The sequence below is a fragment of the Macaca nemestrina genome, chromosome 1 (genome assembly GCF_043159975.1).
Source record: "Macaca nemestrina isolate mMacNem1 chromosome 1, mMacNem.hap1, whole genome shotgun sequence".
NCBI classification, from domain to species: Eukaryota; Metazoa; Chordata; class Mammalia; order Primates; family Cercopithecidae; genus Macaca; species Macaca nemestrina.
Window position 1 is genome coordinate 168,187,463 of NC_092125.1, and position 288,358 is coordinate 168,475,820.

Genomic DNA, 288,358 nt, shown 5'->3' on the forward strand with positions numbered 1-288,358 from the left:
CTTGAGCCCAGGGAGTTTGAGACCAGCCTGGGCAACATATTGAGATGCCATTGCAAAAAAAAAAAAAAAGAAAAGAAAAAAAATTGTTTATATATATATATATTTTTTCATTCCAGTGATTTTATTAAAGAGCTGAGCAACTATCAGTTCCACACCATGGAATCTTGAATAAATCAAGCCTAAGACTCACTGCAAATACTAAAGTGGTATCTTGAATAAATCAGGAATCGGATTAAAACCTGTGTTTAGAGCTCATGTAACTCATTTCCATCAGTGGTTAAGTGGATTTTAGCAGAAGCACTGTCAAGGAACCACAAACGGCAAGGCTGCAGCAGTGATGGCTCGAAGTACTGGAGAATTCTGGGTTTGTCAGATGAACAAGCATACAATTTTGAGAAGAAGGCTGTAAAAATCATGAAACTTTACAGAGTGTGGTGATACCATTTGTTTCTCAACCACAGAGGAAGTGAAAGTGTTACGGCAGAGGCATGGGTGCATTTACACTTTAAATTGATAAGTGAAATGATTAGCCAGCTCAAGTTGAACTGATGGTTTTATTATTTAATTATTCTGAGGGGAAAAAATGAATGAATGAATCCACACACTTAATATCTATTCATTCATTCAGAAGTGTGTAAACAGTTATAATCATTCAATTTTGACAGATCTACTCAAAAGTGAAGAGAGACTGTGCAATCTCCAAGTGTGCTCTTCTCCAAATGAGCAATCTTAGGATTAAGACCACTTTGCCTATGTGCCTAGTATTGACCACAAATAACTGTTTCAAAATGGTCATCTATTAATTTTGCTTGGGAACTGATTTTTCTTACGGCCATTTTACAGTTATGTTGGTATTATCACATTTTTATTTCTACTTCTATTAAAAGTTTAACTTTACACTTGGCTTGGCAACACAAAGAAACAACTAGCTTGATTTCTTTATAATCTGGCTGCCTAAATCCACTAGTAAAAATCAGATCTTTCCCAAATATTTTGTGCATAAGGAGGATATATTATTCCTTAAAGACTATTTTCTATTAGTGCATTCTTTTCTTTAGTGTGCAAAAAGACTCTTCAAAATATGTAGAGCACTTTTCTTAAGGTGTCAGGTTTTTTCCTCTTTTCCAATACAGCTTTTCCAGTCTTCCAGGTCCACCACGGGGAGCATCAGCCACAGAAATTAGGGCCTGGATTCCTTCCAGTCAGCACAACATTCCTGGACTGCTTCTCTTCAACTACAGCAAGTACAGGTTTCACTGGTCAGATTCACATTAAGATTATGCAGACAAAAACACTGGGAAAATTAACTTACCGATCTCCTTTCCAAACGTAACATACCTCAAAGGAACATATAAACTTTTTCATTTAATAACGTACATAAAAGCCTTCGTTAAAATGTCAGTAACAACTTTTATTTACAAAGTAATTGTCCTATCACATTACATTTGGGATTACATGTATCACTGTTGTATGCTGGTAGCATGGCTATTTGAAAGATTATAATTTATGAGCTATTACTCAGTGGGATTTTTGCAATAAGGTACTTCATGAGACAAAATGGAAAAAGGAGAATTAAATTAAAATGCACAACTAATATGTATCTACTACAGAAATAATACTTCTCAGTTGCGAACTAATCACTAGTTCACAACTAGCATCCTCATAAATATTTTGGTTCTATCGGGATACAAAATGTGATTTTGCAAACTTTGAAAAGGCACATTTTGTGACACCACCTAAGCATTTCCCTGAGAACATAAAGAAGGTTATTAACATGATGAACCATTTCAGCCTTGAAAACAGTATTCGTGGAGGAGATACCTCAGAGGTAAGGACTTCCTCAGGACCGTAAGAAAAATCTATGGGTTCTTAAATGGAAGAAAAGAAACAACTATGAAAAGCAAGACCAGCTCAGAACTCCTCCTGAGGAAGAGATGAGATACGATAGGATTGTCCCTGTCCCAAAATATTGCTATCCTTCCATAAGCTGCTGGAATGTTTCTTCATTCCGTTCTCCCATTCTCTGTGAACAAGAATCAGTGGGTTATGAGGCATTCTCTAAAAATGCAGGTGCGGCAGTCATGGGAATGGCAGTCGGCCCAATGCAGGTGTCAGGAGTTTCAGATGTGGAGAAGAAAATCACAAGGCATTCATTGTTTCTGTGATGAAGTGTGATCTGCTTTCTTCTCAGCACCACATGACATCAGACTTAGAGAACTAATGAGAGGAGAAGGGTGGGTGACTCTGGAATATGAAGAACCTCAGGAGGGAAGATGGAGGCCAATGGGAAGGCTCTCAGTTGGCAGAGGTGAGCAAAATTCCCAGGAGTGCACCTGGATCTCAAGGGCATTAGGAGGTGAAAATGAGTGGAAAAATTAAAAGGAGAAAGACCTTGTTCTTAGGAAAAGGGGTGGAAAGTTGCACTGTCCTTCCTCTTGAGGGAGGCTTGGCCTGGAAACTCAATCACCAATTCATGGTATTGTTTCTGTGGAAAAGTGTCTCAAAGTCTGCTTGTAAGCCACTTGTTTGAAACATGATAAAGAATCCCTTCATAAGATTGTTTACTTGTGGACAATTTTAGAAGTGCAATCTCAGTTTTAGACTACAGTCACTATGCTCTGAATCTCCAAATACATTGTACAACTCATTAAAAAAAAAAAAAAAAAAAAGCCTCTTGGTCAGGCGCAGTGGCTCACGCCTGTAATCCCAGCACTTTGGGAGGCTGAGGTGGGCGGATCACAAGGTCAGGAGATCAAGACCAGCCTGGCTAACACGGTGAAACCACTTCTCTACTAAAAACACACACAAAAAATTAGCCAGGCATGTTGGTGGGCACCTGTGGTCCCAGCTACTTGGGAGGCTGAGGCAGGAGAATGGCATGAACCCAGAAGGCGGAGCTTGCAGTGAGCCGAGATGTGCCACTGCACTTCAGCCTGGGCGACAGAGCAAGATTCTGTCTCAAAAAAAAAAAAAAAAAAAAAAAAAGAGCCTTCTGTAAGGAAAAAAATGCCCAACATTTGTGTCACCATGATCAAACTTTTGTATTATATATTCAGATACAGCAATATTTCCTACTGATATTTACTATTTAAATGATATGTAGGCACTACAGAATAAATAGCTCTCCTTTCAGACATAGAGCAAATCTAATAATCTATCACTTGAAATACTCTATATACAAGTACTTTATATCACTCTAAAGATACAGTCAAGAGGTAATGCTTTAAGGCTACATATGAAGGCTATCTTGGTTATTGAAAATGTGTATAAGCAACAAAAACACTTTTGCAAAATGTAGTAGAAACGAATCATTATTGCCATCTTAGAAAGAAAAGGTATTACACAGCAACTAGACATTCAAAATGGTATCCTAAAACTTATTGCTATTGTTCTATTAGGACAGATTATTGCTCAAAACTGCCCATTTTAAAACATCAAGAAATTCTCTCGTTTTTGTTATCTTTTCAGGCAAGGCAACATCACAATAAAAACTTTTAAAGTTAAACTTTTAAAGTTAAAAGTGAAATTTATTACAATACAATAAATGCAAGTGTCATTATTAAAAAATGCTGGTTAAAATTATAAAGTATCTAAATAATTTTTCTAATATAAATATTGGAAACAACAACTTTAACAATTCTATATGTACACAGGACATTGAAAACATAAAATCATGCACAAGTCCAAAAAATAACGTTGCACATTAACACTTTAGTTATTACTTTCTATTTTCTGGTCCCAGCATCATATCTGCTAATTACTCAGATCACAAGCCTCAAGGATTAAGTGTTTTGAATGTATTTCAGTTTCATACTTTAAAAATGCTTAAAGACTATTGGTTGTATTCTGATCAAATGGTTCTCCTTCCCATATTTCCCTTCCTCAACAGATCTTAGAAAAAGATGAGCTGGGAAAACTGTGATCACAGGATCCAACATGACATGTATACCCAATGATTCATTTAAGGGTGGCATAAAGTTATATAGAAAAGACCTACAGGATAGAAGACAATAAGTACATCAACATGTAGTGAAATTAAGCAGTTCATCCACTGCGTGCTTACATGGCTCCTGTATCACTTCAGGAAGAAGCCAGAGTCGCAGAGAAGTCAGGGCAAACCAGAACTGTTGAAGAGTAGGGGTGGGGGGCAGAGGGAAGGAGCTGGGGAGAAGCCCAGATCATAAAGGAAATGTAAAAGAGTCACATATCTATTCTTCCCCTCCTGCTAATGCAGGGGCTGGCTCCAGCCCAGCCTCCCAGCCCACATCTCAGTGGAGCTCTTCCCCCAGCATTGCCTTTCAGATGAGAAGATACATCTGTTCCCCACTGAGAATTTTTTTGGGGGAGAGGGGCTTTTTTGTTGTTTTTTAACTTATTTTGATTATATATTTACAAATTATTGTATATATTTATAGGGTACAATATGGTGTTATGAGTTTTGAATATAAGGTGGAATGATTACACTAATTAACATACGACCTCAAATATTTAACTTTTTAATGAAAACATTAGAAATTTACTCTTAGCAATACTGAAATATACATTCAATTATTCCTATATTTAGCATGCTGTGCAAGTGATCTTAAAAAAAAAAAAATCACACTTATTCCTCCTGAGGCTTTGTACCCTTTGACTATCTCCCAATTCTGAGAACACTTTTCACAAATTTGAGGAACAGCCTAAATATTATAGGCTTGAACATCTGAACTTGAGGGCAGCTGAGACTTTTTTTTTGTTTTCAAACAAATGAGCAGGTAACACCCAGAGAGGTTAAGTGGTTTAGCCACTGGGAAGATAAGGAAGTTGGGTGTGATGTTTACTTCTCTATGACGATGCTTCTCAAACCTTCATGTGCATACAGCTCCTGTGGATCTCATCAAAATGCCCTGGGTCCAGAGTGGGGCTTCAGATTCTGCACTTATCTAATAAGGCCCTAGGAAATGTTGAGGCTCTTGGTCTGTGGGCCACACTTTGAATAGCATGGACTACAACACAAGGAGGGATCCACCCCTGCCTTCCTGGGCCATGAGAGACCTGCTTCAGTGTTATCTGCCTCTCCAAGCACATCCCCAAGCAAAAGGTTTAGATGCACTGCGTAAGGTGGCAGCTGTCTACAAGACTGGGTTAACATATTGTCTGACAGCACCATGACTACATGAACAGCCAAACGAGTAACATAATTTGAGTAACATAATCTAAATTTGACAGGTCTATTTGCTGAGAATAAAACTCATCTTTTACTTATGAAGTCTTCCTTAAAGTGAACGTGATATAAAGGTATTAAAAAACCCAGCATATTAAATTTCATAGTAAAATGCTGCATGTGCACAAGTATACAGATAGTATGAGTTCTAAGAAATTCAATGCACTGTAATCAGAATAAAGTGCTACCACTGCTCCCAGCTAAAATCATCTCCTCTTCCAAATATAAGGAAAAACCCTTGAATTGTAAGGAAAATGACTGCATTGCCTGCCAACACAAGGCCACAGGCTCCCCATTTGATCTGAAAGACAAGAAAAGAAGGATTAAATCCTTACTTCCCTCATATCGTACTCTTTGCAATCTCTATTATTTTCTGCATTAGAAACATCCAATGAAATATTACACAAAGCTGCTAAAAGGCTTAATAATGTAACAGACAGGAGACAATGAACTGTTCAGTAATGAGTCTAATTACTTCGGTGATACTTGTTAATTAAGTCTGGTATCATCCTTAACATTTTCCCAATTAGACATATTTCTCTACTTGTTTTTAATTGACAATGATTGCCTTAAGTAAAACTCAAGTGGTAAGATTATAAATAGTGCAATTACAATATTGGGTACTGAAAGTTTTGCACACATCAACTTCTTTCATGGAAAATAAAAATTGGAGAGTTATGAATTTGTTTGTTTCTTTTCTAGGCAAGAAAAGACTTTAAATAATAGTCTTTATACAACTGAAAACTGCTTTCCAGCTTGGTAAATGGTTTGTAGATGGTTTTACAGAAGCACATTTGGGGGTGACAGTACCCTCTAGTGGGCATTTTTTGTTTTACTTTAATCAATAGAAACGTCAATGAAAGTTTCTTCACAAAACATGACGACAGTATTGAAAGGAAAAAATATAAATATTTACTGCAGCGCTTAAGAAGCGCTGGTCTAAAGCACAAGAAGAATAAAGTCATGACAATCTTGTTGTATTAAAAAACTTTCAATCCTTCCCAATTATCTAGTCAAAGTTCAAGACCCTTGCTAGTCAGGTTTCACAACCTTTCCAGCCTTAATCTCAACAACTTTCTTTTAGCTCTACCACACTGGACTCTTCTTTATTCCATACACTGCATTCTTACACGTGAATGTCATTCCATATAACAGCCATCCTACCTTAACACAAATGCTATTTATCCTTAGAGGCCCCTACCAAATGCCAGTTGGAATTTCTCTCTTCTTGGTGCCCCTATGGCATTCTGATCATGCTTCAACCATCTCACATAGTACACTTACAGTATACTTAGCCAGCAAGCTGGTTTCTGTGTTCCTTAGGAGCACAGACAGTACCTATTTCTTATTTCTGGTGTTTTACAGTAGCAGTTGTTCCAAAGATATTTATTGAATAAATAAACAAGACTTGCGCTCAAATGATATTTAATGCCTCAAATAAGATTTCATAAAATTAAAACGGAATGTAATTGGAGGGAATAAAATCAAATAGGAGGAGAGATAGTGAACATCAAATAATTGAATAAATTATACCTACAATGTGTACTTTGAAGACAAAAAGAAAGTTTTTGTCTTGGAAGTGAAGATGTCATCTTATTCACTGCATTTTCTGGAAGCTACATAGTTGTCCCTCAACATATACCTATTCTACTGCATTGAGAGTTGAGTCCATGATCCCATTTGCAGGAGAAGAATTTGAAATATCTTCATCTTGCAACTAGAAAAGTACTGCTAGCATAGTATCTGTGGATTACTGTAAGACTTAAGAGGCAGGAATTTAAGAACAATTCCAGAGAATAACTTAAAGTAGAAAAAGAAAGAAATCATACAGTCTGGCTAAAAGTTGTAAGAGAAATAAAGAAAGCACTCTGAAAGCATGGTCGAGCTACTGATAGGCAGGTCTAAAGTAGAAGAACAGAGAAACTAAAAATACATGGCCCTGAGTATAAAGCCTAAGTAATGAACATGAAATGGAGGTCCCAGACACAGGCTTCTGAAGTAAACTCAGCAACAGTTGAGCAAAACAATAGAAAATAAAACTTACCACAGCCACACGAGCAAGAATAACAGGAAATCCAAAGGCAGAAACAACAATTCCAGTAGTGAAGAAATATGCCAGTTCCCGACAGGCACTACTGGTTGCGTCTGAGTCATAGGTGACTCTTTTGGCAATGAAATGGGGTATGGGGGAGATGGCGTGGAAAATCAGGACGAATAAGGGCCAGTAAACGCTGTCAGTTGGACCCAGGCAAAATCCAAAAAGAAAAGTAACAGTTACATTTTAAATGAAAGACATACTACTATTTCAAAATCATTGCTATTTTAAATGTTTAGGTCAAAAAATTAATTAATGGTGAATATAAGAACATAAGATGATTTCTACCAGATAAGTAGTGATAATTTTAAAATTACTATGTAGGTAGCTTATATTGTGTTAAGAAACCACTGTATAATATAATCTCTAGAAACTTTACTGTTTTCTGTACCACTGAGCCACAATTTCTTTAGAGACAGAATTTTAACTTGGTCATTTCTGCCTTCCCTGTAGAACATAGTAGAGTGTCTTGCAAAAGCTAATTTGGTAAAGATCTTTTGAGTGCATGCATGCTTGAAACCTTTTAAGGGCTTAGAATAAACCCCAAATTCGTTGTCTTTGCTTACAAAGCCTTACATGGTGTGGTATTATCTACTTCTTCCATTCATTTTGTACTCCTTTCCCTTCATTTGCTTAATCTGTAGCCACACCAGCCTTCTTTCTGTTCTTTGAACACTCTGAGCTCATAACTGTTATCCTAGGGCCTTTGCACTAGCTGTGCTGCCTGCTTGCAATGTTCTTCTCATTGGCTGACTCCTTCATACCTTGTGATCTAAACTGACAGATTCCTTTCTAAAAGCGGAACTTTCCCTGGCCATCTATTCTAAAGTACCCCAGGTCACCCTTGAACATACCACCATCTTTTAACTTTCTGCACAACACTTATTCCCATCTGATAGATTAGTCTTGGTCAAACGCCATTTATCTCCAGGGCCTAGAATGATGTACTCCATTCATACTTGTTAAATGAATAAAATAACAAATAAATTTTAAGTACAGAAGGCATGAAAATAAATATGCTCACTAGTGAAAACCTTAGATGTACTCTAATCTTCATTACAATAGCTCACAATTGATAGTGTAATGCAAAAACAAAACAAAACTGTTTTCCTCCCAAATTTCAAGGTTTTGCAATTATTAAAAAAATTGCCATCTGGTTTCCAATGGTATTTTCTCTATAAATACTTCAAAAATAATCTTTTTTTCTCCATCAAGACATTTGTTATGCTTCATTTCTTAAGGAAAAAAAAAGTCTCTGCTCATTTTCATCTATACACCACAGTAATTCATATCGCCACAATACTGTGATCACACAGACACACCCAGACCGCACCTACAAGCAGGAGTGAGGATGAAGCCACGCTAATGAAAGCCTCCCATTCCAGCCACAGATCTGGGTAACCAAAAGGCAAGAAGGGAATGTGTCCTTCAAGAGGACTCAGGATGGAAACAGTGGATTTGGACTCCTGATTCTAAAGTAGAGGGATGTTAGTATGTTTCAAGAATCACCAAACAATATTGTGGGAAGGAGCCCTTAGACATTCTCTACTTCACAGCCCTTGTTTGAACAGTGAGAAAGGAGATACAGAGAAGGGAAGGGGTTTGGAATAGAAATAGCTGTCACCTGACATATCCACAGCCAAGAACTCTTAATTTTTCCTGGAATACAGTGACAATTTTGTGAAAAACAACCTGACTTTATGTTTCCATTCATAGTAAGCCACCAATATCCAACTAAGAGAAATGTTCATATACAAGAAACCTTGTTTATATATAAAATGTAAATATTAAGTATATACAATTCAGTAAACATGTAGGCCAGGGGTCGGCAAACTTTTTCTGTAAAGGGCCAAAGAGTAAATAATGAGGATCTGCAAACCATAAAGACTATCTCAACTACTCAACTCTGCCCAAGATAATTGGCAGAGCAATGCAAAAGCAGCCAAAGATAATTCATAAACAAATGAGCATGGCTGTATTTCAATAAAACCTTTATTACAAAAACAGGTAGCAGGTTATACGTGGCAGTTTGCTGACTTCCAATACAGATGATAATCCTGGTTCACTATCATTAAGATACAGCTTTGGGAGGCCAAGGCGGGAGGATGACTTCAGGCCAGGAGTTCAAGACCAGCCTGAGCAACACAGAGAGACTCCGTCTCTACAAAAACTTTTTTTAAAAATCAGCTGGGTGTTGTGGCATCTCTAAAAAACAAAAAATTAAAATAAAGATAGAAAACAAACTTCTTTGTAGTATCAGTAATGAGTCATTTTCTTACCTTACAAAGACCCAGTGTATCACAGAGAATTAAAACTCCTAGATTTACAGTTGGTTGTGGAATAATGGAAAAATGTTTGGTCAAGAGCATAAGAACATGAGCTCCATTTCCATGTCTGCGATTTTAATTTTTTTTTTTTTTTTTTTTACTTTTTTATTTAAGAGACGGAGTCTCGCTCTGTCGCCCAGGCTGGACTGCAGTGGTGCGATTACAGCCCACTGCAGCCTCCAACCCCTAGGCTCAACCAATCTTCCCACCTCAGCCTCCCAACCCTGCTACAGGCACCATGCCTGGCTGATTTTATTTTAGTTTTTTGTAGAATGGGGTCTCACTTTGTTGCCCAGACTGGTCTCAAATTCCTGGCTTCAAACAATCCTCCTACCGCTGCCTCCCAAAGTGCTGGGATTATAGGCATGAGCAACCATGCCCGGCCTCTGTCACTTATTGCTGTGTAATCTGGGTAAGTCTTTAACTACTCTGGGCTTTGGTTTCCCAGCAAGAAATGAGGATAATAATACCTTATTACATTCCTAAATCTAGAATAAAGTAATTGCTGTGAAGGTTCTAAACAAATATAAGTGACTGCTTATATTTGGATCCCTCTTGGGTTTAAACAATTTCCATAATAGTTGGCCAGGACTGTGGTGATGGATTTAAATTCATCACTGTCATAACAACTCACTTCAGTTGGTCTCACTTAACCACATCATCATCTTCATCTTCTTTATTATTTATTTTTTTATTTTTTGGAGACAGTCTTGCTCTGTCGTCAGGCTGGAGTGCAGTGGCACGATCTCAGCTCACTACAACCTCCACCTCCTGGGTTCAAGTGATTCTCCTGCCTCAGCCTCCTAAGTAGCTGGGACCACAGGCGTGCGCTCCCACGCCCAGCTAATTTTTTGTATTTTTAGTAGAGACAGGGTTTCACCATGTTGCCTAGGATGGTCTCGATCTCTTGACCTCATGATCCACCCGCCTCAGCCTCCCAAAGTGCTGGGATTACAGGCGTGAGCCACGGTGCCCAGCCTAATCAGATCATCTTCTATCTGGTTGTTCAAGCCAATCACCTGGGAGACATCTAAGAACTCTCTCTCCTTGTTGAATCTTGACATCAATTAACAAAACCTGTTGGTTGGTTTGGTTTCCTAACTCACTCTCCTTTTCTTTCCATTCCTACTACCCCAGCCCTCAATTTTGCTTGATTTATGACAGTAGTCCCTTACTATTCTCCCTGACTGCAGTCTCAGCTCTTTCCTGTCTGGTCTCACGTTATGGCTAGAATGACATTTTAACATAACCCCCTCCTCCAAACCCATTCTCAAGATATTTTCCCAGCTCCTATTGTCTGATGTATAAAATGGAACCTCCTCTACATGGCAGGCATGTAGAGCCCTAAGTGCTGACTTTTGCACTCTTGACTAACCCTTCTTTTGCCACTCCAACTACAATTTATGCTGTACCATAATGTACCATGTGCGGTTTCCTGAAAAGGCTATATATGCTTTCATGTCTCTGGGCCTTAGCATACAGCTTTCCTGGTGCCTAAAGCACTTTTTCCCTAGAGATCTGTATGACCTGCTTCCTGATTTTCTTGACAATTCTTCTCACTTTTTACCTCCTCTGAGAGGCCCTCCCTGACCACTGTCTTCCCAGCTTCTATGCTCTTCATCTTTTGTACCACTTCTACCTCTGGCAGTATGCACACTTTTGTTGTTTACTATCTGTCTCCCCAACTGAAACACAAACTCTGACAGAGCAGGACCTTTGTTTTCTTATGTCTTAATCCCTAGTTCCCATCACAGTAGCTGGCACATGGGAAGCATTCAACCAACAATGGTTGAATAAAAAAATGTGTAGAATGTTCCCTCTGCCTGGAATGTTCTCCCCTGACTCATCAGCCTGAGAAACTCTTATTTATCCACCAAGTCTTGGCTCAGATACAACCTCTGCCATGCAGCCTTCCCTGACTGTCCCACTGAAACTCAGAAGCACTTTATCTGAGCTCCAGCATACTTGGCCGGCATCTCCACTGCAGCTGCCATCTTACTGACCAGACTGTTTGCCTGTCTCTCATTCCCAACTAGAACTGTACCTCTTTGAGGAGAGGACTGTGTCTCTTCATTTGTGTGTCCCTAGCTAGCCCAGAGTAGGTGTTAAACAAATGCTTACGGAATGAATACATCAATTTTTTTTTTTTAACAGAGCCCTTTTTTTTCCTGCAAAAGTACACCTGACCCACAAAGGGAAGGTGTTCATAATCTGGGCTCCACTAACTCATTGGTTAGAACTTGGTGCTAAATTGACCAAACTCTCTAACACCCATACTAATAGTGACAAAGACACAGAAAGAGGAATGGTTCTTTTTGAAATGATAACTTACCCATAATCCTCTAAGGCACATCCCAGCATAAGAAAAGTCAGCCCAATAGCCCCACTGAAGGATAATGCCACAAGAGCTGTGAAAAATAAAGCCAAGAGTTAAAGTTCCCACAGTAGAGATTGTCAGGGGCTAGAGGGTTTGGGGAAACGGGGAGTGACTTCTAAATAGGTCCAGAGTTTCTTTGGGAGATGATAAAATTTTCTGGAATTAGATAGTAGTGATGACTGCACAACCTTCTGAATATACTAAAAACCATGAAATCTTACAGTTTAAAAATGTTAATTTTATGGTATGTGAGTCATTTATCAATAAAAATGTTTACAAAAAAAAGAAAGAAAAAAAGGTCCCAAATTCGAGCAAAAGTAGCAATTTACTCATTTCACTGAGGTTACATTTGATCCCTGTTACAGACTGCATTGTGTGTGTCCCTTTCAAATTCATATGTTGAAACCTTCCTGGCTCCACCCCTCTCACCGTGAGACGCCATTAGGAGGTGGGTCTTTGGGAGATAACTGGCTTCAGATGAGGTCATGAGTGTAGGGTCTCCAGGATGGAATGAGTGTCCTTATAAGAAGAGAGAAAGTAGAGCACATGCTCTTCTCTTTCTCTCCCTCTGTTCTCCAATGTGAGAGCAGAAAGCAGGCCTGCAAACCAGGAAGAAGGCTCTCACCAGATACCAGATCTGACTGCACCAAAATTTTGGACTTCCCAGTCTTCAGAACTGTGGAAACTAAATGTTGGTTGTTTAAGCCACCCAGTCTACAATATATTTCTTATAGTAGCCCAAACTGATTAAGACAATGACCCATGTCTGCCACCTTAAAATCATAAGGTATACAAAGGTCTCAAGTAATTCCTATACCTAACCCCTATCCAATGTATGTATATTTGTCACCAGAGGGCAGTCAGTCGGTCCACACAACTCCAGTGAAGGAAAACTCACTACCACTCAAGACAGGTTTAATTTAATTCCAACAGTTTCTAAATGTTGAAAGCCCTCCTTCTTTAAATTATATCCAGAACTGCCTCCCTGTAATATATACCTTTGATCATTTTGCCTCCCCAAACCACGGTACTTCAAGTATTTGAAGATTGTTTTCATGTCTTTGTAGGAAACAATTCTCAACTAGTGTCCACTGAATAAAATATTTATTCCCTGTATCTACTGGACACTAGTCTCTGTGGGAGTAGGAACGTATTTGCCCTTGTTGTGCTGCTGAGTGAGAAACAGAGTATCAAGGTTGTTAAAAAATTTTGAGCTCTGAGTCACAAATATGAGTCAAATCTTAACTCTGCCACCATCTGGTCTTATGACCTTGGGTAGAAGCTAAACCTCTGAACCTGATTTCTCACCTGTAAAATGGAAATAATGGTGCCACCTTATTGAGCTTATGGGAATTAAATGAGATAATCTATGTAAAGTGCTTGGCAAAAGGAGGTAGTCAAATAAATACTGACTGACTCAAGTATCTACTCATTTTAGCAATGTTCTTTGATAAAAGTAGAAATCAAAAGCATAGGAGACTATCTTATCCAAATTTTCTTCTGAAAAAAGTCCATAATATTCATAATTAGAATTTAATTAATTAAGCTAATGAACATGTTTGATTGCTTCCTTTTACTTGAGAGAAGATTTAGAGAGACTCTTTAATAGGAAGGTGCCAAAGTGCTTTTTTAAAAACATCTGAAAGTATACAGATGTTAGGGGACAAAGAAAAACTGTCAATTTTAACATATCTTTTTACATTTCCACTCTTCAATGGAAAATGCCCATGTGTGGATGGAAAGCAAATATCACACATTATTTCATTACAGATGATCTTTTCCTGGCGGGCTTTGCTCCCCTCCTCTGTGCCTGACCATCTGCAGTAACCCCTCCTCCATGAGGCCTGTCAAAGCTAGGAACTGCAGACCTCTTCCTTCTGTTCTGATACCAGTTTCTCAAGGTTCACAACCATCTTTCTGTTTGATTCTTTTTGGTCTTTTTTTTTTTTTTCCCTCTTTTTTCAGGAATCACATCCTCTGCATCTCTTAAAGTTGGAGTTGACCAAAAATCCAACCCCATCTCTCTTTTCACTCCACACACTCCAGCTGAAAACTTACGTTCAACCCAAAGCTCCCAGTACCACAAGGGCCCAGCCACCACTGATGCTCCAGCCCAGAGTAGGTCCTATAGAACTAGGCCTGTACTTCCACCTCCAATCTGAACTCCTCTGCCTTGACAGTCAACAAGAACCTCAAATTCAACATGTGTAACATGTAAAACTGAACCACTATCCCCACCCTTTAAAGGTCCTATCTTAGAGGGCTGACACCATAATTGCATTCCACCTTCCAACGAATCAGTAAGTCAAGGTGACTCAATCTCCCAGACTTCTTAAACTCTCTGCTACAGCCCTGGTGCAGGCCCTTATCCTCTCATTCCTGCCTCTGTGACTCTTCCAGTCCATCCTCTACACAGCAGACAGTGATCTTTCAACTATATATATCACTGCTGCCATCCCTTTGCAATTGCTTCCACAGCCTACAAGTTGTTCTGGCATGGAGGCTCCCCATGGCCTGACTCATTCCTAACTGCCTGTCCAGCTTCAACCCTCACCACTGAGTTCCAGTCTCACTAATGAAGCTTAAGTACCTGAAGAAAAGAAGGCGTGTTATTTCATGCGCCCTGCACCATGTCACGTGCTGTCCTCCCCCCTTGGGATATACTCCACCTTCACTCCATGCCTTGCCAAGTGAAGCCATATTGATCCCTTCAGATTCAGTTCAAGCATTGCCTCTTCTGTGAAAACAGTCCTCTCTGTGGAGCACGGGAAATTAATCTCACCTGGATCAGTTTCCTAGGGCTGCCGTTACAAAGTACCACAAACTGGATGGCTGAGAACAACAGAAATTTATCTTCTGACAGTTCTGGAGGCTGGACTTCTGAAACCAAGGTGTCAGCAGCGACACCACACTCCCTCTGAAGGCTGCAGGGAAGCACTCTTCCTTGCCTCTTCCTAATACTTAGTGGTTGCCAACATGGTTGCCAACAATCTTTGGTGCTCCTGGCTTTGTAGCTGCATCACTCCAATTTCTGTCTCCATTTTCACATGGTATTCTCCCTGTATGTCTCCATGTCTAAATTCCCCTCTTCTTATAAGGACACCAGTCATTGGATTAGGGTCCACCTTAAACCAGTATAATTTTAACTTGCTTATATCTGCAAAGACACTACTTCCAAATAAGATCACATTCACAGGTACTAGGGAATTAGAGCCTGAATATATCTTTTTGGAGGACAAAAATTCAACCTACCATCTCTGTTCTCCCACCGCATCTGAGCACACCATAAACACTCACATAGTAATATAATTATTTCCAGCTCTGTCATCCCCCAATAACTTCTCATTTATCTTTGTACCCTAAGTCTCTGGCATACAGTAGTTCCTCAATAAAAGTTGAAGAATCTGTAAAATGCTTCCTTCCCTTAGTCCTTTTCCATTTCGGACTTCCTTTTTTTTCACCACATTACAATTTTCTAACACATTCACACATGTAACATGATCATGATTTGGCAGTTTCTGATCATGTGTTGTACTGAGACACTACTTTTCATGTTTTCGGCATTGGCTTCAAAAGGATGTATAACACACAGTCGACACTCTCCAAGTAAACCATGTTTACTAAACTGATATTGAGTATAAAAGTCAGAAATAATGATAAAATATGTCTACCGCTAACATCTCACACACTCGGATAAATTCATAGTGAACAGAGGCGTACTTGTGTATACACATGTTTATAGCAGATATTAACTGGGGATATCTTTGGGTGCAAATTTCAAGAATGATACAAGCGCCAACATAAAAACAAGTCATGCTACTCTATTCGACAGATTAGAAATGGAATGGTTTCCTACCAAAATACAGGAAGCCTTGCAAAAAACCTTTTCCGTCTCACATTGCTCTAACGCCATACAGATAAGGTACACGGTGTTTTTATCAACTGCCCCAGGCAAAAAACACATACTACACAAACACTACTTTCTTCTCTATGCATAGACGAACAGAGAAAACATCGAAGAAAGCAGTATTAAAATTACACGTAATCTACTCTCCACGACTGCGAGAAACACCGTCTTTCTGGATGCTTTCCATTGACACCCGCCCGCAGTCAACTCTGCCCAGTTGGAAAAATCATTAGGAAAAAGAGGATTAAGTTTCCCAATGCTAAGAACGCTGGAGACAAAGCGTCCTTTGTAGCAAATAGGAAACCGCGGAGGGGCAGAAAACCGGAGGAAAGGCGTTAGGGTGGACACGTCAAGAAGTGGAAACCCGGTTTAAAAACTCGAGAGGGGTGGAGGGCGCCGCTCTCGCCGAGGGCTCCGCCTGGGGAGGGGTCTGGTGCCGCCACTGGAGAGCAGGAAGGCCAGCGGCCTCGTAAAAAGGGCCGAGGCTCCCCCGAAACGCCGCTCCACCCGCACCCCAAGGGACGAAGGGAGCGGGCGATCGCCTCCCCACCCGGAGAGGCGGGAAGGGTGGTGAGGCCGTTCCCCAGAGGCGCGCGGAAGGCGCAGCCCCAGGCTTGACTGGAACGGAGGTGGCAACCCCACCACACGACGAGCGGGCCGGGGACCGCGATGTACCTTTAACGCCCGCCATGTCTCCCAAGCTGGGGCCGCGGCTGCTTCCGGCTTCCTGCCACGGCCCAGGCAGCCTGCCCAAGCCAGACCGGGAGTCGCCCCGCGGATCCCGAGCCCGCCCCGGCCACGCAGAGCCCCGCCCCCGCCGGTGCAGAACCCCGACCGTAGCTCGCAAACGCCGCGCCTGCTGGTCCAGACCCCTCCCCGACCACTCAGAGCCCCGCCCCCGCCGGTGCAGAACCCCGCCCCCAGCTCGCAGAGGCCGCGCCTGCTAGTTCAGACCCCGCCTCGCTACTCAGAGCCCCTCCCCTGACGGTACAGAGCTCCTCCCCTAGCTCGCTGAGGCAGCGCCTGCTGCTCCAGACCCCGCTACCGCTACTCAGAGCCCCGCCCCTGATAGTGCAGAGCTTCTCCCCTAGCTCGCGGAGGCCGCCCCTGCTGGTCCCGCCCTATCCCTCACTGGCCCAGAATTCCGCCCCCAACTCTCAGAGGCCTCCCCTTGTTGGTCCCGACCCCGCCCCCGCCACTCAGAACTCCGTTCCTGCCAGTCTAGAACTCTGCCCCCAGCTCGCAGAGTCCAGCTCCAGCCCTAAGACCCCACCTGGCCCCACAAAGCTTCCCCAGAGTAACCCCAACCCAGTGCCCTGGACCCTACTCCTAGATCCTGAGCCCTCTGGCTAATCCTCAAGCCCGTTCCTTTTGTGGGCTGGGACCTTGGCTCCGCCCGGACCTCGGGCCCAGAGTCTCTCCAGGGCCGCTCAGAACGCAGTGCACGCAGCGGGGGATCCTCCCTGAGCCTTCCTGAGAACGGAGATGTAGACAAGTGGAGAGAGGGAGGAGAGAGGAGAGGAAAAGTTGCAGTCGATGGGAGAGGGACACCGACTCACTAACCAGTGTTATGTTCCCTGAGCTCCCAAGTGCGTGCTTGTGTGCGAGTGTGTGCCTGTCTGCCTTCACATGACTGTGGAAGGCGAGGGGCGGGGTACCAGAGGACAGGCCCCTTAGGAAACACACCTCGTTAAGAACTTGATATTTGCATAGGTTTGCTTTGCTTCATAGCAACGCTTTACTGAAACCAGTGGGGTTTTTCTTTACTCCCTGGTTTATTTGTAGAGACGAAGACCATATAAGCTTTTGTGTCCGAAGCTTTCATGAACCTTAAAAAAAAAAAAAAAAAGGCTATTATTTTTGTGCCTTGGGGCCTCAAAGTTTGCAGTTTTTAGATCTCTGAGAGTCATTGTGTACTTATCTCACAGGAGTGGAGAGTTCTGTTTTGGCAAGAGCAATCTAGAAGATCATTGAAACAGTCTGGTCTAAATGCTTCATCTTACATTTAAGGAAAGAGGTGCAGAAAGGGTAGGACTTGCCTGTCACACAGCTCTTTGAAGGAGGTTGGATTCTGGGCCACTTCCCCTCATTCCAGCTGAGATCCACTCTACCTGATGGTTAGGTCCCTCTTCTCTTGCTTTTTCTATTTTCAAAAGGACTGAAAGACAAAGGAATCTGTAGAAACTTAGCTTCCCCTGGCTACCTGAGAAGTATAAATTCTCACCACGATCACGTTTCAGGATCCTTGCTCAGTTTACTTTTTCAAAATTGCACATTGAGCATGTTATTGTTTCAATAAATGTCTATTTGTTGATTCAGTGGAGTATTTTTCTAGCTGTCAGTTTATTTTTCTAGCTCCTCTCATTTCTCCTCATAGACGGATGGCACATTCACTGAAAACAGCATTGTAATACCTGACTCACTGCAGATGCTTGGAGATCCCGTACTACATGGCACTTTTTACTTTGGAGCCTTCAATCTACTCAAGAGCATGGGCAGTGTATGCCACTTTGGTTTAAGGATTATTTTGAGCTGAAGGCAATTAGGAAGAAGCAAATAGGTACAAGGTACTAGAAAAGCACTCTGCCCTCCCTCCATTTGCCAAAAAGCAGGATATAAGTTTACAAAAGTGTACCTCCTGCCTGCTCTACCAGGAAGGACAAAGATTAATCACCAGAGACAATTGTAGACCCCTGTCAGCCTGGAGACAACACAAGAAAAATCTACATGATTAACTTTAGTATTTAGCCTTTATCTGCAACTAGTCTCCCATATATTTGTCTTCCCACAATTTGCTGCCCCTAGAGACTCAAGGTCCTTTATCTTGTCATTTCTTTAAAAATTTATTGTTCCTTGGCTAGGATGCTATATAAGCCCAAGTTCTAACCAAACCTTTGAGTTGCTCATCTCTGAGTATTCCCATTTTACCTACATGAACAATGCACCTGTTGATAAACTTGCTTTACTTTTGTTCATTCGTCTGTCTTTGGCCGGTCTAATGCACAAAGACCCAGCTGAAGAACCTAAGATAGGTAGAGGAAAAGATTCTCCCTCCTCTACAAGAGCTTGGTTCCCTATCATATTATTTCTAATACCTGTTAGAGCACTCAAGGGAACCTGTGTATCAGACAAGCCCTGGAAGTCTGTGGTTTTTAGCTCTCTCCATGTAGTGCAAAGCTACTCTCATGGGGAAGATATTCTATGGGGTTAAATTTCCCTCATTCCCCCTTCCATTTCCAATCACCCACTCTGTCTCCAGAGAGCCTCAATAGGGTTTGCGGGAGCCTTCCATGTCAGCTTGACTCCAGTCCCACAGAAGATAAGTGATTTTAGGGAAAACTGACAACACGTCAGAGGCAGGGTTTGGTTTGAGCACCCTAGGCTCAGGAGTAAGATCCTGGAAGGTGGTATGAAAGAAAAAGTTGAGATGCTTGCCCCAGGGTAATGTCTGGAATTTTAAAATTGCTGGGACAGTGTTTGTCTTGAACAAGTTTTCTGCCCATGCCAGCTGTCCTTTCCAGGTTACCAAACACCTTAAAGAGAAAGTTAGCTATTTTGCCATAGGCTTTCACCATCTGAAAAAAAATCTGCTTTTCTTTTGCCTGATGTTGCACTGAAAAAACTGTTCTTCCACTTACTCCTTCCACATTTTCTCAAGAATAAAAGAGTCACCAAAAACAGAAAGTAAAACCCTAAAAACCAAATCCTTATCCCCAGCTTGCCATTGATGTGTTACTTGGATGTATAAGATCTGTAACCTCTGTCACGTTGCCTAGGACTACAGTGGACTTACTGGGATGAATTTTAATATTCTCTCCTTGCATTCAATAATCTCACATGATGACCTAGGTTTTATTGTCTCCATCTTACAGATAGGAAAACAAGCTCCCAGTAACCAGTGAATAGGGAAGCTGAGATCAAGTCCCAAACTGTTCAACTCTAAAGTCAGATGGTCAGCACTTGTACTGTTCCCCACAGTAGATCTTATGCACCAAGAAGCAAGAATTCTTGTAGTAATTAGAAGTAACAGTAACCTCCTATGCTTCACAGGGCATCAAATCCATTCACTGACTTAATTTTCTCCAACATATCTATTAGCATCTTGCATACAGTATACACAAAATGTTGGCTGAATTAACAAATATTAATAAGTTTACCATACACAGTATCATCTCTCCCTTTCCTCAGGGAAAAAAAAAAATTGTAGCCTCAAGCTTCAGCTCTGCATAAATTTCTCCATGCTTTAGCTTCCTAAGGTAGGATTTACAAAACCCTGTCTCTCAGAATCTTTGGGGGAATTAAATGAGAAAAAAATATATATAAAACATATATATATATATAAAATAACACCTAGGGCAGTGCACACAAGATAAATGCCAGGATGTTATATCTACACTGGGGCAGGCTTGCAAGTCAGCGCATAAGTTAAATGCAAGAATGATGCAACACTAATTGAAATCCGTAAATGTTGGTTTTCCTTCCTAATGCTCAATCACTACTTTTTTTTACATAGCTGTTCCCTTTACAGAAACTACAATGCAAACCTTTTTGCCATTTTATGTAGACAGATCTCTGTAAACCCAAGGAGATAAGGAATAAGGACCAGGGTAAAAGTAACTTCGGGCTGCCTTTTCCTACTTGTTTCTATCCACTCCCTGGAATATGAAGTTTCCATGTAATTCCAGCTCCAATACCCACCTACAGTGATATACTTTGTCTTATTTACTATCAGTAACAATAACAATAATTACTATTTAGTGAGTACCCACTTGTTCAGAGTTTATATACACAGTTCTTAATTCCTCCATTGCAGGGTTGTTAGAATTCTGTTTTACAGGTGATAAAATTAAGACTCAGAGAGTTCAAGAAACATGTCCAATGTAAGAGTCTGTAAGATTCAGCACAGTGGCTCATGCCTGTAATCCCAGCAATGTGGGAGGCTGAGGCTGGAGGATCACTTGAGGCCAGGAGTTCAAGACCATCCTGGGTGATACAGCAAGACCCCATCTGAAAAACAAACAAACCAACCAAAAAAAAACAGGCATGGTGGCTCTCACCTGCAGTCCTAGCTACTCAAGAGGGCTGAGGCGAGAGGATCACTTGAGCTCAGGAGTTAGAGGCTGCAGAGAGCTACGACAGACCCACTGCATTTCAGCCTAGGTGACACAGCAAGACTCTCTTGTGTAAAAAAAAAAGAAAAAAAGAAAAAAAAAAGTCTATAAATGGAAAAACTGGGATTTAAACCCAGTCTTTAAATCTCAAACCAACATGTATCACTATTCCCAAAAACCATGATTTATCTTTAGAATAATCAAAATCTGCTACTTGAGCTAGCTTCCCTGATAGGTGTTTCCAGCAGAGAGACTGACTTGTTGCTGCAATAGCTATTTCTGGAATTCAACTTTTTTCTTTTGTTGTTGTTGTTTTAGTGAGGCGGAGGTTACTGCATTTACTGCATTCCTGCAGTAACTGCATTACCAGGCTGATGTGTGGAATGGGTGGGAGAAACTCCTATTCCATCTCCCTGCTCCAAAAAATCCATTTAAAATATTGTTCATGGATAGAAGACATATCAGATGTTAAACTGATAAAATTAGATGCTACATTTATTTTAGCCAAAAGGCCAAAAAGCAATGGGAATTCAACTTTTGTGCTCATTCCCTACACAGATTGTGTTTCATTCACAGCATTAGGATTCAACTTGAACATTCTTCCTCATGTAGACAGCACAGTGATGGGTCAAATGCTTTTGAATGACAGCATTTGTTTCCAAAGAACTAAAATATCTGAGACTTTGTTTCTATGATAAAGTCCCAGACTTCCAGGTTCAATCCTTTTGCCTCAACATACAGATTAATTTTTTTGAAAATCCTTTAATTTTGTGGCTAGGAGACCAGGATTTCTATGCTATTTCTTTTTGAAACATATATCATGTAGCATAATCAAAATCATGTGTGCATGCATGCGTGTGTGTGTGTGTGTGTGTGTGTGTGTGTGTGTGTGTGCTGGGGCAGGAGGGATTAAGTATAAATCCAGAAATCCTGTCAGATGACATTTTGGTGCATGCTTTTCGTATTCTCTCCTCATAACTTTCCTTAAAAGTAAATCATGTCAGAAGGTGGCATTCAAGCTCGTCACTGTATTCCTACAAGTACCCAAATAACTTGGATTTCCAAATATTTTTGAACCTTTTAATATACATTACAAATATTTTAGACCAATCACATTTTGTTGTAACATATTTACAAAACAAAAAATATATTACAATAAATATGATGAAACAGTGAATCTGATCAACAACAAGCTTTGTCACAACCAGCTATTTAAAAGGAATGCAAAAACCTGTTGGTCTGCATATATTAAGAGTTTTGAGATAAATAGGGTTCCAGAATTATAATGTATCCGGAAAAGAGATGTGAGGAGAAATCCCCAAATTTAAGTTAAGTAAGATTCTTTCTCATTGCTAATTACATAATGTTTAATGATGTTTTAAACTGTGAACATTGATGAATTATCCAAACATGATACAAAGCTAATGTAGTTCTATCATTTCAAAATATGTGACATCCACAGAATATCCTTTTAATTGTTATTGTATACTGTAGTTCACACAATATCTACAAATGTGAATGAGGAAAAAAAAACAGGTCACAGCAACATGTCTCACATTCCGATTTTAAATAGGACAAGCACATACTGGATCAAACATTATTTTATAATACGTTAATAAATAACATCTAGTTTGTTATGGTTACCTTGAACAGTTTATGACTGTATATTTAAAAAGAGAACATTTTCTTTGAGTTTCACATTGTCAGTAAAAGGTAAAATAAATAATGAACTTTAACAAACAAACAAAAAAAAAAAAGAGAAAGAGAAAGAGATCTATGCAGAACCTAAAGTATTTTTGACATGCCGCTTTTCCGGTATAGCTTGCCACGAGAAAATTAAAACAAAAACAAAAAATGATTGTCTTTTCAAAACAACGTTTAAAAGCTTTTCACAACATTGAGCATGAACCTTTGAAGATTAGCATGAAAATCTTTTTGCCCATCTGCTTTGCGCATATATATATGTATGTATAATGCACATTGTATATGTGCACACAAAAGAGATCTACTAAAGTCACAGAACAGCAAACTGCTTACCCCTTAAAATGAGAACCAGCCAACACACTGATCTAATCCAGCCAGTCTAAGATCTGGAAAGCTTTCATTCTTGCTTTGCTTTCACAAATGTCCCTGTATGAATGTTGTTCCTGTGGACCCCCAACTACTTTTAAAACAATAAAGTCCACTGTAATAATCCAATGGGTCTAGATTTGCCTTGTGGGGAGGTGGGACCTGGTTCCTCAGAGCAGATACTGACAAGCCATCTGACTGGGTCTGCAGGTGAGTGCAGCTCTCTCACTGTGATCGTGCCATTCTCATAACTCCTATTCAGTGTTGCCTTCTATTCTCTTACCACAACCGCTCACAAATCTAGAGAACACTGAGTCCATACTAGATATTGGCCCTGATAAATTGTGAACAGGCCAAACTACTTTACCACCTGTTTCCAGCTAAGAATGTTTTCTTGGCTAAACAAAAGAAGAGCATTAAGCCTTACAGCAAAACTAGATGTTTCATTTAAACCAGGTTTAGAGTTGTTATAGTAGTAAGACATTTTATTTAATTAATCACAGTTTTCTAAAGGGAAAGAGGGTAACAGCCCACCTTCCTAACCAGGAATAAAGATGTCGGCATCTTCAGAGTCCCTCTTTTCTTTAGCCAGCATTTTCATTCATTTTTAGCTTAGTCAGAAAGTTGGTGGTAATCACTGGACTGTAGTTTAATCACTGGACTATTTTCACTCCCCACAATTCAAGTTCCTTTATATTTGTTAGTCCTCTTGACCAAAAGACATTTACAGTATTATGCTAAAGCCCTTAGTAAATTTTTACTTAAAAAAAAAATACTTGGTCTTGTTCTTTGAGTCTGCATAAAGCCACTGCTCAAATTATATCTTTCCAAGAAAAATCTAGGAACCATTAAACCATCATATAACTCTATTATCATAACTGTTGCTCATTAATCCTATTCTCAGACAATGTGATGGGTGTTATGCCTTCATGGGTGGTGGCCTCTGTTTTCCATTTCCCCAGGTAGAATGCTGAGTGGGCTCCCCACACGGCAGGGAGGAATGCAGTGGTTCTGCAAGGTCATCTGACTAGAAGTTCCTCTCATGCTTTGGATCTTTTATGGTGGGAACTTTGAGAAACCAAACATCCATATCCCTTATCGATGAGAAATTAATTCATGAGTAACTTAACGGTTTAGTACTGAAAACACGTTACTGGAGTTTTTGGTTCATCTGCGAAAACCTCAGAATTGTGACACACACTAAGCATTAGCACAGGTCTGCAGCAGGGATGGAAAAGCTCCTGAATTAATATAAGGGCTTTTGGCCTTGGTTTTCAAATTCAGACCAGGCATCATTGAGCTCCATGAAAATCATCTTTGCGTATTGCTCATAGGGTTGCCCAGTAGCCTGCAGAGAAAACAAAAACACATATTAGATACCACAGACCAAAATGTTACTGATATTGAATTTTTCACTGCCAATATATGGACTCTAAGTAATTGAAATGTTTTTCTATTTGGCCATTTCTACTTTTCAGCCTAATCTACTATATCTGACCCAAATTACTATAACCTCCCCATAATGCCCTCCCCCTAGAAATGCACAGGGGTAGTAGTAATCCGTCAAGAAGCAGACAACAGAGAGCTTATCGGGCAGCAAAAGATGTATCTCTGTTCTCCAGAAGTATCTGCCAAATGACAAAGGTTCTTGACAGCCCATCTCCATTGACTGTTTTTAACTCCCATTTTCCCGTTTCTAAAACGTTCTTTGAGAGTCATAATGGGGCATACAGTTTGTGGATTTTTCTGGGCTCTTGTTTCTCCTTCTCTTTTGATTCATCAAAATTCAAGCACTACCACTGCTTCTCATTAATTCTTCTTTCCAGACTAGTACAAAAAAAATGTGGAGAGATGAAAATCGAATGCATCAAATTCAAGCCTGTGTTCCCAAGTGGCACTTCGATCATAGCTTCATGTCATATGACCGGTATAGTCTATGTGACAGCAAGATGACTCACTTCTTTCTGAATGTTTCTATGTATTATACGATGATTTCATTTGGCCATGAGTTAGTTGAAGTTTCTGACAAGGTAGAGCCTCAGATGTATATATACTTCAATGAAGACATAAACTGACATAATCAATATAGTGATAATCAAGACAGTGGCAAATTTAATTCCATTTTGAATATTTTATTGATTCTCACAAATTTTACCAACTACATTCTAAAGCTTTTCCATTACTGTCCTAGCTAACCATACTGTTTTATCTCTAAAGGAAAGAAGTTTTCTTCTGTCCAGCTCTTAGCCTGTCCTTACTATTGTAAGTCAGGATACAATTTACTTTTTCTTTTCTTTTCTTTTTTTGGAGACGGGGTCTCACTCTGTTGCCCAGGCTGGAGTACAGTGGAGTGATCTCAGCTCACTGCAGCCTTGATCACCCAGGCTCAAGTGATCCTCCTACCTCAGCTTCCCGAGTGGCTGAGACTACAGGCTCATGCCACCACACCAGCTAATTTTTGTATTTTTTTTGTAGGGATGGGGTTTTTTCATGTTGCCCAGGCTGGTCTCAAACTTGAGGGCTCAAGCAATTTGCCTACCCCGGCCTCCCAAAGTGCTGGAATTACAGGCATACGCCACTGTACTCAGCCACAATTTACTTCTGAGCCCTAAAAATTAATCCCTGGGTAAATCTTACTCTCTCTAAATAAGCCCCTGTAATATATAGTTTGATATCTTCTTTCTCATTTCATAAAATGTAACTATTTGTTTAAATATCTGATTTTAGCCCATAGACTTAATTTTATTAAAAATAGGTCATATCAACCAGCACATTTAAAGTAAAACACATAAGATAATGAAGCAAGGACCTGACAAGTTACACAACAGGGCAGGTTATACCCACTTTATCTGGGTGCACCACCAGGACAGCCTTCCTGTACACCTTCTTCACCTGCTCTGGTGTTACCAGGTCTGCCATGCCAACTGGTTTCCACTTGGTCTCCCCAGCCCACAGCACAGTATGCATCGTGGAGAGAAGGGCTCTGATATTTCTTTCTTTACCTTCAATCCATTCCAGAATCTGTAAACACGAAGGGAATTAAGAAACTCAAATGCTTAATTACTACTTCAGAAGGTTTCCACTGGGACTCTAGAAACCCCTTCTGCTCCAGCAACATCAAAACACTTAGGGCAACCTGTATAATCCAGGCTGTTTCTTCCACCTGAAATGCTTCTCCTCCTTAACCTCCTACCTTGTCTTCCTGGTTAACTCTATCATCCTTCAAAAGCCCGCTGAGGAATTTCACACTGTTAGACTTTGCAAGTTTGATTTCCTTTCTCTCCCATCCCTACCCTCAGAGTTACACTCAACATAAACTCCATGAGGGTAGATACTGCACTAAATAAGTAACCGTTAAAAAAGCGCCAAACTGGCCGGGCGCGGTGGCTCAAGCCTGTAATCCCAGCACTTTGGGAGGCCGAGACGGGCGGATCACGAGGTCGGGAGATCGAGACCATCCTGGTTAACACGGTGAAACCCCGTCTCTACTAAAAAATACAAAAAACTAGCCGGGCGAGGTGGTGGGCGCCTGTAGTCCCAGCTACTCGGGAGGCTGAGGCCGGAGAATGGCGTGAACCCGGGAGGCGGAGCTTGCAGTGAGCTGAGATCCGGCCACTGCACTCCAGCCTGGGTGACAGAGCCAGACTCCGTCTCAAAAAAAAAAAAAAAAAAAAAAAAAAAGCGCCAAACTTCTCTGGGCTACTCTACCTTAAACACGTTTTTACCATAATATGTGCCACACTTTATTGTAATTGTGTGTTTGTCTTTCCCTTCCATTAGGCAGAACTGTTTGAGGAAAAGTATTATTTCTTATATATCACTGTATCTCAGAACCAAATAATAAACCTGGTGCAGAAGAGCTCAAAAAGGCTTGTTACATTAATTGATCCATTTAGTCATTTATTTGAACTATGAACATTCACAGTTTGAACAAATGAGGTGATTAAGTCAGAGGGATCATAAAACTGTATCAGCATTGAGTACCTAACAGGAGTTCGGCTAAGTGAGTGTTGCTGGATGAATGGTTCAGTCATGTTAATGACAGCTACTCTCCCAAACAATTACATACCCTGTACCAATTAAATAATCAAACATGGCTTAAGTGAAATAAACAGCTTTCTTTTATAGGAAACCGCCTGAGTTTGCCTAATGAACAAAGGTTTTTGAGATAAAACACAAAGTTTTTGGGAGAAATATAAAGCCCCTGTGACATTGGGTGGAGTGAAAAACATGCAAATGAAAGATCCTACATTGTACTAAAAAATGTGTCAAAGAATCTAAGTTATATTAGATGTATATTATATACATCTGCAACAAATCTGTCAGGAAACTATACAGAACAGTGGTATATGTTTTCAGAATGTGTTAAGATTGACTTGCCGTTCAAGTACTGGTTTTGCAGATGCCTTAATACAAAGACAGATTACATCCTCCTCTTTCAGTTTGTTATAGTGTCAGCATATTTAGTATTTTGTCACATAGGAACTCAACCTCTCCATCTGTGAAGAACATTCCAATTCTCTTGATCTTTACAAACTCTTCCAGACCTCATACCACTCATCAACATAACCACCCTCTGTTTCCCAGCTAATCTGCATCCGCCTGTCCATACAACATCTTCATCTGTGAAGTTATGTGGTTTTTCTTCAGCTGTGAAACAAAGGGATTAGATTTGCTGATTTGCAAACTTAAAAACAACAACAACAACAATGCTGAAACATACTAAAACAGTATGTTGATTTGAGGAAAAAAGAATGTTGATTTGATTTAAGGAAAATCCTCAAATCTAATTTTACCTAGACCTCCAGAATCAAAAAGAGATAAAAGGAGAACTGCTTGGGTTAAAAGTAGAGGGAGACAATGGGGAAGACGGGAGCCACACTTCCCTCAGCCTTTCTCTCCCCTACCTTCCAAACCTCCAGGTCTAATGTTGCAGGAATTGGTAAGTCTCAGATACGTAAATATTTCTCTATCAGTAGAGAAAAGATCCTGGGGGCTTCAGTCAATCTGGTTTAATAAAAAAGCTCTCAAGGCAGAAACAGAAAACATAAACAATGCATTCTTCTTACCAGCAAATTCTAATGACTCATGTTTAGAATGTGAATGCCATTTGAATAACAAAATCACCTCTTAAAAAGTGCTGCTGCTCATCTGAACAGGCAAACAAAAGAAATCTGTATTGCCATACCATGGAATAACATTTATTTTATTAAAGAAATTAAACAGTGTGTGCAACCTCCTCACAGCTACTTTGCTTTTAAAGGGAACAGCTGTACTCAAATCACAACTGCAAAGACCAAATAGAGTGGCCGCCAGAAATCTAATACCATGCCTTCTATAGGTGATATGGTCTGAATGTATGTGTCCCCCAAAATTCCTATACTGAAATTCTAATTCCTGAGGTGATGGTATTAGGAGGTTAGGGCTTCCTACTGGGAGGTGATTAGTTCATGAGACACATTTCTTGTAAATGGGATTAGTGCCCTTATGAAAGAGGCCTGAGCAAGACCTCTTTCTTCTGCCTATGAGGACACAGGGAAAAGACCAGCATCCATGAACCAGGAAGATGGCCCTCACCAGACACCAAAATGGCTGGCACCTTGATCTTAGACTTCCAGACTTCATAACTATGAGAAAAAAAAATCCTGTTGTTTATAAGCTACCCCATTTATGGTATTTTGTTATAGCAGCCTGAATGGACTAAGACAATAGGTTAGTCTCGTGCTGATAGCTCCATATACATGACTTTATCACATGACTTTGTCATATAGGATAATCAAGCTGTGTCAGGGGCCTCACTCACCTTTAATTTCTCAGGATCCATTTCCTTAGCCATTTCCTCCTTTCTCATCTCAGCTATTGTCCGAGGCCCCTTTTTGTCTTTGTGAGCATTGAAACCTTGACCAGAGAGTAGGTCTTCAAAATCAGCTGCTTTTTGTTTCCCTTCTGCAATATAATGTTTGAAAATCATTAATAGTTTTCATTCTTAAACATAACGCTGTATCATTATCTCACAGCATCTGGGGTCTTCAAGATGTTTTTAATATGCATTCAGTCCCTTAACCCTCATGCTTGCTTACCCTGTGAGTAGGGTAAGAGACTCTTGCATCCATTTTACAGATGATGAAAATGAATCTGTCCAGAATCATTTAACATGTATGTGGCAAGGTTAAAACTGGAGGTTGGTTCATGAAGCCAAATCAAATTCCATCTCCACTGTACCTTCTCTTTAGATGAGGATACTCATTATCCCTCCAGATTATAACTAACTCATATCAGTGTTGGCACTGGGATCTGGGTTTTGGTAGTTGAAATCCATGCATGCTACCACTTTCCTGCCCCTATTCTGTTGATATTTTAGTCAGTCACTTTGCTCTTTCTTTCCAAATCTGTTGTATCCTCATAATCTTTCTCAATTTGGTTGGACAGGCAGCCAAGCATGGTGGCTAGGAACAAAGAATTTGGACCCCAGCTCCCCAGGTTTGAATTCTAACTCTGCCACTTAATAGTGATGTGACCTAGGCAAGTTACTTACTATCTCTATTCCTCAATTTCCTAATCCATAAAATGGGGATGGTGTTAGGAATATTACTTACCTTATGGAGTTGTTGTGAAAATGAATTAGTTGACATTTAAAATGCTTAGAACAGTGCCTGGCTATCTAAATGCTTGTTAAAACAAAATAAAACCAAAACATCAGTCCATACAGTCAATTCAAATCAACCAAAATCAGTTGGTTGAGTTGAAAACCATTTGCTATCTCTATACTGTAAGACATACACACACCTGCACTTGCACACACTGAAATGTAAGTGCTCTGAAACTAGGGATTTTGTTTCGTTTACTGCTGCATCCTCAACGTTTTCTACACTGAAGATGCTCCATAAGTATTTGCTGATTGAAATCACTCACCCCACATCTATCTACTCAAAAATGGAGGGGAATTGACATGACTCTATGGAACTGTCCAGGAAATATCCCTGGTAGTCAAGAACAAACATGATGTTACATACCCCCAACAACTGAATTCCTAACATGTTGGTGTTGTGAGAAGCACTTGTGTTCTAGCCAGTAGAATGTAGCAATAAAGGGCAGGGGTTCTGGAGCCAAACTGCCAGGGTTCAAATCCTGACTCTGTCACTTATAAGCTGTATAAACTTAGGAAATTACTTCATCGATCTGTGTCACAGGTTCCCCACCTATGATATGTGGTTGGTTTTGAAGATTATAAGAAATAATATGGGAGTCCCCCGACTTATTCACAGGGGGTATGTTCCAAGGCCTGCAGTGGACACCTAAAAACCACAGATATTACCGGACCCTATATATACAGTACTTTCTTTGATCTGATAACCGAGATGGCTACTAAGTGACTAATGGGAGGCTAGAGAACACAACATAGATGTGCTGGACAGAGGGATGCTTCACATCCTAGACAGGATGGAGTAAGATGGTGTGAGGTTTCATCACGCTGCTCATAATAGTGCACAATTTAAAATGAATGAATTGCTTACTCCTGGAATTTTCCATTTAATATTTTCAGACTGCAATTGATCTCAGATAACTGAAATTGCAAAGGACAAAACCACACATAAAGGGGGATGACTGTACATGAAAAATGCTTAGGATAGCACCTGGCATACAGTAAGGACTCAATAAATGTTAGCTACAGCTACCAGGAAGAACAGAAGAATTGCCTTTCCATGTTCCATAGAGAGAAAGGCCTGTTCCCTCACCATGTTCCTATGTACTTCATTGCAGAGTCTGACAAAATCAACTGAAATATAAAATGTACCAAAATAGTCTTTTAATAAACTCAAATCTAACCATCCCTCCTATGCAAAAATATTACTTTTCACTCATTGTCAAGATCCTATCCAAGGTATCCTCCAGCCTCAGGTGTTGGCACCATTATAGGTACCCCACTGATTTCAGGAATCCACCAAACAGAGCATAAGAAAGACCAAGTGTTCCAAGACACATACAGTCCTCCAATTGGGACCAAAGGGCAAATATGACCAATGTGCTTGAAAGATTCCCCAACTTTTTCTTCTACCTCCTCTTCCAAAGGAATAACAGCTTTAAGATCCATCCACCTCTCCACTCACATCCCTTCAACATTCATTTAGTGCCTACCCTATGCCAAGCATTATGCTAGGTGCTAATGATACCATGGCAACTAAGACACAGTCCCTGCCCTCCATATGGTTCCAGTGTGGAGAGAAATGGACAAGTGAGCCCACAGTCACAAAATGGTATAAAACTTAGAAGCATAGTCAACCCAGGAGGCTCCAGGTACAGCGTTGGGGGTAGGGATCATGTTGTGTCTCTACAACTGTAAGATTTCCTCAGAAACTACTGAATTGAAACTATCCAGAAACTACTGTCACCTTCAGACATACATATTCAGGCAGTATGACAACACAGACAGGCTGCCCTATAGCTAGGTCCCATACCATCATCCTTACCCAAATTACTTGATCCTTTCCCACGTTCGTTCTGGCCCCCAGGCATGGCCGAGAAGCTCACATTGTAGTTGGGTCGGTTCTGGGGAGAGGAGTGGGGCATGCTGGGCTGAGGCTTAGGCTGTGGCTGCTGCCAGTTGTAGGCACCTCCCTGCTGCCACCCGCCACCCATAGGCTGAGGAGATGCCTTCTGTGGCGAGCTGAGAGGTGGGAATCCTCCACCCAATCCAGTTGGTGTGGTGGGCTTGCTGGCAAATGAAGAACTACCTAAAGAAAAAGGGATGAAGAAGGTAAAACTATATTGAGTGGCCTCTAACTCTTGTGTCTTCAGATATTGTTTGCAGTGGCTTTAGTAGCCATTCCCTTGACTGATAGCATAAGTAATCTTCCTAATATAGATAAAGGAATTACAGGCATACATATTATTTCCTTAATCCCCACAACGACACTTTTAGGTATGTTTTAATGGCCTCATTTTTCCTTCAGATGAACAAACTGCAGGTCAGAGCAGTTAAGTGATTTTCTCAGAGGCACACAGCAAGTGGCTGAGCTGACACTTGATTCTGGATCTTTGCCTCCAAGTCAAAAGAACCCTGGCTCTTCCCACTGTGCCATCCTTCCCCACCCTTCCATCTTCTAAGCAGATTCTACTTCTTCACTAGAATAAAATGTTTTTAAAAACTACTAAATGACAAGAATGGGGAATAAAACAGAGTAAGTCCACTCATTAAGGTGCTACTTAAACTTCAATTATTAGGATTAATCACTTTTTGTTATAAAGCATGGTTAGTGCCCAAGAGTAAATAAAGACGTTTTGAAATTTCACAAGTAGGTTTTAATTTCATACTACTTGCATTTCATTCAAGGAAAGAAAAAATAGTCAACATTCTGATAACTTTAAACAGAACAAACGATCTTATTCAAGCTTTAAAAATGATGTTATTTTGTGCCAGGAATTTAAGTAGAATCGTGATTGCATAATCTCCAAACTTTTAAGCACTCACTGCATACAAGCTGGGTTATGTCCAAAATATGAAAACCAGCTGTGACTTGCATTTAAAGAGGTAAAATGAGAAGCTGAAATGTGATGATCCCCAAAGACCCTTTCATGTAATAAGTCTAAAAGAACAACAATAAAATAACTAATACTTATATAACTCTTTAGAGTTAACAAAATGTGCTTATGTGCATTACTGCTCAGATCTACACAACACTCTTAGGAGGTAAGTAGTATCACTGGCCCCACTTTAAAGATAAGGAAATTAAGGCTCAGAGAGGTTTCCTGATATGCTCATGATCACACAGCTAATTATGGAGCTGGGATTAGACTATGTACATCCTACCTCCAAATATCAGGTTCGTTTACTGCACCCAGTAATCCTTAATTCCTCTCCTAATTGCTGAGCCTTTCACTATAACTCATCCCTTACTATCCCTTCTTTCTATAGATACTTTCCCTATTCTGATCCTGGGACTCCACTTTCCTTCCCTACTGGAAATGTGTCATGATCACTGGACTTATCGTCAATCTGAGTTTCAGTCTCAGCTCTATCATTCATTCTTGCATTTGTTCTTCATTCATTCATACATATATACACTAATTCACCCCTATTTGGTGAGCATTACCAAGTGTGATGTACTATGCTGGGCACTAAGAATATCGCTGAAAACAGGACACAGAGAATCTTTCTATATCTCTCTTCTAAAGCTGGGTAAAAAAATCGCACCCCTTTGAGCCTCAGTTTCTTCATCTGTTTAATCAAAACTATGTCTGTATCACAGGTATACTGTAAAGACACAACAACTACATGAAAGTATTCCACAATTAAGCAAACAAAGAGGTGTTATATATTATAAAATAATGTAAGCTCATATGCTAATAAGCACATGCCTAGTACATCTTCAGGGCTCAATAAATACTTGGTGATAGGAAAATGTAATGACAGGGCTTGTCTTCAAAGTTGGCATTGCCCCACTCATTCCATAACTAGCAGCATGAAGTCCCTCTTCCTATGTCCCAGAGCCTTCCTGCCAAGAGCACAGGAACATACACCTAAGACTTGGTATTCATTCTATACTGGGGTTTCATTTTATATTTAAGGAAGCTTACTTTGTTCTGAACATATATGCTTTTTATTTTAAAATTTGGTAAATATGGAAAAGCCTAAAGAATGAAGAAAACCTTGCCATATGCCTACCATACTGTCAGTTATTCATTCATTTAGGAACCACTATGGAGCATCCTCTAGATGCCAGGCTGCAGATACAGTGGTGAAAAAGCAGACGCTGACCCCACACTCACAGGGCTCATCAACATTGCAGGACTCTCTGATGTCCACCCTTCTAGAATATTTTCTCCCTATGCTCAGCAAGTCTAATTGTTAATGCAATTGAAGCAGATAACTGACAGAAAAACAAAGTGGTAGCTAAATCCAGAGACCACTGCAATCCTCATTAAAAGCTACAGCAGTGGTTCTCAACCTTGATTGTGCATTAGAATTACCTGGGGAGCTTTTTTAAAAATGCTCCATCTTGTGTAGCCCCTACAGTAGTGGATATTTTACATTCAATTAAAGTTTCTTCCTCCCACTGTAGTGTAAGTTTCAAAGAACAGGAATGTCATCTGCCTTGATTCTTTATTACATCCTGAATGCCTACCACGTAGTAAGTACTCAAAAATACTTGTGAAATGAGGGAATTAATGTTCAAGGGTAGAAAATCATTGACTGGATGAACTGACCTGATACTCCTTCCCACACTCAGCTACATCAACCTCTAAACCTTTTATGAGTGCAAGCTCCAGAGCTAGACTTCTTGGTGTTGAAAGCTTGTGATTTGTGCATGTTACTTAATCTGTTGTGTCCCTGTTTCCTCATCTGTAAAATGAGGATTATAACAGTCACCACTTCAAAAGATTATGAAGATTAAATGAAATGATATATGTGAAGCACTTCAAGTAGTGTCTGGCACATAGTAAGGCTCCAATAACTATTAACTGTTATTTTTATCGTTTTCATTATTTGACATTATATTATATATTTGTTAATTTATTATTTGATTCCCCTTCTATAATGTAAGTTTTATTAAGGCAGGAGTTTTGGGGTTTTTGTGCTATTTTTTTTTTTACCAAAACAGTCCTAGCACCTAGAAGGCACTTTCATAAATATTTGTTGGATGAATAAATGCATTAAAAATCAATAACAAATGAGATTTTATTGAAGTAAAATTTCATCTGATGTAGTAATATTACTTTAAAATTTGAAATTTTCTGTAAGATACAAAGAAAGGTGGAGAAGAAAATGTCTGCATAAAAGAATTTTGAGAGTTCTTAGAAGGGAAAAACATCTAAATAGTACAGAATGGAAGATAAAGATGCTGACACAAGTTACAGACAACAGTGGTAGCCAGGCTCACATTCCCTCCATCTGGCTCTAAATGCCTCAGGAGGGCTTCCTGAGATCAGGGACTATCAATATGGCCAAGATAAACCTTTGTGTCAGGGCTACCCCATCCTTATTTAACAAATCTGCACTGCCCTAGAGGAGGAAAGAAAAAGGAGGAAGAAAATATTTCAGGACACAGTACTCCAATGAACCCCTCCTTGAAAACAGGTTCCTTGGTGAAATCAGTTTGAGAACTCTGGACACTGTGACCCTCTTAGTGGTAATCAAAATCCACTGAAACCAGTGTTTCCCAATCTCACTTGCTCTCAGAACACTTACCCTGTGACATCTATTAACATATGGTGAAAATATTCTGGAAATACGATACTTGAGTCTATTTTCTGTATAGAATTTTACAAATTGACCAGAGAGCACCACAGTTAATGGAGAGAAGGGGAACGGTGTGAAGATCTCACAGGTAACACCACAGCATCACAGTAAGTGTTCTGCAAGGTTGCCATTATGTGGCACAAATCCATCTGACCAGCCCTGTCTCATACCATTTCCCTACACGTTACTTTTGCACAGCCAAACTCTGCTGCCATGAGCCCCTGAAAGCTCTAACTTTATTCATACTACACATCCAGAATTAGGCACTGGAGAAATGAATCAATAAAGATGATTTTGAATCCCATATCTGATTCTCACTTTCTTTTTTTAAAAAGCCTATCTCAGGTTTCAGAGGATAGATTAAGAATACACACTATTTGAGGTTCCAGGCGACAAGACCAGCTTGCTATAACACCAAAGACTGAGATTTGAGGCTTTGTAGCCATAAATAAATGTTATTTGTAGCTCGATCTTCTGAGTTTGTACCTAGCGTCCCAAGGTCGGCAAAAGGATCCAGAGTCTGGGGTTTGTTTTGATGGGTGGGAGTACCATGCGAGGATCCGGTTGGGCTGGTGGCAGCTGACTTGCTTCCCATTCCAAAGCCTCCTGAAAAGGAAATAAGGTCATTGAAAATGAGTTAGTTGTTTGAGGCTGAATTCTGAAATTCAGAATTCCAGAGTTACTGTTCATTTTGTCTCCTAGGCAAATTAGGACAGGGTTTGAAAATGTCTAAGAAGTTGCTAGACCCTGTTTCCCTGACCTGGGTGAATGGTGACCTTGAACAAGGACAGAACACAGAAAAGACAAATGCTGTTTCCAAGCCACAAGTGTGAACTATTATATCCAGTGTTTGTTTTATTTCCAGGTCCTCATGTCACCTGACTTCACTCTTTCCTGTAGGATTTGAAGTTAGGTCTGGATCTGGATTCCAGCTTTGCCAATTCCTGAGTGACCTTGGGAATCTTGCTTAACATCTTTGAGCTTCACCATTTTACCATTAGTTTTAAAAAAGAGAAATAATATGAAACCAACGGCACAGGCAACAAAAGAAAAACAAATGGGACAATTATCAGGCTAAAAACTTCTGTGCAGGGAAGGTAACAATCAACAGAATAAGAAGGCAACAGGGTAAAAAGACTTATTTTTCACCATATACAAAAATCAGCTCAAATTCCATTAAACATTTAAATACAAGACCCAAAACTATGAAATTACCAGAAGAAAACATAAAGATGAAAACCAGAAGAAAACCAACAGATGTCTAAAACCAACAGATGTATAAAAAATACTAACATCACCAATCATCATATAAATGCACATCAAAACCAAAATGACATATCACCTCACTCCTATAAGAATTGCTGTTATACAAAAACAAAAAACTTGTTGGCAAGGATGTAGAGAAAAAAGAACACAGTTAGTGGGAATGTAAATTAGTACAGCCATTATGGGAAACAATTTGGAGGTTCCTTAAAATATTAAAAATAGAACTACCATGTGATTTATCAATCCTGCTACTGGGTATATATCCGAAGGAAATCAAGTCAGTATGTCAAAGAGATATCTGCACTCCCATGCTTATTGTAGCACTATTCACAACAGCCAATATATGGAATCAACCTAAGTACCCATTAATGGATGAATGGATAAATAAAATGTGGTATACACACAATAGAAAACTATTGAGCCATAAAAAGGAGAAATTCCTGTCATTTGAGATGACATGGATAAACCTAGACAGCATTATGTTACATGAAATAAGCCAGGCACAGAAAGACAAATACTGTATGTTCTCATTCGTATATGGAAGCTAAAAAAGTTGGTCTCATAGAAATAAAGAGTAGAATGGTGGTTAGCAGGTGCTGGGGTGGTTGGACGTAGGGCAGGGATGAGGAGGCATTGGTTAAAGGATATATTATTACAGCTAGATAGAAGGAATAAGTCAAGAGATCCATTGTACAGCATAGTGACTCCAGTTAATGATAATCTACTACATTCTTGAAAAATTCAAAGAGAATGGATGTTAAATGTTCTCACCACAAAAATATAACCACGTAAAGGTAACGCTTTTGTTAATTAGCTACGTTAAACCATATCACTGTGTATGTGTACTTCAAAACCTCATATTGTATACGACAAATACATACAATTTTATCTGTCAATTTAAAGAAAAATCTTTTTTTGAGACAGGGTTCTCACTCTGTCACCCAGGCTGGAGTGCAGTGGTGTGATCTCGGCTCACTGCAGCCTCAACTTCCTTGGCTCAAGTAATTCTCCCATCTCAGCCTCCCAAGTAGCTGGGACTATAGGCACACACCACCACCCCTGACTATTTTTGTATTTTTGTAGAGATGGGGTTTTGCCATGTTGCCCAGACTGGTCATGAACTCCTGGCCTTAAGGGATCCTCCCATCTCAGCCTCCCAAAGTGCTGGGATTACAGGTGGGAGCTACCACGCCCCAGCCAAAAACTTTTTAAAAATTAAAAACAGAAGCAAATCCTGTCACATGGTACAACACAGATGAACCTTGAGGATATTATACTAAGTGAAATAAGCCAGCCACAGAAGTCAAATGCTGTATGATTCTACTTATAGGAAGTATCTAAAGTAGTCAAACTCATGTAGAAGGGTGGTTGCTAGGGGTGGCGGAGGCAGAGATAGGGAGTTATTTAGTGAGTGTAGAGTTTCAGTTATGCGGGAGGGTCAGTGGTGAGGTGGGTTCGTTCTGGGGATCTGTTGCACAACAAAGTGCATGTAGCTGATAATACTGCATTTTACACTTGGAAATTATTGGCAGGGTAAATGTTATGTTGTGGGGAGGGGGTTGCTACAATAAAAAAAAAAAGGAAGCAGCAACTGCTTCAGAAAGTTGTTGTGGCCGGGCGCGGTGGCTCAAGCCTGTAATCCCAGCACTTTGGGAGGCCGAGACGGGCCGATCGCGAGGTCAGGAGATCGAGACCATCCTGGCTAACACGGTGAAACCCCGTCTCTACTGAAAAATACGAAAAACTAGCCGGGCGAGGTGGCAGGCGCCTGTAGTCCCAGCTACTCGGGAGGCTGAGGCAGGAGAATGGCGTGAACCCGGGAGGCGGAGCTTGCAGTGAGCTGAGATCCAGTCACTGCACTCCAGCCTGGGCGGCAGAGCGAGACTCCGTCTCAAAAAAAAAAAAAGAAAGTTGTTGTGATAAGCCCATTGTGTATGTGTTCGTATGTGCACGCGTGCACTTAACTTGTTCAACGTCACAAGCAGTCATGTAAGACAGCTCCATAAATGCCATAGTGATCATGAGGAGGAGACCTTATTGATCACAGACAAATCTCGCTCTGAAATAAGTACTTTGTAAAGAAGGAAGAATATTCACATTTGTCAGCATCTACACTATACCAGAAATTCTTATACAAGTTTTTAAAATTTAAACTTACACAACTGTGTGGGACCAAAATTATTATCCCCATTGTTCAGATAAGAAAACTGAAGCTCAGACTTGCCAAAAAATCCAAGAGTTTCTAAGTGATAGAGTTTGATATATATTTATATCTGTCTGATTCTATTGTCAAGACAGACATCCAGCAAAAGAAACTCAGAAAAGTTAAATGGTGTATGATAAGTAGCACTATCACGTCATCAAGTGCATTGGGAAAAGCTCTTCCAGAATAAGAATCTTTAGGAAAAAGTGACACAAATTACACAGGTAGGCCACAATACTCTCTGAGTACTCACTTCATCTTGGGTAAGGATTATGCTTTTGCAATTATATAAATGTGTACAGAAAATAACCTGCTGACCTTTACCTGGTTTAGCATGCCAGTCCCAACCTCCAGAAACATCTGGCTGAATATTCACAGCAGGCGTACTAGAAGCTACAAATGGGGAGAAGAAAAAGAATGAGAACAAGAGAGCTCAGAACCCACTTTTTGAATTCACATAGGATAATGCCGATCCATCCCTGAAGCCTGCATGGCCCCAGCAAGATCCCAAGAAATCCACTCGTGCTTCCAAGTTCTTGCTACACTCTGCAACACTCGATATGTTCTACCTTCACCTATGGTTGTTCACATGAGGCTTGACAGAAACTACATATTATTTGTCTCTGCTCCTTCTTTGTCTCACTTTGGTTTTACCTCCATATCCAAACACCTTGAGTTATAGCTGAGCATGTGTCTGTCTCCATTCGACTGTGAGTCCCTCGAAGGCAAGAAAGAACTATCTTATGTGCGTGTGTCCCACCTGTAAACTTAACACAGAGTCAGTGTGCAATAAGAACAGAGGGGGAAAACACCTTAAACTCAGTTTACCTTTGCTAAGTACTAACAAGTATAGAGGCATAATCCACTTAAAACTGACATTTTGTTTTTTCCTCTGCTGTGACATGAATTGAGAACCATGAGTCATGCAGAACATGTATTGGGCACTGGCTATACACCATCACTATGCTGGTTGTCAGGGATGTGTCTATGGTACTCAAAATAAACTCACTACAGCTTCAAAATAAATCATTCTGACCCCCCTCAAAGTTCCAAACATATAATTTAAAAGAAATATTTGGCTAAAATGAATCAGGTGTAATAGAGGAATACACGTGCGTAGTAAGTTTTTTAGACATCTATAAAATCTATATAGGAAACAAGATGCCATGATGAAGAACTTCTTTCTGAGGCACCTCTAGGTTTTGCCCACACAAATTAATGATTAAAATGCAAATACTAAACTGACATTGCAACTGGGATGTAAAACACACACACACACACACACACACACACACACACACACACCCCATCACCACCAGAAGGCATCAAGATTATCATTCCAAATCTTTTATGTCCTTGTTTTGTTTACTTAGTACCAACCAAGACATCTAGTACCTTCCCATCATTAAGTTAAAAAGGATATGCCATTATCAGCAATAATAATTCTTTCTTTTATATTTTTCCCTTCTCTTTTTACACAATAACCCATTCCACTGAGGTGGAAGTTAGACGGTTTTGCTAATACGTTCTATCTGATTTCCTTTAAGCTCTCATCTTAGTCTTACAACCAATTAAGATGTAGAAGTAGGTATCAGAATTTATTGCTAATCAAACCTACAAACCCTTATGACTGCCTACCACATGCAAGGCACCACACCAAGGGACAGAGACTAAAAGATGCATTATCTATCCTCAAGAAACTTAAGGTCTGTTAGAGAGACAGGAATATATTTTTTAAAAAAGATAATTACCTAATATTTTAGTCTCTATTTTGCCTTTTATTATGATTATTTATTTGTTCTTCCAACACCATGTCCCAAGTGATTATTCTCTTCAGAATAGATGTTCAATAAATATTTGTTGAGCCCAAAGGTAGTATTTTTCTTTTAATTTTCACAAGAGATTTGCAATGCTTTGTAGAAACCTGGGGGAAACACCCTGAGGATTTGGAGGTGGGCAATCTGACCTCCCAAAGCAGACATCTGAGTGTCACCTATATTCTATCTTATATGAAGATGATGAATTGATTCAGTAACAGTGAAATGATCATTGCTTTCCCAACAAGGAGAGGAGAAAATTCTTTCCACTCGCTAGCACAATACAGGCCAAAATGAGAAATGTAACCACAAAACAAAGGAGTGCTAACTGGCCTAAACTGGGTGATAAACATCATGTTCTAATGAGCTCATCAGAAACAGAAAACTAGATCCAAAACTGCCAAGCTGCCAAGTATGAACACCCACGTTCATGGGACACAAAGGGTAGTACTCTTATTAAAACAATAATTTCAAAGTATTAAAATCAGGAAAATGTATAGCCTTATAGACACCAGCACTGTGCATCAAAGAAACTTGGATGAGAAAAGATGAGTTAATTTATTTTATATTTAATATTGGAAAGATAGCACCTACCATGTGCCAGTACTTCTTTTTTCTTTTATCTTTTTTTTTTTTTTTTTTTTTTTTTTTTGAGATGGAGTCTTGCTCTGTCGCCCAGGCTGGAGTGCGGTGGCACGATCTCGGCTCACTGCAAGCTCCGCCTCCCGGGTTCATGCCTTTCTCCTGCCTCAGCCTCCCGAGTAGCTGGGACTACAGGCGCCTGCCACCACGCCCGGCTAATTTTTTGTGTTTTTAGTAGAGACAGGGTTTCACCGTGTTAGCCGGGATGGTTTCTATCTCCTGACCTCGTGATTTGCCCGCCTTGGCCTCCCAAAGTGCTGGGGTTACAGGCCTGAGCCACGGCGCCCGGCCGCCAGTACTTCTTTTAGGCACTACGGATGTATTAGGGAACAAAACAAAATTCCCTGCCTTTGTGGAATTCATGTTCTAATGGAGACAGATAGATGACCAAAAAAAAAAAAAAAAAAAAGTCACACATAAGTTAATTACTGCGTATACTGGAAGTTACTAAGTAAAACAGAAAGGGGAATGTAGAGTAGGGTTGGGAGATGAGTTGTGATTTGAAATGGAAGAATCAGAATAGACTCCATTGAGAAGGGGACATTTGAGCAAAGACTCGAAGGAAGTGAGGGACTTAGCCACGGAGATGCCTGGGGAAGAGTATGAGGCAGAGGAAACAGCCAGTGCAACAGCAAAGAGGCCAGTAGAGCTGGAATGCAGAGAGCAAAGTGGGGGAGAATAGGAAATGAGGTCACAGGCACTGGGATGCTAGAGCATGCAGAGCCTACACAGGCCATTTCAAGGACTTTGGTTTTCATGCTGAGTGAAATGGGGAGGCATTTTGAGCAGAGCAATGACATGACTTAACATTTTAAATGACTGAGCAAAACCAACTCTACTCTACATTCCTGCATCTTTTCTCCTACAGATAGTCAACATCCAATCAGGAGACTCTCTCAAGTGAGCATGACTCATAGGTGAGAGGGGAATTCCTTGTATATTGTCTTGTGGACACACTTCAAATAGTTTGAGATTAAAGACTAGTTGGAAATGAACCATAAAAGTTGCTCCTGGACTCTTTTTTAGTCAAGTTTCAGTTTCACCAGTGTTGCAAAAGTCATCTTCCTTTTGTATTGGCATGGTTTCCCGAAGTCAACTGATAACTGGACTGCATTCTCCAAGAAAGCTCAGGATGCCTTCAACAATACATCACTTTCTAGGTTGTGGCCAATAATGTTCACTAGACTTCAACATCAGGAATGAGCTACAACTCTCTGGCTCAAAGCTATTTATCCCTCACTGCAGAGCTCCGGTTTTAATCAATGTTACCTAAGTGACCCACTTTTATAAATGGATGTGATTATTATTCTTTCTATACAACCTAAGTCTCTAACATAGAAATATAATTTGGGCCACATATGTAATTTTATATTTCCTAGCAGTCACGTTTTAAAAAGTAAAAAGACACTATTGAAATTATTTTTAATAATATAGTTTAACCCAGTATGTTCAAAATATTATGTTAATAAATGATCAATATAAAAATATCGATCAGATGCTTCACATGCTTTTTATGTACTAAGTTTTGAAATCTGGTATATATTTTATACTTGGAGTGCATCTCAAATCAGATCACCCACATTTCGAGTCATCAACAGCCACACGTAACTAGAGGCTACCATATCCCAAACTTTGTTCTTTGGAATACCAATTTTGTGGACTACTAACATATTTTATTGATTTAGGACATATTTTTCCACATTTCAAAGATTTCTCTAACCAAGAAGTATCTTCCAGTCATTTCATAGTGGCAGTGTTTTCTTTCTTATTGGTATATAAAATAATTATATGTCCTACAATCAAGGGTCATTTATGATTCTGTCCAGGTAGCTCTAATGCAAAAAAGGATACCATAGTCAAACAGGAAAGCAGAGCTTAACAAACTTAAGCAGGTTTCTGTCCTGTAAGACAGCCCAGAGCTTTTGATATGTTAAGGTGAGTTGTTAATTTCAAAAACAGAGATGTGTGAGGAAGCTTTTACCAAAAAAAGCACCCACAGGGTGCTTTTATATATGAGCATTTACTGACATCTTTCAGAAAACTATGTTCCACTGAATACAATATAAAATATTTCCTTACCATGTACTGTGGGCGAAGGACTTCTTGTGGGCTGGAGGAACGGGTCACTGGAAGCACTGGATGTGTTCAGAAAAGAACCCAGCAAATCCTGACCTGATGGTTTGGAAGGTGCTCCAAATGGGTCAAAGGTGGCACCTAGAAAACAATGGGAAAATATATTTATTTGTCCCATGAGTTCACTCACTAAATGTCAAAGAATTGTCACTTCATGCAGGGCTAACAGTGGACTCCAAGAATTTCCTATCTTTGTGGACAAAGGAGTAGTCTGGACTTATCTGCTGGATGAACCACAGTTGATACCATTGCTGCTACACAAGGCTAATCTGCTGCCCAGCAGATGTTAGGAGAGCATTATGCCAATGAAGTCTTAGCTGAAAACATATTAAGCCATATATCCTACCTCGGTTTTAAGAGCAGGATTTATTTGTTAACTAGCCTCATCCCTTCTTACCATACTTAGTACATTTAAAATATCAATTTATGTTAAACTAGGGGCACTCTCCAATAGCTAAAACTGCCCAATACCACAAGACAAGAGCTCAAAATTTAGTCTTTGCAACAATGCTAATATGTAAGTATGATCCCCATTTTACAACTGAGAAGATTTTTCACTAATGTTACACAGATAGTTAAGTGTTAGTCCTGGGATTCAAATCCAGGTCTTTAACTCTAGATTTGGTGTTCTTTCTACTTCCTCTGGGGGTATAGAATATTTGCATTCTAGACCTGGGTATGCCACTAATCCAGTGGGTATCCTCGGACAGGTCAATCAATACATCTAAGCCTCAGTTTCATTGTCTATAACATGAGGCACAGAATTAACTGATGTCTAAGGCCCGTTCTGGTACTGGAATGCCACTAGCTGCCTGAAACTATGATGAATGAAATCGTGAGAGTCACACCAGGTACATAGTCTTAAAATGCAATCATCGAGTACTGTGCTATCTTGGATCTTGGAAACTGTTTTCCTGACAGAGTTTTTTTTCACTTTGGCAAGTTAAAACTGTAGGGAAGGAAGTGAAGTACAGAGGAAATAGCCTTGGTATAGGATTCAGGGCACCTGAGTTCACATCCTGGCTCCACCAATAACTAACATCGGAGCTTGAGCCTCAATACCAATACTCTGTAATTCCGAGACCCACACTCATGAAGGATGCCTCCAGCTGAACTATCACAAGTCAAGACCAGCCCACAGCCTTCTGGGAAGGACATGCTTGGGGGAAAAATGTTCCTGTAGGATACTATAGGCCTGAAGAGTTGAGACATTTCTCTTTACCCTTCCTAATGTGAAGTCATCTTGGTTAATGGTGACAGGACCAAGGGGTAGCTGGTTTGAGTTGGTTCTTCAGGAGCTGTACTTATCAATTATTAGTCATATAAACCTATGCTACTGATTTAATTCTATGCTTCCATTTCCTCAACTATAAAATAAGGATAAAAATAGCACTTGCTTATTGGGTTTCTATGAGAATTAAATCATTTTTAGTATTAAATTCCATGTATGGCAAATAGTAAATACCTCATAAATACTACTTAATTTTATCAACAATAATTCATCAATCAATATGTTTAAGCAGACATAACTAACGCAGCTCAGGGGTTGAAGTGCTAAACAAAGAAAATTAGAAGTAAGAGTGTGAAGCTCAAACGTCCACTCTTACACTACCTTAGTGTGCTACCCAAATGGACAATATTTCTATTTTCTCTTATGCTTTCTATTTAAATAAAGATACAGACATCTAAAGGACTTTCAGTGAAATCAAAAAAGTCTAGCTTATTAGGAAAGTTCATTTCCACCTCTTTGGCCAAAGATTAGAATTCAAATCTGAGAGGCACAGTGCAACATAGAAAAAATTACCTTCTCCCACTCTTAGGGTTGGAGACGCGGAGGTGGAGGTGGCAGAGCGGCGTGGTGTTGACTGGGTAGACGCAGGTCCACTAGGATGAAACACATCTTCCACTCCTGACTGTCCAGCCTGGGTGGGACCAGCTGCACCTCCACCCCCAAACAGGTCACTCAGTAGTTCAGAATTGGTGGGAGGAGCCACTGGTGGAGAGAAGCTGTTACTCACTGCAGACCCTTCCAGGCCCAAAAGGTCCACATCCTCAGGGGGTGGAGGGGCTGCTGGCTCCTGCTGCTTTTTGCTGGGCTTCTTGACTCCATGAGGCTTGTCACCATTGGCATTGCCATGCGGACTGGAAAGTGTCAGAAGTTCATCGTCTGACTGCTCACTTTCCTGGTTCACTAGGGCAGCGTGGTCCTCCTCACAGAATGACTTCTCTGATTTCTGATCTGAGGAAGGCCAGTATACCGTAAGAGATTAGTTGTTGACCATAGCATTGTTGGTTTTTGTTATATGTATATAATTCCAGAAAGACAGAGGATTCAGCCCCGAGCAAAGAGTGCTTTCAGACCCCAACCAGTGGAACACTTGATGTCTTTCACGTTATATTCAAATACCATTTGTTGAGCATCTGAGAGGAAGTAGAGTATAGGGATAAGGAGCAGGAACTCTGGAGTCAGCCTAGGACTGAATCTCAGTTCCACTACTCACTGGCTCTATGACACTGGGCAATTTACTTTACTTCTCTGTGCCTTGATTTCCTCCTCAGCAAAGTGGGGATAACAAATTGTACCTAATGGCCAGGAATGGTGGCTCACGCCTATAATCCCAGCACTTTAGGAGGTTGAGATAGGATCACTTGAGGTAAGGAGTTTGAAACCAGCTTGGCCAACATGGTGAAACCCCATCTCTACTAATAATACAAAAATTAGCTGTACATCGTGGCATGTGCCTGTAATCCCAGCTACTCGGGAGGCTGAGGCATGAGAATTGCTTGAACCCGGGAGGCGAGGTTGCAATGAGCCAAGATCATGCCATTGTACTCCAGGCTGGGCTATAGAGTGAAACTGTGTCTAAATAAATAAACAGTACCTAACTCACAGGCTACTGTGAGAAATATATGAGATGATATTATAAATCAGTCCAATCAATAGTAAGTAGTACCTAAGTGTTGATTTTTTTTTCAGGCACTACGTTAGGTGCTTTGGTGGGGGAGGTGGTGGCGGGGGTACAAACCATTATCTGCTAGTCCTTTGCTGACACTTCTTACTGTCTTTACTTCTCATGTGTCCTGTAGCCAAAAGCAAATCCTTTTTCCAACAGTCTGGAGCAGAAGTGAACCACACATTTAAAAAGTGAAAAGAAGGGCTCTGCTGTGAAAGGTTCCTATACCAGCTTGAAAGGGGTACTTTCAGCACAAAATGAGCAGCAGGAAAGAGGCCTCCTCTGGGGAAGGAGTGACTTTCCAAGCCCTCCCTGAGACAGATCTTCCCACAAAAATTTGATATTTAATGCCAGATAGACCCACATTCCAAATCAAGTATGGATCCACATCCTTTATTCCAAATTCTAAAATGTAATAAGCTATGAAAAGGGCAAGGCTTTCCTAAGTTTGGCATGAATTCAATTCGTGGAAAACTGACAGGAATGAATATGAAGATACTTATAGCCTTCACTTATCTCACTTAAGGCTATTATTTATATGTTCCACTGCAGAAATATTAATATGTTTGATTATAGGTTATTGTCTGAGATACCACGTGGGATGTCGAGTTGTATCAGTTTATGTACCATATCACCCTTCTAAAATCCAAAAAATTCTGCATTCCTAAACATACCTGGCTCTGAGAGGTTCAGACAAGAGACTGTGCATCTATGCTAAAGCCTATTTCAGAGCGTACAGGAATTATCTCTAAATTATTTACTAAAATGACAGTGGAGAGGTTAAGAGTGAAGCTATATTAAAAGCCCTCACTGTGAGGAAAATAAGAGGTAAGAAAAGTCCACAGGGGATGAGAAATCTACCTACTGTCCAGATACCACTGGGTTCTCCAAATTTGAGGATTTGCTAGTTCCATTTCTCAAAAGAAAATTCTGAAAGTAAGTCTTTCAATTCAAAGGAATTTTATGAACACTGAAACCTGCAGGCAATGGGAATATTGTCTTACATTCACACATCAGAGGAAGGTCAATCAGGAGAATTTCAGATAGACCATCACCACAGCCAGTTTCCTACCCCTTTCATACCCAAACCCTGACTACCCACCTCTACACTGAATCTCACAGTTAATCCCAGCCAGCTCTAAAGCAAGGACGGCCAATGGGTATTGGTTAGGATGCCAATGTCAGGCTACTGCTGGCAGCAGTTGGAAGTTTTATATTGAGAAAGATTCTGAAAATATCTCCAGGTTTGAGAGAAAAGAACACAGTAATCAAGTCCTTATTTTTGGTATGGTTGTTAAAGCAAGAGCAGAGATATATAGGCCAAGTGTATGCTTTCTGTGCAGCAGGGTAAGCTCAGTTCTGCCCTGCTAGTGGTTAAGGCTCCCGAGGGAAATGCTGATTTTTATCTTTTTATAATATTTAGTTGACAGCAGAAGATAGAATCCTGTGTTAATCTCATTACAGAGGCGGCAATCTAAAGGGAGACCATAAAAAAATCACACTTATTTGTTAGTCCAGAAAAGATGTGACCAAAAACACAGCATAGATAGAGAAGGGAGAATTCAGTTTAAAATGACCTTTTGCATCAGTCTAAGAGCATCTATTGAGTTGAAAGTAGGGAAGCTGCCTGATTTGAACAGGAAATGAATTGGAAGGATGTAAACTTGAATGATGTCTTTTTAAAATTTTTTTAATTAAAAAAACTTTTTTTAGAGATGGAGTCTTGCTTTGTCACCTAGAATACAGTGCAGTGGTGCAATCATAGCTCACTGCAACCTTGAACTCCTGGGCTCAAGCAGTCTTCCTACCTCAGCCTCTGATATAGCTAGGACTACAGGCATTTGCCACCACTCCCACCTAATTTTTTAAATTTTTTGTAGATATAGGGTCTCGCTATATTGCCTGGGCTGGTCTTGAACTCCTGGTCTTCCTGTTCTGGCTTTCCAAAGTGCTGGGCTTACAGGTGGGAGTCCATGTGCCTTGCTTAAATAACCTCTAAGTGCTGATTTACTTTAGTTTGCTTCTAGGGCCAACATCTTTACAGAAGAAATACATAATCATCAAACCATGTGACTTAAAGAAACACTTGTAAATACCTTGCCAACAGAGAGAGGCAAAGAAACCACTTTGTCCGTAATGCCTGGGGTTGTCTGGCGGGATATCTATTGGAGCCTGCCCTGAAAGACAAAAAGACCATGTAGCATCAATGAGACACAGGAAATAAATAACAGAGATGTTCATCCTGAAAAACAAAACCATCAGGTGACTCATACCTCCTAAGGCCAGCGTATCTTGATGTTCCTGGTGAGAAGAGAAGAGGATGCTGGGATTGACATCTTTTGTGCAGTAATGTTCCCACGGAGGAGTTAAGTCTATTACTTTGTCATGGGGCTGTAGTTCTACATCCAGTGTCACCTGAAATAGCTGAGGATATTTTTCTGGTACATCGCATGCATCTAACTCAGGCCTAAATAGGGATTTAAAAAAGATAAGTTCAGTGAAAAACAATGGAATTGGTATGATATTTGGCACAGAAGTTGTCTTAGGTTGACTCTTAGGTTAAATCTAAGACTCATTTCTAAATAAGACTCAATCATAACCAGATAAGTTACTTTACTTTTCTGAGCTTCAGTTTCCTAATCTAGAGAAAAGAGGAGAATGCCTGCTCAACAAATTTGGATGCTACTGCATGTAAAAGCATTCTAGAAAGCAGGGCTGATGTGACTGGCATGGCAAAATCCATTATTAAAATAGTGCAATAGGCCCACAGCCACTGCCCTGAGCCCTTAAACATCTACTCCTATCCTGGCCCCAGCAACTCCACCCTAGCTTTAGCCACCCCCACACCTGAGTTCACCTAGACCACACTATGAGATAGGTTAATGTCGTTGCAGAAAGGTCCTCCAGAAGCCTACTTCAGTGCTATGGCAGGGCATCTATTCTGATGCGTCATTGCTGATATCATACCACTGATTAAACTGCCATCCCCACTGGAAAACACAAGGGGATACACAGATGCAAAGGATCAAAAGTAGTGATACTTTGTCCCGCTTTGTTTACCCTTATTCCCTCACATAGAATTTTAGACCTTTCTATTTGAAGTCTTTGGTCCCTTTGTACTTCTGAAGAGAACTCATATCCAACTGAAAGCTTTGGAATGCCCACAGCCTCTCTGTGCTACTGAGTGACACTCAGTAGTCTAGCAGCACAGGATTACAGGGGATGCTACAGCCTAGTGCTATGGAGCCTCAGCACTTCACAGCTACTTTGATTCAAACAGAATTTTGGCCCAACCATTCCTTACTTGGTGAATTTTAAAACTGTTGTGTCCAGTGGTATGAATCCAGTGTGAAACTGAAGCTGGAATATCTGCGTGTTGGTCACCTAAAAATACATGAGAGCAGCACGTTACAATCAATCAGCGAAAAGGGACTCTGATCAAAAGATTAGATTTTTGGGAGCCATGTACCTTCAACTGTTTCAATATCTGAATTTGTGTTTACTATAGATATTAAATGACCGCCCCAGTTAGAATAGGCTCAGCTTCATTTCCAGCCTCTCCTCTCCTTGAACTCTGCCTCAGCAAACCATTTTCTCATCTGCTAAGTACTATGTTCTTGCACACGGGCATATTTTGACTCATTGCATTCCTTCTACCCAGGATGCCCTGTTCCAACCCAATGAACTCATCCTTTAAGGCATGTCTTGAAAGTTCATATTCTCTCTGTAGCCTTTCTAGGCCACTGCTGGCTAAAACAAACTGCTCCCATTATAACACCTCATCCTCCCTCTAATATGGTATCATGCATATTCCTACTTGTATGGATTTCCCTTGCGAAAGTGAGTCCCTTAAAGGCAGAGACATAATCTCACTCTTGTCAATCCTAAAAACCTCAACAATGGCTGGCACAAAGCACTCACTTAACCAATATGTGATGAATCAAAACACAGTTACTTGTCACATTATTCCTATTAGCAAAAAAATGGCAATATCCCAAATGTTCACCAACTGATGATTATTAACTGAGATTATCAACTGAGATTAATAAATCGTGACATTACAATGGAATAATATTTGTCCATATAAAATAATGAAGTACTGACACATGCTATAACATGATCAGCTTCAAAAACATTATGCTAAGTGAGAGAAGGAAGCCTCAAAAGGCCACGTACTATATGATTCCATTATATAAAATGTCCCAAATAGACAAACCCATAGAGACAGAAAGTAGATCAGTGGTTGCCAGGAGATGGAGGAGAGGGAATAGGAAGTGACTACTAGTAGGTACAGGGTATCTTTTGTGGGTGATGAAAATGTTCTGGAATTAGATAGTAGTGATGTTTGCACAGCCTTTTGAATATACTAAGAACAACTGCATTGTATACTTTAAAAGGGTGACTTCTGTGTTATGTAGTTTTATCTCAATTTCTAAAACTGAAAAAATACAATCCCTAATTCCACATCCTCAGTAGAAATGTCTTCCCTTACACTGATCCAAATGGAGCACTATAAGAAAAGCACAGGCTTCTAAAGAGCATGGGTTGCTAAGAGTTCCAGGGCTGCCACCCTCTGGCACAGACATCATGCCAAGGACTTTGAGCAAGTCATAACCTCTCTAAGTCTCAGTTCTTCCCCTGTAAGATGAAGGAGATGAGCTAAGCAATCTTTAAAGACTCTTTCTCATTCTAAAACTATAAGTCACTCGAGCCCAAAGTGATGGGGAGAAAAGATTCAGAAATACTCCTATTGAAGACTCAGATGAGCTTATGCCATGATTCTTCCTAAAACCATACCTTAGCCTGTAGCCGGCTCCCAATGGTTGACCTCAAGTGATACATGGAAACGACCACATCTCCTTGCACAGTGATGTTCAAGGGAATGAAGATTTTTCCATCTTGGACACGATATTCTCTGTAAACACAGACCAAAATATACATTGAAAGAGAGTCCAATCAGGTACAATCACACAGACACAGGTATAGTCCTCTGTGGCTCTGGCCTAGAGGCCTGTTTGCCCAGGCCTGGACCCAGAAACTATTTACTATCTTGAGCAAAAAACAGGAGTGCAGCCAGTGCCAACTGGTTGTACAGTGGGATGGTGCTGGTCTAATGCCAGGCCCCCTCTCTGCATCCCATCTGGACTGCAATTGCCCATGCCTGCTTTGCAGATTTCATTTTCCTCAAATGCATCTAGCCCCCATGTATTTGCCTTTTCTTAACTTTAAATTAATAGTAAAAGCAGAGATAAAGGGAACAAAAAATCCACTGGAGATCAGGATACAAACAGAAATGTCATGTTCTGTGAAAGTCTTGGATGCCAATCCTCAAATTCAATCTATTCCAAACTAATTTCATTTTACATTACCACCCATTCCCTTCCCTCCACATCCCCTATGACCATCCACTGGCACCTGCTGTCTATTATGGATTCTATAACTTCTTTAATTACATCACCATCTACCTAGTTGCTCACTTAGAAACCTCATTCATCAGTAATTCTTCCATTACCCTCACCTAATCCCATCAAGGCCATCTCCTCCTTCAATGAGCAGGTGTCCTGTGTTCCCCTCCACTGTCTTAATCCTCTATATAGCTCATGCTAGTCCGTTAGCCTATATCTCCATTTGATTTGAAAAGGGGTCATGGCATCCCCTGATTTATTTGTACTTTTCTAGGATTACCACTGATGTTGAACATTTTTTATATATCAGCTATTTCACAATGATATAGTCTTGCAAGAAGAATATGATTCAACTCATTCCTGCTCATTTACACAAGAATTGAGAAGTACACAGGAAGAAGTAAAGTATCATGACTTACTTCATTCGTTCAAAATCTGTGCAAGTTGAATATATTTTGGTTTCTCCAATGAGTACATCACAGTAAGGGCGACATCCATTCCTCTGTTTGTTGAAAAAGGGTATTGGACTGACAGTGATCGACTTAATTGTGAGAGGTTTGAAGTGAGGGCAGTAGGGCTTGTCTGCGAGTAGGTCACACATATAGCCCAGGTATCTGAAACAGAAGATTGGCTCTGTTGGGGCCCATCACACCAGGAGGAGCAAGCAATCAATATTTGCTATGAAGATTCTTCTTGCAAATTATTGTTATAATAAAAATTTATTCTATTAATTTCCTTTTTTTTTTTTTTTTTGAGATGGAGTCTCACTCTGTCACCTAGGCTGCAGTGCATTGGCATGATCTCAGCTCACTGCAAGCTCTGCCTCCTGGGTTCACACCATTCTCCTGCCTCAGCCTCTCTAGTAGCTGGGACCACAGGTACCCGCCACCACACCCAGCTAATTTTTGTATTTTTAGTAGAGACGGGGTTTTGCCGTGTTGGCCAGGATGTTCTTGATCTTCTGACCTCGTGATCCACCCCACTTGGCCTCCCAAAGTGTTGGGATTACAGGCATAAGCCACCGCACCCGACCCATTCTATTAATTTATTAAACATTAACTAGCAAAAGATAATGCGACCAATAATTTAGGAAAGATTTTGTCTACTGAGATTGCTGTACTTCCCCAATGAACTGATAATAGGGTATTTATTAAATCAAAAAGCTTATGGGAGTTTTATAGTACTTCCATATTTGAACATCTATTCCTATTTTATCTAGCAGATCTAATTTATCAGCTAAAATTCGGATTTGGATAAATTTTAGAATTTTATCATCAGAAGCACTTTTAATCCAAAAAGTTAAAGAGATGCAATTTTTTTAAAAATGAAGAAATTGTGATTAAAGGAAAGAAAAATGAATGTTATCTAAAAACGTTTTCTTTTTTATTCCATTTTTCAGATTATCTTTTGTAATCTATTTTATTTCTATATCAGAGTTACAAGAAAAAGTGAATTTTAAAATGCTTTATTCTCTATGTATTTTTGCATTTCCCTTTGTTAATCATGTTCCCCACAGGAGGATCACCAGTGATAAGTATAATCAGCTACTGCTGTTTTTCAATAAAGACCCGTGTAATAAAACAAAAAGGGACTGGTCTTAGAGCTTGGGATGAGGAATGTTGTTCTGGCTATGTCCATTGGGCATTAGACCTGAGGCAAATCACAACCTGTCTTGAGACACAGTTTCCTCACCTGTAAAATGAGGGAAGTTGGACATAAGTATTCTTTAAAGTTTGCTTCTAATTTTAACATCATAAATTTTCATATGGGGGCTTACAAACTGAATGACAATCCAATATCCTAATCCAATTCCATTTTTCCATAGTTCAGGATAATGCCAGATTGATGTAGTGTGACTGTGTCCCCATCCAAATCTCATCTTGAATTGTAGCTCCCATAATCCCCACATGTTGTGGGAGGGATCCGGTGGGAGGTAATTGAATCACGGAGGCAGGTTTTCCCATGCTGTTCTCATGACAGTGAATAAGTCTCACAAGATCTGATGGTTTTATAAAGGGCAGTTCCCCTGCACACGCTCTCTTGCCTGCCACCAGGTAAGACGTGCCTTTGCTCCTCCTTTGCCTTCCGCCATGATTGTGAGGCCTCCCCAGCCATGTTGGACTGTGAATCCATTAAACCTCTTTTTCTTTATAAATTACCCAGTCTCAAGTAGTTCTTCATAGCAATATGAAAATGGACTAACACAAAGATAAAGTAAAAGAAACTTATGAAAGGATTTATAAGGCAGATTTAAAACAGTACATGACACCAATTAGACCACATCTGTGCCTACCCAGCATCTAGCTTACTTTACCTCCTATGGGATGGTGAAAGTCCAATTCCTGGTCGCTTGGCATATAGCAATCGAATGGCTGGGCCAGGAGTAGAGTAGAGATTACAGAAAATGAACATAGCACCAACCAGAATTGATGATGCCGCCCGTCCATCCTGTCAAAGAAAATGCATAAATTCATTATGAACATGATCAAATCAGCCATTCTCCAATGAGAATGGCAGAATTTGCAATTAAGAGAGAGATAGAGGAGAAATCCTCTTAACTGTGGGTGCTTTTCATTTAAAAATTATTTACTTGAAAACCAAAATTTGTTTCAGCTTTTTAAATCAAAGCAGCAAGGAAAGACTTATCCTTAGAATAAAATTGACTCTAATCTGAGAAGCCCAGCAAAATACACTTGATTTGTATATATTTACTGAAAAATAATATAAACTTCAAAGTAACTTTGGACTTGTTAGCATCATAATTAATAGTTGAAGTCTCTTGGTTTAGGACTGGAAGTAAAGAGCTCACAGGTTAGGTAAATGCTGCTTGTTGGGATATGGCATATATGTATCTCATGCAAAGTATGTTCCTAGATTCATATAAAATAAAGAACCTTCACCAGATTCAACTTCATTCAATGTAGAAATAAATCTGTTATGGACTAAATGTCTGTATGCCCCAGAATTCATATGCTGAAATCCTAACCCCAATGTGATGGTATTAGGAGGTGGGACTTTGGGGAGGTAATTAGGTAGGGAGAGTGGAGCTCTCATGAATGGGAAATGTGCCCTTATAAGAAGAGATAAAAGAGCTTGCTGTCATCTCCCTCTGCTTTTGGCCACGTGAAGATACAAGAAGACAGCCATCTGCCACCCCAGAAGCAGGCCCTCACCAGACATTAGAAGTGCAGGCACTTTGGGCACAGTGGCTCATGTCTGTAATCCCAGCACTTTGGGAGGCCAAGGCGGGCAGATTGCCTGAGCTCAGGAGGTCGAGACCAGCCTAGGCAACGTGGTGAAACCCCATCTCTTAAAAGAGAAAAAAAGAAAGAAAAGAACTGCAGTCACCTTGATCTTGGAGTTTCCAACCTCCAGAACTACATTTCTGTTGTTTAAGCCACCTGGCCTATGGTATATTTGATGGCAGCTCAAGCTAATTAAGACAAAATTCAGTAACATCCCTGACAGATGGTGGCCTAGCCTCTTCTAGAACACTTTAAGTGACAGGGAGATTACTTCTACTTGAAGTAGCCCATTCCAGTTTACAGAGCTCTTCCTTATATTGAATATGTTGAGCTGAATTCCATTCCTCCATAGCTTCCACTCAGTGACCCTCATCCTTTTGTAAGACCAAAAAATAAACCTATTCCTTTCTCCCTATGGCAGTCCTTCACATATCTGAAATACTCTCCCTTTCCATCAATGCTTCTATTTCCCTTTTAAAACGAACTCAATCCCTTCTATTCTTCTTCATTTGATATTCCATTTTAAGAGATGTCGTCATTTAGCACATTTCTTCTAAACAAATTCAAGTTTTAAAATGACAACCTTAAATGTGCTGCCCAGATGTGAAATGCAAGATATGAGATATATTCTGACCAGACTAGAGAAGAAATATCATCTTCTTTATTCTGGACACTATGCTTGTATTAACATAACCCCAGGCCAAACTAGTATAAATGCAGGCTAAGTAACAACATAAGCTTTTATTATTCTCTCTATTCACTAAAACCCTAGATTTTTTTCCAGATGATCTGTTAAGATAATGTGCAAATATGTTTAATCTTTTAAAACCAGAATTCAGGACTTTACATTCATGTTGTATTTAATTTCAGGTTGTTAGTTTTTGTTAAGTGACCAACCTACAAGAACTTTTAAAATCCAAATTCATTATGTGACCTTTATAATTCTAAGAAAATTGATAAGCTGAATTTCCACATCTTCATCAAAGGTGTTGATTAAAATAATAACTAAATAAAACCTTCTCCCAGGAGAAAGGTGATCCATTAATCACCTACCTTTGGAAGCAGATATTCAACCTCAACTCAACTAAATATATAACAACCTAGCCAAATTTCTCCATCTTGACTATAACAAAATAAGAAATATCTTGCAGGACTCCAATAAACTATCTCAACTAGTCTATTAGTCATGTGAAGTGTTCAGTTGGTTTTATATGTGCTCATAATGAACCAATGAAGACTCCCCTTTTGCTAAGAGTTTAAAATCATCTGTGCAAAACTTTCTCAGAATTGTGCCTTGAATTACCATCAGGTTCACAAGCCTATAACTTTCCAGGATCAACCTCCTTCCATATTTTGGGAAAAAATCTCCTCTCTTCATTTGCCTGGCACCTCTCCTTCCTGTTTCTCCATATTACAAATGAAATCCATAATTGCTTCTCCAAGTGCTTTTGGCATTGTGTCACATAATTTAAGCCTTGAGAGTGAATTAATTTGAAGGATTGTGAGGCTCTCGTACTATCTTGCTACCCATCAGCTTTGTCTTAAGTATCATTGTTACATCCTTCCTAGTTTGACATTTGTTCCCTCTGATAAAGAAAACAGAATAAAGGAGTTAAGATTATACCACGTGCCTCAAGAATTTGTTGTTGTCCTTATTGCAAACACAGTTTTAAACAAAGGATATTTTTCTTAATCTGATTTATTTTCAGAATTTAGCCTTCCTGACACTCTTTTCACAGATCCATGACTCTTGGATATGTAGCCTCTCTTTTTCCCTGTGATGCAAGTCTTTTAAAAAGTTTTTGTTTCTACTAAAAGACTATACTACTATTATTATTATTATTATCACTATTATTATTATTATTTTGAGAGAGAATCCTACTCTGTTGCCCAGACTGGAGTGCAATGACACTATCTCGGTCCACTGCAACCTCCACCTCCCAGGTTCAAGTGATTCTCCTGCCTCAGCCTCCCGAGTAGCTGGGATTACAGGCACATAGCACCACACCTGGCTGGTAGAGATGGGGTTTCACCATGTTGGCCAGGCTGGTCTCAAACTCCTGACCTCAAGTGATCCACCCACCTCGGTCTCCCAAAGTGCTGGAATTACAGGCATGAGCCATGCTCAGCTATGCTTATTATTTTTAATAAAACAACCAGTAGTATATTAAGATAAAAATAAGAGGCTGGGCGTGGTGGCTCACTCCTGTAATCCCAGCACTTTGGGAGGCCAAGGCAGGTGGATCACGAGGTCAAGAGATAGAGACCATCCTGGCCAACATGGTGAAAACTGTCTCTACTAAAAATACAAAAATTAGATGGGTGTGGTGACGCGTGCCTGTAGTCCCAGCTACTTGGGAGGCTGAGGCAGGAGAATCACTCGAACCCGGGAAGTGGAGGTTGCAGTGAGCCGAGATTGTGCTACTGCACTCCAGCCTGGCGATAGAGCGAGACTCCGTCTTAAAAAAAAAAAGAAAGAAAAGAAAAGAAAAGAAAAAAAGTTCCCTCCCCCAGCTTCAATTCCATCTCCCAAAGACATGGTATTGATTTCAACATATGCATATCCTTTTCGAGCGAGTTTATTGAGCACCCCTGTAGAACCATAATCTTTTGTTTGCCTCTTCTTTTTTCTTCTTCATTGGGTTTTTATTCTTTATGAAGAATCACTGGAACCGGGAGTTTCTGGTCTCTGTTGAGTCATCTTTCCTCCATCAAGCTGTCAGATGTAGGCTCTCTGAACTTAGAGAAAATTCTTGAGTGAAGAGAAAATCACCAAGGTGCTTAAGGCTGCTTAGTCCCTAAAAGTAATCTGTTCTGTTGCACCATCTGCTGTGCCTTGGAAAGGAAAATCCTTTGGTCTTCAACATTAAATTCTTACAAACACCAAGTGTTTTTCCTTTATTGCCAAGAGTTTGGAGATTTGAAGCAAAAAGAAAGAAAAAATGTTCTTCAACTTTCTTTCCCGTTTCTTTCCTGTTTTAGCCAACTGGCTCTCAAGAAAAGACAGGGGGTGGGGAATCATCAAGTAATACTATAGCAAAACATACACACTAAAGTTTATAGAAGCAATGAAATTCCCAGCATTAATGCTTAGATTCCATTTGTGTATTCAGTCACTTACTGAAGCCTTTTATGCCTGGAGTACAACAGTTTAAAAAAAGGCATGGTTCCCTCCTGCAAGATTACAATAGTCTAGTGGGAAAATATGTAGGAGAAGAGCTTATGACATACGGTATTAAAAGTCACAGAAGACATTTAGATATAATGGGAATGTCTGTATTGTGAAAATACTCAAGAGTCAGAAGGATTTTACTGAAAGTTGAGTTGTAAAGGACAGGCAAGAGTTCTGAGAAGAGTTAGGAAAAGGAACTCTAGGAAGTCGATGGTCAGAAAAATCATTAGTCCCAGTGGGAATGCTCTCAAATACGGTCAATCTATGTGATTTCTCACAAGGACATAGGTATTTTTTTTCTTTTATTTTCATTCAAACACAAACAGGAAGAAAAAATAAATATGCCAATATGTTAATGTTAACTTTATTCACACAAAAGTCAATGGCATTTTTAGCTGTGCACACATCACTCCTGTTTCTACCTCCTTTATAATATTTAGCACATTCTAGAGTCCCTACACTATGTGAGTTGTGTATACATCTGCCTTTCCCACTGGTAGTCAAGCTTTAAGTCCAGAATAATAAATCCCTTCCTGATTTTTACAACTCTCACATTATCTAATTCCTAAATATGGGCTCAATAAATCCTATTGAACTCAAATGTTACCTGTCTACCATTGTGTACAGGCTCATCCATATTTAACCAAACCAAACCATCACCACCAACAACAAAAGGTTACTCACCAAGCAGTGGACAACACAGACATTTTTGGGATTCTGCAGTAGCCAGTTATACATATTCCGACACACAGCAAAAAGGTTGTGCAGACTGGGAGCCTGCCTAATGGGCCAACTGCATTCTGAGACCTAAGGGAACACAGCAAAAGGAAATTAATTCCTCCAGCAACTTCCTCTTCATAAGCAGGTATCACACCAAACAACATCTTCTGGAAGTGATACCACATCCTCTCTTAATACAGGCAGGAACAGTGGGAACAGGGTCCAAATACATGAAGAAGAGGGTGTTTAACACAGCAATTTTTTAAATTAAAGAATTCTGTTTCAGTAAAGGTATGAAAACACATTTTGAAACACATTTTAAATTAAACTAGACCATTTCAAGCACATACTTGGATTTTTTCGATTCTGTGAGGTTACATAGAATTTCATTTCTGTTAAGCATAAAATGTTTTGACCTTCCCACAAACATCCTGCACCATCTCTGATTTATCCCAGCTCTCGTGAAAACATGAAAAGTGCTACAGAGTAAGCCAAAGGCAGGCTTGTACATGGATCTATTTTTTTTTTTCTCTTTTAATCAAAGGATACAACTTACAGGGGAAACCCTTGGTATTTTCATTCACTTAACATGCATATTTTTTCACACATTATGGATCATCAACTAAGTTACAGGAACACTGCTTGGCTCTGATCCATGCAACAATCATCTAAGACAGGTATTAATATAATCCCCATTTTGCAGATGAGAAAACTGACTCTCAGAGGTTACCCAGAGTCACAGTGCTGCTCAGTGCCAGCACTGCAGCCCAGATCTTCTGAATATAAATCATCATGTTACAACAGCACACTGGTTGACATTACCATTTGCCTCAAAATAGTGTTAAGGCATGATCCCCAGTTGATTACATATTTACTAATTTAGCTAAGAAACAACAAGGAGAAGCTTACAGTTGGACAAACTTCATAACCTCTTTAAGCCTTTCTTTCTTCATAAAATGTGGTGAACATTACCTCTTAGGTAACTCACACAGCTGTGGATACTACATGAACATGTACTTTAAGAGCTTAGCTCAGTATCTGACACACCCAGAGTGATAATAAATGTCGGCAATTATTATTATTTTATCAGGTAACTGCCAATGCAAAGTGCTGCAGTCAGGATGGGCCATATTTGAAGAAAAATGAAGTCCTCCATGGTGAGAGTATAGACTGAAGGGCCAGATCATACAGTCTTTTTAAGGAGCTGGGAGAATATTTAAGGAGATCAACTCTCAGATCTACATTTCCAAAGATCTTTCAGGCTCCAGTATGGAGAATAGAAATGGATAACAAGAGCTTAAAGGTAGGGAGCCCAGTCAGGAGGTTGGTGAGGAGTATCAATAAGGGATGATGGTGGCTAAGGCTAGCTGAGTGGCAGTGGGGTACAAACATACTTGAGGGACTCAGGAGATAGAGAGGTGGTGGGACACCTGGACATAAGACAGGTGATACATGGTGGCAGTGTGTGCATGTGGAGAGGTGTACTGAAGAGTGTGTCGGGGAGGGAGAGGAAAGAGTTAAGCCTGAACTCCAGGTTTCCAGCTTGAATGGCTGGATAGAAGGACACAAGAAGTGCTATTTCCTGAGACAAAGAATTCTGGAGAAAGAAGAGGCTTCATACAGATGATGTCAGAATGTGCTCTGCAATCCCAAATGTCTCAAATTCCTTCTATTTGACCATGGGAAAGGGAGGCAGGAGGAATGTGTTTGATTAGCCCTTTTCTGGTAACCAGATAATAAATAATCAAAATATGACTGGGAAGTTATCTATGCTCTTGGTAGAGCTGACATCTAAAAGCAAACACATTGAGTTTCTCTCTCTGGGGCTGCCAAGAAAGCCCATTCTTTTTGGTTAATGTGTAACTTTTTTCTACAAGATGACCGTGGGGCAATGGCAGGAGACCTCCAGGTTACCCGCTTTCATATACCTTTGGGAGGGACAAGTATGGTTTATTAAACAAAGTATTTGAAATTTTTGGCATAGCTCCCAAACAGTCCAGGGTGATCTAGTACTGGCCTCTGTCAATTTAAACTCTATAATGTCTTGCCCCTTTTACCCAACATGATTCAGGGCTGTTTCTGGTCTAATCTTTACCCACATATATATTCCCCATTGATGTGTCTGTTTTCAAGGAATGGAAATGACTTACTGACTAAAAATACAGAATAACTGGGAAGATACATTTTGCTGTCAGAGGAATCATAAAATGTATATTTGTACAAGCTCCTTTCTGTCTGCAATGTATTTTCTTCCCTTGGTAAACTCCAATTCATCTTTTAAAACCCACGTTCAAGATCCAATAGGCCTTACTGACATTTACTGAATATTTTACCTAACTGCTGCAGAATTTATATTCTTTTCATTAGCACATGGAACGTTTTCTAGAATAGACCATAGTCCACAAAACGAGTCTGTACAAATTCAAAAACATAGAAATTGGCCGGGTGCGGTGGCTCATGCCTGTAATCTCAACACTTTGGGAGGCCGAGGCAGGCAGATCACAAGGTCAGGAGTTCAAGAACAGCCTGGCCGACATAGTGAAACTCTGTCTCTACTAAAAATACAAAAAATTAGCTGGGCGTGGTGCCAGGCATCTGTAATCCCAGCTACTCGGGAGGCTGAGGCAGGAGAATCACTTGAACCTGGGAGGGGGAGGTTGCAGTGAGCCGAGATCACGCCATTGCACTCTAGCCCAGGCAACAGTGCGAGACTTCATTTCAAAAATAAATAAATAAATAAAATAGAAATCATACCAAGCATCTTCTCTGACTACAGTGGAATAAAACTTTACAACTAAATAACAAAAGGAACCTTGGAAAATACATAAACACATGGAAATTAAACAACATGCTGCTGAAGAACCAATGAGTCAATGAAGAAATTAGGAAAGAAATTTTAAAATTTCTTGAAACAAATTAAAATAGAAATATACAAAAACATATGGGATACAGCAAAAGAAGTACTAAGAGGAAAGTTTATAGCAATAAACACTGATATCAAAAAAGTAGAAAGACTTCAAATTAACAACCTAACAATACATCTCAAGGAACTAGAAAAGGAAGAACAAACTAAAGCCAAAATTAATAGAAGGAAAGAAATAATAAAGACCAGAGCAAAAATTAAGAAAATTAAAATTAAAAAGAAAAAAGATAGACAACATAAAAAGTTGTTTTTTTGAAACAATACACAAAATCAATAAACCTCTAGGTAAGCTAAGAAAAAGAGAGAGAAGACCCAAATAAATAAAACCAGGAATGAAGGAGACATAACAACTGAGACCTCAGAAATACAAAGACTCATAAGAGATGGCAACTATGAACAACTATATACCAACAAATCAGAAAACTTAGAAGAAATGGATAAATGCCTGGACACATACAACCTACCAAGATCGAACCATGAAGAAATAGAAAACCTCAACAAACCAGTAACAAGCAATGAGATTGAGGCTGTAATAAAAATTCTCCTATCAAAGAAAGGCCCAGGGCCTGATGGATTCACTGCTGAATTCTACCAAATATTTTAAAAATAACTAATATTAATCCTACTCAAAACTATTTTTTTAAAAACTGGAAGAAGAAATACTTTTGAACTCATTCTACAAGGCCAGCATTGCCTGACACTAAAACTAGAGAAGGATACAACAAAAAAAGAAAACTACAGGCCAGTATCACTGAAGAACACAGATACAAAAATCCTCAAACAAATACTTGCAAACCAAATGCAACAACACATTAAATAGGCCGAGGCGGGCAGATTACGAGATCAGGAGGTCTAGACCATCCTGGCTAACATGGTGAAAGCCCGACTCTACTAAAAATACAAAAAAATTAGCTGGGCATGGTGGCGGGCTCCTGTAGTCCCAGTTACTCGGGAGGCTGAGGCAGGAGAATGGCATGAACCTGGGAGGCGGAGCTTGCAGTGAGCCGAGATTGCATGACTGCACTCCAGCCTGGGTGACAGAGCAAGACTCGGTCTCCAAAAAAAAAAAAAAACAAGTTTCACTTCATGGGTAAAAGGATGGCTCAATATATGCAAATCAATAAATGTTATATACCACATTAATATAATCAAGAACAAAAAATATATGATTATTTCAATAGATGCTGAAAAAGTATATGATAAAATTCAACATCCCTTTATGATAAAAATCCTCATGAGGCCAGGCGTGGCAGCTCACGCCTATAATACTAGCACTTTGGGAGGTGAGATAGGCAGATTACTTGAGGTCATGAGTTTGAGACCAACCTGGCCAACATGGTGAAACCCCTGTCTCTACCAAAAATACAAAACTTAGCCAGGCATGGTGCCAGGTGCCTGTAATCCCAGCTACTTGGGAGGCTGAGGCAGGAGAACTGCTTGAATCCAGGAGGCGGAGGTTGCAGTGAGTCAAGATCGCACCACTGCACTCCAGCCTGGGTGACACAGCAAAACTCCGTCTCAAAAAAAAAAAAAAAAAAATCCTCATGAAAATAGATATAGAAGGAACATACCTCAAAATAATAATGGTCATCTATGACAAATCCATGGCTAACATCGTACTAAATGGGGGAAAATTGAAGGCCTTTCCTCTAAAGAATGGAGCACGACAAGGATACCTGCTTTTACCACTATTATTCAACATAATACTGAAAGTCCTGGCCAGAGCAATTAGGCAAAAAAAGAAAAAAAGGACATCTAAATTGGAAAGGAAGAAGTCAGATTACCCTTGTTCGAACTCAACATGATCTTATGGCTAGAAAAACCTAAACACCACCAAAAAAACTGTTGGAACTGGCAAATGAATTCAGTAAAGTTGCAGAATACAAAACCAACATGCGTAAATCAACAGCATCCATATGTGCTAACAGCCAACAATCTGAAAAAGAAATCAAGAAACCAATGCCATTTCCAATAGCTACAAAAAAATATAAAATATCTGGGAATCAATCTAACCAAAAAAGTGAAAGATCTACACAAGAAGAACTATAAAACTGGAAGAAATAGAAGAGGACACAAAAAAAGAAAAGGTATTCCATGCTCATGGATTAGAAGAAATAATATTGTTAAAATGGCAATACTACCCAAAGCAATATACAGATCCAATGCAATCTCTACCAAAATACCGATGACATCCTTCACAGAAATTTTAAAAAAAAAAAAAACCTAAAATGTATATGGAACCACAAAAGACTCCAAATAGCCAAAGCCACCCTGAGCAAAAAGAACAAAGTGAGAGGCATCACATTATCTGACTTTAAAGTTTATTATAAAGCTACCATAACCAAGACAGCATGGTACTAGCATAAAAACAAGCACATGAACTAATGGAACAAAATAGAGAACCAGATATAAATCCACACATTTACCACCAATTCATCTTTGACAAAGATGCCAAGAACTTGCAGTGGGGAGAGGACAGTCTTTTCCATAGATGGTGCTAGGAAAAGTGGGTAACTATATGCAGAAAAATGAAAATAGACCTATATCTCTCACTATATACAAAAATCAAATCAAAATGTATTAAAAACTTGAATCCAAAACCTGAAAATATAAAACGACTAGAAGAAAACATTAGAGAAATGTTCCAGGACATTGATCTGGACAAAAATTTCTTGTGGAAGACCTCAAAAGCACAGGCAACCAAAGCAAAAATACACAGTTGGGACTATATGAAGCTAAAAAGCTTCTGCAAAGCAAAGCAAACAATCAATGAAGTGAAAAGACAACCCACTGAATGGCAAGAAATACTTGTGAACTATTCATTTGACAAGAAATTAATAACCAGAATATATAAGGAGCTCAAACAACTCAATAGTAAAAAAAAAAAAAAAAATTAAAAACTGGGCAAAAGAGTTGAACAGAATTAACAGATCTTCAAAAGAAGACATAGATGGCACACAGTTGTATGAAAAAATGTCCAACATCACCAATCAGAGAAATGCATATCAAAATCACAATATAGTGTCATCTCATTTCAGTTAAAATAGTTTGTATCAAAAAGGCAGGTAATACCAGATACTGGTGAAAATGTGGAGGAAAGGGAACTCTCATACACTGTTGGTGGGAATGTAAATTAGTACAATCACTCTGGGGAACAGTATGAAGGTTCCATATGACCCAGCAATTCCACTACTGGGTATATATCCAAAAGAAAGGAAATCAATATATCGAAGATAAAGCTGCACTCCCATGTTTACTGCAGCACTATTCACAATAGCCAAAATATGGAATCAACCTAAGTGCCTACCAATGGATGAATGGATAAATAAAATGTGGTATACATACACAATGAAATATTATTCACATAAAAAAGAATGAAATCCTGTCATTTGCAGCAACAGGGATGGAACTGGAGGCGATTATAAGTGAAATAATCCAAGCACAGAAAGAGAAATATTGCATGTTTTTTACTCATATGCAGAAACTAAAAATGTGGATCTCATGAAGATAAACATAGATTAGTAGTTAACAGAGGCCAGGAAGGGGAGTGGGACGGGATTTGAAGGAGGAAAAAATAATATAAATGTAATTAAACTGTACACTTAAAATGGTTAAAATGGTACATTATATATGCATATTTAACTCAAATGTTTAAAAAACAAACAAAAAAAAGTTCAAGTGCTCTCTTGTCTCTAACCGTTTCTCTAATACTCACAGAAACGCTTAGTCATCTTTATACTCAAGCCCCTGTTTATTTTCATCTATTACAGCTTTTTTCAGTAGAGCAACATGGTTAAGTCCACAGGCTGGATTTTCACTCTGGATTTACCATTTACTACTTGATTAACCTTAAGCAACTTACTAACCTCTCCAGGCCTCAATTATCTAGTGTGTAAAGTGTAAATGAGCATTGTAGGATTGTTGTCAGAATTAAGTAGCACAACATAAACACAGTAAATGCCAGCTTGTGGTCAAGCAGTACTGAATAAACTGCTTATATCTGTCTCCCCTTCTAGACACCAAGCTCCATGAGAAGAGAGACCATAACTTACTCATTTTTGTAACCCCAGTGTCCACTGTGCATGTGTTGCTCATATGGTAGATGCTCAGCAGGTACTTGCTGAGTGAATGAATGAGTGAAAGAATAAAGGAATGAACCCCATTTGGCAATCTAGTTTTATAATAAGATTTGTCCACATGTACCATATCTTGAGGAGGGAACAGGTGAACCCATTTTATTGGGTTTTTTCAGACTCTAACAGAATGAAAGTATAGAAAATTTATTGCCCCAGCAATATTTTTGAAGGTTTTAAAAACTGGCTATTACACACACACACACACACACACACACACACACACACACACCCCAAATGTTAATATCTGTAATGAGTCTCAGCTAAAAGTTGGCTAAATTATCCTTAGCACAATAGGCAAATAGCTCCAGAATCATTAACTCAATCAAGTAAATAATATTAATTTAAAGTACTCCATAATTATATATTTACTTGATATATAATTATACACCATTAAGCAAACATACAATTAGAATTTTTTAAAAGCATGTGCTCTGTCTAAAAGGGGAAACCACTAAGGCATAAACAAAACCAACAAAATAAAAAAGGAATTCAATCACTGCAAGCTATTTTTGTAGCTCTCTGGAGTTCACAGCTTCATGCAGTAACTGACACTTCGCAATGCTGTCTCCAGTTTTCCTGAACACCTTGAACACCTCCTGGGTTTGCTTAGCATCAGGGGACACCATACAGATTACAGGGCTGCCATGATACCACCCAGTGGGAAAAAGAGGCCAAATCATCGCCAGGGCTGAATACCATTCAATTTTCATCTCTCCATCATCCCTAGCCCAAGACAGGACGGGCAGAAGCAGCCATTCACTAAGCATAGGAATGAAAGCTTCTACAGAGAGTATGACTTAATTGCCACATCTAGTGTTTTATGAATCACGCACCATTTTTGGAGGATGCGGATAATTCAGTCAATCATTTATTGTGGCATTTTATTATTACCAATGTTAATCATAGCTACTACTAACTGAATGATGACTCTAAGCAAGACACTGCTATCAAATTTATTCCTTACAACAAACCCACAAAAAAAACATTTAAGAATGCTTGTGAGATAGGCGCTCTCTTATTGGCATATCCATTTTACACAGGAGAAAAACGAGTCCAAAGAGAGGTAAAAGTGACTTGCCCAGGAAGAAGAACAGCTGAGATGTGAAGCCAGGATAATTTTTAAAGTCTAAAGTTTGTATACACTATACAGCTTCATCTCAGTTTTAAAAAATAAAATTTGTGCACTCTCCATTATACTACATTGTCTGATGACTGATAACAATAACTCCACCTTGCATTTGTAGAGTGGTTACAGCTTCAAGTGATGGCTGTATTTTACCAGGGTTAAGACATTCAATTCATGGAAGGCTTCATAACTAGAATGTGGGAGTCTCTGGTCCTCTGGTCCTCTGGCCCCCAGGCCAGGGATTGTTTTTTTCACTCCAGTTATTTCCTGTCATGACACTGAGGCATGGTGGCAGAGTGAGAGATGAAGTATGAGCTATAAAGTTCCTCCACTCCAGCCAATCTCCCACCAACCTCCCACCAATGCAGAAGCAACTGGGAGCTGTGGTGACCTCTTCAGTGTGCTCTGGAAGAAAAAGGAGTAAAAACATTGACCTTCAATCATGAGTCCTTTAAGACACCACGTTGATAATACATTTTCCAAAAATCAAATTGTTCCCAAAGGGAAAGAAATCCTACAAAATTATGTCATTCAGAAATAGTTGGCCAGGCGCGGTGGCTCAAACCTGTAATCCCAGCACTTTGGGAGGCCGAGACGGGCGGATCACGAGGTCAGGAGATCGAGACCATCCTGGCTAACACGGTGAAACCCCGTCTCTACTAAAAAAAAATACAAAAAAACTAGCCGGGCGAGGTGGCAGGCGCCTGTAGTCCCAGCTGCTCGGGAGGCTGAGGCAGGAGAATGGCGTGAACCCGGGAGGCGGAGCTTGCAGTGAGCTGAGATCCGGCCACTGCACTCCAGCCTGGGCGACAGAGCGAGACTCCGTCTCAAAAAAAAAAAAAAAAAAAAGAAAGAAAAAGAAATAGTTAAGAGGGCAGAGTCTAAAAGAACCAGCTGGGCTGCAGATTTCTTTGCTCCTAGAAGGACTCCATCACCATACTGTCCTTCCTGGGTGGACAGTGGAAGGAGGAGAGACAAAGTGGCCCTAGAATAAATAGCATTAATCAGAACTTAAGAACTTTGGAGCCAGGTTGGACTTGTTGTCCATTCATCCAGCTTTCCATTTATTGCCAACAGTAATGCCAAGAAATGTGTAAAGGTTCCTGATATTCTGGGGCACAGCTATAAATCTTCGATGCAGAAACCAAACCAGTATATACACGCATACACACACATAGGCATGGAGTGGACGGGAGCAGTGTTTATGTTGGGATGATGAGAAAGGTTTAAGTATAGATAGTCATGTTGGTTACACAACATGTGGGAATGTAATTAATGCCACTGAAATTGTATGCTACAAGTGGTTACAATGATAAGTTTATGTTATGTATATTTTACCACAATAATTTTTTTAAAGGACAGGAAACAGATGGTTAAGCTCTCTGAAGCCCTCCTATAGATCTACAAACACCGAGGAGTCATTATGAACATCTGGTTTGACTGATGCATCTTGTTGGTCTCCAGGACTTCATTGTCAGCATCAGTACTCTTATTTCCTCAAGGTGGATATTGGCTATAAAGAGTAAAAAAAAAGATGTAAAAATAAAAACACCTGAGGTTCAATACCTCCTTTGCAGTCCTGAACAGGTATTCTGGTACTTTGCTTTTGAATGCTGGGCTATGTGCTATGCATTCTTTTGAGTTGTAGCCTCTGCTAAACTGAGACTAAACAAAGTCCTATTTTAACATCCTGTGACATATGCAAATAAGTAATAGAAAAATGAGGAAAATAGTATTGATTATTTCATACAATTCCTGTCAACCAATGTGGCTTCTAAGCATAAAAGTGAATCAAAATACAGAATGACAACTCTCAGCAAAGTAAAATCTTCCTGGAAACAGCCTGTCTTTGCCAACATCACTACCTACATCCTCAAATGCAGGTTTGAACATATACAAACAATCACATAGTCATCATGTAAAGTGACTGAATTCAGGTTTCAAGGCACAGAGGTGTATGATGTGGGCAGATCCAGACTCCTACGAGTTTATAAATAAAAAATTCCTATGAGTTTATATACCCTTATGAATCTAAAAATAAAACCAGTTCCATGTCCGGTATTTATGGTAGACTCTACCATCAACACTTATTAAAATAAGGTTTAATTTCAGACCTAGCACTCCACAGAACTGGAAAGAGTAAGAAATGGTTCTAGTCCTCATGAATTGAAAGGTAAAAACAAAGAAAACTTTTCTAAATCATGCAACAATGAGATGCAAATCCATTAACAGTGTTAGTGCTGGGGAAAGAAAGGTCTAGGAGTTTGAAAAGAGATGTAGGCAAATCAAAAACAAAGGTAAGATGGAAATACTATGGCTTTGGGACTGCCTCCCTGAGATGCAACTAAGGGTAAAGGAGACAGGTCAGAGGATCCACTTCCATTCTGCCAAATTCTAGGACTATCTAGGAAGAGCTAAAGATGTAGTGCAATCCTGGGTTTTAGGAGAAATAATTGGAAAAGCCTCATGGCATGTGGAAATCTTCTCCTTAGCAAAATTAGGCTAATAAAGAAGAAGATGGGCTGGGGGTGGTGGCTCACACCTATAATCCCAGCAATTTTGGAGGCTGAGGCAGGTGGATCACTTAAGGCCAGGTGTTCGAGACCAGCCTGGCCAACATGGCAAAATCGTCTCCACTAAATATACAAAAATTAGCTAGGCATAGTGGCCATAGCTGGGCACAAAAATTAGCTGGGCATCTGTAATCCCAGCTACTTAGGTGACTGAGGTACACGAATCACTTGAATCCAGGAGGTGGAGGTTGTAGTGAGCCAAGATCATGCCATTGCACTCCAGCCTGGGCAACTAAGTGAGGCTCTTTTGGAAGGGAAATGGAGGGGAGGGGAGGAGAGGGGAGGGAGAGCAGGAGGAGGAGGAGGAGGAGGAAGAGGAGGAAGAGGAAGAGGAGGAAGAAGGAGAAGGAGAGAGAGGGAGGAGGAGGATGGGGAGAGGGAGGGAGGGGGAGGAAGGAGGAAAGGAGAAGAAGAAGGAGGAGGAGAAGGAGGAAGAGGAGGAGGAGGAGGGGAGGAGGAGGAGGAAGAAGAAGAAGAAGAAGGAGGAAAGAAAGAAAGAAAGAAAGAAAGAAAGAAAGAAAGAAAGAAAGAAAGAGAAAGAAAGAAAGAAAGAAAGAAAGAAAGAAAGAAAGAAAGAAAGAAAGAAAGAAAGAAAGAAAGAAAAAGAAAGAAAGAGAAGGCAGGAAGGCAGGAAGGCAAGAAAGAAAGAAAGAAAGAAAGAAAGAAAGAAAGAAAGAGAGAGAGAGAGAGAGAGAGAGAGAGAAAGAAAGAAAGAAAGAAAGAAAGAAAGAAAGAAAGAAAGAAAGAAAGAAAGAAAGAAAGAAAGAAAGAAGGAAGGAAGGAAGGAAGGAAGGAAGGAAGGAAGGAAGGAAGGAAGGAAGGAAGGAAGGAAGGAAGGAAGGAAGGAAGGAAGGAAGGAAGGAAGGAAGGAAGGAAGGGAAGGAAGGAAGGAAGGAAGGAAGGAAGGAAGGAAGGAAGGAAGGAAGGAAGGAAGGAAGGAAGGAAGGAAGGAGAGAGAGAAAGAGGAGCCAAGGGGAAGGGAGGGGAGGGCAGGGGAGGGGAGAGATGAAGGATGTATGACACGGGTGGCTTTTAAGGGAGAAACAGTAGCTCATGCAAGGAGATTGTGTGTGTCTGTGTGCACATGAGCACATGCATATCCCTGGTTGGAGCATATGGTTTTGGGTCAATGAAGAACGGTAAAAGATGAAGTTAGAGAAGCAGATAGAGGCTAGATCATCAAAAGCCTCACAAGATATTTTACGATTTGTATAGGCAAGAAATGGCCCCACTCCTCTGACCTATATAAGCCTTTCTCCTGCTCTAAGGTCCAGCTGTCACTGGTGTCTCCCTTTACTAATCTCTCTTGGCAGGTATTGTAAATATTATTTGTACTTATCTTTAGAATGTCCTGGGTTCTCTCGCCAACTAGGCTTAGGTGTCTCGAGAACACAAACCAAGTATTTATTTTATATCTATAGCGTTTAACAATTCTTTGCACATTCATGCTTTTAAAAAACATTGATTATCTATGTCAGGCACTGTTCTAGGTATCAAAAAAAAAAAGCTCCCTCCTCTTCTAGGGCAAGTAAGAGCAGCCCAGGGTAGAGATTAAATATGTAATCTCTGATTCCTTTGGTAAACCATTAAGTCCAGTCACAAAATCTTTAGGTACACTGATGGATGCCTTTCATTAAAAACATCTTTACAGAGAGTGCCTTTTATAAATATTATACAAAGTGACATATTTATATGTAAAAATGTTTCTATAATGGTATTATATCTTTATTTACTTTCAGAGGAAAAATGCTCCAGATTATCACAGATCTTTCAAGGTCAAATAAAATTTCTATGAAATATTGCATAGGATGTTCCACAGTCCTTAAATTATGGAAATAATGGCACTGACTTAACCTCCAAACAAGAAAAATAATTCAAAAGATTTGCCTTACATTAAGAACAAAATATCCACATTTTTGTTTGATGTTAATTCACTTGTTCTGAATTAGCTAATACATGGAGTAAGAGTTGGAAGGTTATTTTATTACAGAAGATTTTAAAGAGATGCATTTAAAATCTTCATTATAGAATGGCAATTTAGATCAAACCACTTCAGAATGGCATTATCAGTGCTTTATCAAAGAGTGGTCCCCACAGCAACATCAGGAGCAGCCCCCAGGAAGCTGTTAGAAATGCAGATTCGTATGCCTCCCTTGTCCTTCTGAATCAGAAGTCTCCAAGTGATTCTGATGCACACCAAAATTTGAGACTGTTCTCAGAACACGCTGAAAAAGAGGTCCTTAAAACTCTCCCATATCTTATTGAATCTTAGGGCAGGAAGGAGCCTTACAAAGCATGTATACCAATTTTCTTGGGTGTTTTACAGATCTGGAAACTGAGGCCCAGAGATTACCAATGGTAACTGGAATTTGGAACAAAGTGTGTGTTCCAGCATCAAAGCTGAGATCCTAGATACACAGCATTGTCAACCAGCTATCATTTTTCATACTTGATATCAAGTTTCACTTTTAAAGGATCCATGCATAGAAAGTCCATTCTATTTATTAATAGACCCAAATGAAGTTGCAGAACCAATCATATGTAAAGGCTAAGTCAAAAATATTTAGAGATGTTCTTGAGAGGGGGAAAAAAAATGCCTTTTTTTAGTGAGTAAGTCAGAATTCAGTGGCCAGAAATATCAGGCTCAATATCAGATTCAAACCTAAGCCAATTCTCAGTTCCTTAACCAGGCTGAAACTAGGAATGTTTACCTGCCTAGTTCAAAAAACTTCTTAAAATATATTAATAGAAAGACGTTCCCATTAATACTTGTTGGTACTGTTCTATCCACACTGCCTCATCTTGATACCAAGTAGCAATAAAGAAGAGTCAAAGGCATAAGTAGTGTATCAGCATGAAGGCAGCCAATTGCGCTAGCAGCAGTTCAACCTCCAACTTAAGCCTCATGAACAATGTGCCATGGAACAACCAGGCACCAACAGACTTGAGACCCCAGCTTCAATGGTATTTCATTGACAGATACACTTTCCTGTAAGTATCCTCACCCAAGGAAAATCTTTAGGCTATCTCATAGCAGTCTAATAAATATTTTGTGGACAGAAGTGTCCAGAGTGTATGGTTTTTCAGCTTCAGATGCCTAAGGGCATATGCTTTAAGGTTATCTCTGAGGATGAAAAACACCATCACGTCTTCAACAGTATGATCTCAGGGCTAAAAATCCTTACCCGGCTGTGAAACTTGGCAGTTCGATAAGACTTAGGTGACAGATTGTATACTGTGTAGTGGTCAAGATGTCTGGAATCCAAAAAGCTTCGAATGTCATCAACCTGATTCCTGAATCCTATGTCAACATTGTCCAGAGGAAAGGACATCACTAGGAGAGAGATCACACAGAAAGAAAACAGGTTAAATGTTTAGGTCTGCTGTAATGATGGGCAGCAACTGGAAGCTGAGCCAAAGCACTGTTAAAAAACATGAGAAACTTACCAATAATTCTGGAGGTAACATAAGTGAAGTCTAAATCTCCCTTTGTGTAGCTAAAAGCAAGACAAAAATGGGCACTCATTAAAATGATCCAAATATGCCAAGATTTCTCTCTCTCAATCACTTGCGCATATGAACTGGGACACTGCTGTCTAGGGGGCAAGTTTTGACTCCCCTCCAGCCCTTCTCTCTAACAAGGAAGAATCACTGAGAAAAGACAGCCCATGACCTCAGGGGAATAAATATGCCACTCCAACTGGTGCATTCTAATGCCCTTGTAGATGCCACTTCATGATCTGAATCAATCTCAGAATAGAAACCTCTGCTTATTTATCAACACCAATTGTTCTAGCCTCTTTGCCTACATGGAAATATCTTCCATAATTGTAAGTGGCTAAGGCGTAGGGGAAGAAGTGGTTGAGAAAAAATAAATGACACCATTTTTCTGCCTACCAGACCCTGGTTGAGAATCAGAGGTAAGAGTAGTTTTATCTTTTAACAAAGATTAAAATTTTGATTAATATATTGGACTTGACATTTGAATTTCTGATTTAGAACTGCATATTATAACTCAAAGTGACCCTAGAATTTTCTAATACTTAATAATAAAAAATAACTCCTATGACCTGCTTATAAGAATTTTCATACACTGGAAGCATAGAAAACTTCTCTCACTGAATAAATGTTAAAGGGCTAGTAGGATACAAAAACAAAGTTCTGATTTGATTACAATCCATAGGTAACACTTATTCAGATTGTATGTATATTTTAATCTCATTTAATCCCTAAACAACCCAAAGACACAAATCCTGTCAGGGTATTTTTAAAAAGTTCAAAAAAAGCTCAGAGAGGTTAATTAATTTGTCTGAGGGCTCCTAGTTAACAAGGGCAGATATTGCATTAGAACCCAAGATGTTTGATTGTAAAGACAGGGAGGGCAACTGTTATGCTCTAATGTGGCAATGAACTGAGTCCTCCCAGTCTGTGATTATAGCTTCTAAAGGACTTAACTTTATGTCTTCAATGACATTTCTCAGTTGATCAGATCCCATAAAATTACATCCCAAAATTGACACTCTTTGAGCCAGACAAGTAGACAGCAGGTAACCAGATCCTTTGAGAGCATAGGGATCCACTAAATTAACGGGGAAGAATGTGCGTACCTGGTCACAGATTGTATCACTCTAGAAGATGTGTCTTTGAGGGTGTCTTTCAAGTTGTCCTTTAGGTTACTAAAGAGCCTCCCTGCACCTCCTTTTACCATGTCAAAGAGACCTCCCCCATAGCTGGGCTCCATGTCTGGAGATGAGGCACCTGCCAAAAACAAAAACAAACAAACAAACAAAAAAATGATGATGGCAGAGAATCCATGGAAAACCAATCCCTCTTCATTCTTAAAACATATACAGACTGTCTTTAAGAGTCTGGGACAGATATTCCTGGAAATTGTGTCCCGCTCTCAGAACTTATAGACTCTGAGTTATAGCATTGCTACTGGTTCTCAGGGGAGACCCAGGTCAGTCCTTCACTGAGTCCCAGGTACAGAAACCTCCAATACTGCTGCCACTGGCCATGTGTGACAGTTGAGCACCTGAAATATGGCTAGTCTCAACTAAAATGTGCAGTAAATATAAAACACACAACATATTTCAAAGACTTGGTGCAAAAAAAAAAGAATATAAAGTATCTCAATATTTTTATACTGATTACATGTTGAAATAATAATTTAGATATACTGAATTAAATAAATGATACCTTTAAAATCAATTTCACCTGCTCCTTTTTACCTGTTTAGTGTGGATACTGGAAATTTTTAAACTACATATGTGGCCTTTATTGTACTACATTTGGACAGTGCTGCTCCAGAGAGACTGCTGAGGAAAGCAGTAGTCTCAGTGAGTTGAGGGCACTCCTCTGCCCTTTGATGAAGCTGACTATATTAGAAATCCCATTCCATGGCTGTCCCTTAAAGCACTGGTTCACTTCTATCATGAAAAACACCTTCTGAAGGGGCTTTAGTACAGCTTTTAGGCCTTAGGATGCAAGGTGGCCATTAGTGCTATCTGTCAAATATTTCAGGTTCTCTTCCCTTATAGCTTCTTAAAATTGTGCTTTTTGGCCCCTTGTGCTTAGCTCCAGTCCAGGGTTTCTCAATCTCAGCACTATTGACATTTTAGGCCAAATACTTCTTTGTTGTGTGTGTGTTGAGGGGGCTGTCCCTGTGCATTGGAGGGTGTTGAATAGCATTCTTGGCCTCTATTCATTAGATGCCAGTAGTACCTGCCCCAACCCCCACTCCACCTCTGAGTTGTGACAATAAAAAATGTCTCCAGAGACTGGCAAATATCCCCTAGTGGGGGCAAAATTATCCCTGGTTGAAAACCACTGCTCCAGCCTATGATGTGTGAGGGGAAGTGCTGTGTATCACAGTGTATGTTGTGCATCACTTCCAGGGTACATTTAACTGTTAATGTGATATTCTCCGTAGTTTCTCTCTCTCTCTCTATTTCTCTCTCCTCTCTCTCTCTCCTCTCTCTCTCTCTCTCTGTAACTCTGTATCTCTGTATCTCTCTCCCTTTGCCATAGCAACTGGCAAGGTTGGAGACTGTGGCTGCTGGACTTCTGGGTCCCAGAGACAGGAGCTATGTGGCAAATGACCTTTGATGACCCAGGTGACCTTTGATGAATATTTGGTATGAGTAAGTAATATGGTTTGGTTCTGTGTCCCCACTCAAATCTCATCTCAAGTTGTAATCTCCAAGTGTCAGGGGAGGGACTTGGTGAGAAGTGATTGGATCATGGAAGCGGATTTTCCCCATGCTGTTCTCGTGACAGTGAAAGATCTGATGGTTTTAAAATGTGGCACTTCCCCCTTTGCTCACTTTCTCTCTCCTGCCATCATGTGAGATGTGACTTGCTTCCTCTTTACCCTCTGTCATGGTTGTAAGTTTCCTGAGGCCTCTCCAGTCATGCGGAACTGTGAGTCAATTAAACTTCTTTTCTTTATAAATTACTGAGTCTCAGGTAGTTCTTTAAAGCAGCGTGAAAACAGATGAATACAGTAAGAAACACCTGTTTGTTAATAGAGGCCACCGATCTTTTGGGAATGTTCATAACCAAAGCACAACCTAACCTATGCAGGCTGATACAGGAAGGAAGCAGGAATCTGTGTTGAGGAGGTGGCTAATGTGAACAGTGGCCAGGTAGGGCTTTAAGGCCTAGCAGTTAAGAGCATGAGTCATTCTCACCTGGGTTCCTGCCCAGCTTTGCTACGCCTAGCTGTGTGACCCTGGAAGTCAGTCTTTATAAATCTCTTTCTTTCCAGCTGTAAAATAGGGATAAAAATTGTGCCTACTCCATAGGGAGAGATTAAATAAGTACATATAAAGCTGTTGGCATGGTACCTAATAAATCTAGGGGTCAAGAGAACGTAGCTAAACTCTATTATGCCACATCCTGAAATTCCTGTATTGGTGGTATTTTTAATCTTTGTTCACTTTCCAACTATATGATGACAAAAGACAAGAATGGCATCTATTCTTTTTTTAAAATTGCAATATATAAGATTTTCAAAATAAATATTAATAAAAATATTCATGTAATAGGCACTATAATTGCTAACATATATAAAACTTACTATCTAGTAGGTATTTTTCTAAGCATTTTATCTATATTCACTCATTTAATCCTCATAGCATCCCTATGAAACAGATAATATCATTATTCCTATGTTATAGATCAGAAAACCGAGGCACAGAGGTTAGGAAACTTGTCTAAGGGCATACAAGCTAGTGAATATTTACTAGCAGAGTTGAGATTGAGCCCCAGGCAACCCTTCCAATCACATCCCTCTTTCTTCTCCTAATATCAGCCTGAATTTTATATTTATCATTCCAATTAATTTCTTCAAACTTGTATTACATATGTTCGTATCCACAAAAAATATATTAATATTATTTTCCAAGATTTCAAGCTGTACATAAATGGTTTTCTATTTGAATAATTTTACAACTTTATTTTTTTCACTTACTTTTGTTTAAAATTCATCTATGCTGGTACCAAATGCAGCTTTAGCTCCATTAATGTGTATATCAATTACCCCACTGATGGACACGTAGGCTATTTGTTAGAATAAGCAACACAGTGAGGAACACATCACTTTGATAACATACACAAGACTCTCTCTAGATTATACCTACAAGCAGAATTGGCCAGTAAATAAGGTATGTGCATGTTCATATATCTAGATATTGACAAATCATTCTCCAAAGCAGTCACAGCAGTTTAAATTCCTACAACTAGTACATATGTGTTCCTTCACTCTATATTCTCCTTAACACTTAGTATTGCCAGACTTCTACATTTTTACCACTTTGTCGAGTATAAATAAGTATCTTACTTTGGTCCTATTTTGGTAATTTCCCTGATTACTAGTGAGGTGAAGTATCTTTTATTATGTTTACTAGCCAGGTGACTGTTCTTTCAATCGTATTTCAGGTACCTACTACACTCCTACATGCCATTTAGGTGTTCATACATATATATAAAAATACATGTTGACTGTCCTGTTCTTCCATCCTGATCTTAAGAGCTATTGATACCTAACAGATGTCTAAGTCACCATTAGACATCTATTAGAAAATGAGGCTCTGTTAGAAATTGCAAAGAACATTGAGTACTGGTAAACAAAAAAATGAATGGACATATGAACAAACATTAATCATTTCTATCACTAACTGAGCTCTCCAGTGCAACAGGAACTGTGCCCAGACCTTTATGATAGTACAGTTTCATATAGCGGGAGAGTGGAAGTGGTTATTATCCCCAGTTTACAGATGAAGCAACAGAAGCTCAAAGAAGGAAAGTAACTCACCAAAGAGTCCAGTTAACAAGTGGAAGAGTCAGCAATTCAAACCCAGATCTGTGCAATTCCAAAGCCTTGCTAATCTACCATTTCACACTATTCTACAGCTCCACTCAGCTCAGGATTCCAAAAACTATAATCAAGATGAGCCTTACCTGCCTATACACAACTGCCTCTCTCCTACTCCCTGCTCTCCTCCACCTCCCACCCACACACCTTTCATCTGGCTGCTCTCAGCGGCAGATGTCCCCACAATAAGCACCCTCATAAATCACTGTATGCCAGGCAAACCAAGCCAATCTCATTACGCAGGCAGCCAAGCCTCTGTCTCCCCTACCGCTTCACAGCCCTGAATAAAAGGCCAGGAACAGGTCTAATGGGCAGCTCCACAGACTAGGGCTAGTGTTACAAATCTGAGAATGCTCTCTTGTGTCCTGTTTCATATGAAATAGAGCACATTATTTCCCTGTAAACACACCCCCCCATGTAAAAATCTGCATTGTGTTTTTGTTTTAAATATAGTGAGGACAGAGCAGCATAAAATGTTTATAATTCTCCCATTTCCATCCCTGTAACATTTTCATGTGTTCAGTTTGAACACCCCTTTGATATATAACTGTTTAAGAGATGATACCAAATAAACTGGATGTCTCTTCAGCTCTCAATTTTATGCTGGAACAGAACTACAAGGCATAATAAATATCCTTGATTATCTAAAAATCAGACTCTCACCATCCCTCAGGCTGCATGCTCTGCTCATTAGAGCTTTGGAATGCCGTAGAAATCAGAACAACTTGCCAGAGTCCATCTGTAACCTTCATATATTCAAACTGTATGTTGAACTGGCCAGGACACACAAAAAAGAAGAGGGGCATTATTTGACGTTGCTCTACTGGTTCTTTTAGGTAGATATTCTGGCTTTCCCTGATGAGCCACATAAGTGCCAAAAGTGCAGATCCTGCAAATATTTTAGCCTAAGCTAGTTGAAAGAAAGGGCAGAGAGGTTTCAAAACATGGCACAACGAAGAATAAAATGGTGCAATGAGAAAGAAATGCAGAAGAAAAACAATGACCACAGTAGATCAAGGGGTAACAAACTGGATCCCATGGGCTGGATCCAGTCCATGGCCTGTTTTTGTACAGTCTGTGAAATAACAATGGCTTTTACATTTTTAAATGATTGAATAAAGGTCAAAAGAGGAATGATGTTTCATAACATGAAACTGATATGAGGGTCAAATTTCAATGTCCAGAAGTAAAGTACTTATGTTTACATCTTGCCTATGGCTGCTTTCACGCTACCATGCAGTTAAATAGTTGTGACACAGATCTTATGGCCCACAAAGTCCAAAGCATATACTCTCTGGCCCTTTAGAGAAAAAGTTTTCCAACCCTTGCATCAGATGGTTAACACCACTTGTGTTCTTAGGAATGCAGAGCTTGCTACCTCCAACACCTTTCTAAATGCTTTGGCTAAAATGGCACCCAGTGGAAAGAACACTCTGCGCTTACTAAGGTTCCCTTACAGGGTGTAAGGGAGTGGAGGTTAGGACATTAGAGTTGAGACAGCATGTGAGTGTCATCCAAAGAGAAAGGTCCAGGTCTGCCTCTAAGGCTCCAGGTAGATTCTTGCTTCATGATGTCTTGTGGTGTGAAAATCTAAGCCTACCAAAGACAAACATCAGAGAATTGCACTTTTACCTCTGAGTCACTTTACCAGTATAAGAAACAAGTTTTCCTTGGGATTCCTAATGTTTGGGAAACTAGAAGCAGTACCCTATTCCTTCCAAATTGTAGGAACCTGACCAATTCTTGCTCTCAAGAGTGATACAAAATTTGTTTCCTGGGAGAGAATTTCTGTCTCCCACTAGATTGCTAGTTAGCTGTTATCATTTATTTGTATCGAGCTTCATTCCAAAAGAGATCTGAGATGATTCAATAGTTATTTAGAAATTATATAAAGAGGGTAAGCACAAATGCTAGGGCTAGTCTTAACTGCCTTAATGTAACTAAAAATATAAAAAAGTAAGTGTGGCTGCTTTTCATAGACATTTTATTGATTTCTTAGCTATGGACAAAACACTGTGAGAAGTGGTATGGAAGGAGGAGTGTCCATAATGCATAGTGATCATCCCCTCATATGCTTATTCAGTATATGCCTGTGGCAACCTGGGCTGTGGATAATTCCATCTGGTCCCCTAGGAAGAAATGTTCCCCCATAAATTACTGTTGTCAAAAGAAGGATGGTATGCAAGCACTTACCAAAAAGAGACATTCATCAAGATACTGTTTACCATGGCAAGAGGCTATAAGTGATGTATTTTTTTCAATAGTAAGGGAATTAGTTAAATATCTCTAATAACGCCATATGGTTAGCTACTAAAATCACTTTGTAGAAGAGTACAGATGGGCATGGCAAAGGCTAAATGAAAAATAAGCCGGCTACAACACATAATCCACAGTATAATCTTACTTCTGTAAAAGAAAACTATCTGAGTTTAGGAAAAGAATTCAGAGGATACAATAAACATAAAATAATAACTCAAACCTACTGAATGCCTACCACATACTAGGCCACTGATCTAAATTCTTTATATGTAGTAACACATTTAATCTTCACAACCACCCTATGAAGTCAATACCATTGCTATCTTCATCTTATACACAAGAAAACTGAAGCAAAGACACATCAGTGATTCACCCCAGGTCCTACAGTTAGTAAGCCAGGATTTGTACCCATACAGGCTATTCTAGAGTCCAGGCTTTTATCCACTACATTTTCAAAACAGTTATAGTAATTAACAGTTATAGTAATTATATTTAATTACATCTGAGACAATCATGAGTGATTTTTGTTTGTATGATTATATTTTCTAAATGTTCTACAAGTTACATTCATTAGTATTTTTTTTTGAGACAAGTCTCACTCTATCACCCAGGCCAGCGTGTAGTGGCACAATCTCAGCTCATTGCAACCTCTGCCTCCCAGGTTCAAGTGATTCTCCTGTGTCAGCCTCCTGAAAAGCTGGGATTACAGGTGCCTGCCACCATGCCCAGCTAATTTCTGTATTTTTAGTAGAGATGGGGCTTCGCCATGTTGGCCAGGCTAGTCTCAAACTCCTGACCTCAAATGACCCGCCGGCTTCGGCCTCCCAATGTGCTGGGATTACAGGCATGAGCCACCATGCCCGGCCACATTCATTAGTTTTACAATTAAAAACATGTTATATAAAACAAAGAGCCAAGTGCTATGCTATTCAAGTTGTATATGTCCTTCCTCAACAGCTGTAGAGACCTCCCTCCTCTTGCATGATTCATCACAGTTTAGAGTCACACAAGTTTCTCAGTTGGCCTGGGAGAGGCAGGCAAAGGCTGCCAACAGCCTTCCAAGAGCCTGTGTGCCCCCCTCACTCCAAGCAGGCTAGGGGTTTGCCAGGAAGGAACATCCTTCTACACTTGACTCAATCTAAGACTTCAGACCTGGCTTCCTCACAGTGGTAACTGTCTCAGCTCCAGCCTCAATACTCAAGATGATCTAATATGCTGAGGACAGGGAGGAGATGGGCAGCAACTTGGCACCAACTGCAGTTCTTGCTCTCAAGAACTCAACCAATGCTTGGCACCAACTGCAGTTCTTGGGACATCAGACTTCTTCTGTGAGTCCTCTTGGACTCCACAAAGACGCTTCCACAAAACATTACTTGTCCTCTTTCCAGAACGTTTTCATCATCCAGTTCTAGTAAAGTGAGTTAGTATCCCATAGTGTTCAGGATCAGCCTTTTGGAGAGATGACTGATAAAGTGAACTTGGCATTAGAATGTCATATTCGTATTCCCATTCACCAGTGGACACTTTTCTCGGTGGTTAAGAGTTACAATGTTAAAAATGTCTTGTCCTGGCTTCTATAAAATTGGCAACTGTGGGATAGAAATCCCTGAAACTAAAGTGACTCTGTAGAGATGCCCCATTAGCCCCTGCTCTAGGGAAAGCCCATTCCTTCACAGTGCTTGGCAAAGGGCAAGGGAGGAACTAGTGTCATTATCACAAAGGGCTTCGTCATCCTTCTTTATAACAGATTTTTCAGCTCTTGGCTCCCAGCAGTTAGAGAAATGGATCATATGGGCATAACAAGCAGATATACCATGGAAAAAGTCACTGCCTTGGCTTCTAAGGTGGCTTACGTCTCATTGTCCATTCATCTCTCCAGGGAAGCTTTGAGGAAACGTAATGGACTCTGAGAAGAGAGGTCTCAGATTTGAGACTTGGTTTTTCTGCTTAAAAGCTGTGTGACCTTGAGCATGTCATTTTATTCCTCTAGGTTTCCTTCCCCCCACCAACTCCCCACCCTGTAAACTGGAACTAATTAAGAACAAAAACTTTTCTACATGCCTCATGTCATCAACAGGATCAAATAAGACCATGCATGACATTGTGATTTTTATGTAAGGAGATCTTCTAAAATGACCAGAAATGAAAAAAGATTGATAAAAGATTGATAAGAGTAGAAAAATGAGAAATACAAAGTAATGACTACATTAAAACCAAAATGGACTCTGTGTAAAATAAAGATAGGGCACAGTGTTCATAACCAGGCTGTTGGTGCTAGGGGAATTCTAGCCAAATGGATGTAACACATTTTGTTCCTTCAAGGATCAAGGAAATCAGGCTACAGTTGCCAATCCAAATTCTACTCAATAAACTCTCATATAAAACTTTACATGGATATTGCTAATAATTTGATCCAACAGACAAAGTATTTATGATGTGCCAGAGAAAAGGGGTCTAAATAAGGAATCTTTACTCTTCAACATGTGGACCATATAAAAGGTTCAGCATTATGAAGTAATAATAATCAAATCTATCCAACAAGATCAGAATCCCCAATAGAAACCTGAAGATATAGAAAGGGTTCTGCGCACCACGTAGAACCTCAACTCCAGAAAGTGAGTGGCCATCAATTGGTTTTTTTCTCTCTTCTCTAATCAAAAGATCAGGGCTTAAAATGCATAAAATGGACTACGACATTTCCCTCTTAATTACCACCCTGGAACAGAGAAAATGTCCTTGCCATTATCTGACCTTGTCTATGATAGAGAACAGAGATAGCAGAGGACTGATGGCCTGCTTTAAAAAAACTGCAAAGAGAAAAATAAGGCAAAAATTTTCTGCTCAACATTTCAGTTCCATTAAAGAGAGACAAGGGAGACAATATAGACACCAAAGCGTGACTGAAAGAACTCTATCAGTCTTCCCAAATAACCCCCCACACACAGGTAGAATTTTAGAAGACCAGTATGCTTGTTATGCATATGCAGTTCTAAGAAGTGTTTCTCAAACTCCTCCCCTTCCAGCAAGATTGTCTTTTTTTAGCTCCAAGACAGAAATTCTGGAGCTGCCATTGCAAGCCAACTTCTGAGAGAAAGATCAAATTATTGTTCTCCAGAAAAGTAGCAGTGGTTGTGGATGGATATTGTTTGTTGTTTACAAGATCAAGGTAAGTGTGTATATGCTATGTGCTACATACAACACACACATGTTTTACACATATACCAAAGTGGCCTTCCTACATGTTAGGCACCATGCTAGGAATATACAGTATCCCACACATTAAAACTGAAATACATTTTTGCTCTTATTTTTCAGATAAGGAAACTGTGTCTCAAAGAGGTCAATTCAGGCAAGCAGGCAGGCTCTGTGGCACAATGGATAATGCATTGGACTTCTAGCCTAAATCAAAAGAGAGTCAAAGAGGTCAATTCATTCACCAGGTTACTTAGTTAGGATATATCCAAATGTCGGTGTGAAGACAAGATTTTCATTTCATCAGGCACAGTCAGGAACATAACAGTCAGAGAGCTGGAAGCCCCCCTTGGACAATGAGAGGAAACAACCCAGACTCATAACACTTTAATACTCAATGGGATATTAGCAATGTATCCCTATGCCTCAAATGGATGCACCAGGAAAATAAAATGACTTCCCCAAATCATTGCCATGACTTAACTTATTGAAAAAACAGCCTTATTGACACATGAAATTTACATATAAAACTATATATTGAAAATGTAAACATTTTATACGTTTTAACATGTAACTGTGAGGCCGGGCGCAGTGGCCCATGCCTGTAATCCCAGCATTTAGGGAGGATGAGGCGGGTAGATCACCTAAGTCAGGAGTTCAAGACCAACCTGGCCAACATGGTGAAACCCTGTCTCTACTAAAAATACAAAAAATTGCTGGGTGTGGTGGTGGACACCTGTAATCCCAGCTACTTGGAGGTTGAGGCAAGAGAACTGCTTGAACCCGGAAGGCCGAGGTTGCAGTGAGCCGAGATCGTGCCACTGCACTCCAGCCTGAGCAACAAGAGCGAAACTCCATCTTAAGAAAAAAAAAACAAAAACATATAACTGTGTGTGCATACACACATGTATGGATGATTCATTCTTGCAGTATATTTGATCAAATTATTCTGCTATGGTGTGGTATTCTATTGTGCATTGTCTATACACAAGATGGTGAAAACACAGAGTACAACTCAGCACTGTAGCAAATATACGCATACACATACACCACACTCAAAGGGATCTCACACCAAGAAACATGTCACATAAAAGTCCTATCCTTTGCTAAATATAAAATACCTAGACCTCCTGGAGAGTAGAGATCCTCTGACAATTCCTCAGAAAGCTGGGGCTACTTTGAACACTTTATAACTACTTTAAATAATTTACATCAGCAGTTCTAAAATACGATCCCACAACCATCAGTTTCAGAATTTACTGAAACTGGGGTCTTTACTGAAAATGCATATTCCCGATTTCTACTTCCCACCAGGATAATGGTATTGGACTTGAGCTCCTGTGATAAGTAGATAAGTTATATGAAACATCTGTTTTTAGGCATTAAACAACAGTCTAAAAAGGACGGAGATCTCTGAAAGAAAGAAAACACACAAGGTGAGCCTCACAGTTGCTCCAGCTTTTTGCCTGGAGGACTTTCCTATTACCATAAAATGATCTAGAGCCCAAGTAGAATAGTGGTCCTGCTGAACTGTGAAGGCAGGGATCAAAATACAAAAACTGCTAAGAAGCTGGAATATGTGGGACAATATAAAAGAAAATAGGGAGAGGCACAGTGTGGTCATAAGGGGTGGGGGTGCTGGAGGGATGGGAGGAAAAACACTGCATGGAAATTCACCCTGAGACCTTGGCTGAGGTCTAGGCTGTGAATATAGAGAGTAAGACTTCACAAGGCCCAGCAGAAACTGCCTGATGTAGGTTTGAGAACTAAACCAGCACTATATACCAGAGGTTATAAATGCTGGCGTATGTTGGAGCTCTAGCATAGCCCAAATGGAAAGCTCTTGCTAAGCACCTCAGGCATTTAGTTGAATATTCAGTGTTTCTGTATCAGAAAGGCCACATCCACACTAGGAATAAGGACTACATCCTAGAGTAAAGGCTGCATTCCTAGGACTAAGTTGAAAACCACAGTAGACCCATTTTAACAAAGAATAAAATCAAGCCTAATGACCAGAAGGATATGTCAGTAATTAAACTGTCTTCCAGAATAAAATTTAACATGTTTTCAAGGAAAATGGTAATCCAGACTTCTAAAAAAGTATCATCACAATGTCTATCATACAATAAAAATAAAACTATACATGTAAAGGAGCAGTAAAAATTGAACAATAAAAGAGCAGTAAATAGAAATAGAACCTGAAATGCTCCAGATGTTAGAATTAGTAGAAAAGAACTTTAAGCTTATTAATATACGTTCAAAGGCTTAAACAAAGAGGTAGTCTTAATGAGCTAATGGCAAAGAATATTTTTAAAAAGAAGAAGAAAACTGCAGAATTCAAAAGTATAATATCTGAAATGAAAATTTTGCTAAATGAGCTTAACAGAAGATCGGAAACTGCAAAACAAAATGTTATGAACTTGAAGGCAGTTCGACAGAAATTAAAAAGAGTCTCAGTGACCTGTGAGGAAACATCATGCAAGCAGTTTGCCATCATGTAAGCAGAGTCTAAGAAGGGATGGAGGAAGAAAATTGAGCAGAAAAAACTATTTTATTTACAACATTTGGTGGAAAAACAATTCAACTCAAAATCAGAATGTCTCAACCTTGGCACTTGGCACTACTGACATTGTAAACTGGATAATTCTTTGTTGTGGGGGGCTGTCGTGGACATTGTAGAACGTTTAGCAGCATCCCTATCCTTCATTAACTAATTTCAAGTAATATCCTCTCCTACCTGAACTCTAAGCAAAGACAACCAAAAATACCTCCAAACATTGCCAAATGTTTCCTAGAGAATCAACATTGTCCCTGGTTAAAACTATAGCTGCAGATCCAAGTAACTCAGCAAACCCAAAACAGGATAAATATACAAAAAATCACCTTAGACACATCAGAATAAGACTGCCAATGACAAAAAGAAAGAGAAAATCTTAGTAGCTGATAGAGAAAAAGATACATTACATACAGAGGAACAACAATGTCAATAATGGCTAACATTCATCAGAAACATTGGAGGTCAGAAAACAATGAAACGAATTTTTTTTAGAATGCTGATAGAAAAAAACTATCAACCAAGAACTTTATAGACAGCAAAAAAATCCTTTCAAAACAAAATTTTATATTAAAAACACAGGAAAATGTGTGGCTAATTGACCTGCATTACAAGAAATGCTAAAGGGAGTTCTTCAGTGTTAACGGCAATGTTACCAGATGAAAACTCAGATCTGTAGGAAAGGATGAAGTGTACCAGAAATGGTAAATGTCTGGGTGAATATAATGCACCTGAAAGATAACTGTTACAAGCAAAAATAACAACATTGTATTGTGGTGTTATTACACAGATGAAAAATATATGACAAAATAGCACAAAAGATGGGTAGAAGGTAAGCGAAATTGCACTGCTATAACCTTCTCTTATTTTAAGTATACAGTGATAAGTGAAGAATAAATATTGCAATCTCTGGAGAAACCACATACCAAATATATATATATAAATATATGTATATTTATATATATACACATACATACACACACAAATATATGTACCACATATATATATAGCCAAAAAGTCAGAAGAATTAAAATTTCATGTTAAAAATATATGATTAATCCTAACAAAGCTGAAAAGAATAGAGAAACTAAAAACAGAAGCAATAGTTAGAAACAAATAAGAGAGTAGACTTAATCCCAATTATATTAATAATTATAATAAATCTAAATAGACCAGACACTATCATTAAAAGACAGAGATTATCAGACTGAATTTAAAAAAACACAAATTATATGCTGTCTACAAGAGATGTACTTTAATTACAAAGTTACAGATAGGTTAATAGTAAAGGATGAGAAAATATTAATCATACGGTAAGCCAAAGAAAGCAGGTAGGCCTATATTAACATGATACAAATTAATTTCAAAACAGAATATTACAGAGTTAAGAATTAATGTTTCATAATAATAAAGGGTCAATTACTCCCTAAGATATCATTCTAAATATATGCACCTAATAACACAGCTTCTAAGTATATGAAGCAAAAATGAACAGAAAAGTAGAAATAAAGGGACAAACCCACAATGACAAATGCAGACTTTTTAAGAACAAGCAGACAAAATATTGGTATGGGAAGAAAACATTTGAACAACAATACTACATTGCCCTAACTGACATTTATAGAATACTGCAACCAACAACTGAAGAACAAACCTTCTTATCAAGTGTTTGCATATGCTGGGGCATAAAATAAGTATCAACAAATTTCAAAAGGTTAAAAAATGCATATTTTGGGGTGTCAATTAAGAGTCATTGAAATGCCTGAAAGCATAATAATGAAATTAAGGCTCAAGTCACTTAGCTTGCTAGTAGCTGGCAGGGCAAGGAAACAAATATTGCTCTCACTGCAAATGGTATGTCCCTTTTGCCATATGCTTGAATAGGGCCTAGACTGGAAAAGATAAGGCAAACATATGAATCACCAGAAAATGCCATTCTTAGTCCAGTAAGGCTGCCTGTATTGCCATTGGTCATTCTCTTTTCAGACTCTGCTGTACTATGCTAAAAGCTAGGAGGAGCTCAATTACTTGAGAAAAGTCATGTTAAAAACTTCATACAAAACCACATATCAGAGAGCTCAAGGGAGGGAATCAACCAATATATGCAACAAGGAATCCTGAGATTTTGGAACTGGAAGTACAACTGGTCAAGAAAATCTTCATTATGTGTGCGTGTGTGTGTTTGTGCGTGTGTGCGCACATGTATGCGTGTGTGATTGCAGGATTGAGGGGAGGGGAGAAAAGGGGGAAAAGAGGTAAAAAGCAGAGACATGAATTCCAGTTTCTACTTTATGAAAAAAGGCTTCATTCAGATATAAATATAAACATTACCTATATTTTGATATTTTTATACATTAAAATAGGTTGCATTACACAATAATATCATATATATCTATAATATAGAAGACATTCATAATCAATGTGGAAAATTTGGCACACTTAAGGACATATATAAAGAGCACTAGAAAGAAACCAAATGACTGGGTGAGGAGGATAGAATTGAGGCTGACGAAGTAAAAAAAAAAGAAAATCTAGAATAAAACCAGACGGGGCCTTGTGCTGTATAAAGACTGCAAAGCAGTATGATTAACTCACTTCTCTGCCCCTGAGGTCTACTGAAACCAAAGAAGATGGAATTAAGACAGAGAATAAAATAAACAAGGGTACCACTGTTAACATTTTGGAGACTATATATCCTTACATTCTTAGTTCTGTTTTTGTGTATACGCACATATACACATTTTGTGTTGTGTGTCCACATACATAGAAATAAAGATGATACTGTGTATAGATTTGGACCTGCCATATTTCCACTTAGCAATGAAGTGTAGTCTTCTGAGTCATTAATATTTTTTCTCTCATATCTCTCAGTGCTGCATTATAATTATTAGTTGATATTCTACTGTTTAGACACACCAAGTATTATTATAAAGGTGCATTTAAAGTAGATAAGCATTCTGAGGAGCTTATTTCCAGCCTGTGTGTGTCTGTGTGTGTGTGGCAGGCAGGGGTGGTGGAGTGGGGGCAGTGTTGAAGGTTGTTGGAAATAGGAAAGAGGATGGCTTATGGCAGAGGTGATGTCTGAATTGCAGTTTGGATGGAAATGGGCTGAAGGGCATTTTAGCCCATTATTTAGTACAAAATAATGTTGGAGAGCAAGCAAAGGTTGAGACCATCACATCAAGGACAGACATAAAAGTGAAAGGATCAAAACTGAGCTCTGATTATAAGCGTACTAGGGAACATGCTAGGCTCACCCAGCACTGAAAGATGAGTATTACAGTCTCCCCTAAGCAGATGAGGAAGGGTGGGGTGGTGTCTCTGAAACAGAAGGTAAGTTGCCTAAGGCACCAACTATAATAGATACTGGAACCAGGATATCATGCTGTTTTCTCAGAGAACTTGAAGGTATATTATTAGAGAGGGGTGGAAGATGAGACTGCTCCTCAGACCTCAAAAGGTCAAGCTAAAAAGTAAGAACTTTTACCAAATTCTCTTACTCTCTCACACTGACATATTGAATGACAAAAAAAAAAGGATTATCAGCAAATTTCCAAGAAGCTGTTCACAGAGCAGATTAATATTGCCCGAGACAAGTGGATTTCCCCAAGGATAGTACACTCTTTAGGGCATATTTCAAAAGCAAGTATTCCATTCCAAGCCAGCCGTAGAAAATTTCAAGGCAGTCCTTCAGTATCTATTTATCAAATAATTGTATTAGTAGGAACCTCCAATAGGCAGTCTCTAGTAAGCCCATGCCAGGCATAAAAATGTTCAATGAGGCTAAGCAAACTCAGTGAGGACACTTCTAAATGCTAACTACACAGGGAAGGCAGATACAGTCTGAAGGTGAATTCTAGGAGAAAACAAAAAAACCCACAGCAAGCATTTGGAGGAAAATCTACTACCTAAGTGCAAAGAGAACCCACTACTCCTCTGTTTCACTGATCTCAAGGGCAAAGAAAGCTACTGCTAGCTGTGGGTTCAGTTTCCGGTGTGGACTTGGCTTATGGAGACCTTCTCATAAACATCTGGCCACTATACTCTCTTGTGGAAAAACCAAACGCTGAGCAAAAGTAAAGTCAATGGGAGGGGGTGATTTCTGTGCTTGGTTGGCGAGACAGGGTGGCCTACCCTGGATCTATCTGCACTCTACATACAGAAGACATGAGCTAAATCCCAAAGGCCAAAAGCACACCCTTACCTGTTGGGTAGTAGGAGGTTGGTTCCTACCCTCTCTTCAGACTCCTTCCACTCAAAAAATGACTCTCCACGTGTTACTTTTGCCAAAAATTCTCGACTCAATAATAACCACTCCTGGAGAACCAGGAAAAGAAAAAAAGCATTTATTTAGTACTAGCTTGTTGTGATTAAAAGAACCTAGGATTTGCAAACAAGCATACCCGCATTCACAACACTGATTGTCCTTCCTTCCTATCTGTGTAACAGCAGGCAAACTAGTAAATCTCTCTAAGCCTCAGTTTTCTCAACTGTAAAATGGAGGCAGATAATATCCTCCTCCCATGTATATGCTGATTAAATGAGATAATGATGGATGAGCATTTGTCACCTAGAAGGCAATCATAAACAATATTTGCGGCCGGGCGCTGTGGCTCAAGCCTGTAATCCCAGCACTTTGGGAGGCCGAGACGGGCGGATCACAAGGTCAGGAGATCAAGACCATCCTGGCTAACACGGCGAAACCCCGTCTCTACTAAAAACACAAAAAATTAGCCGGGCGAGGTGGCGGCGCCTGTGGTCCCAGCTACTTGGGAGGCTGAGGCAGAATGGCGTGAACCCGGGAGGCGGAGCTTGCAGTGAGCTGAGATCTGGCCACTGCACTCCAGCCTGGGCGACAGAGCGAGACTCCGTCTCAAAAAAAAAAAAAAAAAAAAAAAAAAAAAACAATATTTGCCTATGCATGCCTGCCTTCTTATTTCTATATGGGAAAGTAAAGGAGATCCTAATGGACAAAATACACACACACACACACACACACACACACACACGAAAGGGAGAGAAGCACAAAAATGGTCTGCAGCTAGGAACTGCCACATCCTTCCATCAGTTCAGTGGAAAGGCCACTTACTTGCTGTATAACCTTATACTGAGAGAAGGCCTACGATACCTTCCTCGTAGAATCATCACAACTATTTAATCCATCGTCTGTAAAAGCCCACTCACTGTCTGTTACATTTACAACTTAGTAAATGGCAACTTGAGGTGGAGGTGGATGTGGTAGCATTGAATTAACAACATAACTCACAAGGGCTCACCAACTGGGACTCAGAAATATTTTCTTTGGAGATTGGATGGGGATTTGAAATGTATAGAGATCAGGCATCTGGGAAACAGTCCTTAGATGGAAATCCTCATATGTAGACCCATCCTGCCTGAAGCAGGCTTACCAAGCAAAGGTATGAGGTCCCTCCCTGGCTCCCATGTTAACCAATGGTTCTGCCTGTCTTTCTGGCTTAATTATGCTCCAATAATCCTGACAATATTGGCTGGATTTTGCTGTAAATCATGACAGTGGAAATCCTAAAATAAAAGTAAGATTAATGCTATGACCTCAATCTTGGCATGAGGGCTCATTAATTGCAAATCATGGAGTTAATTGAATTCTAGGCATAGCACTGCTAGCTGGATTAAATTTCCTGAGACCTATTTCTTTACCGACATGAAGATAACTGAAATGCACCAATGACAACTAAGCCAAATATTGGGGGTTGCTAAGGAGACAGATAATTATTTCCCTGGCACAGTAGTTGCCCAACCATCAGAAGAGTCTGATGTCACACTTTGGAGGACAGTCACTATTATTATAGCCACCCTCCCTATCTTCTTCATGCTTAAGGGTGTGATACAACCTCTCTGAACCTCAGTTTTGCGATAATACTTATTAAGAATGAAATACACACATGCGCATATATCTACAAGAAGTGCTTAATAAAAAATAGCCATTATCATCATCCTATCTTCGATTCTTTGCCATCATTCATTATTATAAGGGCCCCTGGAGGGAGGAAAGAGCTGTGTGGCTTTCCTTCTGCAGGCTGCACCCTGGTGAGCTACAGAAATGGCACCACAAATGGCATAGAAAAATCACTGTACACCCAGGGCCTCCCTAAGTTCAAGGCAGCTTCTGTTTCTACTTAGCATCTGGCCAATGCAGATGCTAGTACTGTAGTCCCCTCTTATCCATAGAGGATACACTGCAAGAGCTGCAGTGGATGTCTGAAACCACAGATAATACTGAACCCAACTGCCATCAATTGGAACACGTTTCTGTTCATGTCTTCACTCACAAATTGAAGCATTTTCCATCTTAATAAAGCACTTATGCACTGTGGCCATAACATGTGCCATCTGAGATGTAACGGCAAAACTAGCATGAATTCCTTTTTTCCTTCTTCACAATTTCACAGATAAAAGATTCATTCTTACCATAGATCTACACAACCTCGGAATACCATTTTTTTCCTTTTTTTATTAAGTCAGGAACTTTCACCTTTTCACTTAAAGGAAGCACTCTACAGCTTTTCTTTGGCACATCCAAGTTGCTGGCATCACTACTCTTGTGATTTGGGGTCATTATGAGGTAAAATAAGGGTCACTTGAACACAAGCACTGCAATAACCAAGATAGTCAATCTTATCACTTACACGGCTACTAAGTGACTAATAGGCAGTAACATAGATGCTAGACAAAGAGATGATGCATATCCCAGGCAGGACCAAGCAAGATGGTGCAAGATTTCATCACGCTACTCAGAATGGCATACAATTTAAAACTTAATGGATTATTTCTGGAATTTTCATAATACTTTCAGACCGCAGTTGGCAGTGGATAACTGAAACCTTGGAAAGTGAAACCACGGGTAAGGTAGTCTACTGTGTTGTCTCTTCTCTTTCCTGCAGTCTGGTCTGTGTGGTTCCATCTGCTCTTCAGACAAAAAAATTACATGCATAAATTCTCATCCAACACTGACAGATGAGTATTGCAGTCTCCACTACACAGGAGGAAGGAGGAAGACTCTGAAATTGAGAGGAATGTGTATCAGGCAGTGGCGATGGTACATACTAGAGCCAAGGTATTATGGTGTTTCCTCACAGCAATGGGTGGACATAGAGGGTATATTAGAGAGGGGTGAGAGGTAAGACCGCAACGGTGAATGATGCTCAGATCTCAAAAGCCTTGAAAGTCAAACTAACCTTCAAAGGAGTAGATAAAGAAATTTAGAATCACTGGAAAGGGTGAGGAGATGCTTTTTTTGAAAGCTGCAACACAAAATTAATTAAGAATACACAAGAAGAGCTTAGCGAGAAGACGGTGCTTAATTTCTATCTGTATCAAGTACTCAGCATGACACTTACCAGGGTAAGCCATCTAAAAAAGGACACTTAATTGAACTGAATCGAATCTGTCAAGAAACCAACAGTTTCTATTCACTTTTAAACCAATTTCAATTGCACTGAAGTGCAGCAAGATGATAACAGCAGTAGCCATCACTTATTAAACACCCTCTGATCCCTGGGAACTAGACTACAAGCTTTATGTCCATTATCTTACTTAATCTTCACAATTATGTTGCCAGGTAAGTTTGATTATCCCCCTTTTACAGAGCAGCAAACTGAGAACTTGTCTTAGACCATTTGGGCTGCTATAACAAGATACTATAAATTGAGTGGCTTATTAACAACAGAAATGTATTCCTCACAGTTCTGGAGGCCGGAATGTCCAAGATCAAGGTGCCTGCAGATTTGGTACCTAGTGAGGTCCCACTTCTTTATTCATAGAAGGCCGTCTTCTCCCTGTATCTTCCCATGGTGAAAGAGACAAGCAAGTTCTCTGGGGCCCTCTTTTATAGCGGCACTAATCCCATTCATGATGACTCTGCCATCATAACCTAATCACCTCCCAAAGGCCCTACCTCCAAATATTACCGATTAAGGATTAGGTTTCAGCATATGAACCTGGGAAAGAGGGGGACACAAATATTCAGCCCACAGCAGGACCAAACACAAAAATTTAGGTCATACAGCCAGGCTCTTCCCTAGGTCTGTCTTACTCCAAAGCCTGTGCTCCACTGACAACATTTTGCTACCTCCTATTATATTTGTTAAAAGCTTAAAAAATAAAAGGAAACAGTCAAACCCAAAAGCACTGCTGGAGAACAAAAAAGCCAGACCTTGGCCTGATGTCTGCTCTGCATTAATCTAAGGTTATTTTCAAGAACAGACACCCGGGAGTGGAAAACTGCTATGCATTCACTGCGTAGCAAAGAAATTAATGAAAACTAGTTTCTAAGGCTTGAACAGGCAGGAGTGGAAAACTGCAGTCCAGTTATGATCGTGGTTCCTCACAAAGGGATGATGACAGTGGCTCAAGATGCTCTTTCCTAATTCAGCCTCTCCTTGCTGCCCAATCCCACCCACCCCACAGGCACACGCAGCCTTTAGGGTCAATAGCTGCTGTCTTTGATTCTCATGTTCAACAGCCACATGCACCAGCATTCCAGGGGTAGTGGCAGTAGAGCACAGGAGGTGGGGAAAGAGCATGAGCCCGAAGAACCAAACTGTAAATATGCTTTCCATCTTCCCCAAAGAACCACTCTACAGACTTGGAAACCTGCCCATTGTCAAGTCCCTTTGCAGTGTGAAAGTACATCAGTGCTGACAAACCCAGGGTCACATCCTTTTTTCTTTGAGAAAACTATGGCCGAAAGAGCTGAAAAGTCATTAGCAGCATCTGGTCTCCTCTGCTGCCTTTTAGATTCCAGGTAACACAATCAGAGCTCACAGGTGCTGAAATTTCAAAGACAGACACTAGTAACCATAAAAACGGTCTCCAAAAAATGCAGGTGACAAGCAAGCAGGTGGCTTTCCATCATGAACAATATGCCCTCTGTAAAATCCACAGAATGGTAAGAATGATACATTGAAAGGGTTTGGTTTCCAAAGAAGGAACTAGGACCACGGCTAGCTTATAGACTGGAAGAGGGCAATGCAGCCCTTTGGTGTCTGGTATCAGTCTTCACTCAAACCCTGGAACAAGCCCATTTCTGTATAGCGTAACTGTACAAGCAAACACGGTTGTTCTGGGGGAATCCAGTCTTCACCAGGCTCCCACTGTGTGCTAGGTTCATGCAAGATGCTTCACACACACTGTTTCATTTCACCCTGAAAAGGACCTTAATAAAAAGGCTATCAGTCCCAGTTAATGGGTGCAGAAATGAGGCTCAGAGAGGTTGCATAATCTGCCCAAACTAAGAGGTCTGGCAAAGTGGTGCAAGAGGTTCCCAAGGTTAAGTATCAGCCTAGGTACCAGGCTACACATCAAAATAGCCTGGGGTGCCTGTTTTAAAAAATGCAGATTTTCAGATTTCTTTCAAATCAGAATCTCTGAGAGTAGAGCCTAAAGTCTACATCTTTCAACGTCCCTCAGTAGCTTCTGATAAATAGAAAGTGCAATAACACAGCCACAGCCCTATGCCACACTGTGTGACAGAGGACAGACAGCCCTAAATGAAGGTCAGGCAGGGTCAGAGAGAGAGGCAGAGGAGCTACCATTCACTGGACACTTTTTATCTGCCAAATGCTTGATATAGATCATCACACTTAATCATTACAACAATCTGCTGAGGTGGATATTATCATGCCCATTTTATAGAGGAGAAAACTGAGGCTCAGTGAAGTTAAATGACTGGATAAAGGTCACATCTCTAAGAAACACTGGGGTCAGAACACAAACCAGATCTGTGTGGCTCTAAATCTCATGCCCTTTCACTATCACATTCTTCCTTACCTCTTTTTGACAGAGAGTAGAGGTCTCAGGGCAATCGCCAATAGCACGTAGATGGCTGTAGCTACGGAAGGGCCCAAACAAGACCTTGCCCAATACAAATCAGGCAGCAGAAATGGCTACATCCTGAGGGAGGCCAACTCTTCCTCCAGCAGCTACCATTGCTGTTCTTCTGATAAGAGCAGGAGCCTGGACTCACCAAATACAATGAGGGCAGCACAACAGTGGAGCCATCATCCCTCCTCTCAGCACCCTTGCATATTGAGAGTCTACTCCCTCCCAGGCAAGGGTCCAGGCATTTGGGAATCTGCATGATCTGACCCATAAGGTTAACCAACAAAATTCAAGTTCCAAATACCAGTGTGCCCTTAAGCATATGGCTTTCCTTCTCTGGACAAAGTCTCTTTCTATAAAATGTGGAGGTGGAATTTGCTGCTCTCCAAGGTCCCATGAACTCTGGGTGACTCCATGACTCACAGAGTCTATACAACGTGAGTGTTAAATTGTGATTTGTGTGATTTATTAATACTACAAGGCAAGGTCTGTTAGGAGTCCCACCAAACTAGACATGGAGTTTAAGTATTTGGCTGCCACTAATGGCGGCATTGGCAGAACAGAAGCATTCTAATCTCCACCATGGCTTCTGTTTTTCATTTTTGCCCCAGAAGCCCAGGGGTGAGGGACTATTATCTAACAAGTTGGCCACCTGCAAGTGCCTTCTTTCCTCTTTCCCTGCATTTGGCAGTAATCTCAAGTGACTGCCTGTTGACTGACCACTCCCCAGTTTCCCTTCTTGAAATCTTTAAGCATATGCACATTGCCTGAAAACTCGTAGAAGGCAAGATGAGGTGAGTCAAAGAAGACTCCATACACAGTGCCAAGCACAGGGCTTTGTACGTAGTGGTAGTAGTAGTATTCTAATATTCCGCTACTAAAAATAACAAATCATACCTAAAATCATCTAAGATTTGAGTTCCTACTATGTACCAGGCATTATCCTAAATGCTTTACAGCCCTATAATGTACGTGCCATTGCACTCCAGCCTGGCGACAGAATGAGACTCTGTCTAAAGAAAAAAAAAGGACAGACATAGTTGATTTATCTGGCTCAATACATATTGTTAATTCTGACCTCAGATTCTGAACTATAAATTGGTCAGCAATACTGCACAGGGCATTTAACAAAGGGTGGTAGGATAGGCAAGAAGCGTATTATGGAATGCTTGTATGCCCCTTTAAGACTTGAATTTTATCTTGTAGGTGATGAGAAGTTTCACGCCTATAATATAATAGGCCTTCAAATTTTATAGTCATTGTTACCACTACCATCATTTTACAGCATGGGAGGTTATGGAGTAAAAATGGGTAGATACAAAGAAATCTGAGAAGTACCTTGTTTCCTCCCACTGTTCCTATAGGCAAAACCCAAATCCAACCCACCTTTCTACACACCAACTACTCCTTACTTAGTATCTTACTCGGTTCAGGCCATTTCCATCTCTAGCCTCCTAACAGCTTTGGACCCCTTCAATTCTCTCCAGAGGGATGAGGCGCGTTAAAATACAAATTTTATCTTATCACTCCTGTTCATGGAAACTTTTAGGGCCACAGGGTTACATGGTTTACAAAGCCTTGAATGACCTGGGAACCGCTTTCCTTCCCATTCTCACCTCCTGCATGCTTCCTTCACCCATCTTTGCCCCAGTCCCAGGGAAACTCTTTGCAGTTCTCCCAATAGCCCATGCTCTCACTTTCTTCTGGATCACTGCACGTATTTTCCTCGGTAGCCTGCACTGTCTCAAGAGTATTTTTGCTGTCTCCAGCAACAATTCTGAAAGTTGCATGCACTACATTCTGTGCTTTATCTCAAGAAAGCCATTTTAAAAGATCTCACATTATTTACCACCTTGCCAGAGGCTGTCAAGCTTAAGGATTTTGTAACCCATGTTCTCCTACTTCTCCTGTCAAACATGCTTACATGTTATACTTGCAGTTTGTGTATCTGCCTACAAAATTTTCCAAGTATAATCTCATCTGGGCATCTTTTTCTTTGGACAGTTTCGTTATCACCCTCTCCAAAGAAGGGATAGTTATATTAACCTAACAATAAATTTGCCATCTTTTTATCAATTATGTTATCTAAGTCAAAATATATCTTCAGTAGAACTTTTTATAGTGAATAAATTATATACAGACATGGCTGAAGCCTTATGGTTACTTTGCAAAATAATTTTATTTATTTCTATTCATATCTATCCTTTTTACTTTAAAAAGTCATGCAAACAACCTACAAATCCTTAATAATGATTCTCTAGGCTCTGCCTTTGACGTGATATAATCGAACAGAAGGCAATATTAAAGACTGAAGCTTCAGAAAAAAAAAAAATCAAATAGTCACAAGAAATTCTGGGCTGAGGGACATTGTAGAGAGCATTATTGGGGTTAGGAAGAAACAAAATTTGCAGTTATTTCCTCAAACATTTAAAGCAGTATCCATGGAGGAAAAAAAAAATCCTAAGTCATTGTTCTAAAGATGGCACTGATGCTTTTCAAGGTTTTAAAGCTACTATGTTTTCAGGAGTTATGACAATTTATATAATAACATACAGGTTGGAATCCTGATTCTGTCACCTGCTTGCTATGCTGTGACCTTGGGCAAGTCACTTAACCACTCTGAGCCTCAGACTCCTCAGCTGTAAAATGAAGACAATTATACCCAGTTTATAAGGCAACTGTAAAGCTGAAGTAAAATGATATCCTAGAAGTACTTTATAAAGTAAAAATAAAGCAGTGATGGTTTTTATTCCAAAACCATTATGCCAAAGAGCAATGCAATCAGAAGATAAAACTCCTCTCCGAACTTTGGTTCTCCACCTACGAGTCCATTTATTTCACCAAGCTGTTATTTTTACTGTTATTGGAAGCATATCCAAAGATCTCTACTGAGCTCAGATGAGTAATAAGGCCAAAATGTACTATTCAATTCCCACTATTAATTTGGGGAATAGTGTTGTTTTTGTTTTTTAAAAAAACACTTCTTGGTATGTTAAAATTCTTAATATGAGCAGGTGAATTACATTAGATTGAGAACCCAAATGCCCAAACTGGAACAATGTTCAAATCTGCTAGTGATGGATGGATTGTGGCCAGTGTGAGCACATCTGTGAGTCTGTAACCACTGTAAATAAATGAATCTGCCATTGTTCTCAGAGCAACTCAACTCTTCTGCCAATAGAACATCCTTTGAGTACCCTCCAATTTTCTATAAATCCCAGGTTTGAAATTCTGATATAATCTTCTAATTTCTACCCCTCTAAGTATTTGTATGGATGTTAAGAGGAAAGAGTGACTTAAATATTTTTATAAACCACTGCTAATATCAAAAACAGCACTGTATCTTATGTTCAAAGCCTCTGGGAGACGTGAAGAGAATTCTGAAAAACAAACAAACGAATGAACAAAACACTATCAATTTAACCACTTCCTAAGGTGAGTTTAATGAAGCAAAAGAGAGTAACACTTCACCAAGGACATTGATCATTTTTCCAAACATACCTAAGCAAAGTAGATTTGACAAGCGTGAGGCACTTACTCCTAGCATTATTGAGGCCTGTCCAAAAATTGCCGTTGATTCAGGGGAGGGGAGTCATTGCTGATAGTGAGCTTCTGTCTCCCCTTCCGTAACCAATAAATCCCAAAATGCGTAAGGCTCAAACATGGTATTTGTTTATTTCTTGCCTCTTTTTCATTTCTGCACTTAAGGCATTTGCTTTTGCTGTCCTCCTGCTAAGAACCTCTACCTGGTTCTTTGCATAATTTATTCTTTCTCATCTTCTAGAAAGGTGCCCCACCACCCAATTCACGGAACACTTGTTATTCTTAAATATCAAGGTTTCCATTGCCCCTTCCTGTGGTCTACATATCGTGATTCGGAGTTGGAAAAGAGAGTTAACCATAGAGACATCCTTTCCTCATTGAGTGCCCCAGTGTTAACATTTGTATTCATAATCCACCTGCCATATTTATAGGAGAAAATAAAAACAAAACAAAATTTAAAAAGCAAAGCTATAAGCAAAACAGAGTCCAGAAAAGCCTGTGATCTCTAACCTGTCATCTCTAACCAGACATAGCAAGGCTGGCAAACTCAGGCCTGGAACCAGGTACCAGGTCCCAGGACACGCTGAGAGACTCCAGGACATGAGGAAATAGAAGTCCAGGCCCCCTCTAGATTAATGAACATGAGGCAGCAGCAGAATTAATATTTCCAGCTTGGCATCAGACCAATGTGGAGCAAATCCCAACATTACCATGTGTAATAAATCCTGTGACATCCCTGTGCCTCAGCTTCCTCATGGAAAAGAAAATAAACCAAGAGCACTGCTGACAGCAAAATGAAATACAGGGACAACAGTCTTTGCCAATTTGGTCACCCAATATTTTGTCTGACCTGAGCTCATACTCAGCAAACACGGTATAAAAGCCATCCCTTCAACTTGGGGCTCACAACCTATCTTAAACAACACTTGCTGCTCAAGTTATAATTAGAAATGTCTGGTTATTATGAGGAACATGAGAGGGCTTTATGAAGTGTTAATGAGCAACTCTGGTCTGTCTAGCATCAAAGTGAGTGGGCAATGACCTCAGGCTCCAGTGCACTAAGACAAATAGGTAGTAGCTTCACCCTGTAATCACTGTACAACCTTGGGAAGTTATTTCATCTCTTTGGAAAACTTGGTTTGTAAATTGGGAATTAATAATCATACCTGCCCCCTAGGATTCATCTGAAAATTAAATAAGAGAATGCATGTTAACATATGCCTAGCAAACAAATAGTAAGCCCCAAATAAACGACAAGTATTTTTATCATTGTGACCTCCACACCAAAGATTCTGATTTTCAGTCTTTCACAGAATCCTGAGAATTTCTGGGAGATCCTGCTTTGCCACCTTTCCTAGAAATGGAACTTCATAAACCTGGGAAGCCAATGGCTATAGAGAACCAACCAGGACTTGTTTTCCTGGAGCTGAAACAGAAGGAGGGGTATGGTAGAGACTGCTATTTGCCAACCAAAATCCATTCTCCCCTCCTTGTTCTTCTTAAGAATACTTTTAGCTGGTCACTTGGACTACCAGAATAAAAGACTATATTTCCCAGGCTTCTCTTCAGCCAGGTACGACCATGTGATTAAGTTCTGACCAATGGGATGAGAGTGGAAGTGAGACTGCAACATACAGCCTGTTTCTTAGAGAGAAAAGGTAAGCCTTTCCCTGGCCTTCACATTGGCTAGAAAATGAATATTTGGTTGGCCATCTTAGATGACGAGGAAGAGAGTAATATCCTAAGGATCAAAAAGCAGCATGATAGAAGCAGCTTGGCACCCTAGCTACTTTATACAGCATCCATTCCAGATCAGATTTTTATGTGAGCAAGAAATAGGCTTTCATCTGCTTAAGCCACTGTTACGATGGCCTTTGTCACATATACAACCAAACTTCTACCCTCATAAATATTGTAGACAATGTGGACAAGGAAAAAGGAAGGCAGAATATGGTAGAGGATTGCAACACGTCCCTGGTACATAGTGACATCTCATCATTGTTTGCAGAATTAAACATCCTCTGTTGAACTCCATGCAATCAACCCAAAGTTTGGACTATTGAGGTCAGCTTCAAAAACAGGAGGCACACAGGCCAGCTGGAGAGTGTCCATAAGGAGAATGACTAGGGTAATGAAAAATAAAGAAAACCCATCTCATGAGAAAAGACTGGAAGAGCTAGAAAGAGAAAGGTAAGCCAGAAAGGCAAGATTAGGTTTCAGGTAACTCAAGGGCAGTAAGTTAAACAGGGCTTCTCTCTTTGGACTCAAGTTTCTTCATCTGTAAAATAAATAGGTAAACCCAGAAAAATCCCTCTTAGGTACAGCATGAGGGACTTATAAATTCAAAAGAATTTATGTTGCACCAAGGGACAGAACTACAAACCACCTAGATACAGAACTGAGAGAGTGAAGGGCAGATTTCCACTGAACATCAATAAACATCCCAGCAATGTTTCTTGTCCAGCAATAGAATGGCTGCCTTCCAAAGTCCAGAGCTACCTAACTAGAAGGGTTCAATCAGGAACTAGACTTGGATACAGGTCCCTAGTGGACATTCTAAGTCTTGGAAGAATCAGAACAGCTCCCTAGAGATGCAGTTCCTTCCTGCAGACAGAGCAAAAAAGGTGAACTTTGTAACAGACAGTTTTGGATTTGAATCTATTTCTGCCACTAATCTGGCTACATAATCCTGAACAACTTATTAACCTTTTTTGAGCCTTGGTTTCCTCAGTTTTTAAATGGGGATAGTGAAACATAACTTGAAGTATATTTTATTAAAATATGTATAGGAATATTTTTAATATTTTATTAAATATAATAAATATAAAATGTTTTATTTTTTATTTTTTAGACAGATTCTCGCTCTGTTGCCCAAGCTGGAGTGCAGAGGCGCATTCTTGGCTGACCACAACCTCTGCCTCTAGGGTTCAAGCAATTCTCCTACCTCAGCCTCCCAAATAAATATAAATATTTCAATAAAATATACTTAAAGTTATGTTTTACTATCCCCATTTTATCCCCAGATGGTCTCTGGGTCAGCTGTAGCCATTTCCTCTTTTGAACAGAGCTGAAGCTATTATAATATATATCAAGCACATAGCACAATATAGGCTCGTAGCTACTTAAAGTAGTCATCTTAATCATCTTATTGCCTGTATAAATGGAGGAAAAGAAAAATGTGATGAGCTCAGAAAATGAAGTTAGTCATCCTAGTGGAAGCATCAGAAGGTAGAAGGCTGGAATTGGGCACAATCAACATAAACAAGGGCTTGCCACACAAATGCTGTGGTTGAAGTACAGGCAGGACCAAAAGCCACTCACAAGGTGGGAAACGAAGGAGAAGCGGCCATTGCAGGATCATCAGACATTGGGAAAGGACTCTCATTCAGACCTCCACCTACCCACTCACTGTTTATTTATTATCTATGAGCAATTATAAAATGAGAAAAGTGCCACAAAGAGGAAAATACAGAACATAATCAGGGCACAAAGAAGAAGCACCTGACCCAGACTTAGAAGGTCAGGCAAGGGTTTTCAGTGGACATGATATCTAACTTGAGACCTGCACTACCAAGGCAAAGGTGTCTGGGGGCAAAGGATGGGGAGACAGCTCAAGCTGATGATGTGTTGGAGGAGGGTAGAGAATCATAAAATGTCTCCCACTCCTCCTCTAAAATTCCTACATTCTGAGGAACCAAGAAGACTGCTAAGTCCTTCCCAATGCTAAGGTTCCACCATTATGGCCTCAGATGCAAAAGCAAAATAAAATAAATGTCTTACCCTTTGCGGTCAAGTCCTTTTTTTCTTTTTTCTTTTTTTTTCTTTTTTTTTTTTTTTTTTGAGATGGAGTCTCGCTCTGTCGCCCAGGCTGGAGTGCAGTGGCACGATCTTGGTTCACTGCAAGCTCCACCTCCTGGGTTCATGCCATTCTCCTGCCTCAGCCTCCCAAGTAGCTGGGACCACAGGTGCCCACCACTATGCCCAGTTAATTTTTTTGTATTTTTATAGAGGCAGCTGTGGATGGCAACATGGGGGTTTCTTATGGTGTTAGAATTGTTTGGTACCTTGACTGTGATTCAGGAACCCACACAGTTGAGAAAATAGTATAGAACTTAACATACACACATGAGTGCACACGCAAACAAATACAAGAAACTAGAGGAATCTGAGGTGGAATGAATCAATGTCAATATTCTGGCTGTGATATTGCACTAGAGTTTTGCAAAATATACCACTGGGAGAAATGGGCAAAAATTACAGGTATCTCTCTGTACTATTTCTCACAACTGAATGTGAATCTATAATTATTTCAATAAACATTTCAGTAACAAAAGTAGATGCAGATAAAGAACATAGTTACATAAAATTGTAGTTATGAAATATAAATTCATCATTAAAATTTTAGCAAAACGCATTTAAAATTTGTTATTTACTGATATCTATTACCCAAATATTGTTTTGTAATATTTTGATAGTTCCTTCATTTTTAGACTAATATATATTTTTACAATAATTTTCCTATGTAAATACAAATATATGTGTGTACATGTTTATGTAGTTTAATTCAATGTATAAAGACTATCTCTTGTTTATACTCATTTTATATTTTTAAGATCTTCCCATCATATTAAAAATTTCTTGAGCTGGGCATGGTGGCTCACGCCTGTAATCCCAACACTTTGGGAGGCTGAGGTGGGAGAATTGCTTGTGCCCAGGAGTTCAAAACCAGACTGGGTAACATGGTGAGATACCATCTCTACTATAAAAAAAAAAAAAAAAAAAAAAGAAGAACTTTTTTGAGTTGGATACTATATAGGTATATCTTAGTTTTCTATTTGGTAATACTACACAGGCATATCTTAATATTCTATTTGGTAATACGGGCATATCATAATTTTCTAAACCAATCCTCTATTTTGGGACATTTTAGGCAGTTTCAAGTTTTTTCTATTATAAATAATTCTGTAATAAATTAAATCAAACTGGTTGCCAACATTACCCAGACACGAAATGTTGAGTTAGAATGGATGGTAGAAATCTCCACTCTGACCAAACAATTCCCCTAAAACAAACATATACCCACACATAAATCATCTTATAGTTATGGAAATTATGGCTATTCTCACTTTAGGATGTAAGGACAATGCACAATTTCAAAAGTTCTATATTTAAAACAGAAAAAAAAAAAAAAAAAAAAAGCCTGAGCCGCCAACCTTGCTCTAAGTCACTTTTGACCTTGTAGAATCAAGTAGAAAAAGTATAAATGGAGGAAACTCTAGAAAAAAACAATTAAGGCCGGGCGCGGTGGCTCAAGTCTGTAATCCCAGCACTTTGGGAGGCCGAGGCGGGTGGATCACGAGGTCAGGAGATCGAGACTATCCTGGCTAACATGGTGAAACCCCGTCTCTACTAAAAATACAAAAAACTAGCCGGGCGTGGTGGCGGGCGCCTGTAGTCTCAGCTACTTGGGAGGCTGAGGCGGGAGAATGGTGTGAACCCGGGAGGCGGAGCTTGCAGTGAGCCGAGATCACGCCACTGCACTCCAGCCTGGGAGACACAGCGAGACTCTGTCTCAAAAAAAAAAAAAAAAAAAAAAGAAAAGAAAAAAACAATTAAGAGTTTGAAACATGATAGACATGTTTCATATTCATATTCTCTATGACCTTGGGGAAGCAGTTTAACTATTTTAATTTTGTTTCTTTATGCATAAGTATATCCTCCTCCTTACTAGGTCCTCAGTAAATATTTCCTGTCTAAATGAATGAATGAAGTACTGGCATATGCAGGTACTCAATTGCTCACTGTTACTCAAACATGCAAAGTTCTTCCAAGCTGCTAGTTTGGAATGTCCTCCCCCATCTCCCTCTCCACCAAGAAATCTTGCCTACACTGCAAAGCCAGCACTAATGTCCCCATTCAAGAAGGCTTCATCAATCCACTTACTTTTCGCCTGTACTGTCTATTTCATAATTTTAGTTATATAGACCCTTCTTTCTACAGCTGGTAAAAGAGTGACTTGAGGGCCAGTTTTCCTCCTTTTTCGTCTTTGAGTAGGGCTTTGCCATCCATCTCAACATGAGACAGGTTCCTCACATGCCCCAGTCTGTCTAAAGCTCTGGATGAGAGGCACACAAATAATACCTATATGTGTAATTGGATTCTTTCCTCCTGGAAATTGGGATTCAGAGACAGATGATCATTGAGAACTGGTTGCTTCAAGCAGTGGCATAGAAACTCAGGACCTTTGAGGAAGCCATGTACACAGAGAAGACAATAAAGCTGGTCTTCAGAGAGAGTGAAGGGCAGAGCAAATGCACAGGAAAGGAAACAAGAACTATGGGGCACTGGAGAGGGGGCTTCCAGGAGGTGATCACTTCTGGGGTACCAGGTGCATATGGGCTGGCTCCACTGCCCCTGGGCCCCAGGAATTACTCTGTGACTTTATGACAACTCCCTTCCTTTGGTTTTTAAGTAATATGTTTTAAATCGACTTTGACTAAGAAATTGATAAAGACTACAACACTTTTTCCTCCATCCCTTTATCATTCTGTTTCTTTGTATGAAAATACTCTTTCCAACTTTATCTAAAATGTTCAAATCCTACCAATCGTTCAAGACCTCAGTCTAACCAAGAAGGGGCCTGTCTCTACCTTCTCTGAACTCCCTCATAGAGCATCCTGTCTGTGCTTGGTACATGTACATTAGAGCTACTCCTGTCTTCCCTTAGCCTCTTTTTAAATTATTTCCTCTCGCTAGGCCTGTTTCCTCACTCAAAGTGAGTGGACTGGATGAGATTGCTGGGTGGCAAACAGGGTTCTACACAGACCCAGTTTCTGTCCCAGACAACACTGTTGTGGGGAGAAGGGGAGTGATCCCAGAAAGCAATATCCAGACTCCCACCCTTACTTTAACAAGAGCTGCTGTTTTCATATACAGTCATGTGCACATAATGATGTTTAGGTCAATGACACTGAATATATGAAAGTCATCCCATAGGATTATAACAGCTGAAAAATTCCTATCACCTAGTGATACTGCAGCCATCATAACATCTTAGTACAATGCATTACCTTTTCTATATTTAGATACACTTTGATACATACTTACCATTGTGTTATAATTGCTACAGTATTCAATACATTAACATGGTGTACAGGCTTGTAGCCTGGCAGCAATAGGCTATAGCCTACATCCTAAGTGCATAGCAGGCTATACCATGCAGGTTTGTGTAAGCATACTCTATCATGTTTGCACAACAAAATCGCCCAAAGATGCATTTCTCAGAATGTATGGCTATATTAAGCTATGCATATCTGTATTTTATATACTCAGAGTCTGGTTAAGGCTATATTGAGAAAAGGAATCCAGTACTAATCAAACTTGAAACTACTAAACTAGAAAATCCATAAGGCTCCAAGATTCCATAGCAGTAGGAGTAGTACAGTACAAATAACAAAAACAAGAATGCAAATTTCATTGAGCTAGACACTCTTCTAAACACTGTGTTCATCAACATTTTAATTATCACATAATCATACGAGGTGGATATTCTCAACTCCATCCTAAAGCAAGAGGCTAAACCACATAAACTAGGAGTGGCAAAGCCAGGATTTGAGCCCAGGCAATGCAGATCCACATCTGAGTTCTTAACCACAGTACTATACTGTCTTCTAAGCTCCTTTAAGGGGAGATACCTTAGCTTTTGTTTCTTTTCCTTTTTTATCCCACACAGTATAGTACTTGGCCTTCTGGTCACTTAATAGTGTTTGCTGAATGAATAAATGCTTGAATGAACAAAGGAAGTCTATTTTGGATTCCATGGAAACTGAGACACAAACTTCTAGGACCTCGGCTGCCTCCAGGTGATAGCCCTAGCCAAACAGCCCTTTTATATGCTTTCCACACCATCTTCCTGAAAAGCAAAGGACCTCCTGCGGCCTGGCAGAAATTCCTGTAGGGTATAGTTTAATTTATAGGGCCAACCACTGAGTACCATTAGCTTGGTGGGTCCATAGATGCATACTTCACCAGTCTCATTATCTTCAACTCACATTCAATATATTCCCTATATCAGGGTTTCTCTACCTGGGCACTATTGACATTTTGGGCAGGAAAGTTCTTTGTTTTGAGGAGCTGTTTTGTACATTGTAGCATGTTTGGCAACACCCTGGCCTCTACACACTAAAGGCAAGTAACAATTCCCCCGACTATCGTGACAATTAAAAATGTCTCTAGACATTACCAAATGTCCCAGGAGGAGGGCATGAAACAGCCCCTTATTGACAACCACTGCACTAGCTTTTATACAAACACTGGAAAAACAATAAAGAAAAAGAGGCTGGGCACAGTTGCTCATGCCTGTAATCCCAGCACTTTGGGAGGCTAAGGTGGGCAGATTGCTTGAGCTCAGGAGTTTGAGACTAGCCTGGGCAATATGGCAAAACTTCATATCTACAAAAAACACAAAACTTAGCTAGGCATAGTGGTGGTGTGTACCTGTAGTCCCAGCTATGAGGGAGGCTAAGACAGGAGGATCACTTGAGCTTGGGATGTAGAGGCTGCAGTGAGCTGAGATCGTGCTACTTGAACTCCGGCCTGGGTGACAGAGTGAGACCCTGTCTCAAAAAAATATATATAAAATAAAGAAAGAGAAAAAAACTTATGAACAGGCCCAGAATGAATATAACAAAGACAAGGCTCAGTGTCTTGTAAACTGAAGAGAGAAAATTCTCCACCTTGAAGAAACCTCAGGATAATAAAATATTCTCAACACTGCCTTACTTCACTTAAACTTCAGCACAGCCAACACTTATCAAGTTATCTACTATATGGCAGGGGATACAGTGAGCAGTTTTCTATACCTTATTCCATTTGCTCCTCCTAATAATCTGATAAGAAAGACATTATCAGCCAAGCATGGTGGCTCACTGTGCCCAACCAATGTTTGTAATCCCAGCACTTTGGGAGGCCAAGGAAGGAGGCTTATTTGAGCCCAGGAGGTTGAGACCAACCTGGGTATGCTCAGTAGAACCTCATCTCTACAATTTAAAAATTAGCTGGGCATGGTGGCATAGGCTTGAAATCCCAGCTACTTGGAGGCTGAGGTGGGAAGATTGCTTGAGGCCCAGGAAGTGGAGGTTGCAGTGAGCTGTGATCATGTCACTGCACTCCAGCCTGGGTGACAGGGTAAGACCCTGTCCACAAAAAAAGGAAGGAAGGAAGGAAGGAAGAAAAAGAAAGAGAGGCCGGGCACGGTGGCTCAAGCCTGTAATCCCAGCACTTTGGGAGGCCGAGACGGGCGGATCACGAGGTCAGGAGATCGAGACCATCCTGGCTAACACTGTGAAACCCCATCTCTACTAAGAAATACAAAAAACTAGCCGGGTGAGGTGGCGGGTGCCTGTAGTCCCAGCTACTCCGGAGGCTGAGGCAGGAGAATGGCATAAACCCGGGAGGCGGAGCTTGCAGTGAGCTGAGATTGCGCCACTGCACTCCAGCCTGGGCGACAGAGCGAGACTCCGCCTCAAAAAAAAAAAAAAAATAGAGAGAGAGAGAGAGAGAGAGAGAGAGAGAGAGAAAGAAAGAAAGAAAGAAAGAAAGAAAGAAAGAAAGAAAGAAAGAAAGAAAGAAAGAAAGAAAGAAAGAAAGAAGGAAGGAAGGAAGGAAGGAAGGAAGGAAGGAAGGAAGGAAGGAAGGAAGGAAGGAAGGAAGGAAGGAAGGAAGGAAGGAGAGAGAAAGAAAGGAGGAAATAAAGAAATTAGTCTGTTTTCACATTGCTATAAAGAACTATCTGAGCCTGGGTAATTTATGAAGAAAAGAAGTTTAATTGACTCACAGTTCCACAGGCTTAACAAGAAGCATGACTAGGAGGCCTCAGGAAACTTACAATCACGGCAAAAGGTGAAGGGGAAGCAAGACACGTCTTACATGGTGGCAGGAGAAAGTGAGAAAGAAAGTGCCACATTTTAAAACCATCAATTCTCACTCACTATCACGAGAACAGCAAGGGAGAAAGTTGACCCCATGATCCAATCATCTCACACCAGGCCCCTCCTCCAACAAATGGGGATTACAATTCGAGATGAGATTTGAGTGAGGACACAAAGCCAAACAATATTAAGAGGCATTATCTGTTTTACAAAGGTGGAAACTGAGGCTCAGAGAATTTAAATTATTTGCCCAAGGTGACAAAGCTAGACAGCCATGTTAAAAATTTGAACCTAGAACAACCACTGGCTCCAATTCCAATGCTTTCTCCACTCTTGTACTGCAGTATTCTACAAGAAAACTAGTAGCTATAATCAATGAAAAGCCAAAACAGTAATAAAATTTTCTCATTCACACTTTATCCATGAGACAAACAGGTATATCCTAAATGTTAACAATGGTTATTCATGGAAAAAAAGTTTATCGGTTATTTTTATTTTGTGTGTGTGTTTTCTGCCTTTTCCAAATTGTTTTGCCTTGAATATGTATTGCCTACCTAATAAAAAGTTATTCAAATTAATTTCTGAAAACAAAAATTATTCACAGAAATATCAATCTTTAATGTCAGTTTCAAGTAAACCATTATCACTTCTCACATATGAGTCTACTAAAAATTAAGAAGTTTGTCAGTACTCAGCTTTGACAAGAATGTGAGAAAACAGGTAGTCTCATATACTGTTAGAAACTTAAACAGCTGGGCACGGTGGCTCATGCCTGTAATCCCAGTAGTTTGGGAGGCCAAGGCGGGCAGATCACCTGAGGTCGGGAGTTCGAGATCATCCTGGCCAACATGGTGAAACCTCATCTCTACTAAAAATACAAAAATTATCTGGGCGTGGTGGCGCATGTCTGTAGTCCCAGCTACTTGGGAGACTGAGGCAGGAGAATAGCTTGAACCCGGGAGGCGGAGGTTGCGTGAGCCCAGACCACGCCATTGCACTCCAGCCTGGGCAACAAGAACGAAACTCCATCCCAAAAAAAAGAAAAAAGTAACTTAAGTTAGTGCAAGATTCTTAGAAACAATGCAGGATCTATCATAACGTGAAATGTATATGTTATTTCTCTCAGTAATTCCACTTCTAGGAATTTTTCCCACAGGTATACCACACATACAATATACAAAAATATATGCTCAAAGGTATTTATTCCCTATTAATAGAGGAATTGGGACAGTGGAATTCAAAACAATCATTAGAGAAAATAAGATATATCTTTAGGTACTAGTATAGAAAGTTATCTATAACAATGTTAAATAATATATCACATTATATAATAGCATGTATAGATGGATTCTAGGATAGCCAAGTGTATCATTCTACATATGATTGGATGTATGTATATGTGAGTATGTAGGACTCCATGTCTGTGTGAGAACCTAGAGAGAAAAAAATGGATTTTTATTTTCATTTTAATACTACTCTCTGAATTGTTTTAAATATTCTTTTTGTTAACACGTATCACTGCTATAAACTAAAATAGGTTTGGGGGGTTTAGTTTTTACAAGCCAAGAGGTCTGCCTTTCATGCAATGGCTTGAAAACAAAGCAAGACATAAAATAGAGCTGTCTTCTGTTATAACTGCAAATGCTCACAAAACGAGGCAGTGTGTGAAAGTTTCCCAGCCTCTGTGTGCCAATGAGAGGCATAATGGAGACAGTTCTCTCCTGGCACATTCAGAGACAAAGCCAGGCTCCTATCTCTGTTAGGAGATTTGAATGGCTGAATTTTAAGACCAATAATACAGTAAAATCCTGCTATACTTTCAAGGCAATCTAAACCAACTTCCCTAGCAATTAAAACACAACTTTTCCTGTCCTATCCCTCCAGCTTGTCTCTTCCTAAAGTAGCTGATATATCTTGGCTACAGGGTGCCCAAGATGTCAATTCCTCTTTTAAAAATCTCTCTCTCATGCCCCAATATGGCAGAAGACCTGAGTTCTGCTGCTAGTTTCACTGTGTATAAGCTCATTGAACCAACTGAACCTTCTCTCAGAACATTTTGTTAATGCCACCTACTTCACTGGATCACTGTAAGATCTGCATATGATAGAGCATAACAAAGCATGTTGCTGGTAGGGGATGCTGATAATGGGAGAGGCGGTACATGTGTAGGGGCAGGGATATATGGGAAATCTTTGTACCTTCCTCTCAATTTTGCTGTGAACCTAACACTGCTCTTAAAAAAAAAAAAAAAAAACAGTCTTTAAAAAAATTAAATTTAGGCTGAGTGTAGTGGCTCACACCTGTAATCCCTATATTTTGGGAGGCCAAAGCAGGAGGATTGCTTGAGACCAAGAGTTGAAGACCAACCTGGGCACCATAGCAAGACCCTGAGTCTACAAAAAACTTTAAAAATTAGCCGTGCATGGTGGTGTATGCCTGTAGTCCCAGCTACTTCGAAGGCTGAGGCAGGAGACTTGTTTGAGCCCAGGAATTCGAGGCAGCAGTGAGCTATGATTGCACCACTGCATTCCAGCCAGCTTGGGCAACAGAGCAAGACCCTGTCTTAAATAAATAAATAAATGTTTAAAAGGCTGACCCTTAGTGTTGAACAGTAGAATTGCTGACCTCGTCTATGATGTAGAAATCCTGCCTACCATGTGGAATGCCTAGGAAGCCACCTCAAACTCTCTCTATGCAAGCAGCCAAATGGCCTCTTAAAAACACAAACCCCATTTGTGGCCATTCCCTCCTAGTTCGCTAAGGGCCAATTATATCAGGTACACACTCCTTTCTACAAAGCTATCCCCCTTCTCCAGGTTTTTGCATTTGCTGTACCAGGAACTTGAAATGCTCTACACTCCACTCTTTCTTTTTCCTGCTTGTTTCTGTTTCTTCAGGTGTCAGCTCAAACATTATCTCCTCAGTAGGGCCTTTCTTGACCACCCCCTGGAAGATAGTTCTCCCCATCCTACTACCATCCTGAGCTATTCTCTGCTCGCTCTAGCCCTCCATAGCATTTAGCACACCATAGAACCATTTATCTTTGTTCACTGTTCATGCACTATAATCTAAACTCATAAGTGCCAAGGCCTTATCTATCTTATCCTCTACTGTATCCCCCATGACTAGAACAGTGGCAGCACAGAGTAGGCAGCCAAGAGACATTTATGCAATGAATGAATGAAGAGTATCAACTGCAAATGCATTCATTTACATTCTCACATTTCACTGTGCCTATGCAAAAGGCAGGGTCAATATGATTTTTCTCATTTGAATGACTTGCCCAAGGTCACAGCTTGTAAATGACAAAGTTAGAGCTTACATGTAGAGTTCCTGACTCATAATTCCCTAATACTCCCACTGCTCAACAGCCTCCACTAATTTAGACATGGTAGGGTTGAAAACAGAGCAATATATCCAGGCTTCAGCAACAGGGAAGGAGAAGAGAAAGATCTGCTTTCCTGCAGAGGTGAAGTAAGAGAGACAGAGGGGAAGAAATGGTGACCTATTATCTTATACTCTCGGGCTGTGAATTAGTAAAATTCATTCCTTCATCTGAATGAAATGCAGCTACCTCTGGTACTGCACCTCATGAAACCTCTCATCACTAAGTCACAGTATGGAAGGAACACGTTGCTGATCGAAGCAGCAAGTGAAATTTTAGGTAAGCCAGATGCAATTGCCTAAATTGGAAAGTGACACCAGTCTTCATGACTTTTAAGCCACATGCCACAGACTGAGAGCTAAGTCACACGCATACACATACCCCAAAACTACAGTCATCCACACATGGCATGGGACTCCACGTCTCCCAAGCATGCTGACTCACTGACTAGACAGAAGGGGAGGAGAAAAGAGAAGAGGGGAGCAGAAGAGTAGAAGAGGCAAAGGAGAAGAGAGAGGGATAAGGAAGTTGGAGATGGATAGGAAAGAGAAAGAGAAGAACAAAAGAAGAGAAGAAAGACTGCAAAAGAGGAAGAAACTAAAATAAGAATAAGGGTCAGGGAAAAATGAAGACTATTAGCTGCTAAGATTTTTGATCTAATGCCCAAGTGGCCAAATGCTAATACAAGACAGTCCTTGAGAATTTCTGGGGTCAGGGTTTTGTTTTGTTTTGTTTTGTTTTGTTTTGTTTTTTTCAGAGAATTCTGAAAAGAAAATTCTGGTTTCAATAATCATCTTCTAAGTTTCTCAGGTTTTTGATTATTCTTGCTGTGCCTCCATCACCAAGAAAGGAACCAGAGCCTAGGGCTCTCCCAGTGAGAAGGGGCCACCCGACACGACACCGACACCGACACCATCCTGGCCTCAGGCCTCAGGTCTGGACTCAGCCCAGAGCCACAGAACTTCAGCTCTAGCATTTCTGCCCATTATCTTACTCTTCCTCCAGGCAAACACAAGGCCTGCTCCTGCCTCTCACCCCTCCACAACACTCCCCTGGGCATCTGCACAGCCTAATGGGCAGTCTACCAAAAAGCTGAAAGCCTGGTGAAAGCTTGTGCCAAGCTAACAGTATCCTCAGTCCTTCCACAAGCATGTTCATGGTGAGCTTGCAGCAGAGAAAAACAGTTGGTCACATTTTCCACATCTGGCTGAGACTGGAAATACTACCTTCTCTCCTGCTGCCATCCAGGCATCTCCTATACCTCACACCACACCACTGGTTGGTTGTCAGTCTGTCATTCACCTGTGCAATGCTTCCCCAGGCTGCCTTTTTTCCCAGTGTCACTGACACTGCCCTGGCTAGGGCCTTCGTTGTTTCTCAGGTCATCACCTAAACTGCCATTTGATTGTTCTCCTGGTCCCCCACTGGCATGCTGTGTCTTCCAGCACACCCCTCCCCTTCCTCCTAAATCAAACATGCTTGGGGCCTAGGAATCTGTGTTTTCTTTTCCTTTTTTCCCTTCAACTTTTATTTTAAGTTCTGGGGAACATGTGCAGGATGTGCAGGTTTGTTACACAGATAAACGTTTGCCATGATGGTTTGCTGCACAGATCAACCCATCACCTAGGTATTCAGCCCAGCATCCATTAGCTATTCTTCGTGATGCTCTCCTTCCCCCCGCCCCACCCCAGGCCCCAACAAGCCCCAGTGTGTGTTGTTCCCTGCCATGTGTCCATGTGTTCTCATCTTCAGCTCCCGCTTATAAGTGAGAACACGCAGTGTTTGGTTTTCTGTTCCTGCATTAGCTTGCTGAGTATAACAGCTTCCAGTTCCATCCATGTCCCTGCAAAGGACATGATTGCGTTCCTTTTTATGTCTGCATAGTAGGGAATCTGTGTTTACTCAGGTAAATCTGATGCAGTCAGAGCACAGTTGGGAACCACAGGTGGGATTCATCCTTCACACAGCTGTAAATTATCTCCAGGATTCACATTTTGCTCTCTTTTCCCTGGGGCTGCAGTATGACTTTTGTAGGCCCTAGGCATTTTTACCTTCATGGACCTATTCCTCAATTAACAGGAAAAAAAAAAAAAACACATATATTTTAATGACTGCATTTGAATAAAGGTGAATTCCTTATTGTTATACTCATTTATTTTATTCTGATTTTTAAAGACAAAATGTAAACATTTTTGTGGATCCTAAAATTATTGTGGCTCCTAGACACTGTGCCTACTAGATAAGTCAGCCCTACCTCACCCCTGTCCCCAAATCTTCAGTGGCCTCCCAATGCCTGCAGAATGAAGTCCAACCTCCTCAAACAGACTCACCCTAACCTAGGTCTTATCTTCCCAGCACCATCTGCTATAGCATCTCCCACTCATCTGGGCTCCAGCTTCAAGCCTAAATGCAATTCTCTCAACATACCATGCACTATGATGCCACTGTGCATTAGCCCAAAGCCCAAAACAAGTTTTCTTTCCTTCTTTCCCTACAGATTTCTGGCTCAAATATCAGCTTCCACCGTGGCCTTCCTTAGTCTTCTGGGTTAAAATTATGGCTCCTTCTTCTGTGCCCCTATTACACTTTATATAGCTATTATTACACTATTTATTCACCCTGCCTTTTGTCAAATATCTCCAATTCTAATTGCACTTTTTTCACAGCATAACACTTCTAAAATCAGGAAGTGGCTTACGATGTATGCCAAACACACGTGCCAGCTACCAGGTAGAGTACTACACCACAATACACCAACAGTAATTTTCTGCACATGCAAACTAAACACTGCACAGGAGGCATTGGCTCATCCAGTTGCTTTCTTGGTGGTGATATTTGCACTGTTAATACCACATTTCAATTTTAATTTAAAGTTTCTATCTCTAGCACTTTTAAAACTATGTTCTGGTGTATTATTGAAATAAAAAGATATTTTTTGCATCTAGACTATGGCCTGTGACATCTCAGATAAAGTAACTAAATGTAGTAGAAATTGCCAGATCCCTTCACACATGTTATGGAACTTCCTAATTCTTAGACCGTGAAGAACTTCTCCTCAGATACTGAGCTACTCTGTCAAAGCTTCCAAGTAAATTTCAGGAATAGCTGTTTAATATAAAAGAACTGTAATTTAGTTTTTTCAGAGTTACATATTTCGCAACAAGGAAATGCACAATCTAAACTCCAGGATTCTTCATCCATCTCAAACATAGCTTTTTTCCAAAAGGAGTTCAAGATGGTGAGCACTGATTTAAAAAAGCAGTAAGTTAGGCCGGGCGCGGTGGCTCAAGCCTGTAATCCCAGCACTTTGGGAGGCCGAGACGGGCGAATCACGAGGTCAGGAGATCGAGACCATCCTGGCTAACATGGTGAAACCCCGTCTCTACTAAAAAAATACAAAAAACTAGCCAGGTGAGGTGGCGGGCGCCTGTAGTCCCAGCTACTCGGGAGGCTGAGGCAGGAGAATGGCGTAAACCCGGGAGGCGGAGCTTGCAGTGAGCTGAAATCCGGCCACTGCACTCCCGCCTGGATGACAGAGCCAGACTCCGTCTCAAAAAAAAAAAAAAAAAAAGCAGTAAGTTAGCACTAAGCTTATATGCAACTGCAGACGGCCAAAGATGATACAAAGAACTTTTAATATTAAACCTGAAAATAGCTAAGATTAAAACTTAATGATATCGATTAAGAAATAGATCTATAGATAAAAGTCATCTGTTGTCAGTTCATTAAAATAATTGTATACATTTTGAGTTCCCTTTTTTCGCTAAAAAAAGTTACCTTTATGATGAATCATACGGTAGATTGTATTTGTTGGTCGAAAAAGCACAATCTTTTGGTAAGCTAATTCTTTCTTGACATGTCTATATTAGAAAACTGTTAAGGGTCTAGGCTATATGTTAACCATCTTTCTTTCACTTCCAGTGTCTTTACATATGAAAAAATGCTCATTACTGAATTGGTCTAGCTTTTGACCAACAGTTACATTTCTCTCAAACCTGGCCTCATTTCTGTTAAAACCTAGCTGTACGCTTATTTTTAGATTTGGATGGGCATATTTCATTATAAATGCCCTTTTAAAAATTCAAAATCCGTTCATGCTTTTGTGCATTCAACAAGTATTTATCAGACTCCTAATAAATGCCAAGCAATGACAAGACTACAAAGGCAAATAAGACCCAGCCTTGCTCTGAACTTTACTTACAGACTAGAGGGAGAGACAGGCCAGGCAGCATATCACAACTCAGTGTGATGAGAGCTGTGATAGGGAAGTAAAGGCTGCTGAGGAGCATGGAGAATGACCATTGCATGCAGCTTGGGATTAAGGAATACTTAAGCTAAACCCTGAAGAATGAATAGGAGATAACCTGGAAAAGTGGGCGTCTAGGGGTCTATGGGATAAGTTGGCCTCAGTTGAGGGAACAGTGTATGCAAAAACATAAAGATGGAGGTGCAGACTGGGGAGGGGATCTACCAGTGGAGAGATAACAAGTTTTGTTGGGCCAGCTTTCAGAGGTGCCACAAATGGCTTCTGATGTCCTGTTAAGAATACCCTGGACTTTATCCTAAGAGCAGTGGGGATTCATTTTCATTTGCAAGCTATTTTTCCAAAAACACATAATGCTTCATCAATTATATTGTTCTCTCAGTGCTGTGTCAAGTCTTAATCAGTTTTATTCAATGCTGTTTTTGCTCTGTCTTCATTTCCAGTGTTTTTAAATTATTTATATTTAAGTGAAGAAAACATATTTGTACTTTCATGGGATTAAAAAACATCTTTTGGTCCTCTCAATCACTCCTATTTTTCCTTGCCTCAGAGAAAGAAGCAAATAAAAAAAATCACTACTAAATTCTTCATTTGCAATCATATGGGCCCTTCTCTATGGCATTTTACTCAATATAACTAAGTAGAGCCTGTGTAACCTCACGCAACTTGCTTAACCTCTCTGTGCCTTAGTTAACTATAAGACGACAGTTACTATCACCTACCTTATAGGATTCTTATGAGGGTTAAATATGACACCATATGCACAGTGTTTAGCATAATCTCTGAATTATAATAATTAAATTGTAGCTATTTTTGTCACTAAGCATTATTGAACAATGTACACATATGTACATGGTTAAACTTTGAATTTGTATTTTATTATAATTTTAATGGTATACGCATACATATATGTATAAAGCATATATATTTACACACACTTAATGTTGTATGTTGAAAGTCTTTCCAGAAACTTTTAGTAGGAGTTATCTCTGAGGCAAGGACCTAAAGGATCAGGGAGGGGAGAGAGCACTTTATTTTTCTCATTTTATTCCTTTCTATAATCTTTAATTCTTTTTTAACCTTTTATAATAAAATTTGGTGAAAATCCCTGTTGTGCAAAATCAAAAAAAAATTATTCTCAAAGCTTAGGATAATTATATGGAGATCATTTTATATAAAGAAAAAAGGGTGTAGAACTTAGGCTTGCTTGGGCTAGAAAAGAGGAAAATTAAGACTAAGGGAGAATTCGTATCTGTTCTCAAAAATCTGTTGTCTGAGGGCTACCATGTGAAAGAAGGATTGGATATAAATTGTATCTAGAGAACAGAAAGGCTGATTTTGCACAAATAGAAAGAACTCTGCACTCATGAGAACAGTTCAAAGATACTGCCCCAGTGGCAAAAGCTCCATCACAGAAAGTGTCCACCACTGGCTACCTAGCCAACTTTCTGAGATTTGGTTCCAGGGATTCCCCTTCCAAATCTGTGAAATCTGGCAGTCTCCAAGCATTTGAAATTTGAAACAATCGGACATATCTTGTTCTGTTATCCAGTAACTGGTGCATTTTAAAATGATTATCCAGAAACATCCAAACTATACCCACACATTAAATAAGTTACATAAATTGGCTGGGCATGGTGGTTCACGCCTGTGATCCCAGCACTTTGGGAGGCCGAGGCAGGCGGATCACCTGAGGTCAGGAGTTCAAGACCAACCTGGTCAACATGGCAAAACTCCGTCTCTACTAAAAATACAAAAATTAGCCTGGCTGGTGGTGAGTGCCTGTAATTCAGGAGGCTTAGGCAGGGGAATCGCTTGAACTAGGAGGCGGAGGTTGCAGTGAGCCGACATCATGCCACTGCACTCTAGCTTGGGCAACAGAGTGAGACTCTGTCTTAAAAAATAAAAAATAAGTTATATAAGTCAACTTTGCTTCCAACCTACAAGACCTTTCAATGGGCAGGTATTCTTAAGAAAGGATTATTAGTACTTATAAGTTTATTATACTTCCATGAAGCACACAGTCATCCAAACACATATCTCATAATGTTGGAACCTGGTTCAAAATGTGGATGCTGTGTTTAAACACTAACTAAAATAAAATTTGTTAAAGGCAATTTTTGTTTCCAATCAGATGCACACTACATGGTATTTTAGCATTGTTCATTATCCTTATTCTTTAAAAAGTATTAATATCTGTTTCTAGATTTTAATTGGACTACTCTTTTTCAGCTTGTCATTATGAACTTGGTAAATTAAGCCCAATATTGGAACACGTTAGCAGCTCAATGTTGAAAGTTCTACTTTTGTGGTTCTACTTGCCCTGAAAAGTGGGAAGAGAAATAGGGGGTTTTCAGCTAATGAATTGGGGCAGTGCAGTGCCTTTGAGATATGACAGGATGACCTTTAAATGATGGCCTTTTCTAGAGAATAATTTGAATGAAGAGAAAGTGAGCCAGGGAAGGCAGAGAGCTCTGGAAGTCACAACTGGCTAGGAGACTGCTCTGGTATCTACCACTTGAGAGCTGCTGACTTAAAAAGCCATTACATTCCTCTGAACATCTGACCCTCTTTTATCTAAAAACAGGGGGGAAATCAAAGTAGATAAAATTGTTTCCATTTCAAAATCAGTTGATATTGTGCCTATCCAAAAGCTTAGTTCAATGGGGAAAAACTCAAACCTTTGAGTCAGAAGAAGACCTAAGTCTGGCTGTCATTATCTATTCTACCTTTGACAGATCTCCTACCACCTCTGAGAATAAGTTTCTTCATATGATAAATTGAAGGGGCAAGATACAAAGTAAAGAAAAACTGCAAATGTATTTTTATATTGTTTTCAGCCTCATCTAATGATCTGTGGTAAGAACAGTTATTATGATTCCACTTTTATAAATGGGAACAGGCCAGGCATGGTGGTTCATGCCTGTAATCCCAGCACTTTGGGAGGGAGGCCGAGGGGAGTGGATTGCTTGAGCCTAGGAGTTTGAGACAAGCCTGGGCAACATGGCAAAAATCCCACCTCTACAAAGAAAAAATAAAATTAGCCAGGCATAGTGGTTCATGCCTGTAGTCCCAGCTACTCAGGAGGCTGAGGCAGGAGGGTTGTTTGAGCCCAGGAGGTCCAGACTGCAGTGAGCCATGATCACACCACTGCACTCCAGCCTGGGCCAATGGAGCAAGACCCTGTAATCACAGCACTTTCGGAGGCTTAGGCAGGCAGATCACTTGAGACCAGGAGTTCAAGATCAGCCTGGCCAACATGGTGAGAGCCCGTTTCTACTAAAAATACAAAAATTAGCCAGGTGTGGTGGTGCACGCCTGTAATCCCAGCTACTTGAGAGGCTGAAACACGAGAATTGTCTGAACCGGGGAGGTGGAGGCTGCAGTAAGCTGAGATCGCACCACTGCACTCCAGCCTGGGTGACAGAGCTATCTGTCTAGAAAAGAAAAGAAAAGGATTACTAGGTTTTTCAATGAGTAAAAATAATGCAGAGGTTTGATCCCAAGTCTCCAAGCACAGACACATGCTGCTTCCCCAACCTATTTAATAAAATTCTGGGGAAATGAAATAAGAGAATTGTCCAAGTGTTCTATTATAAACAGTCTTACAAGTTTAAGGTATCATTAAGACTAAGCTTTAAATTATCTAGAGAGATATCAACATATTTTTTTCCACTCATTAACATTTTTATCAGAGTAAAAGTCCCATAAACCACTGATCCTATTCAGCATGTCACAGTACAATCAGTTGAATAATTGGCAGATTACTGCCGCTTTCGAAATGATACATGAGCTTAATTAGATATACTAAACAAATGAATACATTTACACTGCACAGGCCACACTTTGAGGATCTCAGAAGAAAGAACTATAATTAGGCAAGACAGATATAGTTGTACTAGTAAAAGAATCCTACTCTTAGAGTCCAATCCTTCATTCAAACCAAACAAATCATTCTCAGTTGAAAATATGCATCAAAATCATCGTAAGATACCCTGTACTTTTACAACAAAGCCACAACATCCCCCTAACAAAATATAGGAGTGAACAGTGGATAAGGGGAGGAGAAAAGGAATCCCTGCAGCCTCTTCACACAATGCCTCTTTGATCAAGTTTAAGAATCAATTCCTGGCAATAGCACTTTAGAGATAACAATATTCTTAATGAAACACTTTCCCACCACAACAGTTATTAAAGCAATCCATTATTCCTCTCTCCACCTATTAAAAAAGTCTGATTTAGTGAAAAAGACAATCCTCAAAAATCCAGGACTTACCATAGGCTGCTCTGTGTTACAGTTACTTGCCCCCACTGACAGTCCCCTAAAGGCCAGAAGGATCTCATTCACTACTGTGTCCCTCACAGTGCTTGGCAAATAGCTGTGCTCAGAAAATGTATCTTGAATTTATTCTACAATGTAACATATGTCAAAAACCAATTTCAACTCTTAAAATAATAATCTCTATGGAAAAAGGAAAACACATGAATTTCATATTTCTTTCATTTTCTTGAAGTGAGGCTCCTTCACACTCATTTGGAATGTGTTTGTTTTCATTGCAATTGTTTACATGCTCACTACATGTAAACATTATTATGGTAGCATCATTCAGAGAACATGAATCCTTTTAAGATTTAAAGGAGATTACATCCAGTCAAAAGATGGATTACACTTTGATATATCACAGATATGAAAAAACATAAATTGAATAACCACGTACAACATCAATAAAAAAAAGTACTGCCTGGGTGCAGTGGCTCACGCCTGTAATCCCAGCACTTTGGGAGGCTGAGGCGGACAGATCGCCTGAGGTTAGGAGTGCAAGACCAGCCTGGCCTACATGGCGAAACCCCATCTCTACTAAAAGTACAAAAATTAACTGGGCATGGTGGCGGGTGCCTATAATCCCAGCTACTCAGGAGGCTGATGCAGGAGAATCACTTGAACCCGGGAAACAGAGTTTTCAGTGTGCAGAGTTCACACCCCTGCATTCCAACCTGGGCAACAGAGCAAGACTCCATCTCAAAAAAAAAAAAAAAAAAAAAAGTCCTGAAACCATCAATCCCTTAGGGATCATTTCAGTTTTATTTAAAATGGTCTAAGAGAATGTCCCATCAATATCGTGGTTAACTTCAATAAGAGCTTGAATGAGTAGAATTTGCTTTCAGTCCAGGACATTTGGGCATCTGTGGACAATATTTCATCCCACTTTGGGACAAGGAAAATAGAAAATGATAGCCCAAGGAGAGCCATTACGCAATTAAAATAAACAAGCATTTGTTTGCAAAGCAGCACATTTAAATTCAGCCTGATTTCATTACTGTTCAAATGACCCCATATGAATCTTTCCTCTGGAATCCTCAGTTGTCCAGTATTAAAGTTACCAGTGTAGAAGCAACCACCGAGGACTTCAATTATAAATATCTCTGTAAACAATTTTCCGAACCCGATTCCCTGCAGAGGTAAGCAAATAGCTATAATAATACTCCTAGTCCAACATGGATATATTAAATGACTGTTTTGCTATTAAAATCGCAAATGCCAACAGCAGTTTCAAGAGAGGACTCTAACTTGCCAAAACATCTTATAAAAGACAGTTGCAAACCCAGATACAAAGTTTAGAGGAATTTCCATTGTCCCTACATGTAAAGGTTTATGAAATCTGTACACTCAATGCAAAAGGATAAACAAGATCAAAGCCAACACACGAAATAAATTTAATTGTGCAAACAGTAAAAGCTGTTTTAGTAAAAGAGCTCTAGATCCCAGGTTAAAAACTGCAGGAAAAAGGTAACATTAACCCTAGCAGACGGCTGAGTTAAGATGTGGCAGAGCTTTACAGAATTGCAAATAGCATCGGCATTGCAAGAATAACAATTGGAATAAATACCGTCTGCATGCTGCAAAAACAATCAACGCACTTGCTCCTTCACCTCTCCCCCTCATCCAGCTGGGCAGTGAAAGCAGCTGCCTCTCCCAGCCCTCTTCCCAAGCTGTTCTTCGCCCCACCCGCTCGCCTCTCTTCTCCACCCCTCCCCTCCTCCTTCCCTCCCCCTCCCCGCCCCCAGTTGCCGTATTCAGCAGTCTAGAGAGATTAGGAGGCGCTCGCTACAGTCTCTGGGCCTCAGGACTATCTAACGTTTTCTAGCTCCCTGGATGAGAGAAATTAGAGACTCGACACCCAGGTGGGATTAGAAGCCTTCGCCTCCAGCCCGGCTCTCTCGCAAACCCGGGCTGGGGGCCCCGGGGGGCCTCGGGCCGGGCGACTGGGAGGCTCCAGAGGCTGCGCCGGGCTCAGCGTTGCGCTCCCCGCGGGCAGCGCTACCTGAGCTGTCCATGGTGCTGGCGCGGTCCGGAGGCTGCCGGGCGGGACTCCGCGCCGCTGCCCCGGCGTTCACTCTCTGCTTGCCGCCAACCCCGCCGCTTCCCGCACTTAAGTCCCCGTTACTGTCCACCAGCTGCAAAGATTCATAACCATCGTTGCTGGTCTTTTTCCGGTAGCTCCCGAGGAGGCTCATGGGCAAGCCCGAAGAAGAGAGAAAATAATCAACCTGGGAAACGAAGGGGGAGATGGAAGGTGGAAAGGGCTGAAGAATTAAAAAAAAAAAGAAAAAAAATCAAGTGCCCGACATGACGCAAAGAGGAGGGAAAAGAAGGAGCGGCCACCGGAGAGGAGCTTCGCCGGGCGAGGCAAAGCCGCCGCCCTGGGCAGAGCTCGGCTTGGGGCGCCGGCAGAAGGGAGGGAGGGAAGGAGACGCGGGCGGGCGGGGGCGCGCGTCCTCGGGGCCAACGCCGTGGAGCCGCCCGGCCCTGCCGAGCTCCGGGCCCCAAGCCAGCACCTCCTGGCTGAGGAGTGCCCGGAAGCGATCCTATAGGTGTCGCCGCGTCGCCCCGCCGCGCAGCAGGGCAGCGCCAAAGCCGCTGGCCCGCGGGGAGGGAAGGAAAGGGAGGTAGGAGGGGAGGGGAGGTTCGTGAGGAGGGGGGTTGAAGGCGGGAAACGGGGCGGGGTGGTCGGGGGAGGGGACTACTACGACGAGGGTTGGGAGGGTGTGTTCGCACGCGTGTGGCAGAGAAGAAAGGGGCGAGGTATCTCGGCCTGCGAAGCTTTGAGGACCTGGGGTCTTGTGGTGAAATCCAGATACACCCATTTCATGCAACTTAGCCTGTTTTCACCGGAAGATTCCGCCAAAGCCACCAGGACGGTAACCGTCCTAGAGAACTGACTTGTAACTCAATTCAACAGAAAAAGAAAGGATGTTAAGTGCCAGAATATATCTATGCTAGGATATAAAGGAAGAGCAATATTTTGCACATTCTCCAGAATAGGGATGATCCCTACGGGAGATATCAAAGAGTTGGATGTTCTAATACTAGGAGGCAGCCACTGCTCCATTGTGCCTAGTGAGCAGATGTGACTGTTTAGAACTCTTTGTTGAGCGAATAAACTGAGGAGAAGGCAAGGTTAAGTCCGATGCAATTTCAGATCTGCCACCATTTACCTTAGCACCTGGGGAAAAGACTATTATCAGTTAGCTAGCTTGAAGGCCTGCTTGGGAAGCAAGATAGACAAGGATTTTTTTTCCCATCCTCTAGCCTCACCCCTTATTTTTCTTTCATAATTCTGGCCAAAGAAAGCAGTCACTCCTAATCAGAAGAGAATTTATCATGAAGTTAATTAAGCTGTGTACCTAATTTTATAATTGTCATTGTGTATTCTTAAAAGAAGATTTCAACATTGTATAAGTTCTGGACCTTAACAAAACCTGGATAAACTCTGGTAAGTCTTAAAATGTAATTATCAGATGTTTATTTTCACCTAAAATAATAAGATTTTGAGGATTGCTCATTCTCATCAACTTAGGTCAAGATCAAGTAAAAATCTTGGTTAAAAATTATCATTTTCTCTACTAAAACTTGGAGGGACTAAGTGAGGAGCCTGTCAAAAGTCATTTGACAGAGTTTCCTCACCAAAACAAGAAAAAGTGCATGCATGTAAAATGTTACTTGAGCCCATACACAAAGCCAGCTGTGCTTTCTTCTCATCTTACATGGTTTTCTCTTGCTGTCCTTATTTCAATCACCTAAGGACACAAAATCAAACAATAGCATCTAAGAGACTTCAGTCCAGATCATTTGGGTCTCAGAAGGTTTCCTGGAAGCTCTAGCTCTACACAAATCTACATTAAAAAATTGGACTAAGAGACATTCTCCTGTACAAGGATCACCTAAACACAGATTCTTGTAGGAAGAGCATGAATCAGAAGAAGTCCAAAGAAATGTTTTCTAAATCCTTCCAGTCCTTCTGGAGAAACCTAAACTTCCTGGCCAGTAGCTTTCCCAACTGCATTCTTTGATGAAGGTATGGTGTGACCTGAATTGCAAATCAGAGTTAATGCTCATTTATAACAAAATCAAACAACCTAAATGGTAGCAGGAAAAACTGCAATAAAAATTTTAAAACAAATTTTTGTACTTTCAATTTTCCAAATCTGTCAGATTGAACTATTTTAGTTACTTGACTAAAGTAATAATTCTGTAAAGTCTAGTAAATCTTTTCCCATAACATCTCAAATAATCTTTCTCTGTACTTTTTCTTTTAATTCATTACTGACACACAGGGAGAGTAAATACCTAGTGTTCATCATATGCCCTGACAAATGCTGGACTATAATCATTGGATTAATAGAATTTAGAACCAGCCTGAGTGACAGATTGAGACCCTGTCTCAAAAATAAATAAATAAAGAGAGGATCATTTTTGAAAAGTGAAAATTATTATTTTAAAAAAGAGCACTTTCAGTTATTTTTGCTCAATTTCAACTTGCAGACATATTGCTGAAATAAATTATAGATGAGACATACGCCTTTGTATTTTTCAGTATCTATCTCTGGAGTTTGCAAGTGTAAAGAAAAATATGAATGGGCTATAAGAATTTTATTTTTATCTTTATACTTAATATAAATAAAGTCAATCAGGATAACTATTAATAATCCTACAAAATTGAAGATACAAGGAGCATATTAAGGCAGGAAAATACAATAATGAGGAATAACTAGGTTAATTTACAACAGCCTAAAAACTAGGGCTTGGGCCTAAATTTGTATATGCGCCAATTTTAACATTAAAATTTTCTTTATTGTGCTAAAGATCAAATTCATATACTTATCAATGAATATCTCACTGTTCTACTCCATAAAGCAAGCATGAGTACCATCATTATATAGAATTAGATTAGTACCTAACATATATGTGTGTGTGTGTGTACCTAACATAGGTATGTTATATGTTAGGTATATGTGTGTGTGTGTGTGTGTGTGTGTGTGTATATATATATATATATATATATATATAGAGAGAGAGAGAGAGAGAGAGAGAGAGTAGTACTTAACAATTGTTCTCTATTACTATTATTGGTCTGTCTTGGGTGCAGCTCTATGCTCAGTGCCTGGCAGTCTTAGTTTTTCCCATGGGAAGAGCTCAATAAAGGCTAAGTATTATTTTTTCCAGGGATATCCTAATGGAAAATTGTCTTTGTAATTTTGAATGAGAATTTGGGCTTAAGGGAGGTGGCACTGGTCAAACCCAAGGTGAACATTTAGAGCCTAACTCTTGGTTTTCCAAACTCAAGATTACTTCATAATTTATCTAAAAAATACTACATCATACATGAGACAACGGCAAAGGATAAGATGCCCTCTTTTGGGGAGAGCAATCATTCCCTTTGTCTTTTCTCTTGCTGCCTTCAGATGCTTTATTAACTTGATGAAGATTAGTCACACTGAGGAATATTGAGGAAACAGGCTCTATTCCACCCTATACATACCTCATTTCAAATGCTGTCCTGTCAAAGAGAATGCCACATCACTTTTGGGGTGGGCTAAGAGATCAAGGTATGTATGCCATGACCTATGTAGGATTTTGATCTGTGATTTTCATTTCCAGGGAATATCAAACATTGATTAAGATTGAAGTTGCTGGCCAGGCACCATGGCTCACACCTGTGGTCCTGGCACTTTGGGAGGCCAAGGTTGGCGGATCACGAGGTCAGGAGATTGAGACCATCCTGGCTAACACGGTGAAACCCTGTATCTACTAAAAATACAAAAAATTAGCTGGGCGTGGTGGCAGGCACCTGTAGTCCCAGCTACTCGGGAGGCTGAGGCAAGAGAATCGCTTGAACCCGGGAGGTGGAGCTTGCAGTGAGCCGACAAAGCGAGACGCTGTCTCAAAAAAATAAAAAGAAGTTGCCTATGATTGATTCTTAGTTCCAGTGACTCTTGGCTCTGTGACTTTGGGCAAGTTACTTAACCTCTCTGCCTCACTTTTCTCCTCTGTAAAGTGAGGATTACAGTAATGCCATCATAATGATGTTATAGTGAGAAGTAAATTAGTTCCTAACATATAATAAGTGCTTAACATATGCTATCTATTATTACTATCATTCCACTTCTTTTTAAAATGTCACTTTTTCAAAAATGCAACTTCCTATCTGTAAAATTAAGCTAAAATCTGCCCAGCTTACCTAAGAGATTTGTTATCATTATGACATATGATAACATAAAAGCACTTTGTATAATGTGAACTGATTGTTCTGCCTTGAGTTACTAAATATTCACATGTATGTATTTCCTATTGGATTTGGACTCTTTAGGGCAAAAATCCATGTTTTGTTCATGTTTGTGTCCCCCATGACACTCCAAAGAGCACCTCACTTTCATTGGATATTGAGTAAATATCTACTGAATTAATGAACAAACAAAAATGTCATGGCATTACCTAGTCCAGTGATTTAAACTATATGCTGTAGCCGATGAGTAAATTATAAAGCATTTTCATAAAAATGAAATAGTTTGGAAAACATCAGAGTTTAGAACACAGTAAGAAATTGTTTCTTAAAATATTGTTTTGGGTTTGTGTGATATGTATGAGTGTGTGTATGTTTCTGCTCAGTAATGATATAAATGTATTTCTCACTGTGTGTCCCGATAATAAATGTTTGAATGTCTATGTTATGGGACAATCTCTGGTACTAAGAGGTTCTAGTGTTCCCAGTTATGAACATCCTATACACTGTGACATCTGAATTCATTTGGCTTGGACCACAAAGAGTTTTGGCTAAGCAGACAGTAAATGAAGCCAGAGCTTCTACTCTGTTTTCTCTGTTACAAATATATTATGATCAGGTTTCTAAAATGCATCTCTTCAATTTTCCATTTTAACAAACATAAATCAATATACAGTATTGAAACTTACTTTTGCAATGTGCCTGAGGGCCATAATCCAGATTATCTCCTTATTGAACAAGGCCTGTAGATATACATAGTGCAAGGCACTCAAACTGGGGAACATCAAGCCATTTCTGACTCCCAGACATGTTTTGTCGTCCTGTACTTCTTAAAATGAAAAACATTTTAGTTTAGATACCTTTACAGAGGGTATATAGGCTCCAGTCTGAGGGTCATAGTTCACTACTACTTCCCAAGGTAGAATACTCAGCCTCCTCCACTCATTTCTACTACCAATTAGCCCTTGCAGGCATTTGAGTTTGAGACCTGCAGTGCAGTGGCAAAAGCTTAAGGAGAAGTACCACCAAGATGCCAGAAGACACATCTTTAGGCCACAGTCCAGAAGAAAGTGGAACAGACTGAGAATCCTCTCCTGACTCTGCTCTTAATCAGCAGGGCAGCCTTGATCCATTCTCCTTCTCTCAGAAGTAAAATCGAAGATGTTGAATTGCATGGTTCTCTTTAGTTCTCAAAACTTTAGTTGTCATTTCCTTCTCTCCTCCAAATGATGTCCACAGGGGAAAACCATAGGCATTTAAGTGCTACAGTTTGCTGTGTCCCAATTAATCAAAGTTTTGCTGTAGAAATGCATGCATAAATAGTAGCAGCTGTCAAGAGCGACATATAAAGCAACACACAAGAGAGAAGAGGAGGTATGCTGGAAAAAATCGGCTGAGCTGATGGATGACATTTAACCGAAGAAAATCTGAACTATTCCTATAATGTTTCTTAGGAGTGGGGATATCTGTTCTTGGTGCCTGATGGGGTTCTGAGTCTCATGAGAAAACAGGACAAATTTCCCAAGTAGGGCATTTTTTTTTAAAAGATAATTCAATATCATGAAACCTGTGTTTCCTTGAAGCTCTAATAGTAATAAAAATAACTGCCATTGATTATTTATCATTTGCCAAGTGCCTTACCTATCTTAAATCTACAGATTCTATTCTTATTTTGAGGCAGACATGGAGAGGTTAAGTAACTGGTCCAGGGTTACACAACCATCAGTTAGAATTCAAACTTCTATCTTTCTGATCATGTTTTGGCCACTGCGGCAGCCAAAAGAGGCAATTCCACTAATCAAAGTGAAAGCTGAAGGACATTTAGGTCATTCCTTAGATCTGACCTGCCTTACTAAGTGTGGTCAGTGGAAAATGGTTTGGGCAACTTATGAAAATTGCCCTTGCTTTACCTCCCACATGGCAGGTTCTGCTCAGTGAAACCTGAAAGTTTTCAATTAATGTAGCCTCCCAATAAGCAACCTTGTTTTGTAAACATTGCTTAAAAGATTTATGTTGTAGTCCTAAAACAATGGAACTTTGCTCTTCTTGGAAATTTAAAATCACTAGAAGGGGAAAAAAAATCTCATTAAAAGCAAGCTCCTAACTAAAAAAAAAAAAAAAAAAAAGTTTGACCTCTATTGTGTTTGCACACGTAAATGTGTATAAATAGGTGCGTCTGTAGATTACAGAGACATCAAGGTATGGCAGAAAAACCACTAGCTTTTGGAGGAAAATTCCAACTGTGTTTGCTTGCAAACATGGATGTCTATAAATATGTGTGTGTGTAGATTAAACAGACATCAAGGCATGGCAGAAAAACTACTAGCTTTTGGAGGAAAATTACAATTATGTTTGAGTCCTAGACCTGTTACATGCAGTTTCCTATAATCTGCTTAACCACTCAGCCACATTCCCTTTCTATGCAGCGGAGGACACTACCTGTCCTTCCACACACAAAGAATCAAATGAGGCCGGGCGCAGTGGCTTGCGCATGTAATCCCAGAGGCTGAGGCAGGTAGATCACCTGAGGTTGGGAGTTTGAGACCAGCCTGGCCAACATGGTGAAACCCCATCTCTACTAAAAATAAAAATAAAATAAAATAAAAAATAGCCAGGCGTGGTGGCATAAGTCTGTAGCTCCAGCTATTTGGGAGGCTGAGGCAGGAGAATCACTTGAACCCGGGAGGCAGAGGTTGCAGTGAGCCGAGATCATGCCACTGCACTCCAGCCTGGGTAACAGAGGGAGACTCGGTCTCAAAAAAAAACAAAGAGAAAAGAATCAAATGAGGCACATGGAAGCACATAATAAACACTAAAGCCCTATTTAAATACTGCATTTTCTCAAATCCAAGAAACCATCCATTTTAAGTCACAACATAAGAAAAATATGCTACTAAAGAAAGTATGACATACTATCAATCTTAAGATACCTCAAGATTTCTTAAATGTTAATATGTTAAAAAAATTTTTATAATTATGTAACAAATGTTATTATTTGACTGTATATTAGTCTGAGAATATATTTGTCAATTTATAATTCATGTGTTTTGAGCAACTCTGGCAGGTGAAGACAATACCCATCATGTTTTACCAGGTCTAGCACAGTGCCTGCCAAGTAACAGGTGCTCAGTAAGTATCTGCTAATTGAATGAAAATACCAAAAAAGTTTATTTTGGAAGCCATCTTTAGTTTACAGGAAAAATTGCTCTGGTTTCTTTAATGAGCTCACTTAAAAAACGCATTTCCATTTGCTAACATTTAACTTATCCTTGACTTTTCAAGGACATGCTCATAGTATAATGTTTGCCTTAGTTCATTTTGTGCTGCTATAATAGAATACAGGAGACTGGGTAATTTACAAAGAGCAGAGATTTATTTCTTACAGTTTCTGGGGCCAGGAAGTCCAAGATCAAGGAGCCTACATTTGGTGAGGGCCTTCGTGCTGCATCATCCCATGATAGAAGGCAGGAGGGCAAGAGAGGATGAGAAAGCAAGAGAGAGCAAGGGGGTTGAGGGGGAGGCAAACTCACTTTTATCAAGAGTGCACTCCCATAGTAATGGCATTAATCCATTCATGAGGGTGGAGCCCTCATGGTCTAATCACCTGTTAATGGTACCACCTCTTATTACTGTCAGAATGGCAATTAAATCTCAATATGAGTTGTGGAGGGGATATTCAAACCATAGCAATGTTATACTGTGAGATACATATATTTTATATATATGTATATAAAATCTACAGTTCCTGGCTCATAACTCCCATAACCCTTGACAAAGTAAACAAAATATCTCTCTCTCTCTTTCTCTCTCTCTCTCTCTCTCTCTCTCTGTTTCTGGTGTTCTCCCTCCCTACTTTCACCTGTCCAAGGCAGGACTCTTATCTGATTGTGGGTCATAAGAACCTTATCCCAGAGGGTGTCCTGCCCCATCCCTGGGGGAAGAAATGCTGCACAGAGAAGGCAAATCGAGTCTAAAAAGGCCCTAATGGGTTTAGATCATATACTTTTTGTCCATGAATCACATTTTAACACAGTTATCCAAGCTTCAATTGTGCCTACCCAATGAAGTCTTCATACAAGGCCCAAGAGGACAGGGTTTGGGGACCTTCCAGATAGCTGAGTAAGTGGAGGTTCCTGGTGGATGGTGCACCCAGAGAAGGCATGGCAGCTTGGCATCCCTTTCCCTGTATCTTTGTAATGTGTACTATAACCCAATAAATGTGTTTCCCTGAGTTCTGTGAGCCACTCCAGCAAATTAATCAACCCAAAGAGGGGATCACAGGAACCCAAACTTGAAGCTGGTCGATCAGAAGTTTTAGAGGCCCAGACTTGCAACTGGTGTCTGAAAGTGGAGGTGGTAGGTTGGGGGAGCAGTTATGGGTACTGTGTCAGTGGTACCTGACACTATCTCCTGGTAGATAGTTTCAGAATTGGAGGACACGCAGCTGGTGTCCACTGCAGAATTGATTGTTTGTTTGTGGAGGAAAAAGTACCCATTTGGTCACAGAAGCCTTTAATCTGTTTTGATTGTTGTTGTGAGAAAATAAGAAAAAGTACTTTGAGTGTGTTTTTCCACACACAGATACACCTACATTACTGTTTCAAGAGTAACTCATGGAAGCATCAGTCCTTTTCATATGTCATTTAACAAGTAGGAAAACTTCAGCTTCTCAAGTGGGCTGAAGACTATGATGGGCTGGTTCTGTGATCAACTGCTCTCAGTCTTGAAGAAAACACTGAAAATTTTTGTGTGGTAAGTAGTTCCCCCAAGTCAGCTGCAAACCAACACTGAAGTAAAAGTTTTCCTAAATCCTGGATAGTCCCATGTTTGGCCCTGAGCCCATTATGTGTGATTTTATGTTCAAGATCCTTAAAATCTAGATGCTTCTTTTTGTAACTCCATTGTGCCTAACAGGATACTGGGCCATAGGGCATGTAGAACTTGGGGCAAATCCTCTATGATGGTGATGCAGAAGGCAGTCACCACCCCAGACACAGGTGGAACAAATTCTTGGGGTGCTGAGTCTCCAGAGCACCAAATCACTGCTGCTCACTTGACCACGTCTAATTAGAAGGAAGGAGCTAGCATTTTCTGAAGAGTAAACTAAGTGCATTGGTTTTTCATGTATTTATCCATTCGAATGTGAAAGGTTTCATGAGAAGGATTACCACACCCAAAGAGATTAAAACTCTAGAATGTAGCTGAGTGTAGGCTAAGCAGTGATTGCTAGTGATCCTCAATATTGCTCTCCATCTTCTGTGATTCCATGCCCTTTAGCTGGGCATGTGGCCACATAGTATAAATATTTTTCAGTCTCTTTCATGTCTTGGACCTGCCACATGCAAGTTTTCTATAATCCAGTAGGTGCATACATAGGACTAAGTTGTAGCCATTGTAATTAAAAGCAAAAATATGTGCAATTTCTGGTATGGATCCTTAAAAGGGAAGGTAGGTGGTATGTCCTTCCAATCCTTTTCTCTTTCTTCTAGTTGGAATTTGGAGCTCCAGCAGGTACTTGGACCATGAGTTAACCTTGAGGGTGGAAGACATTCACAATGAAGCAGTAAAACAGAAGAACCCCAAGCTCCAGAGAGCCCTAGCAACCCTAGACTGATTATCTCTAGATTACTTAGAGGTGAGAGAAAAACAAGGTACTTAGTTATTATTTTGCCACTGTTATTTTACTTTTTTCTGTTATGTGCATCCAAACTAACTGAGGTACAAACTGCCACCAGTAACCACTGGATTTCAGATTTTTTTTCTTTTTTCTTTTTTTTTTTTTTTTTAGACAGAGTTTTCACACTCTTGTTGCCCAGGCTGGAGCACAGTGGCGCAATCTCGGCTCGCCTCTGGGGTTCAAGCAGTTCTCCTGCCTCAGCCTCCCAAGTGACTGGGATTACAAGCACACACCATCATGCCCAGCTAATTCTTTTCTGTTTTTAATAGAGACGGGGTTTCACCATGTTGGCCAGGCTGGTCTTGAACTCTTGACCTCAGGTGATCCACATGCCTCGGCCTCCCAAAGTGCTGGGATTACAGGCATGAACCCCTGTGCCCAGACACTTCCAGATATTGATTTACAACAATATTTACTGGGAATTACATGTTCATGTGGTCATGGACAAATCTGGTAACTTCTCTAAGCCTCTGTTTTCTCATCCATAAAATACTAATAAAAACAGGGTAGTTATTAAAATTGCATAACATAAAGCACATAAAGAGCTTAGCATAATGCCTGGCATATAGTGAGGGTTCAATGAATGCTATCTATTGTGTTATTTGTTGTCATTGTCCTTCAATATAGCTGTGTCTATTGTGTCTGACTCCAAAGCCAGTGATCAATCCATCTCATCCTGCTATCCAAGGGCTGCCTTTCAGGACAGAGCCAGCCCAGAGCTGTGGATCCCTGACTCTGTTATCAGTGAACTCCCTAGTACAGCTATGCCTTCCTTTGGGTGTAATTCTCTTTCTTTGATCTACCTGCATGATCTCAATACAGTCTAGAATATTTTAAGCCATCAAAGGTGATACAGAGCTCAAAGCAAAATGTCAGTGTTATGACACAGTGGTTCTAAGACTATTAGCTTCAATATGGCCAAATGAGAGAGTCTGACTCATTTTCTATTTGTGCTAAAAGTAAACTTAGGTAATAAGTGGGGGCATTTTTATTTTATTATTCTATCTTTTTACTTTCTATTAGGGAAATTTTCAAACGTATTTAAAAGTAGGGAAAATCATATGATGGACTCTGTATGTATCACTCAGCATCAACACTTACCAAGTTGGTCCACTTCTCCATCATCCGGGAAAGACACTGGTGTTGATGCTGACATCCCTATCAAGGACAATAACTATCATGGCTCTCAGTGCCTTGATGTAACCTGGGATGTGTGGCCTTCTGGCCAAGCATCTGTGATTTCATATTGTTGGAGCATTCATTATATCCCTGGGGGTTGCAGTTCTCTGTAAGTTTGCTGTGGCCTGACCAAGAAAGAAGGCATATGCAGATTTCTACAGAAATTATAATTGCAGATTTCCACAGAAATTACAATTCCAGTAAAGAATTTGAGATGAGGAAGGCTAATATCTCTCAGAGTACAAAGTGATTTTAGAACATAAAGTATTTCTTTGGGTTGAATTACGTAGAAATTTGTCACTGTACCTGTATTCCTGAACTACTTGTGAAACATGAATATGCGGGCTAAGAAATTGTTTATCGTAATAAATAACTAACAAACACTTCCAACGGTTAAAAAAAAAAAAGTCATGGTCATTCTTTTTTCATATGTATAGACCCCTAACTACTACTGTTAAGCAAATTCCAGACTTCGTAATTTGGGGGCAGTAACAATCAGATTTCATCTGTACTAGAATTGTGGCAAAGTACCATTCCACCTGCTTGCTGAGAAGCCAAAGCTATTCCCTAACCAGTTTCTCTTCAGGAGACTGTCAAAGGAAAATGCATGCCTTCCCATTTCCTTTTTTTCCAGTAAAAACAAAATATCATTCATTCAGCTTCTTGTCCTCACCTCACCTCCCACCTTCACCAACCCTAGACCCACAAAACGTGCCTCATTTTCAAGTACTAGTTGTAATCTTAAGCCTTGCTGCCCAACAGATCTGAAAATCAGCATGGAAGTAATGTAACCATCCAACTAGTTCACCTCGCCCGCTGCCCAGATAAGAGCTGATTTATCAAGACAGGGGAATTGCAATAGAGAAATAGTGTAATTCACACAGAGTCAGCTGAACAGGAGATCAGAGTTTTATTACTTGAATCAGTCTCCCTGGAAAATTCAGACACTAGGGTTTTTTTTAAAGGATGATTTGGCACATAGAGGGCCAGGGAGTGGGGAGTGCTGATTGATCAGATCAAAGATGGAATCACAGGGGGTCAAAGTGGGTTCTTCTTGCTGTCTTCTGTTCCTGGGAGGGATTGCAGAACTGGTTGCACCAGATTACCAGTCTGGGTGGCGCCAGCTGGTGCCTCAGAATGCAAGGTCTGAAAAACATCTCAGACCAATCTTAGGTTTTACAATAATGTTACCCTAAGGAGCAACTGGGGAGGTTCAGAACTTGAAGCCACTAACTACAGGACTCCTAAACCTACATTTCTAATCTTGCAGCTAATATGTTAGTCCTACATGGGCAGTCTGGTTCCAGGCAAGAAGGGCTGTTATCATCTTTGTTTCAAGGTTAAACTAAGTTCCTCCCAAACTTAGTTCAGCCTGTGCCCAACAATGAACGAGAGCAGCTTGAAGGTTAGAAGCAAAAATGGAATCATTAAGTCAGATCTGTCACTGTCATAATTTTCTCACTGTTATAATTTTTACAAAGGCAGTTTCATTAAGTTTTGCCAAAATAGGAGAAATGTATGGACTACTAAAGCTGCAGGGAGTTATAAATTTCTTATCTTTCAATTTAAAGATAAGAAAATCGAGACAGAAAAATGGAAAAATTGATTCACACTTTAGCTTTCTAAAATGCAGATCTAATTATGTGACTCAGTTGCTTAAAACTATTCAAGGGTTTCCTATCATCCTCAGTCAAAGGTAGTCAGCATAATGGACTCTGCATTCTAGGTCCAGCTAATTTCCCTCAAGACTCAGCCCCCAGCCTTCACCACTTTCCCCTTCCCAACCTCTTTCTAAGTCCAGACAAAGAGCTTTGTTGTGATCCCCTACCTGGCCAATCCCAGACCGCCCTTCAGATCCCTAAGTGTATAGCACTTCCCAGGAAATCATCCAATTTCTCAAAACCACATTTGATATCATTTTATGAGGTCCCATAGAACATTCTACATTGTCTAACACAGCACTTACAACATGCCACACTGAAATTGCCTGTTTAAATGTATGACTTCCCACACCAGACTGTAAGCTCCATGATGGCAGGGCCATATTTGGTACCTAACTCCATGCCTGACACAGGGTAGATGCCTGATAAAGATGTGCTAATGAGGCTGGGCGCGGTGGCTCACTCCTGTAATCCCAGCACTTTGGGAGGCCAAGGCGGGTGGATCACAAGGTCAGGAGTTCAAGACCAGCCTGGCCAACAGAGTGAAACCCCGTCTCTAATAAAAATACAAATAATTAGCCGGGCATGGTGGCGGGCGCCTGTAATCCCAGCTACTCGGGAGGCTGAGTCAGAGAATTGCTTGAACCCAGGAGACAAAGGTTGTGGTGAGGCAAGATCGCACCACTGCACTCCAGCCTGGGTGACAGAGCTAGACTCCGTCTCAAAAAAAAAAAAAAAAAAAAAAAAAAAAAAAAAAAGATGTGTCGAATGAATAAATAACTACTGCCACTGGGCAGAGTCAGTCAACAACCTATGAAAAGGTGTTCTACGTTGTTTAGGACCCAATGAAGGTTAGCCTTTGCACTTATTACTGATTAAGGTCACAGAGCTACATATAGGAAACTGGTTTTCTGACCAGTCCGGGTCAGAGTTCTCAGCATTCCATTACACTGCTTAATACGAATTTGGCCAATAAAGTTGTCACTTATTGCTACTTTCCATTTCTACTGTATTAAAGTAGACAAACAGATTTGTAGCCTATTGAAATTATTTTAGTTGAAAACTTTGACTTTATTTTTGATCCGAGTAGGAGACTGACAAACTCCAGACCATTTTTCTGAAAGACTTATAGATCATCATTTTTTAAAATTCCCTTTGGGCCATATATTATTTATGAATAACAGAGTATGACTCTTTCATCTTTGCCTCTGAAATCTCTATGCCCATGTGGTATAGACTACAGGGAACCATGTTGGTGAAAAATAAGAAGTTTTCAAAAGAAGGCAGAAGATTGCAAATTACAAAAAGGAAATGTCCAAGTAGTGGTAAGTATGTCTTAAGCTCATGGTACAAAGATAACGACAGCAGTGCTTTTCTAATGCCTTTATAGCTTTGGTCACCAGATTGGACAGCATAGTGGTGTTGGTTTTCAATTCCATGAGGATTTACCGAGTATTACCATGGGGCCAGTTCCCTTGTCCCCAGTCTATCTTAAGTTTCAATGGGAAGCAATGATAGGAGGAAAAAAAATAGCAAAGACCTATTAAATAATTCAGTAAAACTTAAGTCAATACAAACCCCATTTACTAGAACTTTCTCAGTGTGGTAGTTAAGAACATGGGCTTTGGAGGTAGACAGACCTGGAATTCCAGCCTGGATATTTGAACTTGAGCAAAATACGTAACTTTTCTGAGTCTCAGTTTCTCATTCGTTCATTGAGGTACAACCCTACTGATTGGCTGTACATACTAAATTAGCTAGAGTAGCTATAATGTACATTTATTCTTTTGTCAACCAAGAAGATCGGTCCCTTTTTCTGGGAAATTATCTTCTGTGGTTGGTTTAGAGCTGCCATAGCCCAGGGATGGGTACCTGTAACCAAGCTAGGTCAGCCATGGCTCTTTCCCAGGACTTTTCCAGGACTTTTCCCAGGACTTTTCTAGAATCCTTCCCTAGAGCAAAGATGACACACAGAGGTTGTAGGAGCCATTTTTTCTGACATGTGGAGATAAGCGATCTGAGAGAACAATGTTGCTGAGGGAGAAGTAAATTTGAGAGAGGAAGACAGGGAAATAGGAAAAACTGTGTTTATATTCTAGAAATTCAAGAGACCCAGATACACTCCCACCCTTTCTATAATTACGAGATCCCCCTTTTTCAATTTAGTTAATTCACATGGCATCTCTGTCACTTGTAATCAAAGGAATCTGCCTAATACAGTACTTCACACACTGCCTGTATCACTGTAGCTCAATATACCGAAATTATTGTGATTTCCTCACATAATTGGACTAGCACTTCCATCCTATAACACATAAAAAGAAAAACTTAAGATGCCTAAATAAAAGCTTACATTATAAATGTAGCAAAAATAATAAGCATCATGCTACCACTTAGAATCCTTACAAATTCAATTAAACCTCCTATACTATTTTCTGGCTATAACTAACATTTATGCTGTACTCTATATTGTACAGAGAACATTTTTTAAGCAAAACATTGTCCAGTAGAAATATACTGTGAGCCATATATGTAATTTTTTAATTTCCAGTAGCCAAAATAGATTTTTACAAGTAAATTTAAAAAATACACAAGTGAATTAATTGTAACAACACTTTATTTAACTCAATGGGTACAATATATTGCCATTTCAACATGTAACAAATAAGATATTTTATATATTTTTCCATCTAAGTGTTCAAAATCTACTGTGTATCTTACAGCACATCTCATTTGGACTAGCCACATTTCAAATGCTCAATAGCCACTTATAGCCAGTGGCTACTACATCAGACAGTGCAGATATAAATGCTGTAGTCAATCTTCACAACAATTTTAAGAAGACTGAAGCTTTTGTAATTACAGATAAAACTGAACTCAAAAAAATTAAGTGAATTTTTTTCATAGTCAACAATTAATCAGTGCCAAGCCCAGGCTCAAACCTTGGCCTTTGCCCTCTACATTTTCTGCTTATTTATGTTACCCGTACAATAAGAACTGATGTTCACCATGATCCTGAAATACAGCCAAATCAAACAAATACATAAATAATGACATGACTTCACCTATAAAATGAAAAGACTGGAGAGGTGGGCAATAGGTACAAGGATTTATCTTCTATATTTTCTGTTATATGTTGTTTACACTATCCAGTTCACAAGTCAGGTTTCAAGAGAAAAATGGGTATTGCTGATACATTAACCATTATCATTTCATTTTCATTTCATTAACCATTATCATTTTCTCTGACCTTTTCACAAAGTCCTTTCATGGCTTTTTCTTTGCAGCAACAAATGAATTCCTTGTTTTGATGCAAATTAACCCTGCCAATTAACAAGAAACTTGTTTTTTAGTTAAGGTAACTGAGTGAAAGTGCTTAGCACAATGCCTGGAACATAGCAATTTATGTTGATTTCCTTTGCATCATAGGGTAAACATGTTTTCAAGGAAAATTTAATACCTGGGAAAATACACTAATAGAACTTAAGTTTGATTCTAAATGAAAATTACATTCTTAAAAAAGTCTGCCTCTGTATGTGCACAGACAAAACAATGCCTCTGTATGTGCATTTCTGCCCCTATATGTGCATAGACCAACATATTAACAATAATTAGCTCTTGATAATCGTATTAGAAATGACTTAAAGTAGATGTTTATTTTTGTATGTTATGAAAAAATGTTTGCAAAAATGGCTGCAATCATTCATCCCACTCACCCTCACTTGCTGCCATCCATACCACAATGCAATATTATTTTATATTTCTTCTCACCAAGAGGTAGAGTATACTTTTTCACTCCTTGAATCTGGGCTGGCCTTATGACTTGCTTTGTATAATAGAAGGTGTTGAGGATTGAGTGTCTGTGTCGCTCCAAAATTCCTATGTTGAAGGCCTAACTCCCAATGTGGTAGTATTTGGAGATGGGGGCCTTTGGAAGATGATTATGTTTAAATGAGGTTATGTGGGTAGGGCCCCCATCATGGGATTAGTGTCCTTATAAGGAAAAGAAAAAACACCAGAGCATGTGCTCACTGTCTCTCTTGCTCTCTCTCTCTCTCACACCCCATCCACCCCCATGTGAGGACTCAATGAAAAGGCAGCCAGCAGCCTTCTGCAAGCCAGGATAAGGGTCCTCGCTAGCAACTGAATCTGCCAGCACCTTTATCTTGACTTTCCCAGCCACCAGAACAGTGAGATATAAGTGTGTGTTGTTTACACTATCCAGTCTATGATGTTCTGTTACAGCAGCCTGAGCTGACTGAGGCAGAGGGGAAGTGCTGTTGTATCAGTTCCAGACATAGGCCCAAGAGCACTGCGGACTTCTGCTTGCTCTCTTGGCTCCTCTTCTCCTTCTCCAGGAGAACAAGCCCAAGCTAGTCTGCTATAGGATGGGAGACCACATGGAGGAGCTGATCCTGACATCCCAGCTGATGCCTCATACATTTGAGTGAGCCCCAATGACAACAGCTGAGGTTGGCCCAGACTGGAAGAACTGCCCTCTGAGCCCATTTAAATTACTGCCAGCAGAATTGTGACCCGAATGTATGCTGTCTTAAGCCACTAATTTTTGGGGTGCTTATCTCAACACAGTGTAAAATAACAAAAACTAAAAATAAAAAAACTGGCTGGGTCTAACGGCTCACACCTATATTCCCAGTACTTTGGGAAGCCAAGGCAGGAGGATCACTTGAGCCCAGGAGTTTGAGACCAGCCTAGGCAACATGGTGAGACCCCATCTCTACAAAAAAATTAAAGAAAATAGCCGGGCATGATGGTGTGCACCTGCGGTCCCAGCCACTCAGGAAACTGAGGCAGGAAGATTACTTGAGCCCAGGAAGTTAAAGCTATAATGAGCCACATTTATGCCACTGCACCCCAGCCTAGGCAATACACGAAGAGGCTGTCTCAGAAAAAAAAAAAGTTTGGGGTGGTTTATTATGTAGCAAAACCTAAATTAACACATATGTGTTTTCCAGAGTTTCTACAATGAAAAGCGTAACATTCATTTAAAAAAAAAAAAAAAAAAAAAAACAGGCCGGGTGCAGTGGCTCATGCTGGTAATCCCAGCACTTTGGGAGGCCAAAGCGGGTGGATCATCTGAGGTCAAGAGTTCGAGACCAGGCTGGCCAACATGGTGACACCCTGTCTCTACTAAAAATACAAATAATTATCCAGGCATGGTGGCGGGCACCTGTAATCCCAGCTACTCGGGGGGCTGAGGCAGGAGAATTCCTTGAACCTGGGAGGCAGAAGTTGCAGTGAGTTGAGATTGTGCCATTGTACTCCAGCCTGGGCAACAAGAGTGAAACTCCATCTCAAAAAATATAAAGTAAATAAAAAATAAAAATATTTGTAAAGAAGTCAGAAAGAAAGGAAGAATGAAGGAAAGGGAATGAAGGAGGGAAAAAAGGGTCAATGGTGGGAGGGAGAGAGGAAAGTAGGTACAAAAGAAGAAACGCAAAAACACAGATCTGGGTGCAAAAACACAGATCTGGGTACAAATCCTCACTCCACCATCCACTAGTTGTGTTAGTCAAGTTATCCAAAGCTTTTCTATCAAATTTTTCATATCAAACTTTTCTAATATCGTTTACCTCGTAGAATTGCTTTATGAATGCAAGGTGGTATTTACAGCACCTAACAGAGTATCTGACACTTAATAGGCACTCAGTACATCTCTTACCCCTTCCTCACCTTCTCCTTTTTTCTACACCCAGCAAAACCTGGATTTTTATGGCTCAGCTTTATCCCACTCAAGTATGCAGGGATATAGTCCACATTTTATTCTAAATTCATTTTCATCTCCTTTCCCAGGCAGAACAGGCCAAGTGACTCAAAACCCATTTAATTAGGTCCTTCGGCACCTTTAGCTTTGGAGAAAATGTTAAATAATAGGAATGCTATAGATTCATTATTAACTTTTCCTTGAATATTTTATTATGAAAATTTCAAACATACCAAAAAAGCTGAAAGAATTTCACATGATGAATATCTACACATCTAATGCATAAATTCAATAATTTGGCTAGACACGGTGGTTCGCACCTGTAATCCCAGCACTTTGGGAGGCCAAGGTGGGTGAATCACTTGAGGTCAGGAGTTCAAGACCAGCCTGGTCAACATAGTGAAACCCCATCTCTAATAAAAATACAAAAATTAGCCAGGTGTGGTGGCGTATGCCTGTAATTCCAGCTATCGTGAGGCTGAGGCAAGAGAATCGCTTGAACCCAGGAGGCGGAGGTTGCAGTGAGCCAAGATAGTGCCCTGCACTCCAGCCTGGGTGACGAAGTAAGACTCCAGCTCAAAAAAGAGAAAAAAAATTCAATAATTTGAAACATTTTGCAAGTTTGCTTTATCTAGATATTTGGGATTTTATTCTTTTGCTGAACTTTTAAAGAATGAATTGAGACATGTTACTTCACCTCTTAATTTTTCGTGATGCATTTCCTAATAGGGACATTTTCCTTTTTTTTTTTTTTTTTGAAACAGAGTCTCGCAGACAGAGATTACGCCAGTAATCCCAGCACTTTGGGAGGCCAAAACGGGTGGATCACTTGAGGTCAGGAGTTCGAGACCAGCCTAGTCAACATGGCGAAACCCCCATCTCTACTAAAACTACAAAAATTAGGTGGGTGTGGCAGTGGGCACCTATAATCCCAGCTACTTAGGAGCCTGAGGCAGGAGATTTGCCTGAACCTGAAAGGTGAGGTTAGAGTGAGCCCAGATCATGCCACTGCACCTCAGCCTGGGCAACAGAGTGAAACTCAGTCTCAAAAAAAAAAAAAAAAAAAAATGACGACACAATGTTCTTGTGCCTATGTTTGGTACTGGTACAATAGCACTTCCCCTCTGCCTTAGTCAGCTCAGGCTGCTGTAACAAAACAGCATAGACTGGATAGCTTAAACAATATATATTTGTATCTTATGGTTCTGGTGGCTGGGAAAGTCAAGATAAAGGTGCTGGTCATAATCAGGCATTTCACAAAAGACTATATACAAATACCCAATAAACTTATGACTAGGTGCTTAAAACCTCATAGTCATCATGAAAATTCAAATGCAAACCACAGTGACAGATATACTAATTAGAATGGCTGAAATTCAAATGACTGGCCTGGTGCGGTGGCTCATGCCTGTAATCTCAGCACTTTGGAAGGTAGAGGTGGGCAGATCAGAGGTCAGGAGATCAAGACCAGCCTGGCCAACATGGTGAAACCCCATCTCTACTAAAAATACAAAAAATTAACCGGGCATGGTGGCACACACCTGTAGTCCCAGCTACTTGGGAGGCTGAGATAGGAGAATTGCTTGCACCTGGGAGGTGGAGGTTGCAGTGAGCCGAGATCATGCCACTGCACTCCAGCCTGGGTGACAAAGCAAGAATCCATCACGGGGGAAAAAAAAAATTAAATGACTGACAGTATCAAATGTTGGTAAAGATGTGGAATAACTAGAAATCTCACACCCTGCTGAGATGAGTAAAACTTGGTACACAACCACTTTGTAAAACTGGCAGTATCTGTTAAAGCTCAATATGCACATACCATGTGACCCAGTAATTTTCAACATATATAATCAACAGAAATATGTATATAACCAACAGAAATATGTTCGCATGGGTACCAAAAGACATATGAGAATATTCATAGTAGTACTTTTCATAGCAGACCCAAACTGGAAATGTCTGCCAAAATGAAAAAACTAAATTAGCATATTCACTCAATGGAATACTATATAGGAATGAGAAAGAATGAACTACAACTACCACACAATGGGTCTCACAAACATAAATTTGGGCAAAATAAATGAGAGCAAAAGATCTTATACTAAATGATTCCATTTATACAAAATTCAAAAATGAACAAAACAAATCTATGTGTAAAACATTGGGTCATTAGTTATTCTTAGTAGAGGTTGGAGAGTTGGCAGGAACTAGAAAGGGGCTTCTGGGTTGCTAGTAACCTCCTGTTACTTGATTTGGATGCCAGTTACACAGTGTATTCACTTTATAAATGCTGTGTGCTTAACTTAAAATTTTGCCTACAAATTCAATGTTCTTTGGGCATACACATACTCACAAATCATTATATAGGATTCTGAAGCTGCTGTTTAGCAGTTCATCTCCTAAGAATTCTGACTAAATATGCCCATTTGTGCAATGTTCTTACTTTCATATGCTGCCAATCTTGCTTTTTCCCAATGTTGTCATTAGTTACAAATTTTTCATGTTAGAGTTAAGCTTCTCTGTATTGCTTTTCTTTCAAATCTTTTAAAACTTTCTTATGAATTCAGAGAAAACAGCAATAAATTTTAGAACATAAAAACAGAATGAATTAAGCTAAATCCTAACCTGGCAAGCTGAGTTACATCGTGGAATCCCCTAAGGACTCAGGATTTAATGGCAATGTAGGCAGGTGAAGGCAATACTAAGACCCCCAGATCCCCTTCCTTGGAGCATGCAGATGGGCAGTTGCCATTCCCCAACCCCAATAGAAAACTAGAGATTTATTCTCTGGAGAGGGTAACAAGAGGTTCAATGGACAAGGGAACACCAGGCAGAGTATAAGGTTGAGTATTGCACTGAAAACAGAATTCAAATAAGTATTTACATTCCCAATGCTAAGACCCCCAGTGTTCTTCCCAGCACTTCATGGGATGTAATGGTACCCTTTTAAAAGAAATTAGGCCAGGCATAGTGGCTCATGCCTGTAATCCCAACACTTTGGGAGGCTGAGGCAAGCAGACTGTTGGAGCCCAGGAGTTCAAGACCAACCTGGGAAACATGGTGAAACCCTGTCTCTACAAAAAAATACAAAAGTCAGCCAGGTATGGTAGCATGCACCTGTGGTCCCAGCTACTTGGGATGAGGCAGGAGGATCACTGGAGCCCAGGAGGTCACAGCTGCAGTGAGCCCTGATTGTGCGCCATTGTACTCCATCCTGGGCAACAGGCTAAGACTCTGCCTCAAAAAATAAATAAATAAAAGAGATTAAATGGCAAAATAAATGGAGGCAGGTAAATGGGAGAGTGATTGTTCTTCATTCAATCTCTTGAAGCTTAATAAAATGGACCTAGTCTCCAAAGTCTAAAAAGATAAAATAAATGAAAGGAAATACATTGCAATAGGAATAAATAACCACTATTCAAAAGGCACTGAGAAAGGACTTTTAAAGAAGGAGGTAAGGAAGTGAGGCCAAAATGAACTACAAAAGCATCTTATTACTCCACTGACTGATGAACTTTTAAGTATCTGTTTTTTAAAATCTTGTATATAAGCTCATTATCCCCTCAATGTTTTTACATGGCAACTACTTCATTTGTTTGCATTTTTAATGGAATTTCAATCCTTTTAAGATAATTTTCCCACAAATATACCACCATAAATATCTGATTTTCAGGGTATTAGAATATCTGGCAGACTAATACATATGCTACTTCCAATCTACCCTATTCTTTCATCCACTCTTCCTTTCAGTCATTCATTCCTTCACTCACTCACTGACTTAGGCATTTTCATATGGGCCAGTAAAAGTTTAATAACTTTCAAAATATACACTTAGGTAAGCATTAACTCTTACCATGTGAGAGTTTCTGCTTTTATCTAGAGAGGCAAAACAGCATAGAAAACATGGGTTGTGGGATCAAAGAAACCTATATGGGAATCCTGGATACACTATCTATTAGCTGTCTGATTTTAGCAGGTTATTTCACAATTCTGATCCTCAAGGTCTTCATCAATAAAATGAACATGCTTCTCAGGATTAGTACTAGGTTTAAATGAGCTAATATATGCTAAGCACTTAGCACAATTCTAGTACAAGGTAAAAGATAAATAAGCAGCACCTTTATTGTTTCTCAAGTGTATTAATAACCTATTTTGTATTTTAAATTTACATTCATCACCTCACTAGAGTCACATCAAAACCAACACACTCTTCCCATCTTTTCTGTTTTAGTTTTCTGTGCATGGGCTTTTCAACCCTAAAAAGTGATCTGTAGGTGAACAGAAAACAAACAAATAAAAAAGGATAACTGGCCAGGTGCGGTGGCTCATACCTGTAGTTCCAACACTTCGGGAGGCCGAGGCAGGAGGACTTCTTGAGCCCAGGAGTTCAAGACCAACCTGGGCAACAAAGTGAGACCCTGTCTCTACAAAAAATTTAAAAATTAGCCAGGTGTGGTAGTGCATGCCTATAGTCCCAGCTACTTGGGAGGCTGAGGTGGGAGGATTGATTGAGCCACAGTGGTGGAGGGTGCAGTGAGCCATGATCACACCACTTTACTTCAGCCTGGGTGACAGAGCAAAACCCTATCTCAAAAAGAAAAAAAAAAGAATAACTACTGTTCTATATAACTTAGAATTCTGCTATTAAAATGGCTAATGCTGAATCCTAATTAACAAAAGTTAGGTTTTGGTTATATGCGAGAAGAGTACACACACAATAAGAGTGGAGTTAATTCAGCACATGTTCACTGGTCTTTCAAGTTGCTGGGGCAGGGAGGTAGAGGGATATGTTAAATTATGCCATGAACATACCCTGTACATCAACTTTTGTGGTAGGCAGAGTGCTGGGCCCTAGGTTTGACAAATTATTTCCTCTCAAAAACCTAAAATACAGTGGGGCATGGTGGCTTATACCTTTAATCCCAGCACTTTCGGAGGCTGAGGTGGGCAGATCACTCGAGGCCAGAAGTTGAAGATCAGCCTGACCAACATGGTGAAACCCCATCTCTACTAAAAATACAAAAATTAGCTGGTGTGGTGGTACATGCCTGTAATTGCAGCTACGCGGGAGGCCGAGGCACGAGAATCACTTGAATCCAGGAGGCAGAGGCTACAGTGAACAGAGATCACACCACTGCACTCCAGCCTGGGTGACGGAATGAGACTCTTTCTCAAAAAACAAAACAAAACAAAAAACCTAAAATACTGCTGAAAATGAAAAAAAAAAAATCATAGTAGGGGGAGAGAAAGCTGTGGGAGATTTAGAGAAGGGAAAAATGGTTGGGAACACCTGTTGGGGCGGCGGGGCAAGGATCATTTCCCAGTCACCTTATATGACCATGACTCAGAACAGTGCTTGGCATTATGTGCAATATATATTGTTAGAACCGAACATCTAGTTCAGGCAACAATTCATAAAAAGTTGCAGGGAATAAACTGTTGGAAAAGGGTCTTTGACAAAGAATAAATTTCAGCTGACCAAAGACTGAATTGGGAGGTGTACTTCTAAGGCAGGGGCAATAAGATAAGGCCAAATAACAAAATCCAAAAAGAACATGGTCTAAGCAATTGTACACCAGGCATTTTAGGGGCCACATAAATCACGTACAGGAGATTTGTGAAAACCTAGGCTGGGAAACCAGATGGTGGTCATATTGAGAACACTCCTACCTCTGTGCAAGGAAAGAAGAGCAATTGCTGTGGTTTATGCAAGAAAGTTAGAGCATCAGAGGTTGTAAAGATGAAACTGATGACACTGCAAAGCAGGCGCCAATAAGACTACAAAACCAAAGCAATCTGATAATTACAATTATTATTATAAATTTAAAGGAGCTGGGCAGAAATGCAGGAGCCAGATGGAAAACAGCAGAATTATACCCAGTGAGTCGGCCAGGCGCGGTGGCTCACGCCTGTAATCCCAGCACTTTGGGAGGCCAAGGTGGGCGGATCACCTGAGGTCAGGAGTTCGAGACCAGCCTGGCCAACATGGTGAAACTCCATCTCTACTGAAAATACAAAATTAGCTGGGCATGGTGGTGGGTGCCTGTAATCCCAGCTACTTGGGAGGCTGAGGCAGGAGAATCGCTTGAACCTGGGAGGCAGAGGGTGCAGTGAGCCAAGATCGCACCATGGCACTCCAGCCTGGGCAAAAAGAGTGAAACTCCATCTCAAAAAAAACAAAAAAACAAAAAAACAGTGAGTCCAGAACAAAATAATTTGGTTCTCCAAAGTTAGGGGAAAACAGTACTGAGGGGTAGTGTGAAGAAGAGGGGCCCAGAGAGCCCCTGAGGCAGCCATCTCTGAATCTGACTCCCCATTGGAGGCCTTGAGGAGACTGAAAAAAAACAGAGACCCTCCGCCCTGCAAACCTTCAGAGATCCTGATTCAACAGACGCAGTACTAGAGGAGAGGTGTGGGTATCCCATTAAGGACACTCTGAGGAAAAGGAGAACATATGAAGGGAAGTCTGAAAATAGATTCCTCTGATAAATCCCTACCCTGGGGAGCTGGAGGCTCTCTGGGAACACAAGCACACATGAGGAGTTGGCTTTCGCAAGAAACAGAAAGGCAGAGATGGAGAAAGGAGATGCTGAGGGGCTTCAGGCTGGGACAGTCTCATTCTTGTTGAGAGGTGGTAAGGTCCTCTCTGGGAGAAGACCTCACTGTACAGAGCAGTGCTGTCGGAAATGGGAGGGTGACATCACTGAGGTAAAGGAAAGGACTGCCCAGGAGCTATAACATCAGAGGCCTGGCAGCAGTGGAGAGCACTTTTGTGACTTTCTCCAGGCACTGGGAAGATGGCAGGATTGAGATAAAGGGATTCTGAGGTAAAAAGGGGACCCTGGGACCCAGGCTGGGGAGAGAGGAAAGAGAAGTCAGGTCAAGGTTATGGAGGTAGGAGGAGGTCAGAAGTATGGAGGCCTATGGAAATCACAGACCAGGCCACTGAGAGTTGGGAAGCTGAGTTCAAAACTTAACATGTTTGTTAGTAGGAGGAGGGGCAAAAAGTCAATGTATCACTACACACTCATCGTAAATGCTAAAAAGAAAAATAGTGACTATACCAATTGCTGGCAAGGATATGGAGAAACTGGATCACTCATACAATAATGGCTGGAATTTAAAAATGAACTTACCATACAATCCAGCAATCGCACTCTTGGGCATTTATCCCTAAGAAATGAAGACTCACTTTCACACAGGAACTTGTACACAGATGTTCACAGCAGCTCTATTCCTAGTAGCTAAGAATTGGAAACCACCCAAATGTCTTTCAATGGATAAACATTTTAACAAATTACGCTATATCCATTTTAGGGAATACTATTCAGCAGTAAAAAGGAGTGCACTGTTGGTGCATGTTGTGCATCCAACAACTTGGATGCAACTCAGGGAAATTATGCTGAGTGAAAAAAGGCAATCTTGGGGATACCTTCATGGTTTCATTTCTGGAAAAAATCATGAAATAACGTAATTATAAAGATGGAGAACAGACTAAATTTCCAAGGGTTAAGGACTGGGAAATGGAGGTGGCCATAAAGGGGTAACGCAAGAAGAGTGTGTGGTAATACCTGAGCATCGTGATCACTATGGTGATTAGTTAAGGTTACATATATTCACATAGTACATAGCATAGAACTACAAACATAAACACAAACACATAAACTAGTGCATGTGTGACTGGTGAAACCTTAAGTTCTATGGATTGTGCAAATGTCAATGTCTTGCTTTGATATTGAACTATAGTAGTATAAGATGTGAACATTCAGGGAGGCTAGAGGATGAAGGATGCACAGGATATCATTGAACATTTCTTTGGAATCTCTGACAAATCTATGATTATTTCAAAATAAAAAGTTTTCTTAGGTCAACAAGGCAACAAACCAAGTAATCTCACAAATATTCACTGAATGACTCGTGTATGCCAGGTTCCATATCAAACACTGGAGGTATAATTGTGACAAGATACAGTCTCTGACTTCAAGGAGTTCATAATTTGGATAGGGACTCTGACATTGTTCTTCCTTTCAATCTCTTATTAACTAGAGAACACAGCTCATGCATGAGTAAATAGCTCATTCCCTACAAACTGCAGGTGACTTCCTTATATTTTCTTAGGAACACCAGGAGACACATAAGAGGAAAGGATTTTGCACCAATAGTGCAGCAGATAAAGTCCATCCCAGTTATGTACACCTGGCATCTGTTGTTTTAACCCACCTGCCATCCATCCCTCCTCCTTCTGGTGACATGTTAATATCTTGATTTTTCCTCTGAAAAGGGCCTAATCCCAGCCTCAACTACCTTCATCCAATGAAAGTCTGGCCCTAATCCCCTCCCCTAACCCAGAGGAGGAAAACAAGACTGGAAATCAGTGTATTAGTCCCTTAGCTTTAACGGGGAAGGGGAGAGCTTTAAATGTTTTCACATGTACTAAATAAAGCCTTTTATTTAAAAGTCTGAAATACTGAAATTGTTTTTGCATCTCAACAAACACTGCAGATAAAGCATTATACTGCTACGGGAATTCTAATAGTCGGACAAAGCTTTTTTTTTTTTCCCAAACTTGAAAAAATTTTTTCTAAAATGCTGAAAAAAGGGAATGGTGCCAGGTGTGATGGCTCATGCCTGTAATCCCAGCACTTTGCGGGGCCAACACAGGAGAATCACTTGAGCCCAAGAGTTCACTTGAGCCTGGGCAAAAGTGAGACTTTGTCTCTAAAAAAAAATGAAGAAATTAGCCAGGCATGGTGGCATACACCTGTGGTCCCAGCTTCACAAGTGGCTGAAGCAGAAGGACAGCTTGAGCCCAGAAGGTCAAGGCTGCAGTGAGCCACGTTCATGCCACTGCACTCCAGCCTTGGCAACTGGGCCAGACTCTGTCTCAAAATAAATAAATAAGTAAAATAAAAATTTTAAAAGGGGCTGGGCGCAGTGGCTCACGCCTGTGGTTCCAGCACTTTGGGAGGCCAAGGTGGGTGGATCATGAGGTCAGGAGATCTAGACCATCCTGGCTAACATAGTGAAACCCTGTTTCTACTAAAAATATAAAAAATTAGCCAGGCGTGGTGGCAGGTGCCTATAGTACCAGCTACTCGGGAGGCTGAGGTAGGAGAGTGGTGTGAACCCAAGAAGTGGAGCTTGCAGTGAGCAGAGACTGCGCCACTGCACTCCAGCCTGGGCGACAGAGCGAGACTCCATCTCAAAAAAGAAAAAGAAAAATTAAAAGAAATGGAAAAAGAGAAACAAAGCAATTAGGGTACAACTACTCAGGTGCATCAACTTTATAACCATTACGCTAAGTGAAGGCAGCCAGACCACATACTATAACTCCATTTACATGAAATGTCCAGAATAGGCAAATCCACAGGGACAAATAGATTAGTGGTTGCCAGGGGCTAGGCGGACGAGGAAAAGGGGAGCGACTATTAATGGGTTCCATGAAAGCGTTATGGAATTAGATAGTAGTGATGACTGTACAACCTTATGAATATACTAAAAACCACCGAGTTGTACCCTTCTAAAAGGTGAATTTTATGGTATGTGAATTATATCTCAGTTTTAAAAAGGAAAAAGTACACTGAGATTTCATTTAAAATTTGAAACTTGAGCCAGGTATAGTGGCTAAGGCTTGTAATCCCATCACTTTGGGAGGCCAAGGTGGACAGATCACTTGAGGTCAGGAGTTCGAGACCAGCCTGGCCAACATAGTGAAACTCCATCTCTACTAAAAATACAAAAATTAGCCAGTGTAGTGGCAAGCACCTGTAGTACCACCTACCCAGGAGGCTGAGACACAAGAATTGCTCGAACCCAGGAGGCAGAGGTTGCAGTGAGCCAAGATTACACCACTGCACTCCAGCCTGGGTGACAGAGCATGACCCTGTCTAAAAAATAAAATAAAATTTGAAACTTGAAACTTAATTTTTTTTTAGCCATGTAATTTTCCCTTGAGAGGAAATCTACCTAATATGAAAAAACATCTCCACAGAACTCTAACACTCACTCAGAAAAGCCCAGTCTGAAAATCTCTCTAATAAAACCCACTTCTCCCATGTTTACAAATGAAAAAAATTACAGCAAAAAATGAAATGACTGCCTCAAAGTGAGTCAGTGACTGGACTGTAAGGAGGAAAATTTCTGGCCTCCAAACTTCCAGGCCAATAGATTTCTTCATTTCACCTAGTTGCCTCATTACTTTAAAAATCAAAATAACCCTCCTGTCCCTGGAAATAAGCAAGAAAGGTTGAAAGAGAGAGAGAGGAAGGAATGAAGGGAGGAGTCCATTTATATCTTTCCACTACATCATTTGTTTACCCAGGAATATGAATTATCCTCCTAACACATAAACATATTGTCCTGGCAAAAGTAGAGTTTGAATGGATCAAGTGTCAGTTTCTAAATCTTCTTTTAATAACTGAAGGCCCAGCTATTATTACAAAATATAATACGGAAGTATTTTACAGACTCTAAAAATGTGGAGAGTGTTTGGGCCGCCATATTAAGTGAAAAAAAGAAAATATGAATAATCTGAACTAAGTAAAGTATATTATATAGATAAAGATATGCACAGAAAAGGAATCCACTCAATTTAACAGCAAGTATCTCTAAGAGACGGGATAATGAATGTTTTTACAGGCTTTCTCTGTGCTTTTCTGAATTTTCATAATTTCCTTTTGAGAGTATACATACATTTTAAATTATGTTACACTGAGTACCTACTATGTGTTAGACATGCTAGGTACCTTTAATATATTATTTCTAATCTCGCAACAACCTTATGAGTTAGGTATTACTATTTTCACTTTGAAAGTGAGGAAACTGAGGCTCAGAAAAGTTAAGGAACCTGTCTACCTTGCTAAGTTTAAAAGGAGCGATCCAAGGGTAGCTTTCTTTTATCTTCCCTGTCTCCTTGCCTTCTCTTCTTTCCTCTGTGTATTAAGGACATATGCTGTGCCCAAACTTCATCTAATAGTTAAAAATACGGGAAGTGACACAAAAGGAAAAACACAGGACGCTCTGGAAACCTGTTACAGGCAGGGAGTGGGAAGGAGACCTAGAGTCAGAGGAAGTTACCACTAGAAAGAGGAGTAGAGGCCGGGCGCGGTGGCTCAAGCCTGTAATCCCAGCACTTTGGGAGGCCGAGGCGGGCGGATCACAAGGTCAGGAGATCGAGACCACAGTGAAACCCCGTCTCTACTAAAAATACAAAAAATTAGCCGGGCGCGGAGGCGGGCGCCTGTAGTCCCAGCTACTCAGGAGGCTGAGGCAGGAGAATGGCGGGAACCCGGGAGGCGGAGCTTGCAGTGAGCCGAGATTGCGCCACTGCACTCCAGCCTGGGCAACAGCGTGAGACTCCGTCTCAAAAAAAAAAAAAAAAGAAAGAGGAGTAGAACTGAGCCAGGCAAATAGGAGAGAAAATGTATTCCAGGCAGAAGAAACAGCACACTGGAAACCCAACATCTAGACTTTGAGGATGTAAAATGAAGCCAGGATGACACTACCAATTCCAAGCTGTGTGTGTGCACGCATGTGCATGCATGTGTGTATATATCAGATGTATATTTTAACATTCTCACATTATTAACATATTAATATTTATTTATTGAAATATTTAATGTGTATTTTAATATTAAATTCTGGATTTCCAAACCAAATCAAAAATAGTCTTCACTCTGTTTTCAGTAGGTCAGATCCCACAGGGCAGGAGGGGGAAGAGACAGCTCCCACTGTTTCTTGGCCCTATCCCCACCCCCATCCTAATTAAGGCAAGTCCCCTTCCCTGCAGCTACCTCTCTAAAGAGCCCTCTCCTTTTAACACTGGTTCCCAGATTTTCCCATTTATCTCACAGCAGCAGGAGTCACAGCTGGGTTCAATCTCTGCACTCCACCATCACCGCCCCTCCCCCAAAGTTGTAAAAATGCTTTTCTAAATTTAAACCACACAGCACCAAACTAAAAATGGCTTTAAAAGAGGATCAAACATACCTTGTGCTGGGCTCTTGTTAGATTTCACAGGCACGAATTTCCCTTTTTTCTCAGCATATGTAGTCAAATGATTCTTAGGTGATGAAACAAGCGTCTCCAGGTTTGCAGGAGATAAAAGTGTCTGTTTTTAAACTGCCATGGGGAAGGGGATGGAGGAGGGCAGAAAGAGTAGGGAGTGAAGTGCTGACTCGCAGGATGCACCTGGGATTCTGAGAATGTCGCCCAGCTCCAATGTTAGCGCATGCTAGATTCTTCCTCACCCCTTTCCTGATCGACAAGTTAGGAAACGTCAGATGAACTAGGAGTCAGAAGGCCTGAGTACCAGTCCTGGTTATGAGACATTCCCCCAATCCCCAGGTAATTTTTCCTTCCCAAGCTTCAATTCCCTCACCCATAACATGAAGAGGCTGAACTTTATCAGAGGTTCTCAAGCTTTCTCTTTGGCACTTTTTTGTTAATCTATCAGTAAAAAGCTCACTTTATTAAAGTATAACAGACATACTGAAACGTGAACAAACCATGTGCTGAGCTCCAGGAATTTTCACACACTGGTTTAAAAACCAGCAGCCAGATTAAGTAACAGACTATTTCTGGCATCCCAAAGCCCTCTTTCTTAGTACATTTTCAAGTACTAGAGTTGGAGTGGGGGAACATATCTGAAAAGACTGAAAAATAAGTGAGTTTGTTTGTCTGATTTTAAAAGAAAATTTGGAGAAATGTAAAAAACATTTCCACAATTCCACCAATCACTTTGTTGCCTTTCAGAGCTATGTCACATGAATTGACCTATTTAATTTCCCTGATCATTTCCTAGAATTGCCATAATATTGATTTGAAAAAGGAGACCTGAGCACATAAGTGATGAAAAACATATGAGATGAATGAGTAAATGAATGGAGCTTGAATTTGAGAGGCTGAAAACATTGGCAGTGACATGAAGCACATGAGAATGACAGCACTAAAATGCAGCACACAACCTGGGAAAGAGGCTGAAAAAAAATACCTACTCAGCCACGGTAAAGGGTTTAGACTGTTACCAAGTAGCTGCCTTTTTCTAAGAGAAAGAATTACTTTAAAAAAAATACTTTTTTCTTATTTTCTGTTTCCTCCTTTTCCCTTTTTCTCTTCTTCCTACTTAGCTCTTTAGAAATGCAATTATAACCTTTACCTTCCCTTCACCAGACACTCCCTATAGGGCAAGCTTATCTGTGCACTCACTTAGAAGCTCCAGAGCCAGATGTGTTTTCGACCAGGAGACTGCCTCAAGAGATAACAAATCATAACCTAAAGTATGCCCATGACGAAACTCACTCCCACTTCGAGAGCATCTCAAGACTCTGGCCACCTCACAACCTAGTTCTGCCTACGAAGCCACCAGCTCAACCACCTGGTAGATAAAGCACCAAAGCAAGTCACTGAGATCCCCAGTGGCTCACTCCCTCCCCTGCATGCCGTTCAGGTCAAGTTCCCCTTTGAAAACCCTTGCTTTTTCCCCCCAAAAGTGAAGCAATACCCTTAAAGGCAGAAGCCTGTACTTCTCCCCCCTCAACTAAGCTTTGGAGTAAAAGTTACAAGATCAAGTTTTCTAAACTTTTTGAAGCTCAATCATTCAAATTATTTTGTACATTTTAGGATCATGTTGAATTGGGAGGTGAGAGTTGACAATTACAAATCATAAAATCACAAAAGTATTAAACATTTGAATGGAGAACCAGACTCAGAAAAATTATAAAGTCTTTTAGTACACATGTTCTCTGGAACAAAGCAACATATATTTGTAAGAATTTCAGAGTACATATGAAAAAAGATACTGACAAGCTTTTAATAAGCAAGAGTAACTAAAAATGAACATATATCCTTTATTAAATTCATATGTTTAAAATGACATTGTTACCTTGGTTTTTGGCGTGCGATTTTTATTTTTTAACATAGTCCATTTAAAAAAAACACACACACTCATACAGACATGTTTAACTTCCAGCTTTAATAGAGTAGGTTGTAGCAGACTGGTTCTGATGTGGGAAATTAGAAAAGCCAGATAAAATTTTTAAACATCTATGTGAAGCAATAGGAAAGCTACTAATCAGCCAGGATTTGAGGAGCCAGATCTTGGAGAGAGGGGAGGCTCACTGAGGTGAGCCTGACTTTCTGCAAGCCCATTTTCCCATTTAGGGTATTTGCCAATTCTTAGCATGGGGTAAGAAGCTGAACAGCCAGGCAAGGGGCAGCTGTTAAGACACAGAGAAGCCTGCAGAATTTTAGACAGTTTCCAGGGCTGCAGAGAGAAAAAGTGGAGTTTAGGACTGAAAAGGCACATCCTAGAGTAACTCACAGCCTGCCAGGAGTTTTCTCCTTCAGATATTCCTGACTCAGCTGCCCAGAGCAGAGGCTAAGAAGCCAAAGAGAAAGCAAATGAAAAGCACAATGAACATTTTGCTGAGCAGAGTTTTCAGCAAGTTCACAGTATTAGGGAGACAAAAATTAGAGTTTAGGGTCTGTCAAGGGGAAAGGGTGGTGAGAAACATCTCAAGACTCTCAGTCAGTTCCCCTAGGGGCCTGGGATTAGGAGAACCAGAAGTAGACTAAACCTTAAAAGTCTGCAAAACAGACTTAATTGGACTGAATGCCTGATTGGATTGAAGTGATCTCTGTTCTACTTCTGACAAAGAATAGGACAAATACTCTCAACAGGTAGATGACATCATTCAGAGCATCTTCATACACAAAATGACATACAATAAAAAAATTGCCAGACATACGAAGAAAGACAACCAAGAAGAAAAAAAGAAGAAATAAAAAGACTCACAAGTGGCCCACACATTGAAGTTACTGAGCAAAGTTTTTTAAGATGACTGTGATGTATGTATTTGAGAAAACAGATGACAAGGTGAATAATCTATTTTGGAAAAGAATCTAATAGAGGGTGGGCATGGTGGCTCACGTCTATAATCCCAGCACTTTGGGAGGCCAAGGTGAGCAGATCACCTCAGGCCAGGAGTTCAAGACCAGCCTGACCAACATGGTGAAACCCCATCTCTACTAAAAACACAAAAATTAGCCAGGCATGGTGGTACATGCCTGTAATCCCAGCTACTCAGGAGGCTGAGGATCACTTGAACCCAGGAAGTGAAAGTGTTGCAGTGAGCCGGGATCGCATTCCAGCCTGGGCAACAGAGCGAGACTCTGTCTCAAAAAAAAAAAAAAAAATCTAATAGCAACTCTAGAACTGAAAAATATAAAACAAAATTAAGAAATTAATGATTCCGTAACAACAAGTTACACACAGCAGAGAGAGCCAGTAAGCTCTAAGATAGGCCAACCAAAAAGTAACAAAACTGAAAAAGAAATAAAAGGGCTAAGTATACAGAAAATGAAGGAACATATGGGACAGGGTAAAAAGTTCTAACATAAAGGTACCTGGAGTCCCAGAAAGAGAAAAAGGAACAAAACACTGTTTGGAGAGATAATTGCAGAGAATTATGATAATTACAGAAAACCTCAAGCCGCACAGATTCAAGGACTGAAAACCCCAAGCAGGATAAATACAAGGAAAACCACACCTGGGACAAGTGTTGAAAACCAAATCAATTAAGAAAAGTCTTAACAGCAGCCAAAGAAAAAAGATGCAACACCAAATAACAACATAAGACTGACTGACAGCCTACTTTGAAAGGATGAAAACCAGAAGACAACGGGATAACATGTTTTAAAGTGCTGGGGGAACATCTGCTTCCCCAGAATTCTATACACCTAGTAAAATTAACCTTCAAAAGCAAAGACAAAATCAACTCATTTCCAGATCATAAAAACTGAGAATATTTGTTTCTAGTATATATGCACTACAAGAAATCCTAAAGGGAGTTTTTTTCATGCAAAAGGAAAAGATCCCAGAGGGAAAACACAAAAAATCAGAAAGAAAAAAAACCAATGAATAGGGTAAACATGTGGGTAAATTTAAATGAATATTCCATAAAACAATCATTTTAGTGTCCTATGGGGCTTTAATAAATGTATAATTAAAACAAAATACAATAATAACACAAAAGGCAGAAAGTGAGGTGAGGGAGGAGATAGGGTAAATGGACCTAAAGTCTTCTAAGAGCATAACATTGTCTGAAACATGATTAAGTATAAGTAGCACTGGGGTAATCACTTGCACACGTGCGCAGGCGCACACACACACACAAAAGTCAAATGAAAACAAATGTGTAACGAATATGTGAGAAAGTTAAAAATAATGCTTGCTTAATCCAAAAGAAAGTGGTATATAAAACAGATGGGACACGAATAAGAAACAAGGAGTAACACGGTAGCTATAGCACTTAACATATCAGTAATTATATTAAATGGTTTAAATATTCAAACTAAAGACCATATTGTCAGATTAGATTTTTTAAAAATTCACTTACGGCCGCTTATAAAAGATACAGATTACATATATGGGCATAGAAAAAAGTAAAGTATAGGCTGGGCATGGTGGCTCACACCTGTAATCCCAGCACTTTGGGAGGCCAAGGTGAGCGGATTACCTGAGGTCAGGAGTTCGAGACCAGCCTGGCCAACATGGCAAAACCCCGTCTCTACTAAAAATACAAAAATTAGCTGGTTGTGGTGGCACGCACCTGTAGTCCCAGCTACTTGGGAGGCTGAGGCAGGAGAATTGCTTGAACCCAGGAGGCGGAGGATGCAGTGAGCCAAGATCATACCACTGCAATCCAGCCTGGGTGACAGAGCGAGACTCCTTCTCAAAAAAATATATAATAATAAAAAAAAAAAAGAAAACGTATACAAATGGGAAAAGATCTACCATGTATCTATTAACCCAGTTGGTATAGCTACATTAATATCAAAAAGGTAGATTATAAGGGAGTATTGCTCAAGATAAGGAAAGACATTTCATAATGAAGCTATAACAACTATAACTGTATATGGTATGCACCTAATAACAGAGCCACAGAATTAAGTAAAGCAAAAATTGGCAAATATAAAAGGAAAAATAGGCAAATCTAAAATTATAATGGAAGAGTTTGCCCTCTCTTGGGAACCAACAGAATGAGAAAAAAATCAGTGAGGACACAGAAGATTCGCACCTCGGGATTAACAAACTGAAATAATTAACATATGTAGAACACGGAACCAAACTATCTTAGTATGCACATTCTTTTAAGTACAACATATACATATAAAAATTGATCATACGAAGGGTCACAAAGCAAGTCTAAAACATTTCCAAGTCATCCAAAATATATTCTCTGACTACAGTCAGAGCAAGCTAGAAATCAATGGCAAAAAGAGAACTAGAAACTACCCAACTGTTTAAAAATTTAAAAGTATGTTGTTACATTACCTTATGGGTCAAAAAAATCAAAAAGAAAAGTATAAAATATTTTAAACTAAATAATGAATATGACATAACAATACTTGCAGGTGGGCACAAAAGCTATGCTTAAAGACTATCATACATACAGCTTAAAGGATTTGTTTTTTCATTGAGACAGAGTCTTGCTGTGTCACCCAGGCTGGAATACAGTGGCATGATCTCAGCTCACTGCAACCTCCGCCTTCCAGGTTCAAGTAATTATCCTGTCTCAGCCTCCCGAGTAGCTGGGATTACAGGCACACGCCACCATGCCCAACTAATTCTTGTAATTTTTCAGTACAGACAGGGTTTCACGACACTGGCTAAGCTGGTCTCGAACTCCTGACCTTGTGATCCGCCTGCCTTGGACTCTCAAAGTGCTGGGATTACAGGCGTGAGCCACCATGCCTGGCCAGCTTAAAGGATATTAATGTGTAGCCTTAAATGAAAACAGTTTTAAAAAGAAAAGCTGAAAATCAAAGATACAAACTTCCATCTCAAAAAACTAAAAAAGAAGTCAAAAGTTATAGCCAAAGAGTATAAGAGGAAATAATAAAGACAAAAGCAGGAACTCATGAGATGAAAAATAAACGTATAATACAAAAAATTAACCAAGTAAAAGATTACAGAGACTACTCAAATTTATAAGACCTTGACAATATTGCATCAAAATAAGTGAGAATTACTAGGACAATAAATAGAAATGCCCCTATCAGAAATAAAAAACAGGGACAAGAGCACACCACCTAAAAAGATCATAAGAGAATATAAAGCAAACCTTATGTGAAAATTCAGATGAAATGGACAAATTCCTAAAAAAACACAATTTATTAAAACACACACAAAAATAGGAAATCTGAACAGCACACACTATTAAAACAACTGAAGCCAAGCAGAGTGGCTCATGCCTATAAGCCCAACACTTTGGGAGGCCTAGGCGACAGGATCACTTCAGGACAGGAGTTCAAGATCAGCCTGGGCAACATAGTGAGACCTCATCTTTACAAAAGTAAAATAAACAAATAAACAAACAAACATAGTTTAAAACCTTCCAAGAACAAAATTTCCAGGCCCAAATGGCTTCACCAGTGAATTTTTCCAGACATTTAAAGAATAATTCTAATCTCACAAAAATCTTCCAGGAAATAGAGAAATAGGAAATACTTCCTAATTCATTTTACAAGGTCAACATATCTTTGATGCCAAAACGTGGCAAGGGCACCACAACAAAAGGAAATCGCAGGTTAATCTCTCTCATGGACAATGATAATCCTCAATAAAATATTAGCAAGTCAAATCCAGCAATATATAAAAAGATATCACAACCAAGTTGTTTGTTCCAAAAATGCAAAGTTGGTTTAACATTCAAGAATCACTGAAATTCACCATATTAACAGAATAAAATAATCATATGATCCACATAATACAGAAAAATATTTGTTAAAACTCAGAACTGATTCATGATCAAAACTTAGTACAGTAGGAATAGAAGGTAACTTCCTTAATCTAATTTTTTAAGTGTCCATATAAATCCCCCATCAAATGTTGTACTTAATGGTGAAAATGTGATAGCTTTTCCCCTAAGATCAATAACAAGATAAGAATACTCACCATCACTGCTTCTATTCAACATTATAAGAGAGATCCTAGCTAGTACAATGAGACAAAGGGGAAAAAGTATAAGGATTGGAAAGAAGAAATAAAACTGTCATTATTTACAGAAAAATAAACGGTATACACAGTAAGCCCCCTAAAATCTAAAAACTATTGAAATTAATAAGTGAATTTAGCAAGGTCACTGAAATAAGGTCAACATATAAAATCAATGATATTTCTTTTTTTTTTTTTTTTTTTTTTTTTTTTGAGATGGAGTCTCGGTCTGTTGCCCAGGCTGGAATGTGCAGTGGTGTGATCTTGGCTCACTGCAATCTCCACCTCCTGGTTCAAGCCATCCTCCCACCCAGCCTCCTGAGTAGCTAGGAATACAGGCACATGCCACCACACCCAGCTAAGTTTTTTTGTACTTTTAGTAGAGACAGGGTTTCACCACGTTGGCCAGGCTGGTCTCCAACTCCTGACCTCAAGTGTTCCGCCTGCCTCCACCTCCGAAAGTGCTAGGATTTCAGGCATGAGCCACCACACCTGGCCTAATCAACTCTATTTCTACATCCCAGGAATAAACAATTAGAAAATGAAATTCTAAAGTGCCACAGAGAGTCAAATACCGTATGATCTCACTTGTATGTGGAATCTAAAAAAGCCAAACTTAACAGAATTAGAGAATCAAAAGGTGGTTACCAGAGGCTGGGAGGTGGGGGCATGGGCAGGGAAAGGGGCAATGCTGATCAATAGGCGCAAAGTTACAGTTAGACAGAAGAATAAGTTTTGGTGTCCTATTGCACAGCACTGTGACTAGAGTTAATAATAATGTGTTGTATATTTCAAAATTACTAAAAGAGGATTTTAAATGTTCTCATCACGAAGAAATGATAAATATTTGAGGTGATAAATGTGCTAATCAGCCTGATTTGATCATTCCAAAATGTAGATCTCTGTATCAAAACATCACATGGTACCCCATAAATAGTTACTGTCAAGTCAAAAATAAAAATGAAAAAATAATAATGTTTTTTAAGTTGATAAAAAAAAAAAACCAAGGTCAAAACTTGAGACTGGTGGTGCCCTCAACAGTTACGCTAGGAAGATTGTCCTGCTGAGAGAACATAAATAAAACGTTTTTTAAAAATTTGCCAGGTGAGGTGGCTCACACCTGTAATCCCAGCACTTTGGGATGCCAAAAGTGGCAGATGACTTGAGGTCAGGAGTTGGTGACCAGCCTAGTCAACATGGTGAAACGCTGTTTCTACTAAAAATACAAAAATTAGCTGGGTGTGGTGGTGTGCACCTGTAATCCCAGCTACTAGGGAGGCTGAGGCAGGAGAATTGCTTAAACCTGGAAGGTGGACGTTGCAGTGAGCCAAGATCACCACTGCACTCCTGCCTGAGTGACAGAGCAAGACTCCGTCTCAAAAATAATAATAATAAAATAAAAAATAAAAATGTAAGTGGCAGTAACAATAGCATAAAAATAATCAATGACCAGTGATATCACTCTTAGAAGATTTATAACCCTTTTAACCCAGTATATCTGCCCTTTAAAGAGGGTAGTTTACACTCAGCTCCATCTCATTGTTGCAGACTGCTCTAATCTTTATTAAAGAAGCCATAAATACCTTATTGAACCTATAGTCTCCAAAAGTTTTAATGTTGGTTCGAATTATTTTAAAATGTTCAGGGGTAAAAATCAAATCATTTTGTAAACTCTGAGTAACACAGATACATATAAATATAAAAATATTTTGTATTTTCTTGTTTAGTATCTCAAAATGAAATTTAAAGATGAAATAATCAACCTAACACAAAATTAAACTATACATATGTATATATACATATGTTTCAACTGTAATGTAAAAGAGAAGCGAAATAAGTTATTTACAATAAAGCAACATGGATTTCAATATGCAAATGCTCAGACAAGACTATATTGGAAAACATAATTAAGTAGGTAGCTACTTGCATCTGTATACAGATTTTATGATTCAGGTGTGTTATATTGGTATCTAAAACACAAGTGGCATTGCTTTGGGTAAGTGATTTCCTGAACAAAATTCAGTATAATCTTCCTTAGATTTACACAGCATTTTTAATCCTGGAAGTTTCAGTGTATAGTGAAACCAATTTATGATCTAAGCCCAAAAAAGTATAGAAGGTTTTCACCTACATCTTCGGCAAAACGTTTGAAAATTGCCCAGGACATGAGCTAATTCATCATTGAATGGAGCAGTCCAGAACACTGGAAGGCACTATCATTTCTAGTTTCTGCCAATGAATGCTACTAGTGCCCCTCAACCATATGACCATCCAATAACACACCTGCAGATTTCCAGTGTGTCCCCCAAAAAGCAATACCACACCCATTCATTACCACTGGCATAGACCAGTCTCTAATCCCAGCTTAACCACATGCTACCCTTGAAGCTCTGAGAAGTCACTCGGTCATTTACAGATCACCCCAGCTAAAGTATCATTTCACCAACTCACCCAGTTACAAGCAACAGTGACAAAAATCCTTGAATTTGAGTTTTCTCTAAAAGTATCAAAGTCGTCATGATGTTTAAGAAAAATCACTTCTTAAAAATTTATTTATACTTATTTTGAATTACAGATTAGAGGATGAACACCACACTATTTTTTAATATTTAGATCCTAAAAGTCTGACTGACTCTGCTCAAACCCAATTAGATTTTGTAATAACTTCCAGTGAAAAGCTGTCTCAGGAACCATTGGCATAGACAACTTTTTTTTTTTTTTTTGGATACAGGGTCTTACTCTGTCACCCAGGCTGGAGTGCAGTCTTGCTATCTCAGCTCACCGCAACCTCTGCCTCCCAGGTTCAAGCGATTGTCTTGCCTCAGGCTGCTGAATAGTTGGGATTACAGGCGCCTGCCACCACACGCGGCTCATTTTTGTATTTTTAGTAGAGACGGGGTTTCACCATGTTGGCCAGGCTGGTCTTGAACTCCTGACCTCAAGTGATCCGCCACCTCAGCCTCCCAAAGTGCTGGGATTACAGGCGTGAGCCACCGCGCCCAGTCATGACAACTTTTAAATCCTACTATTAAAATGTTATGTGTAACTTTGTTTGCTAAACAAATGCCATGTTTGCCATTTTTAAATAAAATCTAGAAAAATAACAGAAAAACTGGAATGAGAACTATTTTCTTTGACCTCTTATAGACCAAAAAAAAAAATTTCACCCAAATTTTCAGTCTTCATTCTTATTATTTTGTACCTCCGCCTCTAAGACCTTGCTGCATAACATACTCAAAGAACTTAGTAAAAAGAAAATTTGGAGCTGAATTTGAAGAGTTAAAGTATCTGTTTTCCAAATAAAAACAACCTAAAACATCAGTCAAAAGTCATCATTTTCTAGGGTTCACATCTCCCTTTTTATATAGGTAAGTTAATTCTCAAATGTTGAGAATTTTATTAAAAACTGTAATTTTACAGAGTACAGGGCTACTTATTTTCAAGTACTTGCCTACCATGTGAATGGTTTTGGAGATTAAAAAAAGACCTGGTTTTGAATCATGGCTCTGCCATTAACTAGCTATGTATCCCTGTACAAAATTCTTAATCCATTTCTTCAAAATAAAATACCACCTACCTTGCAGTGTTGTGACAATATGTAAAGCACCTCCCAGAGAGCTTTTCACATAACAGTTGTTCATTAAATAGGAGCTATAGTTGTTATTATTATAATTAGCTGTCATGTTTGCCAATATCTACTTATTAACTCACTCAACTATTTTCTTTTCAGTTGCCTTATACTTAATTTCTTTTTCCTGGCTTGCAAAACATTTTGAGATATGCTGGATCAATGTTACACAATGTCTTTTGTATTAAAAACCTCATTGAATTGTCCTAAGACGAACTAAAAAGATGGAAAGGGCAGGCAGGCAGTTCTTAAGCCACAAGTCAACATTTACTGAACCACTCATGTGATGGTAGCTCTCCATTTTAGAGAGAAAGAAACTGAGACCCAAAGAAATAAAGAGTCCTGTCCTAGGTCACAAATGAATTATAACTGAACAAGCCAGAGTCTACCAATCTTGACTCCAAACCCGAGGCTCTTTCCAGTATAAAGTAAAATAAAAATTTTAAATACTGGTCAGACACGGTGGCTCACGCCTGTAATTCCAGCACTTTGGGAAGCCGAGGCAGATGGATCGCCTGCGGTCTGGAGTTGGAGACCAGCCTGGCCAACATGGTGAAACCCCGTCTCTGCTAAAAATACAAAAATTAACCGGCCATGGTGGCATGCGCCTGTAATCCCAGCTACTTGGGAGGCTGAGGCAGGAGAATCGCTTGAACCTGGGAGGCAGAGATTGCAGTGAGCAGAGATCGCACCATTGCACTCCCACCTGGGCAACAGGGCATGACTCTGTCTCAAAAAAAAAATTCTAAATACCAATTCTCCTTTAAAAAAAAGTCCAGGGATCTGAGCTTAAAACACACTGATACACTGAGAAACCAGGAGTGTTTCCATTTCAAACAATGTTGAATATTAACCTTAACCTGAGCCTCCAATTCAGGCAGCTTTAATTTTTTTTCTAAATCATGTCCATGGCCTAGCATGACTTGGCAAATAAGCAATTTTTTTTTCTCTCCAATAAGCCCTTTCTCCAACCACTGAAAACAACAAAGGAAAAACCAACATTCTTCCTAGAGTTAATTTTAAAATACTTCGATTTCACACACAGGTAATACCTACTCGTAAATGCTGGCTTAGAAACAGGAGTGAACAGGTCCTCTTCCCGCTTACTAGGCCCATGCATAGCTGTTTTCTTCCCCACTAAGGCTGCTTCATTAAAATGTAAACGTCAAAACCACATAGATCAATACGTGGATGTGAAAGATCCAGAGCCTATGAGATGTTAATACAAACACCACTACCTGGCCCTTTTGAAAGCCTCAATTATGGAAAGTGGGATTGTTTAAGAGCCTTCATTACAGTTTCATAGATTAAAATACCATTCTCTCCATTGGCATTAGGTTGTGAGTGGGCTTTTTTTTTTTTTTTTTTTCCTTCTTTTTCTAACGTTGAATATGTATACATCATTGCCCACCACCAGGAGGGGATTCCTATAACAAGGCAGAGAGGGTGGCAGGCTCCCGCGGACTGGAGAAGGCCAAGACCGGCGGCGCTGCGCGCAGAGAGCTTTGGGGCCTCCGTTGTTGCACCCCTCACCCAAAGAACTTAGCTCGGGTGCCGGGAGGGTCGCTGCGCGAAACCTGCCCGCGGGGCTGCGTGCCAGCCCCCACCTGCGCACCCAAGCCCCCAAGCCCAAAGGGAAAGCGCCGGGGCCTCCTTAAAACCCAGCGCACTCGAAGCGCAGTCTGCTGCGCAGCGGCTCGCACGGAAACCGGGTGAAAAGAAAGGGGGGCCGGCGAACCCTAAAATTAGCGTTCCGGAAGCAGCGGCCCGGCACCGCCGCGCGGAGACAGCGTCCTCCGCCCGGGCGACAGCGCGAGCGCTCTCCCCCGGGCGCGCGGCCCCTCTGCGCCCTTCCTGGGCACGCGGGCCAGGAGCACGACCAGCTCGATAGGAAGGAAGGGCTCCCCCCGGAAACGGGATCGGGGAACACGTGTAGCCTCCGGAGACCTAAGGGTCCATTGCTCCTCCCCCAAATGCGGCAGAACATTTAAGGAGCCTCCGAATTTAAAACCCCAGAATCCTCCAGAATGCTTGTTGTTGAACTTAAAATTTGGTTGGCTCATTTTTCAGTGAGCCTTTTCCTTTTTTGAGTTTTTATTTAAATCGGTTTCTCTCTTCCCCCATCCCCCCCCCAACAGAATTAGAGTGTTGGGAGGTGAGGGGGAGGTAAGGAGTGGAGGCTGATGGAGTGGGGGTAGTTTACATCCCAACATTTCTCTGCAAGATAAACAGTTCTGAAGGTCAGCGACGGCTCCCCATGGAGCGCTCCTAAAAAGATTAATGTTCATTAAAGGATTCTCCGTCAGCGTTTACCTTGAGAACCCAAACTGTTTTAAGTCCCAAGTATTTCAGATATTCCAATTCTAATAATGTATTGAAAACCTGTATATTCATTATTAACTATTGTGAACACCCCCAAAATAAAATTATCAAAAATCTGGGAGCTAGTCTAAGGAAATCTGTGAAAGCTGTGTTACTCAGCCAAGATTAAATGAAGAATGCAAAAATAGAGTTATATTTAGTACTACAAAAATGGAAAGCTGAATGACACAATATTTGGAAACTAGAAGCTAGTCATTTTTTAAAGTCATCATATTTATTATATAACTAGAATGTTAATATAGGCACGGTAATTTTAAACTAGTCATTAATACAAACTAAATATGTCTGTGGAGTGACATCGCATCCCTAGGATCTTTTAGCCTTTAGCCCTCTCTTAGCCATCCTTCTGCAGTCCGCCCCTTACCTTTATTTTCAGAATCTTTCATTCTCTGCTTCCTCCCTCTGCTGCAAATGAGCAGGAAAGTCCGTCTGATTCTGCAACCCTGACTTTTGATTTGTCATTCACAGTCAGCGGTCTCGGGGGCGAAGTCTCTCAACGGAGGAGCACTCGGGCTATGATAATTGCATGCAAGTCGGTGTGCGGGGTTATAATTTTGCTTATACTGGAGCGGAAAGGATGGGGATGAAGGCAGACGTAAACACAAATTCCAAAACATGGCATGGAACCGGATCTGGAGCCGAGGTTTGCCTTTCCTTCCCTCAGGATAGGGAACCAACTGTTTAGCGCCTCCTCATCTCTGAATTGAAAGGGGAATGTCTGTGTCATGCACCAGGTTTATTTTCAGATGATAAGTCAGCTTTGGAGGAGGATTAAGAGCCCTGTACTTTCATTCATTCATTCAACATTTATTTTACCTCTCTGTGGACCAGGCTGTATGCTAAGTACTGGGGATACAACAATGCACAGGACCAGCCCTCGGTCCTCAAGCTGCTCACAGGCGTTATAGTACAAAGGCATACAGTGCAATATAATGGCCTGTGTCTGCTGCATGGACACAAGTTATTGAACCCATTTCACCCAGGCCTAAGTTGATACTCAAGGAGGCTTTAGTGACTGGTTGTAAGCCACTGAGTGGCAGACTAGGAATAGGCATGAGGATACCAAACCATAAGACCCCTCTGTTGGAGAGTAAGGAGGATTCAAGTAAATCTTTCAGTCATTCAGTTCACTTACTCTAAATCATTTCACAGCTCAGATTCATTCATTCATTCCTTCAATCATTTATTCAACACATGGTTATTTGTGCCAGGCACTATTCCACCTGTTAGGGTTTCAGGTCCCTGCCTTCTTGGCTATTGCACTCTGGTGCAAGGATTCAAACAGGTAATGTAGACATATAATAAATGGCAATAAATGTTGTGAAGAAAAATGAAACATGGTAATGAAGTAACAGGGGTGCCATTTTAGGTAGGGTGGCCAAGGGAGGTGCCATTTTACTTGTTTTATGGAAAATGGGTAAGAGTCATCACAGTCTCTTCCAAACGGCTTCACTCAGAAACTGTTCTTTAATTCTGAACCCTCCCAATCTCCTCTGCTTCATGCATACTCACTGATGGATGGTGTTTATTCCCCATGATACAGATTGGTAAACTGGTAGCCAGAAAGACTAACTGACTCAAATACATAACGAAATTGGAAGAAGAGCAACAGAAAGGAATACATCTTCCTGTTACTCTCGTCCTCAGAAATTACTGAGTTAAATGCAATATTGATATTAAAAATTTGCGGGACTAGGCATTAAAAGGGTTGAAGACCTATCTCTACCATCTCTACCTTTTATTAACTGAGTAGTGTAGGGCAAGTGACAGAACCTCTCTGGCATGAGTTTTCTCATCTGTAAAGTGGGAATAATCATAGCTGTCCTATATATGTACTGGGTTGTTCATATCATTAAAGGGAGAACAGAATTTTGTAAACAAAACACTAAATAAATGTAGGGTATAATTACCAACTGCTTGGGCACATTTAAGAGGACTAATTGTCAGTGTTCACCTGTTCATTACTGCAACCCGAGAGTCAAATATAGCTATAATGTGAGAGCTTTCATGGCTATTAGGGGGCCTTGAGTTGACTTCTCGTTGCCACAACTGGAAGACTCCCTGAAAGCTTTGGGAACTTTAAGTATTTGTTTTTGGTTCCATCTTTCCTTGGCAGTGGATAATATCTTTCTGCTGTCTTTGACAACTTAAGACCAATAAGGAAAATCTGCCTTCATTACAACTCCTTACCAGCCACCAAATGAGACATTGGCTAAACCACATCAGAGAAACTGACATCTTTATCTCCAAGGACCAAGTCCAGGATAGCCAAAATGTGCCCAAGAGGAGCACTTTGGGGGACTGAGAAGGTGAGGGAGTAGATGGTGAGAAGCCATCATTCATGCACTCTTTTATTCAATAATATTCATGGTACCAGCACTGCTGTGAACACTAGGAATGACACAGTGCTGAACAAAACATTCTCTGTCCTCAGGAGCCTGTGGTCTCAGGTCAAGAGGCTTCCACTAGATATGCCAGTTTACCAAAGTAGGCAAAAAAACTCCAAGGCGTGGGTTTGAATAGTAGGGCAAAAGCTCCAAAGCAAAAGAGGACTGGGAGAGGTGGCTGATGCCTGTAATCCCAGCACTTTAGGAGGCCAAGGTGGTAGGATTGCTTGAGGTCAGGAGTTCAAAACCAGCCTGGGCAACATAGTGAGACCCTGTCTCTACGAAAAAAATTTTTTAGTTTGCTGGGCATGATGGCATGAGCCTGTGGTCCAGCTACTTGGGAGGCTGAGATGGGAGGATGCTTGAGTCTGGGAGGTCAAGGCTGCAATGAGCCATGGGCAACAGAGCAAGAAAGACCCTGGGTGACAGACCAGACTGTGTCTCAAAAAATAAATAAAATAAAGCGTAAGAGAATGGATTCAAACATGGGCCCTGCCATGTACCAGCCCCTGGAATATAAGCTGAGACAAGCTGCTGCACCTCTCTTAAGTTTCCATTTTCTGCAGGATGGAGGCGATAATGGTACCCATCTTCCACAGCTGGGTGAGGCTCAAACAAGTTAATACGTTTAAGGTTCATAGCACAAAGCCTGACACATAAGGGCTCCATAAATGCTGTAAGATGAGTAGTATTACCTTGTAACTGGGTCAAGTTTACTCCCCTAAGCTTCAGTTTCCTCATAAAATATGAAAAATAATAACTAGTTTGTAGGATTATTGTGAGAATTACATATGAAGAAGAATATGAAGTCGTTGGCATAAAGGAATAAAGGAATAACCAATCACCAACCACCCTCACTCCAGGCCCTTTTTAAAATTTTTTTTATTTTTAATTTTTGTGGGTACATAGTAGGTATATATATTTATGAGGTACATGAGAAATTTTGATACAGGCATGCCACGTGTAATAATCACATCATGGAATATGGAGTATCCATCCCCTCAAGCATTTATCCTTTGTGTTACAAACAATCCAATTATACTCTTTCAGTTATTTTAACATGTACAATTAAATCATTATTGACTGTAGTCACCTTGTTGTGCTATCAAATACTAGGTCTTATTCATTCTTTCTAACTATTCCAGGCCCTTTTTAATAAAGAAGGCTCCCCAAACCAAAATTTTAAAAAGACCAATGCTAGGAGTAGAAAGGAAGTAGAAGAAGGGAAGGAAGACACCCATTTATATTGCAAAAGGAAGTAATAATGTTTTCAAAAGTGTAGTCATTTCTAGGGGTATTTGCATTGTACCTAACATTGTATTTTGAAAAGTTTCAAACACACCAAAAAGTTGAAAGAATTATTCAGTGGCCCCATATCCAAGTACATTTGGGTATATTTGCTTCATCACATGTGTCTGTTTCTCTATCCAACTTTAATTGATCTTTTTTCTCCTTAAGTTGAAAGAGGTTTGAAGGCCTCATCAAATATAAAGAGCCTTTATTTTCCCTCCTGATGCAGTATTTCCAGAAGCACAGGCCTCCTGATTCTGTGGCTATTCCAAGCAGAGCTGGGTGAACTCTCAGAAGTCTTGTCATGTCACACAGTAAATCTCAAGGCCACACCCAGTTAAGGACCAGGATGGAGTCTAGAGCTTTCCACAACAAGGCAATATCTCTGTCAGACCCCAAGCTTCAGATAAACTGGTACTGAGGATGATTAGAAACAGCCGCTAATGGACAAGATGCTCTATCTCAAAAACTGGGTTTAGGAAAAGCTTCAGGCAGGCTCCGCTGGCCACTAAGTCCCTTGACAACCCTGCACATCCTTGCCTTGTTAGATGCCACTCTGAGTCACTAAACCAGTGACTCATGCTCAGCAAGCGAGGCCATCTTGAGAGCTAAACTGAAGCGAATTTTCAAGAACAACGAGTGAAATCCTGAATTGAAAGAGAATAAGGCTTTTTATTGTCCGAGCAAAACAAAAATGAAAGGAAAAAAAACACTGCTGTCATACTGTGGATTAAACTTTCCCAGCTGCAAATTTTACTCTGAGGAAACACTGGGCACCAAAAAAAAATAAGTAAATTAAAAAAAAAAAAAAGCTTTTACATGCCCTTGGAATTTTTGAGGCATTTTAATTCTTGATTAGTTGATAGATAAGCAGAGACCTAGAACACATGTCCCAAATTAGGCAGATGAAATGATCTTTCAATGACTTGTCTAGAGCTTCTGCTTGCTTAGTCATTCATTCCCAAAGAGTGGCTTTACCTGCAACCCCACACTCGGTCTTCCTGCACCCAGCCAAGCTTCTGTCTGGCTTGCTCAAAGCACCCAAATGGCCAGAAAAGAGGTGAGAAGAAAAAAGAAAATGTGCTTACTGCGGGGAGGGGGTAGATGTTTAGGATTAGGGCTAGCCACAGAGAAGAGGGCAGCATGGGTTATATGGAGTACCTACTATATGCCAAGCTATTTTCTTATCATCATCATCATACATTTGTTGAGAACTTACTATTTGGCAAGCATTGTCTTTAATGCAATGACTCAGAGCAGACCTCCAGGGTTTGAATCCCAGCTTACTAGTTGTATAACTTTGGAAATGTTACTGAACCTCTCTCTGCTTCAGTTTTTCTTATGTGTAAAATGAAAGCTGTAAAACAGGATTATTATAAGAATAAAATAAAATCATACACAATCTTTAAGACAGTGGCTGGCACATAATGTGACAAAAGCAATGCACACGTTAACTCTTGCCATTCGTTTTATTAGATGAGAAAAACGAGGCAGAGAGGCAAGAAGACTTGCCAAAGGAGACACATAGCTAAACATAGCAAAGTCCAGAATCGTCATGTCATTTATTTCTCACACAGTCCTGTGAGGGAAATGGGAAGGAAAGGAGAGTAGCTTCACCTGCAACACCACACTCGGTCTTCCTTTTATTGGTAAGAGTTTGGAAACCCAAGACGGTCTAGTAATTTACACGTCACAAGTTGGCAAGTAGGAGAGTTGAGATTTAAACCCACATTTGCTGACTGTAAAACCCTTGCTCATCCTACTAGGTCAGTGGTTCTCAACCTTTAGCACGTGTCAGAATTACTGCAGAGTTTATTAAAACACATTTCCAGGTCCCAGTCTCCTATCCCTCCCCATCCTCCCATCCTCCCACCCCTCAGTTTGTGATTTGGTAGCTCTGAGAGGGGGCCTAGAATTTGCATTTCTAACAAGATCCTGAGTGATGTTGATGCTGCTGGTCTCATGCTGCTGGTCTAGAAACCAAGCTTGGAGAACCACGGCTCTCTACAATCATGCACCTGTATGCAGAACAGGTGGTAGGAGGAGAGCCAGAGCCACAGACCCAAAGATTGTGGGTCAGTAAGGTTTTCCCACTCTGACAAAGTGTTGGTTACTTCCCATAGCCTGGCTAATAAACCTTGTATTTACACAGCCCTTTCATTTTTATGGTCTCATTTGATCTCTCTAATATCCTTAGGAATAGGCTAGGTAGGGATCATGACCTCCATTCAATGTGGCTTGTTTTTAGGGACATATGGCTAGACAATGGCAGTGAGAGAATAAACCACTGATCAACGTGACAGAAATTCTGTCCTTTTCTCCAAGTAAATTGTTCTGGAAAATACTATCTACTGATGGACAATGACTCTAGTTCCAACCTGTGTCTTCCCAGAGAATACCATAGCTCAGGAAAGGGCTCCTCGCCCGCCACAGGGTTTAGAGGAAGGAATTTCTGGTGGGAGGAACTCAAGGCCAGTTATCTACCATAATTTCAAGGGCTAGAGAAGTCTACTGCTCATAAAATGCTTTCCTCATTTGCTCCCTTTTCTGTAACCTACAAACTTTGATATTTGAGTAAAATGGTTTTCTGGAATGGATGGAAGCATTTGGAGGGTTAATTTCAATTCAGCACAGCTTGTTCATTTAGAACTACTGGCATAATTAAGTATATTTTTAAAAGTTGTTTAGACCTCTAAACCAACAAATAATTCATATCCAGAATATTTAAAGAATTCCTAAAATGGATAAGAAAAAAAAAAAAAAAACACCAAGTTAAAGAAATGAGAAAGACATCAATAGGCCTTTCACAAAGGTTCACACAAGAATGGCCAATATTCATGTGAAAAGATACTCAGCTTCATTATTCGTCAAGAAAATTCAATATAAAACAACATGGAATACCATTTCATACCCATCAAATTAGCAAGCATTTAAAAGTCTGACCATATTCAGTAAGGAATCAGGGAGCTTATACACAGTTGGCAGAAACTGAATTCGCACAAATATACAAAGGTCAACTTGGCAATAGCTCTCAAAATCAAAAATATATATATACAGTTTGATGCAGTAATTGTCCCTTTAGATAGTTATGCTAAACTTTTAGTGACAAATGTTCAGAGTGTAAATTTCAGAGTCATTCTCTTTGGAAATATATAAAAATGGAAGGAATCTTTCATTCCAGACATATTTATTGAATGTCTGCTATGTTCAGGACACAGTATTAGGATGAAAAGATGACAGAAATCCTTAGAAGCTATGTTCCTTCACCCCTGCAGCCTCCTGATGAAAAAGAAGAAGGTGGCAGAAAGAAGGACCTTCTGGTTGACGCAGAAGGGTTAACTGCCCCAAAAAAGCCTCCAGCTGTGGTTGCTTCCTAGAGGGCACTGAACTTTTAACCGTATTTTGAGTGTGATCATATGGTTGACAATCTAGACTAAGCATTAATCTAGACTAACAGCAGTCTGGACTATTATGAAACTCTACACTATTATTAGTCTATATTAACAATAGTATACGAATAGTAGTCTAGATTTTCAGCCATATTAATATTATGGTTTTCTAATAATTTCTAGACTTTTCTAGGTTTTCTAGACTATTCTAGGTTTTCTAGACTATTTTCTAAGAATAGTCTACATTTTCAACCATATTAATATTAGGTTTTGTTTTATTAATATGAATACATATAATAGTAAACCTAATATTAATAAAAATAACCAGCCCTTTGTGAACCTCTATGTACCAGAAGTGCATTTAATCATCACAGTTACATGACATAGGAATTGTCATCCTCATTCTTCAGATAATATATAACTCCATTTTTGGAAGACTAAGGACATTGTCTAATATCACACAGCTTATTAATGTGCCATTTATGAGTGGCAGATTCAAATAATAGCCTGTCTGACATCAAAGCATATGATTCTAGATGCCCAAAGTGATGTTAACATCATCATAAGAAATTCAGGTTAACTTTAAAAAATCAAATAAAATTGAAATATAGATTTCTTTTATTGTATAATATTTATTCATTTTACTTCCCTCTTCTATGAGTATAGCTATTGAAACATGTTTTTTCATGTATGGAGGGAGATGTGGCAGAAAGGATGTTGTATAGACAGGCCTGAATCTGCCACTCACCAGTCACATGACCTCCAGCATATCACTTGGTATCTCTTGCTTCACCTTCCTTTATATATAAAATGGGGGAAATACATAACATCTGCCCTCTCTCCTTCCAGGGGTATTGTCAAGATCTAAACAAAAGCCTGTAGTTGAACTATTCTTTAAGATGTCAAGTATCATGTAACATTAGATATTAGAATGGCTTTATACCCAGGGCTTATGAGGAAAGGGGAAGATAGATAGTAGAGGAATGTAGTGAGCAGCCAAGATCCTATCTAAGAAAAGAGAGGTGTGGGATGGCAATGAGCCCTGGGAAGCTGTGAGTAAACGCTAGGTCAGGAACACAGAAGCAGAGATGGTTTTTTAGGCACTACAGATCTGGTTTTAAAAATTATAAAACTAATGCAGGAACAGAAAACCAAACACCAGTTGTTCTCACTTATAAGTGGGAGCTGAACAATGAGAACACATGGACACAGGGAGGGGACCAACACACACTGGGGCCCGTGGTGGTGAGGGCAGGGGAGGGAGAGCATCAGGAAGAATAGCTAATGCATGCTGGGCTTAATACCTAAGTGAAGGGTTGATAGGTGCAGCAAACCACCTTGGCACACCTTTACCTATGTAACAAACCTGAACATCCTGTATGTGTATCCCAGAACAAATATTTTAAAAATTAAACTAAAAATTATAAGACTAGAACACTTATTCTAACCCAAGTTACTACAGTGGCAATATTCATTTATTCCTCTTTTGTAAGCATTCACACAACATCTGGAATAACACTATGCATGTAATTATCACTCAAGGGATACTTGTTGCAATCATCGATTTCATTTAAGCTCATGATAAGAAGTGGTCAGCCTTCCGCCCTATTTAGTTTCAGCAATAGTTCTTTTTGTTTGTTTGTTTGAGACAGAATCTCACTCTGTGACCCAGGCTGGAGTGCAGTGGTGCAATCTCAGCTCACTGCAGCCTCTGCCTCTTGGGTTCAAGCGATTTTCCTGCCTCAGCCTCCCAGGTAGCTGGGACTACAGGTGTACGCCACCACACCCAGCTAATTTTTGTATTTTTAGTAGAGACGGGGTTTCACCACCGTGGCCAGGCTGGTCTCGAACTCCTGACCTTAAGTGATCTGTCCGCCTCGCCTCCCAAAGTGCTGGGATTACAGGATTGAGCCACCGCGCCCGGCCTCAGCAATAGTTCTTGATGACAGTACAGAACGAATTTTATTGGTGCACCGACTTAAAAAAAGTAGGAACACATACTTGGAAGCCGGCAAGATGACAATGACAAGCTGCAGAGTCTCCCTAACAACCACCAATAGAAAAGCTTGTTTTTAATGCAATAAATAAATATTTGAAAGATAATTATTGCTGGTCATTTTCAAATTTATTTTTATAATGCTTACTAGGTACTAACACTTTGTAACTACTAACTCGTTTAATTCATTAATTTATTTAATCCTCAAAACACCAGGAGTGGGTGAGGTGACTATATCGATGGCAGGGTCCTGGTGCAGTCTGGCTCTGCCCTGCATCTGGTCGGCCATTTTAGAAATAAGGCATGTCAACCCCTCAGAGGAAGGATCCTCAGACGATGGAAACAGACAAAAGGGACAAGACAAGACACATTTATAAGCAGTATCTACACAGTACCAAGCCCTGCACTTAGCCTGGTGGGGGATGCAAAGATGAAATGGATGAGAATGTGGAATCTTTAATACCAGATGAACAGTGACAAACGCTCTACAGGTGACGAAATGCTAAAGGAGGGGTTACAGGTGGCAGGAACCCCAAAGATTTCAGGGAAGAGACTGCATTTGTGCTAGTCTTGGCAGGAGGGTAGGAATCCGGCAGGCTGAGATGCGGGCATGGACACTGCAAACAGAGAAAAGCCGGGAACCAGCAGATCAGGTCACTTCCCTGCTTAGCACACTTCAGTGTTTTTTCCCAGCTCATGTTGAATAAAATCTGAACTCCTCCTCATGTTCTGCCCAGACCTCATCCGGGCCCTGCATCCCTCACTTTCCCCTTGCTCAGTTCAGGCACTCTGGGAACCTTTTCACTTGCTATTCTCTATTACTCGGCTCCACGCTGGAGTAACTCCTCGTCAGTCCTCGGGTCTCCGCTAACTTGCAGTGCCTCGGAGAGGCCTTCCCAGTCCGCCTGCCAAGGAAACTCGGGCCCCCTGCCTTTTTTCCTCTCTCAGCAGACTATCTGATTCCCTCCAAGCACACATAGCAATGTGTACCGGGCTTTCTCTGTTTTGCGTGTGTAATGTCTGTCTTCCTCTCTCGAAGCAGTTCCACAAGCCCTTGCCCATCGTGTTCTCCTCCGATCAAGGCAGATGGAGGGGCTCGATAAAAATTGTGGAATGAATGAATGGAGTGAGTCAGTGATTGGCTGTGAGTTGAGGCCCTGGCGAGGACAGGACTGAGTGTGCTAGGAAATAGTTTATCGCGGCGAGAGCTTCGAGATCACCGCAGGCAGGTAGAAAGGAGGTGGGTACAGGGCAGGAGGACCTTAAAGGGACCCTCGGGTTCGGATTCATTCCCCCAAAGGGCACTGCATTGCAGGCGCCAGGCCAGGTGCAGGGGCGGGGACAAGCTAACCTCAATGAGGCTGTGTCGCCGCGCCACCGTGGCTTCCCTGTGTCCAGAGCCAAAGCAACGAGCAGGGGCTAGGGGAAAGGAGACTGTGCCGAGACAAAACCCTGCGCTTCCCCAGTGGTGCGCTTCCCCAGCGGTCCCCGTCCCCGCGGCCAAGGGTCGGGTTCGGGGGTCGCCTAGGCATCCAGGCTCCCGGGGCCGAGAACGCGGCCCGAGAGACCGCCGGGGACCGCCCCGCCGCCGCGGCGCCCCTGCCTCAGGGTAACAGGTCCCGACCGGCCGCGCCCACACTCACCCTGCCCCGCCTGGCGAGCTGAGCGCGGCCTCCACAGCCGCCGGGTCGCCTTCCACGGCCGCTGCAAGGAAAACAGCTTCCGGCTCTTCTGGCCTCCCTTCTCAGTGGCGCCCATCGGTGCGCCGCGCCCTCCCCCGCCGCCGCCGCCCGAGCCGAGCGCCACCGCTCGCCGCCGCCGCCGCGTCTGCCAGGTGCCGGGCCGCTGCCGGGAGACGCGCGCCGAGGGCGGAGCTTAGGGCCTGGAGCCGTGGCTGGCGCGGACCGGGGAGGCGTCCCCGCCCGGCCCACACGGCGGCGCCTGGCGCCCGAGGCGTGGGGGTGAGCGCTGGCCCGCGCCCCTCACTCGGGAGGCACAGTTAGCACCCTTAATTAATACAGAAGTCCTGGGGGGCGCTCACCCATTTTATCTCCCAGTTACAAACCATACACTCCACGCTCCGAGAGGGTAAGGCATCTGCCCACAATCACACAGCGCTAAAGAAATTCCAGAGCCCTAGGCTCTGACGATGTTTACTCACACCGTGCTACCGCCTCAGAATGAAACAACATCACGTTAGAAAGTGGTTTTAATTCTGACAGATATTCCTGTTTTCCTAATACAAGGGATTACTAGTCACCCATGATTTTTTGAGAACCTGTTCCATGTCCAGCTACTTTTACACACATTTCATGAAACCTCATTGCAACCCCATGGTGTGGGAGGCGTTTCCCATTTTCCAGATGAGGAAACTGAAATGGCGGAACTGAAGCTCCCTCACCCATCCCCATGCCACCACTGGTCTCTGTTGAGATTTTGCTTGGAATTGCGAGAGACTGAGAGGAAGATCAAAACCAACGCCCTTGAACACGACCTGGCTGCAATAATAATAGCTAATATTTATAGAATGCTTTTTATGTGGCAGATTTTACATACTGCTCAGGCTGGAGTGCAATGACGTCATCTCAGTTCACCACAACCTCTGCCTCCCGGGTTCAAATGATTCTCCTGCCTCAGCCTCCCGAATAATACTCGGGGGGCAGAAACAATCTCCAAACTCAACAGATGGGGAAGCTGAGCATCAGAGAGTACAGGTTAGATATCTAAAACCTCAATCAAGGTTTTACGTTAGGTCAAATTATGAAATTGCCATTTTTGTAGGCCCAAACAATATCAGACAAGAGCTTCTATAGGTGACCAAAATTAAAATCACTGGTGGAGATCGGGCACGGTGGCTCACACCTGTAATCCCAGCACTTCGGGCAGCCAAGGCAGTCAGATCACTTGAGCCCAGGAGTTCAAGAGCAGCCTTCGCGGCAAAGCAAAAACCTGTCTCTACCAAAAATGCATACACACACACACACACACACACACACATATTAGCCAGGCATGGTGGAACACACCTGCAGTCCCAGCTACTCAGGAGGCTGAGGTGGGAGAATCACCTGTGCCCAGCGAGGTAGAGGCTGCAGTGAGCCGAGATGGTGCCACTATACTCCAGCCTGGCTGACAGAGTCACATTCTGTAAAAAAAAAAAAAAAAAAAAAAAAAAAAAAAAAAAATCACCAGTGGAGACAGGTGAAAATCGAATACCTGCTGATGTGATATGCTGAGAAAGACACATCACTTATGGAGTCTTCTGGCCAAACATGAACAGCGTGAAGCTAATCATGGGGAAACATCAGATAAACCCAAAACAAGGAATCCACTATTAAAAGGGTCAGAGAAGTGCTGTATTCCTCAAAAGTATCAATGTCGTAAAATAAGAAGAAAAGCTATGGAGATGTTCTCGATTCGAGGTGACTTGGCTGGGCACAGTGGTTCACGCCTATAATCCCAGTACTTTGGAAGGCCGAGGCAGATGAATCACCTGAGGTCAGAGGTTTGAGACCAGCCTGGCCAACATGGTGAAACCCTGTCTCTACTAAAATTACAAAAATTAGCTGGGCACGGTGGCGTGCACCTGTAATCCCAGCTACTTGGGAGGCTGAGGCAGCAGAATCACTTGAACCTGGGAGGCGGAGGTTGCAGTGAGCCAAGATTGCTCCGTTGCACTCCAGCCTGGGAGACAGAGCAAGACTCCATCTCAAAAAAAAAAAAAAAGGTGACCGAAGAGACATTGCAGCTAAATGCAATACCTGACTCTAGACTGGACCCTGTTTTGTAGTCTTTTGTTTTTTGTTTGTTAAGGCTGTAAAGCATATTACTGAGTTAATTTTACAAAAAAAAATTAAATATAGGTAGCAGATGAGAGAAAAATGCTTATCAATAAAAAACTTGCTGACATTGATAACTACACTGTGATTATGTAAGAAAATACCCCTATTTTAGGAAAATACACACTGAAACCCCACACAGTGGCTTCGCCTGTAATCCCAGCACTTTGGGAGGCTGAGGTGGACAGGTGGCTTGAGCTCAGGAGTTCAAGACCAGCCTGGGCAATGTGGTGAAACCTTTTGTCTCTCTTATTAAAAATTGAAAAATATGAAAAAAAATTGAAAGAAAATGCACATGAAAGCATTTAGGAGTAAAGAGCCATGATGCATTTAACATGCCTTCAAGTGATTGGGTGGCGGCGGGGAGAAAAAGTGTTTGTGTACATAAAATAAAATGGGAGGAATCACTCCACCCAAATTTGAAGCCTACTATAAAGGTACAGTTTCAAAAACAGTGGGATGTTGGCAGAAAAATAGACACATACATCAACGGAACAGACTAAAGACCCAGAAATAGAATAGACACACATAAATCTGTCCAACTAATTTTTGACAAAGGATCAAAAACAATTCAGTGGAAGAAATGTGTTTTTCAACAAATGATGCTGGAGCAATTGGATATCTGTAGGGAAAAAAAAGGAGAGAGAAGATCCAGGACCCAAACATCATACCTTATACAAAAATCAAGTCAAAATGGATTCTAGACTTAAATGTAAAACTATAAAACTTAGAAAGAAATAGGAGAAAATTTTCTAGTACCCAGAGCTATACAGAGAGTTCTTTGGCTTGTTACCAAAAGCACAATAAGTGGAAAAATTGTTAAGTTGGACCTTATCAAGATTATTTTTGCTCTGTGAAAGACCCTGTTAAGAAGATGAAAAGACATACTACCAACTGGGGAAAATACTTGAAACCACATAGCCAACGAAGGAGTATTTAGAATATGTAAAGAATTCTCAAAACTCAGCATTAAAAAACAAACAAACTGGAGGGTGCAGTGGCTCACACTTGTAATCTCAGTACTTTGGGAGGCCGAGGCAGGTGGATCACTTGAGGTCAGGAGTTCAAGACCAGGCTGACCAACATGGTGAAACCCTGTCTCTACTAAAAATACAACATTAGTCAGGCATGGTGGCGCATGCCTGTAATCCCAGGTACTTGGGAGGCTGAGGCAGGAGAACTGTTTGAACCTAGGAGTGGAGGTTGCAGTGAGCCAAGGTCACGCCATTGCACTCCAACATAGGCAATATAGTGAGACTCTGTCTCAAAAAAAAAAAAAAAAAATTAAAATGTGCAAAAGACATGAACACGTATTTCCCTGAAGCAGAAATATAGATAACAAATAAGCATATGAAAAGAAATTCAACATTATTAACCATTAGGGAAATACAAATTAAAACCACAATAAGATATCACTACACACCTAACAGAATAAGGATGTAGCAGAGAAACTGAATCACTCCTACATCACTGGCAGGAATGTAAACTGGTACAGACACCCTGGAAGAGTTTAGCAGTTTCTTAGAAAACTAAACACACAACTACCATACAATCCGGCAATTGCGCTCTTGGGTATTTATCCCAGAAAAAATGAAAGCCCACAAAAACCTATAAAAGGAATGTTCAGTAGCTTTACTTTGTAACAGCCTAAAACTGGAAACAACCCAGGCATCTTTTAATGGGTCAATGGTAAAACAAGCTGTGGTACATGCATACCATGGAATACTAGTGAGCAATAAAAAGTAACAAACTATTGACACATATAACAATCTTAGTGAATCTCCAAGGAATTATGATAAGGATAAAAAGCTAATCCCAATACTATACATTTTCATTTATATAATTTTTTAAATGGTAAAATTATACAAATGGAGGACAAAATAGTAGCTTCCAGGGAGGAGCAGGATGCATGTAGCTATGGAAGGGATTCTGTGGTGATGAAACTGTTCTGTGTGTATCTTTACTGTATCAGTATCAACTTATTGGTTACTATATTAGATTATAGTTTTGCACAATGTTACTATTAGGAGAAAACGGGTAAAAGAGTACATGGGTCTTTCGGTATTATTCCTTACAACTACATATCAATCTACAATTATCTCAAAACAAAGCATTTTAGTTTTTTTAGGTTGCATATCAACAATTTCATATAGTTCAATTCAATACTTAAAATTCAGCTGAGTCCGCCGGGCATGGTGGCTCACGCCTGTAATCCTAGCACTTTGGGAGGCTCAGGCAGGCGGATCACAAGGTCAGGAGATCGAGGATATCCTGGCCAACATGGTGAAACCCCAGTAGCATGCATCTATACTCCTGGCTACTTGGGAGGATTGCTTGAGCCTGGGAGGTTGAGGCTGCTGGGAGCCATGATCATGCCACTGCACTCCAGCCTGGGAGTTTTTGAGACAGAGCAAGACTGTATCTCAAAAAAAAAAAAAAAAAAAAAAAACGAAAACAAAAACAAAACATAAGAGAGAGAAACAGAGAGAGAAAAAAAAAATTGGGAAAACCCCATTTTGTTCTTTCTCTAATTCAGAAAAATAGGAAGTTGGCCCAATGTGGTGGCTGACACCTGTAATCTCAGCACTTTGAGAGGCCAAGGCCGGCAGATTGCCTGAGGTCAGGAGTTTGAGACCAGCCTGGTCAGCATGGTGAAACCCCATCTCTACTTAAAAAAAAAAAAAAAAAAATTAGCCGGCCATGGTGGCACGCATCTGTAGTCCTGGCTACTTGGATAGCTGAGACAGGAGAATCACTTGATCTTGGGAGGTGAAGGTTGCAGTGAGCCCAGATTGCACCAGTGCACTCCAGCCTGGGTGACAGAGCAAGATTCTGTCTCAAAAAAAAAAAAAAAAAAAGAAGACGAATAGGAAGCTCTAAATGTGAAATGAAGAAGGAAACTGGGAAGAAAGTGGAAACTGAGAGATGTTCTCTATCAGCAATAAGCTGCTTTCTTCTACAGCAGCTCTCACTCTCCTTGGCATCCGGACTGAAGAAATAGGCCTTTAGAAGAAGTGATGTTGCCTGGGCACGGTGACTCATACCTGTAATCCCAACACTTTAGGTGGCTAAGGCAGGTGGATCACTTGAAGTCAGGAGTTCAAGACCAGCCTGGCCAAAATAGTGAAACCTCTTCTCTACTAAAAATACAAAAATAAGCCAGGCGTGGTGGTACGCACCTGTAATCCCAGTTACTCAGGAGGCTGAGGCAGGAGAATCACTTGAAGGCAGAGGCTGCAGTGAGCCAAGGTCACGCCACTGCACTCCAGCCTGGGCGATAGAGGGAGACCCTGTCTCAAAAAAAAAAAAAAAAAAAGTGATCTAGTTAGCAAAGCTACTCAGGAACGGTGACCACGTGCCACCAATTAGGGTTGTCCTCTGTCCTGGGACCTTTTACCTGGCCTTAGGGTTAAGACACCTAGAAATCTAGTCCTGGTTAACCAAACCATCTATGAAAGACTAGCTATGTCCCTTTTTCTCCTAGCTCACTTCTTGACCACCAACACTGCTACTCCCTCCCATTAGTGGAGGGAACTTAACCAGATGACCTAGAAGTTCCCTTCCAGGGCCTCCCAATATCCTTCCCTGTGCATCCTGACTCTCACGGGCTGCTCTGAAATAGTGCTAAGTGTTAATAGCCCCACTGGGCCTGGCTTAGAGACTCACCTTTTATTCCACTGTCCTGGCACATCCAGTGGATTGAAACAGCTGCTTGGAGAGGCTCCCTTGCTCACTGCTTAGACTTCGCTGGTCAGAGAAAGATGCAAGGGACATTCTTTAGCTTGCCCTTTTAGTCCAAACATCACATGATTTTATGGAACTCTTCCAACTGGAGCTGAAAAAAGACCAGAAGCCTCTAACTCCCACAGTCACTGCTTGCTCCAGGCAGATCCAGTGGCAGGCTTTTGCCACAGTCCCTGAAGTCCATGGGAAAAGAATGTGGTCTGAGAGAAGATCTTCCACCAAGTGGAAACACCCAAGTGCCTGAGGCACATTCATGAGCATGAGCAACATGGAATTTCTTTTCAAATGTCAAAAATGCAAACCAAGTAAGCCCACTTATTTGTACATCTGGCTCACTGGGCATGGAGAAAAACAAAATGGGGAAAAAAAATCCTGAATTCCATGCATGGCATTGTGTTTACAAAGCTAGGTCCAGAAATATGAATATGACAGTACTCAAAGTCAACAGGATACAAGATTTGTGTGTGTGTGCGTGCATGTATATGCACATGTGGGTGTGGTGTGAGTGGAGGAGAGCAAGTAGAAAGGGCCTAAACTTTCCAGCTAAGCACAACTGTATGAATCCTGGCTCTGCCACTGACTAACTTTACAGCCTTGGCCAACTTGCCTAACTTCTCTAAGTTTCTGTTTCCCAATCTGTAAAATGGAAATAATACCTAGCACCTACTTCACAGATGTGATGAGTGTTGCTGTTACATGTAAACGATCAAATAGGCTCAGTAAATGGTAACTTACTCTAGTACTTTGTCCATTGAGAGAGACAGTGACAGACAAAAAGGATGACTTTTTTTTTTGAGACAGGGTTTCACTCTGTCACCCAGGCTGGAGTACAGTGACATGATCTCAGCTCACTGTAGCCTCAACCTCCCAGGCTCAAACATTCCTCCTACCTCAGCCTCCAGAGTAGCTGGGACTATAGGCACACACCATCACACCCAGCTAATTGTTTTATTTTCTGTAGAGATGGGGTCTCACTCTATTGCCCAGGCTGGTTTGAATTCCTGGGCTCAAGCGATCCTCCCACCTCAGCCTCCCAAAGTGCTGGGACTACAGGCATGAGCCACCATACCTGACAGAATGGCAATTTTTTTTTTTGCAATGAATCAATAAATGTGTAGTATATGCATGTGTGTGGCTAAAGAGAGAGAAATGAGAAGGTCTTGGTTTTTGGAGAAGATCACATCCTTGAAACTTCATTATTTAAATGTCTTTTATTATGCTTGAAGAACCCTGTTGCCCGTCCTCTTTTGCTGAAAGTTCCAGAATATAAGCTAAACTATATAACCTAACCCAAATGCCTCTGGAGCCACTGGAGCCAATAGTGTTGTTTCATGTTTCTGTTTCCCCAATGGCAATGACGATAGGACTGTCATTAGTGCAGAAAACAATTAAGGGTAGTCTCCACTTTAAATTTATTTTTAATCTAAAGTTTACAAGATTAAAGAGTGATGCCTACATGTGGCTACTGGCTATCTATTGTATGTCACAGTCATGAAACATTTCTATCATTCCAGAATATTCTATCAGACAATCACTGCTCTAGGAACATGCTTCATGTACTTTGGGCTTGTTTCAAGATCTATATCCACAAGCAAAGCATTTTATTCCAAAGTCCTTCTTATTTCACTATGGTTTACTCCTATTCAGAGATTATTCTTTCTCCTTCAACTAATGTACACTGAACATCACATCCACATATATCAAACCTTACAGTGGATTGTCAAATAGGCTGCACTCTCATTTTGCTAAAAAGTTCACAAGATTAAAGAGTGATACCTACATGTGGCTAGTGGCTATCGATTGTATATCACAGTCATGGCACATTTCTATCATTCCAGAATGTTCTATTGGACAAGGGCTGCTCTAGAAACATGTTTCACATACCTTGGGCTCATTTCAAGATCTATAGCCACAAGCAGAGCATTTTACTCCAGAGCCCTTCTTATTTCACTATGGCTTACTCCTTTTTAGAGATTATTCTTTTTTTTTTTTTTGGAGCAGGAGATGGTGTCTCACTCTGTTGCCCAGGCTGGAGTGCAGTGGTGAAATCTTGGCTCACTGCAACCTCCACCTCCCAGGTTCAAGAGATTCTCTTGCCTCAGCCTCCCAAGTAGCTGGGATTACAAACACCCACCACCATACCCGGCTAATTTTTGTATTTTTAGCAGAGACAGGGTTTCACCATGTTGGCCAGGCTGGTCTCGAACTCCTGACCTCAAGCAATCCACCCACCTTGGCCTCCCAAAGTGCTGGGATTACAGGCGTGAGCCACCACACTGGCTATAGATTATTCTTTGTCCTTCAACTAATGTACACTGAACATCTTGATCTTTAACTTCCCAGCCTCTACAACTATGAGAAGGAAATTTCTGGGCTCGACATGGTGGCTCATGCCTATAATCAAACACTTTGGGAATCTGAGGTGGGAGGCTCACTTGAGCCTAAGAAGTCAAAGGTGTAAAGAAAGAAAATAAAAAGAAAGAAAGAGATTTCTGTTGTTTATAACTACCCAACTCAATTTATAGTCTTTTGTTACAGTAGCCCAAACAGACCAACATACCCTCTTTTGTGGGGTTGTGGGTGGACACTCAATCCTTGGGCAAGTTATTTAACCTCTCTGCCCTTCATAGCATTGTAGAGAGGATTAAACAAGATAGTGAAAAACACTTAGTAAACGCTCAATAAATGGTATGCATTATTGTTTATAACATCATCATCATCCCAGTTGTCAGGGGACACAAAGGAAAGGAAACTCAGTCTTATCCGTAACAGGATAATCTGAGCTTTGTAGACCTTCCTTGAATTGAACATAGAACGGTCTTCTTATGGCGTTTTGTTGCTGGTCTTTGTTCTGCTTTGGGCTGCTCATTACAGCTGAAGAATATGAACACGTGTCCCCTCCCCTGTCACACCCTCCTTCTGCTCCTTTTATATCCTTCCGTTCTACTTTGAATATTTTCTCCTTTCACAATATCTTTCTAAAAAATAGAACCTAGAGCCCTCCTAAGTTCTTCATATATTGCCCAACTTCTATGTTCAATGTCTACCAAGATGCATGGCCATGAGAAAGGATTGAAAGCATTTTTAAAAATTTTATGAAGGTTATACTTCTGCAACTGAATGTTGAAACCTAAATGTAGAATGTTGTTCATATCTATTCCATACAGACTAGCACATATACACATATACATGATATTATTTACACAAATGGTGTCATAATCTACACATTGTTCATATTTTTTATTTACAATAAATATATCTGGAAATATTTCCACTGCCGAGTTCAATGATATGATCACTTTCATTAACCTGAATACAATACTACATTTCTATTACAGGAACCAAGATTTTATCAGATGTTTTTGAGGGTGTGATAGATTTTCTAACATTAGGTTGAGCTAATTTAGAGTTATCTAAAATCTTGGAATTTTTTCATATAAATTGTTATCAAGCCATGTCTCTCCTATCCTATATACTTTCGTAACTGAATTTTGAAACATAAATGTAGAACTTAGCATTTAATTGCATTTTGTTGTTTTGACCTAGACTCAAGGTCTTTTGAAATCTTTATTTTTTTATCCAGATAGTGATCCCTCCCAGCTGTAAATCTCATCAGCATGATTTTACTTGCATCTAAGTCACTGAACCATCCAAGGCTAAGAAGAAAGGCTTGTACATGATAAAACAGGTGTGACCTTACTTTAAATACATGGATCTACTTCCCCTCCCACTGATCTTTGCAGGAGTCCTGCTCTAGGACTACTGGATCCTGTCCCTCTGATTTTCCTCCTCCCCCGTTTTAGGTCTCCTAGATGAGACATGAGATAAAGGTAGTCAAGTGTGGTGAAGGAGGGAATGTATAGTCTACTTTTCGTACTCCCTAACACCTTTAGTGACAAAATCAAAACTCAACATAAGAGGAGTCTGAAACAATAGAGATAAAATAGGATTTGGGGTTCTACTGAAGAGCCCAGTTGGAAGTTAAATAAAATCAGAAACTCATTTGAGGAATCCATGACTCATGAGTATATCCCCAGTAAGGAGGAAATGAAACATAACCAGTCTGTTTGTAAAGAATCAGCAAGCAAGAAGGAGAAACAGGGGTATCTCTTGTACACGTCACCTTTTCTTTTGCTGCTGAATCTCTAGTTTGGAATCTGTTGAGTGGTATCAGTGGGTTCACAAATGTCAGCTCACTGGGTTGGCAGTGCTTCATTGCTAGAGATGGTGCCGGAGTCAGCCCCCAGTTTAAGAGAACTAGATGACCACTTGGGCTGGCCTCAGGATCTGTCACCAGAGGGGAACTACAGAACCATTGCCCACAAGGGCAATCCCAGACAAGCCCCCAAATTTGTAACTGCCCAATGGGTTCACCTTGCTCACTCACTGCCTAGACAGAACCAATGTATCAAGAGAGGGGAATTGAAATAGAGAAAGTAATTCATGCAGAGCCAGCTGTGCAGAAGACCAGAGTTTTATTATTACTCAAATAAGTCTCTCAGAGCATTCAGCGATCAGAGTTCTTAAGAATAATTTGGTGGGTGGGGGGGCCTTTGAGTCGAGAGTGCTGATTGGTTGGGTCCCAGTGCAACACTTAATGAATTTAATAATTGAACTCTTTCACAGTCCATGACTTAAATGCAGATATGCAGTGACAGAGGAACATACCTTCTTTTTAAGCACTCATGGAGAGTCACAAAATTTGACCAAAAAATATCTTCAAAAGTTCCGTAAAGTAGGCATAATACAAAAAAAATTATTTGGTCACAATGCAATAAAGCTAGAAATTAATATCAAAACTAAAAAGCCCTTCTATCTAGAAATCTAAAAGAAAAACTATTGAGCAACTATTGTGTGAAAGAGAATATACAAAACAACATTGGAAAATTTCTGGAAAAATGTTATAATGAAAAATGCTACATTTCTGAATTTGTGAGCTATTATGACAAATATCAGAAAAAAATCCACAACCTTAAATACATATGAAACATAACAAATATAAATGAATTAAATTCTCAAGGGCTAGAAAAACAACAAACTGAACTAAAAGAAAGCACCAGGAAGGGGATTTTAAAAGATAAAAGCATAAATTGAATGGATTGTAACATATACCCATAATTAAGTTTCAGAAAAAAATCAATAAAAGGGATGTGGCAAACTTTTAAAACAGGAAATTTAAGAATTCTTATTTAATGGAGAAACATGAAAAGATGTTTCTTCTAAGGTCAGGAACAAGTCAAAGATGACTTTATCTCCATCACTATTTAACAGTGTATTGGAAATATTAACTAGTGTAATTGGACAAGATAAAACAATTAAAATTAAGAAGCGGAAAATACCCTTCCCCACTAAAAGAAACCAAGACTCTTTTGAAAAATAGTTAATTCCAGGTCTTGAAGGGGAAAGTATTGGATGACTGTGAGATCTTATGCCAAAACTCACAGAAGCACTCAAACACTGATGGTACCACATTAAAAGGAAACAAGAACAACTTGAAGAGGGTCAGACCAAATTCGTGACAATCTGAGAATGAGAAAGAATAATCATTAGAGCTAATAAAGGAGTTTGATATAAGATCAATATACAAAAATCAATTGTATTTCTACATACTAGCAATAAATAATCTCAAAATGAGTTTATGAAAATTCCACTTACAACTGCATCAAAGAAATAAAGTACTTAGGAATAAGCTTTTTCAAAATAAATTTTAAGACCTGTACACTGAAAATTATAAAACATCATTGAAATAAATCAAAGAGCTAAATAAATGGAAAGACATCACAAATTCATATATTGGAAGACTTAATATTGTTAAAATGGCAGTACTCCCCAGATGGATCTACTGATTTAACAAAATCCCTATCAAAATCCTAGCTATTTTTCTGAAATCAACAATCTGATCCTAAAATTCGTATAGAAATGCAAGGGATCCAGAAGAGTCAAAACATTCTTAAAAGAAAAGAACGAAGTTTAGAGCTCACACTTTCTATCTTAAAATGAACTACAAAGCTACAGCCATAAAGACTGTGTGGTACTAGCATAAAGATAGACATAGATCAATGGAGTAGAATTGAGAGTCTAGAAATAAAATCATACACTTACAGTCAATTTTTTCAATAAGGGTGCCAAGACAATTCAATAAGGAAAGAAAGACCATTCTAGCAAATGGTGCCGGGACAACTGCACATTCACATGTAAAAGAATTGTTGAATCTCTACCTCATACCATAAGCAAAAATTAATGCAAAGTGGGCCGGGTGCAGTGGCTCATGCCTGTAATCCTAGCACTTTGGGAGGCCGAGGCAGGTGGATCACTTGAGGTCAGGCATTCGAGACCAGCCTGGCCAACATGGTGAAACCGCATCTCTACTAAAAATACAAAAATTACCTGGGCGTGGTGGCACACAACTGTAATCCCAGCTACTGGGGTTGCTGAGGCACAAGAATCACTTGAACCCAGGAGGCGGGGGTTGCAATTAGCTGAGATTTCACCACTGCACCCCAGTCTGGGCTACAAAGAGAGACTCTGTCTCAAAAAAAAAAAAAAAAAAAAAAAGGATCAACAACCTAAATATAAGAACTATAAAACCTTAGAAGAAAACATAGGGATAAATCTTTGTGACCATGTATTAAGTAATTGGTACTTAAAAGAGAAAAATAGATAAATTAGATGACAAATTTAAACTTTTGTGTGTCAAAGGGCACTATCTAAAAGTAAAAAGACAACCCACAGAATAGTGAATCTAAATTAGTTCAGGCACCATGGAAAGCAGTGTGAAGATTTCTCAAAGAACTTAAAACAGAACTACCATTTGACCCAACAATCCCATTACTGGGTCTATATTGTTCTACCAAAAAAGACCTATGCATTCACATGTTCATTGCAGCACTATTCACATAGCAAAGACATGGAATCAATCTAGGTGCCCATCAATAGTGGACTGGATAAAGAAAATGTGGCACATATACACCATGGAATACCATGCAGCTGTAAAAGGGAACAAAGTCATGTCCTCTGCAGCAAAATAGATGCAGTTGGGGGCCATTATCCTAAGCAAATAACTCAGGAACAGAAAACAAATACTGCATGTTCTCACTTATAAGTGGCAACTAAACATTGAGTACTCAGGGACATACGATGGCAACAACAGAAACTGGGGACTACTAGAAGGCAAGGAAGAAAGAAGGACAAGGGTTGAAAAACTGTTGAGTACTTCGCTGTGTGCCTAGGTGACAAAATCATGCACACCCCAATCAATCCTCAGCATCACACAATATGCCCAGGTAACAAACTTGCATATGTACCCCCTGATTCTAAAATAAAAGTTGAAAAAAGAATTGGATAGTGATATCAAATTGGATAGTGATACCAATCCTCCACCCTGCCAAAAAGACACAGAGAAAGAGAAACAGACAAAGGCAAAAGGGGAAAGCTCCTTTTTTTAATAGAAGAATATAATCTAATGAATATAGAAGAAATGATATAATTAGAAAATGACCATTTTAGGCCGGGCGCGGTGGCTCTTACCTGTAATCTCAGCACTTTGGGACACCAAGGCGGGCGGATCACCTGAGGTCAGGAGGTCAAGATCAGCCTGACCAACATGGTGAAACCCCGTCTCTACTAAAAATACAAAATTAGCTGCGCGTGGTGGCACACACGTATAATCCCAGCTACTCTGGAGGCTGAGGTAGGAGAATCACTTGAACCCAGGAGGCAGAGGTTCCAGTGAGCCAAGATCGTGCCATTGCACTCCAGTCTGGGCATAAAAAGTGAAGCTCCGTCTCAAAAAAAAGAAAAGAAAAATAGAAAATGACCATTTTGTAACTCTCAGGGTTAACAATTCATTCAGGAAAGTATTATCAGTGGATATGAAAACCATTAAATGAAGGTTATTAGAGGAATAGGATAGGTATAACTTCTTAGATGACCCCACAGATCACTTACTAATTACCAAGGGAAACCTGCTTTTAGGGCAGTCATGGGCATGTATAAGGGTAACCAGAGAACATATTTTGGGATAATTAGGCAAATATAAAAGACTAGATTAGATGAGAATATTTAATCATTTTAATGTTCATTTTCTTATGAAAATGGCATTGTGATTGTGTAGGAAATTTTTTAAGAAATGCATACTAATACATTTAGAGGTAAGTTGGCCAACAGTCTTGGTTTGCCTGGGACTAAGGGACTTCCTTAAACTCAGGGCTTTCATTGCTAAAACTGGGCAGTCTTGGGCAACACCAAGATGAGGGGTCACCCTAGATGAAGTGTCATGTTGTCTATAACTTTCTTTAGAAAGTTTTGGCAAAAAAGAAAAAAAAGAAAGTGGGAGGGCAGTGGAGAGAGAAAGTAAATGTAAAAAATTTTAGTTGCTGATGCTGGTTAAAGAGCCCCAGGTTCAGAATTCCTTTAACTTTGCTGTAGATGGGAAAATTCTAAATAAGAAGTTGGGGAAAATGTTTAATAAGTATTGATTGTTTATTTTGAATCTTTCCTACCCTCCTAGAAACTTATTTATAATTTCTGTATCTAGATACATATAGTGCATTAATTTGTAAAAAACAAAAACAAAAAACAAAACAAAAAACCTTACGTACTTCTGGGTTTGCCCCGATTTTTCTAGACAGATTTTTGTATTATTTGGTGCATTTCATATCTATTATATCCTCAGTGTGGATTGTGCGAACTGTGTGAAGTGTGCTTCTTGATCTCATTTAGCATTTTTGGGTCTGAATTCTAGTTTCTCTTATATCACAATCACAACTCCTGTTTTCTTACTGTTTGCATTTTCCTTGTACGTGCTCTTTCAGAATAATTTTATTTTAGATATGACCATTGTATACCATAGACTTGGGTTTTGTTTTGTGAGCTTCTCTGAAAAACCTTTTTTTAAAGTAGATTAACTAAACCCATTTACATTTATGGATAGGGCTGACGTGTTCGGTCTTAGCTCATCATATTATTTTATATTTATTATAAGTATTAAATTTGCCACATTTATGTATTCTTTTCTTTGTCCTTTTTCAATTTATTTGGTATTTAGAAAAGTTTTTATTTTCTATTAATATGCTATATAATGCTGCCACAACTTTACTTAGTCTTCTACTAGTTGGTTTGTCAACTTTAAATGATACTGATATGGTTTGGCTGTGTTCCCACCCAAATCTCATATTATAGTTCCCATAATCCCCACGTGTCGTGGGAGGGACCCTGTGGAAGGTAATTTAATCATGGGGGTGGTTACCCTCGTGCTGTTCTCGTGATGGTGACTTCTCATGTGATCTGATGGTTTTATAAGGGGCTTTTCCCCATTTTTGCTGGGCACTTCTCACTACCACCATGTGAAGAAGGACATGTTTGTGTCCCCTTCCGCCATTATTGTAAGTGTCCTAAGGCTTCCCCAACCATGCTGAACTGCGAGTCAATTAAACCTCTTCCCTTTGTAAATTATGCAGTCCCAGGTATGTCTTTATTAACAGCATGACAATGGACTACTACAAATACCCTCCAGTTTCCACCTATTACATATATGGCAATCAAGTAACGTATTCTGCTCTCCTCTGTCTCCCTCTGTTCTTCTGTATTTTTATTTCATTAGTCCTGTTATTTCTACTTTTGGACATATAACATTTACACATTATCCTCACACCTTTTGTCTCTGCCTTCAATTTAGTCTCTTCAATTAAATAAAGGACGTGTTCACCACAGTTACCTGCTGTATTTTCTCCGTTATCTCTGGTTTAATGAGGCTTGTTATCAAGTGTTAACAGATTCCTAATAAGGGCCGGGGGTGGTGGCTCACGCCTGTAGTCCCAGCACTTTGGAAAGCCGAGGTGGGCGGATCACTCAAGGTCAGGAGTTCAAGACCAGTCTGGCTAATGTCGTGAAACCCCGTCTCTACTAAAAAAAAAATACAAAATTAGCTGGGTGTTGTGCCGTGTGCCTGTAGTCCCAGCTACTCAGGAGGCTGAGGGAGGAGAATCTCTTGAACCCAGGAGGCGGAGGTTGCAGTGAACCGAGATCATGCCATTGCACTCCAGCCTGGGCAACAGAGCGAGACTCCATCTCAAAAAAAAAAAGAAAAAAAAAAGATTCCTAATAAGGAATATTAAAATATACAGGCATGGTGGCTCACTCCTGTAATCCCAAGACTTTGAGATGTCAGGGTGGAAGGATTGCTTGAGGCCAGGAGTTCAAGACCAGCCTGGGCAACATAGTGAGATCCCATCTCTCCAAAAAATTAAAAATTAAAATTAAAAATTAGCCAGGTGTGGTGCCACACACCTACAGTCCCAGCTACTCTGGAGGCTGAGGCACTTGGGCCCAGGAATTTGAGGCTGTATTGAGCTATGATCATGCCACTGCACTCCAGTCTGGAGGACAATATGAGACAAAGAAAAGAAAGGAAGGAAGGAAAGGAAGGAAAGAAAGGAAAGGAAGAAAGGAAAGAGAGAAGAAAATATAACTTGAATTTGCATTTTAAAACTATTTATCAACCTTGATAACTGAAGATCAGCTTTACTGGATATAAAAATCCATGGTTCACACTTTCTGTCCTCAAAAGCACTGCTCCATTGTTGTTTGATTTGTGTATTGAATCATGTGGTCTTTTTGCCTGGAGGTTTATAGGTATTTTCCTGGGCACACAAGAAAATATCTTACACTTGACAACTCGGGGTTAATTTTCACACAAAGCATCCTTTCAGTAAATAGATTCAGGATTTTTCAACTTAATCTTTTGGTACGTTTTATTGTTTTATAGCTTTGAATATTAGTCTCGATTCACTGTTTTGTTTTTCTTCTTTAGAAAATTCAATTATAGGTGTGTTAGATCTTCTTTGTCTTCTCTAGCTATTCTTCTCTTTTGCAGCTTTTCATTTTTTTCATTTTGTTTCAATTCTCTTGGAAATTTTCATTCCACTTTTTCATGTGTCCTTTGTATACTTTTTTGAATTTGTACACTCTTGCATACCTTATAACTTAGCCCTAATTTTTAGGATTAGTGTATTCCTTCATTTTCTTTGCTTTGTTCAGTCAACTCATTTCACAAATTTTTGTTTTGTACCCACTTCTATTTTGCATTTGTGAGTTTCTGTTTTGTGTGTTTTTTACATGTCATTGCTTGTTATTGGTACTATTTGATTTATGTTGAAGTGTTGTGCTGCAGTTTTCTCTGCCTTGAAGTTGGGTGTTGAATATTTTCCTCAGCTGAAGAATTTTGATTCTCATTTTCTTTTCTTTAAAAAATAATTTTGGATGTTCATTTTCAAGACTGCTGGATTTTCTGTTTATTTTCAAGACTGTTGGATTTTCTTGGGCCAGGTATTTCTACAAATGGGGTTGAAGGAGTTGAGTAGTTTACTAGGTTTCTTAGCTCAGAGTGCCCTCTTCAGTTGGTACAGTAAAATGCAATTTCCTTAATGAACAGCATCTTTTTTCTTTCTCTCTTTTTTTTAAATTTTCTCTGCATGGAGTGAGGCGTGATAGGGAGAGTTTAATATGTCATCATTTTTATTAAACTCTTCTTTCTGTAGGATTCTTAATTTCCAACTTTTTCTTACATCTTCATCACCAAATTTCCAAGAGATACCTTTCCTTTCTTAGTTCCTTTGTTCTCTCCCAGAAGCAGTACCCTCTGAAGACTTAAATGTTTGGCCCCATGCACTCTCAAGCCCCTTCAATTCCCCAGTAGCAAGTGCTGTGATGCAGTATGGGTATCCACTTAGTGTGAGACTCTCTGGGACCCAAGTGCACTCTCCTTTTCTCAAATAATTCCTGTTTTTCTCTTCCTTCTACCTGAGCTTAATAGCTGGGACTATGATTTCCCCTTTAAATAAAATGAGAGTTCATATTAAATTTCTTAGTATTTAGTAGATACGAGTTATAATTTTATTTGCTGTCCTTGTTGAGCTGTATGTATGTATGTGTGTGTGTGTGTGTATATATGCATGTATTTATTTATGTATTGAAAGGGTCTTGCTCTGCTGCCCAGGCTGGAGTGCAGTGGCATGATCTTGGCTCACTGCAGCCTCGAACTACTGGGCACAAGCAATCCTCCTGTCTCAACCTCCCAAAGTGCTGGGATTACAGGCGTGAGCCACCATGCCAAGCCTGTATGGTTTTTGAAATGTGTAGAAAGATTCAGATCTAGGCATCTGTCATTATCGTCAAAGAGTCCTTACTATCTAGCCTCAACTTATAAATGCAGTATCTATAAATTTTTAGGTAAGACTTTCATGTATATCCTAAATAAGTCACTTCTTTTAAATTATCTTTATACTTAAGAAACATACCAAAGGTTTTTTTTGTTTCTTTGTTTGTTTTTTAACGAAGATAAAATATAAAAGATGGTTCATCCAGGTCTCTAAGCAATTTTAGTCTACTCTCTTCTACTTGACCCTGTTGGACTAATAGAAGGCTTTCATACTGTGGTGGGTGTATATGATCAATGTATCCAGAATAATCAGGATGTCATGGTGTCCAATATGTCCAGAGTGGCCTGTCTGAGATGGTCAGTGCCCCCAGGGTGGTTGACATAGTCAGTGGATCTGGAGGGGTCAGTGTATCTGAGTCACCGCTTTGAAGAGAATGGCTGGTCTGTCCTGACTGGTCTAGTTATGGACCGTTCATTTTTGTATTTCTGATTCCTCCTTGTCAGGAAATAACATCCCTCTCTCAGGTTATATGGCACTAGACTGGCAGGGATGCAAAGTGTTAACTACTAATGGGACCTGAGATATAATTTGTTCATGGGAGGCCTTCTAGGTTTGTTAAAGGGACTGATGCCAGGATCCTGGCAGGAGAAAAACTGGCCACAGGAGAGACTGAGCACTGCTCAGCTCCTAGTCACTTTCAAATAGTAGGGCTCTCTGTCCCCAACTCCTTGTGGTCCTGAGCAAGACAAAAGGTGCCTTGATTGTAGTCCCTCTGCCAGAGAGAGAGAGAGAGAGAGAGAGAATCATCACTGGATATGCACATATTCACTGGCTGAAATTAATATGGGAAAACATCACATCAGTTGAATTATGGAGCAGGAGAGAAACTCAAGTGATTTAAATGAGTAGTGCTCTCTTATAAAAGAATTCTCGGCTGGGCGCAGTGGCTCATGCCTGTAATCCCAGCACTTTGGGAGGCCGAGGCAGGTGGATAACAAGGTCAGGAGATCAAGACCATCCTGGCTAACACGATGAAACCCTGTCTCTATACTAAAAATACCAAAAATTACCCGGGCATGGTGGTGGGCGCCTCTAGTCCCAGCTACTTGGGAGGCTGAGGCAGGAGAATGACGTGAACCCAGGAGGCGGAGCTTGCAGTGAGCAGAGATCTCACCACTGTATTCTGGCCTGGGCAACAGAGCAAGACTCTGTCTCAAAAATAAATAAATAAATAAAATAAAAATAAAAACAGAATTCTTGATAACTCTGCATTTTTTTTGTTGTTGTTGTTAAGACTGGAAAGCCCTCCCCTAATTTTTTAAAACTGCAAATACTTAAAAATAAAATTTCACATGAAACACAAATTTTTGGCTTCTTTTGACAAATTGAATAACTGTGGCAGCATTGAGCCACCGCCCTTAAGACGGTAACAACTGTCCAGAACTGAGCAATGGCTCCCCTCTGATAGGGCAGCGTCCTCCAGTCCTCACAGCCCTACTCCTTACTGCCTCACGTTCACCACTATTTCACTCATTTTTGTTCCCTAGTGTCATTTAAGTTTTTCTCTTCTGTTATTATCCAACCATCCTTTTTTGTTGAACTCTGCTACCACATCTTAGTTCAGACCATGGTACAGTTACGACGTTATCATGCAAATCTGAAGGTGTCATTTTCTGGCAATATAGTCTATACTGCCTACCACGAACCAAAGGCAGGCCAGGCGCTTCCCAATAGAATTCAATCTTACCATTATCTCCCCAGTCCTGCCTCACACTGCTGTGGCCTCCACCTGCCATGCATGCTCAGACTTTCTTGTGCCTAGCATTTCCTCTGCTTGGGTTCTCTTTTGCATGCATCACTCAGCTCAAATATTAGTTCTTCCATGGGCTCTACTTGGCCAGCCGAGTTACTACCTCCGTTTTTTCCTTTATGGCGCAGTGATCAACTCCAACAGTCATGTATAGAGTAATCTAATAATATGTCCATCTCCTCCAGTACATTGTGAAGAAGTCCCAGGCAAAAACTCGGTCTGATTCATCTTTGTAACCCGAGAGCATAAAAATGCATAATAAAAGAATCAAAGTTATAACTGGATGACAAGATATGTTAGTCTTAGGCCCGGTTTTATCAGTCAGCTTGGGCTAAGTTATGCTGTGAAAATAAACTCTATCCAAATCTCAGTGGCTTGTAAAGCAAAGGTTTATTTTTAATGTACACTGCTCATCTACGATGGATTGGCTACATCTCTGGTCCGTGTCTTCCCTTTAGGATTCAGGTTGAAAGAGCTCTGTGAGGTCGCCAGTCTCACTGAAAAGGAAAAGAGAATGGTGACCATGCCCTAGCTCCTAAAACTTCTGCTCAGAAGTGGCACACGTCATTTCTGCCCACATTTCACTGGTCAAAGCAAACCATATGTCCAAGCCTGAAGCCAATGGGGTCAAGGTGTAAAATCCTCCCAAAAGAAGGGAAAGTGGCCAGGCACAGTGGCTCACTCCTGTAATCCCAGCACTTTGGGAGGCCAAGGTGGAAGGACTGCTTGAGCCCAGGAGTTTCAGACCAGCCTAGGCAACATAGTGAGACCCTGTCTCTACAAAAAAATCAGAAAAAAAAATTAGCCCATTGTGGCATGCACCTGTAGTCTCAGCTACTAATGAGGCTGAGGCAGGAGGATCACATGAACCCAGGATGTTGAAGCTGCACAGCGAGCCATGATTGCATCACTGCACTCCAGCCTGGGTGACAAAGCAAGACTCTGTCTCAAAAAAAAAGAGGAGGGGACTGGATGTCATTAAATTTAACACAATCTACTACATTGCCATCCTTTTCAGTTCCACTTTCCTCTGCCTTTTCAGCAGCATGGACAAGCCTTTAGAACATGTTTCTCAGCCTCCTATGTCAGCTGGCTTCTGGCTGGGTTCAGCTAAGGGAAGCTGCCCCACAGACAGAAGAGTGTGAGGCTGGGAAATGCCAGAGTATTTTTCCCCATCCCTCACTATCTCAGGGAGTTTCGCCTACAGCAGCTCTATTTTCTTCATGGTTCTAGCTCCCATGTGATAGACCTGCTATAGTTTCTGCTTCTGCTGAGTAATCCCAGATGCTACAATCTTAGAGTCGCATAATCCGATCGAATTTCCTAATGTGTAAAACAGGGAGAGAATCTGCTCACATTATCTAATTGTTTCAAGAAAAAAAAAAAAAAAAAGATCCCTGGTTGTCTAGAGGTTAGGGGAAAAAAAAACAACAAAGGATGTACATTAAAATTGTAAACAATAAAGTGCTGGACAAATAGGAATTTAAGGGTATATGAATAAGGCAATATGGTGTAGCAGAAAAGAAAACAGGACTGGGGATAATAATTCTTGGTTCAGGATCTTGCTTTTCTGCAAATTGGAGACAACATTGTTGGTAATGTAGTAGTTGCAGAGTGGCATCAATGAAAGTATTTGTGAAATTTTATATTATCAAGTATAAAAAGCTATACAAACATTAAATGAATTCACTAGTTATAAGCAGAAAAAAACTTTATTTCTATCAAATTCAAAAGTATGAACCTTCAAGCAAGATAATCAAAATAATCAATACAATTAACAGGATAGCATATACAGATCAGACTGGAGGTTTAGATACTTTGAAGCACATACACCAAAATTAAGAGAGCCAGCAACTGTCCCACTGAGGAAAAGCACTCTGACTCATCATAAACACACAACTTCTGGGAAACTTGAGCTGACATTTCACAGGACAGTAAACCGAAGAGACAGGTCGTCATTGGGTTACAGAACTGATGTGAGCTTGAGAGGGATCACAGTGAAATGCCATTGTAACTCAACAATTTCCCCAGAGATCTGTTCATCTCAAAAACAAGAATATATAAAAATCAGTAGTACAAATTCTCATAAAACTAGAAAAGCCCTCTAAGCCCTAATATCCTTGGAGCTTACATAAAGACTGAGTTTTCATTTTTCTTCCCTTTACTCTTCTCTAAATTAAACACAAAATAGTTTGTTATTTAGGACATTTCTGACTATAGCCAAAGCTTTAAAATGAAGACAAGAAGGATTTTATAAAATGAATTAGATACATATCAACGCTAGGGGAAATCTTCAAGATGGTCTGCTCCTTTGAAAAGCTTTAAACAGGAAAGCTTTTATTTAAAGAATGACACTGTGCTTCCGGGAATAACCTAATTATTACCAGAGGAAGGTATCTATGCCATACAAGAGCTTTCACCCTTTAGAAGTGTTTTACTGCAGCTCTCTCTCTCTCACACACACATGCGCGCGCGCACACACACACACACACACACAGATCAAATTGGGAAATTCCCTGAAGCATACAGATAATGGCATTTATTCTGGCAAAAACTGTGCATATTGTTACAAGAAAGATAAGGGATGGCAAGTATGAACAATTATATTTCAACAGATGCAGGAAGCAGATTTTTTTCACAGTTGAAATACGGCGTCTCAACATCTGGGGCTTGCACACTTCTCATTTGGAAACCAGACTGGGTCAGTTACATGTGGAAAGGAGTAACTTACTACCAGACCACATTTCCATATTAAAAGAAGTCTCCATTACCAGGTTATTTTTCTTTTAAAGACACCAAATAGACCAGGGAGTTACTAAAAATTGAAGGGGATAGTGAGAAAGCAAGTCTACCATGAACAGGACTTCACCTTATGAATTGCCTCTCTAGCAAAACCAACTGCAGAAAGGAAAGACACTGTTCAATGAAAGGCAATAAACGGAATTTTCAGGTGGACACAAATACCTCCTGAAATCCTGTAACCCAGCAGAGTACAGATGAGACACGCCCTCTGTAGATACAGTGTGCAACTACCAGTGTGACTCTGAGTGCCCATTTCCTGTCTCTGCACCAAAGCACCAAAAACAAAGAATCCAAGCTGAAGCAAATATGTTGTTTTATCCGTTAAAGAGAACAGGGAGCTCAAACTAGGAAAAGGGATAAAAAAGGCCCTTTGAATTTCCTGACTAATCCCTATAGGTACATGAAAACCCATTTAAAATAAACAGGATTATTTCCATTTATAATACCAGGAGGCAAATTGAGATTATTACATAGGTAATTGATGAGGATTTGATTAGCCAATGCATGTAATGTACCTAACATGGAGTAAACAGACGGTACCTAGTGCCTATACCTGAACACATTTGGAAATATGCAGTATTTATTATTTGAGCAAAGACCTCCAGCAGGCTTCAATTCTTTGGACAAAAAGCTAATGTCAAATACTGAACTCAGGTTTTATAAAGTTTTATAAACTTTATAAAAGCACTATTTATGGGTTTGTGCAGGCATTTTTCTAAAGTTATCCGGTCTCAACATCTTAAATAGCAGGAAAAACCACAGCGGCCCCTCCCTCCAAGAATCCTTCCTCATTCATGGCTATTCTTACCTTTCTCCTTCCCCACCAAAGAGATGGGCACACCTAGAGTAACAATGGAGCTCATCTGAGCTTGGCTGCTAGAGTGCAGCAGGGGAGTGATCCCTGGGGAAGGACAAGACAGGAAGTGAATCTCCCCTGGTTACTGCCTCAACTGTTGCACAACAAGCAGATGGTGGGCAAAGGTTTGGATGTGGCACTCAGAGTCATGTTAATGTGTAATGGAACAGAGACATTGGTACAAAAGTCAGGAGCTAACCTGTGTTCGATGCTTCATCATCGCTTGTTTATCTACCAGCATTTTAAGGATTACTTTATCATCAAGACCTTGTTTGGAGTGGAAGGGGGTGATTTGTTCTAATCTCAGGAAGGAAAAGTGAACAGGGTCTGGATAGCTCCAAGGAGCTCAAAAGCCTATGTGTGGGCACCATGGGCTGGGGATGGCTCAAGGGCAAAGGTCACTTCCGGGGCACAACCCAATGGACACCAAAAGGGTAGTTAAGGGATATGAGCTTGCTTCCTTCATAGTTTAGCCTGGGCCCAAGCCCAGCCTACTCTGACAGTCGTTTATTCTATTCATAAAGGAGGTCTTATGCAGGAAAACTAAGACTCTCTTCTAGCAGCTTTCTTTGCTTAAGCAAAGGAAAAAGAAAAAAAAAAAAAAAGGAACGTCATAAAAAGGTGAACATCACTTTGGTGAGCTCTGCAATTTTTTATTTTTTTAAGAAACAGGGTCTCGCTGTGTTGCCCAGACTTGGGTGCAGAGGTGCAATCATAGCTCACTGCAGCCTCGAACTCCTAGGATCAAGCAATCCTCCTGCCTCAGTCTCCTGAGTAACTAGGACCACAAGTGTACACCACCATGGCTGGCTAATTTTTTATTTTTCTGTAGAGATGGAGTCTTGTGATATTGCCCAGCCTGGTCTTGAACTTTTGGCCTCTGACAATCTTCCCATCAAGGATTCCCAAAGCACTGGGACTACAGGCATGGACCAGCTCCACCATACCTAGACTAGCTCTATTATTCTTGATGTGAGGCCATAAGCAGAACCAAGCAGACTCAAGGCCCTTGGTTGCTTGGACACAAGTAGCTATTAATAACATCGAGGAACAAGCTCAGTCTTCTGAGTCAGGAAAACCTGAGCTGGAGTTCCAGCTACACTGGTCACCAGCAGCAGAAGCCTGGGCAAAATGCTTCACATCCCTGGGACCCCTGTCTTCTTTGTTTATCAACATGAAATCATGGCTGTTTCACAGGATGCTAGAAAGATTAAATGAGATGTTTATAAAGGTCCTAAAACCGCACATTTCACTCAGTAGATTTTCAATAAACAGTATCTATCTTAAGTCTGCGTTAGTGTTGGAGAGTATTAAATATAGCAGCCTTTCCAAGTTCTAAGTCAGTAAGAAGCCTGTTAGGATAATGGAAGCAAACTGAACTAAGAGCTGGGTAGAATGACAGAATGCAAGGTCAGGTTGGCATCTTAGAAACCAGCTGAACCACTCTCTTTGCTTAAAGGTGAAGGAACAGCCATGTGTGGCAACAGAAAAAAAAAAAAAAAAAAATGTCCCTTTAATTTTACTTTTGCCAAAACATTTTCAGGATAACTTTAAATTTTACAAAATCATTTAAGGGAAAACTAGTGAGTTTGTTGAAGAAAACCAGAAATAGATTTTTTAAAAGCCACTGACCACGAAATAAGCATTATGTTTCTAAGACCATGAAAAAAGTATTTGTCTCTTTTTGGTCTCAGCTAGCGAGGGCGGTGAGACCAAACTGCTCAACTGCTGGACAATCTCAGCAAACACACCCACTGCTGAGACTTAAGAGTGACTCAGTGTTGGCTAGAATTGTCCATTTAGCTGGAGGGGAAGGATAGATGGATGGAGGAGTGAAGTATGGAAGCAGGGATCAGGCCACTTCCCATACCTCTCCCAAACTCTAAAAGCAATGATCACATTGGAGGGTCAGCTAAACACAAAGGGAAGTGAAGAAAGAAGTTTGAAGATTTTCCTCTTTCCAAAAAGCAGTCTTTACTCTTTCTAGTATTCTATAGAATAACTCTCTACATTTCCTATTTTGTGGAAATTTTATCTATAGCAGAACTACTCTAAGTTGTGCAATTTTCCTTGTATCAGACTTATTTTTCTCTATACCTGGTTCCCCAGCAAACCTGAGTTTTATCTACATATCTGATATGCACCCCATCTCCACAGCTGGCATTCAATTGCAACTCTACATTCTAAAGTGCTCAGAGTCAATATAATGCACTGACGATTCATAGACCTGACTGGGCATTTTCACTGCATACATCTAAAAAATAAACAATCTCATTATGTTTGAGAGGATGGATGGGGAGAAGACTGGTCTATATTTCCACTAAGGTAGCCAAAAAATAATCACATGAAGGGACAATGGGAGAGGAGCTGGCAAGAATTTGGGCAGTACTTAGAAGGAAGATGCATTCGTTATCATATAGATGACATACAGCAGCGAATTGACAGAGCATTCACTGGGACATCTTCACAAAGTAAGTAATGTGTTTCAACATCACTAAAGTGTTACAATAGGCTTCTTTTCTTCTCACCAGTATGAAAAGTCAGACAGGAGTCACTCCCAGGAATAGTAAAGGATACTCGCTGGGGACAGTCATGATGCATGAAGAAGGGATACATATTTTTAAGGCAGCAGGAATAAATTTCATCATCCTTCCCAGAGGATAGGAAGAATTATTCAAGGTGGCCACCAAGTCTGGAAACCAGGCAAATCTTTTAACAAATGGTTTATTGATACTATGTTATAACGAATGACAAAATATTAGTATCTAATTCTAGACTTTATGGCCACCCCACAGGATGAATCTTTGGAACAGAAAAAAAAAAATAAAGATTTTGTTTTCCCATAATCATAAAGCTGTTATACTTAGTCCAAGCACAGTTAGTACAACATTCTGCTCAACCCCACAGGCTCCACTCCCTTTACCACCTATTTATAATATGTTTGGGTCACTCATAGGAGTGAAACACTGTCAGCATCAATAGTTAGCAGCACTTTCAAAATACATTTTATTGTACTGAATAGAAACCGTAACTATTCAATTAGTCTAGTAATTCCAAACGGTCTTATTACTTCTATACATAAGATATGATCTTACAACATTTATGTAGCTAAATATTTATATTTCCCATGCTTTTTGAGAATTCCCAAAAGACTTTAGGGGGTCCCCAAGACTTTTAGGGGTTTTTTTTTTCACAATAAAAGAAAGGAACAGTGTCAATCCATGAGTCAGACCAGCAGTTTAATAAGATCCTCTTCATAGCTCAGTTCCCGGTGCATACAGAAATTCAATACAACCCCATCACTCTCAGTTCTTAGAAGAATTTGAGAGGGATAAGAGCAATAACTATCAGTTTTGTTTAACGGCCAAAGAGTGAAAACAGATGTAAAAAAAAAAAAGCCAAATTCTTTCATCCCAGGATGTCTGAAAAGGAGAGACTCCATGGAGTGCGAATACAGAAAAGGAGTTATTCCTACCGGAAGAAAATGATCTGTGGACACAGTCACTCAAGACCAGAGAAACAACCACTGTGAGGAAGCAGCTTCAATTTCACTGTTACCAGGGGGGCACACACCAGAAAGCCTGGGACGAAGTCTGGGCTGGAGCCCTTAGGATTCATTCTCAGGCTTCCTGGTGCTGTAGTTCAACAGCCTTTGTGGGGATGGGGAGAACCAGAAACTATCACCATCATGTGTAAAAAAGAATACCACAGCAACAGCTGTCAAAAACCAGCTGGAGCTGAAGTTACACACCACTTGAAATCCACACTGTACTTGCTTTCTTGTGAAGGGCTTGAGACACGTGCAGAGACACCTTAAACATGTGTAGGTGACCTTCCTTTTCAAAGGCAGAGGAGAGCCTCTTGTGAACTCTTTCTACTCATTTGTTTTCCTATCAGTTCACCATTTCAACTAGAAAAGATGCTGCAAGCTACCTCAGCTAGCTTCTAATTTGGACACAGCACCAATACTACACACACAATTGAATGAATGACCACATCTTCCTGGTTCTTCCATTGGGCAGGGTCAATATGCTTCTTTGGACTGAATAGGTGTGATCTTGTTCGAGAAAAGTGTGTAAACGTAGGGCCAGATTTTGTTCGTCTCCGTCCCGGAAAATTGGTGGAGCACTCCTCGGCTCCTGAAAAACAAAGTCCAACATACAATGGCTTTTTTGGTTTCTTCTCCACATATTAGTGCAGAAGATCCTAGATATAAAACAAGCATGATCTTATGGTCTATATCATATATCACACTAAGTGCTAAACCAGCCCCTTTCAAAGGTATCAACACTTCCACTGGGTGTACCTAAATAAGGTCATAGCTTTTGCAATTCTGGTATGCTTGTCATGATGCCACCTCTTTTCTCCCCTTTAAAACATATCAAAGAATAGCATTATAGGCACCATTCCAAATGTGCCTCAATATACAATTTTCAAAAGCAAACCACTGAAAAGCTTTGGTATATTAAAACCCTTACTGGTCGGGCGCAGTGGCTCACGCCTGTAATCCCAGCACTTTGGGAGGCCGAGACCAGCGGATCACGAGGTCAGGAGATCGAGACCATCCTGGCTAACACGGTGAAACCCCGTCTCTACTAAAAAATACAGAAAACTAGCCGGGCGAGGTGGCGGGCGCCTATAGTCCCAGCTACTCGGGAGGCTGAGGCAGGAGAATGGCGTGAACCTGGGAGGCGGAGCTTGCAGTGAGCTGAGATCCGGCCACCGCACTCCAGCCTGGGTGACAGAGCGAGACTCCGTCTCAAAAAAAAAAAAATAAAACAAAAATAAAACCCTTATTACTTAATGAATCGTGGAACACATGATTGCTGTATCATAATAATATGATCATAAAACTCTCATCTAAAGGTTTGCTAAATTTCCTGGGGACTACAAAGCCAGAAAGTGATTGTAACAGAGAGTATAAACTGCTGTTTTGAATGCACTCAGCATAGAGATTTGTTTGACTTGCATGTTATTTAAAAAATGTAAATATGTTGCCAATATGAAAACTGAGATTTCCCCCAAAACACACACACAGAAAGCCAGACTTCTGCTCTTCCTGAAAAATGGGAATCATTGGCCTGTGTGCCCTAGAATGCTAACTGGCTGGAGCAGCCACCCTGTCCAGTTCAACTGTCATTCAGCTGCCTAGCTTGACATATCCCTCACCATGTTTGAGACTCATTTCCAATACCTGCCCTAGCCCCTGCAGCCATTTGAATTTTTAATCTCTGCTTTATGGTTTTAGCCTTTCTTTGTTAAACTCCCTCCAGACACTTCAAGAAGGGACACACCAAAAGTCTCTTCTAATCTTCTATCCGAACCAGATATTTGTATGTGGGAGTATCAACATATGTGGGACCACTATCTCAGTCACTTAAAATTTTAAGAAAATGAAAAAAAATCTCAATGTTGTTTTACATCCAGAACAGATAGAGATGATCAGGTTTGGGGTCCTTATGTTCTAACAGTTTCAGGATAAAAGTACGGAAATTTATCTTTCATGTACAGCTCCAGCATTTCATCTGACTTCTGGGAAGGTTTTGGGTTGTTAGTGTTTATCTGTCTTAAAGAAACACTACTCTGCCTCAGTCCAGTGTTCTTCCCCGTAGGCTCCACACCTTTCCAGTCTGTCCTTTGTCATGAAAATATCGACGCACACTCACTTGTATAATTCAATGACTGGCTTTGCCACGTCTTTGTACTGTCTTAGCCTGGCAGCAACTGCTTCAGGTTTATCATCCTCCTGCTGGACTAATGGCTCACCAGTGACGTCATCAATACCCTACAAATACCAAAGAAAACAATTAATATAGACAACAGTTGGGCCATTTCACAGGTAAAAACTTTTCTGTGCAAAACCGTGTATTCACCTTTGACTCCTACCACATGAAGAATTAGGCCTTGGTGACAGTGTTAATTGTAAGAGTAGTAGAAAAAGAAATAGCACACTTAACAGTATGTTAACCTTATTTCCTGGGAGCTGACATTAAATCTTTATTAACAGTTCAGATCTTTTCGAACATGTTCCAGTGCTGTTGATAAATGCTACTTTCAATTCGGCCTAAAATTCCATGCAACCTCCCCCAACAACAAACCTTTAGACAATGTCATCTTGGTTCTCTAAATATCCCTAAAACTACCTTGTCTTCTAAAATAAAGCCTGAGTTCTTAATGCAGAAAACAAAATCTCAAAAAACCAACTTGGTTTACTTAGGAAAAATACTAATCTAGGAGAATACAGTTCAGTACCATCTCTGCCAGCTTTCCAATTCTATCCTGGCGCTTCTATGAAATTTCCCTTATTCAGGTTATTTTACTAGATCGAATAATGACATACGCTGTAGGAACGTACAGAAGGAAAAAAAAAAACTGAAGTGACTGTGTCCTCACCTAAATTATATTACTCAAAAGGGAAGCTGGTGTTGATTTGTTAAACACTTTAGCTTTTCTTATGTGTTGCTGCTTTCTCAATGTAAAATAAACAAAAAATATACCTTAACTGCTAGTTCTGATTAATACAGCTTTTATTTTATTTATTTATTTATTTATTTATTTTATTATTTTTTTTGAGATGGAGTCTCTGTTGTCCAGGCTGGAGTGCAATGGCTCTATCTCGGCTCACTGCAACCTCTGCCTCCTGGGTTCAAGTGATTCTCCTGCCTCAGCCTCCCGAGTAGGTGGGATTACAGGCGCCTGCCACCATGCCCAGTTAATCTTTGTATTTTTAGTAGAGACAGGGTTTCACCACGTTGGTCAGGCTGGTCTTGAACTCCTGACCTGAGGTGATCCACCCGCCTCGGCCTCCCAAAGTGCTGGGATTACAGGCATGAGCCATTGCACCTGGCTGGTCTTATGTATTTGATTTGAAAATGTATATGATTTTCTGCAGTGTGTTTGTCTAATTATTTTGCTAGCCTTCTATTCTCCCCAAAAAAATCTCATGAAGCACATTATAATAAAGTTATAGCTGACATCATACATAGGGTTAAATATTGAACACACTATAAATTTGGGAAAAAAGGCAACTCCCACTCTCATCATATGTAACAACATTTATCAGTTGGGTGGGGCACAGTGGCTCATGCCTATAATCTCAGCACTTTGGGAGGCCAAGGTGGGCGGATCACTTAAGGTCAGGAGTTCAAGACCAGTCTGGCCAACAAGGCAAAACCCCGTCTCTACTAAAAATACAATTAGCCAGGCGTGGTGGTGGGTGCCTGTAATCCTAGCTACTCAAGAGTCTGAGGCAGGAGAATCGTTTGAACCCAGGAGGCAGAGGCTGCAGTGAAATCATGTCACTGCACTCCAGCCTGGGTGACAGAGCGAGACTCTGTCTCAAAAAAAATTTTTTTAATAATAAAAAATGACATTTATTTTAGTGAAACTCTTAACCACAAAAATTAAGGAAAAGAGAAATAGAAGGCATGAATTAGAATATTTTTTAAAATGACATATTTAAAGGTGTATTAAAATAGGAATTATTAAATTACCCATGACAATCAGGGACAAACGTTCTAAGAATGGTAAATTTATAATAAAAAAAAAAAAAACCTTGATTTTCAATTTGTTTTAATCTCCCCAGGAATCTAGCTCCTTACAAATTGCAGAATGGACACGTTTTGAATTTTGCCTCCCATGTCCATGACTATTACTCACCAGGGGAGATAGTCACAAGAAATCAATCTGTCAGAAGGTAGGCCAGAACAGAACCGAGAGGCACAGGCAACTCAACTGGATCATCAGGAACTGGCTATAAATTTGAAATGCACTAAAATTCCATTACAGCTCAGGGCCTCGGGTATATGACTTATTCTTATGATTTATGAGTGAGCCATGTAATTATCACATGTGTATTCCATGGTTGTTAACCCAACATGACAGGAGAGATGGGGATGGGAGAAGGCTGTATATTACCTCTACTGCCACGTTCTTTATTTTACTTACAGTCACAAGGCTCAGAAAGTCATTTCCAGAATTTCAGAGCATCAGCAAATACAACCCTGTTTCCAGAAAGCAGAATGATGCTAGAGCAACGGCGCCCCTCCTTCCCAGGGAACCCGGCCACCACTGACATAGGAGTTAAGAAGAAATCACTTAGGCAGCTAGTAAGGGGATGGAAGTCCTCAGTAAGGCTTTTCTCTTTAATGAAAAGCAACCCAAATCATTTTCTAACAAAGAGGAGCCTGTAAAGTCGAGCTGCAGACATAGACAAGCAAGCTGGGAGCTTGCACGGGAGAATGCTGGCAGCAACAACGGACCAGACGTGTTCAAGATGGTGGCTCCATCTTCCCTTCTCTTTGTCAGCCCGTGTACAGTAAGAAGCAGACAAAAGTCGGCAGGCCAGGGAGAGTTCATTTGCATAATAAGATTAGGGTGGGGCCACCAGCCTTCCCTGAGCACTATGTAAACGTCGTGCCTGATCCAACCAATCTGTAAGCCCTATGTAAATCAGACACCATCTCCTCACCCTGGACTATAAAATCCAGGGCATCCACCACCAGCTGGTCTTTTCCACTTGGAGCGCACTCTTCTCCAGAGAGACAGCCGTTTCTCTTTCTCTTCTCTTCTGCCTATTGTAAACCTCCGCTCCTAAACTCCTCGTGTCCGTGTCCTAAATTTTCCTGGCGCCAGATGACGAACCCCAGGGTATATACCCCAGAAAACATAGCCACTTCACCACAGCTGGTAGAGTTGATCTAGGTTAGCACTTTCACTAAGGTCTTCAAAAGCAGCATGGTAATTGCAGATGTTCTTTGAGAGAAACCCAGGCTTTGAAAAGCAACTCAGTGGTAAGGCTTTTCAAATTTTATGAGAATCTCTGCATCAGCAGGTCTGGACAAAGCCAAAATGTAAAGCATCTGTGTTGGACTTCAGTGTTCCCATCTGTATTGTCAGAACTTCTTTTTTACTCCCACCCATTTTTCCCCCATCATAGCTTCTTGAGACAGATATCAGGAAGGGATCTAATAAAATAATTACAGAACTTTTACCTTTTTTGGAGGTGGGAGGGAGGCCAGGTATTACTCTGTCGCCCAGGCTGAAGTGCAGTGGCACAATCACAGCTCACTACAGCCTTGATCCCCCCCCCAGGCCAATAGGCCTGGCCCACTTTTACATTTTTAAAAGACTTCAAAAGGAGTGCTTAACTCAAGTGAAAAAGTCTCATTGGGACTTTACTGACACAATGGCACCCAGGAGTTGGGAAGCCATTCTTAGCCCCTTGAAGTAATTTTCTATAGTAATTACTGACTCCATCTATATTCAAGTGTAATAATGTTTCCATAAAGATTAACCTAATAAAACACAATGCCATGCATTCCACATTTGAATGATAACAAGTAATAGTACCTACCACCCGTTTAAAACTGGAGTTCACTATTGTAAAGACAACTCAATCTGTCTTTATCAGATAAATAGTCTTTATCATAAAGATAAACCAAAAAGTCTTTATCAAAAAGAACAATAATTATTTAAGTAAATTTGTTAAAATATCTGTATACATATACCTTTACACATGTCTAATTTGAGCTAACTGTATCAATATTATACTTTGAACCTTTTAAGGGTAATCTTTTTATTCCTTTAGCCTTCCCTAGTCACTTAACCACCTGCCCACTCTGCACATCAACTATGATTCCTTTCCCTCATCCAGTTCCAGCTCAGGATACAGCCCTCGTGACTTTCTCCCTGATCTTATAAAGCTAGAGATCACACACTCAACACACCAACAGATACACATATAAAGAGGTGTAGTCATTGTTTTACAAAAATGGGATCATTCTGCTGTTTGTACTTCTCATTGAAAAATACTTTCAGGGCCGTGCGTGGTGGCTCATACCTGTTATCCCAGCACTTTGGGAGGCCAAGGCAGGTAGATCACTTGAGGTCAGGGGTTCGAGACCAGTCTGGTCAGCATGGTGAAACCCCGTCTCTACTAAAAATACAAAAACTAGCCAGGCATGGTGGCACATGCCTGTAATCCCAGCTACTCAGGAGGCTGAGGCAGAAGAATCACTTGAACCCAGGAGGCAGAGGCTGCAATGAGCCGAGATCACACCACTGCACTCCAGCCTAGGTGATGGAGCAAGACTCCATCTCAAAAAAGAAGAGAAAAAAACTTTTAGAAGATTTCTCCATGTCAAAAAACTATAATGCTTACCTAGTAGAATGGCTGAAATCTAAAACACTGACTACACTAAATACTGGTGACAATGTGGAGAAACAGAAACATTTACTGCTGGTGGAAATGCAAAATCAAATAACCAGTTTGGAAGACAATTTTTGCCAGTTTCTCACAAAGCTAAATATATACTTACAATCCAGCAGTTACACTCCTTGGTTTTTACTCAAAATAGGTGAAAACTTACATTTGCACAAAACTGTGCACATGAATATTTGGAGCAACTTTATTCATAAATGCCAAGACATGGAACCAAGATGTTCTTCAAAATGAATAAACTGTGGTACATCCATACAATGGAACATTATTCACTTACAAAAATAAATCAGCTACCAAGCCTCCAAAAAACACAGAATGTGTAAGTGCATATCACTAAGTGAAAGGAGCAAGTCTGACAAGCAGACATACTATATGATTCCAATGATACGACATTCTATAGAAGGCAAAATTATAAGGACAGCAAAAAGATCTGTAGTTTTCAGAAGTTTGGGGAAAATCAGGGAGGAATTAATAGGTAGGGCACAGGAAATATTATAAGACCATGAAGCGATTCTGTATAAGGCAGTAATGATGGACAAATGTCATGTCATTGTGCATTTGTCAAAATCCAGACTATAAAAGAGAAAATGAGAACGCCAATGCAAACTATGAATTTTAGTTAATAACTTTTCTATTATTAGTTTATTAACTGTAACAAATGTACCACACTAATGCAAAATGCTAATAATGGAGAAGCGTGAGTGAGGGAGGGGATTTTCCATTTAATTTTTATGTAAACCTAAAGCTTATCTAAAAATAAGGTGTATTAAGTTTTAAGTAGTGCTAATTCATTCTTTTTACTGACTATATTATATTCCAAGATGGTGTAAATATTCTCCAATTCATTTAACCATTTCCCTATAGATGAACATTCATTTGCTTTTTTGAGATTTTTTTGGTTTTGTTTTTTGGCCACTACAGCAACATTGAAACAAACATCAATGTATACATGACCTAATCTACTAATGCTTCCATTTCCACAGCTATTCTCCTAAAAGTAGCCTGAATTAAATATTTACTTAAAATTCATAATACACATTGCTATGTTGCTTTAAAAAGAGGCTACAAATACTTTAGCTAACAAAAATGAGAGTACTATTTTCCCCAGATCCCACCAGCAATAGACTTTGTTTTATTTTTTAAATAAATATAATTATATACATTATATACCTATATTTATCGGTAATAAATATAAAATTAAAATTTTTATATTTTGATTTTGCGAGTCTAATGGATCCAAAGAGATATCCTATTTAAATACTTAAATGTCCCTTCCCTGACTACTACATTTGAACATTCAAAAAATGTTTTTTAGTCATGTAGATTTATTCTTTTTTGAATGGTCTACTTATATCCTTTTCTCCACTTTTCAATGGAAATTGTTTGTCTTTTTCTTGTCGGGTTGTGAAAGCACTTTGTATATTCTTACATGTACATGAGGTGGATTGAAGTCCAGGTTATATACCCTTCCGCTAGGAGGGTGAATCCAACGGCGGCTGAGACGATCTTTAAGTGTTTCAAATGGAATGTTCAAACTGATCACTAGATCCACTTCACAGATTTTGTCCAGGGCTTCGGCTTGTCCTAATGTCCTAGGAAAACCTAAATGCCAAAAACAATACAAGTCAAATGCGCGAGATATTGCCCAATTCCAATTAGTTCTTGAAACATTTTCAGCGACAGAATTAAATCTGCATATACCATTCTAAAAGGAGCTTTACACTATCTGCGTGATGGGATAATTTGCATCCCAAACCTTAGCACCACATAATAAACCCATACCACAAACCTGCACATGTATCTTCTGAATCTAAAAGTTGAAATTATTTTTTAAAAAAGAGCTTTAACCAAGAACGTCTACCTCCATAAATGTAATATTAAAATAAAATATGCTATTCTATAATCTAGCTTCTGCATTTGGAAGACTCAAAGATTAAGGAATCACATGATAAAAATTTAAAATGTGCTAAACTAAAAATCACTAAGCCAGTCCTGGCTCTAGTCCTCTCTCTGCTCTTAAGTACCTGTGTGACCTCAGGCAAGTTACATCACCTTCATTTCCACTTTCTGTTAAAGAAGTGAAGGGAAAATATCATATCTTATATCCTTTGAACACTAGCTGTTTATGAGTAGGTTCTTAGGTTAGCAAAACTAACTATATACATTTATTTTAGAGTCTAAATCAATTAAAGTATGATCCTCCACCCAGACCTTCACCTGACTCTGCACTTTAACCAAAGTAGGCAATCTGATTAATAACATGGTGACTATCATAAATACTGTATTGTATACTTGAAATGTGCTGAGAGCTGATTTTAAGGATTCTCGCCACACACATAAGACATCATACCTGTATGAGGTGATGGATATGTTAATTATTAAACCTGACTGTGGTAATCATGTCACACTGCATGTATCAAAGCATCACGTTGTACACCTTAAATATATACACTTATTTGTCAAGTATACTGTGATAAAGCTGGAAAAAAATATTAAATTGTTTAAGTCTATTTAAAAGATTTTAAAGGGAACTAGAGTTTTTAAATCTATTGGGATACTGCAAAACTTATTCTTCCTACTTTTCTAAATGTGTGGAAATAATAAAATTAAAATGTGGGCTCATGGGCATCTCTTCCTTTTCTGATTTAAGTATAAGCTCTGGGTGACTTCAGGAGTTAGGTCATATGACCCCAAATTACACTTTTCTTCAGAGACTGACCTCTTTAAATGTAACTCCAGGTTTGGCTTGGGTGGGGCTGCATAGTGGTAACTTTTTCCTAAATAAATCACTCCAGTTTATCTGCTCTGACAAAAATCTTGCTGGATCTAATATCACTTTTTTAAAAATGTCTTTATATCCTAGTTAGGTAAAAGAACCAGGTGGATGAAGAGCTGAAAGTATAATAAAAGATGGAATATCCAGAAGAGAAACTTTAAATCCATTCAGATAAGAATACCAGCCCATCTCTACCCTTCCAAATTGGAAGTATCAAGATGACAACTTAAAAATGGGTATTCATGGCCCTGCAGCACTTACAATTCAAAGAACTCCTTTCCTTACTGTAGAAAGTTGGTGGCTCAAACATGAATGTGCAGCACTGCATTGAAACCCCTAAGTCTGTGTGAATGCCAATCTGATTTCTGAGTGCTCACTGAGTTGAATGTGACAAAATCCACCCACACTACTGCTTCAGATACCTATTGCTTGTAAACTCTCCAATATTCCCTCCAAAGCCTGCCTTACTGCCTGTGAGTCATCCACATAAAATCCCCTCTCAATGCCCGTCAGGTCCTGCCTTTCCCTGGACAACCCACTCTTCACTAAAATGTCAAGATGACAACTGGAATAAAAAGTTGCCTGCAAGGGGAGGGGGGAGGGGGGAGGGATTGCATTGGGAGTTACACCTGATGTAAATGACGAGTTGATGGGTGCTGACGAGTCAATGGGTGCAGCACACCAACATGGCACAAGTATACATACGTAACAAACCTGCACGTTATGCACATGTACCTTAGAACTTAAAGTATTAAAAAAAAAAAAAAAAAAAAAAAGTTGCCTGCAAGGCCAGGCACAGTTGCTCACGCCTGTAATCTCAACACTTTAGGAGGCCGAGGCAGTGGGATCACTTAAGGTCAGGAATTCAAGGCCGGCCTGGGCAATGTAGAGAGAACGCATCTCTACCAAAAATAAAAATTAAAAAAGTAGCTGTTACTGGTGATGCACACCTGTAGTCCCAGGTACTTGGGAAGCTGAGGTGGGAGGATCACTTGAGCCCACGGAGTTCAAGGCTGCAGTGAGCTACAATCACACTATTGCACTCCGGCCTGGGTGACAGAGTGAGATAGTAAGCTCCTGTCTCAAAAAAAAAAAAAAAAAGAATAAAAGAAAGAAAAGAAGACAGAGAAACAGAGAGAAAGAGAAAGAGAAAAGGAAAAAAAGGTACCTACAGCCCAAACAACCTCAAAATCATCTATAAACTCTTTCCCCCCAAACCTCTGCTGCACCAATGAAAAGCATTTTCTAAAGCAGTGGCTTCCAAAGTTATCTTCATTGGAGTATAGAAAGAAAATATTTGAACCTTGGGGAAGGGGGAGGTCCGTTCTTTTAAAAGAATGTCGCATTAGTGGACGGGCATGATGGCTCATGCATGTAATCCCAGCACTTTGGGAAGCCCAGGCCGGTGGATCACTTGAGGCCAGCAGTTTGAGACCAGCCTGGTCAACATGGCAAAACTGCATGTCTACTAAAAATACAAAAATTAGCCGGGCGTGGTGGCACATGCCTGTAATCCCAGCCACTAGGGAGGCTGGGGCACGAGAATTGCTTGAACCTGGGAGGCAGAAGTTGCAGTGAGCTGAGTTCACAGCACTGCACTCCAGCCTGGGTGACAGAGTAAGACTGTTGGGGGAAAAAAAAAGGTATCACATTAGTGAAATTGCATGGGTAAATAAATAATTTATACATAATTATCCATATATTGAAGATGTAAATTCAATATTTTCACTGATAAATGTAAACAAAGAATTTTAGAGATCCCTCTTCTAAAGACCTGAAATCTTAGCGACAATCCCTGCCTTGTGTTCTAGCTTCTGTGACCTTGACAAGAAAACAGTCTTTATATCCTTCAGATAGAGGTTGACAGCTTGGGGTGGGGTAGGGGGTGGGGTAGGGGGCGGCGGGGGGGTAACCACTAGAAAAGAATAGGAAGCTCTAAAAGATAATGTAACGTTAGTTCCTCCAACAAATAAAAGCTCGAATCTTATTGGCTAGTTTCCTTGTCTAATGAGGGTACAAGCCAGTCTGCTCAGCTGAGCTCTGGAGCCCTCTGGAGGAGTAAAACGCAAAGTGTACAACATAGGTTGAACTCAGCAAGACAAATTTCAAAAACATGTTGGATAGCACCTGCTACCTACTGGACTCTCACATTCAGACCTGCTAATGACCACAGATGATAATGAATTTCCAGTGGTTTAGACTACAAGCAACAGGTACCTGAAGCTGGTTTAGAAGGAACAACTACAGAAATAAATCATTCCACAACTTCAAGCATTCCCCATTTGATGAGACACATCAAAATCATCAAGGAAGACTCAAAAGAAAAAATCAGGGCCGAGTGCGGTGGCTCAGGCCTGTAATCCCAGCACTTTGGGAGGCCGAGGCAGGTGGATGACCTGAGGTCAAGAGATCAAGACCATCCTGGCCAACTTGGTGAAACCCCATCTCTTACTAAAAATACAAAAATTAGCCGGGCATGGGCAGGCACCTGTAATCCCAGCTAATCAGGAGGCTAAGGCAGGAGAATCACTGAAACCCGGGAGGCGGAGGTTGCAATGAGCCAAGATCGCGCCACTGCACTCCAGCCTGGTGATAGAGCAAGACTCTTCCTCAAAAAGAAAAGAAAAAAATCAGTGATGATGGATGCTCAGATCCTGTCCCAGACTTCCTAGAGTAGAACATCTAGGAGTGAGAGCAGGACTTGGGTATTTCTAATATTTACCCCTGATTCATGACAAACCACCAAACTTCTCAGTGACAGCAACAGTGCAAGTATAATACCAAACACTCATCCACCCCATTTTTCTGTCAGGCTTAACTCTACTTCTAAGCAGGTAACAAACCACTTTGAAGAACAAGTTGCCTCTATCTCATTTCATCAGAAGACAGCTGGGAAGGAAAGTCCCAAACACATGCAAATCTTTCCAGATTTATGAAGTCCCTAACTTAGTCACCTGTTTGAGCAGTTCTTCTCCAGAGGCGCTCATGTACTTGTCCAGTATCTTACCTCTAAGGGAAGTAGTGGCAGGGGAGCAAGCATGGTATATTAGTAAGAACAATGTACCAGACATAAGTCAAAGATCTGGGTGCCACTCACTATTTCAAAAGTGAGGAGAAACAGCCTTAAGGTAGACACTCTCAAGACTCAATATAACACATTAGGTATTAGCACATGCTTTGAAAACAGACACACCTGGATTTAATCCCTGGCCTTTACCTAGCCGTAACTATGAGAACTTTGGCAAGTTTCATATACTCTCAGATCCTTAGTTTCCTCAGATATGAAAAAAGGGGCCAGGCACAGTGGCTCATGCCTGTAATCCTAGCACTCTGGGAAGTCAAGAAGGATGGATCTCTTGAGGTCAGGAGTTCAAGACCAGCCTGGCCAATATGGCGAAACCCCATCTCTACTAAAAATACAAAAATAACCCAGGCATGGTGGCCCACGCCTGTAATCCCAGCTACTCAGGAGGCGGAGGCAAGAGAATCGCTTGAGCCCGGGAGGTAGAGGTTGTAGTGAGCTGAGATCGTGCCACTACACTCCAGCCTGGGCGACAGAGAGGGACTCCATCTCAAAACAAACAACCACCACCACCACCACAAAAAAAAAAAAAAAAGCAAGGGCACATTAGTTTTCTAGGGCTGCCACAGACTGGGTAGCTTAAACAATCCTGGAGGCTATAAGTCCAAGACCAAGGTATCAGCAGGGTTTGTTCCTTCAGAGGCCTCTGATTCATAGATGGCTATCTCTCCTGCTGCCTTCACATGGTCTTTACTCTATGTATCCATGTCCAAATGTCCTTTTCTTATAAGGACACCAGTCAGAATGGATTGGGGTCCACTCTAATGACCTCATTTTAACTTAATCACCTCTTTACAGACCTTATCTCTAAATATAGTCACAATCTGAGGTATTGCAGGGGCGGGGGGAGGGGGCATGGTTAGGGCTTCAACACACGAATTCCGGGTCAGAGGACACATCCGCAACTCAGCCCATGACAAAGGGTAATGCCTACTGCACAGGGCAGTTTGAGGATTAAAAGTGACAATCCCTGCCAGGCACGGTGGCTCACGCCTGTAATCCTAGCACTTTGAGAGGCCGAGACGGGCGGATCACGAGGTCAGGAGATCGAGACCATCCTGGCTAACACGGTGGAACCCCGTCTCCACTAAAAATACAAAAATTAGCCAGGCATAGTGGTGGCTGTAGTCCCAGCTACACGGGAGGCTGAGGCGGGAGAATGGCGTGAACCCAGGAGGCAGAGCTTGCAGTGAGTGGAGATCGCGCCACTGCACTCCAGTCTGGGCGACAGAGCGAGACTCCGTCTCAAAAAAAAAAAAGGTGACAATCCCTGTAAAATGTATAAGATGCAAAGTGCTAGGCACGTGGAGAGCGTGCTGGTTAATAAACAGTCGCCGCTGCTTTTGGTAGAGCTCACCTAGAAACTCAGCTCATTTCCCAATTCAATACAAAAGCAGCAGCAGCAAAGAAAGGCCCTCATCCACCCACATTTAATTGCCCACATTTAATTCCTTTTCTGGGTTTTTTCTAAGAGTTTGGGGAGTCCCTGGTGCTCTCTGTGGCAGTTACAGCTCGGCACGGGTAGTCATTAGTCACAGGGAGCTCAACCCCAGCACAGCACAGAACCTGGGCACAACACAGCCACTACTTCCATAAGCCTCCTTCCCTTGGTTTCTCAGTTTGCCCCTTTCACCACCTACCTGACTCTTTAATAGTAAAGCTCCTTAATCTACTTTCCTGATCCAGTTCAACACCTTATCATGGTGGGGTTTCATTTGGGTTACAGATGGAGTCAACACAAAGACTCACTCTTAAGCTGTTGATAGTACAAGTGTACCTTGAGGCAGCAACACGGCACAACTTCTAAGGAACCAGTGCACGTGCAGGCTGTTAACTGTAACTAAGGATCCAAATCAAGAAAAGTGGCAAATTTGTGGTATTTTCTGTAGTGAGTGCCCTCTTCTAGAAGCATTCACAAAGACAAGACAACTATGCCTTCGAAGGAGCTGGACTACATGGCTTCCAAGTCTGCAGCTCAGCAAACATAGCCTTTATGCTTCACATATACGAAACTGTTCACAAAGCATTTCTATAAATTTACTTATCTCTTATTCTTCTCATTAACCCTATGAGGTGGACAGAGAAGTTATTACCGTCAGTTTAATTAAGTTTGGATTCAGTGAAAGCCAACAGCACAATGCATATGACATCAGGTCCTTAGATTTCTGCTAAAGTGCTCTCTCTTTCTATCCAATGATGCTGCTGTAAGGGGCATATAAAAAGTAATCGTTAAAAAGAATCCTCCAGCCTGGGCAACATAGTGAGACCTCATCTCTACAAAAAGTACAAAAATTAGGTGGGCATGGTGGTGCCCGTTTGTAGTCCCATTTACTTGGGAGGCTGAGGTAGGAGGAACGCTTAAGCCCAGCAAGTCGAGGCTGCAGTGAGCTGTGATTGTGCCACCGTACTACAGCCTAGGTGAGAGGCCAAGATCCTGTCTCAAAAAAAAAGTTGGGGGAAGGATCCTAGGCTGAGCACAGTGGCTCATCCCAGCACTTTGGGATGCTAAGGTGGGAACATCACTTGAGCCCAGGAGGCAGAGGGTGCAGTGCACTGAGATCGTGCCCACAATGTTGCCCCATCTATCTTTCTTCTACCTACCTAAAGAGCAGAGCATCACGGTGGCATCTTTATCATCACAGTTACCACTTGTAGAGCATCCCTGATGTGCCAGATATATTATATGCAGAGGAAAAGCCAAAACTGTACAGGCTTGCAAAGGCCTACCCACCTGGGCCCCTGCCCTGCCACCTCTCTCACCTCATTTCTCTGTCCATGTTTCCATGCCAGCCATACTGGCGTCCTTGCAGCTCTCAAGCAGGCACGCATGTGCCCACCTTGGACATTCACAGTTCATGTCCCCTCCACTTTTGCTCCAGACTCCCATGTATATCCTCAGCTCCTCCAAATCTTGGCTCCAGTGGTGCCTTGTTAAGACTTCTCGGCCGGGCGCGGTGGCTCACACCTGTAATCCCAGCACTTTGGGAGGCCGAGACCGGCGGATCACGAGGTCAGGAGATCGAGACCATCCTGGCTAACACGGTGAAACCCCGTCTCTACTAAAAAATACAAAAAACTAGCCGGGCGAGGTGGCGGGTGCCTGTAGTCCCAGCTACTCGGGAGGCTGAGGCAGGAGAATGGCGTGAACCTGGGAGGCGGAGCTTGCAGTGAGCTGAGATCCGGCCACCGCACTCCAGCCTGGGTGACAGAGCGAGACTCCGTCTCAAAAAAAAAAAAAAAAAAAAGACTTCTCTAACTGCACTCTACCACATGCCAACAATCCTATTCACCCTTTATTTTCCTTTTGTTTTCCTTCAGAGTATATATCACCATTTGCCATATACGATTTACTTTATAAGTGCTTCTATTCCCACCAGAAGTAAGCTAAATCAGAGTAGAACATTTTAAGTTATTGTTTACTGCTATATCCTTAGTGCTGTAAGAGTGCTTTGCACACAGTAGGTGCTGAATAAAAATTTGTTGAATGAGCAAATATTATCTCAAAAGTCACAATAATTCTGTCAGGTAGGCCTTATCCCCATTTGAAAACTGTAAAAACCAAGGCTGGGAAAAGTGAAATGACTTGCTCAAGATCACATGATAAGTGATGAACCTAGATTTAAATGAAGTGCTATTTGTCTCTACAATCACATGCCATGTACCACACCATGCTGTCTTCCTCCTGAACAGAAAACAGCAGACTGTGAGAAGCAAATTCTCAGACAGGGAGAAATGCCTGATCCTGATGTCTGTGACGGGCAGCTTACAAAACGACTTGAGGAATCCAAATCTTGTATGGCTTCAGGAACCACCTGATCCAGCACTGCACGTACAGATGATTTTCTTCCCACATACACAACAAGAAATGTTCTGCACCTTGCTTTTTCTCTCTGGAGATTTTTTTCTGCATAATACATATTACTGTCTCATTCTCTTCTGCAGACACAGGGTCTTGGTTTGTTCGCTGGGCTGGTCTTGAACTCCTGGCCTCAAGCAATCCTGTTGCCTCAGCTTCCCAAAGTGCTGGGAATCATGCTCTTTAATAACTGCAGACTACAGCATGGTTTGGATAAAGCATAATTTAACCAATCCCCTAATGATGGACATCCAAGTTGTTTCCAGTCAAACTGCAATGAGCGTCTTTGCACATGACCTGAAACACATGACTAAGGAAAAGTTGATTCACAGTTAGGAATATAGATCCAGAGGCAAGCTGCCTGTGTTTGAGGTCCAGCTAAGCCCCTTACTTGTGACCCTGGTTACTTTACTTCTCTATGCCTATGAAAATAATAATACCTAATTCATAAAGTCATTATGAGAAATAAGTAAATTACTATATGTAAATTCCAGAATAGTGGCTAGCTCAGGATAAACTGCATGGCAGGGGGTGGGCAGTACTTGGAAAAAATGAAGGCAATGTGGGACTGGAGGTAAAAAGACAAACAGCAGGTTTGGGAACAAGAAAGACATGAAGGATAAAGATAGATTTGAGCTTTCAGCAAAGGATGAAAGACACACTAGGAGGCAGAATAATAATACCACCACCACCATCACCATCACCCAACATGAGATTTTCACATAGGAGAAAGTCCTCGGTAACAGAAAAGACAAGAAAGAAAGTCGCATCCTAAGGGGAAATCTAGGTTCTCTTTCTTACAGAAAGTGGAGACTTCTGCAAATAGCATGGGTCTGTGGCGAGGAGGGTGGGGGAAACTGTCAGGAAAAAGGATTCCAGAGGGTAAGGTGAGGAGGGGAATCAATATTAGAGAAACCGAAGCAGATATAAAAGAAAGGAGAATAAGAGGATGGCTTACCTTCCTCTCAGAAGTGAAAGGCAGAGTTAGAAGTGACTGGCCTCGAAGAGTGCCATTTTCAGGGCAAGTGTGGGGAACTAGATAGACCCAGCAGTGGTCACAAAGGCCCTGGGGATAGGCTAAGGCTGCCTCCAAAGTTTGGGGTGCTATTTCACAGGTGTGGTGTCACAGGTCCTGAAGAGGGGCTTTCTCTCACTCTGGTTAGACATAAGGGCAAGGGCTCTACAAAGTGAGTAGCAGCATTTATTCGTCTACAAGACTTTTAAAATATGGATACTCAGCCGAGAAGAATGGCTAACACCTACAGTCCCAGCATTTTGGGAGGATTTCACTTGAGCCCAGGATTTTGGGACCAGCCTGGGCAACGAAGTGAGATCCTGTCTCTACAAAATAATTTAAAATTAACCAGGCATGGTGGTGTGTGCCTTTAGTCCCAGCTACTCAGGAGGCTGAGGCAGGAGGATCACTTGAGTCCAGGAGGGTGAGACTGCAGTGAGCCATGTTCATGCCACTGCACTCCAGCCTGGGTGACTGAGCAAGACTCTATCTCAAAAAAAAAAAAAGAAAAGAAAAAGAAAAACATACTTTTCAGCCACAGATCCTAACTTTAAGGCTTCAGGGCATACAATATGAAATGGTGCCTTAAAATGGTGGAGTCTATAAAGTAGCCTGGGAGCTTCAGCATTCTTTAAATTGATCTACATCCGTGTCACAAGTTGGGCTGAACAACTCAAAGCAATTCAGGTGTAATTCTCACACCAATCAGCTGCCAAGAACAGAACGTCAGATAAGGTACAGTCAGACCAGCACATTTTAAAGCATTTTTAGTGAGGGTCATTATCCAGCCAGTAAGATCCCCTGTGGGCAGGGATCACTGACCAAGTGGAGTAGAATGCACACTCAAATTCTGTCAACAGGTGGCAGCATTTATAATTTTTCCATTTAGAGAGAATTACAAGTTGAAGTATGCTTTTACATTTACTAAAAGTAACACTCCAAGAAAGGCTTTCTAAATGACTGACTAGCGTTATTCTAGGTTCCTTAATTAGCCCATTCCAAATGTGAATATATTCCATTAATTGTTGAAGAAGGAGAAATGCCAATAGCTAACGTAAAATAAAGATCATGTTTAAGCATGGACTGCTTGCTTTCCTCCCGTTAGCTCCTCAGAGGGGACTGTTCCACCGCATGTTTCCACACCAGACTATCCCTATTCCTCATCCCCTAACCAAACCTAGAAAAGCTGCTCACTCTTTTCATTCAAACAGCCAATCCAGACTGAAAGCTGAAATTTTATATTTTTAAATTACTTCCAGAATCTGTCTTGTTATATCACTAATTGTGACATCTACAGGTTGTTTTTTTTAAGACCCCCCAAGATATGTACTAAGTGCAGTGAGATATCATTAAATTCCTGACTGGTATTGCGTTCCCAGCAGTGCTGGCCACTGGGCCTTGGCACCTGCTCCTCCCAGCCATGCCAAGAGCCCAAGGAAGGGCAGCTGAAGCAGGAGGTGCCGCAGCAACAAGCTGAGGCAGTGGTGGGGAATAGAAAGTAGGACACTTCTGTTTTTCTAATTTGGAGTGCATTCACTCTGCAGGAAGGGTGCAGAGCCAGAGTCCACCACCACATTCCCAGGCAGCAAAGCAAGCCCTCCGCCTGATGGAAATGAAAGGGCAGTTCGGAAGGGCAACTTCCAACATCCGCCTGGGGTTGGCAGCTTGTGAAAAGGCTGTGCGACATCAGCCCCCTTCCTACCTCCATTAAGATCTGGAGCTAACATAGTTGCTTCAGACCACCGATCTCTTCCCAGTTGTTGAGTAAGTAAGAACCAAGTTACAAATGCAAGCCATTGTTCATGACACTCAATCACTGAATGATTAGCTTAAAGTTGAAAGCAGGTGGTTGGTTATTCTTCCACAGCCTTCCCTAGCCCAGGATTTCAAATCATTCACACCACCAACTGGAAGCCTTAGTAGCAAATTAATCACCACCAAAACCTGCTTCATAAAGGCCTTTTCTCTCTCCTATCTTATACTTTCCTTATCTATTTACACAATGTTTACTTGTACATTTGTATCAAAGACCTCCAGATTCCATGTCATCCAGTTATTATTAAAAGATGGTGAAAAGCAGCAGCAGCTGTCCTACTATTAAAAAGTCAAAAAACAACAAATGCCAGCAAGGTTGCAGAGAAACAGGAACACTTATACACTGCTAGTGGGAATGTAAATTAGTTCAGTCACTGTGGAAAGCAGTGTGGAGATTTCCCAAAGAACTTACAACTACCAGCAAAACCATTATTGGGTATATATCCAAAGAAAAATAAATTGTCCTACCAAAAAGACACATGTATTTGTATGTTCATAATAGTTACTATTCACCATAACAAAAACATGGAATCAACAGAGATGCCCATCAATGGTGGACTGGATAAAGAAAATGTGGTATATATATACCATGGAATACTACACAGCCATAAGAACGAGATCATGTCCTTTGTAGCAACATGGATGCAGCTGAAGGCCATTAGCCTAAGAGAACTAGCACAGGACCAGAAAACCAAATACCATGTGTTCTCACTTACAAGGGGTAGCTAATTGAATACACATGGACACAAAGATGGGCACAACAGACAACAGGGACTGCCTGAACCAGGACCAGGGTGCAGAGGTTGGAAAGCTACCTGTCAGGTACTATGCTACCTTGGTGACAGGATCATCCGTACACGAAATTTACCCATGTAGCCGGGCACGGTGGCTCACGCCTATAATCCCAGCACTTTGGGAGGCTGAGGCGGGCAGATCACGAGGTCAGGAGATCGAGACCAGCCTGGCTAACATGGTGAAACACCATCTCTACCACCAACATAAAAAAATTAGCCGGGCGTGGTGGCGGGGGCCTGTAGTCCGTGTAACAAACCTGCACAAGTTATCCCCTAAACCTAAAATGAAAGTAGAAGTAAAAAAAAAAAAAAAAGAAAAGAAAACAAAAGCAGCAGCTGTGCTCCAGATGTTGGCAACTGAAGTTTATGCTCCCTCCTGTCACTCTGTGAGCCCCATACTCCCCACCGTGCTGAGCGCTCTAGAACCCACTTCCTGCTCATGGAAGCTTCCTGGGACACTAGTTATAGATCCCAGGGTTTGAGAAATTTGAAATAAGTGGGTCCTGCCCTCAGGAAGCTTATAGGTTAATAGAAAAAGACCCCCAAAGCTGAGGTGGGAGGATTCCTTGAGCCCAAGGGACTGAAGATGCAGTGAGCTGTGATCGTGACACTGCACTCCAGCCTGGGTGACAGGGCAAGATAGAGGCAGGAAAGGAGGTAAGGAGGAAGGGAGGAGGAAGGAAAAAGAAAGAAAAAAAGACTTTAAAAACCTAGATATGCTACAATCACTACTGGGTGATCCACTAACAAGCAGAAGATAAGTACTCCAGAAAATTTGGTTTTAAACCACAAGTGTGCATCTTCAAAGAGGCTTAGGGAAATAAAAGATGAATTCCTTTCAGGTAGGAATTCTTGGGGAAATTCCCAAATGGCTTCACTGAGATCCTCTGGGATCATCGCAATGATTTTTCCTGAATAAAGACACAGATAAAACTGTTACCTTATAACCCTCATTCTTAAATAAGTTACACTAAAATCACTGAGCCCTTTCCCCATAAGGGCAAATGCATATTCCATTGAGGAAGGAGCTGTCATCTGCAAACCCCCTGCTTAAAGGCTCTTCCGTTTAAGAATTCTGCTCGGTTTGTTTGTTGTTTTGTTTTGTTTGAGACAGGGTCTCGCCGTCACCCAGGATGGAGGGCAGTGATGTGATCATAGCTCACTGCAACCTCTAACTCCTGGGCTCAAGGGTTCCTCTTGCCTCAGCCACCCCCCACCCAAGTAGCTGGACTACAAGCAAACATCACCACACCTGGATTTTGTGTGTGTGTGTGTGTGTGTGCACGTGCGTGCACACAGATGGGGTCTGGCTTTGTTAACCAGGCTGGACTCAAGCAATTCTCCTCTTTGGCCTCCCAAAGTGCTAGGATTAGAGGCATGAGCCACCGCGTCTGGCCTGCTTGCTTGTTCTTTGAATATAAGTCCCCATATACAAATTAGGGGAAAACTGGTCCCACTGTATTGCAATTAAGACTAAAGAAATTTGTAAATGATTTCACCATAGGCCTGTATTTCTATCCCCAGAAAAGTAACAGAATCCAAGTATACCTTCTAAAGGCTCAGCTACAGATTGCAGGCATGACCTGTCTACAACTGGACGTATAAGTCTTTACCATATGCCAAGCACTGTTATAGGTACTGGTAATACAGCCATGAACAAAATGGACATAACCTGTGCTTTCTGGGGCCTGCACTGGTGGTGGAGGGATAGGGGAGGAATGGAAAATCAAATATGCTGATAAATACATAATGTCACATTATAATAATGTAAGAAGAGTGACGTGGGTAGACAGAATGGTACAAGACAGACCTTCTGAGGAATGGTTATCTGTGTAGAGATCCGTATCCAGCAATCCACCCAGATATCTGGAGACAGGGCACTGCTGGTAGAGGGAACAGTAAGTGTCAGGGCCCACAGCACAGGTGCACGGCACGTACAGGGGCGCGGTGGCTCAAGCCTGTAATCCCAGCACTTTGGGAGGCTGAGACGGGCGGATCACGAGGTCAGGAGATCGAGACCATCCTGGCTAATATGGTGAAACCCTGTCTCTACTAAAAATACAAAAAACTAGCCGGGCGAGGTGGTGGGCGCCTGTAGTCCCAGCTACTCGGGAGGCTGAGGCAGGAGAATGGCGTAAACCCGGGAGGCGGAGCTTGCAGTGAGCTGAGATCCGGCCACTGCACTCCAGCCTGGGCGACAAAGCGAGACTCCGTCTCAAAAAAAAAAAAAAAAAAGAAAAATCAAACAGTTACGGAATATAAACAAAGTTTCATTCTCTCCTGCCTCAAAATAAAAGATACGAGTGTAGCCGGGCGGGGTGGCTCAAGCCTGTAATCCCAGCACTTTGGGAGGCGGGCGGATCACGAGGTCAGGAGATCGAGACCATCCTGGCTAACACGGTGAAACCCCGTCTCTACTAAAAAATACAAAAAACTAGCCAGGCGAGGTGGCGGGCGCCTGTAATCCCAGCTACTCGGGAGGCTGAGGCAGGAGAATGGCAGGAACCTGGTAGGCGGAGCTTGCAGTGAGCTGAGATCTGGCCACTGCACTCCAGCCTGGGCGACAGAGCGAGACTCCATCTCAAAAAATAAAAAAAAATTTAAAAAAAGATACGAGTGTGGCCGGGCGGGGTGGCTCAAGCCTGTAATCCCAGCACTTTGGGAGGCCGAGACGGGCGGATCACGAGGTCAGGAGTTCGAGATCATTCTGGCTAACACGGTGAAACCCCGTCTCTACTAAAAAATACAAAAAACTAGCCGGGCGAGGTGGCGGGCGCCTGTAGTCCCGGCTACTCGGGAGGCTGAGGAAGGAGAATGGCGTAAAAACCCGGGAGGCAGAGCTTGCAGAGAGCTGAGATCCGGCCACTGCACTCCAGCCTGGGCGACACAGCGAGACTCCGTCTCAAAAAAAAAAAAAAAAAAAGAAAAAAGAAAAATTTAAAGTATAAAGACAAAAAATAGTCAATAGAATATCCAATAAAAACAACATCAAGTTATTCTATTGACTTCAAGTATGAAGAAATAACCGGGGTGAAAAAAAATCACCTTGAAACAGGTGGAAAAGGGTTGTGCACAGTGGCTCACACCCGTAAATCCAAGTACTTTGGAGAGCTCAAGCAGGAAGTTTGCTTGAACCTAAGAGTTCGAGACCAGCCTGGGCAACATAGCAAGACCCTGTCTAAACAAAAAATAAAAAACTAGCTGGGCATGGCAGCATATGCCTGTAGTCCTAGCTACTTGGGAGGCTGAGGCGGGAGGATCCAGGAGTTTGAGAGTGCAGTGAGTTATTAATACGATTGCACCGTTGTACTCTTGCCTGAGTGCCAGAGTAAGACCCTGTCTCTATTTAACAAATAAAAATAAAATAAAATGGGGAACAAGGCCAGAAGACAATGAAACAATGGTTGCAATGTTTTGAAAGACAAAAGAACAACTCAAAAATATCACAGTTAGCTACTATAGAAAAATTAGACATTCCCAAACATATTATGAGCTGTTCTGCAGAGAGGGGAGAAGAGGGAGGGACGAAAAAAAAAATCCAACAAAATCCAGTCAACCCAGTGTTGAATGAAAAAGCTGTGTTAAACAGCAGTGCACTTTTACTCAGATATAATTCACATACCATACAATTAATTCATTTAAAGTGTACATTTCAATGATTTCTAGTATATTCACAGATATAACCAAGAGATTAATCAAAATAAAATGAGTAGAGGTGGGTAAAAGAACCAGTGCACAGAATTCATCTAAATTTTTTTAATGTAAGAAAAAAACTGAGGCATTACATTCGCAGAAGAAAACTGTAATAAATTTTTAATGACAAAAGCCAAAAAAATTGAGAGAGACGAAGGGTGAGAGGAGGTTAAAGGAAGTATAAATTCCCTCATGGTTCACTGTAGAGAGACAATGCCTCCTGTCTAAATTTGAAATGTGAGTTTAAAACAAAACAAAACAAATGTCAGTCTAGTGGCTTTTATAATGTTGAAGAGCTCTCATAGGAATTAATATCCTTGGTGATGAAAAAAGATTTATCTGAAGCTCAGTAATAATTCCTTCAGGTTCACTTTAGTTTTGTTATTGTTAAATTTGAATAAAATTAAGGATGAGCACAGTGGCTCACACCTGTAATTCCAGCACTTTGGGAGGCCAAGGCGGGTGGGTTACTTGAGGTCAGAAGTTTGAGACCAGCCTACCCAACATGGTGATAGCCTGTCTCTATCAAAAATATAAAAAATTAGCCAGTCATGGTGGTGCATGCCTGTAATCCCAACTACTTGGGAGGTTGAGGTAGGAGAATCGCTTGAACCTGGGAGGTGGAGATTGCAGTTAGCCGAGATTGTGCCACTGCACTCCAGCCTCGGTGACAGGGTGAGACTCCATCTTAAAAAAAAAAAAAAAAAAAAAAAATTCAGTAAAATTAAATACTTTTTTAAAGCACAGAAAGTCTGATGCCTTCTTACACATTTCTATCTACATATGTGCACAGGGAGGTATCTAGAATGATGGTTTTCAACTGTTCACCCTGGTTGTTTGTGGCTGGTGGAATTTCAGGTGATTTGTTGTTTTCTGTTGCAATTCTCCATATGGCCTGGATGTTTTATAGTGATCATGTATTACAGAAAAAGATAAAATTAAATTCTCTGCAGTTTTCCACACCTCATTCTCCCTTTATCCCTAATCAACCTGTCCATCTCTCCAAAATCTGGGTTCTCTTATTGGTGACAGGACAATCAAGAGTTTTATATTGTTTTGTTTTACATTACTACACAAGGTTTAACGGACGAGGGGTGATTTTTTTTTCGAGACAGAATTTCGCTCGTCGCCCAGGCTGGAGTGCAGTGGCACGACCTTGGCTCACTGCAAGCTCCGTCTCCCGGGTTTACGCCATTCTCCTGCCTCAGCCTCCCGAGTAGCTGGAACTATAGGCGCTTGCAACCGTGCCCAGCTAATTTTTTGTATTTTAAGTAGAGACGGGGTTTCACCGTGTTAGCCAGGACGGTCTCGATCTCCTGACCTCGTGATCCGCCCACCTCGGCCTCCCAAAGGGCTGGGATTACAGGCGTGAGCCACCGTGCCCGGTCAATCCAGTTAACTTTTAAATGTTGGAAATAAAGTTAAAAAATATGTTGTTCACACTTTTAAACTCAAAGTTTTAAATTTTACTTTTAACTCCCCCAACTCATTTTTAATATTAACTTTGACGCTTATTCAACTCCCTGATTCTAAATTTCATGAAAGGTTTAACCTTTGCCCCTGTCCACTTGTCCAGCCTCATCTGCTCATATTTTCAGCTCCAGGGTTACCCAACTACTTGTGGTTTCCAGAACACACCACGTTGTTTCATAACTCTAGAGCTTTTCCACGTGATCTTCCCTCCCTCTAAAATGTGCTTCATTCCCACCTTGCAAATAAGATTCTGGGTGTCCGCTTCTCCAGGAAGCCTTCCTAATACCTGCCTCCCTCACCTTCAAAAGAGGGTCTTCCCTCTCTGCACCAGCCGTCACCTTTCACTCCCTCTTCACTGGTGCTCCTAAGACCCTACCTATTCTGCAACCATTTGTGCAGCACTCCTGGACTATGAGGTCAGGAAGCATGCTACTCCCTCTTGGGAATGACGGATGCCTAGCTTATCAAGACACAAAAAATGTCTATTCAATTTGTTTATTGATCCATGAACCAAGCTTTTCTAAGGTCTAGTCAAATATGTGTATACATATGTTTTTCACATTGTCCCCTTAATGTTCTTTAATGTTAAAATCTAGTCAATCTCTGAGACACACATAAAATAAACCACCATTGTCTACTATACTATGGTACAATTGTTCCTCACCCCAAAGCAGCAGTCAGATCAATCAGAAGAAAAACACTGGAAATGGACATGGAGGACAGGAACGCAGGACAGAATCTATATCAAATGAGAAAGAGAAAAGATCCAAGGCTTTATCATGTTTTTCAGTCAGCTACTCTGAGCTCATATTGACATCAAGGGTGCAGAACGTAGGAAAAGTCACTAAGAGAAAAAGTGAGTTACCAGGGTTTTTTGATTTAAATTAAAGAAATTAAAGATAACCCTCACTGCCTAGGGTAGCAGAAAAGCTAAAAACTGGCTGGGCGTGGCGGCTCACACCTGTAATCCCGGCACTTTGGGAGGCCCAGGCAGGCAGATCACCAGGTCAAGACATGGAGACTATCCTGGCCAACATGGCGAAACCCCATCTCTACTAAACATACAAAAATTGGCTGGGTGTGGTGGCACTGCCCGTAGTCCCAGCTACTTGGGAGGCTGAGGCAGAAGAATCGCTTGAACCTGGGAGGCGGAGGTTGCAGTGAGCCGAGATCGCGCCACTGCACTGAGCCTGGCGACGGAGCAAGACTCTGTCTCAAAAAAAAAAAAAAAAAAAAAAACCAGCTGAAAACACTACTGGAGTATCAGGAGAACCAGGCCCCACGTAGTCTCTTTGTTGCTCTACTGTGGTGTCTGGCACACAGCTGCTGATCAATAAGTACTTTTCGAAAATTATGAATGCTTAGCACCAGAAGAAATTCATGCAATCACCTAGGAGCATTAACAAAGGAGTAGCAATAGCTTCAGTGGAATCAGCAGCTAGATACAAAGTCTGATCACGCTGTGTACTTTGGATAAAGTGTGTAAGAAGATGGCAGTGTGCTAAAATTTCAGGTCACATGTCACCCAAATGTCTCTTCATAACCCCACTGAATAGTGGTATTTCCTGTGTAACTCAACCAGTATTACTCTGTTTAGAAAACTGTTACCTAGACCAGGCACGGTGGCTCACACCCGTAATCACAGCACTTTGGGAGGCCGAGGTGGGCAGATCACCTGAGGTCAGGAGTTTGAGACCAGCCTGGCCAACACAGTGAAAACCCATCTCTACTAAAAATACAAAAAATTAGCCAGGCATAGTGGCAGACGCCTGTAATCCCAGCTACTCAGGAGGCTGAGGCAGGAGCCAAGATTGCACCATCGCACTCCAGCCTGGGCAGCAAGAGCAAAATTCCATCAAAAAAAAAAACCAAAAAACCTGTTACCTAGTCTTTCTTAAGTGAAGCAGATACACTCTTTCTTCTTATTGCCTATCTTTTTCCAGCAAAGTCATTTGATCTTAGTGCACTATTTAACTTGAAATTAATTATATGTCTACAAATTATTTTATTTGAGAATATCCAAATACTTATGTTAGAAAGTACAAGTATCCCTAATAGGAAAATCTGAACTCTGAAATGCCCCAAAATCAAAAATTTTGAGTGCCAACATGATCCTCAAGGAAAATGCCTATTGAAGAATCTCAGATTTTGCTTTTTTTTTTTTGGATTAGAGATACCCAACCAGTAAGTATAAGGCAGATACTCTAAAATCCAAAAAATCTGAAATCCAAAATACTTCTGGTTCCAAGCATTTTGGATAAGAGATAGTCAAGCTTTATAATCAAACACAGGTCTTGGGTTTTACAATTCCTTCTTCTAACATGATAAAAATTGTCAAACCTGCTTTACAACACAAACTTAATGACACAGCATTCTAGGGAACACTGTTACAGTTATCTGGTTACTTTTTTTTTTTTTTTCCCTGAGATGGAGTCGCCTAGGCTACTGCACTGTCGCCTGGGCTAAAGTGCAGTAGCATGATCTCGACTCACTGCAACCTCTGCCTCCCTGGTTCAAGCGATTCTCCTGCCTTAGCCTCCCGCGTAGCTGGGATTACGGGCACCCACCACCACGCACAGCTAATTTTTTGTATTTTTAGTAAAGACGGGGTTTCACCATGTTGGCCAGCCTGGTCTCGAGCTCCTGACCTCGTGATTCGCCCACCTCAGCCTCCCAAAGTGCTGGGATTACAGGCGTGAGTCACCGCACCCAGCCCAAAAATAATTGTTTATGCAGACCAAACTCCAAATAACTGCTGATCCTTCATGTAAACCAAACAAACAATAAAGAAATGCCTTGATCAAACTCTATGTTCAAAGTCCAGGGGAAAAACGCCCACAAAGAAAATAACATTCATCTAAGGGTCACTGTCCAAATTCTTTTCATTTTTATTCTTTTTGAGGTGGAATCTCGCTCTGTGGCCCAGGCTGGAGTGCAGTGGCGTGATCTCAGCTCACTGCAGCCTTGACCTCCCCAGGCTGGGGTGATCCTCCCACCTCAGCCTCTGACTAGCTGTGAGTATAGACAGGCGTGCACCACCATGCCCAGGTAATTTTTCTATATTTTTGTAGAGAGGGGCTTTCATCGTGTTGCCCAGGCTGGTCTCAAACTCCTGGGCTCAAGTGATCCTCCTGCCTCTGTCTCCCAAACTCCTGGGATTACAAGCATGAGCCACCACACCCAACTGTCTCCTCAAATCAGAATTTTGGATGATGGGAAAAAAAAAAACTGTCAGGCATATTTACATTGTCTTGGGTCATGGATAGAGTTTCCAGAAATGTAGCACTAAGACTAATCTAAACACCCATCTTTTTTCATGCAATCATTTTGACCAAAAATGCCACTCCTTACTTGCAAAACTCATTCCACTTACCTCTTGGAACACCTCACCTGTACCACGTGTGACTGAACATATGTCTCTGAACCCTCCTACATCAGGAGCTCCTTGACAAGCTTAGTCTACCTCTATTCCCTCTTTTCCACACATTCTTCTTTACTGTCACCAGCCCAGTGCAAAGTTAGTTATACTTGTACTTTATTCACTTTAGAAATATCCAGGACCTATTAGATATTATAATGCTTACTGAATGAACAGAGCTACAATGGTGAGGAACCAAATATTTTAATTGTGCAATCCACGTTTGACAGGCATAGATGGTCACGGCACCCTAGTAGAGTTCCACAAATTTTACAACTGTTCTTCATTCTTTAGAAACCACCAGAATTGCTTTAAGCTTTCCATTCAAGATACCAGAATACACATCACTGCCTTAGTAACAACCTGAGATAGAAGGGTTATGTGGCAATGATTTTTCAGGGCTAAATACTTAAAGATAAATGACTAAGATAAACTACTGCCCTCCTACACGTGAACACACACACGCAAGAAGAAAAAGTTGATTTTTTTTATTATTAAAGCAGAATTCTTCAGTGACCTTCTAAACAAATCTATTATACATTTTATTCTTGAAACATACCCTAGATTCACAAGGACAACAGAAAAAAAACTACCCTTGGCATTTCCTAAAAGATGTGATTCAGAAGATACTGTTGGCTTTTTTCTACAGACATATGTTGCCCAGTGGGATGTGACACTCCTCAGAGGTCTGAATCAGAAGGAAAAATGTGGAGAGGATAAGGTCAAAGCTGTTATGTACTAGCCTCGTATGGTAAAACATTCGCAAAATCAGGGCAAAATACTCTGGCTCTAGCATCTACAGTCTAGTTTCTGAACATACACCTACACCAAGGGCTCTGAGTGACTGCGTAGCCAGGAACATCTCAAGTCTGAAATCATTTAGCTCTAAGGGAAAACAGACACACACAAAAACACCGCACACATTCAAACTACTCTGACTTATGTTAAAAACAGAATTACCTTCAGAAAACACTTGTTAGTGTTCAGCATTGCTCAGAATGAAACAAACAAACCAGGGTTCAAATACAACCATGGACCAAATGATGACTCTTGCGCTAAAGGTTATCATTATTACCAATGAAAAGGATTAAATTACATTTCATTTACAATTCCAAAATTTAAGGCTGTTTTTCTACAAAACCAAACTTTGAAATACCGATTTAAAATATTTTAAACTTAGCCGGGCGAGGTGGCAGGCGCCTGTAGTCCCAGCTACTCGGGAAGCTGAGGCAGGAGAATGGAGTGAACCCGGGAGGCGGAGCTTGCAGTGAGCTGAGATCCGGCCACTGCACTCCAGCCTGGGTGACAGAGCGAGACTCCGTCTCAAAAAATAAATAAATAAATAAAATAAAATAAAATAAAATAAAATAAAATAAAATATTTTGATAGCTACCCCTAAAATAATATGGCAGATAATTCTACTACATCTTGGTACATAAAGATAAATTAGAACTGATTTGGGGAAACTTCTGGATTGCTATTTTAAGGCACAGGTAAGCAGGCAAGTTTAGAAATGGAAAAAAAAAAAAAAAACAGTTACTAATACATCTCTCTCTATGGCTATACCTCACTGCTGGCCTGATGTGGTTTGGCTGTGTCTTCACCCAAGTCTCATCTTGAGCTGTAGCTCCCACAATTCCCACGTGTCATGGGATCAACCAGGTAGAAGGCAACTTAATTATGGGGGCAGGTCTTTTCCATGCTGTTTCATGATAGTAAGTTTCATGAGATCTGTTTTAAAAACAGGAGTTTCCCTGCCAAGCTCACTGTCTTTGCCTGCTGCCATCCATGTATGATGTGATTTGCTCCTCCTTGCCTTCTGCCATGATTGTGAGGCCTCCCAAGCCACATGGAACTGTAAGTCCATTAAACCCTTTTTCTTGTATAAATTACCCAGTCTGGGGTATGTCTTTATCAGCAATGTGAAAACGGACTAATAGACGACCCTTTTTTTAAAAAGTGAAAAATTAGCCGTGTGCGGTGGCTCACACCTGTAATCCCAGCACTTTGGGAAGCCGAGGCGGGTGGATCACTTGAGGCCAGTAGTTCAAGACAAGCCTGGCCAACATGGTGCAACCCCATCTCTACTAAAAATACAAAAAATTAGTCAGGCATGGTGGTGTGCACCTGTAATCCCAGCTACTGAGGAGGCTGAGGAAGGAGAATCGCTTGAACCCAGGAGGCAGAGATTGCAGTGAACCAAGATACGCCACTGCACTCCAGCCTGGATGATAGAAAGAGACTCCATCTCAAAAAAAACAAAACAGAACAAGAATATTTCTTACCCAACTGGAAAGCACAGTGAAGGGAAGGTAGTGCTGAACGTTTTTTTTTAGCAAGAGCAAAGCTGACCAAACCACAGAGCACTCACCCTCCCTCCCCTCCCCACATCCCCACTTGGGGTTCCCCTGGCTTGGATCCACTCTACTCATTTCCACCCACCATTTGCAGGATGCCTCTCTACAGCCATATGGACCAAGATGATGAGTCATCTGTCATCAGAATGCCTTTCTCGACCTTTCCACATTCAATCACCTTTAGCACGCTCAACAGGCACATCCTCCGCAGAGCATGTGCCTGTGTAACATAAGGAGTCTAAAGCTGAACATAGGAACCAGGCATCCCTCGCACTCCACACCTTGCCAAATGGATTTATTCCAGAGCTTTAAAGAAAAGTCGCAACTGAAAAAGTGACCAGATGGGTTTTCAAGGAGAGAAATACTAACCAAATCACTTGGGAGGCTGACGTACTTTACTAAAACAGGCCTATGATGTCAAAGAACTTCAGTTATTCAACCCTGAGAGGAAGTCATGGCAAAAACAAGCACTGAAAAGATACAGAAAACATTCCATAACTGAAACTGACTTTTATTCTGCCTGGCTAAATACTTTTAGAGCTATTTTTGAAGTGGATACTTCAAAAAGTCACCCCCACCCAAAAAACTTCAGGACCTGTACACTAGTCACAACAAATAATGACAAACACTCATATAGTACTTATACAGGGCAAGCACTCTTCTAAGCACTTTACATATATTTGCTCACTTTGCCACTCTTTGCTAATTTGTGTTCCATGAGCAACCAGAGGCCCAAGGTCACACAGGCTGCCAGAAAGTGGCAGAGCGGGGATTCAAGTCAGGCAGTCTGACAGCACCGGGGTCCATGCTCTCAATTATTACACTAACCCTCTTTCCAGGGGAGTTTAACACAGACGATCCTTTTTAAACACAGATTTTTAAGTTCCCTAAAACTACACAAATTCATTTTGCAAGGTGAGAAGACTTACAATTTAAAAATTTAAACTAGAGAAATTACTGTTAGGTGGTGGCAAAGTCAAAGTTTATCAGTCATGATAAATATCTACACAAAAAGCATTGGGGGGGTGCTACAGTTTGAATGTTCACTCCAAAACTCATGTTCAAATTTAATTGCCAATTTAAAGGTATTGGGAGGTGGGGCCTTTAAGAGATTATCAGGTCATGAGAGCTCTACCCTCATGAATGAATTAATGGGTTGGTTATCGCAGGAGTGGGCTCCTGATAAAAGCATAAGTTTAACCCCTTATTCCCTCTCTTATGTGAGCCTTCTTATCATGTGTTGCCTTCCAACAACACAGCAAGAAGACTCTCAACAGTTGTGAGCATCATGGTCTTAGTCTTCCCTGCCTCCAGAACTGTGAGAAATAAATTTCTTTTCTTTATATTACCCAACCTGAGGTATTCTGTTATAGCAGCACAAAACAGACTAAGACAAAAAATAGATACCAAGGAGTGGGGTTGCTTCCATAACAAATATCTAAAAATGTGGCCATAGCTTTGGAACTAGGTAATGGGTAGAGGCTGGAAGAATTTGAAGGAAGCGGCTAGTAACACCCTAGATTGCCATGAATGATGCATCAAGGGCAATTCTGGCAAGGGCTCAAAAGAAGAGGGGAGCTGTAGGGAAGGTCTGAATCTTCTCAGAAATTACTCAATGGGCCAGGCACAGTGGCTCACACCTGTAATCCCAGCACTTTGAGAGGCTGAGGCAGGCAGATCACCTGAGGTCAGGAGTTCAAGACCAGCCTGGCCAACATGGCAAAACCCTGTCTCTATTAAAAATACAAAAATTAGTTGGGCGTGGTGGCACATGCCTATAGTCCCAGCTACTTGGGAGGCTGAGGCAAGAGAATTGCTTGAACCTGGGAGGTGGAGGTTGCAGTGAGCTGAGATCATGCCATGGCACACCGGCCTGGGCGACAGTCTTCATCTCTCAAAAAAAAAAAAATTACTAAGTGGTCATGACAATAATATTGGCAGCAATTAGACAGTAAAGGCCATTCTGATGAGGTCTTAGACAGAAACAGAAAAGAAGGTATTAGAAACTGGAGTAAAAGTTATTCTTGTTATACAGTTGCAAAGACCTTGGCAAATTTTGTCCGTGCCCTAGGGATTTATGGAGTGCAAAACTTAAGAGCAATGAACTAGGATATGTGGTGGAAGAAATATCAAAGCAGTAAAGCTTTCAAGCTGCTGTGTGGTTACTTTAATTGCATAAAATGAGATGTGAGAGCAAAGAGACAATCAAATACAGTTGACCACTGAACCATACGGGTTTGAACTCTGAGGGCACACTTTATACGAACATTTTTTCTTTTCTTTTGAAACAGGGTCTCACTCTGTCATCCAGGCTGGAGTGCAGTGGTGTGACCATGCCTCACTGCTGCCTCAACCTCTCAGGCTAAAGTGATCCTCCTACCTCAGCTCCCAGGTAGCTGGGATTATAGGCACATGCCACCACACATGGCTAATTTTTGTAGAGATGAGGTTTTGCAATGTTGCCCAGGCTGGTCTCCTGGGCTCAAGTGATCTGCCTGCCTCAGCTTCCCACAGTGTTGGAATTCCAAACACTTTGTAATTTCCAACACAAAGTGTTGGAATTCCCAAAGTGTTGGAATTACAGGTGTGAGCCACAACATCTGGCCAAATACAGTATATGCAGTACGCAAAACCCTTGCACATGGAGGACTGACTTTTCGTACCCATGGGTTCCACAGGGCCGACCGTGGAGCTTAAGTATGCGTGGATTTTGGTATGAGGGAGTGGTCCTGGAACCAATCCCTTCCCACACCCCTTACCCTCAGCAGATACGGAGGGATAACCATATAGTTAAAAGAGAAGCAAAACAGAAGAATTTGGAAAATTCTCGGCATGGCCATGTTCAGAGTGGAAAAGCATGTTCCAGAGGGAATATTAAGTGTGTGGTCAAACAACCTATTGCTAAACAGATTGGCATGGCTAGAAGAAAGCCAGGTGCTATCAATCAGGACAATGGAAGAAAGACCTAAAAGGCATTTCAGAGATCTTCCAGACTGCTCCTCCCATCACAGACCCAGAGCTCTAGGAGGGTAGAATGTTTCAGGAGATGGACAGCATTCCTTGGCCTCCTCAGCCATAATTCAAACAGCTTCAGGCATGGCTCGACCTACTCGGAAAGGGATAAGCCTTGGTGGCATCTCACAAAATGCAAGACCTACAGGTCATGGCTTCCTCCACCTAGATTTCAAAGAATGCCAGGCACTCTTTGAATGCAGAGCCACTGCAGACAACCCCCATTAGGACAAAGCCCAGTGGAACTGCGAGGTCAAGGCTTCCACAGAGTCCTCACTAGGGCAATGTCTAGTGGAGCCATGGGAGTGGGCCACTGTCAACACCCCCCAGAACTGTAAATCCACCAGTATACAACTCCAACCCATGAGAGCTGCTGAGTGGATTGAGCCCAGCAAAGCCATAGCGGGTGGGGTTTCTGAGGCCCTGGGAGCCCAACTCCCATCCCAGTGTGCCCAGGAGGCAGAATATGGAGTCAACAGAAATTATTCTCCATCTTTAAGACTTAATGTCTCCCCTGCTGGATTTTGGACTTATTGGGGACCACCTGCCCCTTCTTGCCTATTTCTTCCTTTGGAATGGGAATGTCCATCATACACCTTCCTACCATAGCAAGTAAATGACTTGCTCTGATTGCACAGGCTCACAGCTGAAGGAAATTTGTCTCAGGATTAATTGTACTTTATAAGTCTCACCTATGTCTGATTCAGCTTGGACTTTTGAGTTGATGCTAGACCAAGTTAAGACTTTGGGGACTAATGGGATGAATGAATGTATTTTGTATGTGAGCAGGACATGAGTTGTTTTTGGTGGGGAGGTGGGTAGAGGCAGAATGCTAAGGTTTGAATGCCCCCTCCAAAATTCACGTTGAAATTTAATTGGCAATGTAATAGGCCGGGCGTGGTGGCTCACGCCTGTAATCCCAGCACTTTGGGAGGCCGAGGCAGGCGGATCACAAGGTCAGGAGATCGAGACCACGGTGAAACCCCGTCTCTACTAAAAATACAAAAAAAATTAGCCAGGCTCAGTGGCGGGTGCCTGTAGTCCCAGCTACTCAGGAGGCTGAGGCAAGAGAATGGTGCGAACCCAGGAAGTGGAGCCAAGATCGCGCCACTGCACTCCAGCCTAGGGGATAGAGCGAGACTCTGTCTCAAAAAAAAGAAAAAAAAAAAAAAAAAAATTTAATTGGCAATGTAATGTTATGGGAAATGGAGCCTTTAAGACATAATTAGGTCATAATGGCTCTGCCCTCAGGAATGAGTTAATGCGCTTATCACACAAGTGGGTTCTAGATAAAACAATGGGCTCCTAATACAAGGATAAGTTCAGCTCCCATTCCCTCTCAGAGGTATGCACTTCTTCCCCATTTGATGCCTTCTGACATGGGATGATGCAGCAAGAAGGCCCTCATCAGATGCTGACACCATGCTCTTGGACTTTCCAGCCTCTAGAACCATGAGAAATAAATTTCTTTTCTTTATAAATTGCCCAGCCCAAAGTACTTTGTTGTAGCAGCAGAAAACAGACTAAGAAAAGGGCTAACTTTTGTGAGTTAAAAGTAGAGTCTAGAGAAATTAACATGCCTAGGTAAGTGTAGAGAGGGTCTTTCTTAGATGAAAGCTAAGAAACTCAAAAAGCCTGGAAGGCAATAAAAGAAAACCCTGGGGCTGTAGTACCTAACATCAGCCACAGCTCCTATCAATTCTTTCTCCTCAACCCACTCTCTTATGAATGGTGCCTCCCTTCCATCCCACTGCTATTATTGCTTAAATTCAGGCCTTTGACATCCCTTAGTCCAGTTATTCCAATGATCTTTTAAGTTTGTAGTCACAACTCTCCTCCATGCCCCAGCACCTAACCTCTCCTGTGCTGCTAACAGAATAGTCTTTCTGAGACAAATATGATCATATTACACCCCTACTTAACAACTCTTCAGTGCTCCCTAAAGCCAACAAAATCCAGTTCCATCACCTTTATGCAAAATCAAAGGCTATCTACCCCAGGATTTCCTCTGCCAATCTCTGCTTGCTGGCTCAGAAAAAATACTAAGACAACTCATTCCCCTTTCACCCTGTTCACATTGTCCCTCTGCTGAAAAAAAAAAAAAAAAAAAAAAAAGACCTCCCTATCCCCACTCATCTATGTGAGGACCATCTATCTATTCATCACTTTCCATACAGTTGTTCCAACCCCTCCTCCCACCAACAGAATAATTTTCTTCTTTGTGTCCTCAGAATACCACATATATAATGATTATTTTATAGTGTCAGTAACAGTGTCTTCCTATTTACCAATAATGCTAAAATAAACCTCCTTGCATCTTTAGGCAGAAATCCAGAATGGAACTGCTGGATCAGAAAGTATATATAACGCTCATTGCTCTACAAAGGTTGCTCATTTTATACTTTCAACAACATTTGTTTCCTATACACTCAATAAAGGATTTTCCAATGTTTTATCTCTGTTAATCTGACAGGTGAAAAACAATAACTCATAATTGTATTTTGTGTGTCTTATGGGGAATGAAAGAACCTCTGTTTGAAGAGGAGTTATACTCAGGATGACTTATGGAAACAAAAGGGCTGAAGCAATAACAGAAATTTAGTGAAGGTTTGCTTCAAGTCAGTGGTTCTCATGATGGTGATCTGGAGACAGAAGAAATAAAAGGCTTCACCACAATGGGTTCCTATCATGTTGCCAAACTGCAATATTAAATAACGGACAGAAAGTTTAGAAAATAAGGCATTTTCCATTCAGTAAGAAATTAAGAGAGTGTGCAAGACCTTAACTGACTATTCCCAGAAATTCGGTTTACCCACAGTTTCAACTCACCATCAAGGAGCCAGTGCTGGCCACGCCTATTCTCCAACTCAGACATCATTAGGCGTGTGATCACATGGTCTGGAACCAAAAGACTTCTCTCTATATACTGCTTTGCCATCTCACCAACTTCTATTAAAAAGACAAGAAAAAAAAGATTTTCAAAAAAACTTCCCAAACACAAAGCTTACCAACTCTTTTCTGACAGTTTTGCCTTCTCTCCATCCTTCCTGATATGCGAGGAAATTTCTAGGTAGTTGTAGGTATGTTTTAAGTTTTTAAAACATTCACATCAATAAGGTGGGACTGCTGCTTATTTAACACATTTATCTCCCAAAAAAGTATAAAAGCAGCTCTTTGAGATACCATAGCCCGCCCCCCACCCCCCCCCCAGAAAAAAAGGAAGAAAGAGTGACCAGGTGTGGTGGCTCACGCCTGTAATTCCAATACTCTGGGAGGATGAGGTGGGAGGATCACTTGAGCCCAGGAGTTTGCACTTGCAGTGAGCTCAAACTCACTGACTGCATCACTGACTGCACTACTGCATGCCAGCCTGGGCAACAGGAAAAAAAAAAAAACAAAAAAGAAAGAAAGAAAAATATACAAATTGGGCAAAAAAAAAAAAGAGTAGAAAATAAAGTCAAGAAGCAGGATGGTACATAAAAAGGCTGATAGAGAGGATACTTCCTAGAGGCAGGCCACAAATTGGGCACTGAGCCTCTCAACAGTTTGCGGTAACAAGGAACGTGATCAACCACACAATGTACAGAAGACTAAAGGAAGGTGAGAAGCACAACCATTCCTTACAGAGACCAAAGGAAAAAAGTTCCAGTGGTCTAGCAAGAATGCCACATAATACAAACAGCAGCAGCTTTACTTCTTTTCATCAACCTCAATATCAATCAGCACATTGCACCTTGCCGACACAGTTGTAAAAGCAACTCAGTGTTATTAGTGGAATGCCAAGTTCATAAAAGGATGTGAAGTTTTAAGAAAATGATATAAATACTTTCAGGGGAAAACTGTTTCTATCTTCATTTAAAATATTAATTTCCTACATGTAGAAATTGTGGTTAGGTTCAGCAGAACAAACTATCAGTTTAAATCTGTACATTTCTAAGAACTAAATTTGTGTTTTATTGTTTTTTGTTGTTTGATTTTTTTTAACCACAAATGAAATCCTCTGCTCTCTGGGGAACTGATAATGAATGCTTAAGAATCACATTCTCGGCTGGGCGCAGTGGCTCACGCCTGTAATCCCAACACTTTGGGAGGCCAAAGCAGGCAGATCACCTGAGGTCGGGAGTTTGAGACCAGTCTGACCAACATGGAGAATCCCTGTCTCTACTAAAAATACAAAATTAGCCGGGTGTGGTGGTACATGCCTGTAATCCCAGCTACTCGGGAGGCTGAGGCAGGAGAATCACTTGAACCCGGGAGGTGGAGGTTGCGGTAAGCCGAGATCGCGCCATTACACTCCAGCCTGGGCAACAACTCTATCTCAAAAAAAAAAAAAAAAAAAAGAGAGAGAGAGAGAGAGAATCACATTCTCAACAGACCAATTCAGTTTTTTTAAAAAACACAAAGAGCCAGGTGTGGTGGCTCATGCCTGTAATCCCAGCATTTTGAGAGGTCAAGGCAGGCGGATCACCTGAGGTCAGGAGTTCAAGACCAGCCTGGCCAACATGGTGAAACCCCATCTCTACTAAAAACACAAAAATTAGCCGAGTGTGGTAGTGGGTGCCTGTAATCCCAGCTACTTGGGAGGCTGACACAGGAGAATCGCTTGATCCAGTAGGCAGAGGTTGCAATGAGCCAAGATTGCACCACTGCACTGGGTAACAGAGCAAGACTCCATCTCAAAAAAAAAAATTAGTTGGGTGTGGTGGCGGACACCTGTAATCCCAGCTACTAGGGAGGCTAAGGCAGGAGAATCACTTGAACCTGGGAGACAGAGGCTGCAGTGAGTCGAGGTCGTGCCACTGCACTTCAGCCCGGGTGACAGCGAGACTCCGTCTCAAAAAAAATAAATAAGTAGGCCAGGCATGGTGGCTCACGCCTGTAATCCCAGCACTTTGGGAGGCCAAGGCGGGCGGATCATGAGGTCAGGAGATCAAGACCATCCTGACTAACACAGTGAAACCCCATTTCTACTAAAAACACAAAGAATTAGCCATGCGTGGTGGCGAGCGCCTGTAGTCCCAGCTACTAGGGAGGCTGAGGCAGGAGAATGGCATGAACCCAGGAGGCAGAGCTTGCAGTGAGCTGAGATTGCACCACTGCACTCCAACCTGGGCGACAGAGCAAGACTCCATCTCAAAAAATTAAATAAAATAAGCAGAATTATATTACTAGAAAAAGGCTCAAGAATCATTTGACCCCAATTTTTTTTTTTTTTATTTTTGCTATGGAGTCTCACCCAGGCTGGAGTGCAGTGGCACAATCTCTGCTCACCGCAACCTCTGCCTCCTGGGTTCAAGCGATTCTCCTGCCCCAGCCTCCCAAGTAGCTGGGATTATAGGTGTGCACCACCACGCCCCACTAATTTCTGTATTTTTAGTAGAGACAGGGTTTCACCATGTTGGCCAGGCTGGTCACCAATTCCTGACCTCAAGTGATCCGCCCACCTCTGCCTCCCAGAGTGCTGGGATTACAGACGTGAGTCACCATGCTTGGCCTCCCCACTTTCACCTTTAATTTAGGTAGAGCCCTTGCCTCCCCAGACTGCGTCTATACCCCCCCAACCCCAACTTAAGCACTGAAAGATGGGCTGTGAAGAGCTCCATACCTCTTGAGTACTACCAGTAGACAAGAAGCTCAAAACACAGGCCCACTTGATGCAGTCTCCCTAACATGCTGCAAGAGGCGGAACAAGAAAGACAGTCCCATTGGTGAATGTGACTAAACATGAATGTGAGCAAGCCACATTCATTCGACAAGTATTATATTTATTGACTGCACACCCCATAACAGGTCATATTCTGGAGATGTAGCAGTGAATAAATAAAAGTTCCAGTTTAGAGATATTTAAACAGTATTACTTTAGGAGCGACAACAACCACCATTAGTTGAGTGCACACTATGTCCCAGGCACTGGGCTTTAAGTGCTTTATGTTATTTCATTTCATTTAATCTTCATAAGATCCTCACCTTCAAATAGAAGGTAATCCCAGTATTTTTTATGACAGCTTTATTGTGATAATTCACACACTATAACATCTGCCTTTTTTTTTTTTTTTTTTTTTTTTTTTTTTTTTTTTTTTGAGACGGAGTCTCACGCTGTTGCCCAGGCTGGAGTGCAGTGGCGCAATCTCGGCTCACTGCAAGCTCCGCCTCCCGGGTTCCCGCCATTCTCCTGCCTCAGCCTCCTGAGTAGCTGGGACTACAGGCGCCCGCCACCGCGCCCGGCTAATTTTTTGTATTTTTAGTAGAGACGGGGTTTCACTGTGGTCTCGATCTCCTGACCTTGTGATCCGCCCGCCTCGGCCTCCCAAAGTGCTGGGATTACAGGCTTGAGCCACCGCGCCCGGCCACATCTGCCATTTTTATATCTAGGACTCAGCAGCTTTCAGTATATTCTCAGTGCTGGGCAACCATCACCACTCCCTAATTTCAGAACACTTTCATTACTTCAGAAAGAAACCCTGCCCCATTAGCAGTCACTCCTTCTTCTCATCTCCCTCCAGCCCCCGGCAACTACTAATCTTTCTGGTCTCTGTAGATTTGCCTACCCTGGACACTTCTTATAAATGGAATCATAGTTTTCTGTGACTGTTTTCTTTCACTTAGCATAATGTTTTCCATGTACCACATATCCATATTTCACTCCTTTTTATAGCTAAATAACATTTCATTGTATGGTTATACCACATTTTATTCATACATATAATGGATATTTGGGTTGTTTCTACTTTTTGGCTATTATGAATAACAATGCAGTGAATGTTCATATACATCGTGTGAGTGTATGTTTTCAGTTCTCTTGGGTAATACCTGGGTGGTATCTATGTTCTATGTCTAAACAATCACTATCAGAAAAGATGCATGGAGTAACTGGCAACTTGGGTGCTGTCCCACTCTGCAATAGTCACGCTAGGCCGAGAGCCCCATTCTTAGTCTCATCCACCAAACTTTAAGGTAGATAAACAATATACATCTTCCAAGGTGAAAGACCAAAATGTGTATTCTGCATTGTTTTCTAGAACTCCAGATCTAATTACATATTGAGGTATTTTTTCATTCACTTTCTGCCCCCTCTACTAGAAATTATCAGCTCAATGAAGGAAAAGTTAAAATAGTTTGTTCAATGCCACATCCTCAGTGCTTAAAATATAGTCTGGCATATATTAGATGCCCCATAAAAATGTGTTGCATGGGCCAGGATGATGGCTCATGCCTGTAAACCCAGCGCTTTGGGAGGCCAAGGGGGCGCGGATCACTTGCGGCCAGGAGTTTGAGACCAGCCTGGGCAACACAGTCGCCCAACTAAAAATACAAAAAAGTAGCTGCATGGTGATGCATGCCTGTAATCTCAGCTACTTGGGAGGCTAAGGCACAAGAATAGTTTGAACCCAAGAGGCAGAGGTTGCAGTGAGCTGCGACTGCACCACTGTACTACAGCCTGGGCGACAGAGTGAGACTCTGTCTCAAACAATTAAATCAAAATTTAAAAAATTTAAAAAATAAGTTGCATGAATGAACACCTGAAGATAAGAGAATTTTCTTTTACCTTGCAAAAATCAATCTGATCATCTTGGAGAGTTACCATAGAATCATTATCCCAAAATCAAATATGGCCCAACCTCACCAGATAGCAACCTTTAGAAAAGAGGTATAATACAAGCAAAGTGTGATCATGACTAGTTAAGATGGTCATATTAGGCCAGGCACAGTAGCTCATACCTGTAATCCCAGCACTTTGGGAGGCCGAGGTGGGCGGATTACCTGAGGTCAGGAGTTTGAGACTAGCCTGACCAACATGGAGAAACCCGGTCTCTACTAAAAATATAAAAATTCACCGGCCACAGTGGCGTATGCCTGTCTGTAATCCCAGCTACTCGGGAGGCTGAGGCAGAAAAGCTTGAGTCCAAGAGGCGAAGGTTACAGTGAGCCAAGATCACACCAGCCTGGGTGACAGAGCAAGACTCCATCTCAAAAAAAAAAAAGAAGGTCATATTAGGTTTCACAGCCCAGTCTCATTTCTTCAGCATTTCAAAACATGAATAGGAAAAGAAGTGAACTAGTTGGGGTAGGGGAAATGAGAAGAAGGAAACAGCAACAGCAAATGTTACACAGGTGTGGGGCCATTTGGTACACCTGGAAGAACGTCTTCAAGCACTAACAGTCAAAGAAAAGTGCACCACTAAGAGATGGTGCTGGATGGGCAGGATACGGAGCGTGAACTTTGAGGAATTTTAAGTAGGTAGTTTTAGAAATGCTATTCGTAGAGCCAAGACCAGCTACTGAAATTGTAGGGCCTAGTACAAATTGAAAATGTTCCTCCTGTTGGAAAATGAAGAAGAATTTCAAGGTGACAACAGCATAGCACTAAACTAAGCACAGGGCCTTACATGTCTACATAGGTCGCAGGCCCATGGCAATGTGACATTTGGATGTAGGTGGCATGGTAGAAGAAAAGGGGCTGCAATAATAATCCAAGCACAAGATGAAGGCCTGAACTAAATAAAGCAGAAGCAGTGGAGGAAAATCTTTATGTGCCCCTTGAGAGAGAACCTTGAGTTAATCCAACACAAGCAGTATGACCCCAAGTTTAAAATAACTCTGTGGAAGACTTCCAAAGGCATCTTACTCCAATTTACTAATTGAAAGATCTAAGTGCAGCATACTTTTGCAGCCATTCCTGCCAGCTTTGGCTCTTCTCTGAAGCAGGGCAAGCAACATGTCCTCTAACCTGAGAGAAGATCAAACTTGTCTCACATATCTCAATCTCCACCATGAAAACCCAGAAAGATCCCCAGACAAAGCAAAATGACCTTAACATATCCGCATCTGAATGAAGACCTCATGACAACAGCAAACTGCAGTAAAACATCCTGTCAGAAGACTGAGGCCCATTTCGGAAAACTGGACCTTCATCTGCCCTTGTCAGTTTGCTTGGAAGAGAAAGCAGCATCATTAAATACGGATGATAGCATGCATGGACATACCTGCTCTAATTTCTGAAGCAGTATTCCAAAGAAGGGCTGTGGACACACATACGTGGTCCCACGCAGCTTCTGAATCCTGAGTGTGTTCACAAACACACACATCACACACACAAATAATTCAGAAAGCACTAGAAAGGTTTCAAATAAGTGTAATAAATACAAGGTGTCCCAAATAGGCCACTATCTTTGCCTTTTTCTTAAGTTTCACAACAAAACCAACAAATAAATCCATCATGTGTTTATGAGATTAAACAAAACACCATTGATTAAGGTGACAAATAAAAGAATTTTTTCAGAAAGGGAAAGATGAAGTGTCAGATTATAAACATTACATATAACAAAATTATGTGTTCATATAGAGAGAAAGATAGATGGATGGTATCATCCACAATGTGAAGTATAGTAGAAGAAAATCAATGTTCCACCTATCTTACAACAATATGAATTTTGTGGCAATTCATCTTAACAACCTATTTCATTCAATCACTGCTAAATTCAAATAGATACAATCTTGGTAACCTTGGGAAATATACATTTTCAATTTCTAACTAGATCAGATAATATACAAATTTTCAGAATTTAAGACTATCTATTAAACTGTGCATTTTAAGATAATACTGCATTTAAAATTATACGATAACACAAAACTTAAGACTATCTATTAAGTTGGTCATCTCTCCAAAATTCATGCTTCCAGGATATGGAAAGACATTTTGTTAGCCTCAATTCCTACACATTAAAACGGTCCACATTTACATCAACAGACTGAAATAAATCACTGTATTCAGGGCAGCACATATGCCAAAACACTGTCAACTGCTGAAGGAGTAGGATGTTGGACTTACATTCTGCATCATCTTAAGGCTGGTTAAAAAGAAAATACCTCTAAGTTGAAGAGCCAATAAGCAGATGACATTTCTTTAGAAAAACCATGAGAACACACACACACACACACACACACACACACGGATATTTATATAGCACAAAATCACACACACACACACGGATATTTATATAGCACAAAATCCACTCTACAGCAACCCTAAATACTCAGGACAGTCAGCACAAACACTGCATGGACTGAATGACTCTCAAAAAGAAATAAATATTGGCGGGGCACGGTGGCTCACGCCTGTAATCCCAGCACCTTGGGAGGCCAAGGTTGGGTGGGTTGCCTGAGCTCAGGAGTTCATGACCAGACTGGCCAACATGGCAAAACCTCCAAAAATACAAAAAATTAGCTGGACGTGATGGTGTGCACCTGCAGTCCCAGCTACTCTGGAGGCTGAGGCATGAGAATCGCTGGAAGCCAGGACGTGAAGGTTGCAATGAGCCGAGATAACGCCACTTCACTCTAGCTTGGGCAACAAAGCAAGACTCTGACTCAAAACAAAACAAAACAAAACAAAGGAAAGAAAAAATAAATAAAGATCCAAAATAGAAAAGGTTGATTTTGGTCCTGAAAGAGGAAGGAAAAAAAAAAAAGGTACACTGTTCCCTCTGATAATATAGGGTATGGTTAGTTTTGTGGTTTGAATACTCTTTAAATCCACTAAATACTCATTCAGCTGATATTTATTAAGCATCTATGTGCCAGGCCCTATATCAATCTAGCATGAGGTCTGTTCCAGAGCTTAGAATCCCAATCACTGGGATTGGGTGCTAATCCACCAAAAGCTTTCAATAGCAAAAGTTTAAATGGAATTTTACTCTGTGTCAGGCAGAAAAATTAAACAGCCAGTAGTTATCACAATTAAGGTACAGAGGCTCTTACACTGCCAATACAGTTCTACATAAATACATTATGAAATAGGAATAGGCTGTAGGTCAGAAGCTAAATGAAAGCATTTAGTCAAACATTGAATCTGCCAGCCAATTCACCTTTCACTACTGAAGAGATTATCTCTAAAATACTAGTCCAGGGTTACAGAAAGTCAACTAGGTTACCTTAGTTTCTTGACACTGGAGACAAAAAGATTTGTTTTAATAAAAGTGGTGATTAACACCTCAAAATAATTGACTTTAGTTAGATAAAATCCATCAACTGGAATGAAAGCATCTCAGGATCAAATCTCAACTACTAATGCTTTAAGCAAAGGCAAATGAGGTCTTTTTTTTTCTTTTTTTTTTTATCTGAATGTCTTATTTCTCTCTTTGTCATATACTTTTTTCAATAAGTAATGCAGGCAAGGCCAGCAAAAGGACAATGACAAGTGTGTTTTGTGACTCAGGAAAGGAAAAGTCAGCCATGCAATGACCTATGAGAGAGCTACTCCTGTTTCACCCCAGATCATCACCTCGATTCCAAAGCCACTCCAATTACTCAGAACCACAGCTGAAAATTCTCTGAACACACCACTTCTCCAACAAAAATTTTCTGCAAATCTATGTACCAGGTACCACACAAGGCACTCAAGATACAAACATCGTACCCTTGAACTGAGTGTGGTAGCTCACACCAGTAATCCCAACACTTTGAGAGGCCAAGACGGGAAGATCCATTGAGGCCAGGAATTCGAGACCAACCGGGGCAACATATTAATAGCAAGACCCCATTTCAATAAAAAATGTAAAATTAGCCAGGCATGGTGGCACACACCTGTAGTCCCAGCAACTCCGGAGACTCATGTGGGAGGATCACTTGAGCCCAGGAGTTCCAGGGTGCAGCAAGCTATGGCTGCGCCACCGCACTCCTGCCTCTAAAAAATAAAAAATTTACTGAGCAACTACTCTGTGCCAGGCACATTTTCCTAAGTGTCAGAGAAACCACAAAGGGAGGGGGCATCAGAAGTTATCTGTGATTGTCTTCAGATTGCTTGGCCAGGTGACATCAAACAGATGACAACTTGGCCTATCAAAATAAGGTCAAGTTATAACAATGGCTTCCTATCATTTACTGGCACAACCCCAAAATAAAAATAATAAAGGCTTAATTCTGGCTGGTCACAGTGGCTCACACCTGTAATCCCAGCGCTTTGGGAGGACGAGGCAGGCGGATCACTTGAGGTCAGGAGTTTGACACCAGCCTGGCCAACAATGGCGAATCCCTGTCTCTGCTAAAAATACAAAACTTAGCTGGGCATGGTGGCACACGCTTGTAGTCCCAGCTACTTGGGAGGCTGAGGCAGGAGAATCATTTGAACTCAGGAGGCAGAGGTAGCAGTGAGCTGAGATCGCGCCATTGCACTGCAGTCTGGGCGACACAGCAAGACTGTGTCTCAAAAAAAAGGCTTAATTCTATAGTTTTTTGCCTTACGAGCCTGCCAGTTTATGTAAAAGTCTAACACAGAATTATACAATATAATGTTGAGGGCTACATGCATATACAAAAGTATATGGTAAAGCAAGAGAATAATTACAAGATGCAGGATAGTGCTGGAGGAGAGAGATGGAGAAAGGAGCTATGGGGGCTTCAAGGGTACTGATACCATTCTGTTTCTTGGGCTGGGTGGGAGATACAAAATTGTTATCCTTTGTAGCACACATATACCCACACATCTGTATTACCTTTTTGTTCTGACCGTCTGTAAAGTGAAGGCAAACTAGATACACAAGACAGAGCTGAAGGAATGTTCACAAAACAGCAAATTTCCAAGATGCCTGGCTAAGTCACCAGAAAGAGATAATTACTCAATGTTCTTTTCATTGTTCTACAGAAAATGCTGAGAGTGAAAGACCCCTGTAAACGAGCTCAAGTCCCTTGTAAGACTGCTCTACCGTGAAGTATCAGACTGTGTGTATGGGACAGAACTAGGAGAAGGCTTGCTCACCCTGGTATCATCCCTTCATCAAAATACCACTAATAACAGCAGTGCACATGTGTGCGCGCACATGCACACACACATACATGCATCAAGAGGCCTGGTCAAAGATGAACTGTATAGCTTTGTGATTCTTCAAACTGCAAGTTCTTTATCTCCCCACTTGTAAGAGTATTTTGGCACTAAAGTAGTTATTTGGGGGAAAAAAAAATACAGTGAAGAAAAACTTCATTCTATAAATTATCCCTAATATCACTTTGATGAATCTCTTCCAATAAGAAAATAAGCTTTAAAAAATAAAAAACCTTGGTTAAAAAAATAGATGTCAAAGTCCTTTAGAGGCAGAAATTAAGGCAGAAACTCTTAAATTTAAGGCATTTTGGCACTTAAGTGACTCATTTCAGACATCCAGTATCCACCCTTCAATTGGTTTTTGTTCAAAGCTTGACCTTCTTTTCCTTCACACCAAAAATACAGTTTTAAATCACTCCCTGACACTTGCTATGGGTAACTATGAAGAAAACACCTCAGCCTCCTGAGTAGCTGGGACCACAGGTGCGTGCCATCATGCCCAGCTAATTTTTGTATTTTTAGTAGACATGGGGTTTCACCATGTTGCCCAGGCTGGTCTCGAACTCCTGACTTCAAGTGACCCTCCTACCTCAGCCTCCCAAAGTGGTGGGATTACAGACATGAGCCCCAGTTTTTGTATTTTTAGTAGACATGGGGTTTCACCTTGTTGCCCAGGCTGGTCTCGAACTCCTGACTTCAAGTGATCCTCCTGCCTCAGCCTCCCAAAGTGGTGGGATTACAGACATGAGCCCCAGTGCCAGGCCCAAAGAAAATTCTGAATCCAGTATAATTGGTCAAGTACATACTCTTCAGAGCCAGACTGACTGAGTTCAAATCCTGGCACCAGTACTTAAAGGCTATAAGACTTCTGTCATGTATATTTTTGCCTCAGTCAAGTTTGTGCCTCAGTTTCTTCATCAATAAAACGGGAATAATATCACTCAGGGTTGTTTTGAAAGTTGTATGTGATTAACATAATATGTATAAAGGACTTGGAATGATGCTGCTTTGCAAATTTCATTCAAGAACATGGAGATCTAAGTATTTGTTTCTATGTGCCAAGGGTTGTTCTAGACCATTTCTTTTTTGTTCTTGTTTTGGAGACAGGGTCTCACTCTGTCACTGAGGCTGAAGTGCAGTGGTGTGATCACAGCTCACTGCAGCCTTCACCTCCCAGACTCAAGCAATTCTCCCGCCTCAGCCTCCAGAGTAGCTGAGACTACAGGCACATGCCACCATGCCTGGCTAATTTTTTTTTTTTTTGTAGAGATGGGGTCTCATCATGTTGCCCAGGTTGGTCTCAAACTCTTGAGTTCAAGGGCTCTTCCTGCCTGGGCCTCCTAAAGTGCTGGGATTACAGGCATGAGCCACCGCACCTGGCCAATTCTAGAAAGTTTGTATACATGAACTCATCAAATGCTCACAAATATCTATGAAGTCTAGGGTATAATATTCCTTATTTCTTAGATGAGGAAACTGAAACAGAGAGATTAAGTAACTTACCCAAAGTAACTGAGTTAATGTTATACAGCCTAGACTCAACTTCAAGCAAGTTGGCCCCAGTTCATTTTCTTAATCACTACATGCTGCTGCTTAATGTTTGTGAGCATTTCCTTGAACAGAAATATTTTGCATGTTAGCGTACACCCTGCTGAAACATGATGCTAGCACCTGTATAAAAGGGATAGGTTCTTACTAAAGAACTGAGCTGATGACTGTAAGGAAATACCTGGTTCTGCTCTGTATAACCACCACTTCCTTTAGGTACTGTATCTCTAACTAACTAAAAACTTAGTTTCTATGTGGCTGCTTCCTACCAAACTATAAGCATCCTTTAATTCCATACCTTCTCACCAGTCAGCTTCCTTTCCTCTCTCCCAGACCTTCTCCCTCCCCCAATCCATCCTAGACACAACTCCAAGAGAGACCTTCTGAAAACACAAGGTGGCACAAGTCACTATCTTGCTGACACCACAGTGTGTTCCTTGGTTTGTCGGATGGCATGGATGAATACTCCTTAGGATAGCATTCAAAGTCTCTCTGATCTAGCCAGAAACTACTTCTCAACCTTACCTCCCACCCTCATTTCCTTATCGTTCATCCTTCGACCCCTTGTCTGTGCCAGGCACAGAGTCAAGTGCAACTGTGGTTCCTACCCTACCACAATCTACAGACTCGTGGAGGAAAGACAGTACAGAACACAGAGGTGGACACTCCAATCTGACCTCAGGTCCGAAAGAAGCTTACCACACTGGAGTTGGGCTTCTGAAGGGCTAGGAAAAGTTGGCTGGAAGAAACACCCTTCAGTTTGTGTGTTCCTCCAAGAAGCTTTCCCGGATCATTTTTCTCCTATCTTACCTTGAGAGTTAATCCCCACTTCTGTAATCCACCAGCACATGGGCTAAAGCTAGTCCATTCAGTGTCTGTACTACAGAGGTGTTCCCTGTGGGCAGAGGCAGCCCTGTGGGCCCCCAGCTGAGTAAACACACTGTGACTATGCACACATTTCAAGATGCTCATTTCTCCAGGCAGACTCAGCCCTGTGCCTGGGAACACTTGGTGGGCAGAACCAGGGTTGGACTGCAGGCCCCGCACACCCCTTAGCCAGGTTCCCCCCGACAGGTCACGATTTGTACAATCATATGCAGTGGCCTTGTACCTTTACCTGACATTTCACTCCTCCAGCGGAGCAGACATTGTTTACAAATCCTCCAGAGCAGATTATCATCCCCTTGAGGCCAGAGGCTATCTTAACAGTCAAGCGAGAGCCACTCTACTTGAGATGAAGAAGTATCATACCTCTAAACTCTTCCACCTTCCCATCCATAGGACCCTACAAATTATTAGATAAACTTCTCACTACACCCTTTACCATATCTTACGTATTGTATCGTTCACCCCTGACAGTCACGGTCATGACTTTCAGGCAATTAAGACTCAGAAAAGCCTTCTCAACAAATGAAACATCATGTGCAGCAATGGTTTCTTTAAATGCTATCTTATAGTCTGATTCTTTGGCAAGCCTTGAACAACTGAGGAAAATTACTGAATTAAGCATTCTTTTACCTGATTAGACTACATAAGTGGACATTTGGTGCATATTGCCCTTGGTGCTCACAACTATTGCTTCAGTCTACACAAGCTGGTGCAGAAAGATCATTACCACAGGTTGTGTTTGGATCCCAAGCCTAATTTCTTAACAAGGAAGGATCTGTTCCCACAAGTGGATGCTTGCTCCTCCTGAAGCTATCTGACATTCTTAAACACCCACAAAACGCATGAGTCAACTCTGAAAGATTTCTGAGATTAGGATTCCAAAGTATTCTCTGACAGAAGCAGCAGAAAGGTTAGCATTAAGGAAATGATTTACCGTTTTTAACATATAGGTACACGGAAGTCACCTCAAGGGAGGTTGTACAAGGCTTCACCAACAAAGCCCAACTGCTTCTCTTGGAGCCATCTTTTCTGGGTGTCTGTGTGACACAGATAAACTTTACCCTAAAAGTGTCCTAATAAACCCCAAGCCAGTAGAGATTTGTAAGCTATTTCTAAAGAAGGTAACAAAGACAGGTTTACAACTTATTTAATATAATTTTTAAAACTTTGAAATCATAAAGACTATAATCCTACTCATTTTTGTTCCTTTGGACATTAGACTAGTATGCTCGTGGCATCAAGTCACCGATCACTGGTCTCTGAGGGAAAAGAGACCTCACATGGAATACATCTGTCTTCAATACCTTTCCTTTGCCATTTAGTCTGCAATATTTAGCTCACGATAGGGGCAATTATTGTTGGTCTTCAACCAAAGGAAGTTGTAGCCAACATTACTCAAATCTGTGATCTGCACAATCGATTATTACCTAAGTCAAAAGCAGATTAATAGTAAAATGAAAAATTATTTAACCTAGATTTGAGCTCAAAAGTACAAATGCACATCTCTTAATCACTAATTGTGAGATTAAAAATAAAAGAATTTGTAATGTGATTTATTTCCTGACATCTGCATTTTATCAAGGGACAATCCCTTTTTAAAAACATTGACACACTGGAACGGCTTCACACCGAGGCAATGGCATATATGATACCAGGAACTACTACTGCCAGGCTGGGAATCAGGAGTCCCAGCTCTTTGTTCTGCTTTCAACTCACTGCCCACAGGACTCTGAACACAGCAACGTATTTCACTTACCATGGCCTCAAGTTTCCTCATCTGCAAGAAAGAGGTAGACCGTTGGACCTCTGCAGTCTCTGCGGTGGCACTTCAATTCCCTGCATTTGGGGCCTTGTGTGAAGGGTAGAGGACTAGCCTCCCCACACTAGCTTCCCTTAAACCACAAAGGTTCCATCTCTGTGGTGAGGAGGGGACTTTACAGACTAAGAGTCTCCCGGCATTTACGGGCAGCGAAAGCAACTGATCATCATGACCATTCTAAACGTGAGGGTGGGAGTCAGGACGGGAACTCAGGCCTGAATCATCAGTTAGTGTTCTTTTTACCATTCCTTCCCTAGAACACTTCCTGAGAATAAGGGCCAATGCTTTGTGAGGCCTCTTCACTCTTTTCTCTCTAGCCAGACTGGATATTTATATTCACTTAGTCTAATTTTGTATCCAGGGTCCAGAAATGTGTTGGCAGTGGGTATGTTTCTATAATAGCCAAGATAAAAAGATGCATGGACAACAGCCATGACTTTGGGTAGGGGAGGGGCTGGCATTACTGAAAAAGAAGGTGATCCAATCTCTAAGCACAAAGGATATCCAGCCAATTCTTTCTCCTTAGGTTTTCTCATTCCGCCAGCAAATCAATTATTATTTGATCCTTCATATTTATTCAAAGAATAAAACAGTACAGTAACCTTCTTTTAAAACTAAATAAGTCATGAAAGTAAAAGACACTGGAGCTTCATAAGCCAAAAAATTTTGGACGTCCTACGTCAAGAGTATTTTCTTGGCCCAGGATAGGAACACATGCATTCATAAACACACCATGAACATCTGGTGTAACACCACATGCGGCTTTATATAAGCAGCAGAGGAGAAAAGCAGATTGGGATGAATGCAACAGAAGTTGGGCAAGGGAGCAAATAGGAAAACGGCAAGTAATCTGAAAGATTTGCCAAAATCACAGAAGAGTTTTAAACCCAGAATGTTTAACCGTCTCCTCAAGCTCATGTTCTGCAAATCTGCCTTGGTATCCACTCTAGCAGGCACTTTCAGCCCTACAGAGTAGGATTACACTGGAAATCTCAGGGGACCTCTGGATTTTCTTACTCTGTAAAAACCACAGAACAGCCTCCCTGTAACCTGAGCATAGCCCAAGTACTAGCTGCATTCAGAGGATAAGGACGAATGTCACTTTTAAAGCAACACAAATAGTAATTCCTTGCCATTGCACAAGGCCCGGAGTGTGAATCTATCCGGCTGTGCCGTGCACCTTGTTGGCTGCCTCCCTGAGCAGGATCTTGGCTGCAGCTCAGCAGAAGCAAGGCTGCTATTCTCCAGTGCCATCTGCTCACACAGGATGGATTGCTACTGCTGCCCATGAGAGTCTTCCCTCTCTCTCTCTGTAGTAACTCTGGCAATGCCCTGTTAGAGAACTACAGCAAGGGCTCCAAAAATGTGTGCTGCTCAGCAACCTCCTGAAGGGAAACGGGAACAGGGAGGGAGCTGATGCGGACACTCTTCTGACAGGACCTCCTCAGCTCTCAGCAAGGTCAAGCGGTCCACTGAGCGGGCCAACACGCAATCATCCTTCAACAGCTAGCAAGAACGATACCAGTGGCAACAGTAATGAAACACTTAGGAAGTACTGGACCGTGGGTTGTCAAATTAAGGTCATGACCACTATTTTGGTTGTTTAAAATAAAAAGTGTTTGGCACACAAAAAGAGAAAATATTATAAATTATTAAAATGTGTTTCACGTAACTGCAGGGTTAAGCTCATTCCTACTGTGAAGCACATTAAAAATAAATATCCATAAAAATTTTAAAAGAAAAAATAAATAAGCAAATATTGGGCCAAGTCTTTTTATAATCCCTTGTACGCATTATCTCAATTAATTCTTTCAACAACCGTATGAAGTAGTACCATTATTATTCTTGGTTTGTGGTTGAAGAAATAGAAAGTGTTTGAGTAACTTGCCTGGCTGGCTTCCCAGGCAATGTGGTTCCAAAGCCTGAACTCTTAACACGTGTCCTACAGCAAGTGGCTCCCTAGACCCTGGGTCCAAAGCCTTCCCTCACTTCCTCAAGCAATTTCTCTCACACCGTAATTCTTTGTTCAACCATCTGTCCCTGTCCCCTTGTGAACGAGAACATCTCAAGGACAGGTCTTGTTGTGCTGAGTGACTTAAACAAAGGATCAGGGAGCAAAGGATCCCATAAGTACAAAATTTTAAATTAAGTGAGTAAATGAAGAATGGAAAAAGAAAAAAGAAGGCAAATTGTAGCCAAGAAAAAAAAAAAAAAAAATCCCTGACACTCGAGGGTCTGTCTTTGCCAAAGGGAAATTCAGTCTCTGAATTTAGGAAAGAAAATTAAGAAAACTCAGTCTCTGAATTAAGGAAACAAGTTCCTTGCATTCTTAGAGAGACTTGGGGGAAAATAAACTTCACCTAAAAATTTAATCAGGTTGGAAAAAAACCAACTAGAGTGTCAAAACATCTGCTTATGCTTTGTTCTGGGCCCTTCATTCAGGAAAAACAATTTAATGAGTTTTTGGATCAATAAAGTTAAGGCTAGGGTTTATTTGGGGGATTGAGGGTGAAGAGGGAAACATTCTGGATTAGAAAGCCAAATCCTTCTGGTATTGGAGGATTGAAAGCTGAGAGACAGAAAAAGAACAGAATCTCCAGAAGGGGAAAGAGCAAGAAATCAATGAGCTGAACCTAAGCCAGGGGAGGGGCAGGCAGTGGCTGAAGGGGTGTGTGGGGAATGGCTGATAGGTTTTTAGGACACTGGTGTCTAACCTGCCATGTCAAGTTCCTTGCACCAGATTTTAATCCCCATCACCCCAAACCTTAATACAACCAACTTACCTAAGTAGTCTTTTTTTTTTTTTTTTTTTTTGAGACGGGCTCTCACTTTGTTACCCAGACTGGAGGGTAGTGGCGCGATTATGTCTCACTGCATCCTCGACTTCCCGGGTTCAGGGGATCCTGCCACCCTCAGTCTCCTAAGTAGCTGGGACTGTAGGCGTGTGTCACCATGCCTGGCTAATTTTTTTGTATTGTGTAGAGACGAGGTTCCACCATGCTGCCCAGGCTGATCTCGAACTCCTGAGCACAAGCGATCTGCCCACCTTGGCCTCCCACAGTACTGGGATTACAGGTATGAGTAGTGCTTTGGGAGAAGGAAAGAAGAAGGGTTGGGTCCAACATGGGATGAAGTCATACAGAAAGGGCAGCCTTTCCAAGGAAAGACTGAAAGGCAGAAGTGAAAAATTACAGAAGCATGCAATCTGAGGAAGAGGTGACCAAGGAGAATACCCAGTACTAGAGATGTGGTGTGGAGTGCTGTGAAGCCACTGAGTAAAGGATGAGGGCCCGAGTCTTTCTAATTTGGCAGATAAAACAGGAGACAGGGACAGCTGATCTCCTGTTAAGTGAGAAAATTGTATGTTAACTCTGTGGTGCAAGCCAGGTGCCACAGACTGTCACCCAGGGTCACTAATAACCTCCACCATGAGAACACATCTACTCCCATATGGTGTAGCCACTACCATGCCACACACCATAATGATTCAGTACTGACAACCAAGATTTGTGGTTCAAAAATCTCTTGCTAGGCCGGGCGTGGTGGCTCACACCTGTAATCCCAGCACTTTGGGAGGCCAAGACAGGTGGCTCACTTGAGGTCAGGCGTTCGAGACCAGCCTGGCCAACATTGTGAAACCCCGTCTCTATTAAAAATGCAAAAAATTAGCCAGGCATGGTGGTACATGCCTGCAATCCCAACTACCCGAGAGGCTGAGACAGGAGAATCGCTTGAACTCAGAAGGCGGAGGTTGCAGTGAGCACAGATCATGCCATTGCACCCCAGCCTGGGCAACAGAGTGAGAGTTCAAATAAATAAATAAATAAATAAATAAATAGATAGATAGATAGATAGAAAAGCTCTTGCTGGCCAAGATGGCCCAGAAGTAGAAATAGTAACGAGGAAGAGAAGAAAGCATTGGGTTTCATCTTGCAACTCTGGAAGTCTTACTCTACTAATTAATCTAAAAACGAGCTGATAAAATTACCCAATAGGAAACCTCAAACTCTGCCAGATTTTGCTTTCTGGGTAGGACAATCTATTCCCACAGTTGTCTCTATTCCAATATGAGTTCCTGGATATCTGAGGGTGTTTCCATCATAAATCAAACTGCCTGCAGTACATCAGGCCCTTGATTTCCATCAGTAAGTTTATTCTATACCCAAGTCTCTGCATCTTATTTGATTCCATATTGCTATTCCAAATAACACATGCATGAAATTGAATGCTCCACCAGATATACTAATTTTAGAGTCACTTTAAAATTGTCACACTTTCTCCACCACCAAATAAGAGGAGGAAAACAAAGCAGGCATATATAATTCAGCAGCTGCCACAGCTGCTCTCTAAAAACTGGTACAAAGAAGGTGACATATTTGAGACAAGAATATCCCCTCCCTTTTTTCTTTTCATTTAACACTAAACCAGAAGATACCTGCAGTCTTTAAAGATGATCAATTGGTGCAGTAGAGCTACTTCACCAAGGAATCAGTCAAAAAACAAAAGTTATGTTTTAAAAAGCGTAAAGTTTACGTTTTAAACACATTCCACTTCCCAAATATATATATACACACACACACATTATATAACATTATATATAACATATATATTTGGGAAGTGGAATGAGTTTAAATATATATATATTACATATTATACAACTATATATAAAATATATATTACATAATATATAATAATATATTTTTTATATATAGAGAGAGAGAGTTGACATGGAGTCTCTCTCTGTTGCTCAGGCTGGAGTGCAGTGGCACGATCTTGGCTCACTTTAACCTCTGCACCTGGGTTCAAGCAATTCTTATGTCTCAGTCTCCCGAGTAGCTGGGATTATAGGCATGTGCTAATTTTTTATTTTTAGTAGAGACAGGATTTCACCACGTTGGCCAGGCTGGTCTCAAACTCCTGACCTCAAGTGATCCACCCACTTCAGCCTCCCAAAGTGCTGGGATTACAGGCGCGAGCCACCATGCCCGGCCCTAAGTATATAATTAGATTCCACTTCTTTGCGACTTAAAGACATGACAATCTTCAGATAAATTTAAACCTAATAAAATCCAATGATAGCTGCTATGGTGATTATCAGTCTATTCAGCCCTATATATTTTAGGCAAAGCATCAACAACATTCGTTTTACCTGACCTTTTAAGAGCAACTATTGGCTGGGTGTGTTGACTCACGCCTGTAATCCCATCACTTTGGGAGGCAGAGGCAGGCAGATCAGGAGGTCAGGAGTTTGAGACCAGCCTGGCCATTTAGTGAAACCCTGTCTCTACTGAAAAAACAAAATTAGCCGGGTGTGATGGCGGGCGCCTGTAGTCCCAGCTACCAGGGAGGCTGAGGCGGGAGAATCACTTGACCAGGGAGGTGGAGGCTGCAGTGCGGAGATTGTGCCACTGCACTCCAGCCTAGGCAACAGAGGGAGACTCCGTCTCAAAAAATAATAATAATAATTTAAAAATAAATAAAATAAAAATAAATAAATAAATAAGCAACTATTTTTGAAACACGGAATAAGTCTATATCCCAAAAAAAAAAAAAAAGGCCTATATTTACACCTGTAATCCCAGCACTTTGGGAGGTTAAGGCAAGCAGACTGCTTGAGTCCAGGACTTCCAGACCAGCCTGGGCAATACAGTGAGACCCTATCTGTACAAAACATAAACAAAAACAAAAACAAACCAAGCATGGTAGCATGTGCCTGTAGTCCCAGCTACTCAAGAGGCTGAAGCTGGAGGATCTCTTGAGCAAAAGGTGGAGGCAGCAGTAAGCTATGATCATGCCACTGCACTCCAGCCTGGATGGTAAAGCAAGACCTTGTCTCAAAAAAAAAAAAAAAAAAAAAGGAAGAAGAAGAAAAGACAGACCAGTAATTAGAACAGGAATGACACCCTAACAAGGAAGATGCCTAGCCTGAAACCCTTAACAGAGGGCTGCTCTGCCTTGCATAACACTTGAACTATCAAGAACGAAGCTTTAAATAGTTGATTCTGCAAACTTTTTTGGCCTTTCACCAGTCACTAACGATGTGACAGATTTCCAAGATATAACTAAAGGCAAGAAACAGAACCAGTATTACAGGAAGATCCTATCATCATAATTTAACTTCTAGAAACACCACAGTGAGTTCCTGGCTCCCGTCACTTAGAACATCTCGCGCCGACTAACAGCAGTTCCAGCTAGAGCTCAGCCACCATCTGTGGCTGTCTTTCACAATCTCAGCCATAAAGGAAAAGCAATGTTTCAAACGTGCTGTTTGGTTTGGCTAGGCTCCTCTACGCATAAGCTAAGTGCACCTATTTTTCATTTTCTGGGATCTGAGCTCCAGCAGTGTTTGAAACATGACATTCAAAGCACCATTTAACAGAAGACAAGAAAGAATGACATCCTCTAATACCTTAAAACTGATCTTAATTATGAGATTTGGATTGGGACTCTGAGACAACCTAACAGAAAATGTCCTGGGGCTGGGGGGCGGGGGGGATGGCAGGACTTTCCATGAGGCACTAAAATTCATGTCCTCTACAAAACTAACCCTAGGGTAATCACTACTAACAACAAATACCAATACACTGGCCTCACACCACCCTAGGGTGAGGCAGTGAGGGACTGTGAGCAAAGAATTGAAGAGGGGCCACACGCACACACAAAACCGGCCAACCAATGACCAAGAAAAAATAATACTTTAATGTAATACTTTTAAACACGCCCAAAAAATCCATGATTAAAAAAACTATGGAAAGTTTAAATGCAAATAGGATCCGACCCTACATATGTCTGACAGTCTTACTTCACCCTCATCCTGACCAGGTCAGATCTGGAATTTATTTGAAATTTTGGTATGTTGTTCATTTTATCACATTAAACTATTATTTATCTTGATTGCTGAGTGTTTGTGGTGCCCCCTTAAACTCTTCACTGGAGGAGAGTGCCTCAGCTTCACTCCCCTTGCCCTGCCCAGGCCGTCAGTATGCATGAATCTGTGTAATACTAGAAAACCCTGTGCGCTAGCTCCACCATTACTCTCATTTACACATGAGTAAACCCAGCTAGCGTGGTCAAATCAGGATCTAAATCCAGAGCCTACACTCTTAAACACAACCACACTACCTCTCTGAGCTTTGCATCACCACGTCATTTGGTATAAATCAATACAGTTCTGGATTTTAGAAAATCCAGATATGTGGAAACAATCCAAATTAACTATAATTAAAGATAATTTGGGGAAATTCAGTCATGAGTTGTTCACTGCTGAACAGTATCTTGCAATATTTAGGCTAAGTTTTTCTTTTCTCTTTTTTTTTTTTTGAGACAAGTTCTCACTCTGCCAACCAGGCTGGGGTACAGTGGCGCAATCATAGCTCACTGTATCCTTGAACTCCTGGGTTCAGGCAATCCTCCCATCTCATCCACCCTAGTAGCTGGGACTGCAGGGGTACACCACCACAGCCGGCTGTTTTTATTTTTGTAGACACAGGGTCTTGCTACATTGCCCAGGCTGGTCTCAGAAGTCCTGGCCTCAAGTGGTCCTCCCACCTCAGCCTGCCAAAGAGCTGGGATTACAGCCGTGGGCCACTATACCTGGCCTAAGCTAAGTGTTATTTCCACCATGCTCCCAGCATTTTTGTCCTGCCATTGATTTTAGATAGCCATCTTATTCTTCAGCATAAGCCAAGGGAGAAAATCTCTGGCCAGACTCAAAGGGACAGAACTACAGATTTGAGTCCTGGAGTAGCTGGTAGGTTCTGAGACAGCCCTGGTATGCACCCTCAAATACGGTAGGTAGGCTTTTGAGACTAACTGAGCTAGAGTGTGGCCTGCAGGACAATGTTCAGAAGTACTTTCCAAATAATGTGTTTATTTAGAAAGAGAATAGAATATGGAGAGCAGGCTGGGTGTGGTGGCTGGGTGTGGTGAGTATGGTGGCTGGTACCTATAATCTCAGCACTTTGGGAGCCTAAGGGGGAGGGATCACCTGAGGCCAGGAGTTCAAGACCCACCTAGATAACACAACAGAGACCCTCATCTTTACAAAAACAAACAAAAAGAATATGCAGGGCCAGGCATAGTGACTCACACCTGTAATCCCAGCACTTTGGGAGGCCGAGGCGGGTGAATCACCTGAAGTCAGGAGTTCAAGACCAGATTGATCAACATGGTAAAACCTCATCTCTACTAAAAACACAAAACTAGCTGGGCATGGTGGCACATGCTTGCAAGCCCAGCTACTTGGGAGGCTGAGGCAGGAGAATAGCTTGAACCTGGGAGGCGGAGGCTGCAGTAAGCTGAGATCACACCATTGCACTCCAGCCTGGGCAACAAGAGTAAAACTCTGTCTCAAAAAAAAAAAAAAAAAAAAAAAATGCAGAGTAACCTGCTAAAGCTACTACAGTGGTTCTACCACACTTAACCAGTTGTTAGTGGTGGCCACTGCAGTTTAAAAGGGTCATGGTGAAAGGCTGAAAAAGAATTAGAAATGATATGGGAAGAATGGTAGAGAGAACTGGGGCCATTTTCCTTGGTGGAAAAAAAGACAACTTAAGTCAGAGAAGTGCTGCCTAGCAACTATTTTCAATTATCTGAAGAGCTAGTGGATTTAATTTATGTGACAACAAAAGACTGAAGTTGGACAAATGGATGACAGTTTATGGATGACAGTTTCAAGGAGCTGGCTTTCATCTCAGTATAAGGGGAAAAAAAATCTTCCAACAATTAGACCTGTCCAGCAATGAAAGAGCCTGTTTCCAGAGAAGGCGAGTTAGCTGTCAGCTGCTATAGAAGGGATCCAGCACAGAATGGCCACTTGGACAGAATGACTTAAAATCCCTTCCAATTCTAAGACATTAAGAAATGGAACAAATCATTAAAATTAACACATTCATTGTTATGCATAGTGTTTAGTCTCTAAGAACCCTAGAAAACCAAAACAGAACTCTGAGCTCCACGGAAAGGAGATCTTGCATTTTTTTCGTGCTCCAAGCTAGATCCTTGATTTTGTTTTCTAAACTAAGCCACTAAAGTAACACAAGTAAAAAAAACAAACAAACAAAAAAAAAAAAACTATTTCCCTTTTGGAAAAACAAAATTATATCCTGAGACAGTATTTATAGTTACCATTTAAGAAAACTGGGAAACTGTACTCATACATGCAATCAATATTTTATAGCTCTCTTGTAAACTACATTGGCTGTTCTACCACAGTCATGCAAAAGAAAAAAAACAGAAGCAGCTGAGTTCAAAAAACAAAGCAGACCAGGCAGACCAGGAGTTGAATCAGATATATCAGCAGCCCAGCACATTAAAAGGCCCTGAAAAAAAATCCATCCGATTAGACCAACAGGAAAACTTAGAAAACTGCCCCTCTTAACGATGACATAATTTGTTTCTGTTTTTGTTTTTTAAGACAGAGTCTTGCTCTGTCACCCAGGCTGGAGTGCAGTGGTCTGATCTTGGCTCCCTACAACTTCCGGTTTCAGGTTCAAGTGATTTTCCTGCCTCAGCCCCCTGAGTAGCTGAGACTAAAAGCGCAAGCCACCACACCTAATTTTTGTATTTTTAGTAGAGACAGGGTTTCGCCATGTTGGCCGGGTTGGTCTCGAGCTCCTGACCTCAAGTGATCCGCCCACCTGGGCCTCCCAAAGTGCTAGGATTACAGGAGCGAGCCACCACACTGGCCAAGATGACACAATTTGTAAAAAGGAAGTATGGCCAGCCCCAGTGGCTCACACCTGTAATCCCAACACTGTGAGAGGCCAAGGTAGGAGAACTGCTTGAGTCCAGAGGTTCAAGACCAGTTTGGGCAACACAGTGAGACCCCGTCTTCAAAAGAACTTTAAAATTGGTGGTGTGGTGTTGAGCACCTGTAGTTTCGGCTACACGGGAGGCTGGGGTGGGAGGATTGCTGGAGTCTGGGAGGTTGAAGCTGCAGTGAGCCTTGATCACACCACTGTATTCCTTCAGCCTGGGAGATAAAGCAAGACTGTTTCAAAAAAATTTTAAAAAGCAATTATGGATTCAAGGAGTCTTCCAAAAGAGGAATACACATAACTTTAATGCAAATATTTTTGTTTGGACAAGACTGAACACAAGAGAAGTACAAGGGAAAACAGAAGGACAGCACAACTAATAGGGGGTTTATAAACAGTGAGCAAGTGTAGCCTCTGCTGGGTGGTACACACACACACGCAAGCGCACACACACGCACACACAGCTTAAATCTCACTGGATTGTGCTAGTGCTTCCATTCAAAGCTCCACATTCACTAAGGAAGATTATAAATGAAATCAAAGCATTAGGACTCCAGAAAAGAAGGGAACAAACAATAGAGAAAAGTCCCCTACTTGCCAGGCATTTCACACAGACAACCCCATCTGACCCTCAGGAATCAAGTTTAATTAACTTCCCCCCAGGAAAAGGTAGAGCCAGAGTTATGCCTGCCTCTAAAGTCCACCTATATTTTCTCTACAGCATATAGCTAACTCCCTGTGCCTACCATTTGCTGTGCCAAAGGCCATCAGATACCTCCACCTGAAACTTCTCACAGGTATGTTAAGCTCATTATCCTCTTCACGCCTGGACTGCCTGGACTGCCTGGACTGCCGTCCTTGTGTTAAATGGGACCACTTTCCCAGCACAGTCATTCAAGTTCACCCCTTCAAAAGGCAGCACTTGGCTCTGCCCCACCCACCATTCTCCTACAGTCCTATCAGACACTGCCATCACTACCCCCACTCCTCTCACATCCCCTTTTATCCATTACTGTTACAGTTTAGACCCCATCTAAACTGTTGTGGCACCATCTTAGCTGTGCTTCAGTTTCCCCCCACTACAATCCACTTCACACTCTGCTACAAAAAACAGCCACCAAAAGGAGTTTGAGGAAGGCATTCATCACCCACGAGCGACTATGAACTCAATCTGGAATTACATGTAAGCCCCAAGGGGCATTTCCAGCTTCTTGTCTATAATTCCTCCAACTCTAGGTTTCAATGAAGGTTCCTTTTTTTTTTTTCCCCCAGACATGGGATCTCCCTGTGTTGCCTAGACTGGAATGCAGTGGCTATTCACAGGCAGGATCATCATGCACTACAGCCTTGAACTCCTGAGCTCAAGTGATCCTGCTGCCTCAGCCTCCCAAGTAGCTGGGACTACAGGTGTGGTGTGTGTCATCTCACCTCACAAAGTTGCCTTAATTTTAACTGTCTACTCACAGACATGATCCCTACATTAAAAAATACCCTGCTTTCACATGTTTCCACCTACTACTACCTGGCCCATCCTTCAAGGCTCAGTTCTAACGCCATCTTTCCCAAAGCCCTCTAATTCTTCTGTCCAGAGGTGTAACAAACAACTATTAAGCACTGTATGTTAGACACTAGAGGTTTTTTAAATGAACTTAATAAAAGTTCATACAAGTAACTCTTCCCTCTACTGTTCTTAAAAAAGTGTTTTCATTCCTATTTTTATAGCACTCAATATAATTTGCTTTATAAAATAATTAATTAGGTGTATTTTTATCTTGCAAATTGTTGAAGGCAGAGGCCATTTCTTACTCTGATTAACAAAATGCTTTTGGAATAGACTGATTTTACAAGTGCTTAATAAGTTTAAAGTCTCCCATTTGTCTGCCAATACTGACAGCCTCTTAACTGTTCTCCCTAGTTTCACAGTAGAACTTTCAACCCCAGTTTCCAAATAGCCTGAGTGATCTATTCAAAATGTGAGTCAGATGTCAGTCCCATGTTTAAAAACAATGGCTACACTGTGGATTAGGCAATGGTGTCTTAGCTATGACACCAAAAGCATAAGCAACAAAAGAAAAAACAGATCAACTGGACTTCATCAAAATCAAAAACTTGTGCTCTCAAGGGAGCCATCAAGAAAGTGAAACAGGATAAGAGAAAATATTTGTAAATCATGTATCTGATAAGTGACTTGTATCCAGAATATATAAAGAATTCAATAAGGAGACAAATGAGCCAATTAAAATGGGCAAAGGATTTGAATGGAACTTCTCCAAAGAAGATATGCAAATGGTCAGTAAGCATATGAAAAGAAGTTCAGCATTGTTAGTCCTCAGACAAATACAAATCAAAGCCACAATGAAATACCACTTTATACTCAACAGGGTAGTTAAAATCGAAAGAGAGAGAAAGGGAGGGAGGGAGTGAGGGGTGGTTAAAGCAAGCAAAATATGACCTGAGAAGGACTCCATACTTCTGTATTTGAGTCCTTGTGAAACCGCCTTTGCAAAATTATAACTGAGGAAATTATGACAGGGAAAGAAATCAGACCTAACCGACTCCATCTTGCTTCTAACCTTTAAGCTGCCCTCGTTCATTCCTGGGTGTAGGCCAAACTAACTTTGGGAAGGAATTCAGTACATGGGTTTGACTCTGAAACAAAATTGATAACAGCCCTTTCCCGAAAAGACCCCCTTCTTGCCTGGGGACCAGTCTGCCTTTGCAAGACTAACAAATTAGCTACAAGATTAGAAATTACAGTTTAGGGGTCATGCAGCCTCTGGCTCCAAGAGTCCAAACCTCCCCAAATTGCTCCTGGGGATAACATCATTCTGTAAAATCTAAGATCAGTTCTTGAGATATTTTGGAGATCCTGTACTCAGTGGATCAGGTGACACCACCCAGACCCATAATCTGGCTCAACAAGTTCTGCCATCCCACCCAGGAACAGAAGACAGCAAGAAAACCTCACTTTGACCCCCTATGATTCCATCTCCAACTGACTAATCAGCACTTCCCACTTCCCAAGCCCCACCCGCCAAATTATCTTTAAAAACTCTGATCCTTGAATGCTCAGGGAGACTGATTTGAGTAATAATAAAACTCCAGTCTCCCATACAGCCAGGTCTGCGTGAATTACTCTTTCTCCACTGCAATTCCTGTCTTGATAAATCAGCTCTGTCTAGGCAGCAGGCAAGGTGAGCCCATTGGGAGGTTACACTTGCGGACAAACTGCAACATGGCTTAGGTAGATAAGACTAAAAACCTAACTTAGGAGTATGCGCCTGTAACAATAGCTGAGTCTTGGCCAATCCCAGTGACCATACTCCAACCACTCATACACTGCTGAGTGTTCTAACTGTGTTCAAATAAGGCAAACGCCGAGCTGTAACCAATCCAGCCATTCTGTATCTCACTTCCGATTTCTGTAGTCATTTCTCTTTTTTTGTCTGTAAATCTTCTTCCACCATGTGGCTGTGCTGGAGTCTCTATGAATCTGCTGTGATTCTGAGGGCTGCCCGATTCGTGACTCATTCATTGCTCAATTAAACTTGGCTGAAGTTTTTGTTTTATCAGAAGGTAAAAGTTGACAATGATGAGAAGAAACTGGAACCTTCATTCATTGCTGGTGAGAAGGTAAAATGATGCAGCTGCTTTGGATAACAGTTTGGCACTTCCACAAACTATTAAACATAGAGTTACCAGATGAACCTGTATTCTATTCTTAGGTATATACCCAAGAGAAATGAACATTTACATCCACACAAAAACTTACATACAAACGTCCCATAGCAGGAAACAACCCAAGTGTCCATTAACGAATGAATGGATAAACAAAATGTGGTATACCCATTCAATAAATTATTTGACAATAAAAGTGAATAAAGTACTGATACATACTACAATATAGATACACCTTGAAAACATGCTAAGCAGCCAGACACAAAAAGTCACATATATTAACATACAACTATCCAGAATAGGCAAATCCATACAAACAAACAGAACTAGAGTAGTAATTGCCTGGGGCTGGGGCAAGAGGGAAATGGGGAGTGACTGCTAATGGGTACACAGTTTCTTTCTGGGGAAATAAAAATGTTACGAAATTAGATAGTGGTGATGGTTTTACAACTCTGTAAAATACAGAAAAACCTCTGATTTGTACACTTTTTTTTTTTTTAAGTAGAGTCAGGGTTTCACCATGTTGGCCAGGATGGTCTCAATCTCCTGATCTCATGATCCGCCCACCTCGGCCTCCCAAAGTGCTGGGATTATAGGAGTGAGCCACCACACCCGGCCCTGATTTGTACACTTTTAAAGAATAAATTTTACTGTATGCAAATGTTACATTCAGTATAGCTGTTACATATAAAAAATAAATAAAAGTAACAACCTAAAAACCTTCCATGGATTCTCACCCAGTTACAATGAAGCCCAAACTCCTGGCCATGCCTCAAGGCCCTACATACAGTCTCCACTTCTACCATCTCCTCCCCACTTAAAATGCTCGAGACACCAGCCTCCTCCCCGCTCCTCTCCACTTACTGAGTTCACTCCTATATTAGGCTCTTTCCACATACTGTTTCTGCCGCCTCAAATCTTTTTGTTTAAGACAGTTCTCACTCTATCGCCCAGGCTAGAGTGCGGTGGTGTGACCATAGCTCACTGCAGCCTCCACCTCCTGGGCACAAGTGATCCACCTCAGCCTCCCAGTAGCTGGGACTACAGGCCTGCACCACCACGTCCAGCTAACTTTATTTTTATTTTCCATAGAGACGGGGTCTCACTGTTACCCAGGCTGGTCTCAAACTCCTAGCCCCAAGTGATCCTTCTGCCTCAGCCTCTCAAAGTGCTGGGATTACAGGCGTGAACCACTGTGCCCCACCTGCTACCAAATCTTCACATGCCTGACTCCTACCCTTATTCAGAGCTCAGCTTAAATACTACCTCCTCAAAGAGGTCTCTAACTTCACAATCACAAGTAGTCTTCCCACTCTTTATTTTCTTTATTTTCTTTATCTTATTTTCTTTAGAGTACTTCCAGAAGATATCAGGTACAAGACATAAGGTATATGAGGTGTCTTATTTTTTCTGTCTCCTCTCCTCTCATTACAGCCTATTAAAACATTAGTTGAACTGAACCGTCATGAAAAAAATTTTCTATTCAAATGGCAACAGACAATAACTGAAATTATGAAATAGAACATCTTATAAAAGATAATGAATAACAAATTAAAGGTACCAATGGGTATAAGAATTTTAGAGAAGAAAATGACCTGTAGCTACAACAGGTGTGGAAAGGCTTCATGGAAGCAATGAGAGGAGAGATTAAAGAAGTGTGAAAGGCATTACAGGCAAAAGGTACATGTGAACAAAGCACTCCTTGCTGCCTTGTCTATGACGCCCATGCTCTACCTGCATGCATGCGCGCGCACCGCCATGCCTTCTGGGAACATAATGTAGAACTTAGAGCTCAAACCCTAGACTGTCAGGACCTCAAGGACAGAGAACAAGTTTTACTTTTTTGCCAGCCTCCCCATACCTAACGCTGGGACATGTGACAAATGGGACAAATGAATAATAAAATAACACCAAGTTCAGGCATTATTCCTGAACTCTTACCATTATGATGAAAAGCAATTTCTACCTCCTCACAACACAAATGGCTTCTATTTTTGACCTCCTTTGGTCCTTTTTATTATGGCAGGAAGTCAGTGCTTCCTTTTTCAGGTTTTTTTTTTTTAATGTTTTAGGGACAGAACAACAATAACAAAAAGTACATCCTTCTACCCTACCCTTAAAGGGCCTTCTGAGCCTCGGCATACTTGTTCCCTGCTATCCATGGTGCTATGGTCTGAACGTGCCCCCCAGATTCACATGCTAAAACTTAATAACCGATGTGATAGTATTAAGAGGTGAGGCCTTTAAGTGGTCATGAGGGCTCCTCCCCTGTAGTGTAGTGGCTCACGCCTGTGATTCCAGCATTCTGAGAAGCTGGTGCAGGCAGATCACTTGAGGCCAGAAATTCAAGACCAGCCTGGGCAATATAGGGAGATCTCATCTCTACCAAAAATTTAAAAATTAGCCAGGTATGGTGGCACGCGCCTGTAGTCCCTGCAACTCTGGAGGCTAAGACAAGAGTACTGCTTGAGCCCAGGAGTTCCAGGCTGCAGTGAGCCAATATTGCACCACTCCACTCTAGCCTGGGCAACAGAGCAAGACCTCATCTCCAAAAAAAACCACACAAAAACAATAAATTAAGCCTTGTGTCTTATAAAGAGGCTTCATCACCTTGGGAGTCTGAGGCAGGAGAACTGCTTGAGTATAGGAGCTCAAAAGCAGCCTGGCCAACAAAGTGAGAACCTGTCTCTAGCTGAAAATTTTAAAAATTAGAAAATTAAAAATAAAATCAAAGAAGCTTAATGTGGCCTTTGGCCCTTTTCCCCTTCCATCCTTTCTGCCATGTGAGAATACAAAGTTCAAGGTGCAACCTCGGAAGCAGTCAACAGGCCTTACTAGACACCAAGCCTGCCAGCACCTTCATCTTGGAAATCCCAGCCTCCAGAACTGTGAGAAATACATTTCTGTTGTTTATAAATTACTCGATCTCAGGTATTTTGTTATAGCCGCACAAACAGACAAAGACATACTGTCTCTACATGGTATTTATAAGACCAGTATTTCACTAGTTTCTAGAGTACTCAGATGTCAGCACAACATAATGGGAAGAAGTTTAATCCTAACTATGGAGCCCCAGGTTTGAATGCTAGTTTCTCTTTAACTAGCTGTTCGACCTAGGACAAGTTACTCAACATTTCTGAGCCACATACCTGTTTGTAAGTAAATGATATAACAACTGCTCTGGAGGTTTGTGTGTGGAAAGCTGTTTGACTTAGGGTAAGTCACTCAACTCTTTTTTTTTTTTTTTTTTTGAGACAGTCTCGCTCTGTTGCCCAGGCTGGAGTGCAATGGCATGATCTTGGCTCACTGCAACCTCCGCCTTCTGGGTTCAAGCGATTCTTGTGCCTCAGCCTCTCGAGTAGCTGGGACTACAGGTGCACACCACCATGCCCAGCTAATTTTTGTATTTTTAGTAGAGATGGGGTTTCACCCTATTGGCTAGGCTGGTCTCAAATTCCTGACCTCGTGATCCGCCCGTCTCGGCCTCCCAAAGTGCTGGGATAACAGGTGTGAGCCACCACGCTCAGTCAACTTTTCTTTTCTTTTTGAGACAGGGTTTCGCTCCGTTGCCCAGATTGGGGTGCAGTGGCTCAAACACAGTTCACTGTAGCCTCACTATAGACTCACTGTAGCCTTCTGGGCTCAGGCAATCCTCCCACCTCAGTCTCCCAAGTAGGTGGGACTATAGGCATGCGCCACCACACACACTGGCTAACTCTGGTTATTTTTTGTAGAGACAGGCTTTTGCCGTGTTGCCCAGGCTGGTCTCGAACTCCTGGGCTCAAGTGATCCATCCGCCTCGGCCTCCCAAAGTGCTGGGATTACAGGCATGAGCCACTGCACCTGACCAAGTTAGTTACTCAACCTTTCTGAGGCCATTTACTTATTTGTAAAGCAAATGATATAACAACAACTGCTCTGGAGAACTGTGTGGGAATTAGAGATAATATGTATTCATTAGTCAGTCCAGGGCCTGGCAGTTGCTTCGCCCACTGCAAATGTTGGTTATGACCAAGTCACAAGAATTATAAAATGCCAGGGTCACAGGTTACTGCTGCCCAGACAAAAGGTGCTGAAGATCAGAAAATAGTTGATTTCTAGCTTCTTGGAAGCTAGATGATAAACAAGAATGACTCTGCATTATTTCAGTATTATCTGTCTGGCTAAGTAAGGGATGCTTGCTGCTGGATCTGTTGTTTAACTAGTACAAAAACTCTCAGAACTTAGAGACTGTTAAAATATAACATCAACCATTTAAATTCAACTACATGAAGCTATACAAACAAGACCTTTTGTACTATGTCTCAAAGGTCAACCTGAGAGCTTAAACATCAAATGGAGGGAGTAAAATACACAAGAGTAATCCAAAAGCCTCTATTATCTACTCAAGCTTTTTGAAAAAAAATTGGTTTGGGCCGGGTACGGTGGCTCACACCTGTAATCCCAGCACTTTGGGAGGCCGAGGCAGGCAGATCACCTGAGGTCAGGAGTTCAAGACCAGCCTGGCGAACATGGTGAAACCCCATCTCTACTAAAAATGCAAAAAAAAAAAAAACTTAGCAGGTCATGGTGGCAGGACCCTGTAGTCCCAACTACTCAGAAGGCTGAGGCACAATAATCACTCGAACCCAGGAGGCAGAGATTGCAGTGAGCCAAGATCACACCACTGTACTTCAGCCTGGGCAACAGAGTGAAGCTCCGTCTCAAAGAAAAAAGAAAAAATCTAGTTTGCTAAAGAAAAATACACGGTTGAGATGTCTGATCCATTGTCCATTGTGAAAGTACATCATCCAAAAAATTTACAAAATTTCCAAGTCCTTAAACCTCACAATATGTACCAATACAGATTGTTAAACAGCCAACTAGCATAATCTAATACGATTTAACAATTTACTTGGTAGATTTTGAAGGGAACAGGTAATTCAACATGCCCTTCAGAATGGGTGAATTTACAGTTAACAGTTTGAAGCCCAATTTACTAGTTTCAGGATTGTTTGCCATCCTTCAGTTCCAGAAGTTAAAAGCCGAAATTTAAATGCATATACTATAACGCCACTATGTTTATGTATATCTTAAAGGCAAACACAAGTAATGAGGGCTGGAAAGGTGATATGGGGCAGGCATGATAACCCTTTCCTTTGACAACATCATTAGAGATGGATGCGGACTAACATGATAATAGAAAAAGTAAGGCCAAGCCATAAAAGCAAGGACGTCTTGTGGACCATAAACTCCTCCAGAAGAGGAGTTTCAGGTACGCTATGACAATGACCACGCCATCTTTTTGTAGCTGTACTCATTTGTCAAAACTCAACTCGGGAATCGCCTCCCCTAAAAAGCCTTCCCAAATCTCATCTCCTCCTAAATGCTGGGTTAGCTGCCTCTTCTGTAAACATGCACATCTTGCAGCCTCAATTAATTTTTTTTTTCTCCGAGACAGGGTCTTGCTCTGTTGCACAGGCTGGAGTGCACTGGCATGATCACAGATCACTTCAACCTCAGCCTCTTGGGCTCAAGTGATCCTCCTGCCTCAACGTCCTGAGTAGCTGAGACTACGGAAGCGCACAACCACACCCAGCTAATTTTCTTACACTATTTTTTAGTAAAGATGAGGTCTCGCTATGTTATCCAAGCTGGTCTTGGACACTTGCTTGGTCTTTAGTAATCCTGCAGCCTCAGCCTCCCAAAGCACTGGGATTACAGACATGAACCACCACACCCGGCCCTACTGGGTTATTTTCTTCTTGTTTGCCTGCCTGTCTGACTGCCTGTCTCCACCAAAAAACAGCAGCTCCTTCAGGGAACAGACCTTGTTTCACCTCTTTGCATCCCACAAGCCAAGATTGCCTGGCACTCAAACATTTGTTGAAAGACACATTTACCAGGACATTCAGTGCAGCACACTCTGTATATCGAATGACTATAAATAACCTAAATTCCAATCAACAGCGGACTGATGAAATTGTGGTTCCAGGACTCCTGTGAGTCCATGAGACCTTTTCAGGGGTCCATGAGTTCCCCTTTAATTACATGTGTATAAAACCGGATATTCTTCAAATACTTTAACCAAAACAGCATAGCACCAAAGACCGAATGAAGAACTAGATATGAGAATAAAGTTTTATTCTATTAGGCCAGAAAGATTTGCAAATGTAGGCCAGGCGCAGTGGCTCAAGCCTGTAATCCCAGCACTTTGGGAGGCAGAGACGGGCGGATCACGAGGTCAGGAGATCGAGACCATCCTGGCTAACACAGTGAAACCACGTCCGGGCGAGGTGGCGGGTGCCTGTAGTTCCAGCTACTCAGGAGGCTGAGGCAGAAGAATGGCGTAAACCCAGGAGGCAGAGCTTGCAGTGAGCTGAGATCTGGCCACTGCACTCCAGCCTGGGCGACAGAGCGAGACTCCATCTCAAAAAAAAAAAAAAAAAAAATTGCAAATGTGCAAAAACAACAGCACTTTTCTCATTAGATTTCATTTTGGAAAATAGTTAATTTTCACAGAAATCTGTTAACATACAGTGGATTTATTATTGTTTTTGATGAATTAATATTTTTTAATTTTCTCAATTTTCTTTTTTTTTTTTTTTGAGACACAGTCTCGCCCTGTGGTCCAGGCTGGAATGCAGTGGTGCTATCTTGACTCACTGCAACCTCTGCCTCTTGGGTTCAGGTAATTCTCCCTCCTCAGCCTCCAGAGCAGCTGAGATTACAGGTGCGTGCCACCACACCCGGCTAATTTTTGTATTTTTAGTAGAGACAGGGTTTCACCATGTTGGTCAGGCTGGTCTCAAACTCCTGACTTCGTGATCCACCCGCCTCAGCCTCCCAAAGTGCTGGGATTACAGGCATGAGCCCCCACAGCCAGCAAATTTTCTCAATTTTAATTTCAAATACATTTAACATCTATATGTATAACCCACATAAACAAAGCTTCTTTGGTTCTCAATATTTAAATGTGTGATTTCAAACTACGATATATCTGTACAATAAAAGAGAATGCAGATATCTTTTTAAAAGAATAAACTGATACATGCTGATGGAAACCAATATCTAATCTTAAGTGTAATAGAAAGAATGAATGTGTACATTAAAAAAAAAGAGGCACGGCCGGGCGCGGTGGCTCAAGCCTGTAATCCCAGCACTTTGGGAGGCCGAGACGGGCGGATCACGAGGTCAGGAGATCGAGACCATCCTGGCTAACACAATGAAACCCCGTCTCCACTAAAAATACAAAAAAATTAGCCGGGCGTGGTGGCGGCGCCTGTAGTCCCAGCTACTCGGGAGGCTGAGGCAGGAGAATGGCGGGAACCCGGGAGGCGGAGCTTGCAGTGAGCCAAGATCGCGCCACTGCACTCCAGCCTGGGCGACAGAGCGAGACTCCGCCTCCAAAAAAAAAAAAAAAAAGAGGCACTACTATAATATGCTATAGATATGACACATGAATGCTATAGATATATAACAAAATCTTTGGATAAACATCCAAAAAAAGTTAAAAGCAGATGCCCCTGTGGAGAGAAACTGGGGAACCAAGAGTCAGGGACGGGTGTGAAACTTTCCATTCTATTCCGAGCATACTATTTGAAAATTTTACAATCTGCATGTACCTGTATTACATTTTCAAAATTAAAAATGGAATAACAAATTATATATGAACATTGGAATTGTACATAAGTATCTAACTCACATTAAAAAACAGTATTTAACAGAATTGGAAAATATTAGATGATACATTGTTAAAGCAAGCAATTTTCAAAACAGTAATACTATAATACAATGCAATAATAATGTAACTCAAAATGTATGTGTATGTGTGTATTCCTGAAAAAGTCTAGAAGGATATACTGTATATAAAAGTATTAGCACCATGGATGGTGGCTCAACCGCCTGTAATGCCAGCACTTTGGGAAGCCGAGGTGGGCAGATGACTTGAGGTCAGGAGTTCGAGACCAGCCTGGCCAATATGGTGAAACTCTGTCTCTACTAAAAATACAAAAAATTAAGCCAGGCGTGGTGGCATGTGCCCGTAATCCCAGCTACTTGGGAGGCTGAGGCAAGAGAATCACTTGAACCCAGGAGGTGGAGGTTGCACTGAGCCAAGAGCCAAGATCGTGCCACTGTACTCTAGCCTGGGCAACAGAGCGAGACTCCATCTAAAAAAAAAAATAAGTATTAGCAATAACTTTTCCTTCCAGTTGGTAAATTACAAGTGATTGTTTTCATCTTTCTAAACTTTTGCTAACTTATACATACTATTTCTATAATCAGAAAATCAGTTTATATATGTATGAAGTATATCTATACCTAAATAAAATATTTTTCATTTTATTTTTTTATCTACTTTTTGAGACAGAGCTTGCTCTGCTGCCTAGGCTGGAGTACAGTGGTGCAATCTCAGCTCACTGCAACCTCTGCCTCCTGGATACAAGCGATTCTCCTGCCTCAGCCTCCCAAGTAGCTGGGACTATAGGCGCGTGCCACCAAGCCCAGCTAATTTTTGTATTTTAGTAGAGACAGAGTTTCGCCATGTTGGCCAGGCTGGTCTCGAACTCCTGGCCTAACTGAAACACTTACTAAGCCAAAAAGTACACAAATAAAGTAGCACCTATAAACTACCAAGAACTTGAGTGAATATTTGTAAGCTACGTTTAAAACTCTCCCTATGTCGGCCAGGTGTGGTGGCTCAGCCTGTAATCCTAGCACTGTGGGAGGCCAAGGCAGGCGGATCACCTAGGTCAGGAGTTTGAGACCAGCCTGGCCAACATGGTGAAACCCCGTCTCTACTAAAAATACAAAAATTAGCCAGGCATGGTGGTGGGCGCCTGTAATCCCAGCTATTTGGGAGGCTGAGTCAGGAGAATTGCTTGAACCCGAGAGGCAGAGGTTGTAGTGAGCCAAAAATCGCGCCATTGCACTCCAGCCTGGGCAACAAGAGCAAGACTACGTCTTTTAAAAAAAAAAAAAAATTATCACTATGATTTAAGTTCTATTTTGGCCAGTAGTTTTATTCCCAGAAACCTATCCCAAAGAAAGTGTATTTGTCCAGTGATTTGTACACAATGACATTTGTAAGAGCATTATTTGTTTAAATGTTGATGTACAAAGAACCATCATGGTTTTTTATTGGGTAGATGCCTTGGATAATCCTTTGAAGGAAGACTATTTAGTCCAATTTAATAAAGCTGATATCCTTCGCGTACTGACAGAAACACTGGCAGCACGTATTAAGGCCATATTTCTGGATCAGACCGTGCCGGTTTGAACAGACATGACAAGAGTGAGAACCCTGGCTGAATTTTCAGGGGTGGCTCCAGTACAGCTGCTGGTGACCCATCTTGCTCTCAGGAGTGCAACGAGGTAAAAGGAAGGCGCTAGCCCACGCATGTGCTGTTCCAAAAAGATTGGTTAGCCACATTCTAGTTCATTCAACCCTATAGCACATTCACCCAGGCAGGAGCTCAGGGCAAAATCCTAGGATTCACTGTAGACTTCTTTCTCTCCATCACCTCTCACAACCAATTCATTATTCCAGTCAGCTCTGCCTTCGTGCATATCTCAAACCCCTTTATTTCTCTCTTCCTTTGCCACCAACAAGTTCCAAACACAGGCCACTCTCCTCATCCATACTGGTCTCCCTTTTCCTCACCTCTCCACACAGCAGGCAAAAGATCAACTTTTAGAAAGTAAATCTTTTCACGTCATTGTCCTATGTAAAACCCTTCCTTGTCTTTCCAGTGCCCTTGGAATAAAATCCAATCTTTACCAGGATCCTCCAGGCTCTACCTGATCTGGCACCTGCTCGTCTCTCTGACCTGAGCTGACCTACTTCCACATCCCTTCTGCCTGCTACGCTCCAAACATACTGCCACTTCTTTCCGTTCCTCAAACACGCTATGCTAATTCCCACCTTAGGGCCTTTGCACTTGCTGTTCCTTCTTCCTGAAACACTCTCTTCCTAATCATCACAAGCTCATTCTCTATAGTATGAATAAGGACATTCACCTCCTGGAGACGCCTTCCCTAAACACACAACCTAAGACAGGCGCCTTTAATTTACTAGCTTCAATTACCCTTAAGGAATTAAGGGTAATTTTTTACTTACTGCTTCCATTTCTTCTACCGTTTTAAAACAATTTTCTAAATTTTGTACAAGGCATGACTTTGATCAGAAGAAAACTACTTCTAACAAATGATCCTGGCCAAGCATGGTGGCTCACAACCTGGAATCTCAGCACTTTGGGAGGCCGAGGCGGGCAGACTGCTTGAACTAAGGGGTTCAAGACCAGCCTGGGCAACAAGTAGAAACCATATCTCTACAAAAAAAAATACAAAATTATCTGGGCATGGTGGCGCATGCCTGTAGCCCCAGCTACTTAAGGGGCTGAGGTAAGACAATCGCTTGAGCCCGGGAAGTCAAGGCCGCAGTGAGCCCTGTTCATGCCACTGCACTCTAGCCTAGGTCACAGAGTGAAACTATGCCTCAAAACAAAAGAAAAAAAATCCCACTGGAAGGATGTGCAAAGATTCACTGTGCATGTGGCTAAGGCAGACTTACTGTCACAGAATGCCTTACTCAAGTCACAAATAGTGTTCTTCAAATACGTGTGAAAATCCTCAAACAAAGAAACCAAAAAAGCAATAATAATAAGTGTATATGAAGTGGTCTCAAAACCAGTCAGATCCTTGCTTGACCTGTGCTACTTCCTGAGTCTCACCAAGCTATGAGGGGAAATGGAATAGAATATACTCTAGAAACCCTGTAATAAGCCAAGACTCTGTATGATCTATAAAAAGGATAACTATTGAAACCTGTTTTAGATACATTGTTAGACTCTGGCTCTCAAGTCTCTCTAATAAAATGTTTCTATCTTCCAGTTCTCAGAAGTTTTCCCTCTTACATAAGACACACATTTATACTTAATGAGCACCAAAAAAACCCTGAGCCCTCTGAACTAGGCCATCTTTTTCAAAAAGAGGCTCTCAGCCCATAGACTAACTTGAAATGCTAGTCCCATCAGCAAAACTCCAGCAAGAGCTGCAGTTAATATTGAGAGCAGAGGCCGGATGCGGTGGCTCACGCCTGTAATCCCAGCACTTTGGGAGGCTGACGCAGGCAGATCACGAGGTCAGGAGTTCAAGCCCAGCCTGGCCAATATGGTGAAACCCCATCTCCACTAAAAATACAAAAATAGCCATGCGTGGTGGTGCGTGCCTGTAGTTCCCAGCTACTCAGGAGGCTGAGGCAGAAGAATTGCTTGAACCTGGGAGGCGGAGGTTGCAGTGAGCCGAGATTGTGCCACTACACTCCAGCCTGGGTGACAGAGCGAGACTCCGTCTCAAAAAATATATAGAGAGAGAGAGAGAGAGAGAGAGAGAGCGCGCGTGCGCAGAAACAGGTTTGTTCCTTAACATCTTTTATCTCAATGAAGTCCAAGATGCTTCCAAACGGAGATGTGCCAGTTTTCCTGCACTTGAGATAGCAGATCCAGTATAACGTGGTTTTAAAAAATATCACTATTTCTCCAACCTTTAAAACAAGATTTGCATATCCTTTAGATATGACCCAATAAAAGAATCTATCATTAAATATCAGAATTTGATCAGAATTTATAATGGGACTCACTCAATAAAGTGCCAGTCCGTGTGTGTGTGTACTCATACATACATGTGCATACACATACACAGAGAAAAGCTAATATTCCTTATGACAGAGTGTAAGACCCAACTCCTGACAATCTAAGAGAACTTTCCCTTCTATTTACTCTTGCAGTGTGCTAAAGAAAATCTGAGCCAAAGATATGGGGGTGACTCTTCAAATGAGGTATCTGATAAGCCTCAGCCTATACCACTTTAGGCAGTGCAGGAAGGGCCAATGGGTGACAGCTATCATGAAGCTAATCTCAGATCCATATTAAGTACAAACTTTTACCATAAATCAGAGCTAATTAAACAAAATGGACTCCATGCTATAGGTGGCTTGACTTCTGGATTAAGATGTACTGTCTAGAATTTGTGACCCAGGCCTTTAACACAAACTTGGTAAGCTCCTTTTATGCATTAGGTACTTTGCCTGATCCCTGTCCTCCAAGTTTCAGAGTGGGAAGTGTGCAATGGTAGAGACAGAAAGAACAAAAGGCCCAAGAATGGGCCAGGTGCAGTGGCTCATACCTGTAATCCCAACATTTTGGGAGACTGAGCCAAGAGTTTGAGACCAGCCAGGGCACCAAAGCAAAACCCCGTATCTCTAAATAATAATAATAAAATAAAAGAGGCACAAAATTATCTTAAACAATGCTATTGTCCCCAGCACCTAGAACACTGACACGCAAGAGTCACTCAGCAGATATCTTACTGGGTGAGAGACAGGCATTTTTACACTGCATGATATGTGACTGCAACATTAGAATCAATAAGGTATGTACAGAGAAGGCCAGGTGCGGTGGCTCACATCTGTAATCCCAGCACTTTGGGAGGCCAAGACGGGTGGATCATCTAAGGTCCCGAGTTCGTGACCAGCCTGGCCTCAAACCTTCGTAGAGATGGTGAAACCCTATCTCTACAAAAAATACAAAAATTAGCTGGGCGTGGCGGCAGACGCCTGTAATCCCAGCTACTTGGGAGGCTGAAGCAAAAGAATCACTTCAACCCGGGAGGTGGAGGTTGCAGTGAGCCGAGATAGCGCCACTGCACTCCGGCCTGGGTGAGAGAACGAGATTCGTCTCAAAAAAAAAAAAAAAATGTGCAGAGGAAAGAGATTAATTCTGCCAGAGGAGGTGAGGGAAGACTTCCAAGAAGCAATGACATCAGAATGGCCCTTTCCTGAAAGAGCAGCTTTTTACCAGGCTGCAGGAGGAGGAAAGCCATGTAGACAAGAGTGTGCCCAAATCCAGGCTGGAGCTACTTTCCAATTCAAATTCCTACACGGTTTTATTTCCTGGGTTTTTATTTCCTGGGTTTTTATTTCCTGGGTTTTGTTGTGCTTCATCGTCTCCTCCAAACCTTCCATTATAAAGGGTACATACAGAAGGGTGGTTGTGCTTCCCACCAGGAAATTAGCTAAAAGCAAACAGCAGGTAACAGACAGAAAAATACCGTGGAATGGAATGTTTTATTTACCAGGCAGTAAGCCTATAAGATTCTCAGACCTTCTGAGAGAGAAAAATAATCCGATAACCCGAAAGTCCACTAGAAACAAGCCATTTTCAAAACAAATTGCTGTCCTTTATTTTTCTTCTTTCTTTGATAAAGTTTTTTTCTTAATTGGCTCATGCAAAAAACTGCTTGATTCCCAACAGAAAAAAGAAAATCTAAACATTTCATAGTCACTTCTCACTCCAGGGATGAACACTGGGGAGGAAATGAAGGCATTTGAAAGAGAATGGAAACTAAAATTTAGAACAGAGGAAAGTTGGAGAGAGAGAGAGAGAGAGAACAAGGGAAAAGAGCAAATGGAAAATTTTCAAAGCCCCTAAGAAAGTGCAGAAATAAGCCACTTCCCATCACACTCTTTAAAAATGGAAAGCGCTTTGAGTCCAGCCCCAGGATGGACAGTGTGAAGCCCTTCATTCCAGAAGGAAACAAGTCACCAAGTAAGGTACAGAGAACTATAGAATGGGCTCATAGAAGGAAACAAGTCACCTAGTCAGATGCAGAGAATTATGGAATGGGCTCATCTCTCCTCGCTGTCTTCCTTCACTGACTCCATGCTATCATGAAGAAGCCCAACCTAAACACAAAACCCTTAGGATGAGAGCCAGCTTTCCCTCTCAGGCCGCTCTCCCCTCAACCGCGTTCCAAATGCAGCATTCCAAGAATAAAATGCATTTGAATGTATCATAATCAAAATAGGCGCACTTGAGGTAACAATACCCACAAAAGAAAACTCAAGTGTAATCTGGTACACATAATTCTTCCTTTTGAGACATAGGGGTGGGGGAAGAGTTTTCCTGCAAAAGCCCGCTTTTTCAACCTGCTTAAGAGGTCGGGAATAAAACTCGGCAGATACTTAATTCCTTGCTTTTAAGCTTTCATTTTGTTTTCCGGTACTGTCCTCCACCTTCCTTTTCAAACCACTCTGTGCTTCTGAAATGTAGATCCCCGGATAATTAGTCCATGATGGGCAATAACCACCCTGGACACCCTAGGGAACTGCAGCGACAGTAAAGGACCCCCGCTGGGAAGAACAACTTTTAATAAAGGAGTTGCTAATTACCAGTATCTCCATCCCAAAAGGGTTAAGAGCCTCGCAGCAGCACAACCGCTACCTCTCGCCCTTTAACGCCAATTCTTTTGGAACTGGTGTGAACGTGGAGTGGGAGGAGAGGGGGAAAGGGACGCACTCAACACCGTCAGACTAAGAAATCAGGCGATCTATATCCCCAAGTTCACCACGCCGGCCAAAGGAGGCATCTCAAGCCAAGGGAGGCAGCTCAAGAAGCCATTTCCAGAAAAGCTGCATTCAAAATGTAATTTATCAGAACGAGTCTCCTCCGAGTCTCCTGACGTCCAGGCCCGGCGGCTTCGGGAGGAGGGGAAGTTGCTGGGAAGAGTTTACCTTAGAAGGCGACAGCGAACAGACAGGCCTTTCAAAGCCACCCAGGGCTCTGCCCCGAGCCCCGAGGCTGCGTGGAGGGGCTGGAGAGGCGCAAGGTTGCTAGCCCGCCGGCGCCACAGGTTCCCCGGCGCGCAGCCCCGCCCGACTGCCACAGGTGGGCGGCGCTCCGCCTCTGGGCTGCCGCGGGAGGGGGCGCGCGGCTCTCTAGGGACTCGCGGGAGGGGGCCAGGGCTAAGGGGTAGGGGGGCGGCTCTGCTTTAAGGAGGGCAGCGTGAGAGGGAAGCTCCGGGTTTTCCCTGCCTAGTTTTCGTTCCCTCGCCCGGGTGGTTCGGGCTTTTCCTCGCGGCAGGAGGAGCGGTGGAGACAAGAGCCGCGGGCACCTCCCACCGGCCGCCCCTGGAGTCTCGGCCTCCTCCCGGGCGCGGTTAAGCCGCGCGGCCGCCAGCTGCATGCGCCCCGGCACGTACGAGCCTGCACGACCACACGCGGGCGGGGGAAGGGCGCCGCGATCCGGGAGCCCCAGTCCCTCCAGGGCCTCACCCCAGCCCAACGCGGCTCGCCCCCAGCCCTCGTCCCCGCAGCCCCTCACCGGTGTTGGCCTTGATGTTCTCCCGCAAGAAGTGGCCGCTGGAGAGATGCTGGAGGCCAAAGTTCTGGGCGATCCTCTGGCACACGGTGCCCTTTCCCGAGCCGGGCGGCCCGAGGATGACCGCGCGCAGGAGTTTGGAAGCCATTGCCTTCGCGAGGAGGGGGGCGGCCAAACGCGCAGCCCCGACCGCGGCCCCGGAGGGAGCCCCGGGAACTTTGTTTCTCGGCCCCCTACCTCTGGCACCCTCAGCTCGCACTGGGACTCGCCGACCGCCCCTACAGGGGGAAGGAGAGACTTTTTAAGACAACCCCTCCCCTCAGCCCAGCGCCGGGACCAACTCGCAGGCGGAGTGAGCGCCACGCTACACCTCCCCGCCCTCCTCCACCTCCTCGCCCTCCTCCACCTCCTCGCCCCCACGCAGAGCTGCTGGAGCGCGCCGTGCCCCGCCCTGCCGACTCGGCCTCCAGGGGTCAGAGGTCGGCGCGACCAGTCCCACTTTCATCCTTTCCTGCAGCTCGCTCCCCACGCCGCGTCCGAGAAGGGGGCCGGGCGGCCGGGCATCCCCAAGCCAGTCTCCGCCAAGCCGGGGAAGCTGGCACAAGGGGGTGACTCAAAGCCAGCCCCCGCCGCCCCACGCACCGAGCGGCCTAGGGGCTGAGCCCCTGCCGGATCCTCGCACGTGGGAAACGTGTGGTCGGCGTCTCGCCCCCTCCTCGGCGGCTGTCACATCCCCCGGCGTCTCAGCTGCCGCCGCTGCCCACCGCCCGCGAGCGCTCGGAGGGGCCCACCTCCGCCCGGGGTTGGCGGATGCGCTCCCCGGCCGTGGGGCGCGCGACGAGCCCGAGCCCCGCGCCTCGCCACCAAAAGCAATGAAATAAACACACACCTTGGCTGGAGGCAGCACTCCGAAAGGCTTCCAGCCCGGTTCCTGCAGGGCGGCGCCGTCTCCGCCCGCCCAGTCGCGGAGCCCGGGCCGGCCGCACGGGACTCGCGCCTTACGTAAGCCCGGGAGACCGGCTCCGCGCGAGCCGCTAGCCACCGCCCCCTCCCCTCCCCTCCCCTCCCCTCCCCTCCCCTCCCCTCCCCTCCACTCCCACCCAGCCTGCCTGGCCCACGTGCTCCCCGCGACCCAGCGAGGGCTGCGGGGGCGAAGCGAAGTGCAGACCACGCGCGGTAGAGAAACCCCTTTTCCTCTTTCGCGGTCGCCTGGGTACCGCGGTCTACTGCAAGGGAAGGGAAAAATACAACTTGATGAGCGCCTACTGTGCGCCAAGTTTGCGGCTAGGTGATTTCATTGTGTTTACAGCCGAGGAATGGAATGTGACCATCCATTCATTGATTCATTCCGCAAATGTTTGTTGAGTGCCTACTGTGTGCCAGAAACTATTCTAGGCGCTTGGGATCTAGCCGTGAACAACAGGAATCCTGCGGTCAAGAAATTGCGTCCTAGCGGGAGGCTGAAACCCAAGACTGACCGACTCCAAAGTCTAGGCGCCTTGGGGAACAGGGAAGAAGGGGATGTCACTCACCTGTGCTCAGGACCTTCTTGGTAAATGATTCCAGGACTTCCATGCGCATTATGTTGGTGCTGCACCTATAACTCACCAAGTCCAAATGGAGTCTGTCTTCCCCCACCCACCTTCCCCTGCATATCCCAATTCCCGTTCTGTTAGATCTGTGCCCACCTTACACACAACCTTTAATTTCCCACCCCAACTAGTGGGATAACTGCCCATAAGACTCCAGTTTCTGTGCCATTCCATTTTCCGTGCAGTTGCCAGGAATGTTGCTAAAGTGAAAATCAATTTTTATTATTTCCTGGCCTCAGATACTGTCTTCCCTTCAGGATAAAGTGAAAAATCTTCAGCAGGAGCGCAGAGATACCTTCCGTACACCTTTGCCTTCTGCAGGCCCCCTCCTCTGCCTGCCTTCCACAGGCCACCTGCCTTTCAGGAAATCCACTGCAGAGTTCCCAGCGCCAATACCCAGGGCTCAGAGAAGGTGAGGGACACAAGTAGTAGGATGGTGTGGAGAAGAACCACCTCTCAGTTTCTGACTGCTCTTTGGGGTTGGTGGAGGGCAGGGCCTGGCATAGTTTCCTGACACCCAGCGCCTCTCCCCACTGCTTACTCCACGCACAAAATTGGCCAGACAGCACACCCAGGCCACCAACCCCAGACCAGCGTTTGTTCCATAGACTGATCTCCCGCTAAAATGTCTCAGTGTGGCCGGGCGCGGTGGCTCACACCTGTAATCCCAGCACTTTGGGAGGCCGAGGCAGACGATCACTTGAGGCCAGGAGTATGAGACCAGCCTAACATGGTGAAACCCCATATATACTAAAAACACAATGATTAGCCAGGTGTGGTGGTGCATGCCTGTAATCCCAGCTACTCCGGAGGCTGAGGCAAGAGAAACGCTTGAACCTGGGAGGTGGAGGTTGCAGTGAGCTGAGATCGCGCCACTGCACTCCAGCCTGGGCGACAGGGCGAGAGTCTGTCCCATATACATGATCAATAAATAAATCTCAGTATGCTGTAGACCTGATACTGAGCCCCTTCAAACTTTCATCTGGGAACAAAGTGGGAGAAGAACTTGGGGGTTTGGGGGTAGGGGCATATGATGTATAATATGTAGCAGATACTTCTTTGGAGTGGCTCTCAGAAGTGAGCATGCATCAGAATCACCTGGAAAGCATGTTGAAACACGTTGCTGAGCTCCACCTGCACAGTGCCACACACGTCCGTGTGAAGAGACCACCAAACGGGCTTTGTGTGAGCAACAAGGCTGTTTATTTCACCTGGGTGCAGGCAGGCTGACTCTGAAAAGAGAGTCAGCAAAGGATGGTGGATTATCGTTAGTTCTTACAGGTTTTGGGATACGTGGTGGAGTTAGGAGCAATGTTTTGCGGGCAGGGGTGGATCTCACAAAGTACATTCTCAAGGGTGGGGAGAATTAAAGTACATTGATCAGTTAGGGTGGGGCAGAAACAAATCACAATGGTGGAATGTCATCAGTTAAGGCTATTTTCACTTCTTTTGTGGATCTTCAGTTGCTTCAGGCCATCTGGATGTATACGTGCAGGTCACAGGGGATATGATGGCTTAGCTTGGGCTAGAGGCCTGACACAGAATCTGATTCAGTGGACTGAAGGTGGGCATTTCCATCAAGTTCCCAGGTGATGCTGAGGTTCCTGATCTGGAGACCACACCTTGAAAACCACTGCCATAGTGAACAAAGCATTGAGACACAAGATGTGTGGTGTCCTGATTCCTCTGCCAATGTATGACCTTTGACCCTTAACCTCTTTACTTTGTAAAATGAGGAGGTTGGATTTAGTACATCCTGAAGATCCCTTCCTATCTATCAATAATTGACTGTAACTTTCCACAGGAAATATGACTTTTAGCGCACACAGACTAGCTATACTATAGCCCTACCTTACCCTACCACCTAGATCTTTTGTCTACTTTTGAAATGTCTTTACCAACATCACCTTATAGTGTCATGGAACAGTGCTAGCCACTCACATGATTCTAGGACTTTATGCTTTTAGGAATATAAATTATGAAACAAAGAGTTGTGACACACATTAGAGAAACCAAGTCAAGATTGGAACCTTGCATTTCACAAAAGAGCCTTCAACGGACCATCTCAGTGCAAGGCCATCTCAAGGTCCCTCAGCTCAGCTGCTGCTGACTTGGAAGTGAAGCAGAAGATAAAGAAACAGACTTTGGAGTCCAACACACCTGAGATCAAATTGCAACAGCACCATTCACTAGCTGCAAATTTCATGATCTCTGTGAGCCTTAGTTTATCTGTAAAAGGAAAATAATACCTCAAAGTCTTGTGATGAAACTTAAATGAGATCATGTATATAAAGGACTCAGCACAGGGCTGGGCATACATTAAGTATTCAGTCGTAAACATCTTCACCACCAGTATTAATCATGGGTCAATTATTTAGCCTTTCTAAACCCAGTTACTGAATTGTGAGAAATGAACGAGATAATGCAACAAAGCACCTAGTCAGTTCCCTGGTGCTTGAAAGATACTCAGTAAGTGATAGCCATTCTTATCATATACATACACTCAGGTAATTAACTTCTTCGTA

General features: G+C 41.2%; 3 protein-coding genes, 1 non-coding gene and 1 pseudogene across 16 annotated transcripts; all 5 read right to left on the bottom strand.

Annotated features, from left to right (window-relative positions):
- Positions 1–1,390: 1,390 nt before the first annotated feature.
- On the bottom strand, positions 1,391–16,737 carry LOC105498456 (leptin receptor overlapping transcript). Of its 2 annotated transcripts, none has more exons than XM_071091809.1 (4): positions 16,585–16,737; positions 11,958–12,033; positions 7,248–7,434; positions 1,391–5,504 (listed from the first exon to the last, which is right to left on the bottom strand). In XM_071091809.1, the coding sequence occupies exons 1-4, from the start codon at positions 16,598–16,600 to the stop codon at positions 5,388–5,390; spliced, it is 396 nt and encodes a 131-aa protein (XP_070947910.1). In that variant the 5' UTR covers positions 16,601–16,737; the 3' UTR covers positions 1,391–5,387. The 2 variants fall into 2 exon arrangements, with proteins under 2 accessions (XP_070947910.1, XP_070947913.1); XM_071091812.1 differs by lacking the exon at positions 16,585–16,737 and adding an exon at positions 15,859–16,014.
- A 4,616-nt stretch (positions 16,738–21,353) lies between these two features.
- Positions 21,354–21,544, bottom strand: LOC112429613 (U2 spliceosomal RNA). Its single transcript, XR_003021877.1, has one exon. It is a non-coding gene; the product is annotated as a U2 spliceosomal RNA (small nuclear RNA).
- Positions 21,545–22,086: 542 nt separating this feature from the next.
- LOC105498457 (DnaJ heat shock protein family (Hsp40) member C6) lies at positions 22,087–177,668 on the bottom strand. Of its 7 annotated transcripts, none has more exons than XM_024798185.2 (20): positions 177,521–177,637; positions 90,230–90,342; positions 74,251–74,401; positions 73,091–73,140; positions 72,829–72,977; positions 58,850–58,972; positions 54,063–54,196; positions 52,168–52,362; positions 51,141–51,258; positions 49,648–49,727; positions 48,617–48,810; positions 48,440–48,520; positions 45,194–45,628; positions 43,336–43,470; positions 39,122–39,190; positions 35,815–35,934; positions 31,559–31,822; positions 28,894–29,036; positions 25,935–26,111; positions 22,087–24,438 (listed from the first exon to the last, which is right to left on the bottom strand). In XM_024798185.2, exons 3-20 carry the CDS (start codon positions 74,382–74,384, stop codon positions 24,337–24,339), a joined length of 2,703 nt encoding a protein of 900 aa, XP_024653953.1. In that variant the 5' UTR covers positions 74,385–74,401; positions 90,230–90,342; positions 177,521–177,637; the 3' UTR covers positions 22,087–24,336. The 7 variants fall into 7 exon arrangements, with proteins under 7 accessions (XP_024653953.1, XP_011768903.1, XP_011768906.1 ...); XM_011770601.3 differs by lacking the exon at positions 177,521–177,637 and adding an exon at positions 167,180–167,442; XM_011770604.3 differs by lacking the exon at positions 177,521–177,637 and adding an exon at positions 122,893–122,910.
- Positions 177,669–203,791: 26,123 nt separating this feature from the next.
- Positions 203,792–285,267, bottom strand: LOC105498458 (adenylate kinase 4). 6 transcript variants are annotated; one of them, XM_071091852.1, is made up of 7 exons: positions 285,131–285,267; positions 284,245–284,519; positions 242,799–242,909; positions 241,426–241,545; positions 212,735–212,907; positions 206,750–206,868; positions 203,792–205,222 (listed from the first exon to the last, which is right to left on the bottom strand). In XM_071091852.1, exons 2-7 carry the CDS (start codon positions 284,387–284,389, stop codon positions 205,108–205,110), a joined length of 783 nt encoding a protein of 260 aa, XP_070947953.1. In that variant the 5' UTR covers positions 284,390–284,519; positions 285,131–285,267; the 3' UTR covers positions 203,792–205,107. The 6 variants fall into 6 exon arrangements, with proteins under 6 accessions (XP_070947953.1, XP_070947964.1, XP_070947992.1 ...); XM_071091863.1 differs by lacking the exon at positions 242,799–242,909 and having other exon boundaries at positions 285,131–285,264; XM_071091891.1 differs by lacking the exon at positions 284,245–284,519 and having other exon boundaries at positions 285,131–285,148.
- LOC139361973 (small ribosomal subunit protein uS14-like) lies at positions 246,573–283,647 on the bottom strand (annotated as a pseudogene).
- Positions 285,268–288,358: the final 3,091 nt, after the last annotated feature.

What these genes read in the sequence shown, in the direction of transcription:
- LOC105498456 (XM_071091809.1), bottom strand. An exon ending in TGTGCCTTAGAGGATTATGG is followed by an intron (nt 7,435 to 11,957) that starts GTAAGTTATCAT and finishes TCCAACTGACAG; the next exon opens with CGTTTACTGGCCCTTATTCG. An exon ending in TTCTTGCTCGTGTGGCTGTG is followed by an intron (nt 5,505 to 7,247) that starts GTAAGTTTTATT and finishes CTTGTCTTTCAG; the next exon opens with ATCAAATGGGGAGCCTGTGG.
- LOC105498457 (XM_011770600.2), bottom strand. Translation starts at nt 123,520, where the DNA reads ATGAGCCTCCTCGGGAGCTACCGGAAAAAGACCAGCAACGATGGTTAT. An exon ending in GGAGCCGGCTACAGGCTAAG is followed by an intron (nt 49,728 to 51,140) that starts GTATGGTTTTAG and finishes ATGTATTTTTAG; the next exon opens with GTGACCAACACGCAGATATT. An exon ending in TGCCGACCTTGGGACGCTAG is followed by an intron (nt 31,823 to 35,814) that starts GTACAAACTCAG and finishes CTTTTTCTTTAG; the next exon opens with GTAGTTCTTCATTTGCCAGC.
- LOC105498458 (XM_071091852.1), bottom strand. Translation starts at nt 284,389, where the DNA reads ATGGCTTCCAAACTCCTGCGCGCGGTCATCCTCGGGCCGCCCGGCTCG. An exon ending in GAACATCAAGGCCAACACCG is followed by an intron (nt 242,910 to 284,244) that starts GTGAGGGGCTGC and finishes TTTTTGAGATAG; the next exon opens with AGTTGTTGCCCAGGCTGGAG. An exon ending in CCGAGTAGCTGGGATTACAG is followed by an intron (nt 241,546 to 242,798) that starts GCATGTACCACC and finishes TCTTTTTAATAG; the next exon opens with AAGTTGGTGAGATGGCAAAG.